We start from the raw sequence: 245920 nt of genomic DNA on the forward strand, positions 1-245920 counted from the left end.
CGCGCCTAATTGTCAGGGGGCACTCCTAATTGACAGGGGGCACTCCTAATTGAGATATGGCGCACTTCTAATTGACTGGGGGCACACCTAATTGAGATAGGGGGCAATTCTAATTGACAGGGGGTACTCCCAATTGACAGAGGGCAGTCCTAATTGACGGAGGGCACTCCTAATTGACAAGGGGCAGCCCAAATGACAGGGGGCACTCCTAATTGATGGGGAGCGCTCCTAATTGAAAGGTGACACACCAAATTGACAGGGGCATTCCGAATTGAGATAGAGGTCACCCCTAATTGACAGGGGCATTTCTAATTGAGATGGGAGCACTCCTAATTGAAAAGGGGCACTCATAATTGACAGGGGAGTCTCCTAATTGACAGGGGTAACTCCTAATTGATGAGGGGCACTGCTAATTGACACGGGGCACTCCTGATTAACAGGGGCATTCCTAATTGAGATAGGGGGCACTCCTAATTGATAGGGGGCACTCCTAATTGACAGGGGGCACTCCCAATTGACAGAGGGCATTCCTAATTGGCGGACGGCACTCCTAATTAACAAGGGGCACCCTAAAAGGCAGAAGGCACTCCTAATTGATGGGGAGCGCTCCTAATTGACAGGGGGCACTCCTAATTGACAGGGGGCACTCCTAATTGACAGAGGGCACTCCTCATTGACAGGGGGCACTCCGAATTGACAGTGGGCACTCCCAATTGTCAGGGGATACTCCCAATTGACAAGGGGCACTCCTAATTGAGATGAGGCACTTCTAGTTGATGGGGGGCACTCCTAATTGAGGTACGGTTAACTCCTAACTGTAGGGGGGTACTCCTACCCCACAGGGGGCTTTGCTAATTGAGATAGTAGGCACTCATAATTGACAGGGTACTCCCAATTGACAGCGGGCGCTCCTAATTGATGGGGAGCGCTCCAAAATACAGGGGGCACTCCTAATTGACAGGGGCATTCCCAATTGAAAGGGGGCTCACCTAATTGACAGGGGCATTTCTAATTGAGATAGGGGGCACTCCTAATTGAAAAGGGGCACTCCTAATTGAAAAGGGACACTCCGATTTGACAGGAGGCACTCCTCATTGACTGGGGCACTCCTAATTGACAGGGGCAGTCCGAAATGTCAGGGACACTACTAAATGATGGGCGCACTCCAAATTGGCAGGGGACACTCTTAATTGACAGAGGGCACTCCTAATTGACAGGGGCACTCCTAATTGAAGGGGTACTCCTAATTGATCCGGGCGCTCCTAATTGACAGGGGGCACTCCAATTTGACAAGGGGCGCTCCTAATTGACAGGGGTTGCTTCTAAATGACAGGGGCACTCCTAATTGACAGGAGGGACTCCTAATTGACAGGGGGCGCTCATAATTGACAGAGGTTACTCCCAATTCACAGGGGGCACGCCTAATTGAAAGGCAGCATTCCTACTTAATAGGGGACAATTCTAATTTGACAGAGGCACTCCGAATTGAAGGGGAGGGGCGCTCCTAATTGACCGGGGGCACTCCTAATTCACAGAGGCATTGCTAATTGAGATAGGGGGCACTCATTATTGACAGGTGTCAATTAGACAGGGACACACCTAATTGACAGGGGGAACTCCTAATTGATAGGAGGCACTCCTAATTGAAAAGTGACTCATAACTGAAATATGCGCTGCTCTACATCTAAATAGGGGGCTCTCCAAACCGAGATAGGGGTCTTCAAATCGAGATAAGGTGCAGTCGCTATGGGGGAGGGGGGGCGGGAGGGGACAGTCCAATTCGTGATAGGGGCACTCCAAATTGAGACAGGGGGCACTCCTAATTGACAGGGGTCGCTCCTAATTGGCAGGGACACTCCTAATTGACAGGGGGCACTCCTAATTGATAGGAGGCACTCCTAATTGAGAAGTGACTCATAACTGAAATATGCGCTGCTCGAAATCTAAATAGGGGGCTCTCCAAACCGAGATAGGGGTCTCCAAATCGAGATAAGGTGCATTCGGTATGGGGGAGGGGGGTGGGGGGGGGGGGGGAGGGGACACTCCAATTCGTGATACGGGCACTCCAAATTGAGATAGGGGGCACTGAGAATTGACAGATGGAACTCATAATTGATTTGGGGCACTCTGAGTTGACACTGGGACATAATTCATTGGGGGGCGCACCAAATTCACCCAGGCATTCCTGATTGACGGGGCCACCCCTAATTGACAGGGGGCACTCCTCCTTGACATTGTGGTGGGGGGGGGGGGGGGAATGTCATCGAGACAGGGGACACTCCAAATCGAGATGGAGGGCACTCCAAATCGAGGTAGGAGGCACTCCTAATTGAGATGGGGGGCACTCCAAATCGAGAGATTGTGCCATCCAAATCGAGATAGGGGGCACTCCAAATCGACACGTGTACTCGTAATTCACAGGGGGCACTCCTAATTAACCTGAGCAGTCAGAAATGCCAGGGGGCACTCATAATAGAGACGGGTACTCCTAATTGTCTGGGGACACTCAAAATGGGCAGCGGCACTCATAATTGACAGGGGGCAATCCTTATTGACCAGGGCACTCATAATTCACCCGGAATTGACAGGGGCCAATCCTAATTGACCCGGGCACTCATAGTTGAGGTATGGGAACTCATAATTATTCGCTGCTCCCATAACTGAAATCGTCGCTGCTCCAAATCTAAATACGGGGCACTCCTAATTGACACAGAAGGCTCTCTTATTCAAGATAGCAGATACCCCAAATCGACAGAGGGACATTCGAAATCGTGATAATGGGCAATCCAAATCGAGATAGGGGCCACTCCAAATCGAGATAGGTGCCACTCCAAATTGAGTGGGGTAAACCTCATCGACATGAACTAACAGACATCACTCCTTATTGACAGCGAACAATTCCTCATGGACCCTAGCACTCCGAATGGATAGAGTTCACTCCTAGTTGAGACACAAGCACTCATACTGAAATAGCCGCTGCTCCAAATCTAAATCGAGATAGAAGGCTCTCACAATCGAGATAGGGGATGCTTCAAATTGGGATGGGGGCACTCTAAATCAGGATAATGGGCAATCCAAATTGAGATAAGGTTCACTTCAAATTGAGATAGAGGGTTCTCTTATTGGAGATGGGGGAAGCTGGGAAATGTGGGTGTTGCTGGATGTTTGTTCTGGGCTCTGAGAGCCTCATTCCCCCATCATTTAGAGGAAAGGTGCTGGAACAGGAGCATCAAGAGCACCCGGGGACGGGGGGGGGGGGGGGGGGGGGGGCGGGAGCTGCCAATGAAATAAATAACAAGAAGCTGTTTTGGTGCTGCCCAACTGGAAGAGAAAGCGGGATGGTGTGAATGCTGCTGTTTGTGACGGAAGGCGGCGTCCTTGCCGCCTCTTGCTGGCTGGGAATGTCCCCAATGGCAGCGAATGCACAGCAAGTTGCTGCTTCATCACAATCTGCCCGGGTGGGTGGACCCAGACTGGCTGTCAATCATTCTGCTGGAGCGACTCCCTATTGGCTGTCTTCACCTGACGGACAGCGGAATGCACCAATGGAAAGTGAGGATACAATTCGATCCCGCCCACTCAGTGAGGCAAGAATGAACCCGCCTTCACATGGCCCGACCGTTAAACGCTTTCTGCGCGCGGCTGGAGAGGGTCTTGACGTCACTCTCCGCCCACGGAACGTCATCGCACTTTGACCAATAGGCGAGCGGGAAAACAGCAGCCGCAGCTCCAAGTGCGCCTGCGTGGACTCCACCCCTCGAGTGCGCGGCCCGCTTCCCACTGCGCGCAGGCGCACGACCTCTTCCTGCTGTCCATCCGGGTATTTCCCAGTGGTGGGAAGGCGGAGTTTGTGAATGAGGTTAAGAAATTAAATAGAGAAAATGTCACAAAAACCCGGGATGGATTTGTATATTGGAACCCTGGTTCCAGCAACCATCCCACCAACCCTCTTCCTCTATATTCTCATCAATACTCTCAGCATTTTGTTTCAGCTCAATTTACATGTGATAACAGCAGCTAAACATGCTGCACTGTGCTCCAAATGGTCAGCTATTAGGCTGATAGCAGTGTTAGATTGTTTACTGTTATATTGCTCAAAATCTTCACCTAAAGTGCCTTGAAGTTCATCCATTAGTAATTATCGACCCTTGTCTATGGTGTATTTGAGCCAATTCAATCTAGCCTGTTCTTGATGGTTGATGTGGAGTGTGCGTGATATTATAAATTAGAGCTCCAAACTGATAATTGTTCAATGGGAATGGTCCTGCAATATTCACCCTTTCCTTTATAAGTTGTTTTTGTGATGTCTTTATCTAGATGCCGAACCTCCTCAATACAATTTAGCAACTTTCAAACCACAAGAAGCTTCTTCGTTTGAATGTATTGGGATCTGGACAAACAATTGTCCTTCCTGATTGTTGGCATTCCCTGAAAGTAATACCACCAAACTTCCCTCTCTTTCTACAGCATCAGGTAGATCATTATCATATCCGATCCATATACCATCCATAATGATACCAATTTTCTGAACCTCTCATATTTTCCATTCCACTGCATCATTGGAATCTATAGTATTAATACTAAAGCCTTATGCAACATTCCACGACAATAATTCTCAAACGAAACCTTGGTCAATTGTCAAAACCGACATCAGGACAAATTATGATATCTTTGCCCACAACATGGACAATCTAATTGTCCATTACTAATCCAGGGAGAAATCTTCCCCTGATTAACTTGTTCAAAGTTCTGTCTAAGTTGTTCTATCATCCAATTCCCATATACACTACACAACGTTCTATTCCACTGGTTCCCATCATCAATTGCCTTGTCTTTAAGAATTTGATTCACGGTTTTAGCATGTTCCCCTGATGCAGTCACCATACGTTGATTAGCAAGTTGTAGCAACAACGATCTTCAAGCAAGATCCTGAATATTGTTATTTTCTACAGCCATTACTTACTTAATAAGCTGGGTTAGTATTTGTAGATTAAGGTCGAGATTTTCGAAATCAAGAGTATTAAACGTGGACTTTGCTGCACTATAAGAAGTTGACAAATGATTATTTAAGTCCCTGCTCAGTCAACCTTTGGAATCATTAAACCATTCTTGCACCTCATTTCACGAACTCTGTGTTAAATGAAAATATAATTCCCTAAGTTAAAACTTATAAATGAATATCAGTGAAATCTAATACAACTGGTACCAATTCATAACAAACATTGCGACACAGTACCTTGTTTGCATTTATTATTGCTAAAGAGTTTTGAGGTCAAGAGTATTCACAGAACATGTATATATCATTAGTGATGAGGGAGGAGAGTAACATTCAGATTCAGATGCACCATGTGCAAAGGAGGGGACTGAAGTGACAGGTTTAACTATCCAATGTACATGATTTTTAGGATGATCGTTTTCTGCATAATGAACCCCATTGCAAACACCCTGTTCAAACTTATCAGGAATTTATATTAGAATTTGAATTCTACCAATCTCATCTCGGGGTGTAAAGATTCTCTATACTTTATTTTGTGCACAGGTGTCAGTAAAAGATGTTTCACACCGTGACATAACTAAACCTCTTATAAACAGAAACATAGCACAATGACTTTGATTATACCATTGTATAACAGACTCATATTTAAACATGTGCAGACACCCAAATCTAACCATCATATTCGGATTGATCCATAAATGTCCATCTTCACATTGCTGCATTCGGAGGAGTAAAGCCAAAGGGTCTGTTCCGATGCTGTACTTTTCTGTGTTCTTTGAGTAATGGGTCGAGAGGCGTAAGTCACAGGTCCCAGTCTGTTCTCTTACCTGTAAAAGAACAGCTGAGAGAGTGAAATCGGTTGTTGCCACATCCAATGCAAACGGGAGCTCAGGATCTGGAACCAATAATGCTGGCGTTGAAAACAAAGCACGCGTTAAATCAGAGAATGCCTGTGTGTGCTGCTCAGTCAACAGCCATGGAACATTTTTGCTCAGTGCAGGATGCCGTTGTGTCCCATCAGAAACCGACGAGGCCAGCTCGTATCTCGCCACCCACTCGGGTCGACCTATATCATCCCGTCTTGTACAACACACCCAAGTTGGGGAGGCGAAACATCGTCATTGGGCAGGATTTTCAGGCCTCACTCGTCCCAAACCAGAAAATCCCTCCCCAGGTCAACAGACCTTTCGATGGTCCACCCCTTGCCCGCACTGATTCCAGTGGCGGGCAGGAAAGTAAACTTCACACCATTGGCTCCCAGGAGTTCAGGATGAAGCAACGTGTCGTTTTCTGTCTCTCACTGCACAGATCCCTCTAACGGTAACATCTCAGGTCTCGGATTGTTCCAATCTTGTCCTGGCTTGGTTCGTGAATCCAGCGGGTATGATCCCGGCGGCTATGATTGGAAAGGCCCCCTATAGTCACGGGCATAATGCCGCAATCGCTCACAAGGAACACACCTTATCTTTTAAAATCACCCATAGAGTGATCTCCATTATTGGACTCATATGGTGGATATTCCTGTGCATAAACACCATTATATAGGAACACAGGAATTAGCAGCGAGAGTAGACAATTCAGCCTTTTGAGCTCGCTCCGCCATTCTATATGATCATGGCTGATCTCCAACTCACCCGTACTCCACTTCCCTGCCTTTTCCCCATCGCCCTTTATCACGCGTTTGATCAAATACTTATTTAACTCTTTCTTGAATCCATTGATTGATTCTGCATCGACCGCACCCTGGGGCAGTGAGTTCCACAGATTCACTACCCTCTGTGAGCAGTAGCTTTTTCTTATCTCTGTCTTGAACCTCCCCTCTCTCACTGTACAACTTTGACCTCTTGTCCTAGACTGTCCTAGAAGGGGGAGCATTTGGTTATCATTTTTTTTAAAAAATCAATCCTCTTGTATATTTTATGCACCTGAATCAAATCCCCTCTCATTGATCTGTCGCCCAGTGAGTACAAGCCCAAGCTACTCGAACGCTCTTCACACGAAAGCCTCTTCAAACCTGGAATCAATCCAGTGAACCTCTTCTGAATCGATTCCAGTACTACCACATCCTTCCGCAAATAATTTGACCAAAACTGAATACTACAGGCATGATCTAACCAATGCCTTATACAATTCTAACAACAGTAATCTCACACTCGATTGGCACAGAACACAAGTACCAGAGTTTGCTTTCAACAGTGGGAGAAAGCTTCAGGGTTCAGTGAATAGCTACCGTCCATAACGCCAGTGCATTTGCTGCTCTCCCACTGTGGCCTACAGGACCACTGAGGCTTAGTGAGTCCTCTATCAGTAGGAACATTACTAAACTATGCACCATGTAAGAAAAATTCAAACCAAGGCCGGTATCAAAGAAAAGCCAACCAGCCTGCCTTAATGACTATTGTCCGGTGACTCTGACATTCAATATGATGAAATGCATGAAAAGGTTAGTCATGGCATGTATCAAATACTGCCTCCCAGATTGTCTGGATCCACTGCAGTTCACCTACATCCACAACAGGTCCACGGACACCATCTCCCTGGCCCTGCAGTCAATCCTGGAACATAGACTCGTATTTATCGACGACAACTCAGCCTTCAACACCATTATTCCTACGAAACTCATGCCCAAATTCCGTGTCCTGGGGTTCGGCTCCTGCCTCTGCAATTTGATCCTGAACTTCCTGACGCGAGAGCAATAAATAAGGACAGTCAACAACACCTCCTCCACAATCATCCTCAACAGCGATGCCCCACAAAGCTGTGGCCTCAGCCCCTTACTATACTCCTTATATGCTGGTGTCTGTGTGGCCAGATTCCCCTCCAACTCGATTTCCAAGTTTTCTGACGACACCACTGCAGTGGGTCGGATCTCGAAGAACAATGAGATCGAGGACAGGGAAGAGATAGAGAATCTGGTGAACTGGTGCGACCACAATAATCTCTTCCTCAATGTCAATACAGCAAAGGAGATAATCATCGACTTCAGGAAGCAGAGTGGAATACATGCCCCTGTCTAAACAATGGGATGAAGTTGAAATGGTCGAGAGCATCAGGTTTTTATGGGTCCAGATCACCAACAACCTGCCCTCGTCCTTCCATGACGATCCTATAATGAAGAATGCCTACCAACGCATCTACTTTCTCAGAGGTCTCAGGACAATTGGCATGTCAGCTGCGATTCTCTCCAACTTTCAGAGATGCACCATAGAAAACAGTATTTCTGGTTGCAGCACAGCTTAGTATGGCTCCTGCTTTGTCCAAGACCACAAGAAATTTCAAAGCTTCATGAATGGAACCCAGTCCGTCACTCAAACCACCAATTGCAACTGTCTACGCTTCCCGCTGCCTCGGAAAATCAGCCAGACTAATGAAGGTCCCCACGAACCACGAAGTAAACTCTTCCAACTTGTTCCGTTGGAATCTAAGATGAAAAAGTCTGAGGAGATGTACCAACTGACTCAGAATCATAGAAACATTACAGTGCGGAAGAAGGCCATTCGGCCCATTTAGTCTGCACCGACAACTATCCATCCCATGTCCTATCCCCTAAGTCCCATATGTACCCTGATAATCTCTCTGACATACATATCCCGGGACCCGAATGAGCAATTTATTATAGCCCATCAAGCTAACCTGCATATCTTTGGACCATGGGTGGAAACCAGAGCATCTGGAGTAAACCCACGCAGACCTATGAAGAATGTACAAAATGCCGCACAATGATCCAAGCTCGGAATCAAATTCAGGTCCCTGTGAAACAGCAGTGCTAACCATTGTGCCATCATGCTGCCAACTCAAGAACAGCTTCTTCTGTGCTGCCATCAGACGTTTGAATGGACCTACATCGCATCAAATGTTTTTTTACTACACCTTCGCTATGACTGCAACATTACATGCTGCACTCTCTCCTTCACTATGTACGGTATGTTTTGTCTGTATAGCACTCAAGGAACAATACTTTTCACCGTATACTAATACATGTGAATGTAATAAATCAAATCAATTCAAATCAAATCAAATCAGGCTTTCACATCTCAAGCTTGGAACAACAGCACGATGTCCCTGGCCTTAGCAATGAGCTTATGCAGGTTGGCGATGCACACGGGACTGCTGTGATCGAGAATGAATTTACAAGGCTCAATGTGGACATTGGGGAGCTGCGAGAAAGTGGACTTGCTCAAGGTGGATCCTTTCCAGAGAAACACCACACGTTCTTGTGACAGGATAAATCCCAACAGGCAATATGTGAGAATGGAGCTGGTTTCAAAATTTAAAAAAGAATCTTCACTGGTGATGATGTAATCCAGGGGATTGAACTGGGGTCTCTGATGCTGTGAGGCAGCAGTGCTAACCACTGTGCCATGGTGCCATCCTGCAGGGTGCCCTGGAGACATCCAAGATCACGCCAGGACATTATCATTACCGTATCCGTTGTCGGGAAATGATTGGAAAACAATCTGAGGGACAGAATTAATCTCCATTTCGAGAGGTAAGGATTTATGAACAATAGTCAGCATGGCTTTCTCAGAGAGAGATCACGTCTAACAATTTGCTGAAATATATTGAGGAGGTGACTGGATGAGGAGATGAGGGAAGTGCAGTCAATGTAGCCTACGTGGACTTCAGAAAAGCTTTTGACTCACTCCACATGGGAGACTGAACAAGTAAGTAATAGCCGATGGGATCCAACGCAATTTGGTAAATTACATTCAAAATTGGCTGAGTGGCAGGGGGCAGAGGGTGATGGTGGAATGTTGCTTTCGTGACTGGAAGCCTGTGTCCAGTGGGGTTCCACAGGGATCAATGCTGGGTCCCTTGCTGTTTGTAGTGTACATTGATGATCGAGACATGAATGTGTGAGGCATGATCAGTAAGTTTACAGGTGATTCAAAAATTGGTGGTGTGGTAAATATTGAGGAGGAAAGCCTTCGATGACAGGAATCATATAATCCCACAGTCCAGAATGAGGCCATTCGGCCCATCGAGTGAGTACCAACCACAATCCCACCCAGGCCCTATCCCCAAAACCCCATGAATTTACCCGAGCGAGTCTCCCTATCACTAAGGGCTATTTAGCCAGGCCAATCCAGCTAAAACATCTTTGGAATGTGGGGGGAAACTGGAGCGCCCGGAGGAAACCACGCAGACACGGGGAAAATGTGCAAACTCCTCACAGACAGTGATCCAAGCCAGGGATCGAACTCGTGCCCCTGGCGCTGTAGGGCAGCAGTGCTAACTACTGTGCCACCGTGCCAAGGAAAGGGACAGGTTGGTCAAATTTAAAACTGAAAAATGTGAGGCGATGCATTTTGAAACGACCAACATTGCAAGGAAATGCACCATGTCCGGTCGATGTGCAATGTGCAATGAACAGGAGAGTGTGAGGAAGTGCAGAGACCAGAATAAATCTGGGGCGCATATATGAGGATCCCTGAAGCCGGCAAGGCAGGTAGATGAGGTGGTTAAGACGACATGTAGGATACTTGCCTTTAGCAGCTGCAGCATAGAATATAAGAGCTGGGAGGTTATGATGGAAGTGTCTAAAATGCTGGTTCGACCAAAGCAAGAGAACTGTGTGCAGATCTGGTGATCACACTACAGGAAGGATGTAATTGCACTGGAGACGGTGGAGAGATTCACCAGGATGCTGCCTGGGCTGGAGAGTTTCAGAGATGAAGAGAGGCTTGTTAGGCTGGGTTTTTGACCTGAGAGCAGAGACGGCTGGAGTGGGAGAGAGTGTACTGGGTGAAGGTGGGGAGCGCTTTCGGGTGGGGGGGGGGGGGAAGTGAGTGATATGTACAAAATTATGCTGCACACAGAGAGGAAGAAACGTTTTTCCATTTAGAAGAGGTGTCAATAACCAACGGGTGTGGATTTAAGGTAAAGGGCAGATTTTTGTGTGGATTGGAGGAAAAAGGTTTCCATTCACAGGGTGCTGGGATCTGCAGCTCACGGCCTGAAAGTATGGTAGAAGCAGGAACAACCACAAGAGGCATTTAGATCAGCAATTCAAACGCCAGAGCATACAAGGCTGTGGATCAAGTGCAGAAAAATGGGATTCGATTGGATAGGTGTTTGATGACCAGTTCAGATATCCTGGGCCGAAAGGCCTCATTGTGTGCTGTGAAAACTCGATGGCTGTTACACCACCCTCAGCAGTGGCGCCATCACTTGCAGCTCTCACAGCGTTGGCTGGCATACCGATCACGTACCAAGGGAGGGAGGCAAGAGAGGGGGTGGAGTGGCAATGCTGATCAGGAATAGTGTCACAGCTGTAGAGAAAGAGTATGCTGTGGAGGGATTATCTACATGAGTCTCTGTGGATGGAAGATCGGATTGGGAAGGGGTCAATCACTTTGCTGGGAGTTTTCTACAGGCCGCCCAATAGTGACAGGGAGGTGCAGGAGCAGAAAGGGAACAAGATCCTGGAGAGTTGCAATAATAGCAGAGTTGTTGTGATGGGAGGCTGTAATTTCCCAAACATAGATTGGAATATCCCTCGGGTAAGGGGATTGGATGGGGAGGAGTTCGTTAAGTATGTTCAGGAGGGTTTCCTGACACAGCATGTGGACAAGCCTACAAGAGCAGAGGCTGTACTTGATCTGATCCTGACCAATGAGCCTGGACAGGTGTCAGAACTCTCAGTGGGAGAGCATTTTGGGGATAGCGATCATAACTCTATCTCCTTTATGCTTGCATTGGAAAAAGAGAGGATCAGGCAAGCTAAGAAAGCGTTTATATGGAGTAAGGGGAAATATGAAGACATAAGGCAGCAATTTAGAGGAGTAAATTGGAAGGAGGTATTCTCGGGGAAATCTACAGAAGAGAGGTGGCAGCTTTTCAAGGAATGTCTGTCTAGGCTTCAACAGGACAATGTTCCGAGCACACAGGGATGAGTTGGGAGGTTAAAGGAACCGTGGTGCACGAAAGCAGTGCGGGACCTAGTCGAGAACAAAAGGAAAGCGTGCAAAAGATTCAGAGAGCTTGGCGAAGATAGGGATCTAGATGAGTATACGGCTTGTAGGAAGGGACTGAAGAAAGAAATTAGGAGAGCCAGAAGGGGTCACGAGAAGGCCTTGGCAAGTAGAATTAAAGAAAACACGAAGGGGTTCTATAAATATGTGAAGAGTAAAAGGATGAGACGTGAAGGAACAGGGCCTATAAAAGGTGAAGGCGGGATAATCTGTACGGAACCAGTAGAAATGGCAGAGGGGCTCATTGAGTATTTTGCCTCGGTTTTCACAGAGGAGAAGGACGTGGTTGGATGTGCTCTAGGCTTGCGGTGGACTGAAAAGATTGAGTATGTGGACTTTAACAAAGAGGTTGTGCTGGAAATTTTTGAATGGCATCAAGATAGATAGGTCGCCGGGTCCGGATGGGATGTACCACAGGTTGCTGTGGGAGACGAGGGAAGAGATTGCAGAGACTCTGGCGATGATCTTTGCGTCGTCGATGGAGACAGGAGAGGTGCCGGAGGATTGGAGGATTGCGGATGTGGTTCCTATTTTCAAGAAGGGGAATAGGGATCGCCCAGGAACTTACCGACCGGTGAGCCTAACCTCAGTGGTTGGTAAGCTGATGGAGAAGATCCTGAGGGACAAGATTTATGAGCATTTAGAGAGGTTTAGTATGCTCAAGAATACTCAGCATGGCTTTGTCAAAAGCAGATCGTGCCTTACGAGACTTTTGGAGTTCGTGGACAATGTCACGAAACACATTGACGAAGGGAAAGTGGTAGATCTGGTTTATATGGATTTTAGCAAGGCGTTCGATAAGGTCCCCCATGCAAGGCTTCTAGAAAAAGTGAGAAGGCATGGGATCCAAGGGGCTGTTGCCCTGTGGATCCAGACTGGCTTGCCCAAAGGAGGCAGAGAGTTGGGTATATCTGGGTCTTTTTCAGCATGGTGGTCGGTCACCAGTGGTGTGCCCCAGGGACCTGTTCTGGGACCCTTGCTGTTTTTCATTTTCATAAATGACCTGGATGACGAAGTGCAGGGATGGGTTGGTAAGTTTGCCAACGGCACGAAGGTTAGTGTGGTTCTGGATAGTCTGGAGGGATGTCAGAAGCTGCAGCGTGACAAAGATAGGATGCAAGACTGGGCGGAGAAGTGACAGGTGGACTTCAACCCGGATAAATGTGTAGTGGTACTTTTTGGCAGGTCAAATGGGATGATGGAGAATAACATCAAGAGTAAGACTCTTAGCAGTGTAGAGGATCAGAAGGACCTTGGGGACCGGGTCCATAGGACTCTTAAATCAGCCTCGCAGGGAGAGGAGGTGGTTAAGAAGGCGTATGGTGTGCTGGCCTTTATCAATCGAGGGATTGAGTTCAGGAGTCCGGGGATAGTGATGCAGCTATATAAGACCCTCGTCAGACCCCACTTGAAGTACTGTGCTCAGTTCTGGTCACCTCATTACAGGAAGGATGTGGAAAATATTGAAAGGGTGCAGAGGCGATTTACCAGGATGTTGCCTGGATTGAGTGGCATGCCTTATGAGAATAGGCTGAGGGAGCTCGGTGTTTTCTCCTTGGAGAGACGTAGGATGAGAGGAGACCTAATAGAGGTATATAAGATGTTGAGAGGCATAGACTCTCAGAGGTTGGACTCTCAGAGGCCTTTTCCCAGTTTGGAAATGGCTGCGACGAGAGGACACAGGTTTAAGCTGCTGGGGTGCAGGTACAGGGGAAATGTTTGGGGGAATGTTATCACACAGAGGATGGTGGGCGAGTGGAATCGGCTGCCGTCAGTGGTGGTGGCGGCAAACTCAATGGGGTCTTTTAAGAGACTCCTGGATGAGTACATGGGACTTAATAGGGTGGCGGGTTATAGGTCGGCCTAAAAGGTAGGGATATGTTCGGCACAACTTGTTGGGCCGAAGGGCCTGCTTTGTGCTGTAATTTTCTATGTTTCTCTGTTTCTAAACCTATGTGGTTGCAAATGCGCAATTGCAGCCAGCATTGAGCTGTCTGGTCTGAGAGAGACATCTGTCAGCTCTCTGCTGCAGCAGCTCGCTTCAACAGAGCAGCTTCAACAGATAGTCCGGGGGGCGCAGCTCTTCATGAGCAACCCCCGACCGGATATAGCCCCAGCCCCACCACCAAGACCAATCAACCTCCCCCCCCCCCCCCCCCTTCGCCACACCACTTACATGCCGAGAGGCAGCGAGGCCCACTCCGGAACCCACTGTGCATGCAGAGAGGCAGCGAGACTTCCTCCCTACCCCACTATGCATGCAGAGAGGCAGCGAGACCCGCTACCTAACCGACTGTCCATGCAGAGAGGCAGCGAGACCGCCTCCCTCACATAATGTGCATACAGAGAGGCAGCGATACCTCTACCCGACGTCACTGTGCATGCAGAGAGGCAGACAGGCCCCCCTCCCTAACCACAATGCATGCAGAGAGGCAACGAGACCCCTTCCCTGAACCACTCTGCATGGAGAGAAGGAGAGAGACCCCAAGCCAAACCCACTGTGCATGCAGAGTGGCAGCTAGACACCCCTCCCAACCGCACTGTGCACGCAGAGAGACAGCGAGACCCCCTCCCCACTGGGCATGCAGAGAGACAGCGAGTCCCCCTCCCTAACCCACTGTGCACGCAGAGAGGCAGCGAGACCCACTCGCTGCGCCACTGTGCATGCAAAGAAGGAGCAAGATCACCTCCCTATCCCACTATGCATGCAGCGAGGCAGTGATACCCCAAAAACACACTGTGCATGATGAGAGGGAGCGAGACCCCCTCCCCTACCCACTGGGCATGATGAGAGGGAGCAAGACCCCCTCCCTAAAGCACTGTCCATGCAGAGAGGCAGCGAGGCCCCCTCCTGAACCCACTGCACATGCAAAGAAGCAGTGATGCCCCCCTCCATACCACACTGTCCATGTAGAGAGGCAGCGAGACCCCCTCCCTACCCCACTGTGCATGCAGAGGCAGCGAGACACACTTCCTAACGCACTGTGCATGCAGAGAGACAGCGAGACCCCCTTCCTACCCAACTGTGCATGCAGAGAGGCAGCAAGATCCCCTCCCTACTCCACTACTCCACTATGCATGCAGAGAGGCAGCAAGACCCCCAAAACACAGTGTGCCTGTGAGGGGGAGCGAGGGCCCCTCCCTAACCCACTGTGCATGATGAGAGGGAGCGAGACCCCCTCCCTAACCCACTGTGCATGCAGAGAAGGAGCGAGACGCCCTTCCCTACCCCACTGTGCACGCAGAGAGACAGCGAGAACCTCTCCCCCCTGGGCATGCAGAGAGACAGCGAGTCCCCCTCCCTAACCCACTGTGCATGATGAGAGGGAGCGAAACCCCCCTCCCTAAACCACTGTCCATGCAGAGAGGCAGCGAGGCCCCGTCTCCCTACCCCATTGTGCATGCAGACTGGCAGCGAGTCCCCCTCCCAAACACAATGCGCATGCAGAGAGGGAGTGAGACCCCTCTCTAACCCACTTTGCATCCAGAGAGGCAGCAATACCCCCTCCCTAGCGCACTGTGCATGCAGAGAGGCAGCAAGACCCACTCCGTACGCCACTGTGCATGCAGAGAGGCTATGAGACCCCATCCGAAACCAGTGTGCATGCAGAGAGGCAGCGAGGCCACCGCCCTAACCGACTGGCACGCAGAGAGGCAGCGAGGCCCCCTCCCTAACCTACTGTGCATGCAGAAAGGCAGCGCGACACCCCCTGCCTACCAAACTGTGCATGCACAGAGGCAGCGAGACCCCCTCCGTACGCCACTGTTCATGGAAAGTGTCAGAGAAATCCCCCTCCCTAACCCACTGTGCATGCAGAGAGGCAGCGAGACCCCTCTCCCTACCTCACTCTGCATGCAGAGAGGCTATGAGACACCTTCCTAACCCACTGTGCATGCAGAGAGGCAGTTAGACCCACTTCCTAACCCACTGTGCATGCATAGAGGCAGCGAGACCCCCCTCCTTAACCCACTGTGCATGCAGAGAGGCAGCGAGACAACCCCTGCCTACCACACTGTGCATGCATAGAGACAGCGAGAACGTCTCCGTACCCCACCGGGCATGCAGAGAGGCAGCGAGACCACCTACTAACCCACTGTGCATTTAGAGAGGCAGCGAGAACCCCTCCCAACCCGACTGTGCATGCAGAGAGGCAGCAAGACCCCCTCCCTAAGCCACTGTGCAAGCAGAGAGGCAGTGAGACCACCTCCCTACTCCACTGTGCATGCAGAGAGGCAGTGAGACCCCCTCCCTCACCCACTGTGCATGCAGAGAGGCAGCGAGATCCCCTCCCTACCCACTGTGCATGCAGAGAAGCAGCGAGACCCCCTCTCTACCCCACTGTGCATGCAGTGAGGGAACGAGACTCCCTCCCTACCCCACTGTGCATGCAGAGAGGCAGTGAAACCCCCTCCCTTCCCGACTGCGCATGCAGAGAGGCAGCGAAATCCCATCCCTGCCTCACTGATCGTGAGCAGTGTGGCTGTAGGAATCTGCTACCCTCACCAATCTCGTGCAAACCAGCAGCGGGGCTGCGCTCCCTACTCCACCAATCAAATGTAGCATGGCATTCGGCCACTCTCCTGGCTGGAGACGCCCGCTCCCCAAGGGCCAAGTTGCCTTCAGGCCCCGACCCTTCAGCTTCCGCCCCTTCGGCCCCCGCCCCGGCAGGTCCCGCTACTGCACGCCATGGCCCGTACGCGCCGCTACCTTCAGGCCCTCCTCCTGCACTGCCCAAGTGGCTCCTATCTTTGCCCTCGACCTTGCCCGGTGTCCTCAAGGGCATTCGCTTCTATCGGCGAGGCCATTACAACTCGTCCTCATACATGTGGCCAGCTGTTTTCGTCACCGGACACAACCTCTCCCGGTGAGGCTTCAAAGGCAAGTGTGCCCAGACGAAAACATCCCATGCTCGCTAACTTTAATTAAAATTGTTTTAAAATAAATTTCAATAATTTATTCAGCCTCTTGCCACAAATGGGCAGGAGACTGTATCCGCTGTATATCCGTTGCTGCTGAAGGTTGCAAGAGGCGAGAAATCGGGCGTGGACCTGGGTTCTAGACTGTCACGCGGTTTTACTTAATTACCCCGCCATCAATGGACAGGAAGTAGCTGTAAATACCCCCCCCCCCGCCGTGTGTGTGAGCAAGAGAGCACTGTATGAGTGTTCCTAAGTGTAGGAAGTTACAGCCTGGATGGGGTGTTGCGGGTCAGGGAGGTATGGAAAGTCAGAAATAATGGAGGGTCAGACTAAATCTTTCAATATTCATTCGATATAACAGAGGTCCCTCTGTCAGCGTTCATTTACAGAGGGCTAGAATACAAAAGCAGGGGTGCACTGCTGCCGGTTAATAAGACTCTGTTCAGGCCACAATCAGAATATTGTCAGCAATCTTGGGCCACGCATTGAAGGAAAGATGTGCTGGTCTTGGAGAGGGTCCAGAGGAGGTTTAGAAGAATGATCCGGGGAATGAAAGGGTTATTGCATGAGGAGTGTCTGAGGACTTCGGGTCTGTACTCGATGGAGTTTGGAAGAATGAGGACGGGGATATCATTGAAACCTACAGAATAATGAAAGGCCTGGATAGAGGGTTACTTGGGGAAGGTGTTTCCATTCGAAGGAGAGACTCGGACACGAGGGCACAGTCTCAGAGGAAAGGGACGATCGTTTAAAACTGTGATGTGGAGATGCTGGTGTTGGACTGGGGTGGGCACAGTAAGAAATCTCACAACACCAGTTGTCCAATCACCTAATGAAGAAGCAGCGTTCCGAAAGCTCGTGATTCCAAATAAACATGTGGGACTTTAACCTGCTGTTGTGAGACTTCTGACTTGAGAAATGTGATGGGGAGGAATTTCTTCAGCAAGAGGGTGGTGAATCTGTGAAATTCATTGCCAGACAAGACTGTGGAGACCAGGTCATTGAGTGCATTTTAGAAAGAGATAGATTCTTGATTTGTCAAAGGATCAAGGGTTCCGGGGAAAAAGCGGGAGAATGTGTTCGAGAATCTTATCAGCCATAATTGAATGGTAGAGCCAGCTCGATGGGCATAATGGCCTAATTCTTCTCCTACATCTTATTGTCTTAGGTTATCGTGGCTGTGAGTTTTAGATGAGGGTAACATTAATCAGGATTGATAAAGGCTGCTAAATCCAAGCTGTCGCCGATTTTATGTGTAGTTTATGGACAGAACAATTTTCGTAAGGGACTTCACATAGATCAATATCTTAGTGTTGCGTAAGTACAATCTTAGCTCGAGTCATCGGATAGAGCTATCTCTCAGTCTTATGTACAGTGCAAACTGAGGCGACAGATAAAACTATCTCTCAGTGTTACGGACAGTACAATCTGAGACTTCAGATAGAACTATCTCTCGGTGCTCTGTATAGTACATCCTGAGCAAGAGGTTTCAGATAGAACTATCTCTCAGTGTTACGGACAGTACAATCTGAGACTTCAGATAGAACTATCTCTCGGTGCTATGTACAGTACATCCTGAGCAAGAGGTTTCAGTTAGAACTATCTCTCAGTGTTAAGTACAGTACAATCTCAGGCTTCAGATAGAGCCATCTCTCAGTGTTACATACAGTGCAATCTGAGTCTTCAAATAGAACAATATCTCAGTGTTAGGTACAGTACAATCTGAGGCTTCAGAGAGAACTATCTCTCAGTGTTACGTACAGCACAATCTGAGGCTTCAGATAGAACTATCTCTCAGTGTTACGTACAGAAGAACCTGATCAAGAGGCTTCACATTAAACTTTTTCAGCATTTTCTATTGTGAGGTTGTAAAGAGGCAAGAGTGAGTTGAGGAGAGTGGGAGAAGGACATCGGGACACCTAATCAGAGTCAGCAGCACCTTGAGGAGTGTGAGAGAGGGACACTGAGACACCTCAACAGAGTCAGCAGCACCTTGAGGAGAGTGTGGGAAGGGGACACTGCGCACCGGGACACACAAGCAGAACCTTGAAGAGAGTGTTATAGGGGGACAGTGGGACACCGGGACAGACAAGCAGCACCTTGAGGAGAGTGTGAGAGGAGGACACCAGGACAGACAGTCAGCGCCTTGAGGAGCGCGTGAGACAGGGACACCAGGAGAGACAGTCAGCATCTTGAGGAGAGTGTGGGAAGAGGACAGTGGGACACCGGAACAGACAGTCAGCACCTCGAGGAGTGTGTGAGAGCAGGACAGTGGGAGACCGGGACAGGCAGTCAGCACCTTGAGGAGAGTGTGAGAGGGGGACAGTGGGACACCGGGACAGACAAGCGACACCTTGAGCAGAGTGTGAGGGGGGACAGTGGGACACCGGGACACACATGCAGCACCTTGAGGAGAGTGTGAGAGGGGCACACTGGGACACCGGGAGAGAAAATCAGCACCGAGAGGAGAGTGTGAGATGGGAAACTGGGACACCGGGGCAGACAGTCAGCATCTGAAGGAGAGTATGAGAGGGGGACAGTGAGACATTGGGACAGACAAGCAGCACCTTGAGGAGAGTGTGAGAAATGGACACTGGGAGAGTGGGACAGACAGTCAGCACCTTGATGAGAGTGTGAGAGGGGACACTGGGACACCGGGACAGACAGTCAGCGCCTTGAGGAGAGTGTGAGAGGGAGACAATGGGACACCGGGACAGACAAGCAGCACCTTGATGAGAGTGTTTGAGGGGGACAGTGGGACACCGGGAGTCACAGTTAGCACCTTGAGGAGAGTGTGAGAGGAGGACACGGTATCAAAGGTGAACTAGCTAGATGGGTACAGAACTTGCTTGGCCATAGAAGACAGAGGATAGCAGTGGAGGGGTCTGTTTCTGATTGGAGGTCTGTGACTCGTGGTGTTCCGCAGAGTTCTGTACTCGGACCTCTGCAGTTTGTAATGTATATAAATGAATAGGAAGAAGATGTAGCTGGCCGATTAGTAAGTTTGCGGACGACACAAAGATTGCTCGAGTTGCGGACAGTGATGAACATTGTCAGATAATACAGCAGGATATAGATAGGCTGGAAAATTGGGCGGAGAAATGACAGATGTAATTAAATCCAGATAAAGGCGAAGTGATGCATTTTGGGAGATCTAATGCAGGGGGGAGCTATACAATAAATGGCAGAGCCATCATGAGTATAGACACACAGAGGTGTGCAAGTCCACAGATCCTTAAAGGTGCAGCACAGGTGGAAAAGATCATGAAGAAGGCATACGGCATGCTTTCCTTTATTGGACGGGGCACAGAGTATAAAAGTTGGCATATGATGTTGCAGTTTTATAGAACGCTGGTGTGGCGACATTTGAAATACTGCATCCAGTTCTGGGGGCAGAAGGACATAGAGGCTTTGGAGAGAGTGCAGAAAAGATTTACCAGGATGTTGTTTGGTATGGACGGTTTTAGCTATGAGGAGAGATTGGGTAAACTGGGGTTGTTCTCCCTGGAAAGACGGAGGTTGAGGGGCGACCGAAAAGAAGTTTATAAAATTATGAAGGGCATAGATAGGGTGAACAGTGTGGAAGCTTTTTCCCGTCAGAAATGACAAACACAAGGGGTCACAGGTTCAAGGTAATGGGGGGGGGGGGGGGGGGGGCGGCAAGGTTCAATACAGATATGGGGGGGGGGGTGTATTTTACATAGGGGATGATGGAGGCCTGGAATGCACTACCAAGCAAGGTGGTTGAGGAGGACACGCTCGGATCATGTAAGACTTATCCAGATAACCACATGAACAGACTGGGAATTGAGGGATACAAACGGATGGCCTAGTTCGGAACACATGATCGGTGCAGGCTTGGCGGGCTGAAGAGCCTGTTCCTGTGCTGTATTTTTGTTTGTTCTTTGTTCTTTGACACCAGGACACCGGGACAGCCAAGCTGCACCTTGAGGAGAGTGTGAGAGGGGGACACTGGGACACCTGGATAGGCAGTCAGCACCTTCACGAGAGTGTGAGAGGAGCACACTGGGTCACCGGGACAGACAGGCAGTACCTTGAGGTGCGAACGAGAGGGGGACACTTGGACACCGGGACAGACAAGCAGTACCTTGAGGAGAGTGTGAGAGGGGCACACTGGGAAACCGGGACAGACAGTCAGCACCTTGAGGAGAGTGTGAGAGTGGAACACTGGGACACCGGGACAGACAAGCAGCACTTTGAAGAGGGTGTGAGAGGGGGACACTGGGACACCGGGACAGACAAGCAGCACCTTGATGAGAGTGTTTGAGGGGGACAGTGGGACACCGGGAGTCACAGTTAGCACCTTGAGGAGAGTGTGAGAGGTGGACACGGGATCAAAGGTGAACTAGCGAGATGGGTACAGAACTTGCTTGGCCATAGAAGACAGATGGTAGCAGTGGAGGGGTCTGTTTCTGATGGGAGGTCTGTGACTCGTGGTGTTCCGCAGAGTTCTGTACTCGGACCTCTGCAGTTTGTAATGTATATAAATGAATAGGAAGAAGATGTAGCTGGCCGATTAGTAAGTTTGCGGACGACACAAAGATTGCTCGAGTTGCGGACAGTGATGAACATTGTCAGATAATACAGCAGGATATAGATAGGCTGGAAAATTGGGCGGAGAAATGACAGATGTAATTAAATCCAGATAAAGGCGAAGTGATGCATTTTGGGAGATCTAATGCAGGGGGGAGCTATACAATAAATGGCAGAGCCATCATGAGTATAGACACACAGAGGTGTGCAAGTCCACAGATCCTTAAAGGTGCAGCACAGGTGGAAAAGATCATGAAGAAGGCATACGGCATGCTTTCCTTTATTGGACGGGGCACAGAGTATAAAAGTTGGCATATGATGTTGCAGTTTTATAGAACGCTGGTGTGGCGACATTTGAAATACTGCATCCAGTTCTGGGGGCAGAAGGACATAGAGGCTTTGGAGAGAGTGCAGAAAAGATTTACCAGGATGTTGTTTGGTATGGACGGTTTTAGCTACGAGGAGAGATTGGGTAAACTGGAGTTGTTCTCCCTGGAAAGACGGAGGTTGAGGGGCGACCGAAAAGAAGTTTATAAAATTATGAAGGGCATAGATAGGGTGAACAGTGTGGAAGCTTTTTCCCGTCAGAAATGACAAACACAAGGGGTCACAGGTTCAAGGTAATGGGGGGGGTGGGGGGCGGCAAGGTTCAATACAGATATGGGGGGGGGGGGTGTATTTTACATAGGGGATGATGGAGGCCTGGAATGCACTACCAAGCAAGGTGGTTGAGGAGGACACGCTCGGATCATGTAAGACTTATCCAGATAGCCACATGAACAGACTGGGAATTGAGGGATACAAACGGATGGCCTAGTTCGGAACACATGATCGGTGCAGGCTTGGCGGGCTGAAGAGCCTGTTCCTGTGCTGTATTTTTGTTTGTTCTTTGTTCTTTGACACCACGACACCGGGACAGCCAAGCTGCACCTTGAGGAGAGTGTGAGAGGGGGACACTGGGACACCTGGATAGGCAGTCAGCACCTTCACGAGAGTGTGAGAGGAGCACACTGGGTCACCGGGACAGACAAGCAGTACCTTGAGGTGCGAACGAGAGGGGGACACTTGGACACCGGGACAGGCAAGCAGTACCTTGAGGAGAGTGTGAGAGGGGCACACTGGGAAACCGGGACAGACAGTCAGCACCTTGAGGAGAGTGTGAGAGTGGAACACTGGGACACCGGGACAGACAAGCAGCACTTTGAAGAGGGTGTGAGAGGGGGACACTGGGACACCGGGACAGACAAGCAGCACCTTGATGAGAGTGTTTGAGGGGGACAGTGGGACACCGGGAGTCACAGTTAGCACCTTGAGGAGAGTGTGAGAGGAGGACACGGGATCAAAGGTGAACTAGCTAGATGGGTACAGAACTTGCTTGGCCATAGAAGACAGATGGTAGCAGTGGAGGGGTCTTTTTCTGATGGGAGGTCTGTGACTCGTGGTGTTCCGCAGAGTTCTGTACTCGGACCTCTGCAGTTTGTAATGTATATAAATGAATAGGAAGAAGATGTAGCTGGCCGATTAGTAAGTTTGCGGACGACACAAAGATTGCTCGAGTTGCGGACAGTGATGAACATTGTCAGATAATACAGCAGGATATAGATAGGCTGGAAAATTGGGCGGAGAAATGACAGATGTAATTAAATCCAGATAAAGGCGAAGTGATGCATTTTGGGAGATCTAATGCAGGGGGGAGCTATACAATAAATGGCAGAGCCATCATGAGTATAGACACACAGAGGTGTGCAAGTCCACAGATCCTTAAAGGTGCAGCACAGGTGGAAAAGATCATGAAGAAGGCATACGGCATGCTTTCCTTTATTGGACGGGGCACAGAGTATAAAAGTTGGCATATGATGTTGCAGTTTTATAGAACGCTGGTGTGGCGACATTTGAAATACTGCATCCAGTTCTGGGGGCAGAAGGACATAGAGGCTTTGGAGAGAGTGCAGAAAAGATTTACCAGGATGTTGTTTGGTATGGACGGTTTTAGCTATGAGGAGAGATTGGGTAAACTGGGGTTGTTCTCCCTGGAAAGACGGAGGTTGAGGGGCGACCGAAAAGAAGTTTATAAAATTATGAAGGGCATAGATAGGGTGAACAGTGTGGAAGCTTTTTCCCGTCAGAAATGACAAACACAAGGGGTCACAGGTTCAAGGTAATGGGGGGGGGGGGGGGGGCGGCAAGGTTCAATACAGATATGGGGGGGGGGGGTGTATTTTACATAGGGGATGATGGAGGCCTGGAATGCACTACCAAGCAAGGTGGTTGAGGAGGACACGCTCGGATCATGTAAGACTTATCCAGATAGCCACATGAACAGACTGGGAATTGAGGGATACAAACGGATGGCCTAGTTCGGAACACATGATCGGTGCAGGCTTGGCGGGCTGAAGAGCCTGTTCCTGTGCTGTATTTTTGTTTGTTCTTTGTTCTTTGACACCAGGATACCGGGACAGCCAAGCTGCACCTTGAGGAGAGTGTGAGAGGGGGACACTGGGACACCTGGATAGGCAGTCAGCACCTTCACGAGAGTGTGAGAGGAGCACACTGGGTCACCGGGACAGACAAGCAGTACCTTGAGGTGCGAACGAGAGGGGGACACTTGGACACCGGGACAGACAAGCAGTACCTTGAGGAGAGTGTGAGAGGGGCACACTGGGAAACCGGGACAGACAGTCAGCACCTTGAGGAGAGTGTGAGAGTGGAACACTGGGACACCGGGACAGACAAGCAGCACTTTGAAGAGGGTGTGAGAGGGGGACACTGGGACACCGGGACAGACAAGCAGCACCTTGATGAGAGTGTTTGAGGGGGACAGTGGGACACCGGGAGTCACAGTTAGCACCTTGAGGAGAGTGTGAGAGGAGGACACGGGATCAAAGGTGAACTAGCTAGATGGGTACAGAACTTGCTTGGCCATAGAAGACAGAGGATAGCAGTGGAGGGGTCTGTTTCTGATTGGAGGTCTGTGACTCGTGGTGTTCCGCAGAGTTCTGTACTCGGACCTCTGCAGTTTGTAATGTATATAAATGAATAGGAAGACGATGCAGTTGGCCGATTAGTAAGTTTGCGGACGACACAAAGATTGCTCGAGTTGCGGACAGTGATGAACATTGTCAGATAATACAGCAGGATATAGATAGGCTGGAAAATTGGGCGGAGAAATGACAGATGTAATTAAATCCAGATAAAGGCGAAGTGATGCATTTTGGGAGATCTAATGCAGGGGGGAGCTATACAATAAATGGCAGAGCCATCATGAGTATAGACACACAGAGGTGTGCAAGTCCACAGATCCTTAAAGGTGCAGCACAGGTGGAAAAGATCATGAAGAAGGCATACGGCATGCTTTCCTTTATTGGACGGGGCACAGAGTATAAAAGTTGGCATATGATGTTGCAGTTTTATAGAACGCTGGTGTGGCGACATTTGAAATACTGCATCCAGTTCTGGGGGCAGAAGGACATAGAGGCTTTGGAGAGAGTGCAGAAAAGATTTACCAGGATGTTGTTTGGTATGGACGGTTTTAGCTATGAGGAGAGATTAGATAAACTGGTGTTGTTCTCCCTGGAAAGACGGAGGTTGAGGGGCGACCTAAAAGAAGTTTATAAAATTATGAAGGGCATAGATAGGGTGAACAGTGTGGAAGCTTTTTCCCGTCAGAAATGACAAACACAAGGGTCACAGGTTCAAGGTAATGGGGGGGCAAGGTTCAATACTGATATGGGGGTGGGGGTGTATTTTACACAGGGGATGATGGAGGCCTGGAATGCACTACCAAGCAAAGTGGTTGAGGAGGACACGCTCGGATCATTTAAGACTTATCCAGATAGCCACATGAACAGACTGGGAATAGAGGGATACAAACGGATAGCCGAGTTCGGAACACATGATCGGTGCAGGCTTGGCGGGCTGAAGAGCCTGTTCCTGTGCTGTATTTTTGTTTGTTCTTTGTTCTTTGACACCAGGACACCGGGACAGCCAAGCTGCACCTTGAGGAAAGTCTGAGAGGGGGACACTGGGACACCTGGATAGGCAGTCAGCACCTTCACGAGAGTGTGAGAGGAGCACACTGGGTCACCGGGACAGACAAGCAGTACCTTGAGGTGCGAACGAGAGGGGGACACTTGGACACCGGGACAGACAAGCAGTACCTTGAGGAGAGGGTGAGAGGGGCACACTGGGAAACCGGGACAGACAGTCAGCACCTTGAGGAGAGTGTGAGAGTGGAACACTGGGACACCGGGGCAGACAAGCAGCACTTTGAAGAGGGTGTGAGAGGGGGACACTGGGACACCGGGACAGACAGTCAGCACGTTGAGGTGAGAATGAGAGGGGGACCCTGGGATACCGGAACAGACAAGCAGCACCTTGAGGAAAGTTTGAGAGGAAGACAGTGGGACACCGGGACAGACAAACAGCACCTTGAGGGGGACACTGGGACAACGGGACAGACATGCGGCACCTTGATGAGAGTGCGAGAGGGGGGCACTCGGACAGCGGTGCAGACAGTCAGCACCTTGAGGAGAGTGTGAGAGGGGGACATAGCGGATTCAAGCGACTGTTAGAGTCGTGCAGCACTGGGACGGAGACCGTTTGTTTATGTCCAGTGGTGCTGAGGATTATCTTCAACATGTGACCCGTTGAACAAATGCATTAACCCATGACATCACAGTGCAAGTCTCCCCATCACAATGTGTATCAGGGTGAAATCAGACATCACAATAGCTTTGGAAACATTTCATTTTGAGTGAAGAGGCTGAATAATCAGTTGATGTGAAGGAAGTGGAGCTGCACTGACTGGCTGATCTACCTCGGAGTCAATGTGGTTGGTTGGAATATCTGAATAAGTGAAAGGAGCGTGACCAATGCCAACGTAAGTTAGATTCAATGGGACATTGAAATGTTTGTCTCACTATCGTTGTACTTTAATTTTAATTTTCTAAATGACCCAACAAGTTCAGTTAAACTGCTGCAAGATGAAATAGTTATGTTTTATTGTCTCGAATGAATTTTCCATGTCATTGTTCTTCGGTAGTCAGGTACCCAGAGCCCCGTATTCTAATGGTTATTCACCGCAATCTCCGGACCATTTTTGGAGACCATGACTGGCCATCTCGTTTCTAATGCTCACGCCTTGTACTGTCTTGGATTCAGCTTCCTAACACCAGCTCCTATAGGATTGGCTGGGAGATTTCTACAGCTTGGCAGAAATGTTCAATGTTTGCGATATTCACTCTAAAGTTCCAGGCAGATATCTGTCCCCTGCTCACTGAATCTACACAATGGAGCTCAATGAAAATGATTCATCTTCCACAGCCTTTCTCTCGGTTGAAATTGTTGTGAATTCTCGGCTACAACAACACATATATTCCAGCAAGATGTTCGTTCAACTTCACCCAACAGCACTGATTGGCTCTTCTGCCTCTGGTACCAAGCCAGCACCAACGGATCATGATCAGTGTTAGCTGGCACCACTGATTATCCCCAAGTATTCTGCACGACAAGGCTCCAAACCCCAAAAACCACAAACACTGATTCAAAGGATTTAGAAGCATTTTTTAACATTGTTTACCCAGCAGGAGTAGACAGGAAGGTCGGTTGAAGTGTGTCTACTTCAATGCAAGGAGCATCCGGAACAAAGTAGATGATCTTGGGACGTGGATTGGTACTTGAGACTACGATGTTGCGGCCATTACGGAGACGTGGGTAGAACAAGGACAGGAATGGTTGTTGGACGTTCCGGGGTATAGATGTTTCAGTAAGTGTAGGGAAGCTGGTAAAAGAGGTGGAGGAGTGGCATTGTTAATCAAGGATAGTCTAACGGCTGCGGAAAGGCACTTCGAGGGGGATCTGCACACTGAGGTAATATGGGCTGAAGTTAGAAATAGGAAAGGAGCGGTCACGTTGTTCGGAGTTTACTGTAGGCCCCCAAATAGTAATAGAGGTGTGGAGGAAGAAATTGCTAAGCAGATTATGGATAGGTGTGGAGGTCACAGGATAGTTGTCATGTGGGCTTTAACTTTCCAAATATTGATTGGAACCTTTGTAGGTCGAATAGTTCGGATGGGGCAGTTTTTGTGCAGTGTGTGCAGGAGGGTTTCCTGACACAATATGTGGATAGGCCGACAAGAGGTGAGGCCACATTGGATTTGGTACTGGGAAATGAACCGGGCCAAGTGTTAGATTTGGTTGTGGGAGAGCACTTTGGAGATAGTGACCAGAATTCGGTGTCTTTTGTTATTGCAATGGAGAGGGATAGGCCTGGACGGCAGGGCAAGGTTTACAATTGGGGGAGAAGTAATTATGATGCGATTAGGCAAGAATGAGGGGGCAAAAGATGGGAACAGAAACTGTCAGGGAAAGGCACTCATGAAAAGTGGAACTTTTTCAAGGAAAAAATACTGGGTGTCCTTGATATGTATGTCCCTGTCAGGCAGGGAGGAAATGGCCGAGTGAGGGAACCATGGTTCACGAAGGAGGTGGAATGCCTTGTGAAAAGGAAGAGGGAAGCTTATGTAGGGATGAGGAAACAAGGTTCAGATGGCTCGATTGAGGGTAACAAGTTAGCAAGGAATGAGCTCAAAAAGGGGATTAGGAGAGCGAGGAGGGGACATGAGAAGTCGTTGGCGGGTCGGATCAAGGAAAACCCCAAGGATTTTTACTCTTATGTGAGGAGTAAAAGAATGACCAGGGTGAGGTTAGGGCCGGTCAAGGGAACTTGTGTATGGAGTCAGTAGAGATAGGCGAGGTGATGAATGAATACTTTTCTTCAGTGTTCACCAAGGAGAGGGGCCATGTGTTTGAGGAAGAGAAGATGTTACAGGCTAATAGGCCGGAGGAAATAGTTGTTCGGAGGGAGGATGTACTGGCAGTTTTGAATAAACTGAATGTCGATAAGTCCCCTGGGCCTGATGATATATATCGTAGGATTCTTTGGGAGGCAAGGGATGAGATTGCAGAGCCTTTGGCTTTGATCTTTGGGTCCTCACTGTCCACGGGGATGGTGCCAGAGGACTGGAGAGTGGCGAATAACAACAAACAAAGAACAATGCAGCACAGGAACAGGCCCTTCGGCCCTCCAAGCCTGTGCCGCTCCCTGGTCCAAACTGGACCATTCTTTTGTATCCCTCCATTCCCACTCATATGGCTGTCCAGATAAGTCTTAAACGTTCCCAGTGTGTCCGCCTCCACGACCATGCCTGGCAGCGCATTCCAGGCCCCCACCACCCTCTGCGTAAAATATGTTCTTCTGACATCTGTGTTAAACCTCCCCCCCTTCACCTTGAAAATATGACCCCTCGGGAACGTCACCACCGACCTGGGGAAAAGCTTCCCACCGTTCACCCTATCTATGCCGTTCATAATTTTATACACCTCTATTAATTCTCCCCTCATCCTCCGTCTTTCCAGGGAGAACAACACCAGTTTTCCCAATCTCTCCTCATAACTAAGCCCCTCCATACCAGGCAACATCCTGGTAAACCTCCTCTGTACTCTCTCCAAAGTCTCCACGTCCTTCTGGTAGTGTGGCGAACAGAACTGGATGCAGTATTCCAAATGCGGCCGAACCAACGTTCTATACATCTGCAACATCAGACCCCAACTTTTATACTCTATGCCCCGTCCTATAAAGGGAAGCATGCCACATGCCTTATTCACCACCTTCTCCACCTGTGACGTCACCTTCAAGGATCTGTGGACTTGCACACCCAGGTCCCTCTGCGCATCTACACCCTTTATGGTTCTGCCATTTATCGTATAGCTCCTCCCTACATGTTTTCTACTAAAATGCATCACTTCACATTTATCAGGATTGAACTCCATCTGCCATTTCTTTGACCAAATTTCCAGCCTATCGATATCCTCTGTTTAAGAAAGGGAATAGAAATGACCATGTTAATTATAGACCGGTTAGTCTTACTTTGTTGGTTGGTGAATTGATGGTAAAGGTCCTTAGGGATGTGATTTACGACCATTGAGAAAGATGCGGATTAATCCGGGATAGTCAGCACGGATTCGTGAAGGTCAAGTCGTGCCTCACAAATTTGATTGACTTTTTTGAGCAGGTAACAAAGTGTGTTGATGAAGGAAGGCCAGTTGATGTCATATACATGGATTTTATTAAGGCGTTTGATAAGGTTCCCCATGGTCGGCTTATGATGAAAGTAAGGAGGTGTGGGATAGAGGGAAAGTTGGCAGATTGAATAGGTAACTGGCTATCTGATCGATGACAGAGGGTGGTGGTGGATGGAAAATTTTCGGACTGGAGGCAGGTTGCTCGCGGAGTGCCACACGCATCAGTGCTTTGTCCTCTGCTCTTTGTGATTTTTATTAATGACTTAGAGGAGGGGGCTGACGGGTGGATCAGTAAATTTGCTGATGACACCAAGATTGGTGGAGTAGTGGATGAGGTGGAGGGCTGTTGTAGGCTGCAAAGAGACATAGATAGGACGCAAATCTGGGCTGAAAAATGGCAAATGGAGTTTAACCCTGATAAATGTGAGGTGATTCATTTTGGTAGGACTAATTTAAATGTGGATTACAGGGTCAAAGGTAGGGTACTGAAGACTGTGGAGGAACAGAGAGATATTGGGGTCCATATCCACAGATCTCGAAAGGTTGCCACTCAAGTGGATAGAGCTGTGAAGAAGGCCTATGGTGTGTTAGCTTTTATTAACAGTGGGTTGGAGATTAAGAGCCGTGGGGTTATGCTGCAACAGTACAAGACCTTGGTGAGACCACATTTGGAATATTGTGTGCAGTTCTGGTCACCTCACTATAAGAAGGATGTGGAAGCGCTGGAAAGAGTGCAGAGGAGATTTACCAGGATGCTGCCTGGTTTGGAGGGTAGTTCTTATGAAGAAAGGTTGAGGGAGCTAGGGCTGTTCTCTCTGGAGCGGAGGAGGCTGAGGGGAGACTTAATAGAGGTTTATAAAATGATGAAGGGGATAGATAGAGTGAACGTTCAAAGACTAGCTCCTCGGGTGGATGGAGCTATTACAAGGGGGCATAACTATAGGATTCATGGTGGGAGATAGAGGAAGGACATCAGAGGTAGGTTCTTTACACAAAGAGTGGTTGGGGTGTGGAATGGACTGCCTGCAGTGATAGTGGAGTCAGACACTTTAGGACCATTTAAGCGGTTATTGGAAAGGCACGTGGAGCACACCAGGATGATAGGGAGTGGGATAGCTTGATCTTGGTTTCAGATAAAGCTCGGCACAACTTCGTGGGCCGAAGGGCCTGTTCTGTGCTGTACTGTTCTATGTTCCATGTTCAGGAGGACATGGGAAAGGCAATCAATCCCAGCACCATTGCCCTCCCTGTCATGTCCACTGAGTTGTATCCATATGGAAAATTTTTATTCTAGCTGATACTAACATATGAATAAGGTGTAGAAGTTGTCCATTCGAGATCTCGAGCCGCTTCCGCCGCCATTCAGTAAGATCATAGCTGATCTGACTATGCCTCATCTCTGCCTACCTCTGAGAGCCATTGACTCTCTTGTTAGTCAGGAATGTATCTACCTCTGCCTTCAAAATGTTTATTGCCCCTGTCCTCCACCACCTTCTGGGGAAGAGAGTTCCAAACAGTTCACAACCTTTTGAGAGAAAAATAATCTTCTCACTCTGATTCAAACCCAATTGAAACCCAAGTGTGTTTGTCCATCAAGCCAAGGCCCTTGATTGGTTGATATTCCATGATATTACAGAGCAAGTCTCGCTCTCACACTGAGCATCACCTTGAGATTAAACATCACAGTAGGTTCATCAGCATAGCCAGTTGCTGTGGAACTCTCAGATTCTTACTCACGGCTAGATCTACCTCGGAGTGAAGGTGGGCGGTTAAGCAGAAGTGAACAGGTTTACTTTTTGAAGTGGGCGTGACCAATGGGAATGGAGTCAACCAGCAGATTAAACAGGAAGCTGCAGCCATTGAATGGTTTTTGTCGACATCATTACCTTGTAATATAATTTGTGAACATGATAATGAGCAATGTGATGATTATAACAGAGCCAGTAATATTGATGAAGAGTAGGATGGAACAGCTGAAGTTGCGGTTGCAAATAAATCTTCAATATTGTTGCTCATAGATAGTCTGGGCTCTGGAACATGGGTAATGATGATCACACAGCCCAACTCTCAGGTATGTCTCTCGCTGACTGGCTGCTATCGGTCCTTGAATTTGTTGCTCACTCCATGCTTTGTAAATGATTGCAGCTGTATTACTGGCGTCAGTCTGAAGTGTGGGCAGCCTTTACTGTGCCTCACACTAAAGGTTCAGGAAGGCATTTACCACATTCTTCACTCTCCCCTGCACTTGTACACAATAAATCTGAACAGAAGTGGTTCATCAACTATTGTCCTGCTCTTGGGCAGCAACTTATTGAAAGGTCTTGATCTCAACAACAGGTATCGTGCAGCCTGAATTGGAATGGGCTCCATGTAAACCTTCCCATTGGCAGCAATCAATTCCCCAGCCAATTATTAAAGCCCAGCCTCAGTGGGTCCTGATCAATGTCTCCGGCATCATTGATGATCTGGAGCATTCAGCTCTCCAAACTCAACAGAATGTTGGACCATTGGGTTCATCATTCACTCGGGGAATGTGGCTGGGAGAAGGCTGATATTCTCATTCAGGTCAGTCCCTCCTCCTATTCGCTGAATTTGTTTTTACATTCTAGGTCCTTCTATCATGACGGCCAAAGTGAAACCCAGGGATGTTTACCCACGACCCGCACCAGGATGAGACCCTTTAACTGGATGAGGGAAACTGTGGTATCACAGTCAGATCACACATTTCATTGGGTTTGTAAACTGGATAAATTAGAGACAGGAGGTTTCACACCCAGTTCCAGTGATAGAAATGGAGCTGCACTGACCCTTACTCTCTGGTTGCTTCCTTTAGGAGTGAAAGCGGATGTGCAGAAGGTCTGAACATCTTTGTTTAGCGAAGGGAGCTCGAACAATGGAACATTGGTAGCCAGCTGGCACTCACAAGCTTGGTGGTGTAATATATAGATTTTTCCAGGGAGCTGAGAACCTTCCTCTTGATGCTACTAATTGATATTGAGTGTCGTGTCAGGATGGAATGAATGACTAAATAAGGGCAGAGTGAACACACCAACATTCAGCTGCTCAAATTGTCCACCAACGCCGAGCACTCAGACGTGAGAAAGGAAGTGTGGAGAGTTGAAGAAATTCTTCATTCAGACACTTGGCATGGAAAGCTTTCGAGGCAGAAACTGGGAAATGGTTTGAAAAAGTTGTATGTTGTTCAACTCCAGGACTTATTGACTCTTCTGCTTTTCATACTGAGCTGACACCAGTAAAATTACAAGAAGTGTATCAAACCAATCCGTTTTACACTCAGAATCTTCAGTACTTATGGGGTGAATGTTTTTACTATTTGAGGGAAGCTATAAAATACCTGTTGTTATACTTGTTACTGTCCAGTATTTTCTGTGTCTAATTTCTTCTCCTGCTCCAGAAACATGGTTCGTGTCAGGATGAATGTGAAGAAATGGGGTTTTGACCAAACCATGAAATCATGAGAAATGAAGTATCAAAGGCAAGGGGATCAATTACAAGAGCGATCGAATCCCAACCCAAAACCAATCATTGTCTGGAGAAAGCTCAGGAGGAATGGAGGACAATTGAAATGCTCCTCACGTCATCATCCTCTGTGTCCCAGTCTTTTTCTCAGTGACAGCTCGACATTCTTTAATTTATTTATAATTGACGGTCAGCAATGACCTTCCCACAGACATCTATCTAAATGCTGTATCAGTGGGAATGGTTGAGGGATGAGAACATTGCAACTTTTACAGCAAAGTTTGATAAATATCAGAAGTTGTAGAATTTGTTCGTAAACCCACAAGGAATGGAAATCGAAAATTGTGAGAGTGAGAAATCCATTGAGTGGAGTGAATACAAAGCCAGTGTTCGTGCATGGTGAGAGTAAGACGGCTGTGACGGCACATATTGCTGAGTGAGCACTTTGGATTTTCCGATGAGGATGTGAGGAAGTGTCTTGAAAGACAGGAATGAATGGAGATGTAAGGGGTGTTGTTTTGTGGAGTTGTGCAGGGAAATGCGGGGAAAGTAAGAGTGGGAGTCTCGGCTCCTGAGCGAGTTATGTCACGCACTCTCCCCACCTCCTGCGGGCCTTGAACTTCTTGAAACACTTTTTCCATGTTTGAGAGACCACAATGCTCCTCACATTCTCGGCCACTTCCATTCATGCCTTTGGGTTTTACGGGGCTGGCCTTTTCCTTCCGTCCATGGCAAATGCGACCTCAGTTCAATCACCAGATCCCACAGCAAAAGCTCCATCTGAGTGTCTGAGCCATGCGGGCTGAGAGGGGAAATGTGGACACGGCCTTTCCATTTCTGCTCTCCATTCCTGTGGTTACTGAAGCTTCATAAGAGGATTGTATAATTCAGCCACCATAAACTCTGGCTGGTCAAACGTTATCCAGCTGATGCAGATCTCAGCAATGACCTGCTATGAATTCCTCTTGAGAAATGTTTCCTTTCAAAGATTCAGTGAATCAATCCCAGACTCAGAATCAGGTGCTAATGCCTTGGTTGAATAAGATGTGTTGAATGCTGCCATTCTCACCTCAGATACATAATCGAGAATCCCAACGCATTTCAAGAATAAGGACAACCCTCATTTAATTTAGGGAATCATAATTTTCCCAAAAACGATCCAATTGTTACTCTGGGTAATGAAGCTTGATACTGCGAGGCCAAGTATATCAATGGAGTATTGTTGATGGACAACCCTCCTTTAATTTAGTGAATCATAATTTTCCCAAACACTGGGCTGGATGTTGAGGTAGAATTCTCATCAGATTATTTTTCACCAGCAGTGCACTAACAGGAAAACTACAGACACTACATCTGTTTTAAATACACCGACAGCATGTGTCGCACTTATAGCTCAAGCTGATTTCACTATTCATGCTGGACCCATTGGCTAATATTTCATCAGCTGATTTAAGTCACCATTCCCACACAAGTGTCTCCACCATCTTTGACCTCAGCACTAGGCTACTTCCTAGAATTCTGTGCAGTATATTTGAATGAGAATCATTCCCCTTGTAAACTGGTACAGGTACTGGACCCCTTATCCAGCGTCCCAGAAACAGGAGGGTCTCAAAAACCTATTACACTTGACGCTGACGCCACGTGATACAATTTGTAATTGACGCACAGAGTATTTTGTCAAGTCCCAGATTCCCATATCCATAATCAGCACACGCAGTTTAACCATTGCTCAGACATGTCTCTCTCTGTATAATTCCAGACTTTATTACGAGTGTTTTCATGTGAAACGTCCCGTGGCTGGCAGGAGCACCAAGACAAAAGGTCACTGACTATGAAGCAGAAAGTAGAGTTACTGATGCGTCACACTGGGAACGTTTAAGACTTATCTAGACAGCTATATGAACGGAGTGGGAATGGAGGGATACAAAAGAGTGGTCTAGTTTGGACCAGGGAGCGGCGCGGGCTAATTGTTCTTTGTTTCTCGTTTCAAGGCTTCATTCTATGATCATCTTGCTGGTGCCAGTACAGAGCGAGACTGCGGATAGTTGGGAACCTGTCTCGGGGGCAGGGAATTCAGATGGTGTTCGTAATGCAGAAGTGGAAATGAATAGGGTTGGGAAGCATTTTCTGATCAGGGCCAGTGTGATCTCCTGGACTCGTTTCGATCGCCACAGGGGGTCGGAGAGGAATTTCCCAGATTTTTTTTCCCCATATTGGCCCTGGGGTTTTCACTCTGGGTTTTCGCCTCTCCCTGGAGATCTCATGGTCTGGAATGGGGGGTGGGGGTGAATTAATAGGTTGTGATGAACAAAGCATCGTAGCTGTGAGGGACAGCTCGGTGGATAGGATATTAGGATGTAGATAGGCTGGAAAATTGGGCGGGGATCCTGTATTCAGGATTCAATCCTGGACCGGGGAGCGGCGCGGGCTTGGAGGGCCGAAGGGCCTGTTCCTGTGCTGTATTGTTCTTTGTTCTTGTTCTTTGTTGTCTGGAGAAAGACACCTCAGGGAAAAGGTTAAGCAAATAGAATGGTGTTGGGACATCAACCATTTATGATCTCAAGAAGCAAATGGAGAAATTAAATGTTATTCTGACAGTGATGTGCCCAAATTAATGGATAATAGGAATACCCTCCATCAGTTAAAGACTGTCCATGTAGACAAAGTGTTATTAGAGTGAATCAGACACTGTCAGAGTGCAACATATCCATTACCATGGCCAAAGTGAAAGTGTTCCATAAAAAGCTCGGCCTAACAACACAATGTTATTGAGCGTCAGGGTGGCAGAACAAGTTTACAAACTGCCATGGTGTGTGTGTGTGCTGAAAGTATATGGTGAAGAAACCTTCGCTGACCATGAAGCTGCAGAGACATACTTGGATGAATTTTTCATGATAATATTGGAAGAAGGTCAAAGAGCAGGGCATGTGTACATGTGTTATTGGTGACAGTCAGAAGATTATTGTTCTTGTTATTGTTCTTTGTTATTACATTGTTCAAAGGGATCAGAGTCTTCCCTGTTGTTTACAAGGCCAATCAGTCAGTGTGCATGGATGAATCAACCAATTTCCCTTGATTGGTCGAGAGCCATTTTGTCCCTGAAGCCAGGGCTCAGTGTCGGTCTCTGGGGGTTCCTGAGAGCTGCATGGTTATTTTGTCCTCATCAGGAACATTGTTTTCAGAACTTATTTTCTGCCCTAATGTGTGTCCTCCATTCAGCCCAAGGATCAATGCATTTTGCGGGCAATCGCGACCAGATACAAGGCTGAATTCATGCACAAAATGCTCATTGCATTGAACAGAGGCTTGGGTGGGAGGGAATTCCAATTAGTATTCAATGTGAACCATGCACTCTGCAGTGCTGCCAAGGCTGGGCCAATGGGACCCCAAGGTAGTTTGATAAATGGAAGGCACAACTTCAAGCCATTTCCCATGTTCCTAAATGGTAATGGTGAAATTAAACCTGAATTTAGAGCTTTTCATCTCTCTGAGGAGAAAACGTTGCTGAAGATCTATTGGCAGATGTGAAAGACCTGCGTTCTCTTTCTCAAATGATATGCAATTTGAGATAGAAACATAGAAACCCTACAGTGCAGAAGGAGGCCATTCGGCCCATCGAGTCTGCACCGACCACAATCCCACCCAGGCCCTACCCCCACATATTTACCCGCTAATCCCTCTAACCTACGCATCCCAGGACACTAAGGGGCAATTTAACATGGCCAGTCAACCTAACCCGCACATCTTTGGACTGTGGGAGGAAACCGGAGCACCCGGAGGAAACCCACGCAGACACGAGGAGAATGTGCAAACTCCACACAGACAGTGACCCGAGCCGGGAATCGAACCCAGGCCCCTGGAGCTGTGAAGCAGCAGTGCTAACCACTGTGCTACCGTACCGTACCGTGATGTAAAATTATGAAATAATACAAGTACAACAATGAAATAAAAGTCTTTATTTCTCATTCCTTCTCTGTGTTTTATAAGCACGCCATCCAGAAACCAGAATCCATAAACTACAGGATATGTTTAAACAGTGTAGTCAGTGCCTGAACCTTCAATATTCACAACCTGTCTCAGTACGGTAGATACCTCATCCTCGGTGGATGTGTAATGTGAGTTGTAAAATTATGAAATAATAAATGTAAAATAATGAACTAAACGCCTTGTTTTCTCTATTTCTCATTCCTTATCCATGTTTTATAAGCACGCCATAAAGAGCCCAAAATCTGCCAAATCCACAAGATCAGAACATGTTGGATCCCAGACATCCCAGGTATGGGTTCTGGTACCTGTACATTGTAAAATCCTCTCCCATCTGTGAGAAATGCAGCATTTTCCTGCCATCTTCGAGAAATTTCCTTGATTGGTGATGATGAAATTAAACCTGAATTTAACGGTGCCCGTGTGTCCGAGAAGAAAGATATTTTGGAAATATTGTTGGTATTTGTGAAAGACTTTCCTGTGCTGAAGCCCAGCTGTTGGATGAAGAAGATGTTGAGGATTCTGTAATACTGGCAACAATGCTGAAATTCACTGCCAAGTTCCACACAATGGAATAGACACCATGGTCTTGACCAATAATAAAGAGAATGAGAGCGGCGGTGATGAAGATAAATCTGTCTATTGACAGGTGAATAAAGATTACGGAGGAATTGATTCATGCCATCGATCAGAAGAGCTTCATTACAGAGCAGCATATTATGTGGGTCCAAAACGTACAAGAGGTGTTTCGGAAAGAAAACCCCATATACTTGAAACAATTTAAGCTGCAGGACATGTGTAAAAGACACACATTAAACCCTGAACTGTCAATATTCACAGCCTGTGTCTGAATGGCAGCTTTCTCTTCCTCAGTGGATCTGTAATTTGAGTTGTAAAATTATGAAATAATAAATGTACAATAATGAACTAAAAGCCTTGTCGTCTTTATTTCTCATTCCTTCTCCACGTTTTATCAGCACAGCAGAAAGGGCACAAAATCTGACAAATCAGCCCGAACCTTCAATTTTCACAGCATCTGTCAGTGTGACAGCTGCCTGTCCCTCGGTTGCAATGCAATATGTAAAATTATGAAATAATAAAAGCATAAGAATTAAATTAGAAAAGCCTCAGGGTCTTTATTTCTAATTGCTTCTCCATGTTTTACAAGCACGCTATCCAGAACCCCAAATCCACAATTCTGGAACAGGTCCAGTACCCAGCGCCTCCGATACGGGATCCAGTACCTATACATTGTAAAACCCGGTTCATTCTGCAGCTAATGCAGCATTTTCCTCTTACCTGCCTCAGCCCCGGTGATTGGGGGTTTATTTGCTTGATTTCTGTACTTCATCCTGAGTTATATTTCGGTGTCAACAAGCTGAGTGCTAGGCTGCTAAAAATGACCAATCAATAGAGGCACACGGGTTGTGGAAACCAAATCGATGTGATCTACAGAGTTTTAGTATCAAAGTAAATGTCTGACAGTTGTATCAGGCCTGAAGATATTTTACTGAGACAGATGTCCAGGGCATCACCCACCTTGATATGCACTTCCCGACTGTCTCACCTCAGCACGGAAGCACCTTGAACCTCTGATGATGACATGTGTGAGCACCAGGTCCACACAATCAAGCAGAATCAAGAGGCTCAGACTTTCATGGCAGGTCTTGCTGATGTCTGCAGCCCCTGGTAACAAGGCCTTCCGCACAGTGGAGCAGGAGGACATGCATTGCCAATGCTTGTTAAGGTGCCTGTCACAGGAGGATCACATCCTGTCCTCTTCCTTCCCTGCAGTTCTGCTCACTCTTTATTGAAAGGGTTGAAAATAGTGAATTGTGAGAGTGGGAAATGCATTAAGTGGAGTGAAAACAAAGACAGTGTTTGCGCAGGGTGAGAGTGAGACATGGATTTGAAGGGACAACAGTGAGACTGACTGAGCATTTAGTTTCGAGATGAGGATGTAAGGTAGTGCTGATAAACTGATACGTTGTAAAACTCTATTCATTCAGCATCCAGTAGTTCCCTGTTGTCTGTTTGTCGGTCCTTGTGGGGAGTATGTTCTAACGTTTTTTTTCCAGTGGGAATTGGTTTCTGCTTTTCTACAGGGGAGGTGGCGAGCTGTTGGTGAATATCTAGTAAGTGGTCAAGATCCATTTTCCCAAGGTTGAAATTTGTCCTGCACTTTGCGATAAGATTTATTAATATCTAAAATAAATAACTGAATAAAATAATTATGACGTTAGTTTAAGATCAGAAGTATATCAGGACAGTTGATGTGTGATGACTGCAGTATGTGGGTGCTCATGGATACTGGTGTTATTCAGAGCAAGTATGTCTGCAGTTAGTATCTGCGGCTTGAGGAGCATCGGCTCAGAGACATTCAGCTGGAGTTTGACACTGCAACATATCAGGGAGGGAGAGTTTTGCCTGAAAGCTTAGTTTCAGGAGACGGTCACACGGCTTCTGAAAAAACTTTCCAGTTTGGAAAGTGGTCAGGGACAGGAGGATGTGACAGCTGCTGAGGTAGGTAAGGGAACCCAGAGGACAGGAGTGCAGAAGTGTCAGCGACTGCAATTGTACAACAGTGCTACCAAATAAACCTGTCGGACTTTAATCTGGTGTTGTGAGACTTCTTACTGTGTTGTCCAACAGGTTTGAGGTTCTTTCAGCTGGTTTGGATGAGAGTGGAGAAGAAAGGGTGGAAGAGTCATCGAGGTTTACAGCATGGAAATAGGCCCTTCGGCCCAACTTGTCCATGCCGCCCAATTTTTACCATTAAACTAGCCCCAATTGCCCGCATTTGGCCCATATCCCTCTATACCCATCTTATCTATGCAACTGTCTAAATGGTTTTTTTTTAAATACAAAATTGCACCCGCCTCTTCTACTGCCTCTGGCAGCTTGCTCCTGACACTCACCACCCTCTGAGTGAAAAGGTTGCCCCTCTGGACACTTTTATATCTCTCCTCTCTCACCTTAAACCTATGCTCTCTAGTTTTAGACTCCCTCACCTTTGGGAAATGATGTTGACTCTCTCGCTGATCTATGCATCTCATTATTTTATCAACCTCTGTACGATCACCCCTAAACCTACTGCGTTCCAGGGAAAAAAGTCCCAGCCTATCCAGCCTCTCCTTATAACCCAAACCATCAAGCCTCGGGAGCATTCTAATGAATATTTTCTGCACTCTTTCTAGTTTAATAATATCCTTTCAATAATAGGGTGACCAGAACTGTACACGGTATTCCAAGTGTGGCACGGTAGCACAGTGGTTACCACTGCTGCTTCACAGCTCCAGGGACCTGGGTTCGATTCCCGGCTTGGGTCACTGTCTGTGTGGAGATTGCGCATTTTCCACATGTCTGCGTGGGTTTCCTCCGGGTGCTCCGGTTTCTTCCCACAGTCTAAAGATGTGCGGGTTAGGTTGATTGGCCATGCTAAAATTGCCCCTTAGAGTCCTGGGGTGCGTAGATTAGAGGGATTAGCGGGTAAAATATGTCACAATATGGGGGTCGGGCCTGGGTGGGATTGTGTTCGGTGCAGACTCGATGGGCCGAATGGCCTCTTTCTGTACTGTAGGGTTTCTATGTTTCCATGTTTAATGTCTTGTACAACTTCAACAAGACGTCCCAAATACAGTATTCAACGTTGTGGCCAATGAAACCAAGCATGCGGAATGCCTTCAAAGAACAGTACAGCACAGGAAACAGGCCCTTCGGCCCTCCAAGCCTATGCCGCTCCTTGTTCCAACTGGACCAATTGTTTGTAACCTTCCATTCCCAGGCTGCTCATGTGACTATCCAGGTAAGTCTTAAGCGATGTCAGCGTGTCTGCCTCCACCACCCTACTTGGCAGCGCATTCCAGGCCCCCACCACCCTTTGTGTCAAAAACATCCCTCGAATATCTGAGTTATACTTCGCCGCTCTCACCTTGAGCCGGTGACCCCTCGTGATCATCACTTCTGCTCTGGGAAAAACCTTCTTCACTACCTTATCCACCTGTGACTCCACTTTCAAGGAGCTATGAACGTGTACCCCTAGATCTCTTTGTTCTTTCACTCTCACAAATGCCCTACCATTAACTGAGTAAGTCCTACCGTGGTTCAATCTACCAAAATGAAGCACCTCGCATTCATCTAAATTAATCTCCATCTGCCATTCGTCAGCCCATTGGCCCAATTGATCAAGATCTCGTTGCAATCTGAGATAACCTTCTTCACTGTCCACTATGCCACCAATCTTGGTGTCATCTGCAAACTTGCTCACCATCCCTCCTAAATTCTCATCCAACTCATTGATATAAATGACAAATAACAGTGGACCCAGCACTGATCCCTGACGCACTCCGCTGGTCACAGGCCTCCAGTTTGAAAAACAACCCTCTACAAACTCTGGCTTCTTTCATCAAGCCAATTTTGTACCCATGTAGTTACCTCACCCTGGATCCCGTGAGTTTTAACCTTATGTAACAACCCACCACGTGGTACATTATCAACGGCCTTTGCTATAGTCTATAGATAACATCAGCTGCACTGACCTCATCTACCTTCCTGGTTACCCCTTGAAAAAAGTCAACCACATTTGTGAGACAGGATTTTTCACTCACAAAGCCATGCTGATTGTCTCTAATCAGTCCTTGCGTCTCTAAACGCCTGTACATCCTGTCTCTCAAAATACCTTCCAACACCTTACAGATGTGAGGCTCGCTGGCCTGTAGTTACCAGGTTTTTCCCAACAGCCCTTTTTAAACAAAGGCACACCAGTTGCCACCCTCCAACCTTCAGGCACCTCACCTGTGACAATCGATTATTCAAATATCTCTGTTAGGGGACCCGCAATTTCCTCCCTAGCCTCCCACAATATCCTAGGATACACTTCATCACGTCCCGGGGATTTATCTACCTTGATGCGCTTTAAGACTTCCAGCACCTTCTTGTCTGTAATGTGTACACTCCTCAAGACATCACCATTTATTTCCCCAAGTTCCCGAACATCCATGCTTTTCTCAACTGTAAATACTGATGAGAAATATTCATTTAGGATCTCACCCATCTCTTGTGGATCTGCAAATAGATGACCTTGTTGATCTTTAAGATGCCCTACTCTCTCCCTTGTTACTCTTTTGCCCTTTATGTACTTGTGGAAGCACTTTGCATTCTCCTTTGCCTTATCTGCCAAAGCAATCTCATGCACTCTTTTTGCCCTCCTGATTTCTCTCTTACCTCTACTCCTACACCCCCTATACTCTTCAAGGGGTTCATTTGATCCCAGCTGCCTATGCATGTCATGTGCCTTCTTCTTCTTGACCAGGGCCTCAATATCCCAAGTCATCCAGGATTCCCTATTTCTACCAGCCTTGCCCTTGACTCTACGAGGAATGTACTTACACTGAACCCTGGTAAACACACTTTTGAAAGCGTGCCACTTACCAGACGTCCCTTTGCCTTCCCATAAACTCCCCCAATTAACTTTTGAAAGTTCCTGCCTGATACCATCAAAATTGGCATTGCCCCAATTTAGAATTTTAACTTTTGGAACAGACATATCATTCTCCATAGCTATCTTAAAACTAATAGAATTATGGTCACTGGTCCCAAAGTGATCCCTCACTAACACTTCTGTCACCTGCCCTTCCTTATTTCCGATGAGGAGTTCATGGTTTGCCCCCCCTCTATTTGGGCCATCCACACATTGAATGAGAAATTCCTCCTGAATACACTCAACAAATTTCTCTCCCTATCCCCGGAAGCCCATATATTTACCCTGCTGCTCCCCCTGACACTAAGTGTCAATTTGACAAGGTCAATTAACCTACCTGAGACATCTTTGGACTGTGGGGGAAAACAGCAGCATTCGGATGAAACCCACACAGACACGGGGAGAACGTGCAAACTCCACATAGACAGAGACCCAAGCCAGGAATTGAATTTGAGTCTCTGACGCTGTGAGGCAGCAGTGTTAACCACTGTGCCACCGTGCCAACTATTAATCCTATACAATCCTGACAATCCCTCTATCATTCTGGTGAATCTCCACTGTCCCATCTGAAGGTCAGTAGGTATTCATCATAAGGTTTGTGCCCTGGAGAGAAGGGAGACAGTTGCTGTGAAAGTTAACCAGAGCTCTAGGCTCCGAAATTAGCAAAATGCTGTTAAACGTTGAAGTATATTTATTACTCACAAATAGGCTTACATTGACACTGCAATGAAGTTACTGTGTAAATCGCCTGGTCCCCACACTTTGGCGCCTGTTTGTGTACTTTGAGGGAGAATTTGGCATGGCCAATGCGCCTAATCAGCTCAACTTTGGATATTAAGGGACAATCTAGCATGGACAATCCACCTAACCGAAACATTTTTGGACTGTGAGGAAGCCGGTGCATCCGGAGGAAACCCACGCAGACACGGGGAGAACGTGTGAACAGACAGTGACCCGAGGCCAGAATTGAACTCGAGTCCCTGGCGCTGTGAGGCAGCAGTGCTAACCACTTTGCCACTGTGCCATGCCATGCTGGGAATGTGTGTGAGGGTGGGGAAGAGGACGGTGCGGGGCAACATCTGATTAACCTTCAGAAGAATGATAAAGCAGTTCCAATTAGATGGGACACATTTTGTACACTTCCTGTATGAAATCAAAGAGCTGCAGAAAGCCGATGTTAGATTTGCTTTCGAATTCATGATTATTATTTGTGCTCACAAGTTAAAATTCATCACCCCGATCACAGCTCTCCCTCCCAACGCCCACCACAATGAAGAATGATTCCTCAAGCGAGGGGAAACAGCAGGTGAATCAAGTTCACAGAATCACAGAATCACAGAATACCACAGAGCAGAATCAAGTTCACAGAATCACAGAATCACAGAATACCACAGAGCAGAAGAGGCCGTTCGGCCCATCGAGTTTGCATCGACGCATGAACTGTCCTGACCTGCCCACCCAATCCCACTTGCCAGCAGTCCCATAGCCCTGAATGTTATGACGCGCCAAATGCTCATCCAGGTACTTTTTAAAGGATGTGAGGCATCCCACCTCCACCACCCTCCCACGCAGCGCATTCCTGACCATCAAAACCATTTGAGTAAAAACGTTTTTCGTCAAATCCCCCCGAAACCTCCCACCCTTCATTTTTAACTTGTGTCCCTTGTAACTGACCCTTCAAATAACAGGAACAGCTGCTCCCTCTCCACCCTGTCCACATCCCTCATAATCTTGAACACCTCAATCGGGTCGCCCCTCAGTCTTTGCTGCTACAATGAAAACAACGCAAGCCTATCCAACCTCTCCTCCTACCTTAAATGTTCCATCCCAGGCAGTATCCTGGTGAATCTCCTCTGCACCCCCCACAGTGCAGTCACATCCTTCCTATAATGTGGTGACCAGAACTGCACACAGTACTCCAGCCGTGCCCTCGCCAACGCTCATCCCTCTAATACAACTCCATCATGACCTCTCTGCTTTTGTAATCTATACCCCGACTGACAAAGTTGAACAGTAATATTCCAGCAAACACTAATCACTGGCAACCCCTCATCACACCTCAGTAGAAGCTGGTCGGGTCTGTGGTCCCATGAGCTGTCCTTCTGGTCAGGAGGGAACCACTGCCGTTCCATCAGCCCAGCTGTTCTGCTCCGGGGAGAAACTTCACTCTCTCCAAAGTTAGGAGGTGTTGGGAGGGAGCCTCCTCATAGCAGACGTCATGTATCCTCTTTTTTGGGTGGAGCGGTGTCACAGTGGACAGCGCTGCTGCCTCAAGAACAAGGGACCCGGGTTCAGTTCCCGGCTTGGGCCACTGCCTGTGCAAATTCTGCAGGTTCTCCCCATGTCTGCGTGGGTTTCCTCCGGTTTCCTTCCACAGTCTGAAAGACGTGCTGGTTAGTTGCTTTGGCCATGCGAAATTCTCCCTCAGTGTACCCGAACAGGAGCCGGAGTGTGGCGACTAGGGGATTTTCACAGTAACTTCATTGTAGTGTGAATGTAAGCCCACTTGTGTCATGAATAAATCCATTTTAATCTGTTGCAATCACCTACCAGGAACTCCAATGGCAGTGAGAATAGGATAGTAAATGGCTCCAGCTTGACCGATAGTGGATCAGTGTGTTTTCTGAGAGAAGCGATGGTGTCATAGAGTCATAGAGGTTTACAGCATGGAAACAGGCCCTTCGGCCCAACTTGTCCTTGCCGCCCTTTTTTTTTAAAACCCCTAAGCTAACCCCAATTGCCCGGATGTGCCCTGTCGCCCTCTATACCCATTATGCACATGTAACTATCTAAATGCTTTTCAAAAGATAAAATTGTACCCGCCTCTATTACTACCTCTTGCAGCTTGTTCCAAACACTCACCACCCTCTGTGTGAAAGATTTGCCCCTCTGGACACTTTTGTATCTCTCCCCTCTCACCTTAAAACTATGCCGTCTAGTTTTAGACTCCCCTACCTTTGGGAAATGATATTGGCTATCTAGCTGATCTGTGCCCCTCATTATTTTATAGATCTCTAAAAGATCATCCCTCAGCCTCCGCCGCTCCAGAGAAAAAGGTCCCAGTCTATCCAGCCTCTCCTTATAACTCAATCCATCAAGTCCCAGTAGCATCCTAGTAAATCTTTTCTGCACTCTTTCTAGTTTAATAATATCCTTTCTATAATAAGATGACCAGAATTGCACACAGTATTCCACGTGTGGCCTTACCAATGTCTTATACAACTTCAACAAGACGTCCCAACTACTATATTCAATGTACTGACCGATAAAGCCAAGCATGTCGAATGCCTTCTTCACCACTGTGTCCACCTATGACTCCACTTTCAAGGAGATATGTACATTTACCCCTTGATCTCTTTGTTCTGTAACTCTCCCCAACGCCCTACCATTAACTGAGCAAGTCGTGCCCTGGTTCAATCTACCAAAATACATCACCTCGCATTTATTTAAATTAAACTCCATCTGCCATTCGTCCGCCCACTGGCCAGTTGATCAAGATCCCGTTGCAATTGGAGATATCTTTCTTCACTGTCCACTATGCCACCAATCTTGGTGTCATCTGCAAACTTACTAGCCATGCCCCCTATATTCTCATCCAAATCGTTTATGTAAATGACAATAACAGTGGACCCAGCACTGATCCCTGAGGCACACCACTGGTCACAGGCCTCCAGTTTGAAAAACAACTCTCTACAGCCACCCTCTGGCTTCTGTCTGCCCGTGGCGTAAACCATGGCCATTTACTGAGGTCTCACACTGAAGGTCTTCTCTTTAATACACAGCAGAAACACTCCTGAGACTCGGCAGAGCAACCTATTAGAGTAATCAATTACAGGTGAGAAAACAAACAACACACTGCAATGCTGGCGCTGAGAAGGAGCAATGATTGGATTTGATGTGATTTTTATTGTCACATGTATTAGTATACAGTGAAAAACATTGTTTCTTGAAAGCTATACAGACAAAGCATACCCTTCAAAAAGAAGGAGAGGATGCAGAATGTAGTGTTACCATCATAGCTCGAGAAATATCAACTTAATATAATAATAAGGTATTACATTATCTATATATATATATATATATATATATATATATATATATATAGTATCTATATATATATATTATATATGGTTACCTATTTAATATAAGATGGGTCCATTCAAAAGTCTGATGGCAGCAGGGAAGAAGCTGCTGTCGCGTCCGTCGGTACATGACCTCAGACTTTTGTATATTTTTCCCGATGGAAGGCGGTGGAAGAGAGAATATCCGGGGTGCGTGGTGTCCTTGATTATGCCGGCTGCTTTTCCCGACGCAACAGGAAGTGTAGACAGAGTCAATGGGTGGGAGGCTGGTTTGAGTGATGGATTCGGCATTGTTCACAACACTTTATAGTTTCCTGCAGCCTTGGGCAGAGCAGGAACTGTGACACAACCAGAAAGAATGCTTTCTATGATGCATCTGTAAAAGTTGTTGGGAGTCGAAGTGGATATGCCAAATTTCCTGAGCCTCCTGAGGAAGTACAAGCGTTGGTGGGTTTTCTTAACTGTAGCGAATGTGTGGAGGGATCGGGACAGGTTGTTGGTGATCTGGACACCTAGAAACCTGAAACTCTCGATCATTTCCGCTTCATTCCCAATTTTCAATGAAAATTGTGTTTCATTGTGATGAGAAATTCAGATTAGAAATATGTTTCATGTTTTTCATTACGTTCTGTTTAATTACATTAAAGAGACAATATAATTGTAATCTATTGAGACTATCAGTGGGGTGAATTATAGGCTAAATTTTCCCTTCGTGTCCAGAATGTGTACATTAGAGGTTTTCGTGGGTTTAATATGTGGGGTTATGGTGATAGGGCCTGGGCGGGATTGTTGTTGATGCAGACTCGATGGGCCGAATGGCCTCTTTCGCACTGTTGGGTTTCTATGATACAATTTATGATGAGTCTGTACTGATCACAATCCCACCCAGGCCCTATTTCCGTAACCCCAAGCATCCACCCTGTTAGTCTTCCTGACAATAACGGGCAATTTTCAGCACGGCCAATGCACCCAGCCTGCACACCTTTGGACTGTGGGAGGAAAGTGGAGCACCTGGAGGAAACCCATGCAGACACGGGGAATGTGCGGTCTCCACACAGACAATGACCCGAGGTCGGATTCAGACCAGGATCCCTGGCACTGTGAGGAAGCTTTAACCCCATGGTGCAAAGCTCAATCCAGGCGCCTTTCTGACAAAGAATGCAGTTGTGATCTGTACTTTCGGCTTCCATGAATTATCGAGTCAGATGTTACTTCTTCCATGCCCTCTGATGAAAGCAATAACAGCAACATCAGCACGAGGGGTGCTGAGGGAAGCCCTGTTGCCAATCTGTGCAGCAGAGTATGATGCCCCAGCTTAGTCACTGGACTGTTTCGTTTTGTGTAAAAGATGTACAATTTTTAATAAAGCTCATATTTCATTTCATTATAAATGTAGTCCTGGTACGAGATGGTGACTGTGCCAAGGCTGCATTTCCTGCCCACAAGTTACTGTTTAGCATGAGGTGCTTGGATTTCCTTTTGAATGTGTGGCCCCTTTGAGAATGTGACTGATACAATGGTGTAAGACAGGCATTCTCTGTTTTTCACATAGCGCTGATCAAGTTTCTAAAGCTTATTTATTCATGTAACAAGTAGGCTCACATTAACACTGCAATGAAGTTGCTGTGATAATCTCCTAGTCACCACACTCCGGCGCCTGTTCGGGTACACTGAGGGAGGATTTAGCATGATCAATGCAACTAAACAGCACGTCTTCTGGTCTGTGGGAGGAAACCGGAGCACCCGGAGGAAACCCATGCAGACCCGGGGAGAACGTGCAGACTGCACACAGGCAGTGACCCAAACCGGGGATCAAACCCGGGTCTCTGGCGCTGTGAGGCAGCAGTGCTAACCATTGTGCCACCATGCCACCCATACATACAAAGAACAAAGGAAAGTACAGCACCGGAACAGGCACTTCGGCCCTCGAATCCCTACCCCCCCCCCCCCCCCATGACTGTATCCAGCAGTCCAAGCAGAATGATGATGCTCTGGAACGTCCACTTTATGGTAAATTCTCAACCTCAGCGTCTCCTGTATTGTGAATTCTCGCTTTATAAACAAGTGTGCTGCTCCCAACTCGTTCTCTGGCTCTTGGCTTCATGCGAAGCTTGTGACCTGGCAGAGGAATGAGCCAAGGTGACGATACTCTTGGCGAGGATGAAGAAAGGGTTGTTGCAATGTATAGGAGCGACGTAAAGGATGGGGGAGCTGGCGCGAGATGGATTGAGGAATGATGTATTTTTCGGGGACTTGCCTTAATATTTCCCGGAATTAACCAGCAGTTTGCTGAACATTTCAACATTTACATGTCAACTGAACAGGAGAACGCTGCGTGGGAATGAAAGCAAATGGAGTCAGTAAATGAATACAGAAACAGAAAATGCTGGGAGATCTCAGCCGGTCTGACAGTATCTGTGGAGAGAGAATAGAGCCAATGTTTCACGTCTGTGTGACCCTTCCTCAGAGTCCATTCGTGAGACCATTTTGATGATAATATAAGCAAAGTTGTCAGTAAAGGAGACTATATCCTGAGGGTGTCATCCAAGGTAATCAATAATCAACAAAGAACAAGGGAAAGTATAGCACAGGAACAGGCCCTTCGGCCCTCCAAACCTATGCCAATCATGATGCCCTAACTAAACTACAAAAAAACAACTTCTGCCCTTACTCGGGACTGTCGGGGATGAGGACCTTAAAACGATCACTATTACTAAAGAGGTGGTGCTGGGTAGGCTAATGGAACTAAAGGTAGACAAGTCCCCTGGTCCGGATGGAATGCATCCCAGGGCACTAAAAGAAACGGCAGAAGTAATAGCAAATTCATCAGTTGTAATTTTTCAAAATTCACTGGACTCTGGGGAGGTGCCAGCTGATTGGAAAACAGCTAATGTAACGCCACTGTTTAAAAAAGGAGGTAGACAAAAGGCAGGTAACTACAGGCCGGTTAGCTTAACATCCGTAGTTGGGAAAATGCTGGAATCTATCATTAAGGAAGAAATAACAGGATACCTGGAAAAGAATGGTTCAATCAAGCAGACGCAGCATGGATTCTTGAAGGGAAAGCCATGTTTGACTAATTTACTGGAATTGTTTGAGGATACGACGAGTGCAGTTGACAGAGGGGAACCGGTGGATGTTGTGTAAATAGACTTCCAGAAGGTATTCGATAAGGTGCCTCACTAAAGGTTGCTGCATAAGATAAAGGTACACGGGGTTGAGGGTAAAGTGTTAGCTTGGATTGAGGATTGGCTATCTAACAGAAAGCAGAGAGTCGGAATAAATGGGTGCTTTTCCGGTTGGCAATCAGTGACTAGTGGCGTGCCGCAGGGATCGGTGCTGGGGCCTCAACTATTTACCATATATATAGACGATCTGGAAGAGGGGAGCGAGTGTAGGGTAACAAAGTTTGCGGATGACACAAAGATGTGTGGGAAAGCAAATTGCGCGGAAGGCAAAGAGAATCTGCAGAGAGATTTGGATCGGCTAAGTCAGTGGGCAAGGATCTGGCAGATGGAGTATAACGTTGGTAAGTGTGAGGTTATCCACTTTGGAAGGAATAATAGTAAATTGGACACTTATTTAAACGGTGAAAAATTACAAAATGCTACTGTGCAAAGGGACCTGGGGGTTCTTGTGCATGAATCACAAAAACTCAGTTTGCAGGTGCAGCAGGTGATCAAGAAGGCGAATGGAATGTTGGCCTTTATCGCGAGAGGGATAGAGTATAAAAGCAGGGAGGTCATGCTGCAACTGCACAGGGTACTGGTGAGGCCGCACCTAGAGTACTGTGTACAGTTTTGGTCCCCTTATTTAAGAAAGGATATATTTGCTTTGGAGGGGGTACAGAGAACGTTCACCAGGTCGATTCCGGAGATGAGGGGGTTAACTTATGAGGAGAGGTTGAGTAGACTGGGCCTGTACTCATTGGAGTTTAGAAGGTTGAGGGGAGATCTTATGGAGACATAAAAGATAATGAAGGGGCTAGACAGGTTAGAAGAAGTGAGGTTATTCCCACTTACAATGGAAACAAGAACTAGCGGGCATAGCCTCAAAATATGGGGGAGTCAATTGAGAACAGAGTTGAGAAGGAACTTCTTCTCCAAGAGCGCAGTGAATCTTTAGAATTCTCTGCCCAATGAAGCAGTCGATGCTACCTCGTTAAATGTGTTTAAGTCACAGATAGATAGATCTTTAACCATTAAGGGAATTAAGGGTTATGGGGAGCGGACGGGTAAGTGGAACTAAACCCACTATCAGATCAGCCATGATCTTATTGAATGGCGGGGCAGGCTTGAGGGGCCAGATGGCCTCCTCCTGCTCCTATTTCTTATGTTCTTATGTTCTAACATTCCAGTCTATTGTTGTCAGATTCTGATCCAGTATTGTAACATCCCATTCTATTATTCCCAGATCATGATCCAGTATTGGAACATTCCAGTCTATCGTTCTCAGATTCTGATACATTATGGGAACATTACAGTCTATTGTTCTCAGATTCTGATGCTATACTGGAACATCCCGGTCCATTGTTCCCTGACTCAGATCCAGCATTGGAACATTACACAATCTTGTTCTCAAATTCTGATCCATTATGGGAACACTGAAGTCTATTTTTCTCAGATTCTGAACCTGGATTGGAACATTAAAGTCTATTTTTCTCAGAGTCCGATCCATTATTCGAACATTGCAGTCTGTTGTTCTCAGATTCTGATGCAGTATTGAAGGTTTTCAAAGCTTGCAGAGGGATTTGGACCAACTAGAAAAATGGGCTGAAAAATGGCAAATGGAATTTAACGCAGACAAGTGTGAGATATTGCACTTTGGAAGGACATATCAAAGTAGAACATACAGGGTAAATGGTAGTACTCTGAAGAGTGCAGTTGAACAGAGGGATCTGGGAATACAGGTACAGAATTCCCTAAAAGTGACGTCACAGGTGGATAGGGTCGTAAAGAGTGCCTTTGGTACATTGGCCTTTATAAATCGGAGTATCGAGTATAAAAGTTGGAGTGTTATGGTAAGGTTATATAGGGCATTGGTGAGGCCGAATTTGGAGTATTGTGTACAGTTTTGGTCACCTAGTTACAGGAAGGATGTAAATAAGATTGAAAGAGTGCAGAGAAGGTTCACAAGGATGTTGCCGGGACTTGAGAAGCTGAGTTACAGAGAGAGATTGAATAGGTTAGGATTTTATTCCCTGGAGCGTAGAAGATTGAGGGGAGATTTGATAGAGGTATATAAGATTTTGATGGGTATAGATAGAGTGAATGCAAGCAGGCTTTTTCCGCTGAGGCTAGGGGAGAAAAAAACCAGAGGGCATGGGTTAAGGGTGAAAGGAGAAAAGTTTAAAAGGAATATTAGGGGGGGGGGGGGGGGCTTCTTCAGGCAGAGAGTGGTGGGAGTGTGGAATGAGCTGCCGGATAAAGTGGTAAATGCTTTTAACATTTAAGAAAAACTTGGACGGGTTCATGGATGAGAGGGGTGTGGAGGGATATGGTCCAAGTGCAGGTCAGTGGGACTAGGCATAAAATGGTTCGGCACAGACAAGAAGTGCCAAAAGGCCTGTTTCTGAGCTGTAATTTCCTATGGTTCTATGGTTCTATTGGGACATTACAATCTATTGTTCTCAGATTCGGATCCAGTATTGGAACATCACGGTCTATTGTACCAAGATTCTGATGCCGCATTGGAAATTGACAGTGTTTTGATCTCTGATTCTGATCCAGTATTGGAACATTGCAGCCTATAATGATCTGGTTCGGAGCCAGTATTAGAACATCCAGGACCACTGTATCCAGATTCTGCTCCATTATTGGAACTTTTCATTCCATTGTTCTCAGATTCTGACCCATTATTGGAAAATCGCAGTCTGTTTTTCTCAGGTTCTGAACCAATATTGGAACATTACAGCCTATTGTTCTCAGATTCCGATCCACTATTCGGACATCCCAGTCCATTGTTACCTGATTCTGATCCATTATTGGAACATTAGTCTATTGCCCTCAGATTCAGATTCATTATTGGAACATTACAGTCTTTTGTTCTCAAATTCTGATCCTGTGCTGGAACATTACAGAGTTTTGTTCTCTGATTACGATCCTTTGGTGCAACATGACAGTCTATTGTTCTCAGATTCTGATCCATTATTGGAACATTGCAGTCTATTGTTCTCAGATTCTGATCCATTATTGGAACATTGCAGTCTATTGTATTCAGATTCTGATCCATTATTGGAACATTGCAGTCTATTGTTCTCAGAATCTGATCCAAAATTGGACCATTACAGTCTGTTGTACATAAATTCTGATCCAGTATTGGAACATTATAGTCTATCGTTCTCAGATTCTGATCCACTAATCGGACCTCCCAGTCCATTGTTACCTGATTCTGATCCATTATTGGAACATTAGTCTATTGTCCTCAGATTCGGATTCATTATTGGAACATTACAGTTTGTTTTTCTCAAATTCTGATCCTGTGCTGGAACATTATATTCAGATTATGATCCTTTAGTGCAACATCACAGTCTATTGTTCTCAGATTCTGATCCATTACTGCAACATTGCAGTCTATTGTTCTCAGATTGTGATCCAGTATTGGAACATTGCAGTCGATTCTTCTTAGACTATGATCCTTTAGTGCAACATTACAGTCTATTGTTCTCAGACTATGATCCATTATTGGAACATTATGATCCTTTAGTGCAACATTACAGTCTATTGTTCCCAGATTGCGATCCAGTATTGGAACATTGCAGTCTATCTTTCTCAGATTCTGATCCATTGTAGGAACAACCCGGACCATTGTTCCCAATTCTGAACCAGTATTGGAACTTTGCAGTCTATTGATCTCTGGATCTGATTCATTATTCGAACATTGCAGTCTATTGTTCTCAGATTCTATTCAATTATTCTGACATTGCGGTCTATTGATCTCAGATTCTGATCCACTATTGGAACATTACAGTCTATTGATCTCAGATTCTGATCCATCATTGTAATATCCCGGTCCATTGTTCTCATATTCTGATCCAATATTGGAACATTACAGACTATTGTTCAGATTCTGATCAATGATTGGAACATTACAGTCTGTTTTTCTCAGATTCTGATCCAGTATTGGAACATTACAGTCTATCGTTCTCAGATTCTGATCAATTATTGGAACATTACCGTCTTTTGTTCTCAGATTCTGATCCCGTCTTGGAACTTTACAGAGTACTGTTTTGAATTATGATCCTGTATTGGAACATTACAGTCCATTGTTCTCAGATTATGATCCTTTAGTGCAACATTACAGTCCATTGTTCTCAGATTCTGATCCATTATTGGAAAATTGCAGTCTATTTTTTTCAGATTCTGATCCAGTATTGGACCATAGCAGTCTATTGTTCCCAGATTCTGATCCACAATGGAACATTTCAGTCTATTGTTCTCAGATTCTAATCCAGTATTGGAACATTGCAGTCTATTGTTCTCAGATTCTGATCCTTTAGTGCAACGTTCCAGTCTGTTGTTCTCAGATTCTGATCCAGTATTGGAACATTGCAGTCTCTTGCTCTAAGATTCTGATCCATTATTGGAACATTAACGTCCTTCGTTCTCAGATTATGGTCCTTCATTGGAAAATTTCAGTCTATTGTTCTCAGATTCTGATCCATTATTGGACCATTGCAGTCTATTATTCTCAGATTTCGATCCAGTATTGGAACAATTCAGTACATTGTTCTCAGATTCTGATCCATTATTGGAACATCCCTTTCCATTGTTCCCAGACTCTATATGGTTGGGTCTTTTTCTAAATGGAGGTCGGTCACCAGTGGTGTGCCCCAGGGATCTGTTCTGGGATTTTTGTTGTTTGTCATTTTCATAAATGACCTGGATAAGGAAGTGGAGGGATGGGTTGGTATGTTTGCCGATGACACGAAGGTTAGTGGGGTTGTGAATAGCCTGGAGGGATGTCAGAAGTTACAGAGGGACATAGATAGGATGCAAGACTGGGCGGACAACTGGCAGATGGACTTCAACCCAGATAAATGCGTAGTGGTCCATTTTGGCAGGTCAAATGGGATGAAGGAGTGCAATAAAAAGGGAAAGACTCTTAGTACTGTAGAGGATCAGAAGGACCTTGGGGTCCGGGTCCATAGGACTCTGCAATCGGCCCCGCAGGTCGAGGAGGTGGTTAAGAAGGCGTATGGTGTGCTGGCCTTTAACAATCGAGGGATTGAGTTTAGGAGGCCGGTGATAATAATGCAGCTATATAAGACCCTCATCAGACCCCACTTGGAGTACTGTGCTCAGTTCTGGTCGCCTCATTACAGGAAGGATGTGGAAAAGATTGAAAGGGTGCAGAGGCGATTTACAAGGATGTTGCCTGGATTGAGTGGCATGCCTTATGAGGATAGGCTGAGGGAGCTCGGACTTTTCTCCTTGGAGAGACGTAGGATGAGAGGAGACCTAATAGAGGTATATAAGATGTTGAGAGGCATAGATCGGGTGGAATCTCAGAGGCTTTTTCCCAAGGGTGGAAATGGCTGCTACTAGAGGACACAGGTTTAAGGTGCTGGGGGGTAGGTACAGGGGAAACGTTATGGGGAAGTTTTTCACACAGAGGGTGGTGGGCGAGTGGAATCGGCTGCCGTCAGTGGTGGTGGAGGCAAACTCAAAAGGGTCTTTTAAGAGACACCTGGGTGAGTACTTGGGACTTAATAGGATGGAGGGTTATAGATAGGCCTAAAAGGTAGGGATATGTTCGGCACAACTTGTGGGGCCGTAGGGCCTGTTTTGTGCTGTCGTTTTCTATGCTTCTGTGTTTTATGTTCTATTGTTCTCAGATTCTGATCCAGTGTTGAACACTGCAGTCTATTATTTTCGGATTCTGTTCAATTATTCTAACATTGCACTCTCCTGTTCTCAGATTATGATCCTTTATTGGAACATTACAGTCTATTGCTCTCAGATTCTGATCCAGTATTGAAACTTTGCAGTCGATTGATCTCAGGTTCTGATCCATTATTGGAACATTACAGTCTATTGTTCAGATTCTGATCAATGATTGGAACATTGCAGTCGATTGCTCTCAGATTCTGATCCAGTATTGAAACTTTGCAGTCGATTGATCTCAGGTTCTGATCCATTATTGGAACATTACAGTCTATTGTTCAGATTCTGATCAATGATTGGAACATTGCAGTCTATTGTTTTCAGATTCTGTTCAATTATTCTAACATTGCAGTCTATTGTACTCAGATTCTCCTCCAGTATTGGAACATTACGGCCTATTGATCTCAGATTCTGATCCATCATTGTAAAATCCTGGTCAATTGTTCTAAGATTCTGATCCAGTATTCGAAAATTCCAGTCTATTGTTCAGATTCTGATCAATGATTGGAACATTACAGTCTGTTGTTCTCAAATTCTGATCCTTTTTTGGAACATTGTAATCTCTTTTTCTCAGATTCTGATCCAGTACTGGAACAATACAGTCTATTGTTCAGAATCGGATCAATGACTGGAACATTACAGTCTTTTGTTCTCAGATTCTGATCCTTTATTGGAACATTACAGTCTACTGTTCTCAGGTTCTGATCCAGGATTGGAACATTATGGTTTATTGTTCATAGATTCTGATCCGTTATTGGAAAATTGCAATCTGTTATTCTCAGAGTCCGATCCATTATTCGAACATTGCAGTGTATTGTTCTCAGATTCTGATCTTGCATTGGAGCATTACAGTCTAATGATCTCAGATTCTGATCCATCATTATAATATCCCGGTTCATTGTTCTCAGATTCTGATCCAGTATTGGAACATTTCAGTCTATTGTTTAGATTCTGATCAATGATTGAAAGATTATAGTCTGTTGTTCTCAAATTCTGATCCTTTATTGGAACATTTCAGGCTATTGTTCTCAGATTCTGATCCAGTATTGGAAAATTACATTCTATTGTTTTCAGATTCTGATCCAGTATTGGACCATTGCAATCTATTGTTCCCAGATTCTGATCCACAATGGAACATTACAGTGTATTGTTCTCAGATTCTGATCCAGTATTGGAACATTGCAGTGTATTGTACTCAGATTCTGATCCATTATAGGAACAGCCCGGACCATTGTTCACACATTCTGGTCCATTATTGGAACATTGCAGTTTAGTATTCTCAGATTCTGTTCAATTATTCCAACATTGCGGTCTATTGTTCTCACATTCTGCTCCAGTATTGGAACTTGCAGTTTCTTTTTCTCAGATTCTGTTGCATTAATGGAACATCCGTTTCTATTGTTCCCAGACCCTGATCCAGTATTCGAAATTTAAAGTCTATTGTTCTCAGATTCCAATCCAGTATTGGAACATTACAGTCTATTGTTCTCAGATTCTGATCCATTATTGGAACATTGCAGTCTATTGTTCTCAGATTATGATCCTTTATTGGAACATTACAGTCGATTGTTCTCAGATTATGATCCTTTATTGGAACATTACAGTCGATTGTTCTCAGATTCTGATCCATTACTGGAACATTGTAGTCTATTGTTCTCAGATTCTGATCCAGTATTGCAACATTACAGTAAATTGGTCTCAGATTCTGATCCATTATTGGAACATCCCTTTCCATTGTTCCCAGACTCTGAACCAGAATTGGAACATTACAGTCTAATATTCTCAGATTCTGATCCAGTATTGGTACATTGCAGTCTAATATTCTCCGTTTCTGATCCAGTATTGGAACATTTCAGTCTCTTGTTCTCAGAATCTGAACCAGTATTGGAACATTGCAGTCTATTGTTCTCAGATTCTGCTCAATGATTGGAAGATTACAGTCTATTGTTCTCAAATTCAGATCACTTATTGGAATATTACAGTCTGTTGTTCTGAAATTCTGATCCGGTATTGGAACATCCCAGTCTATTGTTCTCAGATTCTGATCCATTATTGGAACATTGCAGCCTATTGTTCTCAGACTCTGAGCCAGTATTGGAACAGCGCAATGTATTGTTCTCGGATTCTGATCCATTATTGGAAAATTGCACTCTATTTTCTCACAGTGTGAACCAGGATTGGAACATTGGCCATAGGAGACAGAGGGTAGTGGTCGAAGGGTTCTTTTCCGGCTGGAGGTCTGTGACCAGTGGTGTTCCGCAGGACTCTGTACTGGGACCTCTGCTATTTGTGATATATATAAATGATTTGGAAGAAGGTGTAACTGGTGTAATCAGCAAGTTTGCGGATGACACGAAGATGGCTGGACTTGCGGATAGCGAAGAGCATTGGCGGGCAATACAGCAGGATATAGATAGGCTGGAAATTTGGGCGGAGAGGTGGCAGATGGAGTTTAATCTGGATAAATGCGAAGTGATGCATTTTGGAAGAAATAATGTAGGGAGGAGTTATACAATAAATGGCAGAGTCATCAGGAGTATAGAAACACAGAGGGACCTAGGTGTGCAAGTCCACAAATCCTTGAAGGTGGCAACACAGGTGGAGAAGGTGGTGAAGAAGGCATATGGTATGCTTGCCTTTATAGGACGGGGTATAGAGTATAAAAGCTGGAGTCTGATGATGCAGCTGTATAGAACGCTGGTTCGGCCACATTTGGAGTACTGCGTCCAGTTCTGGTCGCCGCACTACCAGAAGGACGTGGAGGCGTTAGAGAGAGTGCAGAGAAGGTTTACCAGGATGTTGCCTGGTATGGAGGGTCTTTGCTATGAGGAGAGATTGGGTAGACTGGGGTTGTTCTCCTTGGAAAGGCGGAGAATGAGGGGAGATCTAATAGAGGTGTACAAGATTATGAAGGGTATAGATAGGGTGAACAGTGGGAAGCTTTTTCCCAGGTCGGAGGTGACGATCACGAGGGGTCACGGGCTCAAGCTGAGAGGGGCGAAGTATAACTCGGATATCAGAGGGACGTTTTTTACGCAGAGGGTGTTGGGGGCCTGGAATGCGCTGCCAAGTAGGGTGGTGGAGGCAGGCACGCTGACATCGTTTAAGACTTACCTGGATAGTCACATGAGCAGCCTGGGAATGGAGGGATACAAACGATGGGTCTAGTTTGTGGCTCAGGTTGACAGCCTGGATTGGATAGATAATTCGTCAGCAGGCACGGAACAGTGAGTCGGGATACTAAAGCACATTCAGGCTGGTTGGCTGTAACTTATGAAATATTGCAAAAATTTGTACTGGGGGTGTAGCTGTTTATGTTTTTTTTATTATTTGTTCGTGGTAAATGGGCGTCGCTGGCTGGGCCAACGTTTATTACCCATCCCTACTTGCTCGAGGGCAGTTGAGAGTCCACCACATTGCTGCGGCTCTGGAGTCACATGTGAGCCAGACCGGGTACGCACGGCAGATTTCCTTCCCTGAAGGACATTCGTGAACCAGATGGGCTTTTCCGACAGTCGACAATAGTTTCATGGTCATCAGTAGATTCTTAATTCCAGATATTTTTTATTGCATTCCAATTCCATCGCCTGTCGTGGCAGGATTCGAACCCGGGTCCCTGGAACATGAGCTGAGTTTCCGGATTAATAGTCTGGCGATAATACCACTAGGCCAATATATGTCAACAAAATAACTGAAGATGCTGGGAGTAAGCTACCAGATTTCCAATATGATTCTAAACTAATTGTGAATTAAAGCTATGAGGAGGATTCAAAGGGGCTGCACAGAGATAGAGACAAAATAACAGAATGGGGAACAAGTTGGCAGATGGAGGAATGAATTAAATTATTTAATTTTGTGATGATTTGTTTTGATTTGATTTTATTCTTGTCACATGTATTAGTATACAGTGAAAGGTATTGTTTCTTGCACGCTATACAGACAATGCATATTGCACAGTGGTGAGCAGCACGATGGCATGGTGGTTAGCACTGCTGCATCACAGCTCCAGAGAACTGGGTTTGATTCCCGGCTTGGGCCACTGTCTGTGTGGAGTTTTCACATTCTCCCTGTGTCTGCGTGGGTTTCCTCTGGGTCTGGTTTCCTCCCACCATCCAAAGGTGTGCGGGTTAGGTGCATTGGCAATGATAAATTGCCCCTTAGTGTCCTGGGATATGTAGGTTAGAGGGATTAGCAGGGTAAATATTTGGGACTATGGGGAGAGGACCCGGGTGGGATTGTTGTCAATGCAGACTCGATGGGCCGAATGGACTCTTTCTTCACTGTAGGGTTTCTATGATTCCAGGGAAAGGAGAGGGTGCTGAATGTTACAGTCATATCTAGGGTGTAGAGAAAGGTCAACTTAATGCGGGATAGGTCCATTCAAAAGTCTGATGGCAGCAAGGAAGAGGCTGTTCTTGAGTTGGTTGGTACGTGACCTCAGACGGAGGTCCCCTGAAGGAAGAAGGTGGGAGGGAGAATGCCCTGCGTGTGTGGGGTCCTTGATTATGCCGGCTGCTTTTCCGTGGCAGCGGGAAGTGTAGACAGAGTCAATGGATGGGAGGTGTGGATAGAGATGCGCAAAGAGACATATTTAGAATGTATATCTCTGTGCATGGAAAAGTACTGAAGGACGACAATCGATATGTCGATATATTATTCTGTGAATAGGGAGTCACTGAAATTCTGGATCTCGAGTGTAGATGTTTCCCTGTGGGTGGAGAGGCTGTTCGGGTGCAGGGCACTAATCAAGAAAGGTTGTCTTTGATAAAAATGTTAGTTTAAAAGTTTATTTATTAGTGTCACAAGGAGGCTTACATTAACATTGCAACGAAGTTACTGTGACATCTTAGCGTTCAACTGAACTCAACCGTCCAACCTGCTTTGAGCTCAGCTCAAGTCATGCCATGGAATGTAAAGCTGGATAAACTCGATCCGCTTGAAGCCAATGCAAAAACGGAACTGAACCACTGGATTCCATTCAACCCAAAATAATGCAACATTTAACAAGGCAAAACCATCATGTGGCCTCCGGGATTTACTGGATGGTTTCAGAATGAGAAATGAGAAGGGAGCCTGACGGACAAAGCATCGTCATGAATAACTCCCGTGCTATGTTTTTTTTAGCTCCCATGTTTCACAGAATGGCGATGTTTAAAATGAGAAGGAATGTCTTTTTTTATTCCGCACGATATTATAAATAAGAGATTTTTCGGCCAGATTCCCCCGTTAAAACAGCAATGTCATGATGCTAATTTGCTGTCAGCTCAATGATGTGATGCACAGTGTAATGTTTCAGGAATGAATCTTCTGTTTTCTGTTGAGGAACTAGTATACCTTACAATGAGGCTGCTTGAAATATTCAAATCCTGAAATAAAATGCAGTTTCCACGACAGTTTGTCCCATTGTTCTTCAAAGACTTTTACAAAAAGAAGTTTCAACAAATGCCGGAGGTCGAAAGTCTCCTTAAGATTTTAAAAATGTTGACAGTTTACAATCGCACTCTGGTCTTCATTTCTCAGAAGGTGATGCTGTTCTAGTTGCTTCATGTGATATTCAGCTGTAATGAAGCTCGCAGGAAGTGAGTTGATGTCCTCTACAATGATATCTTCGGTGTTACTGCTTATGCAAAGACTGGATTGATGTTACATCAAGTGCTGAAGCAGATTCTAAGCGCAAACAACAACCACGTCCCGAAAGACCAGCCAGGAAAGAATGTGTTTGTCTGGGGAGGAAAACAGAAATAATGTTTCAAATTCACTTCTGTGTTAAACATCAAATCACAGAATCCCGAGAGTGCAGAAGGAGGCTATTCGGCCCATCAAGTCTGCACCGACCACAATCCCACCCAGGCCCTATTCCCATAACCCCACATATCCCTGCTAATTCTCCTGACACAGGGGTCAATTTAGCATGGCCAATCAACCTAACCCACACATCTTTGGACTGTGGGAGGAAACCAGAGCACCCGGAGGAAACCCACGCAGACACAGGGAGAATGTGCCAACTCCACACAGTCAGTGATGCGAGACCAGAATTGAACCCGGGTCCCTGGTGCTGTGAAGCAGCAGTACTAATCACTGTGCCACCGTGCCACCCCAGATAGTCCACATCTTTTCCCGAAGGTAGGGGACTCCAAAAGTAGAGGACGTTTGTGGGCGGCACGGTAGCACAATGGTTAGTACTGCTGCTTCACAGCTCCAGGGGCCTGGGTTCGATTCCCAGCTTGGGTCACTGTCTGTGTGGAGTTTGCACATTCTCCTCGTGTCTGCGTGGGTTTCCTCCGGGTGCTCCGGTTTCCTCCCACAGTCCAAAGATACGCATGTTAGGTTGATTGGCCATGCTAAAATTGCCCCTTAGTATCCTGAGATACGTAGGTTAGAGGGATTAGTGGGTAAATATGTAGGGATATGAGAGTAGGGCCTGGGTGGGATTGTGGTCGGTGCAGACTCGATGGGCCGAATGGCCTCTTTCTGTACTGTAGGGTTTCTATGATTTCTATGATTTCTATGACATAGCTTTAAGGTGAGAGGGGAGCGATGCAAAAATGCCCAGAGGGACAATTGTTTCACACAGAGGGTGGTGAATGTCTGGAAGAAGCTGCCAGAGGCAGTAGCAGAGGCGGATACAATTTTGTATTTTAAGAAGCATTTAGACAGTTACATGGGTAAGATGGGTATAGAGGGATATGGGCCAAATGCAGGCAATTAAAAAAAGGTGGCATGGACTAGTTGGGCTGAAGGGCCTGTTTCCATGCTGTAAACCTCTCTGACTCTATGACATGGGGGACAACGGTCAGACTCCGCACAGACAGTAACCCAAGACGGGAAGTGAACCCTGGTCTCTGACGCTGTGAGGGAGCAGCACTAACCAGTGTGTCACCTAGTCTCAAACTATCTGATCTTATTATTGTTGGGTAAACAAATATAGAGAGAGAGAATGAATGATATGAATTAAAAGAATTTCCATAGCTGGAATCGTGGTCTGTGTGGATGAGCAATCCAAATTAAGATGATTTGCAGAGATACAATTCAAAATTCACTTTGTTGTATGACTGCATCATATAACCACGATTTTGCAAATTATGGGTTTGTGTGAATTATGGAAAAAGCTATTCGATTTCCCATTCATCTGGTTTTCTTGTCGAATTACCTTTCTTTTTACTTAGTTAATTTTTAGATCAATACTAAATTTCAGATCCTGGCAACAAGAAGGTCAATTATTCTTGTTTTCTTTTGAATATTAATGTCTCAAACGGATAAGTAGCAACCGTTTGGTAAATAAAACAACTGCAAATGACTTGCTGGGACTGAAAGGGCTTCACAAAATTGATGTGAGCTTAATTTTCAGTTTATTTTGATTTGACTTATTATTGTCACATTTATTAACATATAATGAAAAGTATTGTTTCTTGCGCGCTATACAGACAAAACATAGAGAAGGAAAGGAGAGAGTGCAGAATGTAGTGTCGCAGTCATAGCTAGGTTGCAGAGAAAGATCAACTAAATGCGAGGTAAGTCAATTCAAAAGTCTGACGGCAGCAGAGAAGAAGCTGTTCTTTAGTCGATTGGTACGTGACCTCAGATTTTTGTATCTTTTTCCCGAAGAAAGAAGGTAGAAGAGAGAATGTCCGGGGTACGTGGGGTCCTTAATAATGCTGGATGCGTTGCCGAGACAGCGGGAAGTATAGACAGAGTCAATGGATGCGAGGCTGGTTTGCGTGATGGATTGGGCTACATTCAAAACCTTTTGTAGTTCCTTACAGTCTTGGGCAGAGCAGGAGACATACCAAGCTGTGACCCAACCAGAAAGAATGCATCTGAAAAAGTTACTGAGATTCGTAGCTGACATGCCAAATTTCCTCAGTCTTCTGAGAAAGTAAGAGGCGTTGGTGGGCTTTCTTAACTATAGTGTCGGCATGTGGGGATCAGGACAGGTTGTTGGTGTTCTGGACACTGAAACACTCGCCCCTCTCACTTTGAGCCCGTGACCTCTCGTGATCGTCACCTCCGACCTGGGAAAAAGCTTCCCACTGTTCACCCTATCTATACCCTTCATAATTCTGTACACCTCTATTAGGTCTCCCCTCATTCTCCGTCTTTCCAGGGAGAACAAGCCCGAGAGATCAAATAGGTTGGGACTTTATTCCCTGGAGCGTAGAAGATTGGGGGGAGATTTGGCAGAGGTATATAAGATTTTGATGGGTATAGATAGAGTGAATGCAAGCAGGCTTTTTCTGTTGAGGCTCGGGGAGAAAAAAACCAAAGGGCATGGGTTAAGGGTGAAAGGAGAAAAGTTTAAAGGGAATATTAGGGGGAGTTTCTTCACGCAGAGAGTGGTGGGAGTGTGGAATGAGCTGCCGGATAAAGTGGTAAACTTGTAACATTTAAGAAAAACTTGGACGGGTTCATGGATGAGAGGGGTGTGGAGGGATATGGTCCAAGTGCAGGTCAGTGGGACTAGGCAAAAAATGGTTCAGCACAGACAAGAAGGGCCAAAAGGCTGTTTCTGAGCTGTAATTCTCTAAGGTTCTATTGTTCTATGGTTTACCAAATCTCCCCTCATAGTTAAGACCCTCCATACCAGGCAACATCCTGGCAAACCTTCTCTGCACTCTCTCTAAAGCCTCCACGTCCTTCTGGTAGTGCGGCGACCAGAACTGGATGCAGTACTCCAAATGTGGACTAACCAGCGTTCTGTACAACTGCAACATCAGACTCCAGCTTTTATACTCTATACCCCGTCCTATCAAGGAAAGCATACCATATTCCTTCTTCACCACCTTCTCCATCTCTACTGCCACCTTCAAGGATTTATGGACTTGCACACCGAGGTCCCTCCGCGTTTCTATACTCTTGATGGCTCTGCCATTTATTGTATCCGTCCCCCCTACATTTGTTCTTCCACTGAGGGACAATTTTGCATGGCCAATGCATCTAACCAGCACGTCGGTCGGACTGTGGGAGGAAACGAGAGCACCCGGAGGAAACCCATGGAGAACACAGACATGGGGACAAAGCGGCACGGTGGAACAGTGGTTAGCAGTGCCGTCTCACAGCGCCAGGGACCCGTGTTCAATTCCAGCCTTGGGTCACTCTCTGTGCGGAGTCTGCATGTTCTCCCCCTGTCTGTATGGGTTTCCTCCGGGTGTTCCGCTTTCCTCCCACACGCCAAAGATGTCTGGGTTGCGTGGATTGGCCACGCTACATTACCCCTGAGTGTCAGGAGGACTAGCAGAATAGATATGTGGGGTTGCGGGGACAGGGTCTGTGTGGGATTGTGGTCGGTGCAGATGTGATGGGCTGCATGGCCTCCTTCTGCTGTGTAGGGATTCTATGACTATTCTATATCAAACATGCAGATTCAGCACAGACATTGACCCAAGCCAGGAATCAAACCCAGGTCCCTGGCGCTGTGATGCAGCAGTGCTAACCATTCTGGGATAGCAGCATTTGATGCACAGTTTGTGATAAATCTTTAAGAATGTGATTTATTGTTTACTGTATCAGACAGGTTCTGATTACATTCCAAGGTCTCAAGCGCCAGTGAATGACTGGGCCATACGGTGACACAATGGTTAACACTACTGCCTCACAGCACAGGAACCCGGGTTCAATTCCCAACTTGGGTCACTGTCTGTGTGATGTCTGCACGTTCTCCCCGTGTCTGCGTGGGTTTCCTCGGGGTGCCCCAGCTTCCTCCCACACTCCAAAGATGTGCGGGTTAGGTGGATTGGTCATGCCTAAATTCCCCCTCAGTGCCAGGGGGCACTAGCAAGGGTAAATAGGGATTACCGGCTTGGGGGCTGGGTGGCTTTGTGGTCAGTGCAGGCGTGAAGGGCCGAATAGACACCTTCTGCACTGCAATCGGCACGTCTTTCATACTGCGGGAGGAAACCGGAGCACCCGGACAAAACACACGCTGATATGGGGGAGAACATGCAAACTCCACACAGTGACCCAAGCCGGGAATCGAACCTGGGTCCCTGGCGCTGTGAGGTAGCAGTGCTGAGCATTGTGCTGCCCCAATGAAGTCCCCAGTGACTTTGCACTCTATGTTTCAAGTATTCTCAAGCTTGAAACAAACTTAGTGAATTATTTTAGCGCTTAATCAATCACCTCACAGGAAGTGATGTTGAAACGAACAATATTTGTGCATTGAGAGGCGGTCAGGTCTTCACATTTAAATATTAACTTTGGTCTTAAAAGAAAACATGTACCCGGATCATTCCAATGCAGATAAGATGCTCTGTCAGAGAGTCGGTGCAGACTCGATGGGCCGTACGGCCTCCTTCTGCACTGCCGTGGGTTCGATGGTTCACGGGAATGCTGTGATCTTGGAATTCAGCATGAAAAATGCACTCTTTATGATTCATCTCTTAGATTGTGACTCGCTTTTGCTAAGTGAATATGTGCTGGTCACATTGTCGTCTTTTCACACTCCAGTACCAGTCAATTAAAGGAAACTGAGTAGTTTACAGAGATTATGATGCCGTTTATATTTCGTCACTGTCTGTCTGAATGTTGTATAATCAATATTGTGTAATCAGAATTGTGTAAGCAATGTTGTGAAATCAAGATTGTGCAATAAATATTGTACAATCAGTATTGTGTAATCAAAGTTGTTTAATCAATATTGTGTATCAGTATTGTGTAATCAAAGTTGTGTCATCAATATTCTGAATATTCCGGGGTACAAGTGTTTTAGGCGAGACAGAGGAGGGACCAAAAGAGGTGGGGGAGTAGCAGTATTAGTTAGAGAGCATATTCCAGCGGTGCAGAGGGAGGACAATTCAGAGGGGTCGTGTAACGAGTCACTGTGGGTGGAGCTCAGAAACAGGAAGGGCACAGTCACGATGTTGGGGGTATACTACAGGCCCCCCAAAAGCCCAAGGGAAGTGGAAGAACGGATATGACAGGAGATACTGGATAGGTGCAGGAAAAATAGGGTTGTTGTAGTGGGAGACTTCAATTTCCCTGGTATAGACTGGAAATCGCTGAGGGCTGGGAGTCTGAATGGGGAGGAATTTGTTAAATGTGTACAGGAAGGTTCTTTGGAACAATATGTAGATAGCCCGACTAGAGAGGGGGCTATACTGGACCTAGTACTGGGGAATGAGCCCGGTCAGGTCTTCAAAGTTTCGGTAGGGGAACATGTGGCAAATAGTGACCACAATTCTGTTAGCTTTAGGATAGTGATGGAAAATGATGAGTGGTGTCCCAAGGGTAAGGTGTTGGATTGGGGGAAGGCTAATTTTAGTGGGATTAGGCAGAATTTGGCAGCTGTTGATTGGGAGAGGCTGTTTGAGGGTAAATCCACATCTGGCATGTGGGAGTCTTTTAAGGAACATTTGTTTGGGCTGCAGGATAGGCATGTGCCTGTAAAAAAGAAGGATAGGAAGGGTAGGATTCGAGAACCGTGGATAACCAGGGAAATTGAGCGATTGGTCAAAATGAAAAGAGTGACGTACATTAGGTCCAGGCAGCTAAAAACGGAGGGAGCTCTGGAGGAATACAAAGAAAGTACGAAATAACTCAAACGAGGAATTAGAAGGGCAAAAAGGCGTCACGAAATGTCCTTGGCAGACAGGATTAAGGAGAATCCCAAGGCATTTTATTCATATGTTAGGAACAAAAGGGTTGTCAGGGAAAAAATCGGACCTCTCAGGGACAAAAGTGGGGAATTATGTTCAGAGCCCAAAGAAGTAGGGGAGATCCTAAATGAATACTTTACGTCAGTATTCGCAAAGGAGAGGGATGCGTTAACTGGGAGTGTCTCGGAGGGGAGTGTTGACCCGTTGGAGAAAATCTCCATTACAAGGGAGGAATATAAAGACTGACAAATCCCCAGGGCCTAATGGGATCTATTGAAGGCTGCGAAGGGAGACAAGAGATGAAATCGCTGGGCCTCTGACGCAAATCTTTGTCTCGTCACTGGACACAGGTGAGGTCCCAGAGGATTGGAGGATAGCTAATGTGGTCCCGTTATTTAAGAAGGGTAGGAAGGATAACCCGGGAAATTATAGGTCAGTGAGCTTGACATCCGTGGTAGGGAAGTTGTTGGAGAGGATTCTTAGAGATAGGATGTATGCACATTTAGAAAGGAATAAACTCCTTAACGATAGTCAGCATGGTTTTGTGAGAGGGAGGTCATGCCTCACGAACCTGGTGGAGGTTTTTGAAGAAGTGACTAGAATGGTTGACGAGGGAAGGGCCGTGGATGTCGTCTATATGGACTTTAGTAACGCGGTTGACAAAGTCCCTCATGGTAGTTTGGTCCAAAAGGTTGGATCTCATGGGATAAAGGGGGAGGTGGCTAGATGGGTGGAGAACTGGCTTGGTCACAGAAGACAGAGGGTGGTAGTGGAAGTGTCCTTTTCCGGCTGGATGCCTGTGACTAGTGGTGTTCCGCAGGGCTCTGTATTGGGACCTCTGCTATTTGTGATATATATAAACGATCTGGAAGAACGTGTCACTGGGGTGATCAGTAAGTTTGCGGATGAGACGAAAATGGCAGGACTTGCAGATAGTGAGGAACATTGTCAGAGGCTACAGAAGGATATAGATAGGCTGGAAATTTGGGCAAAGAAATGGCAGATGGAGTTCAATCCAGATAAATGCGAAGTGATGCATTTTGGTAGAACTAACGTAGGGGGGAGCTATACGATAAATGGCAGAACCATAAAGGGTGTAGGTACGCAGAGGGACCTGGGTGTGCAAGTCCACAGATCCTTGAATGTGACGTCACAGGTGGAGAAGGTAGTGAATAAGGCATATGGCATCCTTGCCTTCAAAGGATGGAGCATAGAGTGTAAAAATGGGGGTCTGATGTTGCAGTTGTACAGAACGTTGGTTCGGCCGCATTTGGAATACTGCGCCCAGTTCTGGTCGCCACACTACCAGAAGGACGTGGAGGCTTTAGAGAGAGTGCAGAGGAGGTTTACCAGGATGTTGCCTGGTATGGAAGGGCTTAGTTATGAGGAGAAATTGGGTAAACTGGGGTTGTTCTCACTGGAAAGACGGAGGATGAGGGGTGACCTAATCGAAATGTATAAAATTATGAAAGGCGTAGTTAGGGTGAACGGTGGGAAGCTTTTTCCCAGGCCGGTGGTGACGTTCACGAGGGGTCATAGGTTCAAGGTAAGGGGGGGAAGGTTTAACACGGATATCAGAAGGACCTATTTTGCACAAAGGGTGGTGGGAGCCTGGAATGCGCTGCCGGGCAAGGTGGTGGAGGCGGAAACACTGGGAACGATTAAGACTTATCTGGTGAGCCACATGAACGGAGTGGGAATGGAGGGATACAAAAGAATGGTCTAGTTTGGACCAGGGAGTGGCGCGGACGTGGAGGGCCAAAGGGCCTGTTCCTGTGCTGTATTGTTCTTTGTAATATTGTGTGATCATTGTTGTGTTATCATTGCTGTGTAATCAATATTGTATAGTCAACCTTGTGTAATCAATGTTGTGTAATCAGTATTGTGTAATCAAAATTGTGAATTGAAGGTATTTGACCCAGATTATTTTAACGTGCGTCACTGAACACAGTACTTTAATTTAACAGCAAAGTTCCTTTTCTGACTCGATTCTGGCAGTGGTTCGAGAATCGCCATTTTGTTCTGAAATAAGGGACCTTCTGTTTCCACTGTCCGTTTACTTTGAGAGGTATAACTTTCTCAAAAACAGAAAATACTGGAAAATCTCAGCAGGTCTGACATCATCTGTGAATCATAGAATCCCTATAGTGCAGAAGGAGGCCATTTGGCCCATCGAGCCTACACCAACAACAATCCCACCCAGGCCCTATCCCCTTAACCCCACATATTTACCTTGCTAGTCCCCCTGACACTAAGTGGCGATTTATCATGGTCGATCCACCTAACCTGCAGATCTTTGGACTGCGGGAGGAAACCGGAGCACCCGGAGGAAACCCACACAGACACGGAGGGAATGTGCAAACTCCACACAGACAGAAGAGAGAATAGAGACAACGCTTTGAGTCTGACGAAGGGTCATCCAGAGTTGAAACATTTGCTCTATTCTCTCCCCACAGATGCTGTCGGACCTGCTGAGTTTTTCCAGCATTTCCTGTTTTTATTTCAGATTCCAGCATCCGCGGTATTTTGCTTTTATCTTACTCTTCATCAAAGATGGCACCGTTTACAGATTAAAGTTTATTTATTGGTCACAAGTAGGCTTATATTAACTCTGCAATTAAGTTAATTTTGTTGAAAAGTCACTTATTGCAAACGAGCTGCCAGAGGCAGTAGTGGAGGCGGGTACAATTTTGCCATTAAAAAAGCATTTAGACAGTTACATGGGTAAGATGGGCTGCACAGTGGCACAGTGGTTAGCACTGCTGCCTCACAGCGGCAGGGACCCGGGTTCAATTCCAGCCTCAGGTCTCTGTCTGTGTGGAGTCTGCACATTCTCCCCGTGTCTGCGTGGGTTTCCCCCGGGTGCTCCAGTTCCCTTCCACAGTCCAAAGGTGAGCAGGTTAGGTTGATTGGCCATAGTAAATTGCCCCTTAGTGTCAGGTGGACGAGCATGATAAATGGGTGGGGTTACAGGGTTAGAGTCTGGGTCTGCACATTAGGGATTCTATGATTTCTATGGGTATAAAGGGATATGGGCCAAATGCGGGCAATTGGGACTGGCTTATTGGTGAAAACTGGGATGTGTGGACAAGTTGGGCCAAAGGGCCTGTTTCCATGCTGTAAATCTCTATGAATCGACTGTGAAAATCCCCAAGTCGCCACACTCCGGCACCTGTTCGCATGTACTCAGGGAGAATTTAGCATGGTCAATGCACCTGACCAGCATGTCTTTGGACAGTTGGGAAGAATTTAGCATGGCCAATGCACCTGACCAGCATGTCTTTGGACACTAAGGGGCAATTTACCATGGCCAATCCCCCTAACCTGTACACCTTTGTACACTAAGGGCCCGATTTTACCATTTTGATTCCAAGCGCTGAATCGGGACGCAATTCAGATCTGACTTGGAAATCTGTTCTCCGGGGCCCCATACGCACTTACCCTGGAAAAAACATTGTGAGTCTGAATCGCTCTGTGGGCGGGGCTTCTCGCTCTCGAAACGCTGCAACTCCGATTGGAGCTCTGAACTGCACGTGCGCAGTGAGAAATACATCTGAAATGCGCGCCCCTGTCACATCGCTCCCGGGCAGCAACAAGCGGATAAAGTGACCTGGGAGCGAAAAGTGGGAGTGATGGCCCCCACAGACATCGCCCCACCCCACAACATAACTGTCCCCCTTTACACCCACCTCCCCCACTACCCAGACCGATCGCGATCCCTTACCCGCCCCCCCCCCCCCCGCCCCGCACCGATCACCCGCAGAATGGCAACGGCAATCCTCCCACCCCTGCCCCCTTCACCAGAGAATTATCTGATCCACCTCCCTCCCCTCCCCCCATGACCAGAGAATGATCTGATCCATCTCCGGCCTCCCGCACCCCCACCCCCCGCTCCCCCCACCACTGATCTGAGTCAGAGAGCCGCCAGAAGCTCTGATCTTACCTCCTCAGAGCTGGACTGCCCGAAACAGACCTTTGCCGAGCACATCTGTTCCGCGCCGAATCTGGACGGGCGAACGCGATGGTAAGGGGGGAAATGCAGGTAAGATTGGGCATCCAGCTCATTAAGTCAATTTAAATGCATCACCCATTTCGGGCGCGGTTCGGATCGCGGCCATTTTCGGGCCTTGGTAAAGTGGACATCTGCACGGATTGTACTAATCACCTCACACCTGACTTTACCGAGTCTTAGCGCCTGTTAAGGCAACTTAACATGGCCAATCAACCGATCCTCCATATCTTTGGACACTAAGGGGCAAGTTAGCATGGTTAATCCACCTGTCCTTCTCATCTTTGGATACTAAGGGGCAATTCAGCATGGCCAATCCACCCAACCTGCACATCTTTGGACACTACACAACCTGCTGTTCTGAGGCTTTATCCCGCTGGCAAATCAGACCATGAGGCCCTTAGTGTGGTGTAACATAACCGGTGTGTCGTGCCAAAATCAGTATTGTTCATTCTCAGTGTGTGGGCATTGCTGACTTTAGTGTCCATCCTTGGAAATTCATCGTTGGAGCTTTCTTACAACCACAGGGCTGACTCAGTCACTTCAGAGGACAGTTGAGTCAACCACATTGGTGTGGGGCTGGAGTCACGTAGAGCTGAGCCTGGGAAAGGACCTCTCCCGAAGTACATCAGTGAACTGGTCAGGTTTTTACTACAACCCATCAACTTCACTGCTATTTTCACTGACTTATTTCCAGATTTTAGAAACTGAATTGAAATGTTTAAAGCCCCGTTCTCTGGCCCAGCTCAACACGAAGGTGCCCTAAAATCCTCTTATTCTGCTCACACTCTGTACTCCCAACATTAATAAATCTTGATATACAGAAATAGATTGATCCTTCGTGGGGTGTCACAGCGCCAGGGACCCGGGTTCGATTCCTGGCCTCGGGTCACTGTCTGTGTGGAGTTTGCACGTTCTCCCCGTGTCTGCGTGGGTTTCCTCCGGGTGCTCCGGTTTCCTCCCACACTCCAAAGATATGCAGGTTAGGTGGATTGGCCATGCTAAATTGCCCCTTAGTGTCAGGGAGACGAGCGAGGGTAAATGCATGGGGTTACAGGGACAGGGCCTGGATGGGATTGTGGCCGGTGCAGACTCGATGGGCTGAATGGCCTCCTTCTGCACTAGAATTCTATGATTCATCGTGGCATGAGTGCTAAATTTAGCATGACCAATTCACCTAACCTGCAAATCTGTGGACAGTAAGGGGCAATGTAGAATGGCCAATCCACCAATCCAGTACATCTGTGGACACTAAGGGGCAATGTAGAATGGCCAATCCACCAATCCAGTACATCTGTGGACACTAAGGACACTTTAGCATTGCCAATCCACCTAACAGCACTTTTTCAGACTGTGGGAGGAAACCGGAGCAGCCGGAGGAAACCCATGCAGACATGGGGAGAACATGCAGACTCCACACAGACAGTGACCCAAGGGGAATCGAACCTGTGTCCCTGGTGCTGTGAGGCAGCATAGCTAATCCAATTAGCCAGGCAGCAGGTTATATTAGTCTTGGCATTCTGCAATGTGATCGGATTCATTGAACTGTCATGATTTTTTCACTATCTGTTTAAATTTCCAAGGATTATCACATTAAAAGCATCTTAGGGAAATGTCTGAGTGAATAACCCATCGCCCCCATGACTGTTTTGGAGGAGTTGAATAACAGGAACTGAACTGAAGGATGTTTTTCTTACCATAAAAGTCCGATCCATAACCTGATGTGAAGAAGACAGATTTATGTTAAATCTTGGATAAAATTATTTCAAAATCAACATGCTTAAAGATATTTATGCCTTAAGAACAAAGAAAAGTGCTGCAGAGGAACAGGCCCTTCGATGTTCACTCTCCCATGTATCTCTTGGATTGGGATTGTTTTTGCTGTGTCAACAAGAGCTGATTGTATCGGGAGGTTTAACGCTCACGCATCAGTGAATAAGTATAAAGGTTATTTATTCGTGTCACAAGTAGGCTTATATCAACACTGCAATGAAGTTACTGTGAAAATCCCACAGTTGCTACACTCAGGCGCCTGTTGGGTTAACACTGAGGGAGTATTTAGCATGGCCAATGTACCTAACCAGCACTTCTATGGGACTTTGGAAGGAAACCGAAGCGCCCGGAGAAAACTCATGCAGACACGAGGAGAACGTGCAGACTCCACACAGACAGTGAGGCAAGCCGGGAATCGAACCCAGGTCCCTGTCGCTGTGAGGCAGCAGTGCTAACCACTGTGCCACTGTAGTGGGAGTGGTATAAAGCAGCCTATCAGGAATCACAGTGGAGAACAATGTAGGGCATCTTACGGGAAAGGGGCAGCAGATTTAAAACAGACATGGGGAGAAATTACATCTCTCAATGGGTGGTGAATCTGTGGAATTCATTACCTCGGAGTGCGGTGGATGCTGGGACATGGTAAATTTGAGGAGACAGACAGAGTTTTAATTAGTAATGGATTGGAGCATGGGCTGGAGGGCGGTGTGGGGGGGGGGTGGTGCTGTGTGGGAATGGGAAGGCGGGGCTGGGTATTATCGTACTCGTTGCGCCCCTGATAGTTAAGGGTTTACCCGGCGATTGTCCAGAAGGCCTATTCTACTGGAGAATTGTGCTGTGCCTGCTACCATCTGACAAACTGATTTCAATCACTGACATCAGACCATAGTTACACTGAAAACATTAGGAGGCGGAAAAAACTCTTGTAACTTTGGATTTTATTTTAAAGGCGCAGACGGTGCCCCGTATGGGACAGCCCCACACGCCCTACCCTCACCCCCACCCCTACCCCCACCCCAAATAAACACCCCCCCCCCCTCGGTATTCCATGTTCATCCAGCAGAAGGGACTCTTCAGTTCTGGGCAATAAAATGAAACAAAACTTACTCCAACTTGTAAATCAGACAAAACGTTTCAATAATGAAACTTCATTCCTCCAACACTCGAGGCCTCAACCTGGGCCATTCCCACAAACCCCAGCAGCTTCTTACTTATACTGAGTCAGCTGGTCAGCTGACCACCACATTATTTTCTCATTGGTTACATAGTTTAGTGGGTCAGCTGACCCTTACAGCTTGTTCCCATTGGTCACTGCAACAGATCCAATGTGGTTCTATTGGTTGTTACATTCGTTCCATTCTAACATTCCACTCACACCCGCCTCTCCCACCACCTGATCCCCACCAACCCAACAAGCCTGAACCCATCACTTCCCGGCCACTCCATGACCTCAGCAACACTCAGAGAATCATAGAATCACACGGCGCAGAAGAGGCCCTTCGGCCCATCGAGTCTGCACCGATGCATGAAATGCCTTGACCTGCCCACCTAATCCCGCTTGCCAGCACCTGGTCCATAGCCCTGAATGTTATGGCTGTGCCAAGTGCTCATCCAGGCACTTTTTCGAGGATGTGAGGCAACCCACCTCCACCACCCTCCCAGGCAGCGCATTCCAGACCGTCACCACCCGCTGGGTAAGAGGGATTTTCCTCACATTCCCCCCTAAACCTCCTGCCCCTCACCTTGAATCTATGTCCCTCGTAACTGACCCCTCAACTAAGGGAAACAGCTGCTCAAAGAACAAAGAACAATACAGCACCGGAACAGGCCCTTCGGCCCTCCAAGCCCGCGCCACTCCCTTGTCCAAACTAGACCATTATTTTGTATCCCTCCATTCCCACTCCGTTCATGTGGCTATCTCGATAAGTCTTAAACATTCCCAGTGTGTCTGCCTTCACCACCTTGCCCGGCAGCGCATTCCAGGCCCCCACCACCCTCTGTGTAAAATACGTCCTTCTGATATCCGTGTTAAACCTCCCCCCGCAACCCCCTTCACCTTGAACCTATGACCCCTCGTGAACATCACCACCGACCTGGAAAAAAGCTTCCCACCGTTCACCCTATCTATGCCTTTCATAATTGTATACACCTCTATTAGGTCACCCCTCATCCTCTGTCTTTCCAGTGAGAACAACCCCAGTTTATCCCTGCTCCTTATCCACTCTGTCCATGTTCCTCATAATCTTGAACACCTCGATCAGGTTGCCCCTCAGTCTTCTCTGCTCCAACGAAAACTGCTCAAGCCTATCCAACCTCTCTTCATAAAACCTTGAGATAGAGGAACAGATTTCGGCCATTCGGCCCATCGAGTCTGCTCCGCCATTCAATCATGGCTGATATGATTCTCATCCCCATTCTCCTGCCTTCTCCCCATAACCCTTGATTCCTTTATTGATCAAAAACCTATCTATCTCTATCTTAAAGACACTCAATAACCTGGCCTCCACAGCCCTCTGTGGCAACGAATTCCACAGATTCACCACTCTCTGGCTGAAGAAATTCCTCCTTCTCTCCGTTTTAAAGGATCGTCCCTTTAGCCTGAGGTTATGCCCTCTGGTTCTAGTTTGCCCTACGAGTGGAAACATCCTCTCCACGTCCACTCTATCCAGGCCTCGCAGTATCCTGTAAGTTTCAATAAGATCCCCCTCATCCTTCTAAACTCCAACGAGAACAGACCCAGAGTCTTCAACCGTTCCTCATACGACAAGCTCTTCATTCCAGGGATCATTCTTGTGAACTTCCTCTGGATCCTTTCCTAGGCCAGCACATCCTTCCTCAGATACTGGGCCCAAAACCACTCACAATACTCCAAATAGAGCCTTATACAGCCTCAGAAGTCCATCCCTGCTCTTGTATTCCAGCGCTCTCGACATGAATGCTAACATTGCATTTGTCTTCCTGACTGATAACTGAACATTTAAGAAAAACTTGGACGGGTTCATGGATGAGAGGGGTATGGAGGGATATGGTCCAAGTGCAGGTCAGTGGGACTAGGCAGAAAATGGTTCGGCACAGACAAGAAGGGCCAAAAGGCCTGTTTTTGAGCTGTAATTTTCTATGTTTCTATGAACCTACACGTTAATCTTAAGAGAATCTTGAACAAGGACTCCCTAGTCCCTTTGTGCTTCTGATTGCCTCAGCATTTCCCCAATTAGAAAATAGTCTATGCCTCCATTTCTCCTTCCAATGTTTATAATCTCACACTTTTCCACGTTATATTCCATCTGCCACTTCTTTGCCCACTTTCCTAGCCTATCCAAGTCCTTGTGCAGTCCCCCTGCTTCCTCAATACTATCTCTCCCTCTGCATATCTTTCCATCATCTGCAAACTTGGCAACAGTGGCTTCATTTCGTTCTTCCAAATCGTTCATGTGTATTGTGAAAAGTTGTGGTCCCAGCACCGACCCCTGAGGCAGACCACTAGTCACCGGCTGCCATCCTGAAAAAGACCCGTTTATCCCCACTCTCTGCCTTCTGCCAGTCAACCAATCCTCTATCCATGTCAGGTTCTTACCCTTAACACCACGGGCACTTCACTTATTTAAAAGTCTCCGATATGGCAACTTGTCAAAGGCCTTTTGGAAATCCAAATAAATCAGGTCCACTGGTTCTTCTTTATCTAACTTCCTTGTTACCTCCTCAAAGAACTCTAACAGATTTGTCAGACATGAGCTCCCCTTGACAAAGCCGTGCTGACTCAGTCCTACTTTATCATGCACTTCCAAGTACTCTGCGATCTCATCTTTAATAATGGACTCTAAAATCTTACCAATGAAAGAACTCAGTCTAACCGGCCTATAATTTCCCATCTGCTGCCTCCCTCCGTTCTTAAACAGCGGTGTTACATCAGCTAATTTCCAGTCCTCTGGTACCCTCCCTGCCTCCAGTGATTCTTTTGCTTTTATGCTGTCCTTTACTTTCCTCGTCAGCCATGGAAGCTTCGTCCTCTCTTTAGCAGGTTCCCTCCTCCTTGGGATGAATTTCTGTTGTGCCTCCCGAATAACACCCCCCCCCCAAAAAATAACTCCTGTAATTGCTATTCCACTGTCTTCCCTGCTGGGCTCCTTTTCCAATCAACTCTGGCCAGCTCCTCCCTCATGTCTTTGCAGTTACCTTTATTTAATTGTCATATTCTTGCATCTGATTCCAGTTTCTCCCTCTCAAACTGCAGGGTAAATTCCATCATATTGTGGTCACTGCTCTCTCAGGGTCACTTCACCTTAAGTTCCCGAATCAAATCTGCCTCATTACACATCACCAACTCCAGAATTCCCGTTTCCCCAGTAGGCTTGGTCACAAGCTGCTCCAAAAAGCATCTCTGAGACATTCCACAAATTCCTTTTCTTGGGATCCACTACCTACCGGATTTTCCCAGGCCACCTGCATATTGAAGTCACCCATAATTATTGTAATATTGCCTTTTTAAGTGCCTTTTCTATCTCCAGATTTATTTTCTCCCCCTTATCCTGACTACTGCTTGTAGGCGTGTACATAACTCCCATCAGGGTCTTTTTACCATTGTTTCTACTCAACTCTACCCACAGAGTTTCTATGCCTTCTGATCCTGTATCGCTTCTTGCTATTGATTTAACGCCATTTCTTACGATCAATGCAACCCCGCCCCCTTTGCCCATCTGTCTGTCCTTCCAATAAGACACCTATCCTTGGATATTTAGATGCCAGCCCTGATCCCCTTGCAGCCACGTCTCTGTGATGCCCACAATATCGTACCAGCCAATTTCAATGTGCGCAACAAGCTGACTGTCTGTTCCAGTGTCCCAGTGTCCCTCTCACATTTTCCTCAAGATGCTGACTGTCTGTCCCGGTGTCCCAGTGTCCCGCTCGCACTCTCCTCAAGGTGCTGACTGTCTGTCCCGGTGTCCCAGTGTCCCGCTCACACTCTCCTCAAGGTGCTGACTGTCTTTCCCAGTGTCCCAGAGTCCCTCTCACACTCTCCTCAAGGTGCTGACTGTCTGTCCCAGTGTCCCAGAGTCCGTCTCACACTCTCCTCAGGTGCTGACTGTCTCTCCCAGTGTCCCAGTGCCCCTCTAACACCCTCCTCAAGGTGCTGCCGTTCTGTCCCGGTGTCCCAATGTCCCCTTCTCACAGTCTCCTCAAGGTGCTGACCTGGCTGTCGCGGTGTCCCTCTCACACTCTCCTCAAGATGCTGACTGTCTGTCCCGGTGTCCCAGTGTCCCTCTCACACTCTCCTCAAGGTGCTGACTGTCTTTCCCGGTGTCATAGTTTCCCCTCTAACCCTCTCCTCAAGGTGCTGACTGTCTGTTCCAGTGTCCTTCTCACACTCTCCTCAAGGTGCTGACTGTCTGTCCCAGTGTCCCTCTCACACTCTCCTCCAGGTGCGAACTGTCTGTCCCCCTGTCCCAGTGTCCCCCTCTCACAGTCTCCTCAAGTTGCTGACTGTCTGTCCCATTGTCCCAGAGTCCCTCTCACACTCTCCTCAAGGTGCTGCTTGTCTGTTCCGGTGTCCCAGGATCCCTCTCAAACTTTCCTCAAGGTGCTGCTTGTCTGTCCCGGTGTCCCAGTGTGCCTCTCACACTCTCCTCAAGGTGCTGACTGCCTGTCCCGGTGGCCCAGTGTCCCCCCTCTCTGACTCTCCTCAAGGTGCTGACTGTCTGTCCCGGTGTCCCAGTGTCCCTCTCACACTCTCCTCAAGGTGCTGACTGTCTGTCCCAGTGTCCCAGTGTCCCTCTCACACTCACCTCAAGGTGCTGACTGTCTGTCCCAGTGTCCCAGAGTCCCACTCACACTCTCCTCAAGGTGCTGACTGTCTGTCCCAGTGTCCCAGAGTCCGTCTCACACTCTCCTCAGGTGCTGACTGTCTCTCCCAATGTCCCAGTGCCCCTCTAACACCCTCCTCAAGGTGCTGCCGTTCTGTCCCGGTGTCCCAATGTCCCCTTCTCACAGTCTCCTCAAGGTGCTGACCTGGCTGTCGCGGTGTCCCTCTCACACTCTCCTCAAGATGCTGACTGTCTGTCCCGGTGTCCCAGTGTCCCTCTCACACTCTCCTCAAGGTGCTGACTGTCTTTCCCGGTGTCATAGTTTCCCCTCTAACCGTCTCCTCAAGGTGCTGACTGTCTGTTCCAGTGTCCTTCTCACACTCTCCTCAAGGTGCTGACTGTCTGTCCCAGTGTCCCTCTCACACTCTCCTCCAGGTGCTAACTGTCTGTCCCCCTGTCCCAGTGTCCCCCTCTCACAGTCTCCTCAAGTTGCTGACTATCTGTCCCATTGTCCCAGAGTCCCTCTCACACTCTCCTCAAGGTGCTGCTTGTCTGTTCCGGTGTCCCAGTGTGCCACTCACACTCTCCTCAAGGTGCTGACTGCCTGTCCCGGTGGCCCAGTGTCCCCCCTCTCTGACTCTCCTCAAGGTGCTGACTGTCTGTCCCGGTGTCCCAGTGTCCCTCTCACACTCTCCTCAAGGTGCTGACTGTCTGTCCCAGTGTCCCAGTGTCCCTCTCACGCTCACCTCAAGGTGCTGACTGTCTGTCCCAGTGTCCCAGAGTCCCACTCACACTCTCCTGAAGGTGCTGACTGTCTGGCCCGGTGTCCCAGTGTCCCTCTCACACTCTCCGCAAGCTGCTGACTGCCTGTCCCGGTATCCCAGTGCCCCCCATCTCACACTCCCCTCAAGGAGCTGACTGTCTTTCACGGTGTCCCAGTGTCCCTCTCGCACTCTCCTCAATGTGCTGACATCTATGTCCCGGTGTGCCAGTGTCCCTCTCACACTCCCCTCAAGGTGCTGACGTTCTGTCCCGGTGTCCCAGTGTCCCCCCTCTCACACTCTCCGCAAGGTGCTGACTGCCTGTCCCGGTGTCCCAGTGTCCACCCTCTAACACTCTCCTCAAGGTGCTGACTGTCTGTCCCGGTGTCCAAGTGTCCCTCCTCTCACACTCTCCTCAAGGTGCTCACTCTATGTCCCAGTGTCCCAGTACCTCCCCCTCGCACACTGTCCTCAAGGTGCTGCGTGTCTGTCCCGGTGTCCCAGTGTCCCTCTCACACTCTCCTCAAGGTGGTGATTGTCTGCTCCAGTGTCCCAGGGTCCTCCTCTCAGACTCTCCTCAAGGTGCTGACTGTCTGCCCCGGTGTCACAGTGTCCCTCTCACACTCTCCTCAAGGTGCTCACTGTCTGGCCCGGTGTCCCAGTGTCCCCTCTCACCCTCTCCTCAAGGTGCTGACTGTCTGTTCCAGTGTCCCAGTGTCCATCTCACACTCTCCTCAAGGTGCTGACTGTCTGTCCCGGTGTCCCTCTCACACCTCCTCAAGGTGCTGACTGTCTGTCCTGGTGTCCCGGTGTCCCTCTCACACGTTCCTCAAGGTGCTGACTGTCTGTCCCGGTGTCCCAGTGTCCCTCTCACACTCTCCTCAAGGTGCTCAACGTCTGTCCCGGTGTCCCAGTGTCCCCTCTCACCCTCTCCGCAAGGTGCTGACTGTCTGCCCCAGTGTCCAAGTGTTCCTCTCACACTCTCCTCAAGGTGCTGACCTATCTGTGCCTGTGTCCCTCTCACTCTCTCCTCAAGGTGCTGACTGTCTGTCCCGGTGTCCGAGTGTCGCTCTCGCACTCTCCTCAAGGTGCTGACTGTCTGTCCCGGTGTCCCATTGTCCCACTCACACTCTCCTCAGGGTGCTGACTGTCTGTCCCGGTGTCCCAGTGTCCCCTCTCACCCTCTCCGCAAGGTGCTGACTGTCTGCCCCAGTGTCCAAGTGTTCCTCTCACACTCTCCTCAAGGTGCTGACCTATCTGTGCCTGTGTCCCTCTCACTCTCTCCTCAAGGTGCTGACTGTCTGTCCCGGTGTCCGTGTGTCGCTCTCGCACCCTCCTCAGGGTGCTGACTGTCTATCCCGCTATCCCAGTGTCCTCCTCTTACACTCTCCTCAAGGTGCTGACTGTCTGTCCCATTGTCCCAGAGTCCCTCTCACACTCTCCTCAAGGTGCTGACAGTCTGTCCGGGTGTCCCAGTGTTCCTCTCACACTCTCCCCAAGGTGCTGACTGTCTGTTCCGGTGTCCCAGTGTCCCAGAGTCCCGCTCACATTCTCCTCCAGGTGCTGACGTTCTGTCCCGGTGTCCCAGTGTCCCCCTCACACTTTCCTCAAGGTGGTGCTTGTCTGTCCCGGTGTTCCAGTGTCCCTCTCACACTCTCCTCAAGGTGCTTACTGTCTGTCCCGGTGTCCCAGGGTCCCTCTCACACTCTCCTCAAAATGCTTACTGTCTGTCCCGGTGTCCCAGAGTCACTCTAACACTCTCCTCAAGGTGCTGACTGCCTGCCCCGGTGTCAGAGTGTCCCCCCTCTCTGTCTCTCCTCACGGTGCTGACTGTCTGTCCCGGTGTCCCAGTGCCCCCCTCCCACACTCTCCTCAAGGTGCTGACTGTCTGTCCCGATGTCCCAGTGTCCCTCTCTCACTCTCCTCAAGGTGCTGACTGCCTGTCAAGATGTCCTAGTGCCCCCCTCTCTGACTCTCTTCAAGGTGCTGACTGTCTGTCCCGGTTGCCCAGTGCCCTCCCTCTCACACTCCCCTCAAGGTGCTGACTGTCTGTCCCGGTGTCCCAGTGTCCCCCTCGCACTCTCCTCAAGGTGCTCACTGTCTCTCCCGGTGTCCCAGTGTCCCCCCTCTCACACTCTCCTCAAGGTGCTGACTGCCTGTCCCGGTGTCCCAGTGTCCCCCCTCTCACACTCTCCTCAAGGTGCTGACTGTCTGTCCCAGTGTCCCAGTGTCGTCCTCTGGCACTCTCCTCAAGGTGCTCACTGTGTGTCCCAGTGTCACTCTCACACTCTCCTCAAGGTGCTGACTGTCAGTCCTGGTGTCCCGGTGTCCCTCTCAAACTCTCCTCAAGGTGCTGACTGTCTGTCCCAGTGTCCCAGTGTCGTCCTCTGGCACTCTCCTCAAGGAGCTACTTGTTTGTCCCGGTGTCCCAGTGTCCCTCTCACACTCTCCTCAAGGTGCTGACTGTCTGTCCCAGTGTCCCAGTGTCGTCCTCTGGCACTCTCCTCAAGGTGCTCACTGTGTGTCCCAGTGTCACTCTCACACTCTCCTCAAGTTGCTGACTGTCAGTCCTGGTGTCCCGGTGTCCCTCTCAAACTCTCCTCAAGGTGCTGACTGTGTGTCCCGGTGTCCCAGTGCCCCTCTCACACTCTCCTCAAGTTGCTCACTGTCTGTCCCCGTGTCCCAGTGTCTCCGCTCACTCTCTCCTCAAGGTGCTGACTGTCTGTTCCAGTGTCCCTCTCAAACTCTCCTCAAGGTGCTGACTGTCTGTCCTGGTGTCCCTGTGTCCCTCTCACACTCTCCGCAAGGTGCTGACTGTCTGTCCCAGTGCCCCAGTGTCCCCCTCACACACTCTCCTCAAGGCGCTGACTGGCACTCCCGGTGTTCCAGTGTCCCTCTCGCACTTTCCTCAAGGTGCTGACTGTCTGTCCCGGTGTTCCAGTGTCCTCCTCTCACACTCTCCTCAAGGTGCTGACTGTCCGTCCCGGTGTACCAGTGTCCCTCTCACACTCTCCTCAAGGTGCTGACCGTCCGTCCCAGTGTCCCAGTGTCCCTCTCACACTCTCCTAAAGGTGCTGACTCTCTGTCCTGGTGTGCCAGTGTCCCTCTCACACTCTCCTCAAGGTGCTGACAGTCTGACCCTGTGTCCCAGTGTCCACCACTCACACGCTCCTCAAGGTGCTTACGTGTCTGTCCCGGTGTCCCTCTCACTCTCTCCTCAAGGTGCTGACTGTCTGTCCCGATGTCCCAGTGTCCCTCTCACACTCTCCTCAAGGAACTGACTGTCTGTCCCGGTGTCCCAGTGTCCCTCTCACACTCTCCTCAAGGTGCTGACTGTCCGCTCCAGTGTTCCAGTGTCCCTCTCACACTCTCCTCAAGGTACTGACTGTCTGTCCCTGTGTCCCAGTGTCCCTCTCACACGTTCCTCAAGGTGCTGACTGTCTGTTCCAGTGTCCCAGTGTCCCTCTCACACTCTCCTCAAGGTGCTGACTGTCTGTCCCAGTGTCCCAGTGTCCCTGTCACACTCTCCTCAAGGTGCTGACTGTCTGTCCCGGTGTCCCAGTGTCCCCTCTCACACTCCCCTCAAGGTGCTGACTGTCTCTCCCAGTGCCCCTCTCACACTCTCCTCAAGGTACTGACTGTCTGTCCCAGTGTCCCAGTGTCCCGCTCTCACACACTCCACAAGGTGCTGACTGTCTGTCCCACTGTCCCAGTGTCCCTCTCACTCTCTCCTCAAGGTGCTGACACGTCTGTTCCGGTGTCCCTCTCACACTCTCCTCAAGGTACTGAGTGTCTGTCCTGGTGTCCCAGTGTCCCTCTCAAACTCTCCTCAAAGTGCTGACTGTCTGTTCCTGTGTCCCAGTGTCCCTCTCACACTCTCCTCAAGGTGCTGACTGTCTGTCCCAGTGTCCCTCTCACACTCTCCTCAAGGTGCTGACCGTCTGTCCCAGTGTCCCTCTCACACTCTCCTGAAGGTGCTGACTGTCTGTCCCGGTGTCCCAGTGTCCCCTCTCACACTCACCTCAAGGTGCTGACCGTCTGTCCCAGTGTCCCTCTCACACTCTCCTGAAGGTGCTGACTGTCTGTCCCAGTCCCATTGTCCCCCTCTCACATTCTCCACAAGGTGCTGACTGTCTGTCCCACTGTCCCAGTGTCCCTCTCACACTCTCCTGAAGGGGCTGACATGTCTGTTCCGGTGTCCCTCTCACTCTCTCCTCAAGGTGCTGACTGTCTGTCCCGGTGTCCCAGTGTCATTCTCACACTCTCCTCAAAATTCTGACTGTCTGTGCCGGTGTCCCAGTGTCCCTCTCACACACTCAAGGTGCTGACCTGTCTGTCCCGGTGTCCCTCTCACTCTTTCCTCAAGGTGCTGACTGTCTGTCCCGGTGTCCCAGTGTCCCTCTCACACTCTCCTCAAGGTACTGACTGTCTGTCCTTGTGTCCCAGTGTCCTCCTCTCACACTCTCCTCAAGCTGCTGACCTGGCTATCCCGGTGTACCTCTCACTCTCTCCTCACGGTGCTGACTGTCTGTCCGAGTGTCCCAGTGTCCCTCTCACACTTTCCTCAATGTGCTGACTGACTGTCCCAGTGTCCCCCTCTCACACTCTCCTCAAGGTACTGACTGTCTGTCCCGGTGTCCCAGTGTCCCTCTCAAACTCTCCTCAAAGTGCTGACTGTCTGTTCCGGTTTCCCATTGTCCCTCTCACACTCTCCGCTAGGGACTGACTGTCCGTCCCGGTGTCCCAGTGTCCCTCTCACACTCTCCTCAAGGTGATGACTGTCTGTTCCAGTGTCGCAGTGTCCCTCTCACACTCTCCTCAAGGTGCTGACTGTCTGTCCCAGTGTCCCTCTCACACTCTCCTGAAGGTGCTGACTGTCTGTCCCAGTCCCAGTGTTCCCGTCTCACATTCTCCACAAGGTGCTGACTGTCTGTCCCACTGTCCCAGTGTCCCTCTCACACTCTCCTCAAGGGGCTGACATGTCTGTTCCGGTGTCCCTCTCACTCTCTCCTCAAGGTGCTGACTGTCTGTCCCGCTGTCCCAGTGTCACTCTCACACTCTCCTCAAAATTCTGACTGTCTGTGCCGGTGTCCCAGTGTCCCCCTCACACACTCCTCAAGGTGCTGACCTGTCTATCCCGGTGTCCCTCTCACTCTCTCCTCACGGTGCTGACTGTCTTTCCCAATGTCCCAGTTTCCCTCTCACACTCTCCTCAACGTTCTGACCTGTCTGTCCCGGTGTCCCTCTCACTCTTTCCTCAAGGTGCCGACTGTCTGTCCCGGTGTCCCAGTGTCCCTCTCACACTCTCCTCCAGGTGCTGACTGTCTGTCCTTGTGTCCCAGTGTCCCCCTCACACACTCTCCTCAAGGCGCTGACTGGCTGTCCCGGTGTCCCAGTGTCCCTCTCGCACTTTCCTCAAGGTGCTGACTGTCTGTCCCGGTGTTCAAGTGTCCTCCTCTCAAACTCTCCTCAAGGTGCTGACTGTCCGTCCCGGTGTACCAGTGTCCCTCTCTCACTCTCCTCAAGGTGCTGACCGTCTGTCCCAGTGTCCCCGTGTCCACCACTCACACGCACCTCAAGATGCTGACAGTCTGTCCCTGTGTCCCAGTGTCCACCACTCACACGCTCCTCAAGGTGCTGACGTGTCTGTCCCGGTGTCCCTCTCACTCTCTCCTCACGGTGCTGACTGTCTTTCCCAATGTCCCAGTTTCCCTCTCACACTCTCCTCAAGGTTCTGACCTGTCTGTCCCGGTGTCCCTCTCACTCTTTCCTCAAGGTGCCGACTGTCTGTCCCGGTGTCCCAGTGTCCCTCTCACACTCTCCTCCAGGTGCTGACTGTCTGTCCTTGTGTCCCAGTGTCCCCCTCACACACTCTCCTCAAGGCGCTGACCGGCTGTCCCGGTGTCCCAGTGTCCCTCTCGCACTTTCCTCAAGGTGCTGACTGTCTGACCCGGTGTTCAAGTGTCCTCCTCTCAAACTCTCCTCAAGGTGCTGACTGTCCGTCCCGGTGTACCAGTGTCCCTCTCTCACTCTCCTCAAGGTGCTGACCGTCTGTCCCAGTGTCCCCGTGTCCACCACTCACACGCACCTCAAGATGCTGACAGTCTGTCCCTGTGTCCCAGTGTCCACCACTCACACGCTCCTCAAGGTGCTGACGTGTCTGTCCCGGTGTCCCTCTCACTCTCTCCTCAAGGTGCTGACTGTCTGTCCCGATGTCCCAGTGTCCCTCTCACACTCTCCTCAAGGTACTGACTGTCTGTCCCGATGTCCCAGTATCCCTCTCACACTCTCCTCAAGGTGCTGACTGTCCGTTCCAGTGTCCCAGTGTCCCTCTCACACTCTCCTCAAGGTACTGACTGTCTTTTCCAGTGTCCCAGTGTCCCTCTCACACTCTCCTCAAGGTACTGACTGTCTGTCCCGGTGTCCCAGTATCCCTCTCACACTCTCCTCAAGGTGCTGACTGTCCGTTCCAGTGTCCCAGTGTCCCTCTCACACTTTCCTCAAGGTGCTGACTGTCTGTCCCGGTGTCCCAGTGTCCCCTCTCACACTCCCCTAAAGGTGCTGACTGTCTGTCCCAGTGCCCCTCTCACACTCTCCTCAAGGTACTGACTGTCTGGTCCAGAGACCCAGTGTCCCCCTCTCACACACTCCACAAGGTGCTTACTGTCTGTCCCACTGTCCCAGTGTCCCTCTCACTCTCTCAAGGTGCTGACATGCCTGTTCCAGTGTCCCTCTCACACTCTCCTCAAGGTACTGACTGTCTGTCCCGGTGTCCCAGTGTCCCTCTCACACTCTCCTCTAGGTACTGACTGTCTGTCCTGGTGTCCCAGTGTCGCTCTCACACTCTCCTCAAGGTGCTCACTGTCTGTTCCAGTGTCCCAGTGTCCCTCTCACACTCTCCTCAAGGTGCTGACAGTCTGTCCCAGTGTCCCAGTGTCCCTCTCACACTCTCCTCAAGGAGCTGACAGTCTGTCCCGGTGTCCCAGTGTCCCCTCTCACAATCTCCTCAAGGTGCTGACTGTCTGTCCCAGTGTCCCTCTCACACTCTCCTGAAGGTGCTGACTGTCTGTCCCAGTCCCAGTGTCCCCCTCTCACATTCTCCACAAGGTTCTGACTGTCTGTCCCACTGTCCCAGTGTCCCTCTCACACTCTTCTCAAGGGGCTGATAATGTCTGTTCCGGTGTCCCTCTCACTCTCTCCCCAAGGTGCTGACTGTCTGTCCCGCTGTCCCAGTGTCACTCTCACACTCTCCTTAAAATGCTGACTGTCTGTGCCGGTGTGCCGGTGTCCCTCTCACACACTCCTCAAGGTGCTGACTGTCTGTCCCAGTTTCCCTCTCACACACTCCTCAAGGTGCTGACCTGTCTGTCTCGGTGTCCCTCTCACTCTTTCCTCAAGGTGCTGACTGTCTGTTCCGGTGTCGCAGTGTCCCTCTCACAATCTCCTCCAGGTGCTGACTGTCTGTCGTTGTGTCCCAGTGTCCTCCTGTCACACTCTCCTCAAGGTGCTGACTTGTCTATCCCGGTGTCCCTCTCACTCTCTCCTCACGGTGCTGACTGTCCCAGTGTCCCAGTGTCCCTCTCACACTTTCCTCAAGGTGCTGACTGTCTGTCCCAGTGTCCCCCTCTCACACTCTCCTCAAGGTACTGACTGTCTGTCCCGGTGTCCCAGTGTCCCTCTCACACTCTCCTCAAGGTGCTGACTGTCTGTCCCAGTGTCCCTCTCACACTCTCCTCAAGGTGCTGACTGTCTGTCCCAGTGTCCCAGTTTCCCTCTCACACTCTCTTCAAGGTGCTGACCTGTCTGTCTCGGTGTCCCTCTCACTCTTTCCTCAAGTTGCTGACTGTCTGTCCCGGTGTCCCAGTGTCCCTCTCACACTCTCCTCCAGGTGCTGACTGTCTGTCCTTGTGTCCCAGTGTCCTCCTCTCACACTCTCCTTAAGGTGCTGACCTGTCTATCCCGGTGTCCCTCTCACTCTCTCCTCACGGTGCTGACTGTCCCAGTGTCCCAGTGTTCCTCTCACACTTTCCTCAATGTGCTGACTGTCTGTCCCAGTGTCCCCCTCTCACACTCTCCTCAAGGTACTGACTGTCTGTCCCGGTGTCCCAGTGTCCCTCTCACACTCTCCTCAAGGTGCTGACTGTCTGTTCCAGTGTCCCAGTGTCCCTCTCACACTCTCCTCAAGGTGCTGACTGTCTGTCCCAGTGTCCCAGTGTCCCCTCTCACACTCTCCTCCAGGTGCTGACTGTCTGTCCTTGTGTCCCAGTGTCCTCCTCTCACACTCTCCTCAAGGTGCTGACCTGTCTATCCCGGTGTCCCTCTCACTCTCTCCTCACGGTGCTGACTGTCTGTCCCAGTGTCCCAGTGTCCCTCTCACACTTTCCTCAAGGTGCTGACTGTCTGTCACAGTGTCCCGCTCTCACACTCTCCTCAAGGTACTGACTGTCTGTCCCGGTGTCCCAGTGTCCCTCTCACACTCTCCTCAAGGTGCTGACTGTCTGTCCCAGTGTCCCGGTGTCCCTCTCACACTCTCCTCAAGGTGCTGACTGTCTGTCCCAGTGTCCCTCTCACACTCTCCTGAAGGTGCTGACTGCCTGTCCCAGTCCCAGTGTCCCCCTCTCACATTCTCCACAAGGTGCTGACTGTCTGTCCTACTGTCCCAGTGTCCCTCTCACACTCTCCTCAAGGGGCTGACATGTCTGTTCCGGTGTCCCTCTCACTCTCTCCTCAAGGTGCTGACTGTCTGTCCCGCAGTCCCAGTGTCACTCTCACACTCTCCTCAAAATTCTGACTGCCTGTGCCGGTGTCCCAGTGTCCCGCTGACACAATCCTCAAGGTGCTGAATGTCTGTCCCAGTGTCCCAGTTTCCCTCTCACACCTTCCTCAAGGTGCTGACTGTCTGTCCCAGTGTCCCCCTCTCACACTCTCCTCCACGTGCTGACTGTCTGTCCCGGTGTCCCAGTGTCCCTCTCACACTCTCCTCAAGGTTCTGACCTGTCTGTCCCGGTGTCCCTCTCACTCTTTCCTCAAGGTGCTGACTGTCTGTCCCGGTGTCCCCGTGTCCCTCTCACACTCTCCTCCAGGTGCTGACTGTCTGTCCTTGTGTCCCAGTGTCCCCCTCACACACTCTCCTCAAGGCGCTGACTGGCTGTCCCGGTGTCCCAGTGTCCCTCTCGCACTTTCCTCAAGGTGCTGACTGTCTGTCCCGGTGTTCCAGTGTCCTCCTCTCACACTCTCCTCAAGGTGCTGACTGTCCGTCCCGGTGTACCAGTGTCCCTCTCTCACTCTCCTCAAGGTGCTGACCGTCTGTCCCAGTGTCCCAGTGTCCCTCTCACACTCTCCTCAAGGTGCTGACTGTCTGTCCTGGTGTGCCAGTGTCCCTCTCAAACTCTCCTCAAGTTGCTGACAGTCTGTCCCTGTGTCCCAGTGTCCACCACTCACACGCTCCTCAAGGTGCTGACGTGTCTGTCCCGATGTCCCTCTCACTCTCTCCTCAAGGTGCTGACTGTCTGTCCCGATGTCCCAGTGTCCCTCTCACACTCTCCTCAAGATACTGACTGTCTGTTCCGGTGTCCCAGTATCCCTCTCACACTCTCCTCAAGGTGCTGACTGTCCGTTCCAGTGTCCCAGTGTCCCTCTCACACTCTCCTCAAGGTGCTAACTGTCTGTTCCAGTGTCCCAGTGTCCCTCTCACACTTTCCTCAAGGTGCTGACAGTCTGTCCCAGTGTCCCAGTGTCCCTCTCACACTCTCCTCCAGGTGCTGACTGTCTGTCTTTGTGTCCCAGTGTCCTCCTCTCACACTCTCCTTAAGGTGCTGACCTGTCTATCCCGGTGTCCCTCTCACTCTCTCCTCACGGTGCTGACTGTCCCAGTGTCCCAGTGTCCCTCTCACACTTTCCTCAATGTGCTGACTGTCTGTCCCAGTGTCCCCCTCTCACACTCTCCTCAAGGTACTGACTGTCTGTCCCGGTGTCCCAGTGTCCCTCTCACACTCTCCTCAAGGTGCTGACTGTCTGTTCCAGTGTCCCAGTGTCCCTCTCACACTCTCCTCAAGGTGCTGACTGTCTGTCCCAGTGTCCCAGTGTCCCCTCTCACACTCTCCTCCAGGTGCTGACTGTCTGTCCTTGTGTCCCGGTGTCCTCCTCTCACACTCTCCTCAAGGTGCTGACCTGTCTATCCCGGTGTCCCTCTCACTCTCTCCTCACGGTGCTGACTGTCTGTCCCAGTGTCCCAGTGTCCCTCTCACACTTTCCTCAAGGTGCTGACTGTCTGTCACAGTGTCCCGCTCTCACACTCTCCTCAAGGTACTGACTGTCTGTCCCGGTGTCCCAGTGTCCCTCTCACACTCTCCTCAAGGTGCTGACTGTCTGTCCCAGTGTCCCGGTGTCCCTCTCACACTCTCCTCAAGGTGCTGACTGTCTGTCCCAGTGTCCCTCTCACACTCTCCTGAAGGTGCTGACTGCCTGTCCCAGTCCCAGTGTCCCCCTCTCACATTCTCCACAAGGTGCTGACTGTCTGTCCTACTGTCCCAGTGTCCCTCTCACACTCTCCTCAAGGGGCTGACATGTCTGTTCCGGTGTCCCTCTCACTCTCTCCTCAAGGTGCTGACTGTCTGTCCCGCAGTCCCAGTGTCACTCTCACACTCTCCTCAAAATTCTGACTGTCTGTGCCGGTGTCCCAGTGTCCCTCTCACACAATCCTCAAGGTGCTGAATGTCTGTCCCAGTTTCCCAGTTTCCCTCTCACACCTTCCTCAAGGTGCTGACTGTCTGTCCCGGTGTCCCAGTGTCCCTCTCACTCTCTCCTCACGGTGCTGACAGTCTGTCCCAGTGTCCCAGTGTCCCTCTCACACTTTCCTCAAGGTGCTGACTGTCTGTCCAAGTGTCCCCCTCTCACACTCTCCTCAAGGTGCTGACTGTCTGTCCCGGTGTCCCAGTGTCCCTCTCACACTCTCCTCAAGGTTCTGACCTGTCTGTCCCGGTGTCCCTCTCACTCTTTCCTCAAGGTGCTGACTGCCTGTCCCGGTGTCCCCGTGTCCCTCTCACACTCTCCTCCAGGTGCTGACTGTCTGTCCCGGTGTTCCAGTGTCCTCCTCTCACACTCTCCTCAAGGTGCTGACTGTCCGTCCCGGTGTACCAGTGTCCCTCTCTCACTCTCCTCAAGGTGCTGACCGTCTGTCCCAGTGTCCCAGTGTCCCTCTCACACTCTCCTCAAGGTGCTGACTGTCTGTCCTGGTGTGCCAGTGTCCCTCTCACACTCTCCTCAAGGTGCTGACAGTCTGTCCCTGTTTCCCAGTGTCCACCACTCACACGCTCCTCAAGGTGCTGACGTGTCTGTCCCGATGTCCCTCTCACTCTCTCCTCAAGGTGCTGACTGTCTGTTCCAGTGTCCCAGTGTCCCTCTCACACTTTCCTCAAGGTGCTGACTGTCTGTCCCGGTGTCCCAGTGTCCCTCTCACACTCTCCTCAAGGTGCTAACTGTCTGTTCCAGTGTCCAAGTGTCCCTCTCACACTTTCCTCAAGGTGCTGACTGTCTGTCCCGGTGTCCCAGTGTCCCCTCTCACACTCCCCTCAAGGTGCTGACTGTCTGTCCCAGTGCCCCTCTCACACTCTCCTCAAGGTACTGACTGTCTTTTCCAGTGTCCCAGTGTCCCTCTCATACTCTCCTCCAGGGACTGACTGTCTGTCCCGGTGTCCCAGTATCCCTCTCACACTCTCCTCAAGGTGCTGACTGTCTGTTCCAGTGTCCCAGTGTCCCTCTCACACTTTCCTCAAGGTGCTGACTGTCTGTCCCGGTGTCCCAGTGTCCCCTCTCACACTCCCCTCAAGGTGCTGAATGTCTTTCCCAGTGCCCCTCTCACACTCTCCTCAAGGTACTGACTGTCTGGTCCAGAGTCCCAGTGTCCCCCTCTCACACACTCCACAAGGTGCTGACTGTCTGTCCCACTGTCCCAGTGTCCCTCTCACTCTCTCAAGGTGCTGACATGCCTGTTCCAGTGTGCCTCTCACACTCTCCTCAAGGTACTGACTGTCTGTCCCGGTGTCCCAGTGTCCCTCTCACACTCTCCTCTAGATACTGACTGTCTGTCCTGGTGTCCCAGTGTCGCTCTCACACTCTCCTCAAGCTGCTCACTGTCTGTTCCAGTGTCCCAGTGTCCCTCTCACATTCTCCTCAAGGTGCTGACTGTCTGTCGCAGTGTCCCAGTGTCCCTCTCACACTCTCCTCAAGGTGCTGACAGTCTGTCCCGGTGTCCCAGTGTCCCCTCTCACAATTTCCTCAAGGTGCTGACTGTCTGTCCCAGTGTCCCTCTCACACTCTCCTGAAGGTGCTGACTGTCTGTCCCAGTCCCAGTGTCCCCCTCTCACATTCTCCACAAGGTTCTGACTGTCTGTCCCACTGTCCCAGTGTCCCTCTCACACTCTCCTCAAGGGGCTGATAATGTCTGTACCGGTGTCCCTCCCACTCTCTCCCCAAGGTGCTGACTGTCTGTCCCGCTGTCCCAGTGTCACTCTCACACTCTCCTTCAAATTCTGACTGTCTGTGCCGGTGTCCCAGTGTCCCTCTCACACTCTCCTCAAGGTGCTGACCTGTCTGTCTCGGTGTCCCTCTCACTCTTTCCTCAAGGTGCTGACTGTCTGTCCCAGTGTCCCAGTTTCCCTCTCACAGTCTCCTCAAGGTGCTGACCTGTCTGTCTCGGTGTCCCTCTCACTCTTTCCTCAAGGTGCTGACTGTCTGTCCCGGTGTCCCAGTGTCCCTCTCACAATCTCCTCCAGGTGCTGACTGTCTGTCCTTGTGTCCCAGTGTCCTCCTGTCACACTCTCCTCAAGGTGCTGACCTGTCTATCCCGGTGTCCCTCTCACTCTCTCCTCACGGTGCTGACTGTCCCAGTGTCCCAGTGTCCCTCTCACACTTTCCTCAAGGTGCTGACTGTCTGTCCCAGTGTCCCCCTCTCACACTCTCCTCAAGGTACTGACTGTCTGTCCCGGTGTCCCAGTGTCCCTCTCACACTCTCCTCAAGGTGCTGACTGTCTGTTCCAGTGTCCCAGTGTCCCTCTCACACTCTCCTCAAGGTGCTGATTGTCTGTCCCAGTGTCCCAGTGTCCCTCTCACACTCTCCTCAAGGTGCTGACTGTCTGTCCCAGTCCCAGTGTCCCCTCTCACACTCGCCTCCAGGTGCTGCCTGTCTGTCTTGGTGTCCCGGTGTCCCTCTCACACTCTCCTCAAGGAACTGACTGTCTGTCCCGGGGTCCCAGTGTCCCTCTCAAACTCTCATCAAAGTGCTGACTGTCTGTTCCAGTTTCCCAGTGCCCCTCTCACACTCTCCTCTAGCTACTGACTGTCTGTCCTGGTGTCCCAGTGTCGCTCTCACACTCTCCTCAAGGTGCTCACTGTCTGTTCCAGTGTCCCAGTGTCCCTCTCACACTCTCCTCAAGGTGCTGACTGTCTGTCCCAGTGTCCCAGTGTCCCTCTCACAATCTCCTCAAGGTGCTGACTGTCTGTCCCGGTGTCCCAGTGTCCCCTCTCACAATCTCCTCAAGGTGCTGACTGTCTGTCCCAGTGTCCCTCTCACACTCTCCTGAAGGTGCTGACTGTCTGTCCCAGTCCCAGTGTCCCCCTCTCACATTCTCCACAAGGTGCTGACTGTCTGTCCCACTGTCCCAGTGTCCCTCTCACACTCTCCTCAAGGGGCTGACATGACTGTTCCGGTGTCCCTCTGACTCTCTCCTCAAGGTGCTGACTGTCTGTTCCAGTGTCCCAGTGTCCCTCTCACACTCTCCTCAAGGTGCTAACTGTCTGTCCCAGTGTCCCAGTGTCCCCTCTCACACTCTCCTCCAGGTGCTGACTGTCTGTCCTTGTGTCCCGGTGTCCTCCTCTCACACTCTCCTCAAGGTGCTGACCTGTCTATCCCGGTGTCCCTCTCACTCTCTCCTCACGGTGCTGACTGTCTGTCCCAGTGTCCCAGTGTCCCTCTCACACTTTCCTCAAGGTGCTGACTGTCTGTCACAGTGTCCCGCTCTCACACTCTCCTCAAGGTACTGACTGTCTGTCCCGGTGTCCCAGTGTCCCTCTCACACTCTCCTCAAGGTGCTGACTGTCTGTCCCAGTGTCCCGGTGTCCCTCTCACACTCTCCTCAAGGTGCTGACTGTCTGTCCCAGTGTCCCTCTCACACTCTCCTGAAGGTGCTGACTGCCTGTCCCAGTCCCAGTGTCCCCCTCTCACATTCTCCACAAGGTGCTGACTGTCTGTCCTACTGTCCCAGTGTCCCTCTCACACTCTCCTCAAGGGGCTGACATGTCTGTTCCGGTGTCCCTCTCACTCTCTCCTCAAGGTGCTGACTGTCTGTCCCGCAGTCCCAGTGTCACTCTCACACTCTCCTCAAAATTCTGACTGTCTGTGCCGGTGTCCCAGTGTCCCTCTCACACAATCCTCAAGGTGCTGAATGTCTGTCCCAGTTTCCCAGTTTCCCTCTCACACCTTCCTCAAGGTGCTGACTGTCTGTCCCGGTGTCCCAGTGTCCCTCTCACTCTCTCCTCACGGTGCTGACAGTCTGTCCCAGTGTCCCAGTGTCCCTCTCACACTTTCCTCAAGGTGCTGACTGTCTGTCCAAGTGTCCCCCTCTCACACTCTCCTCAAGGTGCTGACTGTCTGTCCCGGTGTCCCAGTGTCCCTCTCACACTCTCCTCAAGGTTCTGACCTGTCTGTCCCGGTGTCCCTCTCACTCTTTCCTCAAGGTGCTGACTGCCTGTCCCGGTGTCCCCGTGTCCCTCTCACACTCTCCTCCAGGTGCTGACTGTCTGTCCCGGTGTTCCAGTGTCCTCCTCTCACACTCTCCTCAAGGTGCTGACTGTCCGTCCCGGTGTACCAGTGTCCCTCTCTCACTCTCCTCAAGGTGCTGACCGTCTGTCCCAGTGTCCCAGTGTCCCTCTCACACTCTCCTCAAGGTGCTGACTGTCTGTCCTGGTGTGCCAGTGTCCCTCTCACACTCTCCTCAAGGTGCTGACAGTCTGTCCCTGTTTCCCAGTGTCCACCACTCACACGCTCCTCAAGGTGCTGACGTGTCTGTCCCGATGTCCCTCTCACTCTCTCCTCAAGGTGCTGACTGTCTGTTCCAGTGTCCCAGTGTCCCTCTCACACTTTCCTCAAGGTGCTGACTGTCTGTCCCGGTGTCCCAGTGTCCCTCTCACACTCTCCTCAAGGTGCTAACTGTCTGTTCCAGTGTCCAAGTGTCCCTCTCACACTTTCCTCAAGGTGCTGACTGTCTGTCCCGGTGTCCCAGTGTCCCCTCTCACACTCCCCTCAAGGTGCTGACTGTCTGTCCCAGTGCCCCTCTCACACTCTCCTCAAGGTACTGACTGTCTTTTCCAGTGTCCCAGTGTCCCTCTCATACTCTCCTCCAGGGACTGACTGTCTGTCCCGGTGTCCCAGTATCCCTCTCACACTCTCCTCAAGGTGCTGACTGTCTGTTCCAGTGTCCCAGTGTCCCTCTCACACTTTCCTCAAGGTGCTGACTGTCTGTCCCGGTGTCCCAGTGTCCCCTCTCACACTCCCCTCAAGGTGCTGAATGTCTTTCCCAGTGCCCCTCTCACACTCTCCTCAAGGTACTGACTGTCTGGTCCAGAGTCCCAGTGTCCCCCTCTCACACACTCCACAAGGTGCTGACTGTCTGTCCCACTGTCCCAGTGTCCCTCTCACTCTCTCAAGGTGCTGACATGCCTGTTCCAGTGTGCCTCTCACACTCTCCTCAAGGTACTGACTGTCTGTCCCGGTGTCCCAGTGTCCCTCTCACACTCTCCTCTAGATACTGACTGTCTGTCCTGGTGTCCCAGTGTCGCTCTCACACTCTCCTCAAGCTGCTCACTGTCTGTTCCAGTGTCCCAGTGTCCCTCTCACATTCTCCTCAAGGTGCTGACTGTCTGTCGCAGTGTCCCAGTGTCCCTCTCACACTCTCCTCAAGGTGCTGACAGTCTGTCCCGGTGTCCCAGTGTCCCCTCTCACAATTTCCTCAAGGTGCTGACTGTCTGTCCCAGTGTCCCTCTCACACTCTCCTGAAGGTGCTGACTGTCTGTCCCAGTCCCAGTGTCCCCCTCTCACATTCTCCACAAGGTTCTGACTGTCTGTCCCACTGTCCCAGTGTCCCTCTCACACTCTCCTCAAGGGGCTGATAATGTCTGTACCGGTGTCCCTCCCACTCTCTCCCCAAGGTGCTGACTGTCTGTCCCGCTGTCCCAGTGTCACTCTCACACTCTCCTTCAAATTCTGACTGTCTGTGCCGGTGTCCCAGTGTCCCTCTCACACTCTCCTCAAGGTGCTGACCTGTCTGTCTCGGTGTCCCTCTCACTCTTTCCTCAAGGTGCTGACTGTCTGTCCCAGTGTCCCAGTTTCCCTCTCACACTCTCCTCAAGGTGCTGACCTGTCTGTCTCGGTGTCCCTCTCACTCTTTCCTCAAGGTGCTGACTGTCTGTCCCGGTGTCCCAGTGTCCCTCTCACAATCTCCTCCAGGTGCTGACTGTCTGTCCTTGTGTCCCAGTGTCCTCCTGTCACACTCTCCTCAAGGTGCTGACCTGTCTATCCCGGTGTCCCTCTCACTCTCTCCTCACGGTGCTGACTGTCCCAGTGTCCCAGTGTCCCTCTCACACTTTCCTCAAGGTGCTGACTGTCTGTCCCAGTGTCCCCCTCTCACACTCTCCTCAAGGTACTGACTGTCTGTCCCGGTGTCCCAGTGTCCCTCTCACACTCTCCTCAAGGTGCTGACTGTCTGTTCCAGTGTCCCAGTGTCCCTCTCACACTCTCCTCAAGGTGCTGATTGTCTGTCCCAGTGTCCCAGTGTCCCTCTCACACTCTCCTCAAGGTGCTGACTGTCTGTCCCAGTCCCAGTGTCCCCTCTCACACTCGCCTCCAGGTGCTGCCTGTCTGTCTTGGTGTCCCGGTGTCCCTCTCACACTCTCCTCAAGGAACTGACTGTCTGTCCCGGGGTCCCAGTGTCCCTCTCAAACTCTCATCAAAGTGCTGACTGTCTGTTCCAGTTTCCCAGTGCCCCTCTCACACTCTCCTCTAGCTACTGACTGTCTGTCCTGGTGTCCCAGTGTCGCTCTCACACTCTCCTCAAGGTGCTCACTGTCTGTTCCAGTGTCCCAGTGTCCCTCTCACACTCTCCTCAAGGTGCTGACTGTCTGTCCCAGTGTCCCAGTGTCCCTCTCACAATCTCCTCAAGGTGCTGACTGTCTGTCCCGGTGTCCCAGTGTCCCCTCTCACAATCTCCTCAAGGTGCTGACTGTCTGTCCCAGTGTCCCTCTCACACTCTCCTGAAGGTGCTGACTGTCTGTCCCAGTCCCAGTGTCCCCCTCTCACATTCTCCACAAGGTGCTGACTGTCTGTCCCACTGTCCCAGTGTCCCTCTCACACTCTCCTCAAGGGGCTGTCATGTCTGTTCCGGTGTCCCTCTCACTCTCTCCCCAAGGTGCTGACTGTCTGTCCCGCTGCCCCAGTGTCACTCTCACACTCTCCTTAAAATTCTGACTGTCTGTGCCAGTGTCCCAGTGTCCCTCTCACACACTCCTCAAGGTGCTGACTGTCTGTCCCAGTGTCCCAGTTTCCCTCTCACACTCTCCTCAAGGTGCTGACCTGTCTGTCTCGGTGTCCCTCTCACTCTTTCCTCAAGTTGCCGTCTGTCTGTCCCGGTGTCCCAGTGTCCCTCTCACACTCTCCTCCAGGTGCTGACTGTCTGCACTTGTGTCCCAGTGTCCTCCTGTCACACTCTCCTCAAGTGGCTGACCTGTCTATCCCGGTGTCCCTTTCACTCTCTCCTCACGGTGCTGACTGTCCCAGTGTCCCAGTGTCCCTCTCACACTTTCCTCAAGGTGCTGACTGTCCGTCCCAGTGTCCCCATCTCACCCACTCCTCAAGGTACTGACTGTCTGTCCCGGTGTCCCAGTGTCCCTCTCACACTCTCCTCAAGGTGCAGACTGTCTGTTCCAGTGTCCCAGTGTCCCTCTCACACTCTCCTCAAGGTGCTGACTGTCTGTCCCAGTGTCCCCTCTCACACTCTCCTCCAGGTGCTGACTGTCTGTCCTTGTGTCCCAGTGTCCTCCTCTCACACTCTCCTCAAGGTGCTGACCTGTCTATCCCGGTGTCCCTCTCACTCTCTCCTCACGGTGCTGACTGTCTGTCCCAGTGTCCCAGTGTCCCTCTCACACTTTCCTCAAGGTACTGACTGTCTGTCCCGGGGTCCCAGTGTCCCTCTCACACTCTCCTCAAGGTGCTGACTGTCTGTCCCAGTGTCCCCAGTGTCCCTCTCACACTCTCCTCAAGGTGCTGACTGTCTGTCCCAGTCCCAGTGTCCCCTCTTACACTCTCCTCAAGGTGCTGACTGTCTGTCCCAGTGTCCCTCTCACACTCTCCTGAAGGTGCTGACTGCCTGTCTCAGTCCCAGTGTCCCCCTCTCACATTCTCCACAAGGTGCTGACTGTCTGTCCTACAGTCCCAGTGTCCCTCTCACACTCTCCTCAAGGGGCTGACATGTCTGTTCCGGTGTCCCTCTCTCTCTCTCCTCAAGGTGCTGACTGTCTGTCCCGCAGTCCCAGTGTCACTCTCACACTCTCCTCAAGGGGCTGACATGTCTGTTCCGGTGTCCCTCTCACTCTCTCCTCAAGGTGCTGACTGTCCGTCCCGGTGTACCAGTGTCCCTCTCACACTCTCCTCAAGGTGCTGACCGTCCGTCCCAGTGTCCCAGTGTCCCTCTCACACTCTCCTAAAGGTGCTGACTCTCTGTCCTGGTGTGCCAGTGTCCCTCTCACACTCTCCTCAAGGTGCTGACTGTCTGTCCCAGTGTCCCTCTCACACTCTCCTGAAGGTGCTGACTGTCTGTCCCAGTCCCAGTGTCCCCCTCTCACATTCTCCACAAGGTGCTGACTGTCTGTCCCACTGTCCCAGTGTCCCTCTCACACTCTCCTCAAGGGGCTGTCATGTCTGTTCCGGTGTCCCTCTCACTCTCTCCCCAAGGTGCTGACTGTCTGTCCCGCTGCCCCAGTGTCACTCTCACACTCTCCTTAAAATTCTGACTGTCTGTGCCAGTGTCCCAGTGTCCCTCTCACACACTCCTCAAGGTGCTGACTGTCTGTCCCAGTGTCCCAGTTTCCCTCTCACACTCTCCTCAAGGTGCTGACCTGTCTGTCTCGGTGTCCCTCTCACTCTTTCCTCAAGTTGCCGTCTGTCTGTCCCGGTGTCCCAGTGTCCCTCTCACACTCTCCTCCAGGTGCTGACTGTCTGCACTTGTGTCCCAGTGTCCTCCTGTCACACTCTCCTCAAGTGGCTGACCTGTCTATCCCGGTGTCCCTTTCACTCTCTCCTCACGGTGCTGACTGTCCCAGTGTCCCAGTGTCCCTCTCACACTTTCCTCAAGGTGCTGACTGTCCGTCCCAGTGTCCCCATCTCACCCACTCCTCAAGGTACTGACTGTCTGTCCCGGTGTCCCAGTGTCCCTCTCACACTCTCCTCAAGGTGCAGACTGTCTGTTCCAGTGTCCCAGTGTCCCTCTCACACTCTCCTCAAGGTGCTGACTGTCTGTCCCAGTGTCCCCTCTCACACTCTCCTCCAGGTGCTGACTGTCTGTCCTTGTGTCCCAGTGTCCTCCTCTCACACTCTCCTCAAGGTGCTGACCTGTCTATCCCGGTGTCCCTCTCACTCTCTCCTCACGGTGCTGACTGTCTGTCCCAGTGTCCCAGTGTCCCTCTCACACTTTCCTCAAGGTACTGACTGTCTGTCCCGGGGTCCCAGTGTCCCTCTCACACTCTCCTCAAGGTGCTGACTGTCTGTCCCAGTGTCCCCAGTGTCCCTCTCACACTCTCCTCAAGGTGCTGACTGTCTGTCCCAGTCCCAGTGTCCCCTCTTACACTCTCCTCAAGGTGCTGACTGTCTGTCCCAGTGTCCCTCTCACACTCTCCTGAAGGTGCTGACTGCCTGTCTCAGTCCCAGTGTCCCCCTCTCACATTCTCCACAAGGTGCTGACTGTCTGTCCTACAGTCCCAGTGTCCCTCTCACACTCTCCTCAAGGGGCTGACATGTCTGTTCCGGTGTCCCTCTCTCTCTCTCCTCAAGGTGCTGACTGTCTGTCCCGCAGTCCCAGTGTCACTCTCACACTCTCCTCAAGGGGCTGACATGTCTGTTCCGGTGTCCCTCTCACTCTCTCCTCAAGGTGCTGACTGTCCGTCCCGGTGTACCAGTGTCCCTCTCACACTCTCCTCAAGGTGCTGACCGTCCGTCCCAGTGTCCCAGTGTCCCTCTCACACTCTCCTAAAGGTGCTGACTCTCTGTCCTGGTGTGCCAGTGTCCCTCTCACACTCTCCTCAAGGTGCTGACACTCTGACCCTGTGTCCCAGTGTCCACCACTCACACGCTCCTCAAGGTGCTTACGTGTCTGTCCCGGTGTCCCTCTCACTCTCTCCTCAAGGTGCTGACTGTCTGTCCCGATGTCCCAGTGTCCCTCTCACACTCTCCTCAAGGTACTGACTGTCTGTCCCGGTGTCCCAGTGTCCCTCTCACACTCTCCTCAAGGTGCTGACTGTCCGCTCCAGTGTTCCAGTGTCCCTCTCACACTCTCCTCAAGGTACTGACTGTCTGTCCCTGTGTCCCAGTGTCCCTCTCACACGTTCCTCAAGGTGCTGACTGTCTGTTCCAGTGCCCCAGTGTCCCTCTCACACTCTCCTCAAGGTGCTGACTGTCTGTCCCAGTGTCCCAGTGTCCCTGTCACACTCTCCTCAAGGTGCTGACTGTCTGTCCCGGTGTCCCAGTGTCCCCTCTCACACTCACCTCAAGGTGCTGACTGTCTCTCCCAGTGCCCCTCTCACACTCTCTTCAAGGTACTGACTGTCTGTCCCAGTGTCCCAGTGTCCCTCTCACACTCTCCTCAAGGTGCTGACTGTCCGCTCCAGTGTTCCAGTGTCCCTCTCACACTCTCCTCAAGGTACTGACTGTCTGTCCCTGTGTCCCAGTGTCCCTCTCACACGTTCCTCAAGGTGCTGACTGTCTGTTCCAATGTCCCAGTTTGCCTCTCACACTCTCCTCAAGGTTCTGACCTGTCTGTCCCGGTGTCCCTCTCACTCTTTCCTCAAGGTGCCGACTGTCTGTCCCGGTGTCCCAGTGTCCCTCTCACACTCTCCTCCAGGTGCTGACTGTCTGTCCTTGTGTCCCAGTGTCCCCCTCACACACCCTCCTCAAGGCGCTGACTGGCTGTCCCGGTGTCCCAGTGTCCCTCTCGCACTTTCCTCAAGGTGCTGACTGTCTGTCCCGGTGTTCAAGTGTCCTCCTCTCAAACTCTCCTCAAGGTGCTGACTGTCCGTCCCGGTGTACCAGTGTCCCTCTCTCACTCTGCTCAAGGTGCTGACCGTCTGTCCCAGTGTCCCCGTGTCCACCACTCACACGCACCTCAAGATGCTGACAGTCTGTCCCTGTGTCCCAGTGTCCACCACTCACACGCTCCTCAAGGTGCTGACGTGTCTGTCCCGGTGTCCCTCTCACTCTCTCCTCAAGGTGCTGACTGTCTGTCCCGATGTCCCAGTGTCCCTCTCACACTCTCCTCAAGGTACTGACTGTCTGTCCCGATGTCCCAGTATCCCTCTCACACTCTCCTCAAGGTGCTGACTGTCCGTTCCAGTGTCCCAGTGTCCCTCTCACACTCTCCTCAAGGTGCTGACTGTCTTTTCCAGTGTCCCAGTGTCCCTCTCACACTCTCCTCAAGGTACTGACTGTCTGTCCCGGTGTCCCAGTATCCCTCTCACACTCTCCTCAAGGTGCTGACTGTCCGTTCCAGTGTCCCAGTGTCCCTCTCACACTTTCCTCAAGGTGCTGACTGTCTGTCCCGCTGTCCCAGTGTCCCCTCTCACACTCCCCTCAAGGTGCTGACTGTCTGTCCCAGTGCCCCTCTCACACTCTCCTCAAGGTACTGACTGTCTGGTCCAGAGACCCAGTGTCCCCCTCTCACACACTCCACAAGGTGCTGACTGTCTGTCCCACTGTCCCAGTGTCCCTCTCACTCTCTCAAGGTGCTGACATGCCTGTTCCAGTGTCCCTCTCACACTCTCCTCAAGGTACTGACTGTCTGTCCCGGTGTCCCAGTGTCCCTCTCACACTCTCCTCTAGGTACAGACTGTCTGTCCTGGTGTCCCAGTGTCGCGCTCACACTCTCCTCAAGGTGCTCACTGTCTGTTCCAGTGTCCCAGTGTCCCTCTCACACTCTCCTCAAGGTGCTGACAGTCTGTCCCAGTGTCCCAGTGTCCCTCTCACACTCTCCTCAAGGAGCTGACAGTCTGTCCCGGTGTCCCAGTGTCCCCTCTCACAATCTCCTCAAGGTGCTGACTGTCTGTCCCAGTTTCCCTCTCACACTCTCCTGAAGGTGCTGACTGTCTGTCCCAGTCCCAGTGTCCCCCTCTCACATTCTCCACAAGGTTCTGACTGTCTGTCCCACTGTCCCAGTGTCCCTCTCACACTCTTCTCAAGGGGCTGATAATGTCTGTTCCGGTGTCCCTCTCACTCTCTCCCCAAGGTGCTGACTGTCTGTCCCGCTGTCCCAGTGTCACTCTCACACTCTCCTTAAAATGCTGACTGTCTGTGCCGGTGTGCCGGTGTCCCTCTCACACACTCATCAAGGTGCTGACTGTCTGTCCCAGTTTCCCTCTCACACACTCCTCAAGGTGCTGACCTGTCTGTCTCGGTGTCCCTCTCACTCTATCCTCAAGGTGCTGACTGTCTGTTCCGGTGTCGCAGTGTCCCTCTCACAATCTCCTCCAGGTGCTGACTGTCTGTCGTTGTGTCCCAGTGTCCTCCTGTCACACTCTCCTCAAGGTGCTGACTTGTCTATCCCGGTGTCCCTCTCACTCTCTCCTCACGGTGCTGACTGTCCCAGTGTCCCAGTGTCCCTCTCACACTTTCCTCAAGGTGCTGACTGTCTGTCCCAGTGTCCCCCTCTCACACTCTCCTCAAGGTACTGACTGTCTGTCCCGGTGTCCCAGTGTCCCTCTCACACTCTCCTCAAGGTGCTGACTGTCTGTCCCAGTGTCCCTCTCACACTCTCCTCAAGTGCTGACTGTCTGTCCCAGTGTCCCAGTTTCCCTCTCACACTCTCTTCAAGGTGCTGACCTGTCTGTCTCGGTGTCCCTCTCACTCTTTCCTCAAGTTGCTGACTGTCTGTCCCGGTGTCCCAGTGTCCCTCTCACACCCTCCTCCAGGTGCTGACTGTCTGTCCTTGTGTCCCAGTGTCCTCCTCTCACACTCTCCTTAAGGTGCTGACCTGTCTATCCCGGTGTCCCTCTCACTCTCTCCTCACGGTGCTGACTGTCCCAGTGTCCCAGTGTCCCTCTCACACTTTCCTCAATGTGCTGACTGTCTGTCCCAGTGTCCCCCTCTCACACTCTCCTCAAGGTACTGACTGTCTGTCCCGGTGTCCCAGTGTCCCTCTCACACTCTCCTCAAGGTGCTGACTGTCTGTTCCAGTGTCCCAGTGTCCCTCTCACACTCTCCTCAAGGTGCTGACTGTCTGTCCCAGTGTCCCAGTGTCCCCTCTCACACTCTCCTCCAGGTGCTGACTGTCTGTCCTTGTGTCCCAGTGTCCTCCTCTCACACTCTCCTCAAGGTGCTGACCTGTCTATCCCGGTGTCCCTCTCACTCTCTCCTCACGGTGCTGACTGTCTGTCACAGTGTCCCGCTCTCACACTCTCCTCAAGGTACTGACTGTCTGTCCCGGTGTCCCAGTGTCCCTCTCACACTCTCCTCAAGGTGCTGACTGTCTGTCCCAGTGTCCCGGTGTCCCTCTCACACTCTCCTCAAGGTGCTGACTGTCTGTCCCAGTGTCCCTCTCACACTCTCCTGAAGGTGCTGACTGCCTGTCCCAGTCCCAGTGTCCCCCTCTCACATTCTCCACAAGGTGCTGACTGTCTGTCCTACTGTCCCAGTGTCCCTCTCACACTCTCCTCAAGGGGCTGACATGTCTATTCCGGTGTCCCTCTCACTCTCTCCTCAAGGTGCTGACTGTCTGTCCCGCAGTCCCAGTGTCACTCTCACACTCTCCTCAAAATTCTGACTGCCTGTGCCGGTGTCCCAGTGTCCCTCTCACACAATCCTCAAGGTGCTGAATGTCTGTCCCAGTGTCCCAGTTTCCCTCTCACACCTTCCTCAAGGTGCTGACTGTCTGTCCCGGTGTCCCGGTGTCCCTCTCACTCTCTCCTCACGGTGCTGACTGTCTGTCCCAGTGTCCCTCTCACACTTTCCTCAAGGTGCTGACTGTCTGTCCAAGTGTCCCCCTCTCACACTCTCCTCCACGTGCTGACTGTCTGTCCCGGTGTCCCAGTGTCCCTCTCACACTCTCCTCAAGGTTCTGACCTGTCTGTCCCGGTGTCCCTCTCACTCTTTCCTCAAGGTGCTGACTGTCTGTCCTTGTGTCCCAGTGTCCCCCTCACACACTCTCCTCAAGGCGCTGACTGGCTGTCCCGGTGTCCCAGTGTCCCTCTCGCACTTTCCTCAAGGTGCTGACTGTCTGTCCCGGTGTTCCAGTGTCCTCCTCTCACACTCTCCTCAAGGTGCTGACTGTCCGTCCCGGTGTACCAGTGTCCCTCTCTCACTCTCCTCAAGTTGCTGACCGTCTGTCCCAGTGTCCCAGTGTCCCTCTCACACTCTCCTCAAGGTGCTGACTGTCTGTCCTGGTGTGCCAGTGTCCCTCTCACACTCTCCTCAAGTTGCTGACAGTCTGTCCCTGTGTCCCAGTGTCCACCACTCACACGCTCCTCAAGGTGCTGACGTGTCTGTCCCGATGTCCCTCTCACTCTCTCCTCAAGGTGCTGACTGTCTGTCCCGATGTCCCAGTGTCCCTCTCACACTCTCCTCAAGATACTGACTGTCTGTTCCGGTGTCCCAGTATCCCTCTCACACTCTCCTCAAGGTGCTGACTGTCCGTTCCAGTGTCCCAGTGTCCCTCTCACACTCTCCTCAAGGTGCTAACTGTCTGTTCCAGTGTCCCAGTGTCCCTCTCACACTTTCCTCAAGGTGCTGACAGTCTGTCCCAGTGTCCCAGTGTCCCTCTCACACTCTCCTCCAGGTGCTGACTGTCTGTCTTTGTGTCCCAGTGTCCTCCTCTCACACTCTCCTTAAGGTGCTGACCTGTCTATCCCGGTGTCCCTCTCACTCTCTCCTCACGGTGCTGACTGTCCCAGTGTCCCAGTGTCCCTCTCACACTTTCCTCAATGTGCTGACTGTCTGTCCCAGTGTCCCCCTCTCACACTCTCCTCAAGGTACTGACTGTCTGTCCCGGTGTCCCAGTGTCCCTCTCACACTCTCCTCAAGGTGCTGACTGTCTGTTCCAGTGTCCCATTGTCCCTCTCACACTCTCCTCAAGGTGCTGACTGTCTGTCCCAGTGTCCCAGTGTCCCCTCTCACACTCTCCTCCAGGTGCTGACTGTCTGTCCTTGTGTCCCGGTGTCCTCCTCTCACACTCTCCTCAAGGTGCTGACCTGTCTATCCCGGTGTCCCTCTCACTCTCTCCTCACGGTGCTGACTGTCTGTCCCAGTGTCCCAGTGTCCCTCTCACACTTTCCTCAAGGTGCTGACTGTCTGTCACAGTGTCCCGCTCTCACACTCTCCTCAAGGTACTGACTGTCTGTCCCGGTGTCCCAGTGTCCCTCTCACACTCTCCTCAAGGTGCTGACTGTCTGTCCCAGTGTCCCGGTGTCCCTCTCACACTCTCCTCAAGGTGCTGACTGTCTGTCCCAGTGTCCCTCTCACACTCTCCTGAAGGTGCTGACTGCCTGTCCCAGTCCCAGTGTCCCCCTCTCACATTCTCCACAAGGTGCTGACTGTCTGTCCTACTGTCCCAGTGTCCCTCTCACACTCTCCTCAAGGGGCTGACATGTCTGTTCCGGTGTCCCTCTCACTCTCTCCTCAAGGTGCTGACTGTCTGTCCCGCAGTCCCAGTGTCACTCTCACACTCTCCTCAAAATTCTGACTGTCTGTGCCGGTGTCCCAGTGTCCCTCTCACACAATCCTCAAGGTGCTGAATGTCTGTCCCAGTGTCCCAGTTTCCCTCTCACACCTTCCTCAAGGTGCTGACTGTCTGTCCCGGTGTCCCAGTGTCCCTCTCACTCTCTCCTCACGGTGCTGACTGTCTGTCCCAGTGTCCCAGTGTCCCTCTCACACTTTCCTCAAGGTGCTGACTCTCTGTCCAAGTGTCCCCCTCTCACACTCTCCTCAAGGTGCTGACTGTCTGTCCCGGTGTCCCAGTGTCCCTCTCACACTCTCCTCAAGGTTCTGACCTGTCTGTCCCGGTGTCCCTCTCACTCTTTCCTCAAGGTGCTGACTGCCTGTCCCAGTGTCCCCGTGTCCCTCTCACACTCTCCTCCAGGTGCTGACTGTCTGTCCCGGTGTTCCAGTGTCCTCCTCTCACACTCTCCTCAAGGTGCTGACTGTCCGTCCCGGTGTACCAGTGTCCCTCTCTCACTCTCCTCAAGGTGCTGACCGTCTGTCCCAGTGTCCCAGTGTCCCTCTCACACTCTCCTCAAGGTGCTGACTGTCTGTCCTGGTGTGCCAGTGTCCCTCTCACACTCTCCTCAATTTGCTGACAGTCTGTCCCTGTTTCCCAGTGTCCACCACTCACACGCTCCTCAAGGTGCTGACGTGTCTGTCCCGATGTCCCTCTCACTCTCTCCTCAAGGTGCTGACTGTCTGTTCCAGTGTCCCAGTGTCCCTCTCACACTTTCCTCAAGGTGCTGACTGTCTGTCCCGGTGTCCCAGTGTCCCTCTCACACTCTCCTCAAGGTGCTGACTGTCTGTTCCAGTGTCCCAGTGTCCCTCTCACACTTTCCTCAAGGTGCTGACTGTCTGTCCCGGTGTCCCAGTGTCCCTCTCACACTCTCCTCAAGGTGCTAACTGTCTGTTCCAGTGTCCAAGTGTCCCTCTCACACTTTCCTCAAGGTGCTGACTGTCTGTCCCGGTGTCCCAGTGTCCCCTCTCACACTCCCCTCAAGGTGCTGACTGTCTTTCCCAGTGCCCCTCTCACACTCTCCTCAAGGTACTGACTGTCTGGTCCAGAGTCCCAGTGTCCCCCTCTCACACACTCCACAAGGTGCTGACTGTCTGTCCCACTGTCCCAGTGTCCCTCTCACTCTCTCAAGGTGCTGACATGCCTGTTCCAGTGTGCCTCTCACACTCTCCTCAAGGTACTGACTGTCTGTCCCGGTGTCCCAGTGTCCCTCTCACACTCTCCTCTAGGTACTGACTGTCTGTCCTGGTGTCCCAGTGTCGCTCTCACACTCTCCTCAAGCTGCTCACTGTCTGTTTCAGTGTCCCAGTGTCCCTCTCACATTCTCCTCAAGGTGCTGACAGTCTGTCCCGGTGTCCCAGTGTCCCCTCTCACAATTTCCTCAAGGTGCTGACTGTCTGTCCCAGTGTCCCTCTCACACTCTCCTGAAGGTGCTGACTGTCTGTCCCAGTCCCAGTGTCCCCCTCTCACATTCTCCACAAGGTTCTGACTGTCTGTCCCACTGTCCCAGTGTCCCTCTCACACTCTCCTCAAGGGGCTGATAATGTCTGTACCGGTGTCCCTCCCACTCTCTCCCCAAGGTGCTGACTGTCTGTCCCGCTGTCCCAGTGTCACTCTCACACTCTCCTTCAAATTCTGACTGTCTGTGCCGGTGTCCCAGTGTCCCTCTCACACTCTCCTCAAGGTGCTGACCTGTCTGTCTCGGTGTCCCTCTCACTCTTTCCTCAAGGTGCTGACTGTCTGTCCCAGTGTCCCAGTTTCCCTCTCACACTCTCCTCAAGGTGCTGACCTGTCTGTCTCGGTGTCCCTCTCACTCTTTCCTCAAGGTGCTGACTGTCTGTCCCGGTGTCCCAGTGTCCCTCTCACAATCTCCTCCAGGTGCTGACTGTCTGTCCTTGTGTCCCAGTGTCCTCCTGTCACACTCTCCTCAAGGTGCTGACCTGTCTATCCCGGTGTCCCTCTCACTCTCTCCTCACGGTGCTGACTGTCCCAGTGTCCCAGTGTCCCTCTCACACTTTCCTCAAGGTGCTGACTGTCTGTCCCAGTGTCCCCCTCTCACACTCTCCTCAAGGTACTGACTGTCTGTCCCGGTGTCCCAGTGTCCCTCTCACACTCTCCTCAAGGTGCTGACTGTCTGTTCCAGTGTCCCAGTGTCCCTCTCACACTCTCCTCAAGGTGCTGATTGTCTGTCCCAGTGTCCCAGTGTCCCTCTCACACTCTCCTCAAGGTGCTGACTGTCTGTCCCAGTCCCAGTGTCCCCTCTCACACTCGCCTCCAGGTGCTGACTGTCTGTCTTGGTGTCCCGGTGTCCCTCTCACACTCTCCTCAAGGAACTGACTGTCTGTCCCGGTGTCCCAGTGTCCCTCTCAAACTCTCATCAAAGTGCTGACTGTCTGTTCCAGTTTCCCAGTGCCCCTCTCACACTCTCCTCTAGCTACTGACTGTCTGTCCTGGTGTCCCAGTGTCGCTCTCACACTCTCCTCAAGGTGCTCACTGTCTGTTCCAGTGTCCCAGTGTCCCTCTCACACTCTCCTCAAGGTGCTGACTGTCTGTCCCAGTGTCCCAGTGTCCCTCTCACAATCTCCTCAAGGTGCTGACTGTCTGTCCCGGTGTCCCAGTGTCCCCTCTCACAATCTCCTCAAGGTGCTGACTGTCTGTCCCAGTGTCCCTCTCACACTCTCCTGAAGGTGCTGACTGTCTGTCCCAGTCCCAGTGTCCCCCTCTCACATTCTCCACAAGGTGCTGACTGTCTGTCCCACTGTCCCAGTGTCCCTCTCACACTCTCCTCAAGGGGCTGTCATGTCTGTTCCGGTGTCCCTCTCACTCTCTCCCCAAGGTGCTGACTGTCTGTCCCGCTGCCCCAGTGTCACTCTCACACTCTCCTTAAAATTCTGACTGTCTGTGCCAGTGTCCCAGTGTCCCTCTCACACACTCCTCAAGGTGCTGACTGTCTGTCCCAGTGTCCCAGTTTCCCTCTCACACTCTCCTCAAGGTGCTGACCTGTCTGTCTCGGTGTCCCTCTCACTCTTTCCTCAAGTTGCCGTCTGTCTGTCCCGGTGTCCCAGTGTCCCTCTCACACTCTCCTCCAGGTGCTGACTGTCTGCACTTGTGTCCCAGTGTCCTCCTGTCACACTCTCCTCAAGTTGCTGACCTGTCTATCCCGGTGTCCCTTTCACTCTCTCCTCACGGTGCTGACTGTCCCAGTGTCCCAGTGTCCCTCTCACACTTTCCTCAAGGTGCTGACTGTCTGTCCCAGTGTCCCCATCTCACCCACTCCTCAAGGTACTGACTGTCTGTCCCGGTGTCCCAGTGTCCCTCTCACACTCTCCTCAAGGTGCAGACTGTCTGTTCCAGTGTCCCAGTGTCCCTCTCACACTCTCCTCAAGGTGCTGACTGTCTGTCCCAGTGTCCCCTCTCACACTCTCCTCCAGGTGCTGACTGTCTGTCCTTGTGTCCCAGTGTCCTCCTCTCACACTCTCCTCAAGGTGCTGACCTGTCTATCCCGGTGTCCCTCTCACTCTCTCCTCACGGTGCTGACTGTCTGTCCCAGTGTCCCAGTGTCCCTCTCACAGTTTCCTCAAGGTACTGACTGTCTGTCCCGGTGTCCCAGTGTCCCTCTCACACTCTCCTCAAGGTGCTGACTGTCTGTCCCAGTGTCCCCAGTGTCCCTCTCACACTCTCCTCAAGGTGCTGACTGTCTGTCCCAGTCCCAGTGTCCCCTCTTACACTCTCCTCAAGGTGCTGACTGTCTGTCCCAGTGTCCCTCTCACACTCTCCTGAAGGTGCTGACTGCCTGTCTCAGTCCCAGTGTCCCCCTCTCACATTCTCCACAAGGTGCTGACTGTCTGTCCTACAGTCCCAGTGTCCCTCTCACACTCTCCTCAAGGGGCTGACATGTCTGTTCCGGTGTCCCTCTCTCTCTCTCCTCAAGTTGCTGACTGTCTGTCCCGCAGTCCCAGTGTCACTCTCACACTCTCCTCAAGGGGCTGACATGTCTGTTCCGGTGTCCCTCTCACTCTCTCCTCAAGGTGCTGACTGTCCGTCCCGGTGTACCAGTGTCCCTCTCACACTCTCCTCAAGGTGCTGACCGTCCGTCCCAGTGTCCCAGTGTCCCTCTCACACTCTCCTAAAGGTGCTGACTCTCTGTCCTGGTGTGCCAGTGTCCCTCTCACACTCTCCTCAAGGTGCTGACAGTCTGACCCTGTGTCCCAGTGTCCACCACTCACACGCTCCTCAAGGTGCTTACGTGTCTGTCCCGGTGTCCCTCTCACTCTCTCCTCAAGGTGCTGACTGTCTGTACCGATGTCCCAGTGTCCCTCTCACACTCTCCTCAAGGTACTGACTGTCTGTCCCGGTGTCCCAGTGTCCCTCTCACACTTTCCTCAAGGTGCTGACTGTCTGTCCCAGTGTCCCAGTGTCCCTGTCACACTCTCCTCAAGGTGCTGACTGTCTGTCCCGGTGTCCCAGTGTCCCCTCTCACACTCCCCTCAAGGTGCTGACTGTCTCTCCCAGTGCCCCTCTCACACTCTCCTCAAGGTACTGACTGTCTGTCCCAGTGTCCCAGTGTCCCGCTCTCACACACTCCACAAGGTGCTGACTGTCTGTCCCACTGTCCCAGTGTCCCTCTCACTCTCTCCTCAAGGTGCTGACACGTCTGTTCCGGTGTCCCTCTCACACTCTCCTCAAGGTACTGAGTGTCTGTCCTGGTGTCCCAGTGTCCCTCTCAAACTCTCCTCAAAGTGCTGACTGTCTGTTCCTGTGTCCCAGTGTCCCTCTCACACTCTCCTCAAGGTGCTGACTGTCTGTCCCAGTGTCCCTCTCACACTCTCCTCAAGGTGCTGACCGTCTGTCCCAGTGTCCCTCTCACACTCTCCTGAAGGTGCTGACTGTCTGTCCCGGTGTCCCAGTGTCCCCTCTCACACTCACCTCAAGGTGCTGACCGTCTGTCCCAGTGTCCCTCTCACTCTCTCCTGAAGGTGCTGACGGTCTGTCCCAGTCCCAGTGTCCCCCTCTCACATTCTCCACAAGGTGCTGACTGTCTGTCCCACTGTCCCAGTGTCCCTCTCACACTCTCCTGAAGGGGCTGACATGTCTGTTCCGGTGTCCCTCTCACTCTCTCCTCAAGGTGCTGACTGTCTGTCCCGGTGTCCCAGTGTCATTCTCACAATCTCCTCAAAATTCTGACTGTCTGTGCCGGTGTCCCAGTGTCCCTCTCACACACTCAAGGTGCTGACCTGTCTGTCCCGGTGTCCCTCTCACTCTTTCCTCAAGGTGCTGACTGTCTGTCCCGGTGTCCCAGTGTCCCTCTCACACTCTCCTCAAGGTACTGACTGTCTGTCCTTGTGTCCCAGTGTCCTCCTCTCACACTCTCCTCAAGCTGCTGACCTGGCTATCCCGGTGTACCTCTCACTCTCTCCTCACGGTGCTGACTGTCTGTCCGAGTGTCCCAGTGTCCCTCTCACACTTTCCTCAAGGTGCTGACTGACTGTCCCAGTGTCCCCCTCTCACACTCTCCTCAAGGTACTGACTGTCTGTCCCGGTGTCCCAGTGTCCCTCTCAAACTCTCCTCAAAGTGCTGACTGTCTGTTCCGGTTTCCCATTGTCCCTCTCACACTCTCCGCTAGGTACTGACTGTCCGTCCCGGTGTCGCAGTGTCCCTCTCACACTCTCCTCAAGGTGCTGACTGTCTGTCCCAGTGTCCCTCTCACACTCTCCTGAAGGTGCTGACTGTCTGTCCCAGTCCCAGTGTTCCCGTCTCACATTCTCCACAAGGTGCTGACTGTCTGTCCCACTGTCCCAGTGTCCCTCTCACACTCTCCTCAAGGGGCTGACATGTCTGTTCCGGTGTCCCTCTCACTCTCTCCTCAAGGTGCTGACTGTCTGTCCCGCTGTCCCAGTGTCACTCTCACACTCTCCTCAAAATTCTGACTGTCTGTGCCGGTGTCCCAGTGTCCCCCTCACACACTCCTCAAGGTGCTGACCTGTCTATCCCGGTGTCCCTCTCACTCTCTCCTCACGGTGCTGACTGTCTTTCCCAATGTCCCAGTTTCCCTCTCACACTCTCCTCAAGGTTCTGACCTGTCTGTCCCGGTGTCCCTCTCACTCTTTCCTCAAGGTGCCGACTGTCTGTCCCGGTGTCCCAGTGTCCCTCTCACACTCTCCTCCAGGTGCTGACTGTCTGTCCTTGTGTCCCAGTGTCCCCCTCACACACTCTCCTCAAGGCGCTGACTGGCTGTCCCGGTGTTCAAGTGCCCTCCTCTCAAACTCTCCTCAAGTTGCTGACTGTCCGTCCCGGTGTACCAGTGTCCCTCTCTCACTCTCCTCAAGGTGCTGACCGTCTGTCCCAGTGTCCCCGTGTCCACCACTCACACGCACCTCAAGATGCTGACAGTCTGTCCCTGTGTCCCAGTGTCCACCACTCACACGCTCCTCAAGGTGCTGACGTGTCTGTCCCGGTGTCCCTCTCACTCTCTCCTCAAGGTGCTGACTGTCTGTCCCGATGTCCCAGTGTCCCTCTCACACTCTCCTCAAGGTACTGACTGTCTGTCCCGGTGTCCCAGTATCCCTCTCACACTCTCCTCAAGGTGCTGACTGTCCGTTCCAGTGTCCCAGTGTCCCTCTCACACTCTCCTCAAGGTACTGACTGTCTTTTCCAGTGTCCCAGTGTCCCTCTCACACTCTCCTCAAGGTACTGACTGTCTGTCCCGGTGTCCCAGTATCCCTCTCACACTCTCCTCAAGGTGCTGACTGTCCGTTCCAGTGTCCCAGTGTCCCTCTCACACTTTCCTCAAGGTGCTGACTGTCTGTCCCGGTGTCCCAGTGTCCCCTCTCACACTCCCCTCAAGGTGCTGACTGTCTGTCCCAGTGCCCCTCTCACACTCTCCTCAAGGTACTGACTGTCTGGTCCAGAGACCCAGTGTCCCCCTCTCACACACTCCACAAGGTGCTGACTGTCTGTCCCACTGTCCCAGTGTCCCTCTCACTCTCTCAAGGTGCTGACATGCCTGTTCCAGTGTCCCTCTCACACTCTCCTCAAGGTACTGACTGTCTGTCCCGGTGTCCCAGTGTCCCTCTCACACTCTCCTCTAGGTACTGACTGTCTGTCCTGGTGTCCCAGTGTCGCTCTCACACTCTCCTCAAGGTGCTCACTGTCTGTTCCAGTGTCCCAGTGTCCCTCTCACACTCTCCTCAAGGTGCTGACAGTCTGTCCCAGTGTCCCAGTGTCCCTCTCACACTCTCCTCAAGGTGCTGACAGTCTGTCCCGGTGTCCCAGTGTCCCCTCTCACAATCTCCTCAAGGTGCTGACTGTCTGTCCCAGTGTCCCTCTCACACTCTCCTGAAGGTGCTGACTGTCTGTCCCAGTCCCAGTGTCCCCCTCTCACATTCTCCACAAGGTTCTGACTGTCTGTCCCACTGTCCCAGTGTCCCTCTCACACTCTTCTCAAGGGGCTGATAATGTCTGTTCCGGTGTCCCTCTCACTCTCTCCCCAAGGTGCTGACTGTCTGTCCCGCTGTCCCAGTGTCACTCTCACACTCTCCTTAAAATGCTGACTGTCTGTGCCGGTGTGCCGGTGTCCCTCTCACACACTCCTCAAGGTTCTGACTGTCTGTCCCAGTTTCCCTCTCACACACTCCTCAAGGTGCTGACCTGTCTGTCTCGGTGTCCCTCTCACTCTTTCCTCAAGGTGCTGACTGTCTGTTCCGGTGTCGCAGTGTCCCTCTCACAATCTCCTCCAGGTGCTGACTGTCTGTCGTTGTGTCCCAGTGTCCTCCTGTCACACTCTCCTCAAGGTGCTGACTTGTCTATCCCGGTGTCCCTCTCACTCTCTCCTCACGGTGCTGACTGTCCCAGTGTCCCAGTGTCCCTCTCACACTTTCCTCAAGGTGCTGACTGTCTGTCCCAGTGTCCCCCTCTCACACTCTCCTCAAGGTACTGACTGTCTGTCCCGGTGTCCCAGTGTCCCTCTCACACTCTCCTCAAGGTGCTGACTGTCTGTCCCAGTGTCCCTCTCACACTCTCCTCAAGGTGCTGACTGTCTGTCCCAGTGTCCCAGTTTCCCTCTCACACTCTCTTCAAGGTGCTGACCTGTCTGTCTCGGTGTCCCTCTCACTCTTTCCTCAAGTTGCTGACTGTCTGTCCCGGTGTCCCAGTGTCCCTCTCACACTCTCCTCCAGGTGCTGACTGTCTGTCCTTGTGTCCCAGTGTCCTCCTCTCACACTCCCCTTAAGGTGCTGACCTGTCTATCCCGGTGTCCCTCTCACTCTCTCCTCACGGTGCTGACTGTCCCAGTGTCCCTCTCACACTTTCCTCAATGTGCTGACTGTCTGTCCCAGTGTCCCCCTCTCACACCCTCCTCAAGGTACTGACTGTCTGTCCCGGTGTCCCAGTGTCCCTCTCACACTCTCCTCAATGTGCTGACTGTCTGTTCCAGTGTCCCAGTGTCCCTCTCACACTCTCCTCAAGGTGCTGACTGTCTGTCCCAGTGTCCCAGTGTCCCCTCTCACACTCTCCTCCAGGTGCTGACTGTCTGTCCTTGTGTCCCAGTGTCCTCCTCTCACACTCTCCTCAAGGTGCTGACCTGTCTATCCCGGTGTCCCTCTCACTCTCTCCTCACGGTGCTGACTGTCTGTCCCAGTGTCCCAGTGTCCCTCTCACACTTTCCTCAAGGTGCTGACTGTCTGTCACAGTGTCCCGCTCTCACACTCTCCTCAAGGTACTGACTGTCTGTCCCGGTGTCCCAGTGTCCCTCTCACACTCTCCTCAAGGTGCTGACTGTCTGTCCCAGTGTCCCGGTGTCCCTCTCACACTCTCCTCAAGGTGCTGACTGTCTGTCCCAGTGTCCCTCTCACACTCTCCTGAAGGTGCTGACTGCCTGTCCCAGTCCCAGTGTCCCCCTCTCACATTCTCCACAAGGTGCTGACTGTCTGTCCTACTGTCCCAGTGTCCCTCTCACACTCTCCTCAAGGGGCTGACATGTCTGTTCCGGTGTCCCTCTCACTCTCTCCTCAAGGTGCTGACTGTCTGTCCCGCAGTCCCAGTGTCACTCTCACACTCTCCTCAAAATTCTGACTGCCTGTGCCGGTGGCCCAGTGTCCCTCTCACACAATCCGCAAGGTGCTGAATGTCTGTCCCAGTGTCCCAGTTTCCCTCTCACACCTTCCTCAAGGTGCTGACTGTCTGTCCCGGTGTCCCGGTGTCCCTCTCACTCTTTCCTCACGGTGCTGACTGTCTGTCCCAGTGTCCCTCTCACACTTTCCTCAAGGTGCTGACTGTCTGTCCAAGTGTCCCCCTCTCACACTCTCCTCCACGTGCTGATTGTCTGTCCCGGTGTCCCAGTGTCCCTCTCACACTCTCCTCAAGGTTCTGACCTGTCTGTCCCGGTGTCCCTCTCACTCTTTCCTCAAGGTGCTGACTGTCTGTCCCGGTGTCCCAGTTTCCCTCTCACACTCTCTTCAAGGTGCTGACCTGTCTGTCTCGGTGTCCCTCTCACTCTTTCCTCAAGTTGCTGACTGTCTGTCCCGGTGTCCCAGTGTCCCTCTCACACTCTCCTCCAGGTGCTGACTGTCTGTCCTTGTGTCCCAGTGTCCTCCTCTCACACTCCCCTTAAGGTGCTGACCTGTCTATCCCGGTGTCCCTCTCACTCTCTCCTCACGGTGCTGACTGTCCCAGTGTCCCTCTCACACTTTCCTCAATGTGCTGACTGTCTGTCCCAGTGTCCCCCTCTCACACCCTCCTCAAGGTACTGACTGTCTGTCCCGGTGTCCCAGTGTCCCTCTCACACTCTCCTCAATGTGCTGACTGTCTGTTCCAGTGTCCCAGTGTCCCTCTCACACTCTCCTCAAGGTGCTGACTGTCTGTCCCAGTGTCCCAGTGTCCCCTCTCACACTCTCCTCCAGGTGCTGACTGTCTGTCCTTGTGTCCCAGTGTCCTCCTCTCACACTCTCCTCAAGGTGCTGACCTGTCTATCCCGGTGTCCCTCTCACTCTCTCCTCACGGTGCTGACTGTCTGTCCCAGTGTCCCAGTGTCCCTCTCACACTTTCCTCAAGGTGCTGACTGTCTGTCACAGTGTCCCGCTCTCACACTCTCCTCAAGGTACTGACTGTCTGTCCCGGTGTCCCAGTGTCCCTCTCACACTCTCCTCAAGGTGCTGACTGTCTGTCCCAGTGTCCCGGTGTCCCTCTCACACTCTCCTCAAGGTGCTGACTGTCTGTCCCAGTGTCCCTCTCACACTCTCCTGAAGGTGCTGACTGCCTGTCCCAGTCCCAGTGTCCCCCTCTCACATTCTCCACAAGGTGCTGACTGTCTGTCCTACTGTCCCAGTGTCCCTCTCACACTCTCCTCAAGGGGCTGACATGTCTGTTCCGGTGTCCCTCTCACTCTCTCCTCAAGGTGCTGACTGTCTGTCCCGCAGTCCCAGTGTCACTCTCACACTCTCCTCAAAATTCTGACTGCCTGTGCCGGTGGCCCAGTGTCCCTCTCACACAATCCGCAAGGTGCTGAATGTCTGTCCCAGTGTCCCAGTTTCCCTCTCACACCTTCCTCAAGGTGCTGACTGTCTGTCCCGGTGTCCCGGTGTCCCTCTCACTCTTTCCTCACGGTGCTGACTGTCTGTCCCAGTGTCCCTCTCACACTTTCCTCAAGGTGCTGACTGTCTGTCCAAGTGTCCCCCTCTCACACTCTCCTCCACGTGCTGACTGTCTGTCCCGGTGTCCCAGTGTCCCTCTCACACTCTCCTCAAGGTTCTGACCTGTCTGTCCCGGTGTCCCTCTCACTCTTTCCTCAAGGTGCTGACTGTCTGTCCCGGTGTCCCCGTGTCCCTCTCACACTCTCCTCCAGGTGCTGACTGTCTGTCCTTGTGTCCCAGTGTCCCCCTCACACACTCTCCTCAAGGCGCTGACTGGCTGTCCCGGTGTCCCAGTGTCCCTCTCGCACTTTCCTCAAGGTGCTGACTGTCTGTCCCGGTGTTCCAGTGTCCTCCTCTCACACTCTCCTCAAGGTGCTGACTGTCGGTCCCGGTGTACCAGTGTCCCTCTCTCACTCTCCTCAAGGTGCTGACCGTCTGTCCCAGTGTCCCAGTGTCCCTCTCACACTCTCCTCAAGGTGCTGACTGTCTGTCCTGGTGTGCCAGTGTCCCTCTCACACTCTCCTCAAGTTGCTGACAGTCTGTCCCTGTGTCCCAGTGTCCACCACTCACACGCTCCTCAAGGTGCTGACGTGTCTGTCCCGATGTCCCTCTCACTCTCTCCTCAAGGTGCTGACTGTCTGTCCCGATGTCCCAGTGTCCCTCTCACACTCTCCTCAAGATACTGACTGTCTGTTCCGGTGTCCCAGTATCCCTCTCACACTCTCCTCAAGGTGCTGACTGTCCGTTCCAGTGTCCCAGTGTCCCTCTCACACTCTCCTCAAGGTGCTAACTGTCTGTTCCAGTGTCCCAGTGTCCCTCTCACACTTTCCTCAAGGTGCTGACTGTCTGTCCCAGTGTCCCAGTGTCCCTCTCACACTCTCCTCCAGGTGCTGACTGTCTGTCTTTGTGTCCCAGTGTCCTCCTCTCACACTCTCCATAAGGTGCTGAACTGTCTATCCCGGTGTCCCTCTCACTCTCTCCTCACGGTGCTGACTGTCCCAGTGTCCCAGTGTCCCTCTCACACTTTCCTCAATGTGCTGACTGTCTGTCCCAGTGTCCCCCTCTCACACTCTCCTCAAGGTACTGACTGTCTGTCCCGGTGTCCCAGTGTCCCTCTCACACTCTCCTCAAGGTGCTGACTGTCTGTTCCAGTGTCCCAGTGTCCCTCTCACACTCTCCTCAAGGTGCTGACTGTCTGTCCCAGTGTCCCAGTGTCCCCTCTCACACTCTCCTCCAGGTGCTGACTGTCTGTCCTTGTGTCCCGGTGTCCTCCTCTCACACTCTCCTCAAGGTGCTGACCTGTCTATCCCGGTGTCCCTCTCACTCTCTCCTCACGGTGCTGACTGTCTGTCCCAGTGTCCCAGTGTCCCTCTCACACTTTCCTCAAGGTGCTGACTGTCTGTCACAGTGTCCCGCTCTCACACTCTCCTCAAGGTACTGACTGTCTGTCCCGGTGTCCCAGTGTCCCTCTCACACTCTCCTCAAGGTGCTGACTGTCTGTCCCAGTGTCCCGGTGTCCCTCTCACACTCTCCTCAAGGTGCTGACTGTCTGTCCCAGTGTCCCTCTCACACTCTCCTGAAGGTGCTGACTGCCTGTCCCAGTCCCAGTGTCCCCCTCTCACATTCTCCACAAGGTGCTGACTGTCTGTCCTACTGTCCCAGTCTCCCTCTCACACTCTCCTCAAGGGGCTGACATGTCTGTTCCGGTGTCCCTCTCACTCTCTCCTCAAGGTGCTGACTGTCTGTCCCGCAGTCCCAGTGTCACTCTCACACTCTCCTCAAAATTCTGACTGTCTGTGCCGGTGTCCCAGTGTCCCTCTCACACAATCCTCAAGGTGCTGAATGTCTGTCCCAGTGTCCCAGTTTCCCTCTCACACCTTCCTCAAGGTGCTGACTGTCTGTCCCGGTGTCCCAGTGTCCCTCTCACTCTCTCCTCACGGTGCTGACTGTCTGTCCCAGTGTCCCAGTGTCCCTCTCACACTTTCCTCAAGGTGCTGACTGTCTGTCCAAGTGTCCCCCTCTCACACTCTCCTCCACGTGCTGACTGTCTGTCCCGGTGTCCCAGTGTCCCTCTCACACTCTCCTCAAGGTTCTGACCTGTCTGTCCCGGTGTCCCTCTCACTCTTTCCTCAAGGTGCTGACTGTCTGTCCCGGTGTCCCCGTGTCCCTCTCACACTCTCCTCCAGGTGCTGACTGTCTGTCCTTGTGTCCCAGTGTCCCCCTCACACACTCTCCTCAAGGCGCTGACTGGCTGTCCCGGTGTCCCAGTGTCCCTCTCGCACTTTCCTCAAGGTGCTGACTGTCTGTCCCGGTGTTCCAGTGTCCTCCTCTCACACTCTCCTCAAGGTGCTGACTGTCGGTCCCGGTGTACCAGTGTCCCTCTCTCACTCTCCTCAAGGTGCTGACCGTCTGTCCCAGTGTCCCAGTGTCCCTCTCACACTCTCCTCAAGGTGCTGACTGTCTGTCCTGGTGTGCCAGTGTCCCTCTCACACTCTCCTCAAGTTGCTGACAGTCTGTCCCTGTGTCCCAGTGTCCACGACTCACACGCTCCTCAAGGTGCTGACGTGTCTGTCCCGATGTCCCTCTCACTCTCTCCTCAAGGTGCTGACTGTCTGTCCCGATGTCCCAGTGTCCCTCTCACACTCTCCTCAAGATACTGACTGTCTGTTCCGGTGTCCCAGTATCCCTCTCACACTCTCCTCAAGGTGCTGACTGTCCGTTCCAGTGTCCCAGTGTCCCTCTCACACTCTCCTCAAGGTGCTAACTGTCTGTTCCAGTGTCCCAGTTTGCCTCTCACACTTTCCTCAAGGTGCTGACTGTCTGTCCCAGTGTCCCAGTGTCCCTACCACACTCTCCTCCAGGTGCTGACTGTCTGTCTTTGTGACCCAGTGTCCTCCTCTCACACTCTCCATAAGGTGCTGAACTGTCTATCCCGGTGTCCCTCTCACTCTCTCCTCACGGTGCTGACTGTCCCAGTGTCCCAGTGTCCCTCTCACACTTTCCTCAATGTGCTGACTGTCTGTCCCAGTGTCCCCCTCTCACACTCTCCTCAAGGTACTGACTGTCTGTCCCGGTGTCCCAGTGTCCCTCTCACACTCTCCTCAAGGTGCTGACTGTCTGTTCCAGTGTCCCAGTGTCCCTCTCACACTCTCCTCAAGGTGCTGACTGTCTGTCCCAGTGTCCCAGTGTCCCCTCTCACACTCTCCTCCAGGTGCTGACTGTCTGTCCTTGTGTCCCGGTGTCCTCCTCTCACACTCTCCTCAAGGTGCTGACCTGTCTATCCCGGTGTCCCTCTCACTCTCTCCTCACGGTGCTGACTGTCTGTCCCAGTGTCCCAGTGTCCCTCTCACACTTTCCTCAAGGTGCTGACTGTCTGTCACAGTGTCCCGCTCTCACACTCTCCTCAAGGTACTGACTGTCTGTCCCGGTGTCCCAGTGTCCCTCTCACACTCTCCTCAAGGTGCTGACTGTCTGTCCCAGTGTCCCGGTGTCCCTCTCACACTCTCCTCAAAGTGCTGACTCTCTGTCCCAGTGTCCCTCTCACACTCTCCTGAAGGTGCTGACTGCCTGTCCCAGTCCCAGTGTCCCCCTCTCACATTCTCCACAAGGTGCTGACTGTCTGTCCTACTGTCCCAGTGTCCCTCTCACACTCTCCTCAAGGGGCTGACATGTCTGTTCCGGTGTCCCTCTCACTCTCTCCTCAAGGTGCTGACTGTCTGTCCCGCAGTCCCAGTGTCCCGCTCACACAATCCTCAAGGTGCTGAATGTCTGTCCCAGTGTCCCAGTTTCCCTCTCACACGTTCCTCAAGGTGCTGACTGTCTGTCCCGGTGTCCCAGTGTCCCTCTCACTCTCTCCTCACGGTGCTGACTGTCTGTCCCAGTGTCCCAGTGTCCCTCTCACACTTTCCTCAAGGTGCTGACTGTCTGTCCAAGTGTCCCCCTCTCACACTCTCCTCAAGGTGCTGACTGTCTGTCCCGGTGTCCCAGTGTCCCTCTCACACTCTCCTCAAGGTTCTGACCTGTCTGTCCCGGTGTCCCTCTCACTCTTTCGTCAAGGTGCTGACTGCCTGTCCCGGTGTCCCCGTGTCCCTCTCACACTCTCCTCCAGGTGCTGACTGTCTGTCCCGGTGTTCCAGTGTCCTCCTCTCACACTCTCCTCAAGGTGCTGACTGTCCGTCCCGGTGTACCAGTGTCCCTCTCTCACTCTCCTCAAGGTGCTGACCGTCTGTCCCAGTGTCCTAGTGTCCCTCTCACACTCTCCTCAAGGTGCTGACTGTCTGTCCTGGTGTGCCAGTGTCCCTCTCACACTCTCCTCAAGGTGCTGACAGTCTGTCCCTGTTTCCCAGTGTCCACCACTCACACGCTCCTCAAGGTGCTGACGTGTCTGTCCCGATGTCCCTCTCACTCTCTCCTCAAGGTGCTGACTGTCTGTTCCAGTGTCCCAGTGTCCCTCTCACACTTTCCTCAAGGTGCTGACTGTCTGTCCCGGTGTCCCAGTGTCCCTCTCACACTCTCCTCAAGGTGCTAACTGTCTGTTCCAGTGTTCAAGTGTCCCTCTCACACTTTCCTCAAGGTGCTGACTGTCTGTCCCGGTGTCCCAGTGTCCCCTCTCACACTCCCCTCAAGGTGCTGACTGTCTGTCCCAGTGCCCCTCTCACACTCTCCTCAAGGTACTGACTGTCTTTTCCAGTGTCCCAGTGTCCCTCTCATACTCTCCTCCAGGGACTGACTGTCTGTCCCGGTGTCCCAGTATCCCTCTCACACTCTCCTCAAGGTGCTGACTGTCTGTTCCAGTGTCCCAGTGTCCCTCTCACACTTTCCTCAAGGTGCTGACTGTCTGTCCCGGTGTCCCAGTGTCCCCTCTCACACTCCCCTCAAGGTGCTGACTGTCTTTCCCAGTGCCCCTCTCACACTCTCCTCAAGGTACTGACTGTCTGGTCCAGAGTCCCAGTGTCCCCCTCTCACACACTCCACAAGGTGCTGACTGTCTGTCCCACTGTCCCAGTGTCCCTCTCACTCTCTCAAGGTGCTGACTGTCTGTCCCGGTGTCCCAGTGTCCCTCTCACACTCTCCTCTAGGTACTGACTGTCTGTCCTGGTGTCCCAGTGTCGCTCTCACACTCTCCTCAAGCTGCTCACTGTCTGTTCCAGTCTCCCAGTGTCCCTCTCACATTCTCCTCAAGGTGCTGACTGTCTGTCGCAGTGTCCCAGTGTCCCTCTCACACTCTCCTCAAGGTGCTGACAGTCTGTCCCGGTGTTCCAGTGTCCACTCTCACAATTTCCTCAAGGTGCTGACTGTCTGTCCCAGTGTCCCTCTCACACTCTCCTGAAGGTGCTGACTGTCTGTCCCAGTCCCAGTGTCCCCCTCTCACATTCTCCACAAGGTTCTGACTGTTAGTCCCACTGTCCCAGTGTCCCTCTCACACTCTCCTCAAGGGGCTGATAATGTCTGTACCGGTGTCCCTCCCACTCTCTCCCCAAGGTGCTGACTGTCTGTCCCGCTGTCCCAGTGTCACTCTCACACTCTCCTTCAAATTCTGACTGTCTGTGCCGGTGTCCCAGTGTCCCTCTCACACTCTCCTCAAGGTGCTGACCTGTCTGTCTCGGTGTCCCTCTCACTCTTTCCTCAAGGTGCTGACTGTCTGTCCCAGTGTCCCAGTTTCCCTCTCACACTCTCCTCAAGGTGCTGACCTGTCTGTCTCGGTGTCCCTCTCACTCTTTCCTCAAGGTGCTGACTGTCTGTCCCGGTGTCCCAGTGTCCCTCTCACAATCTCCTCCAGGTGCTGACTGTCTGTCCTTGTGTCCCAGTGTCCTCCTGTCACACTCTCCTCAAGGTGCTGACCTGTCTATCCCGGTGTCCCTCTCACTCTCTCCTCACGGTGCTGACTGTCCCAGTGTCCCAGTGTCCCTCTCACACTTTCCTCAAGGTGCTGACTGTCTGTCCCAGTGTCCCCCTCTCACACTATCCTCAAGGTACTGACTGTCTGTCCCGGTGTCCCAGTGTCCCTCTCACACTCTCCTCAAGGTGCTGACTGTCTGTTCCAGTGTCCCAGTGTCCCTCTCACACTCTCCTCAAGGTGCTGATTGTCTGTCCCAGTGTCCCAGTGTCCCTCTCACACTCTCCTCAAGGTGCTGACTGTCTGTCCCAGTCCCAGTGTCCCCTCTCACACTCGCCTCCAGGTGCTGACTGTCTGTCCTGGTGTCCCGGTGTCCCTCTCACACTCTCCTCAAGGAACTGACTGTCTGTCCCGGTGTCCCAGTGTCCCTCTCAAACTCTCATCAAAGTGCTGACTGTCTGTTCCAGTTTCCCAGTGCCCCTCTCACACTCTCCTCTAGCTACTGACTGTCTGTCCTGGTGTCCCAGTGTCGCTCTCACACTCTCCTCAAGGTGCTCACTGTCTGTTCCAGTGTCCCAGTGTCCCTCTCACACTCTCCTCAAGGTGCTGACTGTCTGTCCCAGTGTCCCAGTGTCCCTCTCACAATCTCCTCAAGGTGCTGACTGTCTGTCCCGGTGTCCCAGTGTCCCCTCTCACAATCTCCTCAAGGTGCTGACTGTCTGTCCCAGTGTCCCTCTCACACTCTCCTGAAGGTGCTGACTGTCTGTCCCAGTCCCAGTGTCCCCCTCTCACATTCTCCACAAGGTGCTGACTGTCTGTCCCACTGTCCCAGTGTCCCTCTCACACTCTCCTCAAGGGGCTGACATGTCAGTTCCGGTGTCCCTCTCACTCTCTCCCCAAGGTGCTGACTGTCTGTCCCGCTGCCCCAGTGTCACTCTCACACTCTCCTTAAAATTCTGACTGTCTGTGCCAGTGTCCCAGTGTCCCTCTCACACACTCCTCAAGGTGCTGACTGTCTGTCCCAGTGTCCCAGTTTCCCTCTCACACTCTCCTCAAGGTGCTGACCTGTCTGTCTCGGTGTCCCTCTCACTCTTTCCTCAAGTTGCCGTCTGTCTGTCCCGGTGTCCCAGTGTCCCTCTCACACTCTCCTCCAGGTGCTGACTGTCTGCACTTGTGTCCCAGTGTCCTCCTGTCACACTCTCCTCAAGTTGCTGACCTGTCTATCCCGGTGTCCCTTTCACTCTCTCCTCACGGTGCTGACTGTCCCAGTGTCCCAGTGTCCCTCTCACACTTTCCTCAAGGTGCTGACTGTCTGTCCAGTGTCCCCATCTCACCCACTCCTCAAGGTACTGACTGTCTGTCCCGGTGTCCCAGTGTCCCTCTCACACTCTCCTCAAGGTGCAGACTGTCTGTTCCAGTGTCCCAGTGTCCCTCTCACACTCTCCTCAAGGTGCTGACTGTCTGTCCCAGTGTCCCCTCTCACACTCTCCTCCAGGTGCTGACTGTCTGTCCTTGTGTCCCAGTGTCCTCCTCTCACACTCTCCTCAAGGTGCTGACCTGTCTATCCCGGTGTCCCTCTCACTCTCTCCTCACGGTGCTGACTGTCTGTCCCAGTGTCCCAGTGTCCCTCTCACACTTTCCTCAAGGTACTGACTGTCTGTCCCGGTGTCCCAGTGTCCCTCTCACACTCTCCTCAAGGTGCTGACTGTCTGTCCCAGTGTCCCAGTGTCCCTCTCACACTCTCCTCAAGGTGCTGACTGTCTGTCCCAGTCCCAGTGTCCCCTCTCACACTCTCCTCAAGGTGCTGACTGTCTGTCCCAGTGTCCCTCTCACACTCTCCTGAAGGTGCTGACTGCCTGTCTCAGTCCCAGTGTCCCCCTCTCACATTCTCCACAAGGTGCTGACTGTCTGTCCTACAGTCCCAGTGTCCCTCTCACACTCTCCTCAAGGGGCTGACATGTCTGTTCCGGTGTCCCTCTCTCTCCTCAAGGTGCTGACTGTCTGTCCCGCAGTCCCAGTGTCACTCTCACACTCTCCTCAAGGGGCTGACATGTCTGTTCCGGTGTCCCTCTCACTCTCTCCTCAAGGTGCTGACTGTCTGTCCCGCAGTCCCAGTGTCACTCTCACACTCTCCTCAAAATTCTGACTGTCTGTGCCGGTGTCCCAGTGTCCCTCTCACACACTCCTCAAGGTGCTGACTGTCTGTCCCAGTGTCCCAGTTTCCCTCTCACACCTTCCTCAAGGTGCTGACTGTCTGTCCCGGTGTCCCAGTGTCCCTCTCACTCTCTCCTCACGGTGCTGACTGTCTGTCCCAGTGTCCCAGTGTCCCTCTCACACTTTCCTCAAGGTGCTGACTGTCTGTCCAAGTGTCCCCCTCTCACACTCTCCTCAAGGTGCTGACTGTCTGTCCCGGTGTCCCAGTGTCCCTCTCACACACTCCTCAAGGTTCTGGCCTCTCTGTCCCGGTGTCCCTCTCACTCTTTCCTCAAGGTGCTGACTGTCTGTCCTTGTGTCCCAGTGTCCCCCTCACACACTCTCCTCAAGGTGCTGACTGGCTGTCCCGGTGTCCCAGTGTCCCTCTCACACTCTCCTCCAGGTGCTGACTGTCTGTCCTTGTGTCCCAGTGTCCCCCTCACACACTCTCCTCAAGGCGCTGACTCGCTGTCCCGGTGTCCCAGTGTCCCTCTCGCACTTTCCTCAAGGTGCTGACTGTCTGTCCCGGTGTTCCAGTGTCCTCCTCTCACACTCTCCTCAAGGTGCTGACTGTCCGTCCCGGTGTACCAGTGTCCCTCTCTCACTCTCCTCAAGGTGCTGACCGTCTGTCCCAGTGTCCCAGTGTCCCTCTCACACTCTCCTCAAGGTGCTGACTGTCTGTCCTGGTGTGCCAGTGTCCCTCTCACACTCTCCTCAAGGTGCTGACAGTCTGTCCCTGTGTCCCAGTGTCCACCACTCACACGCTCCTCAAGGTGCTGACGTGTCTGTCCCGGTGTCCCTCTCACTCTCTCCTCAAGGTGCTGACTGTCTGTCCCGATGTCCCAGTGTCCCTCTCACACTCTCCTCAAGATACTGACTGTCTGTTCCGGTGTCCCAGTATCCCTCTCACACTCTCCTCAAGGTGCTGACTGTCCGTTCCAGTGTCCCAGTGTCCCTCTCACACTCTCCTCCAGGGACTGACTGTCTGTCCCGGTGTCCCAGTATCCCTCTCAAACTCTCCTCAAGGTGCTGACTGTCTGTTCCAGTGTCCCAGTGTCCCTCTCACACTTTCCTCAAGGTGCTGACTGTCTGTCCCGGTGTCCCAGTGTCCCCTCTCACACTCCCCTCAAGGTGCTGACTGTCTTTCCCAGTGCCCCTCTCACACTCTCCTCAAGGTACTGACTGTCTGGTCCAGAGTCCCAGTGTCCCCCTCTCACACACTCCACAAGGTGCTGACTGTCTGTCCCACTGTCCCAGTGTCCCTCTCACTCTCTCAAGGTGCTGACATGCCTGTTCCAGTGTGCCTCTCACACTCTCCTCAAGGTACTGACTGTCTGTCCCGGTGTCCCAGTGTCCCTCTCACACTCTCCTCTAGGTACTGACTGTCTGTCCTGGTGTCCCAGTGTCGCTCTCACACTCTCCTCAAGCTGCTCACTGTCTGTTCCAGTGTCCCAGTGTCCCTCTCACATTCTCCTCAAGGTGCTGACTGTCTGTCGAAGTGTCCCAGTGTCCCTCTCACACTCTCCTCAAGGTGCTGACAGTCTGTCCCGGTGTCCCAGTGTCCACTCTCACAATTTCCTCAAGGTGCTGACTGTCTGTCCCAGTGTCCCTCTCACACTCTCCTAAAGGTGCTGACTGTCTGTCCCAGTCCCAGTGTCCCCCTCTCACATTCTCCACAAGGCTCTGACTGTCTGTCCCACTGTCCCAGTGTCCCTCTCACACTCCCCTCAAGGGGCTGATAATGTCTGTACCGGTGTCCCTCCCACTCTCTCCCCAAGGTGCTGACTGTCTGTCCCGCTGTCCCAGTGTCACTCTCACACTCTCCTTCAAATTCTGACTGTCTGTGCCGGTGTCCCAGTGTCCCTCTCACACTCTCCTCAAGGTGCTGACCTGTCTGTCTCGGTGTCCCTCTCACTCTTTCCTCAAGGTGCTGACTGTCTGTCCCAGTGTCCCAGTTTCCCTCTCACACTCTCCTCAAGGTGCTGACCTGTCTGTCTCGGTGTCCCTCTCACTCTTTCCTCAAGGTGCTGACTGTCTGTCCCGGTGTCCCAGTGTCCCTCTCACAATCTCCTCCAGGTGCTGACTGTCTGTCCTTGTGTCCCAGTGTCCTCCTGTCACACTCTCCTCAAGGTGCTGACCTGTCTATCCCGGTGTCCCTCTCACTCTCTCCTCACGGTGCTGACTGTCCCAGTGTCCCAGTGTCCCTCTCACACTTTCCTCAAGGTGCTGACTGTCTGTCCCAGTGTCCCCCTCTCACACTCTCCTCAAGGTACTGACTGTCTGTCCCGGTGTCCCAGTGTCCCTCTCACACTCTCCTCAAGGTGCTGACTGTCTGTCCCAGTGTCCCAGTGTCCCTCTCACACTCTCCTCAAGGTGCTGACTGTCTGTCCCAGTCCCAGTGTCCCCTCTCACACTCGCCTCCAGGTGCTGACTGTCTGTCCTGGTGTCCCGGTGTCCCTCTCACACTCTCCTCAAGGAACTGACTGTCTGTCCCGGTGTCCCAGTGTCCCTCTCAAACTCTCATCAAAGTGCTGACTGTCTGTTCCAGTTTCCCAGTGCCCCTCTCACACTCTCCTCTAGCTACTGACTGTCTGTCCTGGTGTCCCAGTGTCGCTCTCACACTCTCCTCAAGGTGCTCACTGTCTGTTCCAGTGTCCCAGTGTCCCTCTCACACTCTCCTCAAGGTGCTGACTGTCTGTCCCAGTGTCCCAGTGTCCCTCTCACAATCTCCTCAAGGTGCTGACTGTCTGTCCCAGTGTCCCAGTGTCCCCTCTCACAATCTCCTCAAGGTGCTGACTGTCTGTCCCAGTGTCCCAGTGTCCCCTCTCACAATCTCCTCAAGATGCTGACTGTCTGTCCCGGTGTCCCAGTGTCCCCTCTCACAATCTCCTCAAGGTGCTGACTGTCTGTCCCAGTGTCCCAGTGTCCCTCTCACACTCTCCTCAAGGGGCTGACATGTCTGTTCCGGTGTCCCTCTCACTCTCTCCCCAAGGTGCTGACTGTCTGTCCCGCTGCCCCAGTGTCACTCTCACACTCTCCTTAAAATTCTGACTGTCTGTGCCAGTGTCCCAGTGTCCCTCTCACACACTCCTCAAGGTGCTGACTGTCTGTCCCAGTGTCCCAGTTTCCCTCTCACACTCTCCTCAAGGTGCTGACCTGTCTGTCTCGGTGTCCCTCTCACTCTTTCCTCAAGTTGCCGTCTGTCTGTCCCGGTGTCCCAGTGTCCCTCTCACACTCTCCTCCAGGTGCTGACTGTCTGCACTTGTGTCCCAGTGTCCTCCTGTCACACTCTCCTCAAGTTGCTGACCTGTCTATCCCGGGGTCCCTTTCACTCTCTCCTCACGGTTCTGACTGTCCCAGTGTCCCAGTGTCCCTCTCACACTTTCCTCAAGGTGCTGACTGTCTGTCCCAGTGTCCCCATCTCACCCACTCCTCAAGGTACTGACTGTCTGTCCCGGTGTCCCAGTGTCCCTCTCACACTCTCCTCAAGGTGCAGACTGTCTGTTCCAGTGTCCCAGTGTCCCTCTCACACTCTCCTCAAGGTGCTGACTGTCTGTCCCAGTGTCCCCTCTCACACTCTCCTCCAGGTGCTGACTGTCTGTCCTTGTGTCCCAGTGTCCTCCTCTCACACTCTCCTCAAGGTGCTGACCTGTCTATCCCGGTGTCCCTCTCACTCTCTCCTCACGGTGCTGACTGTCTGTCCCAGTGTCCCAGTGTCCCTCTCACACTTTCCTCAAGGTACTGACTGTCTGTCCCAGTGTCCCAGTGTCCCTCTCACACTCTCCTCAAGGTGCTGACTGTCTGTCCCAGTGTCCCAGTGTCCCTCTCACACTCTCCTCAAGGTGCTGACTGTCTGTCCCAGTCCCAGTGTCCCCTCTCACACTCTCCTCAAGGTGCTGACTGTCTGTCCCAGTGTCCCTCTCACACTCTCCTGAAGGTGCTGACTGCCTGTCTCAGTCCCAGTGTCCCCCTCTCACATTCTCCACAAGGTGCTGACTGTCTGTCCTACAGTCCCAGTGTCCCTCTCACACTCTCCTCAAGGGGCTGACATGTCTGTTCCGGTGTCCCTCTCTCTCTCTCCTCAAGGTGCTGACTGTCTGTCCCGCAGTCCCAGTGTCACTCTCACACTCTCCTCAAGGGGCTGACATGTCTGTTCCGGTGTCCCTCTCACTCTCTCCTCAAGGTGCTGACTGTCTGTCCCGCAGTCCCAGTGTCACTCTCACACTCTCCTCAAAATTCTGACTGTCTGTGCCGGTGTCCCAGTGTCCCTCTCACACACTCCTCAAGGTGCTGACTGTCTTGTCCAGAGTCCCAGTGTCCCCCTCTCACACACTCCACAAGTTGCTGACTGTCTGTCCCACTGTCCCAGTGTCCCTCTCACTCTCTCAAGGGGCTGACATGCCTGTTCCAGTGTCCCTCTCACACTCTCCTCAAGGTACTGACTGTCTGTCCCGGTGTCCCAGTGTCCCTCTCACACTCTCCTCTAGGTACTGACTGTCTGTCCTGGTGTCCCAGTGTCGCTCTCACACTCTCCTCAAGGTGCTCACTGTCTGTTCCAGTGTCCCAGTGTTCCTCTCACACTCTACTCAAGGTGCTGACTGTCTGTCCCAGTGTCCCAGTGTCCCTCTCACACTCTCCTGAAGGTGCTGACTGTCTGTCCCAGTCCCAGTGTCCCCCTCTCACATTGTCCACAAGCTTCTGACTGTCTGTCCCACTGTCCCAGTGTCCCTCTCACACTCTCCTCAAGGGGCTGATAATGTCTGTTCCGGTGTCCCTCTCACTCTCTCCCCAAGGTGCTGACTGACTGTCCCGCTGTCCCAGTTTCACTCTCACACTCTCCTTAAAATTCTGACTGTCTGTGCCGGTGTCCCAGTGTCCCTCTCACACACTCCTCAAGGTGCTGACTGTCTGTCCCAGTGTCCCAGTGTCCCTCTCACACTCTCCTCAAGTTGCTGACAGTCTGTCCCTGTGTCCCAGTGTCCACCACTCACACGCTCCTCAAGGTGCTGACGTGTCTGTCCCGGTGTCCCTCTCACTCTCTCCTCAAGGTGCTGACTGTCTGTCCCGATGTCCCAGTGTCCCTCTCACACTCTCCTCAAGATACTGACTGTCTGTTCCGGTGTCCCAGTATCCCTCTCACACTCTCCTCAAGGTGCTGACTGTCCGTTCCAGTGTCCCAGTGTCCCTCTCACACTCTCCTCCAGGGACTGACTGTCTGTCCCGGTGTCCCAGTATCCCTCTCACACTCTCCTCAAGGTGCTGACTGTCTGTTCCAGTGTCCCAGTGTCCCTCTCACACTTTCCTCAAGGTGCTGACTGTCTGTCCCGGTGTCCCAGTGTCCCCTCTCACACTCCCCTCAAGGTGCTGACTGTCTTTCCCAGTGCCCCTCTCACACTCTCCTCAAGGTACTGACTGTCTGGTCCAGAGTCCCAGTGTCCCCCTCTCACACACTCCACAAGGTGCTGACTGTCTGTCCCACTGTCCCAGTGTCCCTCTCACTCTCTCAAGGTGCTGACATGCCTGTTCCAGTGTGCCTCTCACACTCTCCTCAAGGTACTGACTGTCTGTCCCGGTGTCCCAGTGTCCCTCTCACACTCTCCTCTAGGTACTGACTGTCTGTCCTGGTGTCCCAGTGTCGCTCTCACACTCTCCTCAAGCTGCTCACTGTCTGTTCCAGTGTCCCAGTGTCCCTCTCACATTCTCCTCAAGGTGCTGACTGTCTGTCGCAGTGTCCCAGTGTCCCTCTCACACTCTCCTCAAGGTGCTGACAGTCTGTCCCGGTGTCCCAGTGTCCACTCTCACAATTTCCTCAAGGTGCTGACTGTCTGTCCCAGTGTCCCTCTCACACTCTCCTAAAGGTGCTGACTGTCTGTCCCAGTCCCAGTGTCCCCCTCTCACATTCTCCACAAGGCTCTGACTGTCTGTCCCACTGTCCCAGTGTCCCTCTCACACTCCCCTCAAGGGGCTGATAATGTCTGTACCGGTGTCCCTCCCACTCTCTCCCCAAGGTGCTGACTGTCTGTCCCGCTGTCCCAGTGTCACTCTCACACTCTCCTTCAAATTCTGACTGTCTGTGCCGGTGTCCCAGTGTCCCTCTCACACTCTCCTCAAGGTGCTGACCTGTCTGTCTCGGTGTCCCTCTCACTCTTTCCTCAAGGTGCTGACTGTCTGTCCCAGTGTCCCAGTTTCCCTCTCACACTCTCCTCAAGGTGCTGACCTGTCTGTCTCGGTGTCCCTCTCACTCTTTCCTCAAGGTGCTGACTGTCTGTCCCGGTGTCCCAGTGTCCCTCTCACAATCTCCTCCAGGTGCTGACTGTCTGTCCTTGTGTCCCAGTGTCCTCCTGTCACACTCTCCTCAAGGTGCTGACCTGTCTATCCCGGTGTCCCTCTCACTCTCTCCTCACGGTGCTGACTGTCCCAGTGTCCCAGTGTCCCTCTCACACTTTCCTCAAGGTGCTGACTGTCTGTCCCAGTGTCCCCCTCTCACACTCTCCTCAAGGTACTGACTGTCTGTCCCGGTGTCCCAGTGTCCCTCTCACACTCTCCTCAAGGTGCTGACTGTCTGTCCCAGTGTCCCAGTGTCCCTCTCACACTCTCCTCAAGGTGCTGACTGTCTGTCCCAGTCCCAGTGTCCCCTCTCACACTCGCCTCCAGGTGCTGACTGTCTGTCCTGGTGTCCCGGTGTCCCTCTCACACTCTCCTCAAGGAACTGACTGTCTGTCCCGGTGTCCCAGTGTCCCTCTCAAACTCTCATCAAAGTGCTGACTGTCTGTTCCAGTTTCCCAGTGCCCCTCTCACACTCTCCTCTAGCTACTGACTGTCTGTCCTGGTGTCCCAGTGTCGCTCTCACACTCTCCTCAAGGTGCTCACTGTCTGTTCCAGTGTCCCAGTGTCCCTCTCACACTCTCCTCAAGGTGCTGACTGTCTGTCCCAGTGTCCCAGTGTCCCTCTCACAATCTCCTCAAGGTGCTGACTGTCTGTCCCAGTGTCCCAGTGTCCCCTCTCACAATCTCCTCAAGGTGCTGACTGTCTGTCCCAGTGTCCCAGTGTCCCCTCTCACAATCTCCTCAAGATGCTGACTGTCTGTCCCGGTGTCCCAGTGTCCCCTCTCACAATCTCCTCAAGGTGCTGACTGTCTGTCCCAGTGTCCCAGTGTCCCTCTCACACTCTCCTCAAGGGGCTGACATGTCTGTTCCGGTGTCCCTCTCACTCTCTCCCCAAGGTGCTGACTGTCTGTCCCGCTGCCCCAGTGTCACTCTCACACTCTCCTTAAAATTCTGACTGTCTGTGCCAGTGTCCCAGTGTCCCTCTCACACACTCCTCAAGGTGCTGACTGTCTGTCCCAGTGTCCCAGTTTCCCTCTCACACTCTCCTCAAGGTGCTGACCTGTCTGTCTCGGTGTCCCTCTCACTCTTTCCTCAAGTTGCCGTCTGTCTGTCCCGGTGTCCCAGTGTCCCTCTCACACTCTCCTCCAGGTGCTGACTGTCTGCACTTGTGTCCCAGTGTCCTCCTGTCACACTCTCCTCAAGTTGCTGACCTGTCTATCCCGGGGTCCCTTTCACTCTCTCCTCACGGTTCTGACTGTCCCAGTGTCCCAGTGTCCCTCTCACACTTTCCTCAAGGTGCTGACTGTCTGTCCCAGTGTCCCCATCTCACCCACTCCTCAAGGTACTGACTGTCTGTCCCGGTGTCCCAGTGTCCCTCTCACACTCTCCTCAAGGTGCAGACTGTCTGTTCCAGTGTCCCAGTGTCCCTCTCACACTCTCCTCAAGGTGCTGACTGTCTGTCCCAGTGTCCCCTCTCACACTCTCCTCCAGGTGCTGACTGTCTGTCCTTGTGTCCCAGTGTCCTCCTCTCACACTCTCCTCAAGGTGCTGACCTGTCTATCCCGGTGTCCCTCTCACTCTCTCCTCACGGTGCTGACTGTCTGTCCCAGTGTCCCAGTGTCCCTCTCACACTTTCCTCAAGGTACTGACTGTCTGTCCCAGTGTCCCAGTGTCCCTCTCACACTCTCCTCAAGGTGCTGACTGTCTGTCCCAGTGTCCCAGTGTCCCTCTCACACTCTCCTCAAGGTGCTGACTGTCTGTCCCAGTCCCAGTGTCCCCTCTCACACTCTCCTCAAGGTGCTGACTGTCTGTCCCAGTGTCCCTCTCACACTCTCCTGAAGGTGCTGACTGCCTGTCTCAGTCCCAGTGTCCCCCTCTCACATTCTCCACAAGGTGCTGACTGTCTGTCCTACAGTCCCAGTGTCCCTCTCACACTCTCCTCAAGGGGCTGACATGTCTGTTCCGGTGTCCCTCTCTCTCTCTCCTCAAGGTGCTGACTGTCTGTCCCGCAGTCCCAGTGTCACTCTCACACTCTCCTCAAGGGGCTGACATGTCTGTTCCGGTGTCCCTCTCACTCTCTCCTCAAGGTGCTGACTGTCTGTCCCGCAGTCCCAGTGTCACTCTCACACTCTCCTCAAAATTCTGACTGTCTGTGCCGGTGTCCCAGTGTCCCTCTCACACACTCCTCAAGGTGCTGACTGTCTTGTCCAGAGTCCCAGTGTCCCCCTCTCACACACTCCACAAGTTGCTGACTGTCTGTCCCACTGTCCCAGTGTCCCTCTCACTCTCTCAAGGGGCTGACATGCCTGTTCCAGTGTCCCTCTCACACTCTCCTCAAGGTACTGACTGTCTGTCCCGGTGTCCCAGTGTCCCTCTCACACTCTCCTCTAGGTACTGACTGTCTGTCCTGGTGTCCCAGTGTCGCTCTCACACTCTCCTCAAGGTGCTCACTGTCTGTTTCAGTGTCCCAGTGTTCCTCTCACACTCTACTCAAGGTGCTGACTGTCTGTCCCAGTGTCCCAGTGTCCCTCTCACACTCTCCTGAAGGTGCTGACTGTCTGTCCCAGTCCCAGTGTCCCCCTCTCACATTGTCCACAAGCTTCTGACTGTCTGTCCCACTGTCCCAGTGTCCCTCTCACACTCTCCTCAAGGGGCTGATAATGTCTGTTCCGGTGTCCCTCTCACTCTCTCCCCAAGGTGCTGACTGACTGTCCCGCTGTCCCAGTTTCACTCTCACACTCTCCTTAAAATTCTGACTGTCTGTGCCGGTGTCCCAGTGTCCCTCTCACACACTCCTCAAGGTGCTGACTGTCTGTCCCAGTGTCCCAGTGTCCCTCTCACACACTCCTCAAGGTGCTGACTGTCTGTCCCAGTGTCCCAGTGTCCCTCTCACACTTTCCTCAAGGTGCTGACTGTCTGTCCAAGTGTCCCCCTCTCACACTCTCCTCAACGTGCTGACTGTCTGTCCCGGTGTCCCAGTGTCCCTCTCACACTCTCCTCAAGGTGCTGACCTGTCTGTCTCGGTGTCCCTCTCACTCTTTCCTCAAGGTGCTGACTGTCTGTCCCGGTGTCCCAGTGTCCCTCTCACAATCTCCTCCAGGTGCTGACTGTCTGTCCTTGTGTCCCAGTGTCCTCCTCTCACACTCTCCTCAAGGTGCTGACCTGACTATCCCGGTGTCCCTCTCACTCTCACCTCACGGTTCTGACTGACCCAGTGTCCCAGTGTCCCTCTCACACTTTCCTCAAGGTGCTGACTGTCTGTCCCAGTGTCCCCCTCTCACACTCTCCTCAAGGTACTGACTGTCTGTCCCGGTGTCCCAGTGTCCCTCTCACACTCTCCTCAAGGTGCTGACTGTCTGTTCCAATGTCCCAGTGTCCCTCTCACAATCTCCTCAAGGTGCTGACTGTCTGTCCCAGTGTCCCTCTCACACTCTCCTCAAGGTGCTGACTGTCTTTTCCAGTGTCCCAGTGTCCCTCTCACACTCTCCTCCAGGGACTGACTGTCTGTCCCGGTGTCCCAGTATCCCTCTCACACTCTCCTCAAGGTGCTGACTGTCTGTTCCAGTGTCCCAGTGTCCCTCTCACACTTTCCTCAAGGTGCTGACTGTCCCGGTGTCCCAGTGTCCCCTCTCACACTCCCCTCAAGGTGCTGACTGTCTTTCCCAGTGCCCCTCTCACACTCTCCTCAAGGTACTGACTGTCTGGTCCAGAGTACCAGTGTCCCCCTCTCACACACTCCACAAGGTGCTGACTGTCTGTCCCACTGTCCCAGTGTCCCTCTCACTCTCTCAAGGTGCTGACATGCCTGTTCCAGTGTGCCTCTCACACTCTCCTCAAGGTACTGACTGTCTGTCCCGGTGTCCCAGTGTCCCTCTGACACTCTCCTCTAGGTACTGACTGTCTGTCCTGGTGTCCCAGTGTCGCTCTCACACTCTCCTCAAGCTGCTCACTGTCTGTTCCAGTGTCCCAGTGTCCCTCTCACATTCTCCTCAAGGTGCTGACTGTCTGTCGCAGTGTCCCAGTGTCCCTCTCACACTCTCCTCAAGGTGCTGACAGTCTGTCCCGGTGTCCCAGTGTCCCCTCTCACAATCTCCTCAAGGTGCTGACTGTCTGTCCCAGTGTCCCTCTCACACTCTCCTGAAGGTGCTGACTGTCTGTCCCAGTCCCAGTGTCCCCCTCTCACATTCTCCACAAGGTTCTGACTGTCTGTCCCACTGTCCCAGTGTCCCTCTCACACTCTCCTCAAGGGGCTGATAATGTCTGTTCCGGTGTCCCGCTCACTCTCTCCCCAAGGTGCTGACTGACTGTCCCGCTGTCCCAGTGTCACTCTCACACTCTCCTTAAAATTCTGACTGTCTGTGCCGGTGTCCCAGTGTCCCTCTCACACACTCCTCAAGGTGCTGACTGTCTGTCCCAGTGTCCCAGTTTCCCTCTCACACTCTCCTCAAGGTGCTAACCTGTCTGTCTCGGTGTCCCTCTCACTCTTTCCTCAAGGTGCTGACTGTCTGTCCCGGTGTCCCCGTGTCCCTCTCACAATCTCCTCCAGGTGCTGACTGTCTGTCCTTGTGTCCCAGTGTCCTCCTCTCACACTCTCCTCAAGGTGCTGACCTGTCTATCGCGGTGTCCCTCTCACTCTCACCTCACGGTTCTGACTGACCCAGTGTCCCAGTGTCCCTCTCACACTTTCCTCAAGGAGCTGACTGTCTGTCCCAGTGTCCCCCTCTCACACTCTCCTCAAGGTACTGACTGTCTGTCCCGGTGTCCCAGTGTCCCTCTCACACTCTCCTCAAGGTGCTGACTGTCTGTTCCAGTGTCCCAGTGTCCCTCTCACAATCTCCTGAAGGTGCTGACTGTCTGTCCCAGTCTCCCTCTCACACTCTCCTCAAGGTGCTGACTGTCTGTCCCAGTCCCAGTGTCCCCTCTCATACTCTCCTCCAGGTGCTGACTGTCTGTTCTGGTGTCCCGGTGTCCCTCTCACACTCTCCTCAAGGAACTGACTGTCTGTCCCGGTGTCCCAGTGTCCCTCTCAAACTCTCATCAAAGTGCTGACTGTCTGTTCCAGTTTCCCAGTGTCCCTCTCACACTCTCCTCTAGGTACTGACTGTCTGTCCTGGTGTCCCAGTGTCCCTCTCACACTCTCCTCAAGGTGCTCACAGTCTGTTCCAGTGTCCCAGTGTCCCCCTCACACTCTCCTCAAGGTGCTGACTGTCTGTCCCAGTGTCCCAGTGTCTCACTCACACTCTCGTCAAGGTGCTGACTGTCTGTCCCGGTGTCCCAGTGTCCCCTCTCACAATCTCCTCGAGGTGCTGACTGTCTGTCCCAGTGTCCCTCTCACACTCTCCTGAAGGTGCTGACTGTCTGTCCCAGTCCCAGTGTCCCCCTCTCACATTCTCCACAAGGTGCTGACTGTCTGTCCCACTGTCCCAGTGTCCCTCTCACACTCTCCTCAAGGGGCTGACATGTCTGTTCCGGTGTCCCTCTCACTCTCTCCCCAAGGTGCTGACTGTCTGTCCCGCTGTCCCAGTGTCACTCTCACACTCTCCTCACGGTGCTGACTGTCCCAGTGTCCCAGTGTCCCCCTCTCACACTCTCCTCAAGGTACTGACTGTCTGTCCCGGTGTCCCAGTGTCCCTCTCACGCTCTCCTCAAGGTGCTGACTGTCTGTTCCAGTGTCTCAGTGTCCCTCTGACGCTCTCCTCAAGGTGCTGACTGTCTGTCCCACTGTCCCAGTGTCCCTCTCACACTCTCCTCAAGGCGCTGACTGTCTGTCCCAGTGTCCCAGTGTCCCCTCTCACACTCTCCTCCAGGTGCTGACTGTCTGTCCTTGTGTCCCAGTGTCCCTCTCACACTTTCCTCAAGGTGCTGACTGTCTGTCACAGTGTCCCGCTCTCACACTCTCCTCAAGGCACTGACTGTCTGTCCCGGTGTCCCAGTGTCCCTCTCACACACTCCTCAAGGTGCTGACTGTCTGTCCCAGTGTCCCTCTCACACTCTCCTCAAGGTGCTGACTGTCTGTCCCAGTGTCCCAGTGTCCCTCTCACACTCTCCTCAAGGTGCTGACTGCCTGTCCCAGTCCCAGTGTTCCCCTCTCACATTCTCCACAAGGTGCTGACTGTCTGTCCTACTGTCCCAGTGTCCCTCTCACACTCTCCTCAAGGGGCTGACATGTCTGTTCCGGTGTCCCTCTCACTCTCTCCTCAAGGTGCTGACTGTCTGTCCCGCAGTCCCAGTGTCACACTCACACTCTCCTCAAAATTCTGACTGTCTGTGCCGGTGTCCCAGTGTCCCTCTCACACACTCCTCAAGGTGCTGACTGTCTGTCCAGTGTCCCAGTTTCCCTCTCACACCTTCCTCAAGGTGCTGACTGTCTGTCCCGGTGTCCCAGTGTCCCTCTCACTCTCTCCTCACGGTGCTGACTGTCTGTCCCAGTGTCCCAGTGTCCCTCTCACACTTTCCTCAAGGTGCTGACTGTCTGTCCAAGTGTCCCCCTCTCACACTCTCCACAAGGTGCTGACTGTCTGTCCCGGTGTCCCAGTGTCCCTCTCACACTCTCCTCAAGGTGCTGACTGTCTGTCCCAGTGTCCCAGTGTCCCTCTCACACTCACCTCAAGGTGCTGACTGTCTGTCCCAGTGTCTCAGTGCCCCCGCCTCTCACACTCTCCTCAAGGTGCTGACTGTCTGGCCCGGTATCCCAGTGTCCCTCTCACACTCTCCTCAAGGGGCTGACATGTCTGTTCCGGTGTCCCCCTCACTCTCTCCCCAAGGTGCTGACTGTCTGTCCCGCTGTCCCAGTGTCACTCGCACACTCTCCTCACGGTGCTGACTGTCCCAGTGTCCCAGTGTCCCTCTCACACTTTCCTCAAGGTGCTGACTGTCTGTCCCAGTGTCCCCCTCTCACACTCTCCTCAAGGTACTGACTGTCTGTCCCGTTGTCCCAGTGTCCCTCTCACACTCTCCTCAAGGTGCTGACTGTCTGTTCCAGTGTGCCAGTGTCCCTCTGATGCTCTCCTCAAGGTGCTGACTGTCTGTCCCACTGTCCCAGTGTCCCTCTCACACTCTCCTCAAGGCGCTGACTGTCTGTCCCAGTGTCCCAGTGTCCCCTCTCACACTCTCCTCCAGGTGCTGACTGTCTGTCCTTGTGTCCCAGTGTCCCTCTCACACTTTCCTCAAGGTGCTGACTGTCTGTCACAGTGTCCCGCTCTCACACTCTCCTCAAGGTACTGACTGTCTGTCCCGGTGTCCCAGTGTCCCTCTCACACACTCCTCAAGGTGCTGACTGTCTGTCCCAGTGTCCCTCTCACACTCTCCTCAAGGTGCTGACTGTCTGTCCCAGTGTCCCAGTGTCCCTCTCACACTCTCCTCAAGGTGCTGACTGCCTGTCCCAGTCCCAGTGTCCCCCTCTCACATTCTCCACAAGTTGCTGACTGTCTGTCCTACTGTCCCAGTGTCCCTCTCACACTCTCCTCAAGGGGCTGACATGTCTGTTCCGGTGTCCCTCTCACTCTCTCCTCAAGGTGCTGACTGTCTGTCCCGCAGTCCCAGTGTCACTCTCACACTCTCCTCAAAATTCTGACTGTCTGTGCCGGTGTCCCAGTGTCCCTCTCACACACTCCTCAAGGTGCTGACTGTCTGTCCCAGTGTCCCAGTTTCCCTCTCACACCTTCCTCAAGGTGCTGACTGTCTGTCCCGGTGTCCCAGTGTTCCTCTCACTCTCTCCTCACGGTGCTGACTGTCTGTCCCAGTGTCCCAGTGTCCCTCTCACACTTTCCTCAAGGTGCTGACTGTCTGTCCCAGTGTCCCCCTCTCACACTCTCCACAAGGTGCTGACTGTCTTCCGGGTTTCCCAGTGTCCCTCTCACACTCTCCTCAAGGTGCTGACTGTCTGTCCCAGTGTCCCAGTGTCCCTCTCACACTCACCTCAAGGTGCTGACTGTCTGTCCCAGTGTCTCACTGCCCCCGCCTCTCACACTCTCCTCAAGGTGCTGACTGTCTGGCCCGGTGTCCCAGTGTCCCTCTCACACTCTCCGCAAGCTGCTGACTGCCTGTCCCGGTGTCCCAGTGCCCCCCATCTCACACTCCCCTCAAGGAGCTGACTGTCTTTCCCGTTGTCCCAGTGTCCCTCTCGCACTCTCCTCAATGTGCTGACATCTATGTCCCGGTGTCCCAGTCTCCCTCTCACACTCCCCTCAAGGTACTGACGTTCTGTCCCGGTGTCCTAGTGTCCCTCCTCTCACACTCTCCTCAAGGTGCTCACTCTCTGTCCCAGTGTCCCAGTACCTCCCCCTCGCACAGTCTCCTCAAGGTGCTGCGTTTCTGTCCCGGTGTCCCAGTGTCCCTCTCACACTTTCCTGAAGGTGGTGATTGTCTGTCCCAGTGTCCCAGTGTCCTCCTCTCACACTCTCCTCAAGGTGCTGACTGTCTGTCCCGGTGTCCCTTTCAGACCTCCTCAAGGTGCTGACTGTCTGTCCTGGTGTCCCGGTGTCCCTCTCACTCGTTGCGCAAGGTGCTGACTGTCTGTCCCGGTGTCCCAGTGTCCCTCTCACACTCTCCTCAAGATGCTCACTGTCTGTCCCGGTGTCCCAGTGTACCCTCTCACCCTCTCCGCAAGGTGCTGACTGTCTGCCCCCGTGTCCAAGTGTTCCTCTCACACTCTCCTCAAGGTGCTGACCTATCTGTGCCTGTGTCCCTCTCACTCTCTCCTCAAGGTGCTGACTGTTTGTCCCGGTGTCCCATTGTCCCACTCACACTCTCCTCAGGGTGCTGACTGTCGGTCCCGGTACCCCAGTGTCCTCCTCTTACACTCTCCTCAAGGTGCTGACTGTCTGTCCCGGTGTCGCTCTCACACGCTCCTCAGGTGCTGACTCTCTGTCCCGGTGCCCCAGTGTCCCCCTCTCACACTCTCCTCAAGGTGCTGACTGTCTGTTCCAGTGTCCCAGTGTCCCTCTCACACTCTCCTCAATGTGCTGACTGTCTGTGCCGGCATCCCAGTGTCCCGCTCACGCTCTCCTCAAGGTGCTGACTGTCTGTCCCATTGTCCCAGATTCCCTCTCACACTCTCCCCAAGGTTCTGACTGTCTGTCCCGGTGTCCCAGTTGACCCTCTGACACTCTCCTCAAGGTGCTGACATTCTGTCCCGGTGTCCCAGTGTCCCTCTCACACTCTCCTCAAGGTGCTGACTGTCTGTTCCTGTGTCCCAGTGTCCCAGTGTCCCGCTCACACTCTCCTCCAGGTGCTGACGTTCTGTCCCGGTGTCCCAGTGTCCCCCTCACACTCTCCTCAAGGTGCTGCTTGGCTGTCCCGGTGTTCCAGTGTCCCTCTCACACTCTCCTCAAGGTGCTTACTGTCTGTCCCGGTGTCCCAGGGTCCCTCTCACACTCTCCTCAAAATGCTTACTGTCTTTCCCGGTCTCCCAGTGTCACTCTAACACTCTCCGCAAGGTGCTGACTGCCTGCCCCGGTGTCCCAGTGTCCCAGTGTCCCGCTCACACTCTCCTCCAGGTGCTGACGTTCTGTCCCGGTGTCCCAGTGTCCCCCTCACACTCTCCTCAAGGTGCTGACTGTCTGTCCCGGTGTCCCAGTGCCCCCCTCCCACACTCTCCTCAAGGTGCTGACTGTCTGTCCCGATGTCCCAGTGTCCCTCTCTCACTCTCCTCAAGGTGCTGACTGCCTGTCAAGATGTCCTAGTGTCCCCCCTCTCTGACTCTCTTCTACGTGCTGACTGTCTGTCCCGGATGCCCAGTGCCCCCCCTCTCACACCCCCTCAAGGTGCTGACTGTCTTTCCCGGTGTCCCAGTGTCCCCCCTCTCACACTCTCCTCAAGGTGCTGACTGCCGGTCCCGGTGTCCCAGTGTCCCCCCTCTCACACTCTCCTCAAGGAGCTACTTGTTTGTCCCGGTGTCCCAGTGTCCCTCTCACACTCTCCTCAAGGTGCGGACTGTCTGTCCCAGTGTCCTCCTCTGACACTCTCCTCAAGGTGCTCACTGTCTGTCCCAGTGTCACTCTCACACTCTCCTCAAGGTGCTGACTGTCTGTCCTGGTGTCCCGGTGTCCCTCTCAAACTCTCCTCAAGGTGCTGACTGTCTGTCCCAGTGTCCCTCTCACACTCTCCTCAAGGTGCTCACTGTCTGTCCCCGTGTCCCAGTGTCTCCGCTCACTCTCTCCTCAAGGTGCTGACTGTCTGTTCCAGTGTCCCTCTCACACTCTCCTCAAGGTACTGACTGTCTGTCCTGGTGTCCCGGTGTCCCCCTCACTCTCTCCTCAAGGTGCTGACTGTCTGTCCCGATGTCCCAGTGTCCCTCTCACACTCTCCTCAAGGTACTGCCTGTCTGTCCCGGTGTACCAGTGTCCCTCTGACACTCTCCTCAAGGTGCTGACTGTTCGTTCCAGTGTCCCAGTGTCCCTCGCACACTTTCCCCAAGGTACTGACTGTCTGTCCCGGTGTCCCATTGTCCCTCTCACACTCTCCTCAAGGTGCTGACTGTCTGTCCCGCTGTCCCAGTGTCACTCTCACACTCTCCTCACGGTGCTGACTGTCCCAGTGTCCCAGTGTCCCTCTCACACTTTCCTCAAGGTGCTGACTGTCTGTCCCAGTGTCCCCCTCTCACACTCTCCTCAAGGTACTGACTGTCTGTCCCGGTGTCCCAGTGTCCCTCTCACACTCTCCTCAAGGTGCTGACTGTCTGTTCCAGTGTCCCAGTGTCCCTCTGACGCTCTCCTCAAGGTGCTGACTGTCTGTCCCACTGTCCCAGTGTCCCTCTCACACTCTCCTCAAGGCGCTGACTGTCTGTCCCAGTGTCCCAGTGTCCCCTCTCACACTCTCCTCCAGGTGCTGACTGTCTGTCCTTGTGTCCCAGTGTCCCTCTCACACTTTCCTCAAGGTGCTGACTGTCTGTCACAGTGTCCCGCTCTCACACTCTCCTCAAGGTACTGACTGTCTGTCCCGGTGTCCCAGTGTCCCTCTCACACACTCCTCAAGGTGCTGACTGTCTGTCCCAGTGTCCCTCTCACACTCTCCTCAAGGTGCTGACTGTCTGTCCCAGTGTCCCAGTGTCCCTCTCACACTCTCCTCAAGGTGCTGACTGCCTGTCCCAGTCCCAGTGTCCCCCTCTCACATTCTCCACAAGGTGCTGACTGTCTGTCCTACTGTCCCAGTGTCCCTCTCACACTCTCCTCAAGGGGCTCACATGTCTGTTCCGGTGTCCCTCTCTCTCTCTCCTCAAGGTGCTGACTGTCTGTCCCGCAGTCCCAGTGTCACTCTCACACTCTCCTCAAAATTCTGACTGTCTGTGCCGGTGTCCCAGTGTCCCTCTCACACAATCCTCAAGGTGCTGACTGTCTGTCCCAGTGTCCCAGTTTCCCTCTCACACCTTCCTCAAGGTGCTGACTGTCTGTCCCGGTGTCCCAGTGTCCCTCTCACTCTCTCCTCACGGTGCTGACTGTCTGTCCCAGTGTCCCAGTGTCCCTCTCACACTTTCCTCAAGGTGCTGACTGTCTGTCCCAGTGTCCCCCTCTCACACTCTCCACAAGGTGCTGACTGTCTGTCCCGGTGTCCCAGTGTCCCTCTCACACTCTCCTCAAGGTGCTGACTGTCTGTCCCAGTGTCCCAGTGTCCCTCTCACACTCACCTCAAGGTGCTGACTGTCTGTCCCAGTGTCTCAGTGCCCCCGCCTCTCACACTCTCCTCAAGGTGCTGACTGTCTGGCCCGGTGTCCCAGTGTCCCTCTCACACTCTCCGCAAGCTGCTGACTGCCTGTCCCGGTGTCCCAGTGCCCCCCATCTCACACTCCCCTCAAGGAGCTGACTGTCTTTCCCGTTGTCCCAGTGTCCCTCTCGCACTCTCCTCAATGTGCTGACATCTATGTCCCGGTGTCCCAGTCTCCCTCTCACACTCCCCTCAAGGTACTGACGTTCTGTCCCGGTGTCCCAGTGTCCCCCCTCTCACACTCTCCGCAAGGTGCTGACTTTCTGTCCCGGTGTCCTAGTGTCCCTCCTCTCACACTCTCCTCAAGGTGCTCACTCTCTGTCCCAGTGTCCCAGTACCTCCCCCTCGCACAGTCTCCTCAAGGTGCTGCGTTTCTGTCCCGGTGTCCCAGTGTCCCTCTCACACTTTCCTGAAGGTGGTGATTGTCTGTCCCAGTGTCCCAGTGTCCTCCTCTCACACTCTCCTCAAGGTGCTGACTGTCTGTCCCGGTGTCCCTTTCAGACCTCCTCAAGGTGCTGACTGTCTGTCCTGGTGTCCCGGTGTCCCTCTCACTCGTTGCGCAAGGTGCTGACTGTCTGTCCCGGTGTCCCAGTGTCCCTCTCACACTCTCCTCAAGATGCTCACTGTCTGTCCCGGTGTCCCAGTGTACCCTCTCACCCTCTCCGCAAGGTGCTGACTGTCTGCCCCCGTGTCCAAGTGTTCCTCTCACACTCTCCTCAAGGTGCTGACCTATCTGTGCCTGTGTCCCTCTCACTCTCTCCTCAAGGTGCTGACTGTTTGTCCCGGTGTCCCATTGTCCCACTCACACTCTCCTCAGGGTGCTGACTGTCGGTCCCGGTACCCCAGTGTCCTCCTCTTACACTCTCCTCAAGGTGCTGACTGTCTGTCCCGGTGTCGCTCTCACACGCTCCTCAGGTGCTGACTCTCTGTCCCGGTGCCCCAGTGTCCCCCTCTCACACTCTCCTCAAGGTGCTGACTGTCTGTTCCAGTGTCCCAGTGTCCCTCTCACACTCTCCTCAATGTGCTGACTGTCTGTGCCGGCATCCCAGTGTCCCGCTCACGCTCTCCTCAAGGTGCTGACTGTCTGTCCCATTGTCCCAGAGTCCCTCTCACACTCTCCCCAAGGTACTGACTGTCTGTCCCGGTGTCCCAGTTGACCCTCTGACACTCTCCTCAAGGTGCTGACATTCTGTCCCGGTGTCCCAGTGTCCCTCTCACACGCTCCTCAAGGTGCTGACTGTCTGTTCCTGTGTCCCAGTGTCCCAGTGTCCCGCTCACACTCTCCTCCAGGTGCTGACGTTCTGTCCCGGTGTCCCAGTGTCCCCCTCACACTCTCCTCAAGGTGCTGCTTGGCTGTCCCGGTGTTCCAGTGTCCCTCTCACACTCTCCTCAAGGTGCTTACTGTCTGTCCCGGTGTCCCAGGGTCCCTCTCACACTCTCCTCAAAATGCTTACTGTCTTTCCCGGTCTCCCAGTGTCACTCTAACACTCTCCGCAAGGTGCTGACTGCCTGCCCCGGTGTCCCAGTGTCCCAGTGTCCCGCTCACACTCTCCTCCAGGTGCTGACGTTCTGTCCCGGTGTCCCAGTGTCCCCCTCACACTCTCCTCAAGGTGCTGACTGTCTGTCCCGGTGTCCCAGTGCCCCCCTCCCACACTCTCCTCAAGGTGCTGACTGTCTGTCCCGATGTCCCAGTGTCCCTCTCTCACTCTCCTCAAGGTGCTGACTGCCTGTCAAGATGTCCTAGTGTCCCCCCTCTCTGACTCTCTTCTACGTGCTGACTGTCTGTCCCGGATGCCCAGTGCCCCCCCTCTCACACCCCCTCAAGGTGCTGACTGTCTTTCCCGGTGTCCCAGTGTCCCCCCTCTCACACTCTCCTCAAGGTGCTGACTGCCGGTCCCGGTGTCCCAGTGTCCCCCCTCTCACACTCTCCTCAAGGAGCTACTTGTTTGTCCCGGTGTCCCAGTGTCCCTCTCACACTCTCCTCAAGGTGCGGACTGTCTGTCCCAGTGTCCTCCTCTGACACTCTCCTCAAGGTGCTCACTGTCTGTCCCAGTGTCACTCTCACACTCTCTTCAAGGTGCTGACTGTCTGTCCTGGTGTCCCGGTGTCCCTCTCAAACTCTCCTCAAGGTGCTGACTGTCTGTCCCAGTGTCCCTCTCACACTCTCCTCAAGGTGCTCACTGTCTGTCCCCGTGTCCCAGTGTCTCCGCTCACTCTCTCCTCAAGGTGCTGACTGTCTGTTCCAGTGTCCCTCTCACACTCTCCTCAAGGTACTGACTGTCTGTCCTGGTGTCCCGGTGTCCCCCTCACTCTCTCCTCAAGGTGCTGACTGTCTGTCCCGATGTCCCAGTGTCCCTCTCACACTCTCCTCAAGGTACTGCCTGTCTGTCCCGGTGTACCAGTGTCCCTCTGACACTCTCCTCAAGGTGCTGACTGTTCGTTCCAGTGTCCCAGTGTCCCTCGCACACTTTCCCCAAGGTACTGACTGTCTGTCCCGGTGTCCCATTGTCCCTCTCACACTCTCCTCAAGGTGCTGACTGTCTGTCCCGCTGTCCCAGTGTCACTCTCACACTCTCCTCACGGTGCTGACTGTCCCAGTGTCCCAGTGTCCCTCTCACACTTTCCTCAAGGTGCTGACTGTCTGTCCCAGTGTCCCCCTCTCACACTCTCCTCAAGGTACTGACTGTCTGTCCCGGTGTCCCAGTGTCCCTCTCACACTCTCCTCAAGGTGCTGACTGTCTGTTCCAGTGTCCCAGTGTCCCTCTGACGCTCTCCTCAAGGTGCTGACTGTCTGTCCCACTGTCCCAGTGTCCCTCTCACACTCTCCTCAAGGCGCTGACTGTCTGTCCCAGTGTCCCAGTGTCCCCTCTCACACTCTCCTCCAGGTGCTGACTGTCTGTCCTTGTGTCCCAGTGTCCCTCTCACACTTTCCTCAAGGTGCTGACTGTCTGTCACAGTGTCCCGCTCTCACACTCTCCTCAAGGTACTGACTGTCTGTCCCGGTGTCCCAGTGTCCCTCTCACACACTCCTCAAGGTGCTGACTGTCTGTCCCAGTGTCCCTCTCACACTCTCCTCAAGGTGCTGACTGTCTGTCCCAGTGTCCCAGTGTCCCTCTCACACTCTCCTCAAGGTGCTGACTGCCTGTCCCAGTCCCAGTGTCCCCCTCTCACATTCTCCACAAGGTGCTGACTGTCTGTCCTACTGTCCCAGTGTCCCTCTCACACTCTCCTCAAGGGGCTCACATGTCTGTTCCGGTGTCCCTCTCTCTCTCTCCTCAAGGTGCTGACTGTCTGTCCCGCAGTCCCAGTGTCACTCTCACACTCTCCTCAAAATTCTGACTGTCTGTGCCGGTGTCCCAGTGTCCCTCTCACACACTCCTCAAGGTGCTGACTGTCTGTCCCAGTGTCCCAGTTTCCCTCTCACACCTTCCTCAAGGTGCTGACTGTCTGTCCCGGTGTCCCAGTGTCCCTCTCACTCTCTCCTCACGGTGCTGACTGTCTGTCCCAGTGTCCCAGTGTCCCTCTCACACTTTCCTCAAGGTGCTGACTGTCTGTCCCAGTGTCCCCCTCTCACACTCTCCACAAGGTGCTGACTGTCTGTCCCGGTGTCCCAGTGTCCCTCTCACACTCTCCTCAAGGTGCTGACTGTCTGTCCCAGTGTCCCAGTGTCCCTCTCACACTCACCTCAAGGTGCTGACTGTCTGTCCCAGTGTCTCAGTGCCCCCGCCTCTCACACTCTCCTCAAGGTGCTGACTGTCTGGCCCGGTGTCCCAGTGTCCCTCTCACACTCTCCGCAAGCTGCTGACTGCCTGTCCCGGTGTCCCAGTGCCCCCCATCTCACACTCCCCTCAAGGAGCTGACTGTCTTTCCCGTTGTCCCAGTGTCCCTCTCGCACTCTCCTCAATGTGCTGACATCTATGTCCCGGTGTCCCAGTCTCCCTCTCACACTCCCCTCAAGGTACTGACGTTCTGTCCCGGTGTCCCAGTGTCCCCCCTCTCACACTCTCCGCAAGGTGCTGACTTTCTGTCCCGGTGTCCTAGTGTCCCTCCTCTCACACTCTCCTCAAGGTGCTCACTCTCTGTCCCAGTGTCCCAGTACCTCCCCCTCGCACAGTCTCCTCAAGGTGCTGCGTTTCTGTCCCGGTGTCCCAGTTTCCCTCTCACACTTTCCTGAAGGTGGTGATTGTCTGTCCCAGTGTCCCAGTGTCCTCCTCTCACACTCTCCTCAAGGTGCTGACTGTCTGTCCCGGTGTCCCTTTCAGACCTCCTCAAGGTGCTGACTGTCTGTCCTGGTGTCCCGGTGTCCCTCTCACTCGTTGCGCAAGGTGCTGACTGTCTGTCCCGGTGTCCCAGTGTCCCTCTCACACTCTCCTCAAGATGCTCACTGTCTGTCCCGGTGTCCCAGTGTACCCTCTCACCCTCTCCGCAAGGTGCTGACTGTCTGCCCCAGTGTCCAAGTGTTCCTCTCACACTCTCCTCAAGGTGCTGACCTATCTGTGCCTGTGTCCCTCTCACTCTCTCCTCAAGGTGCTGACTGTTTGTCCCGGTGTTCCATTGCCCCACTCACACTCTCCTCAGGGTGCTGACTGTCGGTCCCGGTATCCCAGTGTCCTCCTCTTACACTCTCCTCAAGGTGCTGACTGTCTGTCCCGGTGTCGCTCTCACACGCTCCTCAGGTGCTGACTCTCTGTCCCGGTGCCCCAGTGTCCCCCTCTCACACTCTCCTCAAGGTGCTGACTGTCTGTTCCAGTGTCCCAGTGTCCCTCTCACACTCTCCTCAATGTGCTGACTGTCTGTGCCGGCATCCCAGTGTCCCGCTCACGCTCTCCTCAAGGTGCTGACTGTCTGTCCCATTGTCCCAGAGTCCCTCTCACACTCTCCCCAAGGTACTGACTGTCTGTCCCGGTGTCCCAGTTGACCCTCTGACACTCTCCTCAAGGTGCTGACATTCTGTCCCGGTGTCCCAGTGTCCCTCTCACACTCTCCTCAAGGTGCTGACTGTCTGTTCCTGTGTCCCAGTGTCCCAGTGTCCCGCTCACACTCTCCTCCAGGTGCTGACGTTCTGTCCCGGTGTCCCAGTGTCCCCCTCACACTCTCCTCAAGGTGCTGCTTGGCTGTCCCGGTGTTCCAGTGTCCCTCTCACACTCTCCTCAAGGTGCTTACTGTCTGTCCCGGTGTCCCAGGGTCCCTCTCACACTCTCCTCAAAATGCTTACTGTCTTTCCCGGTCTCCCAGTGTCACTCTAACACTCTCCGCAAGGTGCTGACTGCCTGCCCCGGTGTCCCAGTGTCCCAGTGTCCCGCTCACACTCTCCTCCAGGTGCTGACGTTCTGTCCCGGTGTCCCAGTGTCCCCCTCACACTCTCCTCAAGGTGCTGACTGTCTGTCCCGGTGTCCCAGTGCCCCCCTCCCACACTCTCCTCAAGGTGCTGACTGTCTGTCCCGATGTCCCAGTGTCCCTCTCTCACTCTCCTCAAGGTGCTGACTGCCTGTCAAGATGTCCTAGTGTCCCCCCTCTCTGACTCTCTTCTACGTGCTGACTGTCTGTCCCGGATGCCGAGTGCCCCCCCTCTCACACCCCCTCAAGGTGCTGACTGTCTTTCCCGGTGTCCCAGTGTCCCCCCTCTCACACTCTCCTCAAGGTGCTGACTGCCGGTCCCGGTGTCCCAGTGTCCCCCCTCTCACACTCTCCTCAAGGAGCTACTTGTTTGTCCCGGTGTCCCAGTGTCCCTCTCACACTCTCCTCAAGGTGCGGACTGTCTGTCCCAGTGTCCTCCTCTGACACTCTCCTCAAGGTGCTCACTGTCTGTCCCAGTGTCACTCTCACACTCTCCTCAAGGTGCTGACTGTCTGTCCTGGTGTCCCGGTGTCCCTCTCAAACTCTCCTCAAGGTGCTGACTGTCTGTCCCGGTGTCCCAGTGTCCCTCTCACACTCTCCTCAAGGTGCTCACTGTCTGTCCCCGTGTCCCAGTGTCTCCGCTCACTCTCTCCTCAAGGTGCTGACTGTCTGTTCCAGTGTCCCTTTCACACTCTCCTCAAGGTACTGACTGTCTGTCCTGGTGTCCCGGTGTCCCCCTCACTCTCTCCTCAAGGTGCTGACTGTCTGTCCCGATGTCCCAGTGTCCCTCTCACACTCTCCTCAAGGTACTGCCTGTCTGTCCCGGTGTACCAGTGTCCCTCTCACACACTCCTCAAGTGCTGACTGTTCGTTCCAGTGTCCCAGTGTCCCTCGCACACTTTCCCCAAGGTACTGACTGTCTGTCCCGGTGTCCCATTGTCCCTCTCATACTCTCCTCAAGGTGCTGACTGTCTGTCCCGCTGTCCCAGTGTCACTCTCACACTCTCCTCACGGTGCTGACTGTCCCAGTGTCCCAGTGTCCCTCTCACACTTTCCTCAAGGTGCTGACTGTCTGTCCCAGTGTCCCCCTCTCACACTCTCCTCAAGGTACTGACTGTCTGTCCCGGTGTCCCAGTGTCCCTCTCACACTCTCCTCAAGGTGCTGACTGTCTGTTCCAGTGTCCCAGTGTCCCTCTGACGCTCTCCTCAAGGTGCTGACTGTCTGTCCCACTGTCCCAGTGTCCCTCTCACACTCTCCTCAAGGCGCTGACTGTCTGTCCCAGTGTCCCAGTGTCCCCTCTCACACTCTCCTCCAGGTGCTGACTGTCTGTCCTTGTGTCCCAGTGTCCCTCTCACACTTTCCTCAAGGTGCTGACTGTCTGTCACAGTGTCCCGCTCTCACACTCTCCTCAAGGTACTGACTGTCTGTCCCGGTGTCCCAGTGTCCCTCTCACACACTCCTCAAGGTGCTGACTGTCTGTCCCAGTGTCCCTCTCACACTCTCCTCAAGGTGCTGACTGTCTGTCCCAGTGTCCCAGTGTCCCTCTCACACTCTCCTCAAGGTGCTGACTGCCTGTCCCAGTCCCAGTGTCCCCCTCTCACATTCTCCACAAGGTGCTGACTGTCTGTCCTACTGTCCCAGTGTCCCTCTCACACTCTCCTCAAGGGGCTGACATGTCTGTTCCGGTGTCCCTCGCACTCTCTCCTCAAGGTGCTGACTGTCTGTCCCGCTGTCCCAGTGTCACTCTCACACTCTCCTCAAAATTCTGACTGTCTGTGCCGGTGTCCCAGTGTCCCTCTCACACACTCCTCAAGGTGCTGACTGTCTGTCCCAGTGTCCCAGTTTCCCTCTCACACCTTCCTCAAGGTGCTGACTGTCTGTCCCGGTGTCCCAGTGTCCCTCTCACTCTCTCCTCACGGTGCTGACTGTCTGTCCCAGTGTCCCAGTGTCCCTCTCACACTTTCCTCAAGGTGCTGACTGTCTGTCCCAGTGTCCCCCTCTCACACTCTCCACAAGGTGCTGACTGTCTGTCCCGGTGTCCCAGTGTCCCTCTCACACTCTCCTCAAGGTGCTGACTGTCTGTCCCAGTGTCCAAGTGTCCCTCTCACACTCACCTCAAGGTGCTGACTGTCTGTCCCAGTGTCTCAGTGCCCCCGCCTCTCACACTCTCCTCAATGTGCTGACTGTCTGTCCCGGTGTCCCAGTGTCCCTCTCACACTCTCCGCAAGCTGCTGACTGCCTGTCCCGGTGTCCCAGTGCCCCCCATCTCACACTCCCCTCAAGGAGCTGACTGTCTTTCCCGTTGTCCCAGTGTCCCTCTCGCACTCTCCTCAATGTGCTGACATCTATGTCCCGGTGTCCCAGTCTCCCTCTCACACTCCCCTCAAGGTACTGACGTTCTGTCCCGGTGTCCCAGTGTCCCCCCTCTCACACTCTCCGCAAGGTGCTGACTTTCTGTCCCGGTGTCCTAGTGTCCCTCCTCTCACACTCTCCTCAAGGTGCTCACTCTCTGTCCCAGTGTCCCAGTACCTCCCCCTCGCACAGTCTCCTCAAGATGCTGCGTTTCTGTCCCGGTGTCCCAGTGTCCCTCTCACACTTTCCTGAAGGTGGTGATTGTCTGTCCCAGTGTCCCAGTGTCCCCCTCTCACACTCTCCTCAAGGTGCTGACTGTCTGTTCCAGTGTCCCAGTGTCCCTCTCACACTCTCCTCAATGTGCTGACTGTCTGTGCCGGCATCCCAGTGTCCCGCTCACGCTCTCCTCAAGGTGCTGACTGTCTGTCCCATTGTCCCAGAGTCCCTCTCACACTCTCCCCAAGGTACTGACTGTCTGTCCCGGTGTCCCAGTTGACCCTCTGACACTCTCCTCAAGGTGCTGACATTCTGTCCCGGTGTCCCAGTGTCCCTCTCACACTCTCCTCAAGGTGCTGACTGTCTGTTCCTGTGTCCCAGTGTCCCAGTGTCCCGCTCACACTCTCCTCCAGGTGCTGACGTTCTGTCCCGGTGTCCCAGTGTCCCCCTCACACTCTCCTCAAGGTGCTGCTTGGCTGTCCAGGTGTTCCAGTGTCCCTCTCACACTCTCCTCAAGGTGCTTACTGTCTGTCCCGGTGTCCCAGGGTCCCTCTCACACTCTCCTCAAAATGCTTACTGTCTTTCCCGGTCTCCCAGTGTCACTCTAACACTCTCCGCAAGGTGCTGACTGCCTGCCCCGGTGTCCCAGTGTCCCAGTGTCCCGCTCACACTCTCCTCCAGGTGCTGACGTTCTGTCCCGGTGTCCCAGTGCCCCCCTCCCACACTCTCCTCAAGGTGCTGACTGTCTGTCACGATGTCCCAGTGTCCCTCTCTCACTCTCCTCAAGGTGCTGACTGCCTGTCAAGATGTCCTAGTGTCCCCCCTCTCTGACTCTCTTCTACGTGCTGACTGTCTGTCCCGGATGCCCAGTGCCCCCCCTCTCACACCCCCTCAAGGTGCTGACTGTCTTTCCCGGTGTCCCAGTGTCCCCCCTCTCACACTCCCCTCAAGGTGCTGACTGCCGGTCCCGGTGTCCCAGTGTCCCCCCTCTCACACTCTCCTCAAGGAGCTACTTGTTTGTCCCGGTGTCCCAGTGTCCCTCTCACACTCTCCTCAAGGTGCGGACTGTCTGTCCCAGTGTCCTCCTCTGACACTCTCCTCAAGGTGCTCACTGTCTGTCCCAGTGTCACTCTCACACTCTCCTCAAGGTGCTGACTGTCTGTCCTGGTGTCCCGGTGTCCCTCTCAAACTCTCCTCAAGGTGCTGACTGTCTGTCCCGGTGTCCCAGTGTCCCTCTCACACTCTCCTCAAGGTGCTCACTGTCTGTCCCCGTGTCCCAGTGTCTCCGCTCACTCTCTCCTCAAGGTGCTGACTGTCTGTTCCAGTGTCCCTCTCACACTCTCCTCAAGGTACTGACTGTCTGTCCTGGTGTCCCGGTGTCCCCCTCACTCTCTCCTCAAGGTGCTGACTGTCTGTCCCGATGTCCCAGTGTCCCTCTCACACTCTCCTCAAGGTACTGCCTGTCTGTCCCGGTGTACCAGTGTCCCTCTCACACTCTCCTCAAGGTGCTGACTGTTCGTTCCAGTGTCCCAGTGTCCCTCGCACACTTTCCCCAAGGTACTGACTGTCTGTCCCGGTGTCCCATTGTCCCTCTCACACTCTCCTCAAGGTGCTGACTGTCTGTTCCAGTGTCCCAGTGTCCCTCTCACACTCTCCTCAAGGTGCTGACTGTCTGTCCCAGTGTCCCAGTGTCCCTCTCACACTCTCCTCAAGGTGCTGACTGTCTGTCCCGGTGTCCCAGTGTCCCCCTCTCACACTCTCCTCAAGGTGCTGACTGTCTGTCCCAGTGTCCCTCTCACACTCTCCTGAAGGTGCTGACTGTCTGTCCCAGTCCCAGTGTCCCCCTCTCACATTCTCCACAAGGTGCTGACTGTCTGTCCCACTGTCCCAGTGTCCCTCTCACACTCTCCTCAAGGGGCTGACATGACTGTTCCGGTGTCCCTCTGACTCTCTCCTCAAGGTGCTGACTGTCTGTCCCGCTGTCCCAGTGTCACTCTCACACTCTCCTCAAAATTCTGACTGTCTGTGCCGGTGTCCCAGTGTCCCTCTCACACACTCCTCAAGGTGCTGACTGTCTGTCCCTGTGTCCCAGTTTCCCACTCACACACTCCTCAAGGTGCTGACCTGTCTGTCCCGGTCTCCCTCTCACTCTTTCCTCAAGGTACTGACTGTCTGTCCCGGTGTCCCAGTGTCCCTCTCACACTCTCCTCAAGGTGCTGACTGTCCGTTCCAGTGTCCCAGTGTCCCTCTCATACTCTCCTCAAGGTACTGACTGTCTGTCCCGGTGTCCCACTGTCCCTCTCACATTCTCCTCAAGGTCCTGACTGTCTGTTCCAGTGTCCCAGTGTCCCTCTCACACTCTCCTCAAGGTGCTGACTGTCTGTCCCATTGTCCCAGTGTCCCTCTCACACTCTCCTCAAGGTGCTGACTCTCTGTCCCGGTGTCCCAGTGGCCCCTCTCATACTCTCCTCAAGGTGCTGACTGTCTGTCCCAGTGTCCCTCTCACACTCTCCTGAAGGTGCTGACTGTCTGTCCCAGTCCCAGTGTCCCCCTCTCACATTCTCCACAAGGTGCTGACTGTCTGTCCCACTGTCCCAGTGTCCCTCTCACACTCTCCTCAAGGGGCTGACATGTCTGTTCCGGTGTCCCTCTCACTCTCTCCTCAAGGTGCTGACTGTCTGTCCCGCAGTCCCAGTGTCACTCTCACACTCTCCTCAAAATTCTGACTGTGCCGGTGTCTCAGTGTCCCTCTCACTCTTTCCTCAAGGTGCTGACTGTCTGTCCCGGTGTCCCAGTGTCCCTCTCACACTCTCCTCAAGGTACTGACTGTGTGTCCTTGTGTCCCAGTGTCCTCCTCTCACACTCTCCTCAAGCTGCTGACCTGTCTATCCCGGTGTCCCTCTCACTCTCTCCTCACGGTGCTGACTGTCTGTCCCAGTGTCCCAGTGTCCCTCTCACACTTTCCTCAAGGTGCTGACTGTCTGTCACAGTGTCCCCCTCTCACACTCTCCTCAAGGTACTGACTGTCTGTCCCGGTGTCCCAGTGTCCCTCTCAAACTCTCCTCAAAGTGCTGACTGTCTGTTCCAGTTTCCCATTGTCCCTCTCACACTCTCCGCAAGGTACTGACTGTCTTTCCCGATGTCCCAGTGTCACTCTAACACTCTCCTCAAGGTGCTGACTGCCTGCCCCGGTGTCCCAGTGTCCCAGTGTCCCGCTCACACTCTCCTCCAGGTGCTGACGTTCTGTCCCGGTGTCCCAGTGTCCCCCTCACACTCTCCTCAAGGTGCTGACTGTCTGTCCCGGTGTCCCAGTGCCCCCCTCCCACACTCTCCTCAAGGTGCTGACTGTCTGTCCCGATGTCCCAGTGTCCCTCTCTCACTCTCCTCAAGGTGCTGACTGCCTGTCAAGATGTCCGAGTGTCCCCCCTCTCTGACTCTCTTCTAAGTGCCGACTGTCTGTCCCGGATGCCCAGTGCCCCCCCTCTCACACCCCCTCAAGGTGCTGACTGTCTTTCCCGGTGTCCCAGTGTCCCCCCTCTCACACTCTCCTCAAGGTGCTGACTGTCTGTCCCGGTGTCGCTCTCACACGCTCCTCAGGTGCTGACTCTCTGTCCCGGTGCCCCAGTGTCCCCCTCTCACACTCTCCTCAAGGTGCTGACTGTCTGTTCCAGTGTCCCAGTGTCCCTCTCACACTCTCCTCAATGTGCTGACTGTCTGTGCCGGCATCCCAGTGTCCCGCTCACGCTCTCCTCAAGGTGCTGACTGTCTGTCCCATTGTCCCAGAGTCCCTCTCACACTCTCCCCAAGGTACTGACTGTCTGTCCCGGTGTCCCAGTTGACCCTCTGACACTCTCCTCAAGGTGCTGACATTCTGTCCCGGTGTCCCAGTATCCCTCTCACACTCTCCTCAAGGTGCTGACTGTCTGTTCCTGTGTCCCAGTGTCCCAGTGGCCCGCTCACACTCTCCTCCAGGTGCTGACGTTCTGTCCCGGTGTCCCAGTGTCCCCCTCACACTCTCCTCAAGGTGCTGCTTGGCTGTCCAGGTGTTCCAGTGTCCCTCTCACACTCTCCTCAAGGTGCTTACTGTCTGTCCCGGTGTCCCAGGGTCCCTCTCACACTCTCCTCAAAATGCTTACTGTCTTTCCCGGTCTCCCAGTGTCACGCTAACACTCTCCGCAAGGTGCTGACTGCCTGCCCCGGTGTCCCAGTGTCCCAGTGTCCCGCTCACACTCTCCTCCAGGTGCTGACGTTCTGTCCCGGTGTCCCAGTGTCCCCCTCACACTCTCCTCAAGGTGCTGACTGTCTGTCCCGGTGTCCCAGTGCCCCCCTCCCACACTCTCCTCAAGGTGCTGACTGTCTGTCCCGATGTCCCAGTGTCCCTCTCTCACTCTCCTCAAGGTGCTGACTGCCTGTCAAGATGTCCTAGTGTCCCCCCTCTCTGACTCTCTTCTAGGTGCTGACTGTCTGTCCCGGATGCCCAGTGCCCCCCCTCTCACACCCCCTCAAGGTGCTGACTGTCTTTCCCGGTGTCCCAGTGTCCCCCCTCTCACACTCTCCTCAAGGTGCTGACTGCCGGTCCCGGTGTCCCAGTGTCCCCCCTCTCACACTCTCCTCAAGGAGCTACTTGTTTGTCCCGGTGTCCCAGTGTCCCTCTCACACTCTCCTCAAGGTGCGGACTGTCTGTCCCAGTGTCCTCCTCTGACACTCTCCTCAAGGTGCTCACTGTCTGTCCCAGTGTCACTCTCACACTCTCCTCAAGGTGCTGACTGTCTGTCCTGGTGTCCCGGTGTCCCTCTCAAACTCTCCTCAAGGTGCTGACTGTCTGTCCCGGTGTCCCAGTGTCCCTCTCACACTCTCCTCAAGGTGCTCACTGTCTGTCCCCGTGTCCCAGTGTCTCCGCTCACTCTCTCCTCAAGGTGCTGACTGTCTTGTCCAGTGTCCCTCTCACACTCTCCTCAAGGTACTGACTGTCTGTCCTGGTGTCCCGGTGTCCCCCTCACTCTCTCCTCAAGGTGCTGACTGTCTGTCCCGATGTCCCAGTGTCCCTCTCACACTCTCCTCAAGGTACTGCCTGTCTATCCCGGTGTACCAGTGTCCCTCTCACACTCTCCTCAAGGTGCTGACTGTTCGTTCCAGTGTCCCAGTGTCCCTCGCACACTTTCCCCAAGGTACTGACTGTCTGTCCCGGTGTCCCATTGTCCCTCTCACACTCTCCTCAAGGTGCTGACTGTCTGTTCCAGTGTCCCAGTGTCCCTCTCACACTCTCCTCAAGGTGCTGACTGTCTGTCCCGATGTCCCAGTGTCCCTCTCTCACTCTCCTCAAGGTGCTGACTGCCTGTCAAGATGTCCTAGTGTCCCCCCTCTCTGACTCTCTTCTAAGTGCCGACTGTCTGTCCCGGATGCCCAGTGCCCCCCCTCTCACACCCCCTCAAGGTGCTGACTGTCTTTCCCGGTGTCCCAGTGTCCCCCCTCTCACACTCTCCTCAAGGTGCTGACTGTCTGTCCCGGTGTCGCTCTCACACGCTCCTCAGGTGCTGACTCTCTGTCCCGGTGCCCCAGTGTCCCCCTCTCACACTCTCCTCAAGGTGCTGACTGTCTGTTCCAGTGTCCCAGTGTCCCTCTCACACTCTCCTCAATGTGCTGACTGTCTGTGCCGGCATCCCAGTGTCCCGCTCACGCTCTCCTCAAGGTGCTGACTGTCTGTCCCATTGTCCCAGAGTCCCTCTCACACTCTCCCCAAGGTACTGACTGTCTGTCCCGGTGTCCCAGTTGACCCTCTGACACTCTCCTCAAGGTGCTGACATTCTGTCCCGGTGTCCCAGTATCCCTCTCACACTCTCCTCAAGGTGCTGACTGTCTGTTCCTGTGTCCCAGTGTCCCAATGTCCCGCTCACACTCTCCTCCAGGTGCTGACGTTCTGTCCCGGTGTTCCAGTGTCCCCCTCACACTCTCCTCAAGGTGCTGCTTGGCTGTCCAGGTGTTCCAGTGTCCCTCTCACACTCTCCTCAAGGTGCTTACTGTCTGTCCCGGTGTCCCAGGGTCCCTCTCACACTCTCCTCAAAATGCTTACTGTCTTTCCCGGTCTCCCAGTGTCACTCTAACACTCTCCGCAAGGTGCTGACTGCCTGCCCCGGTGTCCCAGTGTCCCAGTGTCCCGCTCACACTCTCCTCCAGGTGCTGACGTTCTGTCCCGGTGTCCCAGTGTCCCCCTCACACTCTCCTCAAGGTGCTGACTGTCTGTCCCGGTGTCCCAGTGCCCCCCTCCCACACTCTCCTCAAGGTGCTGACTGTCTGTCCCGATGTCCCAGTGTCCCTCTCTCACTCTCCTCAAGGTGCTGACTGCCTGTCAAGATGTCCTAGTGTCCCCCCTCTCTGACTCTCTTCTACGTGCTGACTGTCTGTCCCGGATGCCCAGTGCCCCCCCTCTCACACCCCCTCAAGGTGCTGACTGTCTTTCCCGGTGTCCCAGTGTCCCCCCTCTCACACTCTCCTCAAGGTGCTGACTGCCGGTCCCGGTGTCCCAGTGTCCCCCCTCTCACACTCTCCTCAAGGAGCTACTTGTTTGTCCCGGTGTCCCAGTGTCCCTCTCACACTCTCCTCAAGGTGCGGACTGTCTGTCCCAGTGTCCTCCTCTGACACTCTCCTCAAGGTGCTCACTGTCTGTCCCAGTGTCACTCTCACACTCTCCTCAAGGTGCTGACTGTCTGTCCTGGTGTCCCGGTGTCCCTCTCAAACTCTCCTCAAGGTGCTGACTGTCTGTCCCGGTGTCCCAGTGTCCCTCTCACACTCTCCTCAAGGTGCTCACTGTCTGTCCCCGTGTCCCAGTGTCTCCGCTCACTCTCTCCTCAAGGTGCTGACTGTCTGTTCCAGTGTCCCTCTCACACTCTCCTCAAGGTACTGACTGTCTGTCCTGGTGTCCCGGTGTCCCCCTCACTCTCTCCTCAAGGTGCTGACTGTCTGTCCCGATGTCCCAGTGTCCCTCTCACACTCTCCTCAAGGTACTGCCTGTCTATCCCGGTGTACCAGTGGCCCTCTCACACTCTCCTCAAGGTGCTGACTGTTCGTTCCAGTGTCCCAGTGTCCCTCGCACACTTTCCCCAAGGTACTGACTGTCTGTCCCGGTGTCCCATTGTCCCTCTCACACTCTCCTCAAGGTGCTGACTGTCTGTTCCAGTGTCCCAGTGTCCCTCTCACACTCTCCTCAAGGTGCTGACTGTCTGTCCCAGTGTCCCTCTCACACTCTCCTCAAGGTGCTGACTGTCTGTCCCGGTGTCCCAGTGTCCCCTCTCACACTCTCCTCAAGGTGCTGACTGTCTGTCCCAGTTTCCCTCTCACACTCTCCTCAAGGTGCTGACTGTCTGTCCCGCTGTCCCAGTGTCACTCTCACACTCTCCTCAAAATTCTGACTGTCTGTGCCGGTGTCCCAGTGTCCCTCTCACACACTCCTCAAGGTGCTGACTGTCTGTCCCTGTGTCCCAGTTTCCCACTCACACACTCCTCAAGGTGCTGACCTGTCTGTCCCGGTCTCCCTCTCACTCTTTCCTCAAGGTACTGACTGTCTGTCCCGGTGTCCCAGTGTCCCTCTCACACTCTCCTCAAGGTGCTGACTGTCCGTCCAGTGTCCCAGTGTCCCTCTCACACTCTCCTCAAGGTACTGACTGTCTGTCCCGGTGTCCCACTGTCCCTCTCACACTCTCCTCAAGGTCCTGACTGTCTGTTCCAGTGTCCCAGTGTCCCTCTCACACTCTCCTCAAGGTGCTGACTGTCTGTCCCAGTGTCCCAGTGTCCCTCTCACACTCTCCTCAAGGTGCTGACTCTCTGTCCCGGTGTCCCAGTGTCCCCTCTCATACTCTCCTCAAGGTGCTGACTGTCTGTCCCAGTGTCCCTCTCACACTCTCCTGAAGGTGCTGACTGTCTGTCCCAGTCCCAGTGTCCCCCTCTCACATTCTCCACAAGGTGCTGACTGTCTGTCCCACTGTCCCAGTGTCCCTCTCACACTCTCCTCAAGGGGCTGACATGTCTGTTCCGGTGTCCCTCTCACTCTCTCCTCAAGGTGCTGACTGTCTGTCCCGCAGTCCCAGTGTCACTCTCACACTCTCCTCAAAATTCTGACTGTCTGTGCCGGTGTCTCAGTGTCCCTCTCACTCTTTCCTCAAGGTGCTGACTGTCTGTCCCGGTCTCCCAGTGTCCCTCTCACACTCTCCTCAAGGTACTGACTGTGTGTCCTTGTGTCCCAGTGTCCTCCTCTCACACTCTCCTCAAGCTGCTGACCTGTCTATCCCGGTGTCCCTCTCACTCTCTCCTCATGGTGCTGACTGTCTGTCCCAGTGTCCCAGTGTCCCTCTCACACTTTCCTCAAGGTGCTGACTGTCTGTCACAGTGTCCCCCTCTCACACTCTCCTCAAGGTACTGACTGTCTGTCCCGGTGTCCCAGTGTCCCTCTCAAACTCTCCTCAAAGTGCTGACTGTCTGTTCCAGTTTCCCATTGTCCCTCTCACACTCTCCGCAAGGTACTGACTGTCTTTCCCGATGTCCCAGTGTCACTCTAACACTCTCCTCAAGGTGCTGACTGCCTGCCCCGGTGTCCCAGTGTCCCGCTCACACTCTCCTCCAGGTGCTGACGTTCTGTCCCGGTGTCCCAGTGTCCCCCTCACACTCTCCTCAAGGTGCTGACTGTCTGTCCCGGTGTCCCAGTGCCCCCCTCCCACACTCTCCTCAAGGTGCTGACTGTCTGTCCCGATGTCCCAGTGTCCCCCCTCTCTCACTCTCCTCAAGGTGCTGACTGCCTGTCAAGATGTCCTAGTGTCCCCCCTCTCTGACTCTCTTCTAAGTGCTGACTGTCTGTCCCGGATGCCCAGTGCCCCCCCTCTCACACCCCCTCAAGGTGCTGAATGTCTTTCCAGGTGTCCCAGTGTCCCCCCTCTCACACTCTCCTCAAGGTGCTGACTGCCTGTCCCGGTGTCCCAGTGTCCCCCCTCTCACACTCTCCTCAAGGAGCTACTTGTTTGTCCCGGTGTCCCAGGGTCCCTCTCACACTCTCCTCAAGGTGCGGACTGTCTGTCCCAGTGTCCTCCTCTGACACTCTCCTCAAGGTGCTCACTGTCTGTCCCAGTGTCACTCTCACACTCTCCTCAAGGTGCTGACTGTCTGTCCTGGTGTCCCGGTGTCCCTCTCAAACTCTCCTCAAGGTGCTGACTGTCTGTCCCGGTGTCCCAGTGTCCCTCTCACACTCTCCTCAAGGTGCTCACTGTCTGTCCCCGTGTCCCAGTGCCTCCGCTCACTCTCTCCTCAAGGTGCTGACTGTCTGTTCCAGTGTCCCTCTCACACTCTCCTCAAGGTACTGACTGTCTGTCCTGGTGTCCCGGTGTCCCCCTCACTCTCTCCTCAAGGTGCTGACTGTCTGTCCCGATGTCCCAGTGTCCCTCTCACACTCTCCTCAAGGTACTGCCTGTCTGTCCCGGTGTACCAGTGTCCCTCTCACACTCTCCTCAAGGTGCTGACTGTTCGTTCCAGTGTCCCAGTGTCCCTCTCACACTTTCCCCAAGGTACTGACTGTCTGTCCCGGTGTCCCATTGTCCCTCTCACACTCTCCTCAAGGTGCTGACTGTCTGTTCCAGTGTCCCAGTGTCCCTCTCACACTCTCCTCAAGGTGCTGACTGTCTGTCCCAGTGTCCCAGTGTCCCTCTCACACTCTCCTCAAGGTGCTGACTGTCTGTCCCGGTGTCCCAGTGTCCCCTCTCACACTCTCCTCAAGGTGCTGACTGTCTGTCCCAGTGTCCCTCTCACACTCTCCTGAAGGTGCTGACTGTCTGTCCCAGTCCCAGTGTCCCCCTCTCACATTCTCCACAAGGTGCTGACTGTCTGTCCCACTGTCCCAGTGTCCCTCTCACACTCTCCTCAAGGGGCTGACATGACTGTTCCGGTGTCCCTCTCACTCTCTCCTCAAGGTGCTGACTGTCTGTCCCGCTGTCCCAGTGTCACTCTCACACTCTCCTCAAAATTCTGACTGTCTGTGCCGGTGTCCCAGTGTCCCTCTCACACACTCCTCAAGGTGCTGACTGTCTGTCCCTGTGTCCCAGTTTCCCACTCACACACTCCTCAAGGTGCTGACCTGTCTGTCCCGGTCTCCCTCTCACTCTTTCCTCAAGGTACTGACTGTCTGTCCCGGTGTCCCAGTGTCCCTCTCACACTCTCCTCAAGGTGCTGACTGTCCGTTCCAGTGTCCCAGTGTCCCTCTCACACTCTCCTCAAGGTACTGACTGTCTGTCCCGGTGTCCCACTGACCCTCTCACACTCTCCTCAAGGTCCTGACTGTCTGTTCCAGTGTCCCAGTGTCCCTCTCACACTCTCCTCAAGGTGCTGACTGTCTGTCCCAGTGTCCCAGTGTCCCTCTCACACTCTCCTCAAGGTGCTGACTCTCTGTCCCGGTGTCCCAGTGTCCACTCTCATACTCTCCTCAAGGTGCTGACTGTCTGTCCCAGTGTCCCTCTCACACTCTCCTGAAGGTGCTGACTGTCTGTCCCAGTCCCAGTGTCCCCCTCTCACATTCTCCACAAGGTGCTGACTGTCTGTCCCACTGTCCCAGTGTCCCTCTCACACTCTCCTCAAGGGGCTGACATGTCTGTTCCGGTGTCCCTCTCACTCTCTCCTCAAGGTGCTGACTGTCTGTCCCGCAGTCCCAGTGTCACTCTCACACTCTCCTCAAAATTCTGACTGTCTGTGCCGGTGTCTCAGTGTCCCTCTCACTCTTTCCTCAAGGTGCTGACTGTCTGTCCCGGTGTCCCAGTGTCCCTCTCACACTCTCCTCAATGTACTGACTGTGTGTCCTTGTGTCCCAGTGTCCTCTTCTCACACTCTCCTCAAGCTGCTGACCTGTCTATCCCGGTGTCCCTCTCACTCTCTCCTCACGGTGCTGACTGTCTGTCCCAGTGTCCCAGTGTCCCTCTCACACTTTCCTCAAGGTGCTGACTGTCTGTCACAGTGTCCCCCTCTCACACTCTCCTCAAGGTACTGACTGTCTGTCCCGGTGTCCCAGTGTCCCTCTCAAACTCTCCTCAAAGTGCTGACTGTCTGTTCCAGTTTCCCATTGTCCCTCTCACACTCTCCGCAAGGTACTGACTGTCTGTCCCGGTGTCCCAGTGTCCCTCTCACACTGTCCTCAAGGTGCTGACTGTCTGTCCCAGTGACCCAGTGTCCCTCTGACACTCTCCTCAAGGTGCTGACTGTCTGTCCCGGTGTCCCTGTGTCCCCTCTCACACTCTCCTCAAGGTGCTGACTGTCTGTCCCAGTGTCCCTCTCACACTCTCCTGAAGGTGCTGACTGTCTGTCCCAGTCCCAGTGTCCCCCTCTCACATTCTCCACAAGGTGCTGACTGTCTGTCCCACTGTCCCAGTGTCCCTCTCACACTCTCCTCAAGGGGCTGACATGTCTGTTCCGGTGTCCCTCTCACTCTCTCCTCAAGGTGCTGACTGTCTGTCCCGCTGTCCCAGTGTCACTCTCACACTCTCCTCAAAATTCTGATTGTCTGTCCCAATGTCCCAGTTTCCCTCTCACACTCTCCTCAAGGTTCTGACCTGTCTGTCCCGGTGCCCCTCTCACTCTTTCCTCAAGGTGCTGACTGTCTGTCCCGGTGTCCCAGTGTCCTCCTCTCACACTCTCCTCAAGGTGCTGACCTGTCTATCCCGGTGTCCCTCTCACTCTCTCCTCACGGTGCTGACTGTCTGTCCCAGTGTCCCTCTCACACTTTCCTCAAGGTGCTGACTGTCTGTCCCAGTGTCCCAGTGTCCCTCTCACACTCACCTCAAGGTGCTGACTGTCTGTCCCAGTGTCTCAGTGCCCCCGCCTCTCACACTCTCCTCAAGGTGCTGACTGTCTGGCCCGGTGTCCCAGTGTCCCTCTCACACTCTCCGCAAGCTGCTGACTGCCTGTCCCGCTGTCCCAGTGCCCCCCATCTCACACTCCCCTCAAGGAGCTGACTGTCTTTCCCGTTGTCCCAGTGTCCCTCTCGCACTCTCCTCAATGTGCTGACATCTATGTCCCGGTGTCCCAGTGTCCCTCTGACACTCCCCTCAAGGTGCTGACGTTCTGTCCCGGTGTCCCAGTGTCCCCCCTCTCACACTCTCCGCAAGGTGCTGACTTTCTGTCCCGGTGTCCTAGTGTCCCTCCTCTCACACTCTCCTCAAGGTGCTCACTCTCTGTCCCAGTGTCCCAGTACCTCCCCCTCGCACAGTCTCCTCAAGGTGCTGCGTTTCTGTCCCGGTGTCCCAGTGTCCCTCTCACACTTTCCTGAAGGTGGTGATTGTCTGTCCCAGTGTCCCAGTGTCCTCCTCTCACACTCTCCTCAAGGTGCTGACTGTCTGTCCCGGTGTCCCTCTCAGACCTCCTCAAGGTGCTGACTGTCTGTCCTGGTGTCCCGGTGTCCCTCTTACACGTTGCGCAAGGTGCTGACTGTCTGTCCCGGTGTCCCAGTGTCCCTCTCACACTCTCCTCAAGATGCTCACTGTCTGTCCCGGTGTCCCAGTGTCCCCTCTCAACCTCTCCCCAAGGTGCTGACTGTCTGCCCCAGTGTCCAAGTGTTCCTCTCACACTCTCCTCAAGGTGCTGACCTATCTGTGCCTGTGTCCCTCTCACTCTCTCCTCAAGGTGCTGACTGTTTGTCCCGGTGTCCCATTGTCCCACTCACACTCTCCTCAGGGTGCTGACTGTCGGTCCCGGTATCCCAGTGTCCTCCTCTTACACTCTCCTCAAGGTGCTGACTGTCTGTCCCGGTGTCGCTCTTACACGCTCCTCAGGTGCTGACTCTCTGTCCCGGTGCCCCAGTGTCCCCCTCTCACACTCTCCTCAAGGTGCTGACTGTCTGTTCCAGTGTCCCAGTGTCCCTCTCACACTCTCCTCAATGTGCTGACTGTCTGTGCCGGCATCCCAGTGTCCCGCTCACGCTCTCCTCAAGGTGCTGACTGTCTGTCCCGGTGTCCCAGTTGACCCTCTGACACTCTCCTCAAGGTGCTGACATTCTGTCCCGGAGTCCCAGTGTCCCTCTCACACTCTCCTCAAGGTGCTGACTGTCTCTTCCTGTGTCCCAGTGTCACTCTAACACTCTCCTCAAGGTGCTGACTGCCTGCCCCGGTGTCCGAGTGTCCCCCCTCTCTGACTCTCCTCAAGGTGCTGACTGTCTGTTCCGGTGTCCCAGTGTCCCAGTGTCCCGCTCACACTCTCCTCCAGGTGCTGACGTTCTGTCCCGGTGTCCCAGTGTCCCCCTCACACTCTCCTCAAGGTGCTGACTGTCTGTCCCGGTGTCCCAGTGCCCCCCTCCCACACTCTCCTCAAGGTGCTGACTGTCTGTCCCGATGTCCCAGTGTCCCTCTCTCACTCTCCTCAAGGTGCTGACTGCCTGTCAAGATGTCCTAGTGTCCCCCCTCTCTGACTCTCTTCTAGGTGCTGACTGTCTGTCCCGGTTGCCCAGTGCCCCCCCTCTCACACCCCCTCAAGGTGCTGACTGTCTATCCCGGTGTCCCAGTGTCCCCCCTCTCACACTCTCGTCAAGGTGCTGACTGCCTGTCCCGGTGTCCCAGTGTCCCCCCTCTCACACTCTCCTCAAGGTGCTGACTGTCTGTCCTGGTGTCCCAGTGTCCCTCTCACACTCTCCTCAAGGTGCTGACTGTCTGTCCCGGTGTCCCAGTGTCCCTCTCACACTCTCCTCAAGGTGCTCACTGTCTGTCCCCGTGTCCCAGTGTCTCCGCTCACTCTCTCCTCAAGGTGCTGAATGTCTGTTCCAGTGTCCCTCTCACACTCTCCTCAAGGTACTGACTGTCTGTACTGGTGTCCCGGTGTCCCCCTCACTCTCTCCTCAAGGTGCTGACTGTCTGTCCCGATGTCCCAGTGTCCCTCTCACACTCTCCTCAAGGTACTGCCTGTCTGTCCCGGTGTACCAGTGTCCCTCTCACACTCTCCCCAAGGTGCTGACTGTTAGTTCCAGTGTCCCAGTGTCCCTCTCACACTTTCCCCAAGGTACTGACTGTCTGTCCCGGTGTCCCATTGTCCCTCTCACACTCTCCTCAAGGTGCTGACTGTCTGTTCCAGTGTCCCAGTGTCCCTCTCACACTCTCCTCAAGGTGCTGACTGTCTGTCCCAGTGTCCCAGTGTCCCAGTGTCCCTCTCACACTCTCCTCAAGGTGCTGACTGTCTGTCCCGGTGTCCCAGTGTCCCCTCTCACACTCTCCTCACGGTGCTGACTGTCTGTCCCAGTGTCCCTCTCACACTCTCCTGAAGGTGCTGACTATCTGTCCCAGTCCCAGTGTCCCCCTCTCACATTCTCCACAAGGTGCTGACTGTCTGTCCCACTGTCCCAGTGTCCCTCTCACACTCTCCTCAAGGGGCTGACATGACTGTTCCGGTGTCCCTCTCACTCTCTCCTCAAGGTGCTGACTGTCTGTCCCGCAGTCCCAGTGTCACTCTCACACTCTCCTCAAAATTCTGACTGTCTGTGCCGGTGTCCCAGTGTCCCTCTCACACACTCCACAAGGTGCTGACTGTCTGTCCCAGTGTCCCAGTTTCCCACTCACACACTCCTCAAGGTGCTGACCTGTCTGTCCCGGTCTCCCTCTCACTCTTTCCTCAAGGTACTGACTGTCTGTCCCGGTGTCCCAGTGTCCCTCTCACACTCTCCTCAAGGTGCTGACTGTCCGTTCCAGTGTCCCAGTGTCCCTCTCACACTCTCCTCAAGGTACTGACTGTCTCTCCCGGTGTCCCACTGTCCCTCTCAGACTCTCCTCAAGGTCCTGACTGTCTGTTCCAGTGTCCCAGTGTCCCTCTCACACTCTCCTCAAGGTTCTGACTGTCTGTCCCAGTGTCCCAGTGTCCCTCTCACACTCTCCTCAAGGTGCTGACTCTCTGTCCCGGTGTCCCAGTGTCCCCTCTCATACTCTCCTCAAGGTGCTGACTGTCTGTCCCAGTGTCCCTCTCACACTCTCCTGAAGGTGCTGACTGTCTGTCCCAGTCCCAGTGTCCCCCTCTCACATTCTCCACAAGGTGCTGACTGTCTGTCCCACTGTCCCAGTGTCCCTCTCACACTCTCCTCAAGGGGCTGACATGTCTGTTCCGGTGTCCCTCTCACTCTCTCCTCAAGGTGCTGACTGTCTGTCCCGCAGTCCCAGTGTCACTCTCACACTCTCCTCAAAATTCTGACTGTCTGGGCCGGTGTCTCAGTGTCCCTCTCACTCTTTCCTCAAGGTGCTGACTGTCTGTCCCGGTGTCCCGGTGTCCCCCTCACTCTCTCCTCAAGGTGCTGACTGTCTGTCCCGATGTCCCAGTTTCCCTCTCACACTCTCCTCAAGGTACTGCCTGTCTGTCCCGGTGTCCCATTGTCCCTCTCACACTCTCCTCAAGGTGCTGACTGTCTGTTCCAGTGTCCCAGTGTCCCTCTCACACTCTCCTCAAGGTGCTGACTGTCTGTCCCAGTGTCCCAGTGTCCCTCTCACACTCTCCTCAAGGTGCTGACTGTCTGTCCCGGTGTCCCAGTGTCCCCTCTCACACTCTCCTCACGGTGCTGACTGTCTGTCCCAGTGTCCCTCTCACACTCTCCTGAAGGTGCTGACTGTCTGTCCCAGTCCCAGTGTCCCCCTCTCACATTCTCCACAAGGTGCTGACTGTCTGTCCCACTGTCCCAGTGTCCCTCTCACACTCTCCTCAAGGGGCTGACATGACTGTTCCGGTGTCCCTACTCACTCTCTCCTCAAGGTGCTGACTGTCTGTCCCGCTGTCCCAGTGTCACTCTCACACTCTCCTCAAAATTCTGACTGTCTGTGCCGGTGTCCCAGTGTCCCTCTCACACACTACTCAAGGTGCTGACTGTCTGTCCCAGTGTCCCAGTTTCCCACTCACACACTCCTCAAGGTGCTGACCTGTCTGTCCCGGTCTCCCTCTCACTCTTTCCTCAAGGTACTGACTGTCTGTCCCGGTGTCCCAGTGTCCCTCTCACACTCTCCTCAAGGTGCTGACTGTCCGTTCCAGTGTCCCAGTGTCCCTCTCACACTCTCCTCAAGGTACTGACTGTCTGTCCCGGTGTCCCACTGTCCCTCTCACACTCTCCTCAAGGTCCTGACTGTCTGTTCCAGTGTCCCAGTGTCCCTCTCACACTCTCCTCAAGGTGCTGACTGTCTGTCCCAGTGTCCCAGTGTCCCTCTCACACTCTCCTCAAGGTGCTGACTCTCTGTCCCGGTGTCCCAGTGTCCCCTCTCATACTCTCCTCAAGGTGCTGACTGTCTGTCCCAGTGTCCCTCTCACACTCTCCTCAAGGTGCTGACTCTCTGTCCCGGTGTCCCAGTGTCCCCTCTCATACTCTCCTCAAGGTGCTGACTGTCTGTCCCAGTGTCCCTCTCACACTCTCCTCAAGGTGCTGACTGTCCGTTCCAGTGTCCCAGTGTCCCTCTCACACTCTCCTCAAGGTACTGACTGTCTCTCCCGGTGTCCCACTGTCCCTCTCAGACTCTCCTCAAGGTCCAGACTGTCTGTTCCAGTGTCCCAGTGTCCCTCTCACACTCTCCTCAAGGTTCTGACTGTCTGTCCCAGTGTCCCTCTCACAATCTCCTCAAGGTGCTGACTCTCTGTCCCGGTGTCCCAGTGTCCCCTCTCATACTCTCCTCAAGGTGCTGACTGTCTGTCCCAGTGTCCCAGTGTCCCAGTGTCCCTCTCAGACTCTCCTCAAGGTCCTGACTGTCTGTTCCAGTGTCCCAGTGTCCCTCTCACACTCTCCTCAAGGTTCTGACTGACTGTCCCAGTGTCCCAGTGTCCCTCTCACACTCTCCTCAAGGTGCTGACTCTCTGTCCCGGTGTCCCAGTGTCCCCTCTCATACTCTCCTCAAGGTGCTGACTGTCTGTCCCAGTGTCCCTCTCACACTCTCCTGAAGGTGCTGACTGTCTGTCCCAGTCCCAGTGTCCCCCTCTCACATTCTCCACAAGGTGCTGACTGTCTGTCCCACTGTCCCAGTGTCCCTCTCACACTCTCCTCAAGGGGCTGACATGTCTGTTCCGGTGTCCCTCTCACTCTCTCCTCAAGGTGCTGACTGTCTGTCCCGCAGTCCCAGTGTCACTCTCACACTCTCCTCAAAATTCTGACTGTCTGGGCCGGTGTCTCAGTGTCCCTCTCACTCTTTCCTCAAGGTGCTGACTGTCTGTCCCGGTGTCCCGGTGTCCCCCTCACTCTCTCCTCAAGGTGCTGACTGTCTGTCCCGATGTCCCAGTGTCCCTCTCACACTCTCCTCAAGGTACTGCCTGTCTGTCCCGGTGTACCAGTGTCCCTCTCACACTCTCCCCAAGGTGCTGACTGTTCGTTCCAGTGTCCCAGTGTCCCTCTCACACTTTCCCCAAGGTACTGACTGTCTGTCCCGGTGTCCCATTGTCCCTCTCACACTCTCCTCAAGGTGCTGACTGTCTGTTCCAGTGTCCCAGTGTCCCTCTCACACTCTCCTCAAGGTGCTGACTGTCTGTCCCAGTGTCCCAGTGTCCCTCTCACACTCTCCTCAAGGTGCTGACTGTCTGTCCCGGTGTCCCAGTGTCCCCTCTCACACTCTCCTCACGGTGCTGACTGTCTGTCCCAGTGTCCCTCTCACACTCTCCTGAAGGTGCTGACTGTCTGTCCCAGTCCCAGTGTCCCCCTCTCACATTCTCCACAAGGTGCTGACTGTCTGTCCCACTGTCCCAGTGTCCCTCTCACACTCTCCTCAAGGGGCTGACATGACTGTTCCGGTGTCCCTCTCACTCTCTCCTCAAGGTGCTGACTGTCTGTCCCGCTGTCCCAGTGTCACTCTCACACTCTCCTCAAAATTCTGACTGTCTGTGCCGGTGTCCCAGTGTCCCTCTCACACACTCCTCAAGGTGCTGACTGTCTGTCCCAGTGTCCCAGTTTCCCACTCACACACTCCTCAAGGTGCTGACCTGTCTGTCCCGGTCTCCCTTTCACTCTTTCCTCAAGCTACTGACTGTCTGTCCCGGTGTCCCAGTGTCCCTCTCACACTCTCCTCAAGGTGCTGACTGTCCGTTCCAGTGTCCCAGTGTCCCTCTCACACTCTCCTCAAGGTACTGACTGTCTGTCCCGGTGTCCCACTGTCCCTCTCACACTCTCCTCAAGGTCCTGACTGTCTGTTCCAGTGTCCCAGTGTCCCTCTCACACTCTCCTCAAGGTGCTGACTGTCTGTCCCAGTGTCCCAGTGTCCCTCTCACACTCTCCTCAAGGTGCTGACTCTCTGTCCCGGTGTCCCAGTGTCCCCTCTCATACTCTCCTCAAGGTGCTGACTGTCTGTCCCAGTGTCCCTCTCACACTCTCCTGAAGGTGCTGACTGTCTGTCCCAGTCCCAGTATCCCCCTCTCACATTCTCCACAAGGTGCTGACTGTCTGTCCCACTGTCCCACTGTCCCTCTCACACTCTCCTCAAGGGGCTGACATGACTGTTCCGGTGTCCCTCTCACTCTCTCCTCAAGGTGCTGACTGTCTGTCCCGCAGTCCCAGTGTCACTCTCACACTCTCCTCAAAATTCTGACTGTCTGTGCCGGTGTCCCAGTGTCCCTCTCACACACTCCTCAAGGTGCTGACTGTCTGTCCCAGTGTCCCAGTTTCCCACTCACACACTCCTCAAGGTGCTGACCTGTCTGTCCCGGTCTCCCTCTCACTCTTTCCTCAAGGTACTGACTGTCTGTCCCGGTGTCCCAGTGTCCCTCTCACACTCTCCTCAAGGTGCTGACTGTCCGTTCCAGTGTCCCAGTGTCCCTCTCACACTCTCCTCAAGGTACTGACTGTCTCTCCCGGTGTCCCACTGTCCCTCTCAGACTCTCCTCAAGGTCCAGACTGTCTGTTCCAGTGTCCCAGTGTCCCTCTCACACTCTCCTCAAGGTTCTGACTGTCTGTCCCAGTGTCCCAGTGTCCCTCTCACAATCTCCTCAAGGTGCTGACTCTCTGTCCCGGTGTCCCAGTGTCCCCTCTCATACTCTCCTCAAGGTGCTGACTGTCTGTCCCAGTGTCCCTCTCACACTCTCCTGAAGGTGCTGACTGTCTGTCCCAGTCCCAGTGTCCCCCTCTCACATTCTCCACAAGGTGCTGACTGTCTGTCCCACTGTCCCAGTGTCCCTCTCACACTCTCCTCAAGGGGCTGACATGTCTGTTCCGGTGTCCGTCTCACTCTCTCCTCAAGGTGCTGACTGTCTGTCCCGCAGTCCCAGTGTCACTCTCACACTCTCCTCAAAATTCTGACTGTCTGTGCCGGTGTCTCAGTGTTCCTCTCACTCTTTCCTCAAGGTGCTGACTGTCTGTCCCGGTGTCCCGGTGTCCCCCTCACTCTCTCCTCAAGGTGCTGACTGTCTGTCCCGATGTCCCAGTGTCCCTCTCACACTCTCCTCAAGGTACTGCCTGTCTGTCCCGGTGTACCAGTGTCCCTCTCACACTCTCCCCAAGGTGCTGACTGTTCGTTCCAGTGTCCCAGTGTCCCTCTCACACTTTCCCCAAGGTACTGACTGTCTGTCCCGGTGTCCCATTGTCCCTCTCACACTCTCCTCAAGGTGCTGACTGTCTGTTCCAGTGTCCCAGTGTCCCTCTCACACTCTCCTCAAGGTGCTGACTGTCTGTCCCAGTGTCCCAGTGTCCCTCTCACACTCTCCTCAAGGTGCTGACTGTCTGTCCCGGTGTCCCAGTGTCCCCTCTCACACTCTCCTCACGGTGCTGACTGTCTGTCCCAGTGTCCCTCTCACACTCTCCTGAAGGTGCTGACTGTCTGTCCCAGTCCCAGTGTCCCCCTCTCACATTCTCCACAAGGTGCTGACTGTCTGTCCCACTGTCCCAGTGTCCCTCTCACACTCTCCTCAAGGGGCTGACATGACTGTTCCGGTGTCCCTCTCACTCTCTCCTCAAGGTGCTGACTGTCTGTCCCGCTGTCCCAGTGTCACTCTCACACTCTCCTCAAAATTCTGACTGTCTGTGCCGGTGTCCCAGTGTCCCTCTCACACACTCCTCAAGGTGCTGACTGTCTGTCCCAGTGTCCCAGTTTCCCACTCACACACTCCTCAAGGTGCTGACCTGTCTGTCCCGGTCTCCCTCTCACTCTTTCCTCAAGGTACTGACTGTCTGTCCCGGTGTCCCAGTGTCCCTCTCACACTCTCCTCAAGGTGCTGACTGTCCGTTCCAGTGTCCCAGTGTCCCTCTCACACTCTCCTCAAGGTACTGACTGTCTGTCCCGGTGTCCCACTGTCCCTCTCACACTCTCCTCAAGGTCCTGACTGTCTGTTCCAGTGTCCCAGTGTCCCTCTCACACTCTCCTCAAGGTGCTGACTGTCTGTCCCAGTGTCCCAGTGTCCCTCTCACACTCTCCTCAAGGTGCTGACTCTCTGTCCCGGTGTCCCAGTGTCCCCTCTCATACTCTCCTCAAGGTGCTGACTGTCTGTCCCAGTGTCCCTCTCACACTCTCCTGAAGGTGCTGACTGTCTGTCCCAGTCCCAGTGTCCCCCTCTCACATTCTCCACAAGGTGCTGACTGTCTGTCCCACTGTCCCAGTGTCCCTCTCACACTCTCCTCAAGGGGCTGACATGTCTGTTCCGGTGTCCCTCTCACTCTCTCCTCAAGGTGCTGACTGTCTGTCCCGCAGTCCCAGTGTCACTCTCACACTCTCCTCAAAATTCTGACTGTCTGTGCCGGTGTCTCAGTGTCCCTCTCACTCTTTCCTCAAGGTGCTGACTGTCTGTCCCGGTGTCCCAGTGTCCCTCTCACACTCTCCTCAAGGTACTGACTGTGTGTCCTTGTGTCCCAGTGTCCTCCTCTCACACTCTCCTCAAGCTGCTGACCTGTCTATCCCGGTGTCCCTCTCACTCTCTCCTCACGGTGCTGACTGTCTGTCCCAGTGTCCCCCTCTCACACTCTCCTCAAGGTACTGACTGTCTGTCCCGGTGTCCCAGTGTCCCTCCCAAACTCTCCTCAAAGTGCTGTCTGTCTGTTCCAGTTTCCCATTGTCCCTCTCACACTCTCCACAAGGTACTGACTGTCTGTCCCGGTGTCCCAGTGTCCCTCTCACACTCTCCGCAAGGTGCTGACTGTCTGTCCCAGTGTCCCAGTGTCCCTCTCACACTCTCCTCAAGGTGCTGACTGTCTGTTCCGGTGTCCCACTATCCCCTCTCACACTCTCCTCAAGGTGCTGACTGTCTGTCCCAGTGTCCCTCTCACACTCTCCTGAAGGTGCTGACTGTCTGTCCCAGTCCCAGTGTCCCCCTCTCACATTCTCCACAAGGTGCTGACTGTCTGTCCCAGTGTCCCAGTGTCCCTCTCACACCCTCCTCAAGGGGCTGACATGTCTGTTCCGGTGTCCCTCTCACTCTCTCCTCAAGGTGCTGACTGTCTGTCCCGCTGTCCCAGTGTCACTCTCACACTCTCCTCAAAATTCTGACTGTCTGTCCCAATGTCCCAGTTTCCCTCTCACACTCTCCTCAAGTTTCTGACCTGTCTGTCCCGGTGCCCCTCTCACTCTTTCCTCCAGGTGCTGACTGTCTGTCCCGGTGTCCCAGTGTCCTCCTCTCACACTCTCCTCAAGGTGCTGACCTGTCTATCCCGGTGTCCCTCTCACTCACTCCTCACGGTGCTGACTGTCTGTCCCAGTGTCCCAGTGTCCCTCTCACACTCTCCTCCAGGTGCTGACTGTCTGTCCCAGTGTCCCGTTGTCCCCCTCTCTCCTCTCCTCAAGGTGCTGACTGTCTGTCCCAGTGTCCCAGTGTCCCTCTCACAGTCTCCTCAAGGTACTGACTGTCTGTCCCGGTGTCCCAGTGTCCCTCTCACAATCTCCTCAAAGTGCTGACTGTCTGTTCCAGTGTCCCAGTGTCCCTCTCACACTTTCCTCAAGGTGCTGACTGTCTGTCCCGGTGTCCCAGTGTCCCCTCTCACACTCCCCTCAAGGTGCTGACTGTCTGACCCACTGTCCCTCTCACTCTCCTCAAGGTCCTGACTGTCTGTTCCAGAGTCCCAGTGTCCCCCTCTCACACAATCCACCAGGTGCTGACTGTCTGTCCCACTGTCCCAGTGTCCCTCTCACTCTCTCAAGATGCTGACATGCCTGTTCCAGTGTCCCTCTCACACTCTCCTCAAGGTGCTGACTGTCTGTCCTGGTGTCCCGGTGTACCTCTCACACTCACCTCAAGGAACTGACTGTCTGTGCCGGTTTCCCAGTGTCCCTCTCAAACTCTCCTCAAAGTGCTGACTGTCTGTTCCAGTTTCCCAGTGTCCCTCTCACACTCTCCTCAAGGTACTGACTGTCTGTCCTGGTGTCCCAGTGTCGCTCTCACACTCTCCTCAAGATGCTCACTGTCTGTTCCAGTGTCCCAGTGTCCCTCTCACACTCTCCTCAAGGTGCTGACTGTCTGTCCCAGTGTCCCAGTGTCTCTCTCACACACTCCTCAAGGTGCTGACTGTCTGTCCCGGTGTCCCAGTGTCCCCTCCCACAATCTGCTCAAGGTGCTGACTGTCTGTCCCAGTGTCCCTCTCACACTGTCCTGAAGGTGCTGACTGTCTGTGCCGGTGTCCCAGTGTCCCTCTCACACACTCCTCAAGGTGCTGACTCTCTGTCCCAGTGTCCCAGTGTCCCTCTCACACTCTCCTCAACGTGCTGACCTGTCTGTCTCGGTGTCCCTCTCACTCTTTCCTCAAGGTGCTCACTCTTTCCTCAAGGTGCTGACTGTCTGTCCCAGTGTCCCTCTCACACTCTCCTTCAGGTGCTGACTGTCTGTCCTTGTGTCCCAGTGTCCTCCTCTCACACTCTCCCCAAGGTGCTGACCTGTCTATCCCGGTGTCCCTCTCACTCTCTCCTCACGTTGCTGACTGTCTTTCCCAGTGTCCCAGTGTCCCTCTCACACTTTCCTCAAGGTGCTGACTGTCTGTCCCAGTGTCCCCCTCTCACACTCTCCTCAAGGTACTGACTGTCTGTCCCGGTGTCCCATTGTCCCTCTCACACTCTCCTCAAGGTGCTGACTGTCTGTTCCAGTGTCCCAGTGTCCCTCTCACACTCTCCTCATGGTGCTGACTGTCTGTCCCAGTGTCCCAGTGTCCCTCTCACACTCTCCTCAAGGTGCCGACTGTCTGTCCCGGTGTCCCAGTGTCCCCTCTCACACTCTCCTCAAGGTGCTGACTGTCTGTCCCAGTGTCCCTCTCACACTGTCCTGAAGGTGCTGACTGTCTGTCCCAGTCCCAGTGTCCCCCTCTCACATTCTCCACAAGGTGCTGACTGTCTGTCCCACTGTCCCAGTGTCCCTCTCACACTCTCCTCAAGGGGCTGACATGTCTGTTCCGGTGTCCCTCTCACTCTCTCCTCAAGGTGCTGACTGTCTGTCCCGCTGTCCCAGTGTCACTCTCACACTCTCCTCAAAATTCTGACTGTCTGTGCCGGTGTCCCAGTGTCCCTCTCACACACTCCTCAAGGTGCTGACCTGTCTATCCCGGTGTCCCTCTCACTCTCTCCTCACGGTGCTGACTGTCTGTCCCAATGTCCCAGTTTCCCTCTCACACTCTCCTCAAGGTTCTGACCTGTCTGTCCCGGTGCCCCTCTCACTCTTTCCTCAAGGTGCTGACTGTCTGTCCCGGTGTCACAGTGTCCCTCTCACACTCTCCTCCAGGTGCTGACTGTCTGTCCTTGTGTCCCAGTGTCCTCCTCTCACACTCTCCTCAAGGTGCTGACCTGTCTATTCCGGTGTCCCTCTCACTCTCTCCTCACGGTGCTGACTGTCTGTCCCAGTGTCCCTCTGACACTTTCCTCAAGGTGCTGACTGTCTGTCCCAGTGTCCCCCTCTCACACACTGCTCCCTGTGCTGACTGTCTGTCCTGGTGTCCCAGTGTCCCCCTCTCACACTCTCCTCAATGTGCTGACTGTCTGTCCCAGTGTCCCTCTCACACTCTCCTCAAGCTGCTGACTGTCTGTCCACGTGTCCCCCTCTCACACTCTCCTCAAGGTGCTGACTGTCTGCCCCAGTGTCCCAGTGTCCCTCTCACACTCTCCTCCAGGTGCTGACTGTCTGTCCCAGTGTCCCGGTGTCCCCCTCTCTACTCTCCTCAAGGTGCTGTCTGTCTGTCCCAGTGTCCCAGTGTCCCTCTCACACTTTCCTCAAGGTGCTGACTGTCTGTCCCAGTGCCCCCCTCTCACACTGTCCTCCCGGTGCTGACTGTCTGTCCTGGTGTCCCAGTGTCCTCCTCTCAAATCTCCTCAAGGTGCTGACTGTCTGTTCCAGTGTCCCAGTGTCCCTCTCACACTCTCCTCAAGGTACTGGCTGTCTTTCCCGGTGTCCCAGTGTCCCTCTGAAACTCTCCTCAAGGTGCTCACTGTCTGTTCCAGTGTCCCAGTGTCCCTCTCACACTCTCCTCAAGGTGCTGACTGTCTGTCCCAGTGTCCCAGTGTCCCTCTCACACACTCCTCAAGGTGCTGACTGTCTGTCCCGGTGTCCCAGTGTCCCCTCACACAATCTCCTCAAGGTGCTGACTGTCTGTCCCAGTGTCCCTCTCACACTCTCCTGAAGGTGCTGACTGTCTGTCCCAGTCCCAGTGTCCCCCTCTCACATTCTCCACAAGGTGCTGACTGTCTGTCCCACTGTCCCAGTGTCCCTCTCACACTCTCCTCAAGGGGCTGACATGTCTGTTCCGGTGTCCCTCTCACTCTCTCCCCAAGGTGCTGACTGTCTGTCCCGCTGTCCCAGTGTCACTCTCACACTCTCCTCAAAATTCTGACTGTCTGTCCCGGTGTCCCAGTGTCCCTCTCACACACTCCTCAAGGTGCTGACTGTCTGTCCCGGTGTCCCATTGTCCCTCTCACACTCTCCTCAAGGTGCTGACTGTCTGTTCCAGTGTCCCAGTGTCCCTCTCACACTCTCCTCATGGTGCTGACTGTCTGTCCCAGTGTCCCAGTGTCCCTCTAACACTCTCCTCAAGGTGCCGACTGTCTGTCCCGGTGTCCCAGTGTCCCCTCTCAAACTCTCCTCAAGGTGCTGACTGTCTGTCCCAGTGTCCCTCTCATACTGTCCTGAAGGTGCTGACTGTCTGTCCCACTGTCCCAGTGTCCCTCTCACACTCTCCTCAAGGGGCTGACATGTCTGTTCCGGTGTCCCTCTCACTCTCTCCTCAAGGTGCTGACTGTCTGTCCCGCTGTCCCAGTGTCACTCTCACACTCTCCTCAAAATTCTGACTGTCTGTGCCGGTGTCCCAGTGTCCCTCTCACACACTCCTCAAGGTGCTGACCTGTCTATCCCGGTGTCCCTCTCACTCTCTCCTCACGGTGCTGACTGTCTGTCCCAATGTCCCAGTTTCCCTCTCACACTCTCCTCAAGGTTCTGACCTGTCTGTCCCGGTGCCCCTCTCACTCTTTCCTCAAGGTGCTGACTGTCTGTCCCGGTGTCACAGTGTCCCTCTCACACTCTCCTCCAGGTGCTGACTGTCTGTCCTTGTGTCCCAGTGTCCTCCTCTCACACTCTCCTCAAGGTGCTGACCTGTCTATTCCGGTGTCCCTCTCGCTCTCTCCTCACGGTGCTGACTGTCTGTCCCAGTGTCCCTCTGACACTTTCCTCAAGGTGCTGACTGTCTGTCCCAGTGTCCCCCTCTCACACACTCCTCCCTGTGCTGACTGTCTGTCCTGGTGTCCCAGTGTCCTCCTCTCACACTCTCCTCAATGTGCTGACTGTCTGTCCCAGTGTCCCTCTCACACTCTCCTCAAGCTGCTGACTGTCTGTCCACGTGTCCCCCTCTCACACTCTCCTCAAGGTGCTGACTGTCTGCCCCAGTGTCCCAGTGTCCCTCTCACACTCTCCTCCAGGTGCTGACTGTCTGTCCCAGTGTCCCGGTGTCCCCCTCTCTACTCTCCTCAAGGTGCTGTCTGTCTGTCCCAGTGTCCCAGTGTCCCTCTCACACTTTCCTCAAGGTGCTGACTGTCTGTCCCAGTGCCCCCCTCTCACACTGTCCTCCCGGTGCTGACTGTCTGTCCTGGTGTCCAAGTGTCCTCCTCTCACACTCTCCTCAATGTGCTGACTGTCTGTTCCAGTGTCCCAGTATCCCTCTCACACTCTCCTCAAGGTACTGGCTGTCTTTCCCGGTGTCCCAGTGTCCCTCTGAAACTCTCCTCAAGGTGCTCACTGTCTGTTCCAGTGTCCCAGTGTCCCTCTCACACTCTCCTCAAGGTGCTGACTGTCTGTCCCAGTGTCCCAGTGTCCCTCTCACACACTCCTCAAGGTGCTGACTGTCTGTCCCGGTGTCCCAGTGTCCCCTCTCACAATCTCCTCAAGGTGCTGACTGTCTGTCCCAGTGTCCCTCTCACACTCTCCTGAAGGTGCTGACTGTCTGTCCCAGTCCCAGTGTCCCCCTCTCACATTCTCCACAAGGTGCTGACTGTCTGTCCCACTGTCCCAGTGTCCCTCTCACACTCTCCTCAAGGGGCTGACATGTCTGTTCCGGTGTCCCTCTCACTCTCTCCTCAAGGTGCTGACTGTCTGTCCCGCAGTCCCAGTGTCACTCTCACACTCTCCTCAAAATTCTGACTGTCTGGGCCGGTGTCTCAGTGTCCCTCTCACTCTTTCCTCAAGGTGCTGACTGTCTGTCCCGGTGTCCCGGTGTCCCCCTCACTCTCTCCTCAAGGTGCTGACTGTCTGTCCCGATGTCCCAGTGTCCCTCTCACACTCTCCTCAAGGTACTGCCTGTCTGTCCCGGTGTACCAGTGTCCCTCTCACACTCTCCCCAAGGTGCTGACTGTTCGTTCCAGTGTCCCAGTGTCCCTCTCACACTTTCCCCAAGGTACTGACTGTCTGTCCCGGTGTCCCAGTGTCCCCTCCCACAATCTGCTCAAGGTGCTGACTGTCTGTCCCAGTGTCCCTCTCACACTGTCCTGAAGGTGCTGACTGTCTGTGCCGGTGTCCCAGTGTCCCTCTCACACACTCCTCAAGGTGCTGACTCTCTGTCCCAGTGTCCCAGTGTCCCTCTCACACTCTCCTCAACGTGCTGACCTGTCTGTCTCGGTGTCCCTCTCACTCTTTCCTCAAGGTGCTCACTCTTTCCTCAAGGTGCTGACTGTCTGTCCCAGTGTCCCTCTCACACTCTCCTTCAGGTGCTGACTGTCTGTCCTTGTGTCCCAGTGTCCTCCTCTCACACTCTCCCCAAGGTGCTGACCTGTCTATCCCGGTGTCCCTCTCACTCTCTCCTCACGTTGCTGACTGTCTTTCCCAGTGTCCCAGTGTCCCTCTCACACTTTCCTCAAGGTGCTGACTGTCTGTCCCAGTGTCCCCCTCTCACACTCTCCTCAAGGTACTGACTGTCTGTCCCGGTGTCCCATTGTCCCTCTCACACTCTCCTCAAGGTGCTGACTGTCTGTTCCAGTGTCCCAGTGTCCCTCTCACACTCTCCTCATGGTGCTGACTGTCTGTCCCAGTGTCCCAGTGTCCCTCTCACACTCTCCTCAAGGTGCCGACTGTCTGTCCCGGTGTCCCAGTGTCCCCTCTCACACTCTCCTCAAGGTGCTGACTGTCTGTCCCAGTGTCCCTCTCACACTGTCCTGAAGGTGCTGACTGTCTGTCCCAGTCCCAGTGTCCCCCTCTCACATTCTCCACAAGGTGCTGACTGTCTGTCCCACTGTCCCAGTGTCCCTCTCACACTCTCCTCAAGGGGCTGACATGTCTGTTCCGGTGTCCCTCTCACTCTCTCCTCAAGGTGCTGACTGTCTGTCCCGCTGTCCCAGTGTCACTCTCACACTCTCCTCAAAATTCTGACTGTCTGTGCCGGTGTCCCAGTGTCCCTCTCACACACTCCTCAAGGTGCTGACCTGTCTATCCCGGTGTCCCTCTCACTCTCTCCTCACGGTGCTGACTGTCTGTCCCAATGTCCCAGTTTCCCTCTCACACTCTCCTCAAGGTTCTGACCTGTCTGTCCCGGTGCCCCTCTCACTCTTTCCTCAAGGTGCTGACTGTCTGTCCCGGTGTCACAGTGTCCCTCTCACACTCTCCTCCAGGTGCTGACTGTCTGTCCTTGTGTCCCAGTGTCCTCCTCTCACACTCTCCTCAAGGTGCTGACCTGTCTATTCCGGTGTCCCTCTCACTCTCTCCTCACGGTGCTGACTGTCTGTCCCAGTGTCCCTCTGACACTTTCCTCAAGGTGCTGACTGTCTGTCCCAGTGTCCCCCTCTCACACACTGCTCCCTGTGCTGACTGTCTGTCCTGGTGTCCCAGTGTCCCCCTCTCACACTCTCCTCAATGTGCTGACTGTCTGTCCCAGTGTCCCTCTCACACTCTCCTCAAGCTGCTGACTGTCTGTCCACGTGTCCCCCTCTCACACTCTCCTCAAGGTGCTGACTGTCTGCCCCAGTGTCCCAGTGTCCCTCTCACACTCTCCTCCAGGTGCTGACTGTCTGTCCCAGTGTCCCGGTGTCCCCCTCTCTACTCTCCTCAAGGTGCTGTCTGTCTGTCCCAGTGTCCCAGTGTCCCTCTCACACTTTCCTCAAGGTGCTGACTGTCTGTCCCAGTGCCCCCCTCTCACACTGTCCTCCCGGTGCTGACTGTCTGTCCTGGTGTCCCAGTGTCCTCCTCTCAAATCTCCTCAAGGTGCTGACTGTCTGTTCCAGTGTCCCAGTGTCCCTCTCACACTCTCCTCAAGGTACTGGCTGTCTTTCCCGGTGTCCCAGTGTCCCTCTGAAACTCTCCTCAAGGTGCTCACTGTCTGTTCCAGTGTCCCAGTGTCCCTCTCACACTCTCCTCAAGGTGCTGACTGTCTGTCCCAGTGTCCCAGTGTCCCTCTCACACACTCCTCAAGGTGCTGACTGTCTGTCCCGGTGTCCCAGTGTCCCCTCACACAATCTCCTCAAGGTGCTGACTGTCTGTCCCAGTGTCCCTCTCACACTCTCCTGAAGGTGCTGACTGTCTGTCCCAGTCCCAGTGTCCCCCTCTCACATTCTCCACAAGGTGCTGACTGTCTGTCCCACTGTCCCAGTGTCCCTCTCACACTCTCCTCAAGGGGCTGACATGTCTGTTCCGGTGTCCCTCTCACTCTCTCCCCAAGGTGCTGACTGTCTGTCCCGCTGTCCCAGTGTCACTCTCACACTCTCCTCAAAATTCTGACTGTCTGTCCCGGTGTCCCAGTGTCCCTCTCACACACTCCTCAAGGTGCTGACTGTCTGTCCCGGTGTCCCATTGTCCCTCTCACACTCTCCTCAAGGTGCTGACTGTCTGTTCCAGTGTCCCAGTGTCCCTCTCACACTCTCCTCATGGTGCTGACTGTCTGTCCCAGTGTCCCAGTGTCCCTCTAACACTCTCCTCAAGGTGCCGACTGTCTGTCCCGGTGTCCCAGTGTCCCCTCTCAAACTCTCCTCAAGGTGCTGACTGTCTGTCCCAGTGTCCCTCTCATACTGTCCTGAAGGTGCTGACTGTCTGTCCCACTGTCCCAGTGTCCCTCTCACACTCTCCTCAAGGGGCTGACATGTCTGTTCCGGTGTCCCTCTCACTCTCTCCTCAAGGTGCTGACTGTCTGTCCCGCTGTCCCAGTGTCACTCTCACACTCTCCTCAAAATTCTGACTGTCTGTGCCGGTGTCCCAGTGTCCCTCTCACACACTCCTCAAGGTGCTGACCTGTCTATCCCGGTGTCCCTCTCACTCTCTCCTCACGGTGCTGACTGTCTGTCCCAATGTCCCAGTTTCCCTCTCACACTCTCCTCAAGGTTCTGACCTGTCTGTCCCGGTGCCCCTCTCACTCTTTCCTCAAGGTGCTGACTGTCTGTCCCGGTGTCACAGTGTCCCTCTCACACTCTCCTCCAGGTGCTGACTGTCTGTCCTTGTGTCCCAGTGTCCTCCTCTCACACTCTCCTCAAGGTGCTGACCTGTCTATTCCGGTGTCCCTCTCGCTCTCTCCTCACGGTGCTGACTGTCTGTCCCAGTGTCCCTCTGACACTTTCCTCAAGGTGCTGACTGTCTGTCCCAGTGTCCCCCTCTCACACACTCCTCCCTGTGCTGACTGTCTGTCCTGGTGTCCCAGTGTCCTCCTCTCACACTCTCCTCAATGTGCTGACTGTCTGTCCCAGTGTCCCTCTCACACTCTCCTCAAGCTGCTGACTGTCTGTCCACGTGTCCCCCTCTCACACTCTCCTCAAGGTGCTGACTGTCTGCCCCAGTGTCCCAGTGTCCCTCTCACACTCTCCTCCAGGTGCTGACTGTCTGTCCCAGTGTCCCGGTGTCCCCCTCTCTACTCTCCTCAAGGTGCTGTCTGTCTGTCCCAGTGTCCCAGTGTCCCTCTCACACTTTCCTCAAGGTGCTGACTGTCTGTCCCAGTGCCCCCCTCTCACACTGTCCTCCCGGTGCTGACTGTCTGTCCTGGTGTCCAAGTGTCCTCCTCTCACACTCTCCTCAATGTGCTGACTGTCTGTTCCAGTGTCCCAGTATCCCTCTCACACTCTCCTCAAGGTACTGGCTGTCTTTCCCGGTGTCCCAGTGTCCCTCTGAAACTCTCCTCAAGGTGCTCACTGTCTGTTCCAGTGTCCCAGTGTCCCTCTCACACTCTCCTCAAGGTGCTGACTGTCTGTCCCAGTGTCCCAGTGTCCCTCTCACACACTCCTCAAGGTGCTGACTGTCTGTCCCGGTGTCCCAGTGTCCCCTCTCACAATCTCCTCAAGGTGCTGACTGTCTGTCCCAGTGTCCCTCTCACACTCTCCTGAAGGTGCTGACTGTCTGTCCCAGTCCCAGTGTCCCCCTCTCACATTCTCCACAAGGTGCTGACTGTCTGTCCCACTGTCCCAGTGTCCCTCTCACACTCTCCTCAAGGGGCTGACATGTCTGTTCCGGTGTCCCTCTCACTCTCTCCCCAAGGTGCTGACTGTCTGTCCCGCTGTCCCAGTGTCACTCTCACACTCTCCTCAAAATTCTGACTGTCTGTGCCGGTGTCCAAGTGTCCCTCTCACACACTCCTCAAGGTGCTGACTGTCTGTCCCAGTGTCCCAGTTTCCCTCTCACACTCTCCTCAAGGTGCTGACCTGTCTGTCTCGGTGTCCCTCTCACTCTTTCCTCAAGGTGCTGACTGTCTGTCCTTGTGTCCCAGTGTCCTCCTCTCACACTTTCCCCAAGGTGCTGACCTGTCTATCCCGGCGTCCCTCTCATTCTCTCCTCACTGTGCTGACTGTCTGTCCCAGTGTCCCCCTCTCACACGCTCCTCAAGGTCCTGACTGTCTGTCCCGGTGTCCCATTGTCCCTCTCACACTCTCCTCAAGGTGCTGACTGTCTGTTCCAGTGCCCCAGTGTCCCTCTCACACTCTCCTCAAGGTGCTGACTGTCTGTCCCAGTGTCCCAGTGTCCCTCTCACACTCTCCTCAAGGTGCTGACTGTCTGTCCCGGTGTCCCAGTGTCCCCTCTCACACTCTCCTCAAGGTGCTGACTGTCTGTCCCAGTGTCCCTCTCACACTCTCCTGAAGGTGCTGACTGTCTGTCCCAGTCTCAGTGTCCCCCACTCACATTCTCCACAAGGTGCTGACTGTCTGTCCCACAGTCCCAGTTTCCTTCTCACACTCTCCTCAAGGGGCTGACATGTCTGTTCCGGTGTCCCTCTCACTCTCTCCTCAAGGTGCTGACTGTCTGTCCCGCTGTCCCAGTGTCACTCTCACACTCTCCTCAAAATTCTGACTGTCTGTGCCGGTGTCCCAGTGTCCCTCTCACACACTCCTCAAGGTGCTGACCTGTCTATCCCGGTGTCCCTCTCACTCTCTCCTCACGGTGCTGACTGTCTGTCCCAATGTCCCAGTTTCCCTCTCACACTCTCCTCAAGGTTCTGACCTGTCTGTCCCGGTGCCCCTCTCACTCTTTCCTCAAGGTGCTGGCTGTCTGTCCCTGTGTCACAGTGTCCCTCTCACACTCTCCTCCAGGTGCTGACTGTCTGTCCCGGTGTCCCAGTGTCCTCCTCTCACACTCTCCTCAAGGTGCTGACCTGTCTATCCCGGTGTCCCTCTCACTCTCTCCTCACGGTGCTGACTGTCTGTCCCAGTGTCCCTCTCACACTTTCCTCAAGGTGCTGACTGTCTGTCCCAGTGTCCCCCTCTCACACTCTCCTCCCTGTGCTGACTGTCTGTCCTGGTGTCCCAGTGTCCTCCTCTCACACTCTCCTCAATGTGCTGACTGTCTGTCCCAGTGTCCCTCTCACACTCTCCTCAAGCTGCTGACTGTCTGTCCACGTGTCCCCTTCCCACACTCTCCTCAAGCTGCAGACTGTCTGCCCCAGTGTCCCAGTGTCCCTGTCACACTCTCCTCCAGGTGCTGACTATCTGTCCCAGTGTCCCGGTGTCCCCCTCTCTACTCTCCTCAAGGTGCTGACTGTCTGTCCCAGTGTCCCAGTGTCCCTCTCACACTTTCCTCAAGGTGCTGACTGTCTGTCCCAGTGTCCCCATCTCACACTCTCCTCAAGGTACTGACTGTCTGTCCCGGTGTCCCATTGTCCCTCTGACACTCTCTTCAAGGTGCTGACTGTCTGTTCCAGTGTCACAGTGTCCCTCTCACACTCTCCTCAAGGTGCTGACTGTCTGTCCCAGTGTCCCAGTGTCCCTCTCACACTCTCCTCAAGGTGCTGACTGTCTGTCCCGGTGTCCCAGTGTCCCCTCTCACACTCTCCTCAAGGTGCTGACTGTCTGTCCCATTGTCCCTCTCACACTCTCCTGAAGGTGCTGACTGTCTGTCCCAGTCTCAGTGTCCCCCTCTCACATTCTCCATAAGGTGCTGCCTGTCTGTCCCACTGTCCCAGTGTCCCTCTCACACTGTCCTCAAGGGGCTGACATGTCTGTTCCGGTGTCCCTCTCACTCTCTCCTCAAGGTGCTGACTGTCTGTCCCGCAGTCCCAGTGTCACTCTCACACTCTCCTCAAAATTCTGACTGTCTGTGCCGGTGTCCCAGTGTCCCTCGCACACACTCCTCAAGGTGCTGACTGTCTGTCCCAGTGTCCCAGTTTCCCTCTCGCACTCTCATCAAGGTGCTGACCTGTCTGTCCCTGTGTCCCTCTCACTCTTTCCTCAAGTTGCTGACTGTCTGTCCCGGTGTCCCAGTGTCCCTCTCACACTCTCCTCAAGGTACTGACTGTCTGTCCTTGAGTCCCAGTGTCCTCCTCTCACACTCTCCTCAAGCTGCTGACCTGTCTATCCCGGTGTCCCTCTCACTCTCTCCTCACGGTGCTGACTGTCTGTCCCAGTGTCCCAGTGTCCCTCTCACACTTTCCTCAAGGTGCTGACTGTCTGTCCCGGTGTCCCAGTGTCCCTCTCAAACTCTCCTCAAAGTGCTGACTGTCTGTTCCAGTTTCCCATTGTCCCTCTCACACTGTCCGCAAGGTACTGACTGTCTGTCCCGGTGTCCCAGTGTCCCTCTCACACTCTCATCAAGGTGCTGACTGTCTGTTCCAGTGTCCCAGTGTCCCTCTCACACTCTCCTCAAGGTGCTGACTGTCTGTCCCGGTGTCCCAGTGTCCCCTCTCACACTCTCCTCAAGGTGCTGACTGTCTGTCCCAGTGTCCCTCTCACACTCTCCTGAAGGTGCTGACTGTCTGTCCCAGTCCCAGTGTCCCCCACTCACATTCTCCACAAGGTGCCGACTGTCTGTCCCACTGTCCCAGTCTCCCTCTCACACTCTCCTCAAGGGGCTGACATGTCTGTTTCGGTGTCCCTCTCACTCTCTCCTCAAGGTGCTGACTGTCTGTCCCGCTGTCCCAGTGTCACTCTCACACTCTCCTCAAAATTCTGACTGTCTGTGCCGGTGTCCCAGTGTCCCTCTCACACACTCCTCAAGGTGCTGACTGTCTGTCCCAGTGTCCCAGTTTCCCTCTCGCAATCTCATCAAGGTGCTGACCTGTCTGTCCCTGTGTCCCTCTCACTCTTTCCTCAAGTTGCTGACTGTCTGTCCCGGTGTCCCAGTGTCCCTCTCACACTCTCCTCAATGTACTGACTGTCTGTCCTTGAGTCCCAGTGTCCTCCTCTCACACTCTCCTCAAGCTGCTGACCTGTCTATCCCGGTGTCCCTCTCACTCTCTCCTCACGGTGCTGACTGTCTGTCCCAGTGTCCCTCTCACACTTTCCTCAAGGTGCTAACTGTCTGTCCCGGTGTCCCAGTGTCCCTCTCAAACTCTCCTCAAAGTGCTGACTGTCTGTTCCAGTTTCCCATTGTCCCTCTCACACTGTCCGCAAGGTACTGACTGTCTGTCCCGGTGTCCCAGTGTCCCTCTCACACTCTCATCAAGGTGCTGACTGTCTGTTCCAGTGTCCCAGTGTCCCTCTCACACTCTCCTCAAGGTGCTGACTGTCTGTCCCGGTGTCCCAGTGTCCCCTCTCACACTCTCCTCAAGGTGCTGACTGTCTGTCCCAGTGTCCCTCTCACACTCTCTTGAAGGTGCTGACTGTCTGTCCCAGTCCCAGTGTCCCCCACTCACATTCTCCACAAGGTGCCGACTGTCTGTCCCACTGTCCCAGTCTCCCTCTCACACTCTCCTCAAGGGGCTGACATGTCTGTTCCGGTGTCCCTCTCACTCTCTCCTCAAGGTGCTGACTGTCTGTCCCGCTGTCCCAGTGTCACTCTCACACTCTCCTCAAAATTCTGACTGTCTGTGCCGGTGTCCCAGTGTCCCTCTCACACACTCCTCAAGGTGCTGACCTGTCTATCCCGGTCTCCCTCTCACTCTCTCCTCACGGTGCTGACTGTCTGTCCCAATGTCCCAGTTTCCCTCTCACACACTCCTCAAGGTTCTGACCTGTCTTTCCCGGTGCCCCTCTCACTCTTTCCTCAAGGTGCTGACTGTCTGTCCCGGTGTCCCAGTGTCCCTCTCACACTCTCCTCCAGTTGCTGACTGTCTGTCCTTGTGTCCCAGTGTCCTCCTCTCACACTCTCCTCAAGGTGCTGACCTGTCTATCCCGGTGTCCCTCTCACACTTTCCTCAAGGTGCTGACTGTCTGTCCCTGTGTCCCCCTCTCACACTCTCCTCCCTGTGCTGACTGTCTGTCCTGGTGTCCCACTCTCCTCCTCTCACACTCTCCTCAATGTGCTGACTGTCTGTCCCAGTGTCCCTCTCACACTCTCCTCAAGCTGCAGACTGTCTGTCCCCGTGTCCCCCTCTCACACTCTCCTCAAGGTGCTGACTGTCTGCCCCAGTGTCCCAGTGCCCCTCTCACACTCTCCTCCAGGTGCTGACTGTCTGTCCCAGTGTCCCGGTGTCCACCTCTCTACTCTCCTCAACGTGCTGACTGTCTGCCCCAGATTCCCAGTGTCCCTCTCACACTCTCCTCCCGGTGCTGACTGTCTGTCCTGGTGTCCCAGTGTCCTCCTCTCACACTCTCCTCAAGGTGCTGACTGTCTGTTCCAGTGTCCCAGTGTCCCTCACACACTCTCCTCTAGGTACTGACTGTCTGTCCCGGTGTCCCAGTGTCCCTCTCACACTCTCCTCAAGGTGCTGACTGTCTGTTCCAGTGTCCCAGTGTCCCTCTCACACTTTCCTCAAGGTGCTGACTGTCTGTTCGGTGTCCCAGTGTCCCCTCTCACACTCCCCTCAATGTGCTGACTGTCTGTCCCAGTGCCCCTCTCACACTCTCCTCAAGGTACTGACTGTCTGCTCCAGAGTCCCAGTGTCCCCCTCTCATACACTCCACAAGGTGCTGACTGTCTGTCCCACTGTCCCATTGTCTCTCTCATTCTCTCAAGGTGCTGACATGCCTGTACCAGTGTCCCTCACACACTCTCCTCAAGGTGCTGACTGTCTGTCCTGGTGTCCCGGTGTCCCTCTCACACTCTCCTCAAAGTGCTGACTGTCTGTTCCAGTTTCCCAGTGTCCCTCTCACTCTCCTCAAGGTGCTGACTGTCTGTCCTGATGTCCAGTGTCGCTCTCACACTCTCCTCAAGGTGCTCACTGTCTGTTCCAGTGTCCCAGTGTCCCTCTCACACTCTCCTCAAGGTGCTGACTGTCTGTCCCAGTGTCCCAGTGTCCCTCTCACACTCTCCTCAAAGTGCTGACTGTCTGTCCCGGTGTCCCAGTGTCCCCTCTCACAATCTCCTCAAGGTTCTGACTGTCTGTCCCAGTGTCCCTCTCACACTCTCCTGAAGGTGCTGACTGTCTGTCCCACTGTCCCAGTGTCCCTCTCACACTCTCCTCAAGGGGCTGACATGTCTGTTCCGGTTTGCCTCTCACTCTCTCCTCAAGGTGCTGACTGTCTGTCCCGCTGTCCCAGTGTCACTCTCACACTCTCCACAAAATTCTGACTGTCTGTGCTGGTGTCCCAGTGTCCCTCTCACACACTCCTCAGGGTGCTGACTGTGTGTCCCAGTGTCCCAGTTTCCCTCTCACACTCTCCTCAAGGTGCTGACCTGTCTGTCTCGGTGTCCCTCTCACTCTTTCCTCAAGGTGCTGACTGTCTGTCCCGGTGTCCCAGTGTCCCTCACACACTCTCCTCCAGGTGCTGACTGTCTGTCCTTGTGTCCCAGTGTCCTCCTCTCACACTCTCCTCAAGGTGCTGACCTGTCTATCCCGGTGTCCCTCTCACTCTCTCCTCACGGTGCTGACTGTCTGACCCAGTGTCCCAGTGTCCCTCTCACACTTTCCTCAAGGTGCTGACTGTCTGTCCCAGTGTCCCCCTCTCACGCTCTCCTCAAGGTACTGACTGTCTGTCCCGGTGTCCCAGTGTCCCTCTCAAACTCTCCTCAAAGTGCTGACTGTCTGTTCCAGTGTCCCAGTGTCCCTCTCAAACTCTCCTCAAGGTGCTGACTGTCTGTCCCAGTGTCCCAGTGTCCCTCTCACACTCTCCTCAAGGTGCTGACCTGTTTGTCTCGGTGTCCCTCTCACTCTTTCCTCAAGGTGCTGACTGTCTGTCCCACTGTCCCAGTGTCCCTCTCACACTCTCCTCCAGGTGCTGACTGTCTGTCCTTGTGTCCCAGTGTCCTCGTCTCACACTCTCCTCAAGGTGCTGACCTGTCTATCCCGGTGTCCCTCTCACTCTCTCCTCACGGTGCTGACTGTCTGTCCCAGTGTCTCAGTGTCCCCTCTCACACTCTCCTCAAGGTGCTGACTGTCTGTCCCAGTGTCCCTCTCACACTCTCCTGAAGGTGCTGACTGTCTGTCCCAGTCCCAGTGTCCCCCTCTCACATTCTCCACAAGGTGCTGACTGTCTGTCCCACTGTCCCTGTGTCCCTCTCACACTCTCCTCAAGGGGCTGACATGTCTGTGCCGGTGTCCCTCTCACTCTCTCCTCAAGGTGCTGACTGTCTGTCCCGCTGTCCCAGTGTCACTCTCACACACTCCTCAAAATTCTGACTGTCTGTGCCGGTGTCCCAGTGTCCCTCTCACACATTCTTCAAGGTGCTGACTGTCTGTCCCAGTGTCCCAGTTTCCCTCTCACACGCTCCTCAACGTGCTGACCTGTCTGTCCCGGTGTCCCTCTCACTCTTTCCTCAAGGTGCTGACTGTCTGTCCCACTGTCCCATTGTCTCTCTCATTCTCTCAAGGTGCTGACATGCCTGTTCCAGTGTCCCTCACACACTCTCCTCAAGGTGCTGACTGTCTGTCCTGGTGTCCCGGTGTCCCTCTCACACTCTCCTCAAAGTGCTGACTGTCTGTTCCAGTTTCCCAGTGTCCCTCTCACTCTCCTCAAGGTGCTGACTGTCTGTCCTGATGTCCAGTGTCGCTCTCACACTCTCCTCAAGGTGCTCACTGTCTGTTCCAGTGTCCCAGTGTCCCTCTCACACTCTCCTCAAGGTGCTGACTGTCTGTCCCAGTGTCCCAGTGTCCCTCTCACACTCTCCTCAAAGTGCTGACTGTCTGTCCCGGTGTCCCAGTGTCCCCTCTCACAATCTCCTCAAGGTTCTGACTGTCTGTCCCAGTGTCCCTCTCACACTCTCCTGAAGGTGCTGACTGTCTGTCCCACTGTCCCAGTGTCCCTCTCACACTCTCCTCAAGGGGCTGACATGTCTGTTCCGGTTTGCCTCTCACTCTCTCCTCAAGGTGCTGACTGTCTGTCCCGCTGTCCCAGTGTCACTCTCACACTCTCCACAAAATTCTGACTGTCTGTGCTGGTGTCCCAGTGTCCCTCTCACACACTCCTCAGGGTGCTGACTGCGTGTCCCAGTGTCCCAGTTTCCCTCTCACACTCTCCTCAAGGTGCTGACCTGTCTGTCTCGGTGTCCCTCTCACTCTTTCCTCAAGGTGCTGACTGTCTGTCCCGGTGTCCCAGTGTCCCTCTCACACTCTCCTCCAGGTGCTGACTGTCTGTCCTTGTGTCCCAGTGTCCTCCTCTCACACTCTCCTCAAGGTGCTGACCTGTCTATCCCGGTGTCCCTCTCACTCTCTCCTCACGGTGCTGACTGTCTGACCCAGTGTCCCAGTGTCCCTCTCACACTTTCCTCAAGGTGCTGACTGTCTGTCCCAGTGTCCCCCTCTCACGCTCTCCTCAAGGTACTGACTGTCTGTCCCGGTGTCCCAGTGTCCCTCTCAAACTCTCCTCAAAGTGCTGACTGTCTGTTCCAGTGTCCCAGTGTCCCTCTCAAACTCTCCTCAAGGTGCTGACTGTCTGTCCCAGTGTCCCAGTGTCCCTCTCACACTCTCCTCCAGGTGCTGACTGTCTGTCCTTGTGTCCCAGTGTCCTCGTCTCACACTCTCCTCAAGGTGCTGACCTGTCTATCCCGGTGTCCCTCTCACTCTCTCCTCACGGTGCTGACTGTCTGTCCCAGTGTCTCAGTGTCCCCTCTCACACTCTCCTCAAGGTGCTGACTGTCTGTCCCAGTGTCCCTCTCACACTCTCCTGAAGGTGCTGACTGTCTGTCCCAGTCCCAGTGTCCCCCTCTCACATTCTCCACAAGGTGCTGACTGTCTGTCCCACTGTCCCTGTGTCCCTCTCACACTCTCCTCAAGGGGCTGACATGTCTGTGCCGGTGTCCCTCTCACTCTCTCCTCAAGGTGCTGACTGTCTGTCCCGCTGTCCCAGTGTCACTCTCACACACTCCTCAAAATTCTGACTGTCTGTGCCGGTGTCCCAGTGTCCCTCTCACACATTCTTCAAGGTGCTGACTGTCTGTCCCAGTGTCCCAGTTTCCCTCTCACACTCTCCTCAACGTGCTGACCTGTCTGTCCCGGTGTCCCTCTCACTCTTTCCTCAAGGTGCTGACTGTCTGTCCCACTGTCCCATTGTCTCTCTCATTCTCTCAAGGTGCTGACATGCCTGTTCCAGTGTCCCTCACACACTCTCCTCAAGGTGCTGACTGTCTGTCCTGGTGTCCCGGTGTCCCTCTCACACTCTCCTCAAAGTGCTGACTGTCTGTTCCAGTTTCCCAGTGTCCCTCCCACTCTCCTCAAGGTGCTGACTGTCTGTCCTGATGTCCAGTGTCGCTCTCACACTCTCCTCAAGGTGCTGACTGTCTGTCCCAGTGTCCCAGTGTCCCTCTCACACTCTCCTCAAAGTGCTGACTGTCTGTCCCGGTGTCCCAGTGTCCCCTCTCACAATCTCCTCAAGGTTCTGACTGTCTGTCCCAGTGTCCCTCTCACACTCTCCTGAAGGTGCTGACTGTCTGTCCCACTGTCCCAGTGTCCCTCTCACACTCTCCTCAAGGGGCTGACATGTCTGTTCCGGTTTCCCTCTCACTCTCTCCTCAAGGTGCTGACTGTCTGTCCCGCTGTCCCAGTGCCACTCTCACACTCTCCACAAAATTCTGACTGTCTGTGCTGGTGTCCCAGTGTCCCTCTCACACACTCCTCAGGGTGCTGACTGTGTGTCCCAGTGTCCCAGTTTCCCTCTCACACTCTCCTCAAGGTGCTGACCTGTCTGTCTCGGTGTCCCTCTCACTCTTTCCTCAAGGTGCTGACTGTCTGTCCCGGTGTCCCAGTGTCCCTCTCACACTCTCCTCCAGGTGCTGACTGTCTGTCCTTGTGTCCCAGTGTCCTCCTCTCACACTCTCCTCAAGGTGCTGACCTGTCTATCCCGGTGTCCCTCTCACTCTCTCCTCACGGTGCTGACTGTCTGACGCAGTGTCCCAGTGTCCCTCTCACACTTTCCTCAAGGTGCTGACTGTCTGTCCCAGTGTCCCCCTCTCACGCTCTCCTCAAGGTACTGACTGTCTGTCCCGGTGTCCCAGTGTCCCTCTCAAACTCTCCTCAAAGTGCTGACTGTCTGTTCCAGTGTCCCAGTGTCCCTCTCAAACTCTCCTCAAGGTGCTGACTGTCTGTCCCAGTGTCCCAGTGTCCCTCTCACACTCTCCTCAAGGTGCTGACCTGTTTGTCTCGGTGTCCCTCTCACTCTTTCCTCAAGGTGCTGACTGTCTGTCCCACTGTCCCAGTGTCCCTCTCACACTCTCCTCCAGGTGCTGACTGTCTGTCCTTGTGTCCCAGTGTCCACGTCTCACACTCTCCTCAAGGTGCTGACCTGTCTATCCCGGTGTCCCTCTCACTCTCTCCTCACGGTGCTGACTGTCTGTCCCAGTGTCTCAGTGTCCCCTCTCACACTCTCCTCAAGGTGCTGACTGTCTGTCCCAGTGTCCCTCTCACACTCTCCTGAAGGTGCTGACTGTCTGTCCCAGTCCCAGTGTCCCCCTCTCACATTCTCCACAAGGTGCTGACTGTCTGTCCCACTGTCCCTGTGTCCCTCTCACACTCTCCTCAAGGGGCTGACATGTCTGTGCCGGTGTCCCTCTCACTCTCTCCTCAAGGTGCTGACTGTCTGTCCCGCTGTCCCAGTGTCACTCTCACACACTCCTCAAAATTCTGACTGTCTGTGCCGGTGTCCCAGTGTCCCTCTCACACATTCTTCAAGGTGCTGACTGTCTGTCCCAGTGTCCCAGTTTCCCTCTCACACTCTCCTCAACGTGCTGACCTGTCTGTCCCGGTGTCCCTCTCACTCTTTCCTCAAGGTGCTGACTGTCTGTCCCGGTGTCCCAGTGTCCCTCTCACACTCTCCTCCAGGTGCTGACTGTCTGTCCTTGTGTACCAGTGTCCTCCTCTCACACTCTCCTCAAGCTGCTGACCTGTCTATCCCGGTGTCCCTCTCACTCTCTCCTCACGGTGCTGACTGTCTGTCCCAGTGTCCCAGTGCCCCTCTCACACTTTCCTCAAGGTGCTGACTGTCTGTCCCAGTGTCCCCCTCTCACACTCTCCTCAAGCGGCTGACTGTCTGTCCCCGTGTCCCCCTCTCACACTCTCCTCAAGGTGCTGACTGTCTGCCCCAGTGTCCCAGTTTCCCTCTCACAATCTCCTCCAGGTGCTGACTGTCTGTCCCAGTGTCCCGGTGTCCCCCTCTCTACTCTCCTCAAGGTGCTGACTGTCTGTCCCAGTGTCTCAGTGTCCCTCTCACACTTTCCTCAAGGTGCTGACTGTCTGTCCCAGTGTCCCCCTCTCACACTCTCCTCCCGGTGCTGACTGTCTGTCCTGGTGTCCCAGTGTCCTCCTCTCACACTCTCCTCAATGTGCTGACTGTCTGTCCCAGTGTCCCAATCACACTCTCCTCAAGCTGCTGACTGTCTGTCCCCGTGTCCCCCTCTCACATTCTCCTCAAGGTGCTGACTGTCTGCCCCAGTGTCCCTCTCACACTCTCCTCAAGCTGCTGACTGTCTGTCCCCGTGTCCCCCTCTCACACTCTCCTCAAGGTGCTGACTGTCTGCCCCAGTGTCCCAGTGTCCCTCTCACACTCTCCTCCAGGTGCTGACTGTCTGTCCCAGTGTCCCGGTGTCCCCCTCTCTACTCTCCTCAAGGTGCTGACTGTCTGTCCCAGTGTCCCAGTGTCCCTCTCACACTTTCCTCAAGGTGCTGACTGTCTGTCCCAGTGTCCCCCTCTCACACTCTCCTCCCGGTGCTGACTGTCTGTCCTGGTGTCCCAGTGTCCTCCTCTCACACTCTCCTCAATGTGCTGACTGTCTGTCCCAGTGTCCCTCTCACACTCTCCTCAAGCTGCTGACTGTCTGTCCCCGTCTCCCCCTCTCACATTCTCCTCAAGGTGCTGACTGTCTGCCCCAGTGTCCCAGTGTTCCTCTCACACTCTCCTCCAGGTGCTGACTGTCTGTCCCGGTGTCCCGGTGTCCCCCTCTCTACTCTCCTCAAGTGCTGACTGTCTGTCCCAGTGTCCCAGTGTCCCTCTCACACTCTCCTCCAGGTGCTGACCTTCTGTCCCTTTGTCCCCCTCTCACACTCTCGTCAAGGTGCTGCTGACTCTGTTTAGGTGCCCGGTGTCCTTCTCCCACACTGTCCTCAACTCACCCTTGCCTCTTTACAACCTCACAATAGAAAATGTTGAGATGGTTTGATGTGAAACCTCTTGATAACGTTCTTTTGTACCTATCACTGAGATACAGTTCTATTTGATGACTCTAGCTAAGATTGTACTGTACATAGCACTGCGAGATAGTTCTATGTGAAGTCCCTTCCAAAGGTTGTTCTGTCCATGAGCTGTACATACGATCGACTACAGACTGGATTTAGCAGACTATGTCAACCCTGATTAACGTTAATCTAATCTAAAAGGCACAACCATGATAACCATAAGACAATAAGATATAAGAACAGAATTAGGTCATTAGGCCCATCGAGCATGCTCTGCCATTCAATTCTGGCTGATAAGTTTCTCAAACCCATTCTCCTGCTTTTTCCCCGTAACCCTCGAGCGCTTTACCAGTTAAGAACCTATTTATCTCTGTCTTAAATACACTCAAAGACCCGGCCTCCACAGCCTTGTGTGACAATTAATTCCACAGATTCACCAGCCTCTGGCTGAAGAAATTCCTCCTCATCTCAGTTCGAAAGTAAGAAGTCTCACGACAGCAGGTTAAAGTTCCACAGGTTTATTTGGTATCATGAGCTTTCGGAACGCTGCTCCTTCATCAGGTAAGTGGACAACTGGTGTGAGACTTCTCATTGTGCCCACCCCAGTCCAACTCCAGCACCTCCACATCCCAGTTCTAAAGTGCCATCCCTTTCCTCTGAGGTTGTGGCCTCGGGTCCGAGTTTCTCCTACTAATGGAAATATCTTCCCCAAGTGCACTCTATCCAGGCCTTTCATTATTCTGTAACTATCAATGATATCCCCCTCCTCATCCTTCCAAACTCCTTCGAGAAGAGACCCAAAGTCCTCAGACGCTCCTCATGCGTTAAGTCTTTCATTCCCCGGATCATTCTTGTGAACCTCCTCTGGACCCTCTCCAAATCCAATACATCCTTCCTTAGATACGGGTCCCAAAATTGCTGACAATATTCTGAATGTGGTCAGACAAGAGTCTTACAAACCCTCAGCAGTACACCCCTGCTTTTATATTCTAGTCGTCTCAAAAAGAACACTAGCAGAGAGAGCTCTGTTGCATAGAATGAAAATTGAAAGATTTACGGCCGGGCCCTACATTATTTCCAACTTTCCATACCTCCCTCACCCTCAACACCACATCTAGGCTGTAACTGTTCTACTGTGGCTATAGAAAGTGTCGGGTTGAAGGTGGTTAAGTGAAGCTGTTTGTTTAGTGACTGGAATTGATGTGAGTCTCCATGGATCCGATTAGTGTGTCTGGAGCGTTTTCCCTCTTCTATTAATAAGGGATCCCATTCAACGTGTTGTCCCATTGAGTCAGCGGGAGCGGCAACTCCGACACGAACAGAGGTCAGCGGCTGTGGAGAGAGAGGGAGGGAGGGAGAGGAGAGATCGGAATCGGGGAAGAATGGATTGGAATCTTCCAACAATGGATAAGAATCTGTGAACAATGGATTGGAATCTTCCAACAATGTATCAGAATCTGGGAACAATGAACCGGACTGTTCCAACAATGGATCAGAATATGGGAACAATGAACCAGAATGTTCCAACAATGGATCAGAATCTGGGAACAATGAACCGGAATGTTCCAACAATGAATCAGAATCTGGGAACAATGAAGCGGAATGTTCCAACCGAGGACAGGAGTTTATCGCATTGGATTTCTCTGTTTACTGCTGATTATTGGATGATGACATCAGCTAATCGGTTTGAATATCGACTGCGCGTGATTCAATGCTTTTACTATCCCCTCATGGCGATTGTTGGTGTTCCGGGTAAGTCCCTGGCTGGAATTGTACCGGCCCGACCGCCACAGGAATCGGAGCAGGCGAGGGGCGGTGCATGGGAAGGTCTGTTGAACACGGGTGGGGTTTTGCAGCTTGGGGAAGAATAAAGCTGTAAAGTCCCGTCTCCTGTGTCCAGTTCCTAATTCTAGAAAGGCTGTTTAACGATATTGATTTTCTTGTTATTTACTGTACTGGGTTTGCTGCTCTGGTTGAATCTCTGTGTCCAGTTATTAATTCTTTCAGCCACTGACAATTGTCTCAGGGTCTATGGGCTGGGATGTCTTCTGTGTGCTGTGCCTTTCCATAGACATGTGACCTCAAACACTATTCCTTCGTCAGTAAAAGATTGAGGCAGAATCATTTTTACCCTCTACACGTAACACCAGTTCACTGCTATTCACCCACCGAGTCAGCAGACAACAGAATCCATTTTATTGGTCACATGTGCACAGCAAGATCTCACAGCAACAGAACATCTTTTCTAAAGTTTGAAGTTTATTCAACAGTGTCACAAGTGTGGGAACATTAACATTGCAGTGAAGTTAGTGTAAAAATCCCCTGCAGTTACTGTAAACATTTCAGCCCCTGTTCGGGTATGCTGAGGGAGAAATTATCTTGGCCAATGCACCTAAACAGAGTAACTTTCAGAGATTGGGAGGAAATCGTAGCAGGCAGAGGAGAACCACGCAGACACAGGGAGAACGTGCAAACTCTGCACAGACAGTAGCCAAGCCTGGAATTGATCCAGGGTCTCTGGTGCTGTGAGGCAACAACGCAATCCCCTGTGCCACCACAGACCCTCCTACATTCACAGAAACACAAACACACAGACACACCTATACGTACATACATAAATACACACATTTACTGATAAAGGCAATCAGATTTACACACACACACACACACACACACACACAAACAAATCCAAGAATAACCAAAGTTGCTGTAACACTCCAGAACGCCGCACACTTAGGGACACTCGTACAGTGCTCCCTTGCTCTCTCTCACACACACACACACGGGAGGGGGGTGCGTTTACAGCAACTCCCTGTCCATTGATGGCGGGGTGAGCAGTAAAACTGTGTAACAGCCGAGAACTCAGGTCCACGTCCCATTTCTCACCTCTTGCAACCTCACCGGCAACGATATGCGGCGGATTCAGTCTCTGCCCAGTTCTGGCAAGAGGCTGAATAAATTATTTAAGTTTATTTTTAAACAAATTTAAATGAAATTAGTGAGCCTGGGATGGAATTGTGCGCCACACTTGCCTTTGCAGCCTCACCAGGAAAGTTGTGTCCGGTGAGGAAAACAGCTGGCCACATGTATGAGGACGAGTTGTAATGACCTCGCCGATAGAACCGAAGGCCATTGAGGACACCGGGCAAGGTCGAGGGCAAAGGTAGGTGCCCCTTGGGCAATGCCTACCAGGCACTGTAGGGAGGAGTGGAGTAGGGAGCTCGATTCTGATGTTGCTTTGCACGAGATTGGGGAGGTAGGTTGGTCGTGCTGCCACTCTCAACGTTGTTGGTGAAGGGTAGAGCATCCCACTGACACTCTGCAAATGATTGGTGCAGTAGAAAGGGGGGTTTTACTGCCTCTCTGCATGCACAGTGGGGTAGGGAGGGGTCTCGCTGCCTCTCTGCATGCACAGTGCGGTAGGGAGGGGGACTCGCTGCCTCTCTGCATGCACAGTGGGGTAGGGAGGGGGGTATCGCTGCCTCTCTGCATGCACAGTGGGGTAGGGAGGGGGTTTCGCTGCCTCTCTGCATGCACAGTGCGGTAGGGAGGGGGACTCGCTGCCTCTCTGCATGCACAGTGGGGTAGGGAGGGGGGTCTCGCTGCCTCTCTGCATGCACAGTGGGGTAGGGAGGGGGTTTCGCTGCCTCTCTGCATGCACAGTGGGTTAGGGAGGGGGTCTCGCTGCCGCTCTGCATGCACAGTGGGGTAGGGAGGGGTTTTCGCTGCCTCTCTACATGGACAGTGGTGTCGGGAGGGGGTCTCGCTGCCGCTCTGCATGCACAGTTTGGTAGGGAGGGGGCCTCGCTGCCTCTCTGCATGCACAGTGGGGTAGGGAGGGGGCATCACTGCCTCTGTGCATGCACAGTGGGGTAGGGAGGGGGTCTCGCTGCCTCTCTGCATGCACAGCGGGGTAGGGAGGGGGTCTCACTGCCTCTCTGAATGGACAGTGGGGCAGGGAGGGTGTCTCGCTGCCTTTCTGCATGGACAGTGGGTTAGGGAGTGGGGTCGCGTGCCTCTCTGCATGGACAGTGGGGTAAGGAGGGGTTCTCGCTGCCTCTCTGCATGGACATTGGGGTCGGGAGGGGGTCTCGCTGCCTCTCTGCATGCACAGTGGTGTAGGGAGGTGGTCTCGCTGCCTCTCTGCATGGACATTGAGGTCGGGAGGGGGTCTCGCTGCCTCTCTGCATGCACAGTGGTGTAGGGAGGTGGTCTCGCTGCCTCTCTGCATGGACATTAGGGTAGGGAGGGGGTCTCGCTGCCTCTCTGCATGCACAGTGGGGTAGGGAGGGTGTCTTGGTGCCTCTCTGCATGTAATTGATGTGGGGGAAGTGGGGTGATTGGTCCAGATCGTGGGGGCGGGGCTATATCCGGTCGGGGGCTGCTCACAAAAAGCTGCGGCCCCGCACTATCTGGGGGCAGCTGCTGCGTTGAAGCGAGCTGCAGTAGCAGAGAGCTGACAGATGTCTCTCTCAAACCAGGCAGCTCACTGCTGGCTGCAATTGCACATTTGCAACCACATAGGTTTGGTACATGGTCGGATGCCAGCCAGCGCTGTGAGAGCTGCAAGTGATGGGGCCACTGCTGAGGGTGGTCTAACAGCCATCGAGTTTTAACAGCGCAAAATGAGGCCCTTGCGCCCATTATGTCTGAACTGGTCATCAAACACCTATCCAATCGAATCCCATTTTCCAGCACTCGATCCACAGCCTTGTCACAGAGTTTACAGCATGGAAACAGGCCCTTCTGCCCATCTTGTCCATGCCGCCCTTTATTTTTAAAACCCTAAACGTATCCCAATTGCCCACATTTCGCCCATATCCCTCTATACACATCGTACCCATTTAACTATCTCAACGCTTTTTTAAAAATAAAATTGTACCTGCCTCTACTACTGCCTCTGGCAGCTCGTTCCAGACACTCACCACCCTCTGTGTGAAAGAAATGCTCCTCTGGTCACCTTTGTATCTCTCCCCTCTCACCTTAAACCTATGCCCTCTGGTTTTAGACTCCCCTACCTTTGGGAAAATATATATTCACTATCGAGCTGATCTGTGACCCTCATTATTTTATAGACCTCTATAAGATCACCCCTCAGCCTCCTACGCTCCAGGGGAAAAAGTCCTAGTCTATGCAGCCTCTCCTTATAACTCAATCCATCAAGTCCCAGGAGCATCCTAGTAAATCTTTTCTGCACTCTTTCTAGTTTGATAATTATATGCTCTGTCGTTTGAGTTGCTGATCTAAATGCCTCTTGTGGTTGTTCCCCCTTCGACCATCCATTCAGGCCGTGAGTTGCAGATCCCAGCACCCTGGGGATGGAAACATTTTTCCTCCAATCCACATAAAAATCTGCCTTTACCTTAAATCCACGCCCCTCTGGTTATTGACACCTCTGCAAAAGGGAGTTGTCTTCCTATCTGTCTGCAGCATAATTTTGTACATATCACTCAGGTCCCCCCCACCTGTAAACACTTCCCAGCACCACCCACGACACTTACTCCCCCTCCGGCCATCTCTGCTCTGAGGTAAAAAACCCAGCCGAACCAGCCTCTCTTCATAGCTGAAACTCTCCAGCCCAGGCAGCATCCTGGTGAATCTCCTCTCCACCGTCTCCAGTGTAATTACATCCATCCTGTCGTGTGATGACCAGAGCTGTACACAGTTCTCTTGCTCTGGTCTAACCAGCATTTTATACACTTCCAGCATCACCTCCCAGCTCTTATATTCTATGCTGCGGCTGCTAAAGGCAAGTATCCGACATGGAGGAAATAGATGTTCGGAGGGAGGATGTCCTGGCAGTTTTGAATAAACTGAAGGTGGTTAAGTCCCCTGGGCCTGCTGAAATATATCCTAGGATTCTTTGGGAGGCAAGGGATGAGGTTGCGGAGCCATTGGCTTTGATCTTTGGGTCCTCACTTTCCACGGGGATGGTGCCAGAGGACTGGAGAGTGGCGAATGTTGTTCCTCTGTTTAAGAAAAGGGAATAGAAAGTGAAGGAAATAGAAAGGGAATAGAAAATTTTCGGACTGGAGGCAGTTTGCTAGCGGAGTACCACAGGGATCAGTGCTTGGTCCTCTGCTCTTTGTGATTTTTATTAATGACTTAGAGGAGGGGGCTGAAGGGTGGATCAGTAATTTGCTGATGACACCAAGATTGGTGGAGTAGCGGATGAGGTAGAGGGATGTTGCAGGCTGCAAAGAGACATAGATAGGATGCAAAGCTGGGCTGAGAAATGGCAAATGGAGTTTAACCATGATAAATGTGAGTTGATTCATTTTGGTAGGACTAATTTAAATGTGGATTACAGGGTCAAAGGTAGGGTTCTGAAGAATGTGGAGGAACAGAGAGATCTTGGGGTCCATATCCACAGATCTCTAAAGGTTGCCACTCAAGTGGATAGAGCTGTGAAGAAGGCCTATAGTGTGTTAGCTTTTATTAACAGGGGTTTGACGTTTAAGAGCCGTGGGGTTATGCTGCAACTGTACAGGACCTTTGTGAGACCACATTTAGAATATTGTGTGTAGTTCTGGTCACCTCACTATAAGAAGGATGTGGAAGAGCTGGAAAGAGTGCAGAGGAGATTTACCAGGATGCTGCCTGGTTTGGAGGGTAGGTCTTATGAGGAAAGGTGGAGGGAGCTAGGGTTGTCCTCTCTGGAGCAGAGGAGGCTGAGGGGTGTCTTAATAGAGATTTATAAAATGATGAAGGGGATAGATATAGTGAACGTTCAAAGACTATTTCCTCGGTTGGATGGAGCTATTACAAGGGGGCATAACTATAGGGTTCATGGTGGGAGATATAGGAAGGATATCAGAGGTAGGTTCTTTACGCAGAGAGTGGTTGGGGTGTGGAATGGACTGCCTGCAGTGATAGTGGAGTCAGACACTTTAGGAGCATTTAAGAGGTTATTGGATAGGCACATGGAGCACACCAGGATGATAGGGAGTGGGATAGCTTGATCTTGGTTTCAGATTAAGCTCGGCACAACATCGTGGGCCGAAGGGCCTGTTCTGTGCTCTACTATTCTATGTTCTATGTCATCTTAACCACCTCATCTACCTTTCTTGCTGCTTTTAGGGATCCGCATATCTGCACCCCAAATTCACTCTGGTCCTCTGCACTTCCTCAGACTCGACCGGACATGGTGCATTTCCTTGTCCGGATAGTTGTCCCAAATGCATGGCCTCACATTCGTCAGGTGTAAATTACATTTGCCCATTTGACCAGCTTTTCAGTTTCCTCAGCACGGTGGCACAGTGGTTAGCACTGCTGTCCCACAGCGCCATGGACGTGTGTTCGATTTCTGGCTTGGACCACCTCTGTGTGGAGTTTACACATTCTCCCCGTGTCTGCATGGGTTTCCTCTGGGTGCTCCAGTTTCCGCCCACAGTCCAAAGACTTGTGGGTTAGGTGGATTGGCGAGGATATACTGGACTTAGTGTCAAGGAGAATTGCTTGGGTAAATGCATGGGGTTCTGGGGATATCGTCTGGGTGGGATTGTGCTCCGTGCAGACTAAATGGGCCGAATGGCCTCCTTCTGCACTCTAGGATTCTATGATTCCTGTAATCTAAGGTTTTCCTCCTCAATATTTACCACACCACCAATTTTTGTATCATCTGCAAACTTACTGATCACACCTCACACATTCATGTCTATACCATCAATGTACACTGCAAACAGCAAGGGACCCAGCATCGATCCCTGTGGAACCCCACTGAACACAGGCTTGCAGTCACAAAAACAACCTTCCATCATCACCCTCTGCCACTCAGCCAATTTTGAATATAATTTACCAAATTGACCTGGTTTCAATCGGAATCACTTCCTTGTTCAGTCTCCCATATTTGTCAAAAGCTTTTCTGAAGAACACGTAGACTACATCGACTGCACTTCCCTCATCTCCTCATCCAGTCACCTCCTCAATATATTCCAGCGAATTGTTAGACATGATCTCCCCCTGTCAAAGGAATGCTGACTATTGTTCATAAATCCTTACCTCTCGAAGTGGAGATTAATTATGTCCTTCAAACTGTTTTCCAATCATTTCCCTACCACGGATATGGTGATGGTGGTGTCCTGGCCTTGATCTTGGATATCTCCAGGGCACCTTGCAGGATCGCAGTATGGCACTGTTGTTAGCACTGCTGTCTCACAGCATCAGGGATTCCATTTCAATTCCTGGGATTCCATCACCACTCGTGAAGCCTTTTACTTTGTTCCATTGTCACATGTCATCTGTTGGGATTTCTCCTATTACAAGAACGTGTGGTGTCCCTCTGGAAAGAATCCACTGTGAGCAAGTCCAGTTTCTCGCAGCTCCCCAATGTCCACATTCACCCTTGTAAAGTCAGTCTCGATCACAGCCGTCCCGGTGTACATCATCAACCTGCATAAGTTGATTGGTAAGGCCAGGGCACATCGTGTGATGTTTAACTTGAGATGTGAAAGACTGATTTGATTTGAATTGATTTGGTTTATTATTTTCACATATAATACATATGTGATCCAAGCCGGGAATCGAACAAAGGTCCCTGTGACACAGCAGTGCTAACCATTGTGCCACCATGCTGCCGACTCAAGAATAGCTTCTTCTCTGCTGACATCAGGCGTTTTAAGGGACACACATCGAATTAGAACCATAGAACCATAGAAAATTACAGCTCAGAAACAGGCCGTTTGGCCCTCCTTGTCTGTGCCGAACCATTTTTTGCCTCGTCCCACTGACCTGCACTTGGACCATATCCCTCCACACCCCTCTCATCCATGAACCCGTCCAAGTTTTTCTTAAATGTTAAAAGTGAACCACTTTATCCGACAGCTCATTCCACAATCCCACCACTCTCGACGTGAAGACGCTCCCCCTCATATTCCCGTTAAACTTTTCTCCTTTCAACCTTAACCCATGCCCTCTGGTTTTTTTCTCCCCTAGCCTCAGCGGAAAAAAGCCTGCTTGCATTCACTCTATCTATACCCATCAAAATCTTATACACCTCTATCAAATCTCCCCTCATTCTTCTACGCTCCATTGAATAAAGTCCCAACCTATTCAATCTCTCTCTGTAACTCAGCTTCTCAAGTCCCGGCAACATCCTTGGGAAGATCATTACGATGATCTTTTTCTACACCGTAGCTCTGAGTCCAACATTACATTCTGCACTCTCTCCTTCTCTATGTTCAGGGTTACAGTGTTACAGAGTTCAGTGTTGGGCCAGGGAGATGGTGTCTGTGGACCTGTTGGGGAGGTAGGTGAACTGTCGTGTATCCAGGGAATCTGGGAGGCCGCAATTGATTCATGTCATGACAAACCTTTTGATGCATTTCATAACATTGGATATACAGTGAAAAGTGTTGTTGCTCAAGTGCCATACAGACAACGCATACTGTACATAGAGAAGGAGAGAGTGCAGAATGTAATGTTGCAATCATAGCTAGGATGTAGTAAAAGATCATCTTAATGCAATGTGGGTCCATTCAAACGTCTGATGGCAGCAGAGAAGCTGTTCCTGAGTCGGCATCATGGTGGCACAATGTTCAGCGCTGCTGTCTCACAGGAACCTGAGTTCGATTCCTGGCTTGGGTCACTGTCTGTGTGGAATTTGCACATTCTACCCCTGTCTGCATGGGTTTGCTCCGGATGCTGCGGTTTTCACCCACAGTCCAAAATGTGCAGGTTAGGTTGATTGGCCATGTTAACTGCCCATTAGTGTCCTGGAATATGTATGTTTGGGGGATTAGCAGGGTACATATGTGGGATTTTGGGGATAGGGCCTGGGTGGGATTGTTGTCGGTGTAGACTCGATGGGCCAAATGGCCCCATTCTGCACTGTAATGATTCTATGATTCTATGACTCAGTTGGTACATGTCCTCACACATTCTTTACCTTTTTCTCTGATGGAACAAGGGGGAAGAGTTTATGTCCGTGGTGCGCTATTCCTTAATTAGGCTGATTGCTTTTGCAAGGCAACGGGAAGTTTAGACAGAGTTAATGAGTGGGAGGTTAATTTGAATGATGGACTGGTCTGCATTCACCAAGCTTTGAAGTTTCTCGCAGTCTTGGACAGAGCAGGAGCCATACCAAGCTAGAATGTTATTTATGGTGCATCTGTAAAAGTTGGTGAGAGTCGCAGCTGACATGCCAAATGTCTGTAAACCTCTGAGAAAATAGAGGCGTTCCGGGACTTTTTTTAATTATAGGGATGTCATGGAGGAACCAGGAAAGGTTTTTCGTGATGTGGACCCTAAAACGTGAAGCTCCCGACTATTTCAACTTCATCCTATTGATGTAGATAGGGGCATGTACTCCACTATGCTTCCAAAAGTCGATTTGCTTTGTTGACGTTGAGGAAGAGATTATTGTTGATGCCCCAGTTCACCAGATTCTCTGTCTGTTCCTCCGACCCACTGCTGGTGTCATCAGCAAACTTGGAAATCGAGTTGGAGGGGAATTTGGCCACATAGTTACCAGTGTATAAGGAGTATAGTAAGGGGCTGAGGACGCAGCCTTATGGGGCACAGCTGTTCAGGATGATTGTGAAGGAGATGTTGTTGATTGTCCTTAATTTTGCTGTCTATGGATTAGGAAGTTCAGGATACAATTGCAGAGGCAGGAGCCAAGCCCAGGGCCACGGACTTTGGACATGAGTTTCGTAGGACTAATGGTGTTGCAGGCTGAACTGTAGTCGGCAAACACGAGTCTGTGTTCCAGGGTTCACTGTGGGGCCAGGGAGATGGCATTGTGGACCTGTTGTGGATGTCGGTGAACTGTCGTGCATCCAGGCAATCTGGGAAGCCGGAACTGATTCATGCCATGACTAACCTTTTGATGCATTTCATCAGATTGGATATCAGAATCACCGGACGATAGTCATTAAGGCAGCCTGCTTGGCTTTTCCTTTGGTACTGGCCTTTGTTTGAGTTCTATCTGGTGCATAGATTGGCAACCTTCCTGCCGAGACAGGACTCATGCAGCTGCACTGGTCCAGTGGACCATAGTGGGACAGCAGCAATCGCACTGAGTATTATGGACGATAGCTATTCGCTGAACCCTGAAGCTTTCTTCCACTCTTGAAAGCAAACACTGGAAGTTGTGTTCTGTGCCAATCGAGTGTGAGATTACTATTTCTTCGTGTGTTGTGCTAACAGTGGCCAGAATGCTGTGATCTCCTCTCCAGCGTACAGTTCTGTGTAAATATAATAGAGATTCTGTGCTGTCAAGGCATCAGGATCTCCCTCTGCCAATTGTTAGTATTGTCCAGAGGCAAGGGTCAAACGAGCCCTCTTTGGTACCAGCTCTGTTGCAGGGGTTGTCAGTAAACTGTCTGATAGACGACAGATTACCATCTACAGGACTCCACTCTGGATTTTCTGTCAGGGTTAACTCCCTCATCCTTCTCACCCTCCAAATCCCTCACAAGGTAGAGGGGCTATTTACTTGTAGCTGAGTGAGGGTCAATGTTGTGGACTCTCCGGAAAGCTCTCTCCCAAATGTATACCACTGTGTTGCTACCATGGAGAAGCACGGTGACACAGTGGTTAGCACTGCTGATTCACAGCGTCAGGGACCTGGGTTCAATTCCAGGCTTGGGTCACTGTCTGTGTGGAGTTTGGACCTTCTCCCCGTGTCTATGTGGGTTTCCTCCGGATGTTCCACTTTCCTCTCACACTGAAAAAGAAGTGCTGGATTTTTAAAAACAGATTTCAGTGATTTTATGTGTGTACATCCTTTTTTATTTCAACCCACCCTCAGTCCAAATGGTAACTTCTTTCCCTGAATCGTGTCTAATTTTATTCTTTATTTCCCTTCCTGACAGTGAACATAATCACGATTGTGACACTGACGAGCAGAAACTGTGGTCTGTCCAAACGTGTGACTCGTTACCTGGTGGCCATGTCAGCGGGGGATCTGCTGGTCGTGATCCTCGACCTGATATTCAGACACATTCCCATTCTTTATTGGGAACAGTTTTTTTTCCTGCTATGGGTCCCCGTGTGTAACATCCACGCCGTCCTGCTTTATGCAGCCACTGACTGTTCTGTCTGGTTCACCGTCATTTTCACCTTTGATCGATTTGTGGCCATTTGCTGCCCCAAGCTGAAGAGTAAATATTGCAGTGAGAAATCGGCGGCTCTGGTTCTGGGAACAGTGACGGTGCTGAGCTGTTTAAAGAACATTTTCTGGTATTTTATGTGATTAAATAGATATATGCTGGGGAACGCCCCCTGGTTTTGTGATATCAGACCGGATGTTAGGGAATCTCTTGTCTGGGGAACAATCGAGTTCCTCCACCACATTCTCACCCCGGCTGTCCCATTCGTCCTGATTCTGCTGCTCAATGTTTTCACCGTCAGACACATTTTAATGAGCAGCAGAGCCCGCAGGAGACTCCGGGCTCACAGCAGTGGGGAGAATCCCAGAGACCCAGAGATGGAGAGTCGCAGGAAATCCATCATTTTAATGTTTGTTATCTCAGCCAATTTCATCCTCTTATGGTCGACATTAATGGTTTTTTCAATATTGACTCGGATGGATGATTTGGGCTCTGGGTCGGTATGGTTAGATTATTCTGTTCAGGAATTGGGCTTCATGCTGCAACTCACAAGTTGTTGTACAAACACTGCCATTTATGCTGTGACACAGACTCACTTCAGGCAGCAGCTAATAAATCTGCTGAAATATCCCCTTACTTCAATTCTTCAACTCATTAGACCCTGACAGGAAACTACAACTACACGACCCCTGAATCTTCCTGTTGGACTTTCAAACTATAAATAACAAACAGCCTCACAGAGACAGAGAGAGTGACAGATAAAGAGAGAGAGAGAGGGCAGTGAGAGCAAAAGTGAGAATGATAGAGAGACGGAGATTGACAGAGAGAGGGAAGGTCATAAATACATGGAGTGTGACAGATTTTGAAAGAGTTTCTAACAGATGCAGTGAAAGAAACAGAGAGAGTGTGAGAGAGAGACAGGGAGAAAGGACAGAGACAGATAGGGACTCTCACAGAGCGAGAAAAACAGGGATAGAGATTGGGGGAAATGGGCCGGAGATGGACAGGGAATGCGAAAGGGAGACAGAGGGGAGGATGCAATGAGAGAGGGAGACTAAGACGGAAAGGGATACAGAAAGGGAGGCAGAGAGAAACAGAGACAGAGACAGAGAGCGTCAGCGAATTTGAAACAGTGAGACTGAATGAGTACAATGGACACAGCAAGAGCAAAAGACAGAGCGAGGTAGAGAGAGATATAGACAGAGAAATAAGAAAAGGGGGACAGAGAAGGAGAGTGAGACTGAGAGGGAGGAGGAGACACGGAGGAAGAGTGTAGAGAGAAGGTGAATGAGGGCGATGCAGAGAGACAGTAAGAGGCACACAGAAACAGGCAGAGGGAGAGAGAGAGAGAGATCCAGAGAGGGATGCACAGAAAGACAGAAAGAGACAGAGAGAGAGACATACTTAATTACTTTAACGATAACCATCAGGTGGAGTTATTGGAATATGAGCTCCCTGATTGAGACAGTTAATGCTGTCCAATCCGGGACCTGCAGACGTATATAATATGGTGTGTCTCGGTTACCGGAAGTCAGGGTGTGTACACTCAGGGTATGGATGTAATGGACTGGTGGTTTTATCACTACACTATTAATACAGAAACTCAGCTAAACTTCTGTGCAGCCGGGTTCGAATCCCGTCACAGCAGATGGTGGAATTTGAATAAATATATCTGGAATTCAGAATCAGCTTGGTGACCATAAAAGCATTGTCGATTTTCGGAAAAGCACATCTGGTTCATTACTGTCCCAGGGAAGGAAATCTGTCGTCCTTATGTGGTCAGGACTAAATGCGACTCAAAGTGGTTGACACTTAATTGTCCTCCGAACATGGGCAACTAGGGATGGGCAATAAATGCTGGCCGGCCAGCGACACCCAAGTCCCAAGAGTGAATACAAATACTTTGTACTGGGAAATTTTAAACAAACGGCAAATTGTTTCTCACAGCTGGATAAATACCCAATCCCTCTGATTGAGGACTTAACCTCAAAGCTGGCAGGAGGATTCTTGTTTCCAATTATGGACTTATTCACGTGCACTTATACTGACAGCTAGATGAGGTTTCCCAGCGATATTCAACCATTCATACTCAAAGGAACTTTAACATTTATAAAGTGTCAAATGTAGTCTTACATTAACACTGCAATGAAGTTAATGTGAAAATCGCGTAGTCGCCACACACTGGTGACTGTCCGGGTACACTGAGGTAGAATTGAGCATGGCCAACGCACCTAACCAGCACGTCTTTCAGACTGCGGGAGAAAACCGGAGAAACCAGATGAAACCCATGCAGATACGGTGAGAATGTGCAGACTCCGCACAGACATTGACCCAAGCCAGTAATTGAACCCAGATCTCTGGCGTTATGAGGCAGCAGCGTTAACCACTGTGACACCTCGTCTATGGTGATAGTTTGGGCAAAGTAGTTCCAGAAGTACCTGCATGGCGGTGCAGCCCATAACATCGGCCCATATCCAGCTGTGGGCTTTATTACTGTCCGCCTACCATTATCCAGGAGGCTGAGTCACTGACGCCGATGCCTTGAGTTGGCTACGATTCACAGACACTTGTCGTACCCACAATGGAAGAGATGGTAATCATTAACTTTTTCAAAACTCTCCCAGTGCCTGCCAATAATATTCGGCTGCGGAGGCAAAATGACCCATTCCTGAATGAATTGAAGCAGCTCATGCTGATGCGGGAATCCAAAAGGCCGTTACAGCCTGAATTACACCCATATTGGAGTGGAAGAGAGCAGCTGATTGTGGAAGATGGCACACGCCTATGGGGTTCAAGAGTGTCATCCTGAGCCAGGGTCACCATCCCATGGTGAACTTTACCATGGCCACCCAGGAGTGGCAAACTGAAGATCCTCGAGGTTGCCCTGTTGGTGGCCAGGTATGGGTACGGATATTTGCTCGTGGGTCAGTGTTGGCAATATCAACAAGGGCAGAACTATCACCAGTCACTACTCTTCACACTTGGGAATGGCCAGGACGGCCATAGACGTGGCTGCACATGGACAGTGCCGGTCCGTTCATGGGGTCTATGTTCCTGGTAATGGTAGATGCTGATTCAAAATGGATGGCCGTGCACAGGGTGAGTTAATCAATCACAAGGAGAAGAGTGGAGAAACTTCACACCTCTTTCTTGACACCCGGGATCCCGGAAATGTTAGTTTCTGAAAATGGACCACCCTTCATCAGCCAGGAATTTGTGCATTAGATGAAGTTGAACAGAAATTAACATGTTAGGAGAGTGTCATATTACCGATCATCCAACGGCCTGGCAGAAAGAGCGGCCCAAATCGTAAAAGCAGGTTCAAAAAAACCAGCCCACAGCCTCCTTGGTCACCAAACCATCCAGATTAATCTTCAATTACAGGACAACACCCTCTTAACCACCCCGCACGACCCCCCCTCCCCCGACCCCCACCCCCACCCCCCCCACACCCCGCCCCGCAACCACCCATTCAGCTACCAGAATAACCCCAGCAGAGTTGGTCATGAGGAGATGACTCCGCCCAGGGTTGAGTCTGATATTCCCAAGGGTGGGAGGTTCGCAAGGCATCAAGGCACCCAGTGTTGATCCCACCAGCCGGGAGAGGCACCTAAAGGCAGGTGATAGGTAATTGGTAAAGAATCATGGCAATGGATCCGCGTGGTTATGAGGCACGGTCGAGTCGGGAACAGGGCCAGTTTCCTACCAAGTCCGCTTGGAGATACCATCCTATGGGAATGCTGCAATCATCTACAAGCCATGAAGCCCCAAGCCGTGCAGGAAAAATCAATTCCCAGCACAGCGGGAACTTTGGAAAGAATTCCAGGCTCTCCGGCTCCTGTTCTCCATCTCCGCCAGTGGGAACCTCGGAGTCTGAAATGGACACAGTGGGTTTAGCCTATCGATCACATTGTCACCCGATAAAGGGAACTCGGGCCACACGCTCATGGTGGAAGAGGCGAGCTCCGGTCTGCTGAACCCCACTCACTTCCGACGCTGAGCAGCAGGAACTGGACCCAGCATTGAAACTCCAAAAAAGGCTTCCAAGGTGGTCAGCCCTCGGCGGTTACTCAGACCTGGAGGGGGAAGGGGTGCAATGACTTCAATCAGGTTCATGAGTTGGACACGGGCAAATATAAACTACCAAACTGAGGCCTGTGTAATGTGCCCACTCAGGGAGCTCCACAGAATGCAAGCTGCAGAGAGTGAAGCACTGACAGTTGGGGTAAGTGTGGGAGTTTAGGGAAGTGGGTGGAAAGATATTGCTGTGTCTTGTGTCCCTTACTGCCCGGTCCCTTAAGACCAGGTCTAGTGCGGGTCGGTGTCCCCCAGTCATTACAGTTCAGAAAGTGACGTGGGACCAACGGAAGCAGCGGTAAGGTGAGTAAGGCCTTGGAAGGAACACTCAGGGAATTTGCTGAGTAGCTCCTGCTGACGATAGCTTCAGGAAGGGCTCCCAATATTGTTAATGTTCTGGGGACCCGTGTTCGAATCCGGTCACAGCAGCTGGTCGAATTTGAATTCACTAAAAAATATCTGGAGTCAAAAATCTACTAATGACTATAAAACCATTCTCCATTGTCGGAAAACCCCATCTAGTTCACTAACGTCGTTGAGGGAAGGAAACCTGCCGTCCTTATCAGGTCTGGCCGACATGTGGCTCCAGAGCCACAGCAATGTGTTTAACTCTCAACTGCTCTCCAAGGTCAACGAGGGACAGGCAGTAAATGCTGGTCAGCCAGGGACGCCCATGTCCTTTGAATGATTAAACAAACAGGTTTGGGACACTGGCTCCCTGTGCGGACGTGGGCGGGAGCTACAAGGAGGCTGATCAACTGAACAATAGCACAGGGGATCAGCGAGCCATTCAAGAGGGAGGAGAAAAGGGAAATATAGTTATAAATGGGGATAGTTTGTCAGGGGAATAGACACTTTTCTCTCTGGACAGGATTGAGAGTCTCGAAGGCTGTGCTGCCTGACTGGTGCTCCGGTTCGGGACATCTCACCTGGGCTGCTGGGAAACATGGAACTGGAGGGGATAGATTCAGTTGCTGTGATTCACGTTGTTGAATTTACTGCAGATTAAATCTGAAATTGGAGTCACAATTATAGGACCCGAATGGATTCAGTGTATTCCCAGAGTTAAAGAGGGTAACTATATCCCAGGAGAGTGGAACAGCCCGGAGAGACACTCTAACATTTGGAACTGAATCATTGAAAAGTCACAGACGGGTGAAAGATAACACTGAGGCAACATGGGATCTTGAGAGTTGTGTTTTAGATGGGAATACCTTTGGTGGGTAACATAGCCTCGAATGTTACAAATTAATTAATGTGATCAGCATTGTCCATTCTTTGAATGGCAGCAATTCAATCTCAGAAATAAATATATTCCACAACCTCAATCAATGTCGTCACGTGTTTGTTAATTAGAAGAAACTCGAAGATGAGCGATTTTGCAATGTCACTATCCCAGAGGGGATACCAGAGGGTACATATGAATGTCTTTGGGAATGTATCATCACGGAGTTAACACAGAGACTACCTGCAGAGCGAAGGGACACATTACTTCACGCTGAAAATGTATCAGGAATTTCAAATAGAACATAGAACAGTACAGCACAGAACAGGCCCTTCGGCCCACAATGTTGTGCCGAGCTTTATCTGAAACCAAGATCAAGCTATCCAACTCGCTATCATCCTGCTGTGCTCCATCTGCCTATCCAATCACTGCTTAAATGTTCCTAAAGTGTCTGACACCACTTTAACTGCAGGCAGTCCATTCCACACCCCAACCACTCTCTGTGTAAAGAACCTGCCTCGGACATCCTTCCTATATCTCCCACCATGAACCCTATAGTTATGCCCCCTTGCAATAGCTCCATCCATCCGAGGAAATTGTCTTTGAACGTTCACTCCACCTATCCCCTTCATCATTTTATAATCCTCTATTAAGTCTCCACTCAACCTCCTCCACTCCAGAGAGAACAGCCCTAGCTCCCTCAACCTTTCCTCATAAGACCTACCCTCCAAACCAGCAGCATCCTGGTAAATATCCTCTGCACTCTTTCCAGCGCTTCCACATCCTTCTTATTGTGAGGTGACCAGAACTGCACACAATATTCCAAATGTGGTCTCACCAAGGTCCTGTACAGTTGCAGCATAACCCCACGGCTCTTAAACTCCAAACCTCTGTTAATAAAAGGTAACACACTATAGGCCTTCTTCACGGTTCTATCCACTTGAGTGGAAACCTTCAGCGAACTGTGGATATGGACCCCAAGATCTCTCTGTTCCTCCACAGTCTTCAGAACCCTAACTTTGACCCTGTCATCCACATTTAAACTTGTCCGACCAAAATGAATCACCTCACATTTATCAGGGTTAAACTCCATTTGCCATTTTTCAGCCCAGCTTTGCATCCTATCTATGTCTCTTTGCAGTCTAAAACAGCCCTCCACCTCATCCACTACTCCACCAATCTTGGTGTCATCAGCAAATTTACTGATCCACCCTTCAGCCCCCTCCTCGAGGTCATTAATAAAAATCACAAATAGCAGGGGACCAAAACTGATCCCTGTGGCACTCTGCTAGCAACCTGCCTCCAGTCCGAAAATTTTCCATCCACCACCACCCTCTGTCTTCGATCAGATAGCCAGTTACCTATCCAATCGGCCAATTTTCCCTCTATCCCACACCTCCTTACTTTCATCATAAGCCTACCATGGGGGACCTTATCAAACGCCTTACTAAAATCCATGTATATGACATCAACTGCCCTACCTTCATCAACACAATTAGATACCTCCTCAAAAAATTATATCAAATTTGTGAGGCACGACTTGCCCTTCACGAATCCGTGCTGACTATCCCGGATTAATCCGCATCTTTCCAAATGGTCGGAAATCCCATCCCTAAGGACCTTTTCCATCAATTTACGAACCACCGAAGTAAGACTAACTGGCCTATAATTACCAGGGTCATTTTTGTTCCCTTTCTTAAACAGAGGAACAACATTCGCCACTCTCCAGTCCTCTGGCACCATCCCCGTGGACAGTGAGGACCCAAAGATCAAAGCCAAAGGCGCTGCAATCTCAACCCTTGCCTCCCAAAGAATCCTAGGATATATTTCATCAGGCCCAGGGGACTTCTCGACCTTCAGTTTATTCAAAACTGCTAGTACCCCCTCCCTCCGAACATCTACTTCCTCCAGCCTATTAGCCTGTAACAACTTCTCTTCCTTAAAAACATGGTGAAGAAAATATCCCACCTGATCCATGGAGTTATTGGTGTTCCTGGTAAGTGACAATTACCCTTGTAGTTGTCTAAATCTGTGTGTGAGCTGCTCTATGCTATTACTCTGTGACGGATCTGCATGTCAGCATTTTACAGACACAGAAACAAACAAAGAAAAATACAGCACATGAACAGGCCCTTCGGCCCTCCAAGCCCGCGCCACTCCCGGTCCAAACTAGACCATTCTTTTGTATCCCTCCATTCCCACTGCGTTCATGTGGATTTTTAGATAAGTCTTAAACGTTCCCAGTGTGTCCGCCGCCACCACCTTGCCTGGCGGCGCATTCCAGGCCCTCACCACCCTCTGTGTAAAATACGTCCTTCTGATATCCGTGTTAAACCTCCCCCCCCCCCCTCACCTTGAACCGATGACCCCTCGTGAACGTCACCACCGATCTGGGAAAAAGCTTCCCACCGTTCACCCTGTCTATGCCTTTCATAATTTTATATACCTCTATAAGGTCACCCCCCATTCTCCGTCTTTCCAGTGAGAACAGCCCCAATTTACCCAATTTCTCCTCATAACTAAGCCCTTCCATACCAGGCAACATCCTGGTAAACCTCCTCTGCACTCTCTCTCAAGCCTCCACGTCCTTCCGGTAGTGTGGCGACCAGAACAGGGCGCAGTATTCCAAATGCAGCCGAACCAATGTTCGATACAACCGCAACATCAGGCCCCAACTTTTATACACTATGCCCCGTCCTATAAAGGCAAGCATGCCATAGGCCTTCTTCACTACCTTCTCCACCTGTGACGTCACCTTCAAGGATCTGTGGACTTGCACACCCAGATCCTTCTGCGTATCTACACCCTTTATGGTTCTGATCATGGGCGGATGAACACGTGGCTGAGGAATGCTTGGGCGGATGAACACGTGGCTGAGGAACTGGTGCAGGGGGCAGGGTTTCTAATTCTTGGATCATTGGGACCTCTTCTGGGGCAGGTGGGACCTGTACAAGAGAGACGGGTTACACCTAAACGACAAGGAATTATGATCAATGGATCCAAAGTGTTCCCTCACACTCACATCCATCACCTGCCCTAACTCATTTCCCAATAGGAGATCCAATATCGCATCCTCTCCAGTAGGCACCTCTATATACTGATGTTGAAAATTGCAGGGAGATTTGCTAGTGTTATTGGGGAGCGCTTAAACTAGATTTGCAGGGGGATGGGAACCAGAGTGCCAGAGCAGATAGTGGAGCAGGGGTAAAAAGACAGGTTAGTTCAAGCAAAATCACAAATGGAAGGGTTGAGCGTGGTGGAAATAATCTTTTGAGGTGTGTCTATTTCAATGCCAGGAGTATTGTGGGGAAGGCAGATGAGTTGAAGGCGTGGATAGACACATGGAAATATGACATTATAGCCATTAGTGAAACTTGGTTTCAGGAGGGGCAGGACTGGCAGCTCAATGATCCAGGGTTCCAATGTTTCAGGCAGGATAGAGGCAGAGGGATAAAATGTGTGTGGGGGGGGGGGTGGCATTGTTGGTCAGGGAAAATGTTACAGCGGTACTCATGCAGGATAGATTAGGGAGCTTGTCAACAGAGGCCCTATGGGTGGAGCTGAGAAACAAGAAAGGTATGACCACATTAATGGGGTTGTATTATAGACCACCCAATAGTCAGCGAGAATTGGAGGAACAAATCAGCGGACAGATAGCTGACAACTGCAAGAAACATAAAGTTGTGATAGTCGGGGATTTTAATTTTCCACATATAGATTGGGACTCGCATACTGTTAAAGGTTTAGATGGGGTAGAGTTTGCAAAATGTGTTCAGGAGAATTTTCTACATCAGTATATAGAGGTGCCAACTCGAGAGGATGCGATATTGGATCTCCTATTGGAAAATGAGTTGGGGCAGGTGATGGATTTGAGTGTGAGGGAACACTTTGGATCCAGTGATCATAATGCCATTAGTTTCAACCTGATCGTGGATAAGGATAGATCTGGTCCTCAGGTTTGAATTTCTGAACTGGAAAAAGGCCAAATTTGATGAAATGAGAAGGGAACTGGGAGGTGTGGATTGGCACAGGCTGTTATCTTGTAAGGATGTAAATGGAAAGTGGGAGACCTTCAATGGAGAAATTTTGAGAGTGCAGAGTTTGTATGTTCCTGTCAGGATTAACGGCAAAGTAAATCGGAATAAGGAACCTTGGTTCTCGAGGGAGATTGTAACACTGATTAAGAGGAAGAGAGAGTTGTATGAAATGTACAGGCAGCAAGGAACAGATCAGATTCTCGAGGAGTAAAAAAAGTGCTGGAAGCTACTTAAGAAGGAAATCAGGATGGCGAAAAGAAGACATGAGGTTGCTTTGGCAGACAGAGTGAAGGAAAATCCAAAGAGCTTCTATAGGTATGTTAGGAGCAAAAGGATAGTGAGGGATAAAATTGGTCCTCTTGAAGACCAGAGTGGTAGACTGTGTATGGAACCAAAAGAGATGGGGGAGGTATTAATTAGGTTTTTTTGCATCCGTATTTACTGAGTAAACGGGCATGGAGTCTACGGAAATAGGGCAAACAAGTAGGGAGGTCATGGAACCTTTACAGATTAAAGGGGAGGAGGTGCTCGCTGCCTTGAGGCAAATCAGAATGGATAAATCCACAGGACCGGGCAGGGTACACCCACGGACCTTGACGGAAGCTACTGTTGAACTTGCAGGGGCCCTGGCAGACATATTTAAAATGTCAGTATTCACGGAGCAGGTGCCGGATGATTGGAGGGTGGCTCATGTTGTTCCGTTGTTTAAAAACGTTTCCAAAAGATATCCGGGAAATTATAGGCCAGTAAGTTTGACGTCGGTGGTGGGCAAGTTATTGGAAGGTGTGATAAGGGATAGGATCTACAAATATTTGGCTAGACAGAAACTTATTAGGGAGAGTCAACATGGCTTTGTGCGTGGTCGGTCATGTTTGACCAAACTATTAGAGTTTTTCAAGGAGGTTACCAGGAAAGTGGATGAAGGGAAGGCGGTGGATGTTGTCAACCTGGATTTCAGCAAGGCCTTTGACAAGGTCCCTCATGGGAGGTTAGTTAGGAAGGTTCAGTCGCTAGGTATACATTGGGAGATAGTAACTTGGATTAGACACTGACTCAATGGAAGAAGCCAAAGAGTGGTTGTGGAGGATTGCTTCTCTGAGTGGAAGCCTGTGACTAGTGGTGTGCCGCAGGGATCGGGGTTGTGTCCATTGTTGTTTGTCATCTATATCAATGATCTGGATGACAATGTGGTAAATTGGATCAGCAAATTTGGTCATGATACAAAGATTGGAGGTATAGTGGACAGTGAGGAAGGTTTTCAAAGCTTGCAGAGAGACCAACTAGAAAAATAGGCTGAAAATGGCAAATGGAATTTAACGCAGACAAGTGTGAGATATTGCACTTTGGAAGGACAAACCAAAGTAGAACGTACAGGGTAAATGGTAGGACTCTGAACAGTGCAGTTGAACAGAGCATTGTCGGGCAATACAGCAGGATATAGATAGGCTGGAAAATTGGGCGGAGAGGTGGCAGATGGAATTTAATCCGGATAAATGCGAAGTGATGCATTTTGGAAGAAATAATGTAGGGAGGAGTTATACAATAAATGGCAGAGTCATCAGGAGTATAGAAACACAGAGGGACCTAGGTGTGCAAGTCCACAAATCCTTGAAGGTGGCAACACAGGTGGAGAAGGTGGTGAAGAAGGCATATGGTATGCTTGCCTTTATAGGACGGGGTATAGAGTATAAAAGCTGGAGTCTGATGATGCAGCTGCATAGAACGCTGGTTAGGCCACATTTGGAGTACTGCGTCCAGTTCTGGTCGCCGCACTACCAGAAGGACGTGGAGGCATTGGAGAGAGTGCAGAGAAGGTTTACCAGGATGTTGCCTGGTATGGAGGGTCTTAGCTATGAGGAGAGATTGGGTAGACTGGGGTTGTTCTCCTTGGAAAGACGGAGAATGAGGGGAGATCTAATAGAGGTATACAAGATTATGAAGGGTATAGATAGCTTTTTCCCAGGTCGGAGGTGACGATCACGAGGGGTCACGGGCTCAAGCTGAGAGGGGCGAAGTATAACTCAGACATCAGAGGGACGTTTTTTACACAGAGGGTGGTGGGGGCCTGGAATGCGCTGCCAAGTAGGGTGGTGGAGGCAGGCACGCTGACATCGTTTAAGACTTACCTGGATAGTCACATGAGCAGCCTGGGAATGGAGGGATACAAACGATTGGTCTAGTTGGACCAAGGAGCGGCACAGGCTTGGAGGGCCGAAGGGCCTGTTTCCTGTGCTGTACTGTTCTTTGTTCTTTGTTCTTTGAGGGATCTGGGAATACAGGTACAGAATTCCCGAAAAGTGACGTCACAGGTGGATAAAGTCGTAACGAGTGCCTTTGGTACATTGGCCTTTATAAATCGGAGTATCGAGTATAAAAGTTGGAGTGTTATGATAAGGTTATATAAGGCATTGGTGAGGCCGCATTTAGAGTATTGTGTACAGTATTGGTCACCTAGTTACAGGAAGGATGTAAATAAGGTTGAAAGAGTGCGGAGAAGTTTCATAAGGATGTTGACGGGACTTGAGAAGCTGAGTTACAGAGAGAGATTGAATAGGTTGGGACTTTATTCCCTGGAGCATAGAAGAATGAGGGGAGATTTGCGAGAGGTGTATAAGATTTTGATGGATATGGATAGAGTGCATGCAGGCAGGCTTTTTCCACTGAGGCGAGGGGAAAAAAAAACCAGAGGGCATGGGTTACAGGTGAAAGGAGAAAAGATTAAAGGGAATATTAGGGGGCGGGGGCTTCTTCACGCAGAGAGTGGTGGGAGTGTGGAATGAGCTGCCGGATAAAGTGGTAAATGCGGGGTCACTTTTAACATTTAAGTAAAACTTGGATGGGTTGATGGATGAGAGGGGTGTAGAGGGATATGGTCCAAGTGCAGGTCAGTGGGACGAGGCAAAAAATGGTTCAGCACAGAAGGGCCAAAAGGCCTGTTTCTGAGCTGTAATTTTCTATGGTTTTCTATGCCAAATTTCCTTTGTCTTCTGAGAAAGTAGAGGCATCTTAACCATCGCATCGGCATGGAAGGACCAGGACAAGTTGTTGGTGATCTCGACAACTGGAGCCTTGAAGCTCTCAACCATCTTCACTTCATCCCCATTGATGTAGACAGGGGCATGTCCTCCACGACGTTCCCTGAAGGCGATGACTATCGACTTCATTTTGTTGACATTGAAAGAGACATTATTGTCATCACACCAGTTCACCAGATTCTCTATCTCTGGACCAGAGAGAGGAGGGGACAAGAGGCATGGGGATTTGGGGAATATGGGGATTTGGGGAATATGGGGAATGGGGGATGTAGGGAATGAGGGGGTTCTGGGGGTGAGGGTGATATGGAAGTCAGGGGATCAAGGGGTCAGGGTGATATGGGGAATGAAGGAAATGGGGATTTGGGGAATGAGGATGTGTGGATATGGGGAATAAGGGAAATCTGGGCGTGAGGGTGAGATGGAGGTCGGGAGATGGGGGTGAGGGGGATGTGGGGCTGAGTGGGACATGGGAAATGAGGGGGATGTGAGAATCAGGGATATGCGAATGAAGGAGTATGGGAGTATTGGGGTTTTGGGGAATGGGGTAATTATAGGGACGAGGGCGATGGGAATGTACGGGAGACATGGAGAATTGAAAAGAATGGTTATAGAGGGAGATGGGGATATGAGGGGGTGGGGATATGGAGGTTGAGGGTATGGGAGTTATATGGGTGAGGGGATGGGAGGATGGGGTGGTGATATGGTGGGGATATAAGGTGAGGATATGTGGAATATGTAGTGAGGGTGATATGGGGATGAGGGGAATTGTGGGATATGGAGGCGGGATATGGGGGTGAAGCACAGAGGGGATATGTGGAATAAATGGATAGGCTGAAATGGGGGTGAGAGTAATTGGGACACGGGGAATGAGAGGGCGGGGAGATATGGGACAGCGGGAATGAGGATGAAGGGGGATACGGGGTGAGCGGGATGGGGAATTAGATTAGAGGGACAATGTATAGAGATGGGGAAATAGTGGAGATGGGGGTTAACGGAGGGAACAGTGAGGGGGCACAGAGAAGGGAATGGAGGGGTCAGGATAGAATAGAGGGGATAGTTGTGGTGCAGAAGGGGTGAATAATGGTGACAGAGTGCGGAGCAGAGCAGAAGAATAGAGGGGATGGGGAAATAGTGGGGATACTGGGTTGGGGGAGTGGAGCGGACACAGGTCTGTGAAAGGAAGAAAGTGAGATGGAAAGAGTAGGAGACCGAGAAGAAACAAATAAAGGGAGAGTGAGCGATAAAAGAAAATTAGATGAGCTTCAGTGTCAGCAACGAAATCCATTTGTCTGCCTCAGAGTGTTCCTGGACATCCATCTTGTTTCTCAGAAGAAAGAATATGGTACACAGATATGATGGTGGTTCTTGCACTATGAGACTTGCCCTGCCATAGAATATGGTGTTAAACCCCTGGGCGCATAATTAATGAGTTGGGAGCTGGAACATATGGTGTGGTTTCCCGCCAGCTCGAGAGCGGGAAACACACCATGTTCCTCTCCTCTCACCATGGGACATAGACCTGGGTGGGAGATTTCCGCCCAGGGAGTCTAAGCCTCCAGTTTCCTGCTGCTTCACTCCCTCCTTCCTGGAGTAGAGCTGTTACATTTTGCAGTTTCCAGTCCACTTGGGCCTTTCCTGAAGCTAGGGAATGTTCGCAGATTACAACCAATGCAGTGCCATAGCAGAGGCCTGGGCATCCAGGTGAGTGATGGAGGGAATTGGATTGTGGGGCAGAGGAGTGGATTTGGCAGCAAGGACAGGTGGGTGGCTCTCAGTCGGCTCCCCTTTCCTAATGTCTGGTTCTTTGATAAGACACTTCAGAGCCTTTAAATAAGCCACATCCGCCCTCCCCCCTCCCGATCCAGGAACCCACAAGCAACCTGACAGTGGGAGAGTGATCAATGGTTACTTTTCAGGCTCCCCACATGACAAGTTCCCCCATCCAACATTGGGTCAATACCAGCAGTGACAGGATGGGGCCCTCAGGTGGTCATTAAATGCCCACCTAACGGCCTCAATCAGGTGACTCACCTGAGGAAGGAGCAGCGCTCCGAAAGCTCGTGATACCAAAAAAACCTGTTGGACTTTAGCGTGCTGTTGTGGGACTTCTCACTGAGATCAAAGTTTAGTGCAGTGGGTAAAATGGACTGATGTATGAGGAGAGATTGACTAGGTTCGGATTGTTTTCACTGGAAGTCAGATGAAGGAAGGCGGGGGGGGGCGGATCTCAGAGACTAATAAAATTCTAACAGGACTCGACAGGGCAGATGCAGGGAGGATGTTCCTGATGGTGGGAGTGTCCAGAACTAGGGGTCACAGTCTGAGGATTCGGGGTAGACCATTTAGGACGAAACGGGGAGACATTTCTTCAAACAAAGCATGGTGAGCCCTGTGGAATTCATTAGCGCGGGAAGTAATTGATGCCAAAACATTGAATGCATTCAAGTGGTGACGAGATCTAGCACTTGGGATGAATGGGATAACAAGGTTATGGGGAGAAAGCAGGATTAGGCTATTAAGTTGGACAATCAGCAATGATGGCAATGAATGGCGGAACAGGCTCGAAGGGCCAAATGGACTCCTCCTGTCTTACCTTCCATGCTTCTTTGACAAAGTTTTGGCTCGACTTGTGTTCCACACAAGTACTAGATAGTTCCATGGGTACGATTGGTTTCGAGGGATTATGGGCCAAATGCGGGCAATTGGGCTTAGCTTAGTGGTTTTAAAAAAGAAAGGACAAGTTGGGCTGAAGGGCCTGTTGCCATGCTGTAAACCTCTATGACTCTAAGTAATTGTTCATATTCCACAGGCTTTCAGAAGTTGCAATAGCATCGTATTTAAAACCAAGGAGATTTCAAATAATGGGACTTTAGCTTTTAGATAGTGTAATTCCTATTGCATAGAAAACTAGTTCCAGTGATGCAATGTATTTAAACACCAAAAATATTTGATTAGCAACACAGATATTGATGTGTGAAGCCGATGACAACCATTTCAGAATATACATTTGAACTTGGGTATTAGCTGCCAGCTAAACACTTTACATTAGCATAGCAAGATTGATTCAATGGCCCTATCTTCACCAAGACAGATGAACTCATTTGAATCGTTTTGTCAAAACCCACAATAAAGGCTTTAAAAAAAAAACATTTTGCTGTAAACACAAACAATTCCAAAGCTGAAATTAAGGGTTTAATCCAATTGTTTAATCATCTCCTCTTGGCAGAATGACAATGGTATGAAGTAAAAGAGACTGAACAAAATCATCACAGTACAATGCATTTAATGCAATTAGCTTTTGATACTCAGTTTGCAGAACTTTATGAGATGCAGATTAAGTGAGACTTATTGTGCCGATGAAAATATTGCAGCAGCATTGTAAGAAGAGTATTGAACAGGTGAGCCATGAAGTTGCAGGATTGGAATAGCAGAGCAAGGGGCACTCCCGTTCCTGATGTTAATTTTACCTTTCTTTCACCCCTGTCTAATATAGCATTAATATCTTCGTCTGTAATGTCGCTCTCTTTTGAAGCAAATACGTGGGGAGCACCGTGACGAATCATCTGCAGCAGTTCATCTTTCCCCAGCTTATTGAGATTCTGATCGACTAACCTTCCTGAAAGAATTCAGTCTCGATGTTAAGAAATTGTAAAGAACAAAGAAAATTACAGCACAGGAGCAGGCCCTTCGGCCCCTACAAGCCTGCACTGACCATGCTGCCCCGACTGAACTAAAACCCCTTACCCTTCCGGGGATCATGTCCCTCTATTCCAATCCTTATCATGTATTTGTCTAGACGCCCGTTAAAACTCACTACCATAGCTGCTTCCACTAGCTTCCCTGGCAGCGAGTTCCAGGCACCCACCACCCTCTGTGTAAAAAACTCATACATCTCCTTTAAACCTTGCCCCTCACACCGTAAGCCTGTGCCACCTAGTAATTGATTCTTCCACCCTGGGAGAAAGCTTCTGAATATCCCTTCTGTCCATGCCCCTCATAATCTTATAGACTTCTCTCAGGTCGCCGCTCAAACTCCGTCGTTCCAGTGAGAACAAACTAAGTTTCTCCAACCTCTCCTCATAGCTAATGCCCACCATACCAGGCAACATCCTGGTATGGAGGGCATTAAACTTGTAGTAATGCAAGAGACGGTTTCACATGTTAATAAATAGACACACAAGGGCTATAGTGGAAACTAGTGAGCCAGAGAACCATAGAAAATTACAGCTCAGAAACAGGCCTTTTGGCCCTTCTTCTCTGTGCCAAACCATTTTTTGCCAAGTCCCACTGACCTGCACCTGGACCATATCCCTCCACACCTCTCTCATCCATGAACCCGTCCAAGTTTTTCTTAAATGTTAAAAGCACTTACCACGTTATACGGCAGCTCATTCCACACTCCCACCACTCTCTGCGTGAAGAAGCCACCACCGCCCCCCCCCCCTAATATTCCCTTTAAACTTTTCTCCTTTCACCCTTAATCCATGCCCTCTGGTTTTTTTCTCCCCGAGCCTCAGTGGAAAAAGCCTGCTTGCATTCACTCTATCTATATCCATCAAAATCTTATACACCTCTATCAAATATCCCCTCATTCTTCTACGCTCCAGAGAATAAAGTCCCAACCTATTCAATCTCTCTCTCTGTAACTCAGCTTCTCAAGTCCCGGCAACATCCTTGTGAACCTTCTCTGCACTCTTTCAATCTTATTTACATCCTTCCTGTAACTAGGTGACCAAAACTGTACACAATACTCCACATTTGGCCTCACAAATGCCTTATATAACCTTACCATAACACTCCAACTTTTATACTGGAAAATCCGATTTATAAAGGCCAATGTACCAAAGGCACTCTTTATGACCTTATCCACCTGTGACGTCACTTTTAGGGAATTATGGACCTGTATTCCCAGATCCCTCTGTTCAACTGCACTCTTCAGAGTCCGACCATTTACCCTGTACGTTCTACTTTGGTTTGTCCTTCCAGTGTGCAATATCTGACACTTGTCTGCGTTAAATCCCATTTGCCGTTTTTCAGCCCATTTTTCTACTTGGTCCAAATCCCTCTGCAAGCTTTGAAAACATTCATCACTGTCCACTACACTTCCAATCTTTGTATCATCAGCAAACTTGCTGATCCAATTTACCACATTATCATCCAGATCATTGATATAGATGACAAACAACAATGGACACAACACCAATCCCTGCGGCACACCACAAGTCACAGACCTCCACTCAGAGAAGCAATCCTCCACAACCACTCTCTGGCTTCTTCCATTGAGCCAGTGTCTAATTCAATTTACTATGTCCCCATGTATACATAGTGACTGAAATCTTCCTTACTAACCTCCCCTGAGGTACCTTGTCAAAGGCCTTGCTGAAATCCAGGTAGACAACATACACCGCCTTCCCTTCATGCACTTTCCTGGTAAGCTCCTCGAAAAACTCTAATAGATTGGTCAAACATGACCTACCACGCACAAAGCCATGTTGACTCTCCCTAATAAGTCCCTGTCGATCCAAATATTTGTAGATCGTGTCCCTTATCACACCTTCCAATATCTTGCTAATCACCGACGTCAAACGTACTGGCCTATAATTTCCCAGATTTCGTTTGGAACCTTTTTTAAACAACGGAACAACATGAGCCACCCTCCAATCACCCGGCACCTGCCCCGTGAATACTGACATTTTAAATATGTCTGCCAGGGCCCCTGCCAGTTCAACACTAGCTTCCCTCAAGGTCCGTGGGAATACCCTGTCTGGTCCTGGGGATTTTTCCACTATGATTTGCCTCAAGACAGCGAGCACCTCCTCCCCTTTAATCTGCAAAGGTTCCATGACCTATCTACCTGTTTGCCCTATTTCCGTAGACTCCCTGCTCGTTTCCTCAGTAAATACGGATGCAAAAAAACCCATTTAGTATCTCCCCCATCTCTTTTGGTTCCATACACAGTCCACCACTCTGGCCTTCAAGAGGACCAATTTTATCCCTCACTATCCTTTTGCTCCTAACCTACCTATAAAAGCTCTTTGGATTTTCCTACACTCTGTCTGCCAAAGCAACCTCATGTCTTCTTTTCGCCCTCCTGATTTCCCTCTTAAGTAGTTTCTTGCACACTGTATACTCCTCGAGCATCTGATCTGTTCCTTGCTGTCTGTACATTTCATACAACTCTCTCTTCCTCTTAATCAGTGTTACAATCTCCCTCGAGAACCAAGGTTCCTTATTCCTATTTACTTTGCCTTTAATCCTGACAGGAACATACAAACTCTGCACTCTCAAAATTTCTCCTTTGATGGCCTCCCACTTTCCATTTACATCCTTACCAGAGAACATTGAACCCACTTACCAGAGAACATTGAGCCCACTTTGTTGCACAGCGTAATTTAACTGGCTATTCACACTCTGGGGAAGATTGCAGAGGGTTTTAATGTTCATTTTTGCATTTTGTAGGACCATTTCACCAAAGTCAGGAACACATATGCCAGATTGCACAGTTCCAGGTGGTAGGTCCGAATCTATCGTAATGATAATTCATTTTAAACTCTTTGACGATTAGAGAAGTTAGCTGTGAAAATATTGAAGTTTAATTTTAAAATGTTCTGCGGTATTTGAAAAAGAACAGGTTATTGAGGGAGTATCCAATGCATTCACAATCCCCAAGACAAAGTTTTAACATCCGTGCCATAACTCATTCGGAGAAAAGAATGCAAGATAAAGTTCTGGAGTGAAGGCTGGGAATGATTGACACTTCTCATGGTAACCCAAAGTTTCAACGATGCCATTTAAAGTTAATACCTCAAAGCACCGAAATATACTGAGGACTCTGTGCTACGCTCCCCACGCAGTTCCCACCCAAAAAACAACCAACGTCAACACCCACCTTGCTGAATTAAAACAGGATGCTATGTCAGATCAAGACACACTATTGTTTTAAACAGTCACTAAAACTTGTGAAATAAAAGCTAAATAGATGGAAGCAAAGTTCTGGAAATACTCAGCAGATCAGGCAGCATCTGTGGAGAGGGGGGTTCTGAAGAGTTATAGTTGACCCTTCGCTGATGCTACCAGATTAGTTGAGTATTTTCAGCAGTTTTTAACTCATGAAAACCTATGCTGATTTGTAACCCAAAACATCACAGCATGCAGTCTGATGTACCTTGCTGCACATGTCCAATGCTGCCATGGTGTCATCAGTGATCATTTTCAAATTCTTTTAAAGACATCATCGTGGAAATCCTTGCATGCTTACGAAGGCTAAACATCACAAATCCCTATCATTTACTAAAAATCCTGTTCTATTTTTGATCAGTCTGCAGCACAGGTACAGTAGTGCTCCAGAGCATGACAAAGTCTGACATCAGGGGATATTAGGCAGGGATTTATGGAGTTGGGGTGGAAACTAAAGGCCAAGACTGACAGAGTGGTTATCTCTGGACTCTTGCCTGTACCACGGGATAGTTTAGAGAGGAATAGGGAGAGGGAAGGTTTGAATTCATGGCTGAGGGGATGGTGCAGGAGGGAGGGGTTCAGGTACTTAAGCAATTGGGGCTCGTACTGGGGAAGGTGTGACCTCTATGAGAAGGATGGTCTACACCTTAATCAGAAGGGGACCAATATCCTGGGGGGTAAATTTGCTAAGGCCATGCAGGGAGGTTTAAACTGATTCGGGGGGGGGGGGGGAGGGATCCTGAGTAGTGGGGCTGAAAGTGAGGGATGCATGGATGGGGACTGCAATGCACGGCATTGCAGAGGTGGGGTGGAGCAGGGTTTGAAATGTGTATACTTCAATGCCAGGAGTATTCGCAATAAAGTGGGTGAACTTGCAGCGTGGATCAGTACCTGGGACTTCGATGTTGTGGCTATTTCAGAGACATGGATAGAGCAGGGGCAGGAATGGATGCTGCAGGTCCCGGGGTTCAAATGTTTTAGTCGAAGTAGGGAAGGAGGTAGAAGAGGGGGAGGGGTAGCATTATTGGTCAGAGATTGTATCACAGTGTCAGAGAGGAGGTTTGATGAGGACTTATCTGTTGAGGTAGTATGGGCGGAGATTAGAAATAGGAGAGGAGAGGTCACCCTGTTGGGAGTCTTTTATAGACCTCCTAAAAGTTCTAGAGAGGTTGAGGAAAGGATTGCGGAGTCAATCCTGCTTAGGAGTGAAAGTAATAGGGCAATTGTTATGGGGGATTTTAACTTGACTAATATTGACTGGAATTGTTATAGCTCTAGCTCGTTAGAGGGGTCAGTTTTTGTTCAAAGCGTGCAGGAAGGTTTTTTGACTCAGTATGTAGACAGGCCAACTAGAGGTGAGGCTATATTGGATCTGGTGCTGGGAAATGAGCCAGACCAGGTGCTAGACTTGGAAGTTGGTGTGCATTTTGGTGATAGTGACCACAATTCGGTTACGTTCACCTTAGTGATGGAAAGGGATAGGCATGAACCTCGGGCCAGTGGTTTTAGCTGGGGGAAGGGTAATTATGAGGCTATTAGGAGAGAATTAGGAAACATAGGTTGGACTAGGAGATTACAGGGACTGGGAACGTCCGACATGTGGAGTTTTTTCAAGGAGCAGCTACTGCGAGTCTGTGATAGGTATGTCCCTGTCAGGCAAGGAGGAATTGGTAGGGCTAGGGAACCGTGGTGCACCAAAAAAGTTTCTTTGTTGGTTAAAAAGAAAAAGGAGGCTTATGTTCGGATGAGACGTGAGCACTCGGGTAGTGCACTAGAAAGCTTTAGATTGGCTAAGAGGGAGTTGAAGAGCGAGCTTAGAAGGGCTAAAAGGGGACATGAGAAGACTTTGGCGGATAGGGTTAAAGAGAATCCTAAGGCGTTCTATAGGTATGTCAAGAACAGAAGGTTGGTTAGGGCAAGTTTAGGGCCAGTTATAGATGGCAGAGGGAAGTTATGTGTGGAACCGGAGGAGATTGGTGAAGCATTGAACCAATATTTCTCTTCGGTGTTCACGCAAGGGGACATGAATATAGCTGAGGAGGACACTGGGTTGCAGGGGAGTAGAATAGACAGTATTACAGTTGATAAGGAGGATGTGCAGGATATTCTGGAGGGTCTGAAAATAGATAAATCCCCTGGTCCGGATGGGATTTATCCAAGGATTCTCTGGGAGGCAAGAGAAGTGATTGCAGAGCCTCTGGCTCTGATCTTCAGGTCGTCGTTGGCCTCTGGTATAGTACCAGAAGATTGGAGGTTAGCGAATGTTGTCCCATTGTTTAAGAAGGGGAACAGAGACTTCCCCGGGAATTATAGACCGGTGAGTCTCACTTCTGTTGTCGGCAAGATGTTGGAAAAAATTATAAGGGATAGGATTTATAGTTATTTGGAGAGTAATGAATTGATAGGTGATAGTCAGCATGGTTTTGTGGCAGGTAGGTCGTGCCTTACTAACCTTATTGAGTTTTTTGAGAAAGTGACCAAGGAGGTGGATGGGGGCAAGGCAGTGGACGTGGTATATATGGATTTTAGTAAGGCGTTTGATAAGGTTCACCATGGTAGGCTTCTGCAGAAAATGCAGATGTATGGGATTGGGGGTGATCTAGGAAATTGGATCAGGAATTGGCTAGCGGAGAGGAAACAGAGGGTGGTGGTTGATAGTAAATATTCATCATGGAGTGCGGTTACAAGTGGTGTACCTCAGGGATCTGTTTTGGGGCCACTGCTGTTTGTAATATTTATTAATGATCTGGATGAGGGTATAGTTGGGTGGATTAGCAAATTTGCTGATGACACCAAAGTCGGTGGTGTGGTAGACAGTGAGGAAGGGTGTCGTAGTTTGCAGGAAGACTTAGACAGGTTGCAAAGTTGGGCCGAGAGGTGGCGGATGGAGTTTAATGCGGAGAAGTGTGAGGTAATTCACTTTGGTAGGAATAACAGATGTGTTGAGTATAGGGCTAACGGGAGGACTTTGAATAGTGTGGAGGAGCAGAGGGATCTAGGTGTATGTGTGCATAGATCCCCGAAAGTTGGGAATCAAGTAGATAAGGTTGTTAAGAAGGCATATGGTGTCTTGGCGTTTATTGGTAGGGGGATTGAATTTAGGAGTCGTAGCGTTATGTTGCAACTGTACACAACTCTGGTGCGGCCGCACTTGGAGTACTGTGTGCAGTTCTGGTCCCCACATTACAGGAAGGATGTGGAGGCTTTGGAGAGGGTGCAGAGGAGGTTTACCAGGATGTTGCCTGGTATGGAGGGGAGATCCTATGAGGAGAGGCTGAGGGATTTGGGATTGTTTTCGCTGGAAAGGCGGCGGCTAAGAGGGGATCTTATTGAAACATATAAGATGATTAGAGGTTTAGATAGGGTGGATAGTGATAGCCTTTTTCCTCTGATGGAGAAATCCAGCACGAGGGGGCATGGCTTTAAATTGAGGGGGGGTAGTTATAGAACCGATGTCAGGGGTAGGTTCTTTACCCAGAGGGTGGTGAGGGATTGGAATGCCCTGCCAGCATCAGTTGTAAATGCGCCTAGTTTGGGGGCGTTTAAGAGATCCGTAGATAGGTTCATGGACGAAAAGAAATTGGTTTAGGTTGGAGGGTCACAGTTTTTTTTTTTAACTGGTCGGTGCAACATCGTGGGCCGAAGGGCCTGTTCTGCGCTGTAATGTTCTATGTTCTATGTTCTATCGGACTCGGAAATGCACAATTAACAATGCAGGCGGTTGTTTACAGCCAATCTATATACCAGGGTGTTTGATTTTCCACTCCACCGGATTTCCTTATATATGGATCGGACTACACAGTAGTTTTTGTTCAATTCCTCCTGGTCTCCAGAGTCTCAACTAATTTGGTCATGGATTCGAGTTCGAGTGACTGGCATGCTCTTTGAATTTCCAATCGAATCCGAATCCAAACCTACATCCTCCCAAAATAGGAACTTTAACATTAAGCTAATTCTTAATCCATTGAGACAATGTCATCTATTTCACAAAGCGTGAACTTTATTACTATATTTACTCTCTCATAACAGATTTGTTGAACATATTCTAAAAACATAATTTGCATTGTGTTTTAGTTTGGTTATCCCCTCAAGGTTATCTCAGTAAGCTTCTTTGCCTGTCCTACTATAACTAAAACCATTGCTGATTCCAGTGTTTATTGCAAATTAATTTATAACACATTTTGGAATATTTTCAATTAATTTCCCTTTACGGCCTGGCAATCGTTCATTTGGGTCTTATGCCTTATGTTGGCCACCCCCTCCCCCCCCCCCCACCACCCACCCCCCCCCCCCCCCCACCCCGTCCGAGCTACTCAAGTATCCACGAAAATATTAAATCACTCCATGTCTCCTTCCTATAGAAAGATTGAAAGACAGAAAGGGAAACAAAAGCCTTGACCAGGCCTGCGGCTGACCTTGCTCCTTCACTTTCGGCAGCAGTTTGTCCAGTACCACCATTTTGCCACTGTTAACTACCAGGTGAGTGTCACTGGTGTAAGGTGGGCCAGGTTCAGCTCCATCAAACAGATAGAGGTGGTTGCAACACTTGCGCAGTTGCATCGGTCTATTCAATAGACGCATTTTGTCCATTTTCCCTGAGGAGTTCAGGATGTCAATATCCTTCATTAATATCCTGGTGTACCTGTCAGCAAAGCCAGAATTAAAACTCATCAGACCAACTTGGAGATAAATTCATTTTTTTAATGTCCCTCAACAGAAAGCAATTACAACCTAAAATGAATGCTTTGTTCTCTAGGTGCCTCGGACAAAGTCTCGGATCCACATTCCAACCCCTCTCACCTACCAGGGAACAGGGTGCTCCATCTAAGCCTCACAGATATAGAAACCCATATCTTACGACTAATACACACTCAACATTTTGTTATTTGATATAAAGTACAATTCATTCCAGGTGGCCAGGGTTTGAGGGATGGGAATATTCATTTTCATGTAATTTGGATGCGAGCAATATGAAGTACTCTGGGATTAAGTGTTTGTAACGCAGAAACAGGCCACTTAGATCAACAATTCCAGATCAGTGTTCATGATAAGAGTCTCCTCACGCCTTCGATTTCTTTTTCCATTCTATGTTTAACAATCTTCCCGAAAATGCATCAATGTCATGCGTCTCCTTGTGGTAGTGAGTTCCACACTAACCAATCTGCCACTTTCTTTTTTGAATCTTCTCCTAAATTCCTGTTCGATTTAGTAGTGACTATTTTATATTTATGGCATCGATACTGGCATCACCGTGACGCAATGACATTGTGTTACATCGGGAGCAGTCTCATTTTGAAGGGCCTTGACCAACTCGATAGACATGGTTAATAAGTTTGTAGGGGACACCTCACTAGTACCTGATTAGGTGGGTATCAATAATGGGCTGCATTGGGGTTTGAAAGAAGAAAGCCCAAAGCTGAGGGCAAAGTAGTTTGAAAGCACTGTAATAATCACACTTGAATGGCAATCGTCCAGTCTGAATTCAATGATGATCTTCTGTTTCGGGCAAAAATAATTGAAATGATTGAGGGAAGTTAGAATTCCAAACACAAAAATCTTACAGATCAGACGGAAGCAAGATAGTCAATAGTAGGGAGTCAGCCTATTATTGATGCATTGGGTAAACTCACACTCGCTTACACTGGTGAATCTATTCCCTTAGTTCTACAAATGCTCTAATTGTTGATTGAAGTGCAGCACAATTTCAATGAGTCGTTGCAAGATTATGCCATACTTCGCAATGCAACACATTAAGATTCACAAGTTGTGCACTCACCATTCCCGTTGCATTTTGCTAAGGCCGACATACATTTTGACTTCGTTTTTTGGCGACAGGCTTTTTTCTACCTCAGCTTTAATATGTCGGAGGAAGAAGGGTCTCAATACCTAATTCAGGTGAGAATACATGCTTTTTACACACTGATGATGCCCAAGAAGGTCAAGCAAAATAATGCAATGTTACAAAAGCAGTTCTGAACAGTTCTGTGGACTGAAGCACAGGTTGAACAAAAACAGCTGAACAAGCCATGGGTTGAAGCACATCTACATGTGTGGGCTGAATGTTCACTTGATGAAAACACCTACAACTTCAGATTAGATTGTCAACAGCTTTATTCTGCAACAGAACAGATCAGACCTTGGAATCCAACCCTTTATGAGAAAATACAGTAACCTTGAATTCACTTTCCTCATTCCTCAACAATGTACATTTCTAGAACACCTTCAACATAGGTGGCTTGGTGGCACAGTGGTTGGCACTCCTGTCTCACAGCGCCAGGGACCCAGGTTCAATTCTGGCCTCGGGTCACTCTCTGTGTGGAGTTTGTGCATTCTCCCCGTGTCTGCTCCGGTTTCCTCCCACATTCCAAAGATGTGTGGTTAGGTTGATTGGCTATGCTAAATAAACCTTTGGTTGTCAGTGGGATTGGCGGGGTAAATATGTGGGGTTGGTGCAGACTTCATGGGCCAAATGGCCTCCTTCTGCACCGTAGGGATTCTATGATAATAAGATGTTTACAGGATCATCACAGGGGCAATTATCAGACAAATGTGACACCGAGCTACCAAAAAAAACCATTGAGAGGTGACCAAGGAGTTTTTAAAGCAGTGTCTTAAATAAGGATGAGCTCGAGAGGCAGAGAGATTTAGGGAAAGAATTCCAGTGCTTTGGGCTAAGCAGCTGAAGGTTGACCATCAGCGATGCACAAATGGAGCAGTGGGCAGAACTTGGTTCATGTCAGCAGCGTTTCTGATGAATTGAATCTTCCACGTGGTGCAAGGTGGGAGGCTGTTTTGGAAAACCTAGTGCTAATTAAGGGATTGAATAAGGGCGGTTGATATTATGGTGGTGGTATTGGTAATATTGAAAATATGGGGTTGGAAATGTAGTTGAGGCTCAATTAGGATATCATAATTGCAAAGAGTTTGGTGAAGCCTCAGACAGACAGTAACCAGACAGAGGTTTGGATTGAATGGTTAGGAAATGGAGCTTGTGGTGTGAACAGAAGAGGAGATAAATCCGAGTAATTGTAACCGACCATTCTTCCTCTCCCCCAACCCATTTCAGCTTCTGAAATAGTGGATAGACATTTAAGCAAATACAAATTATTCTATTTCCCTTACCCTGCACCTCCCAAAATGTGATAAAAACACTTTAATTTAGCAAGTCTTCCTGATCAGGAAGCAGTTCTGCTGGAGATCCAGCATCAATTGAAATGTTTTATCAAGGTCGGGATCAGCAATTGGAACAGCCAGTGGGGATGCTTAATGGGCCTTGTTACCAAGGTCAACTGAGGAGTTCAATATATGGCGACAGAAAAAATAATTGAGAGCAAATGAAGCTAAAGAAATCTCTCCCCCTTCACCATATTATGTAATATCTGAAGTGTTTCAAATTATTCAGATCTGGGTAAAATGTCCACCCTAATTAAAAACACCTGTGGTAGTTGCCTTCATCGAGTGAAAGGCAATAATTATCTATTCGTGTCATCAATTTCTAAGTTGCCTATTACAGCACCTTAAATGCCATGTTTACTTCAAGGACTATTTACTGAATGCAAGAACACCTGGTAAATGTTCATTTAGCTTTGTGCCCTTTAACATTTCTAATCCATTCTAAGTGGGATGCAGGTGGACTGGGCAGAAACCATTCTCGTTACACGAATAGAGCCACCACTTAATTCCAGTGGATCGCAGGTAAGTCATGTCTGCAAGAAGTGGTGGCAACTAAATTAACTTCATCTCTTCATAAAAGTCAAATTAATTTGTACTTCACACGTAGTAACTCAAAATGTAACACTGCTAGGATAAACATTTAGTAGAATATAGATCCTCAGTTTTTGCCATCACATTTTTAATCAATAAATTAACAGTTCTAAATCTACCAGGGCAAGTCAAAGGCCAGGAATCCTGCGGTGAGTAACTCGCCTTCTTACTCCCCAAAGCTTCTCCACCATATACAAAGCATAAGTCAGGGGTGTGATGGAATACTCTCCATTTGCCTGGATGAGTGCAGCTCCAACAACAGTCATGAAGTTCAACACCACCCAGGACAAAGCAGCCCACTTGATTGCTGCCCCTTCCACAAACATTCACTCCCTCCACCACTGATGAACAGTGACAACCGTGTGTACCATCTACAATATGCACTGCAGGAATTCACCAGGGTTTCTTAGGCTGCACCTTCCAAACTCTCAGCCATTGCCACCTAGAAGGAAAAGAGCAGCAGGTACCTGGGGACACCACCACCTGGAGGTTTCCCTCCAAGTCACTCATCATCCTGACTTTGGAAACATATCGCTGCTTGTTCACCGTCATTGGGTCAAAAAACCTGGAACTCCTTCTCTAACAGCACTGTGGATGTACCTAGAACTTCAGGGACTGCAGTGGTTCAAGAAGGCAGCTCACCACCACCTTCTGAAGAGCATCTTGGGATTGCCAATAAATGCTGGTCCAGTCAACGACAACCACACCCAACAAATGAAGAAAAGAAACCTTGCTGTTCCTTCAAATTAGCCCCAAACACTCTCAAGGCACATCACTTCTTCACACAAATATACAACTTTTTGAATAATATTTCTGAGGGCTATGGGCCCGAAATAACTTTGCATTTTAATGACATACCAGCATCAGAATACAGATAAGATAAGATGCTTACCATGTGCAATCACTCAACCAGCTTCTGGTCCCCGAAGCAGTTGTTTGTGTCAAACCAAGAATCAAAGTCCTGCAAAGAACAACAAGCGGCTCTAGTCATGCCAACCCCAAACGATTTAGCATATTGTGTTACTTCCATCAACGCCACATCCAATGGTTTCAACCATTACATTGTTTATCACTAGAAGAGCAAGAATGGCAATTTAAAAAGGTAGCATTCAAATTAGATCGTTCACAAATGATTTCATAAAACAGATGCACAACTGCTCATAACAAATGCAAATCAGTTTCAGCTGGTCGGCATGTGAGCAATTTAACATGGAAAAAAATCATTTTTTCCCTTGGACCACCTACTTCCATCTCTGTAACAAGCTACAGGACACCCACACAGGAAGAATGGTCAGTTAGGCATTCAGTTATAAACATAACTTTTCTTACTTTAACAAAAAAAAGAAATACTAAAATACTTCTGACAGCTAATTTGTGGATTGAGATAGATATGGATAAAGTAAGCTCTCACCCCAACATGCTTTTAATGTAATTTTAGAATTGTGACACAAGGTGACAGTTTTGCGCAAGGAAACATCAAGCATGTTAAATACGCTTCGCAGTGTAAGGCAGATGTGGCACTGAGCATCAGAAATGGTCAATAGCAGTTTGAAGGGTTAGAGGAGCAGACATCACCAATTGGACTCTGCATCGGCACACATATGGTGAATATAGTGCTCACAAAATGTGGGCAGGTGGACAAATTAATACACAGATTGCGGCCATTTAGCTCCCTGGCTGTTCCCAATGCAAGGAACAATGGTGTCACACAGCACCCTCCAGCAAGTTGGACAGCTTCCCCTGACACTAGCTTCAAAAATGAAAAAGACACAACTTTGCAGCATTCTCTCATGCCTTCCAAAAAGAAATAGGTTGAAACACTGTAACTGAACCTTAAACAAACGGTACAGTCACTGTCAAGCTGCTTTTCTCATTACTTACTGCAGACGAATTGAAGACATCCAGGAGGAGGAAGTTGAGCAGAGCCCAGAGTTCGTGCAGGTTGTTCTGAAGTGGTGAACCCGTGAGCAATAATCGATTTGTTGTTTTGAATTCTCTCACTATTTCAGAGAACTGTAAATTTAGCAGATTTAAAAACATGACTGTACAAACTGGGTACAAGTTCGAATCATACAACTGGCACAACTGTAGATTCAGACTGCACTTAAAAGTTCGCTGATCTTTTAGGTGTTTATCCGTGTCTGTCATTTCTCCAATGAATTCAGATATAGTGGCACCAAATGCTTTGCATTAGGAAGCAAAAAGCAAGTGTAGTAATAGTACATCAAGATTACAAATGGTAATCTATAACTTGCAAGACGGGAACATGGAAACTTCCAGAGCCGTCCACAATTGAATGGCATTTCTTTCAAATCGAAGCAATTGTCGTGGAAGGGGCAGCTGGTTAAAAAGCAATGGTTGCGGAAGGGGCAGCTGGTTAAAAATCTTTTAAAACAAGAGCACACTACGGTCTGAAAAAGCAGATCTGATCTTTGATTTTCAATTCAAATATTCCCACTCCACTCTTCCACTAGTGTTAAAACCCAGAGATTAACTATCGAGCCTCAATAATTGATGGTGCAATAACTTTCCCAGAAGTTTCTGAACCCCTGGAGTAATTTGGTTGAATATGGCACAGCGGTTCGCACTGCTGCCTCACAGCAACAGGGACCAGTTTTTGATTTCCGGCTTGGGTAACTGTGTGGAGTATACATTTTCTCCCCAAGTCTGTGTGGGTTTCCTCCTGGTGCTCCGGTTTCCTCCCACGGTCCGAAAGACATGCTGGTTAGGGTGCATTGGCGGTGCTATATTCTCCCTCAGTGTACCCGAACAGGCGCCAGAGTGTGGCGACCAGGGGATTTTCACAAAAGCTTCATTACAGTGTTAATGTAAGCCTACTTGTGACACTGACAAACTTTAAATTAAAAAATGATTTGTCTGCATTGGATTGTGAGATTAAAGCGCTCTTTTCCTCAAGATTCGCATTCCATCTGTGACAATAAATAACCCTTTTAATTTAGCTCTTAAAGCTTTGATGGAAATGCGAAGGAACAGTGAAAGCAGCAAATAACAATTATATTAACCATTAGCACTCAAAATATGTCATTTTCCTTCATTTCAAAATCTCTCTTCTTGGATTTCCCTCCAACCATTTGTTCCAATCTTCCTGTCCTTCGTGATCTCATTCACCATAGAACAGCCACTTCCATCCACACTGAATTCTTTTTTACTTTTCTTTGCCACTCGGTCTTACCCCGTCTTTGCATTCCCCTCTCCAGGGGAACAGTGTGCAGCAAACTTCTGTGCCTCATTTTCTGTCTGGTCCCACAGATAACTGCACCTTGCTCAAAAATAACCTCACTCCATGATATATAACCGAGAATGTGACACATGGTTTACAAAGTTTTAAAGTTTATATATTAGTGGCACAAGTAGGCTTACATTAATACTGCAATGAAGTTACTCTGAAAATCCCCTAGTCGCCACACTTCGGTACACTGAGAATTTAGCACGGCCAAAGCACATAACCACCCGGGTTCGATTCCCGGCTCTGGTCACTGTCTGTGTGGAGTTTGCACATTCTCCTCGTGTCTGCATGGGTTTCCTCCGGGTGCTCCGGTTTCCTCCCACAATCCAAAGATGTGCGGGTTAGGTTGATTGGCCAGGTTAAAAAAAAATTGCCCCTTAGAGTCCTGAGATGTGTAGGTTAGAGGGATTAGTGGGTAAACATGTGGGGGTAGGGCCTGGGTGGGATTGTGGTCGGTGCAGACTCGATGGGCCGAATGGCCTCCTTCTGCACTGTAGGGTTCTATGATTTCTATGACTTCTAACCAGCAATTTTTTTTTTTGGACTGTGGTAGGAAACCGGAGCACCCGGAGGAAACCCACGCAAACACGGGTATAACTTGTAAACTCCACACAGAGGATGACCCAAGCTGGGAATCGAACCTGGGTCACTGGCGCTGTGAGGCAGCAGTGCTAACCACCGAGCTACCATGTCGCCCCCTGCTCATGCCCCCATGCTACAAATCAAGCCTGCGTTTCTCCCCAATTCATCTGAAGATGAGGCAGAAAATGTAGCATTCACTACAATGGTAGCCATTAACTCTGGTGGTAATGGAAGGGATGGGGAAGAGAGCAGAGAAAATGAAGGGAAAACAAACTTACCTTGGATTTCTCATTTTTGATCCTGTCGGCTTCATCTATAACCAGATATCGCCAATTAATCTTTTGGAAAACAGATTTCTCCCTGATGAGCATTTCATACGACGTCACACAGACCTCCCACTCTCCAGGAAGGAGGACATCTCTGATGAAAGCTGCGTGATGAAGTAAGAAGTGGGATACATTTCAGTTTTCCAAACACCAGAAATTTATTTTGATCGAATACAATTGGGATGCAGCAGAAACAGATCTGATCACAGGCATTAATCAGACCAATTTAGCTGAATAAAACACTGACGTTGGGATTTTCCAGCCCCGTCAGCAGTGAGCAGCGTCAAGGGCAGGACGGGCAAACGTGGAGAGCGGCCAAAGGGCAATTGGCTCTTGGCAACTCTCCAAACCATAGAATCCCTACAATGCAGGAAGAGGCCATTCGGCCCATTGAGTCTGCACCGACCACAATCCCACCCAGGCCCGATTCTCCAAACCATAGAATCCCTACAATGCAGGAAGAGGCCATTCGGCCCATTGAGTCTGCACCGATCACAATCCCACCCAGGCCCTATTCTCCAAACCATAGAATCCCTCTATGTCTGGAGCTCGCTCTGTCTGTCGCTCACCCCCTCTCTCCCTTTCTTTCTATTTCATGGCCTCCTCGATCTTTCTCCAGTTCTCCCTCTCTGTAGTCCAGAAGATGAAATCTCCTATTACTGGAACGGACTCAGTCCATCAGAATCTTGTGGCTTATAGATGCAGGATTTTAACTACAGGATCTATGGGACTGTATTAGTTAGAATAGAATAGAATACAATAGAATAGGATAGAATAGAATAGAATAGAATAGAATCCCTACAGTGCAGAAAGAGGCGATTCGGCCCATCGAGTCTGCACTGACCACAATCCAACCCTGGCCCTATTCTCGTAACTCCACATATTTATCCTGTTAACCCCCCCCCCCCCCCCCCGACACTAGGGTTAATTTAGCATGGCCAATCAACCTAACCTGCACTTCTTTGGACTGTGAGACTTCTGACGAAGGAGCAGCGCTCCGAAAGCTAAAGGCATTTGCTACCAAATAAACCTGTTGGACTTTAACCTTGTGTTGTTAAAACTCTTGCTGTGAGGCAGCAGTGCTAACCACTGTGCCAGCACTTCAAGATGTTCCAGCCCAGCGCACGATTTTCCCTGTCACTGATGGGGCTGGAAAATCCCGCCCAGGGTGTTGCAAAGCAAGGAGAGAGCAATAAATTACAATATAATTGAACATACCTGCTAATCTACACTCAAACGTTGTATGCGTGGCAAATCTCTGATTTTAGTTACGCTGAGCAAGGAAAAGCTGATCTCCAAAGCCAGTCTCAAGGAACCTTGAGGGCTGACGTTAACACTGGCGACAGACCCATTCTCCGCATGCATGTTGAAAACATGTTTTTGAGAGAGTCGACGAAAGTAAATTCAACCCAGTGAAGGGCAGAATTAATATTATAGATTGAACAATGGCCAAATACAAAACTTCAATTTGTTAAATCTAAATTTATTAAAATTGTTTCCCAGGTTTTATGAGTCCTTCATTTATTGTACTTTTATTACACAAAGTGCTTGTCCACACAACTGCAATGCTAGTGGTTATTTGTTCAGCAATTTAAACAAGGTCATAGAGGTTTACAGCATGGAAAAAGCCCCTTCAGCCCAACTTGTCCATGCTGCTCTTTTTTAAAAACCACTTAGCTAGTCCCAATTGCCCGCGTTTCGCCCATATCCCTCCATACCCATCTAACTGTCTAAATGCTTTTTAAAAAACAAAATTGTACCCGCCTCTATTACTACCTCTGGCAGCGTGTTCCAGACTCTCACCACCCTCAGTGAAAAAGTTGCCCCTCTGGACCCTTTCCTATCTCTTCCCTCTCAGCTTAAACCTATGCCTTCGAGTTTGACTCCCCTACCTTTGGGAGGTATTCCAAAATTTGCCGTTATGGTTCATGGGTCAGTGTTTAGTTTTTAAAAGAATCTTGCTCCCCCGTGAATGAACTGACTCTCTCGCGACTTGCCCAACAGATGCAGTCTGTCCTTTGGTACCTCACCCATGCAGCTTTTTCACACACACGTTTTGACAGCAAGTGCTTGCGGATTACTGAATTCCTATTTGGTAAATGACAGATGTCGAGATAGCAACCAGCTTTAGGAATCCTGGCTGTTTTTTCTTGTTCCGATGCTGGGGTAGCAAGGGTCGTTGTACTTTCCCACTGGGGTCGACCAACATGTGGCAGGAGATCCAACAAGCACTGCACGGATTACTTCCACAACGTGCAATGCATTTTCAAATTAAACCCCATGCATCAGCTGTATTTTACAACAGTATTTTTGGGAACATAAAACACAGTTCTTACCCTTTGATCCTTGTCACCTATTAAACAAAGAGTTCGAAGAGTCGGTATCCATCTTTTGAACTCAAGCATCCAGTTGTGCAGTGCAGACTTGGGGACTAGAACCATGTGAGGTCCAGGAATGTTTCTTTAATGTTTCATCTACCCAAGAAGAGCAATCGTTTGCAAAGTCTTCCCGAGACCCTGCTAAACAAAGTAAAACAATTAATTCTCTTAGAATCAAAGACTGTTTTTTCATCAGTGTTGTCCTGGAGCATTTCTGAAATGTACTGGAAGAAACCATTCGGCCCATCAAGTTTGTTCTGCAATTTAATTAGATCATAGCTTATCTACATCGTAACTCCATTTATCTGCCTTGGTTCCATTTCCGTTCACACTAATCTAACAAAAACCTTAGTCTCAGTTTTGACATGTCCAGACTAACCATGCCTCAAGTTTTTTATAAAATAAAAAGCTAGGTTTTGGCAGGAAGGAGGAGAAAACAAACGTTCCAGGTTTCCGCTAATATTTGAATGGTACACCCTCGAACATCCGGGATAAGATACTTGTTCCCTATTTAGAAACATCGAAGATAGGAGCAGGAGGAGGCCATTTGGCCCTTCGAGCCTGCTCCGCCATTCATTAAGATCATGGCGGATCATCCAACTCGATAGCCTCATCCTGCTTTCCCCCCCCCACCAATAACCTTTGATCCCATTCACCCCAAGTGCTTTACCGAGCCGCCTCGTGAATAGATATAATAATGCTTCGCCCCGTTTTGAACCATGAACCTTCAATGTTAGGCGAACGTGACAACCAGTACACTACAGAGACATTTATCTTATTAAATCCTTTAAACTAAACATCTCACATGCCTACACCAAACAATTGTTATGTCTACAATCAATGTGTATTCATACCATTTCATCTGCCAGGATACCATTAATGCCATTCGCAGATAAAGGAATCAGCCAATTCAGTCCACGGATCTGATAGTCGCGGAGTTTCCCTCCTTTTACATCTGTGGAAGGGACCCCAAACATTTAGAGCCTTCAACCGTTGCAAGAGTCTGTAAAGAATACAGCTCAAGGGGAAATGAAATCAGTGCCATGACCAAAAGGAAAAGTATTACTGTTTCAGGAACCATTGAACTGAAAGCACCATGATAGCTTGAGACAACAAAAAGCAAGCAGCACAATCCATTTGGTATTCATAGAATCATAGAAACCCTACAGTACAGAAAGAGGCCATTCGGCCCATCGAGTCTGCACCGACCACAATCCCACCCAGGCCCTACCCCCACATCCCTACATATTTTACCCGCTAATCTACGCATCCCAGGACACTAAGGGGCAATTTTAGCATGGCCAATCAACCTAACCCGCACATCTTTGGACTGTGGGAGGAAACCGGAGCACCCGGAGGAAACCCACGCAGACACGAGGAGAATGTGCAAACTCCACACAGACAGTGACCCGAGCCGGGATTCGAACCCAGGTCCCTGGAGCTGTGAAGCAGCAGTGCTAACCACTGTGCTACCGTGCCGCCCCGGGTCTCAATGTTTGCATAAAGAATGTCAGCGTTCAGACGCAGGCTCCAAAACAACGGTGGTGATTTTCACCACGACTACTACCATTCTATAGCAGCTAAATTGACCAATAAAACAAGGCCAAAGTATATACAGAAACATAAGTTGTTAAACAGAGCACCTAAACTTCACTAAGGCAAGTATGAGCAAGATTGGGAGGGCAGAGAGAAGGAATGATGGTGAGGAACCAGTTTACTGGGCTTTGACTGCTTTGTAAGAAATGATTGCATGGACATTACTGGGATTTTGAATATGTTATGAGTATTTGGAGCATTGCGTGCAGTTCTGGTCATCACGCTACCAGAAGGACGTGGAAACTTTGGAGAGAGTGCAAAGAAGGTTCACCAGGATGTTGCCTGGTCTCAAGGGTGTTGGCAATGAGGAGAGTTTGAATAAGCTAGGATTGTTTTCATTGGAAAGACAGAGGCTGAGGACAGACCTGATAGAGGTGGATAAAATGATGAGAGGCATCGGCAGGGTGGATAGTCAGAAGCTTTTTTCCAAGGGTGGAAGTATTTATAACAAGGGGGCGCAGGTTCAAGGTGAGAGGGATAAAATTTAAGGGAGATGTGTGGGGGAAGTTTCTCACAGAGTGGTGGGTGCCTGGAATGCACTACCAGGGGAGGTGGCGGAAGCAGGCATATTAGCAACATTTAAGAGGCATCTCAACGGGTAAATGAATAGGGAGGGAATAGAGGGATACAGACCCAAATAAGGACAGAAGGTTTTTTCTTTATTTTAGTAAGGGCACCATGATTGGCACAGACTGGGAGGGCTGGAGGGCCTGTCTTGTGCTGCACTTTTCTTTGTTCTTTGATTGGGGAAATGCCATTTGGGAGAACAGATCATTCAGCTCACCATTTCACAGGGTTAGGAAGTGATTATAGATGATTCTCAACACCAAAAGGACAGCACGTTACATGTACGCAATCTGTATGATAATCCAATTACTCCTCATGAAAGCAGATGGTTCCTTTTCATGTGGCGTACGCGAACATGTTAAAATGGCTGCGAGGACACCATGAAAAATAAGTTGGAGCAGTTTCAACTCAGTTCCTTGGGGGCACTGGTTGAGAGGGCAAAGCTGAACAAAACAAAGAGCAAGGTGAAAGGCTGACATATGAAACACATGTCATACTGGCATGAGGGAGATCTTTCAGCTTTACCCTGCATTTTATTAATGCTGAATGTGACCTCAAAATACTCAATATCGACAATATCCATTCAGAAAATATTATGTCAGATTACAAGTTAGGCTGCAGTGAGTCCGTGGTGTCTGTCAGCATTAGTAGATTGTTCCATTAAAAAGACCCCTTATGCCAATAAATACAGCAAATTAAACCAGTAGAACGGGAGCTGCTGTTTTTGGAGATTTAATTACAACAGTCTCAAATGTTCCCACAAGTCTAATTGTGACAAAATTGAACACTGCACTTCGATGAATGGTGACTGAAAATGTGAAAGCAATTGGGAAAAGGGAGTGAAAACTGAGCTACATTAACTCATGTATGAAATAATGAATAAAATGGCTTTACACACATGATGGGGATTCTTCAAACCTTGTGCAGACATTGGTTGTCTTGCGGTTTTCTGATAGTAGCTCTTCATCCTCTTCCTGTTCCGTACGACGATGCCGTTAGCTGAGAATTAAAAGTGACTTGTTTTGTGCGAGGGGTTATTATTACTTTCCAAACCATTTTAAAAGAGCTGTTACTGCAATCAATTTCAAATCCACAATTATTTCAGAATAAACAACACCGTACAAATTATTTTGGAGATTGTGCATCACTTCTGTGGTGAAGATTAGTACATAGAATCCTAAAGTGCAGAAAGAGGCCATTTGGCCCATGGAGTCTGCGCCGGCCTCAATCCCACCCAGACCCTATCCCCATAATGCCATGCATTTACCCTCGCTAGTTCCTCTGACACTCAGGGGCAATTTAGCATGGCCAATTCACCTAACCCTATTCTTTGGACTGCGGGATGAAACCGGAGCACCCGGAGGAAAGCCACGCAGACACGGGGAGAATGTGCAAACTCTATACAGACAGTTACCCAAGCCGGGAATCGAACCTGGATCCCTGGCGCTGTGGGGCCGCAGTGCTAACCACTGCCACCCTAACTACTGTGCCACCATGCCCTACGTACAGCATGTTATTGAACTAAGATTCAAAATTGCAATTAATGCAGATGGCCATTATTTTAATTTCAAGTTGATTCCAAACATAAACTTTGAAATCTACTGTTATGTAAATACTCTACCAAGACCCTGGCAGATTACACAGCATATTCGTACTTTTTAATTTAATTAGGTAATTACACATGTTTACTCTTCTGTGCCAATAGTTGTCAACATACTCTTCAATCATACATGTGCCACATTTAAGAACACCAGTGTTTTTAATGCAAGGTTGACAGGAATTCCACGCCTGTCATACGGATGCAGGATATTTGAACACTTGGTGACTAAGATGCTGCTTCAACTTTAAAAAGGCAGAGAAAAGGTGTAGGCCATGCAACCTCAGACATCTGTTTATTCAATTAAATCATGCCTGCTGTTGCTTCATATAACTTGATCGTGCACCCAACAAAGAAAAAAATCCATTCAAAAAAGTTAGCACCCATTGCCATTTGGGACAGACCTTTCCACCAAGTGGAATGAAATAGCCCTCACTTTCAATCCTAACTAACCTCGTTCTAATTTTAAGATGTGCCCCCTTGAACCAGATTTCCCTCAAAAGAAATTAGTCTCTGTATCTACCCTATCAAATCCCCTAATCATTTTAAACACCTCAATTTGGTCACTCTTTAATACTCTAAACTCAACGGAATGAAAGCCAAATTTATGGAACAGGTTATGTTCTCATAACCTAACACTAAGACCAGATAGCATTCCGGTGCCAGCCCAATATTACTTTTCTGAGGTTCGTTGCCCAGAACCAAAGGCAGTACTCCAGCTGAGGTTTGACCAAGGCTTTGTACAACTTCCTCACTTTTTCATCCCAATCTATTTTGAGATAAATGCCATCTTCCTCTTAGCATTTTCCATTATCTTTTATAACAGTGGAGTAATATGGTGTTATTTGTATATATGGAAACTCAAATCTCTTTTGCTCCTCCACAACTAATCTCTCTTGTCGAAAACACTTAGATTTGCCTTTCTCAGTTCCAAAGTGGGTGGCCTCACACTTCTCCACACTGAACTACATTTGCCTCAGCTTTGCCCACTCACTGGGCTATGCCCTCTTTGCAACTCCATCATATGATCCCAATTTGTGGTTGCCCTTAACCTACTCTGCAAATATGGATGAAGCAGTAAAGAGTTACATCCAACTCACTGAAAGCCGAGGCCCCAAAACCTCAAGGAAGAATGAAAGCTTTACTTCCACCATTCTCCTTTGACCCCAACATTAACGCCTCTTTGGCCTTTAAACGCCAGGAACACTTTCCAAGTTGAAATCTCTCAGAATTTGCATCATGAATCCAAATACACATTGCCTGGAATATATCTTACTCTCCAACCGACAGAAGCGTCTGTTTCTCATCTTTCTTTAAGCGAGGGCGCCCGGGTTTCATCTTTAAAGGAGACGTTGGAGTTTTCTGTGCAGCAGGTTGGATAAAGTGGGCAAAAAGGTCGGTCTGTTGCAGCAGATAATCAAATCTGTCGATCAAGAAAAAAAAATGTTAATAAGAAAATAAAGCATTGAGAATTAACGTGACAAGAGTGTGCAAACACATTTCATTTAATCTACAGTCAATCTACAGTTCTCCTTGTGTGGGCTGCAGATTTGTTTTTATTGAGGCGTAAGAGTACTTTGTAAATTGGGCAACTGAGTAACATTTGGGTGAGGTGGGGAAAGAAGAATAAAGACAACCCTCTCTGCTGTGGTGATATTAAATCATTCCCACTGTAATTGAGATTTCACTTTGTGCTAGTAAATTCAAAAATACTCTTCAAACACAACCTATATTTCTACACACAGGATAGTACACAAATGTGTATAGTACTACGTGACAGCCTCATATTTACCACTGTTCATGTTTAACTTTCTATAAAAAAGTGTTAAAAGCACAAGTTAGTAGAATGTTTGCTCGGGCAAGAGGAAGAAGCTTGGTGGTTAAAATCTGATGGTAAAAGCAGCCATTTATCTGCCACAATATTTCTGAAATAGCTTAGTAGTGAATAACCTCTATTCTATCGCATTTCCAATGGTTTGCTGCCACTACCCTGATGCTAAAATTGCTCCATTTGCTCAGAGGATATTGCAAAACCAAAGCAAGAGTGTCCAAGTTTAAAAAGTCAAAATCTGTTCAATTTTGAGAGATTAAAAATATGATTCGTTTCATCCAACAGTGTCCTGGGGGGAGCGACCGGGGGGGGGGGACCGGGGGGGGGGTGGTGGGGGGCACCACCAGGAGGGACCGGGGGGGGAGTGGGCAGGAGAGGACAGGAGAGGGGAGGGGGGAGGGGAGGGGGAGGGGGGAAGGGGAGGGGAGAAGGGGAGGGGGAAGGGGAGGGGGTGGGTGGAGGGGGAAGGGGAGGGGGTGGGGGGAGGGGGTGGGGGGAGGGGGAGGGGGGAAGGGGAGGGGGAAGTAGAGGGGGGGAAGGGGAGGGGGAAGGGGAGAGGGGGAAGGGGACGGGGGAACAGGAGGGGGAACGGGAGGGGGAAGGAGACGGGAAGGGGGAAGGGGAGGGGGAAGGGGGGAAGGGGAGGGGAAAGGGGAGTGGGAAGGGGAGGGGGAAGGGGAGGGGGAAGGGGAGGGGGAAGGCGAGGGGAAGGGGGAAGGGGAAGGGGAGGGGCAAGGGGAGGGGAGGTTGAAGGGAAGGGGGAAGGGGAGGGGGTGGAAGGGGGGAGGGAGTGGAGGGGGTGGAGGGGGAGGGAGCAGGGGGGAAGGGGAGGGGGTTGGGGACGGGGAGGGGGAAGGGGAGGGGGATGGGGAGCAGGGAGGGGGGAAGGGGAGGGGGTAAGGGGCGGGGGTGAGGGGGAAGGGGAGGGGGTAAGGGGCGGGGGTGAGGGGGGAGGGCGGGTATGGGAAGGGGAGGGGGAGGGGGGAAGGGGAGGGAGGAGACGGGGAAGGGGAGGGGGAGGGGGAAGGGGAGGCGGAGGGGGGAGGGGAGGGGGTAAAGGGAGGGGGCCGGGGGGAAGGGGAGGGGGCGGGGGGGAAGGGGAGGGGGCGGGGGAAGGGGAGGGGGAAGAGAAGAGGGCGAGGGGGAATGGAGTGGGGGAGGGGGAAGGGGAGTGGGGGAGGGAGTAGGGGAGTGGGGAAGGGGAGAAGTGGAGTGGGGGGGGAATGGGAGGGGGGAAGGGGAGGAGGGGGGCTTGTGGGGGGGAAGGGGAGGGGGGAGGGGAGAAGGGGAGGGAAGAAGGGGAGGGGGAGGGGAGAAGGGGAGGGGGAGGGGGAAAGGGGAGGAGGGGGTAATGGGGGGACGAGGGGGGAGGGGGTAGGAGGTGGAGGGGGAGCGGGGAAGGGGTGGTGTAGGGGAGGGGGAGGGGGAAGGGGAGGGGGGATGGGTGTGGGGGAGGGGGGAATGGGAGTGGGGGAGGTGGGACGGGGAGGGGATGAGGGGAGTGGGGGAGGGGGGAAGGCGAGGGCGGGAAGGGGAGGCGGGAAGGGGAGGAGGGGGAGGGGAGAAGAGAGGGGGAGGGGAGAAGGGGAGGGGGTGGGTAAAGGGGAGGAGGGAATAAGCGGGGGCGGAGGGGGAGGCGGGGAGGAAGGAGGGAAGGGGACGGGGAAGTGGAGTAGGAAGGGGAGGGGGAAGGGGAGTTGGAAGGCGGGGAAGGGGAGGGGGTAGGGGACGGGGAGGGGGGAAGGGGAGGGGGGATGGGGAGCAGGGAGGGTGGTAGGGGAGGGGGTAAGGGTGGGTAGGGCGGGAATGGGAAAGGGGAAGGGAAGGTGGAAGGCGGGGAAGGGGAGGGGGAGGGGGAAGGGGAGGGAGGAGGCGGGGAAGGGGAGGGGGGAGGGGGGAAGGGGAGGGGACGGGGCAGGGGAGGGGGCAAGGGGAGGGGGCGGGGGGGAAGGGGAGGGGCGGGGGGAAGGGGAGGGGCGGGGGGGAGGGGAGGGGGAAGGGGAAAGGGCGAGGGGGGAAGGAGAGGGGGAGGGCGTAGGGGAGTGGGGAAGGGGGGAATGGGAGGGAGGGAGGGGGGAACGGGATTGGGGAAGGGGAGAAGGAGAGCGGGGGCGGGGGGAAAGGGAGGGGGGAAGGGGTGGAGGGGTGTTGGTGGGGGGAACGGGAGGGGGGAGGGGGAATGGGTGTGGGGGATGGCGGACGGGGTGGGGAGGAGGGGAGCGGGGGAGGGGGGAGGGGAGGGGGAAGTGAAGGGGGGGGGAAGGGGAGGGGGAAGTGGAGAGGGGGGTGGGGACGGGGAAACAGGAGGGGGAACGGGAGGGGGAAGGAGGGGGGAAGGGGGGAAGGGGAGGGGGAAGGGGCGGAAGGGGAAGGGAAGGGGAGTGGGAAGGGGAGGGAGAAGGGGAGGGGGCAGGGGGGA

At 51.8% G+C, this 245920-nt stretch overlaps 1 pseudogene; it reads right to left on the reverse strand.

The window, feature by feature from the left end:
- Positions 1 to 9030: 9030 nt before the first annotated feature.
- LOC144486629 (SWI/SNF-related matrix-associated actin-dependent regulator of chromatin subfamily A member 5-like) lies at positions 9031 to 243093 on the reverse strand (annotated as a pseudogene).
- Between the last annotated feature and the right edge of the window lie 2827 nt (positions 243094 to 245920).

The sequence above is a fragment of the Mustelus asterias genome, unplaced genomic scaffold (assembly GCF_964213995.1).
Source record: "Mustelus asterias unplaced genomic scaffold, sMusAst1.hap1.1 HAP1_SCAFFOLD_420, whole genome shotgun sequence".
In the NCBI taxonomy this organism is placed as follows: domain Eukaryota; kingdom Metazoa; phylum Chordata; class Chondrichthyes; order Carcharhiniformes; family Triakidae; genus Mustelus; species Mustelus asterias.